The following is a 288,358-nucleotide window of genomic DNA, read 5'->3' as shown; positions in this document are numbered from 1 at the left end:
TTCTACTTTGTCTAAAAAAATTTTTTTTATCTTTTTACTCATGGTTCCTGGCCATGAGTGACAAAATTTCTAACTGCACAGTAGAATATTGTCACTTACCAGCAGCCACCACACTGAAGACAGAAAGAACGAAAATAAATAAATAAAAAAAACCCAAAGTAGTAGGGATACAGAAATACTGCTAAAAAGCGAAGTGTGTAAACAATAAAACAGCATTTCATGAAGGCTAGATTCTAGGTAAAAGTTGTATTAATTGTTTTAATCACGAAACAGACTTTGATAGTTCTTCTTATATGTACATTGAGGTGGTTTAGTGTAAAACTTACTGGGGAGGGCATACATAATGTTAACTGGTAGGCCTAAAATCTCAACGAGCCTGATGAACAGTGAATTACACTATGATTACTACAACTCTGGGATTCATACTACAATTATCCATTATCGGGGGGGTGGGGGGGGGGCCATAGGAATGTTTCCATCCATCTATTCTGTAACACAACTCTATGACAGGGCTAAGATCACCATACAGATTGGCACACACCAATTCTTCAGGCATACACAAATCCCATGATTCCAATACAATAATGGTAAATTCACTGTATTTAATGTTTTGAGATTCAGAGTGAAGAGTTTAAAAAGAGTAAATATCTCAGCATTGATAAATTTACTTCATTTCCTATTAGGATATTGTGGTGAATGACAACTTACCGATTTCTGATCGCGTACAGGTGTCACAGCTTTCAAGTCCCTCCTGTGAAACCCAAATAAAAAGACATATAAAAGAATCACTGGCTTAAATTGCTGTGAAGTTATCCCTGTCAATGAAAACAAAGACACCTAAGGCAAGACTGAAGAACACAGGGTCTATGCCAGGCTTTAGTATGATCCAAAGCTATTGTAGGGGGTACATGTATATTTGTATTTATTCATAAGGAATGGCAGTGATTAATACCACATGAAAGGAATGATTAATACCATAAGGAAGATGTGCTCTTCAATTTATGTTCCAACCAATGTACAAACTATAAAGAAAAGTTACTGAAAGTACATCATGTATACTTTTACAAGAGATCATACTTGGCAAAGAAGATATAATTAGGTTAGCTGTTTTCAAAATGTCAAAATATACTTCACAAAGGCCAGGAGCTATAACTGATGGATTTTTCACTATTTCTGTTTTGTATGTAATTTCAACTTCTTGTTCTATTTTCCAAAACATGTTGAAACACAAACTACTAGTACATGTATTCAGCTTGTCAACGCACCACCTTTACAAGAAAAATTCACTGTTATTGTTTACATTTGAATTCTAGTCGGGCCTAGAATACACTTGTCAGCAATACTATGATAATGCAGTGTACACATGGTACAGGCTGCATCAGCACCATAAACACTTTGTATCTCAACATGCTGTACATAGGGAGTACAGCACGACTGTAGTTGACATGAAGGAGAAATATGACACATTGACCATTGTTGTAGCAAATGCACACAGGCTAGATATTATTTCCAATATATCTTTCTACATTTAAAAAAATCAGAGGATTTAATTTGACAACCCTTGATAAAAAAGTTTTGAAGACTTCCAGGTAACTCAAAAACTTCAGGCCATAAACAAAAAAGACTAATTACAGTGAACACTGGATTGTGTGATCATTTTGCCTTTAACTCTACCAGAACACTTCCAGGCTGTAAGCTTAGCAAGTGTAGTATCTGTCCTAACAGACACCTGGCAGACAGCCGAACTGTTTAGTAATACCGTCCTTGACCTCTGAAAATGCCTCATCTGAACCTTGGCACATCTTTCTGACCGTCCAATCAGATAAACCCACTAGTGTCAATTGTCAAAGTGTCCAAGCCAATTGTTTTATCTTTGATTGACATCTGTTTTATGCTTGGAATCCACAGAAAGGAATTACTGCGCACTGTGATCACACCGGAGACCAATAATGTTTTATGTCAAATGTTAAAAAGGACAACTTCCTTGGAGTATGTGACGAGAAATATGTACCGGTATGTATGCATTTGCTAATCCAGGAGCTCTGGCATTTCAGTGGTCGTACTGAGATACCAAAACACCACAGCCATTCTTGACTAATTACAAGCTTTATTTCACAAGAGTCATATGAAAAAACCTGTGAGTTTGATGAATAATTTTTCGATATTGAAAAAACATTGAAATCCATGAAAACAGAATGAAAGTGAAAAATTTTACCCTTTCTGCATGTAGTTGTTTAACCCTAATCATCCCTCCCTCATAATTAATTTTGTTCTTACAGCTTTTAAATGGCTATCACATGTCAAAGTCCATCCCAGTATCAACTGGAAAGATATCATATCCCTGCCACTGGTTATCAAACTGGTTGTTTTGTATTAATATTTAATGACAACTGTATTCTTTCAGAATGCAAGTTAGAGTTGTTTCGTACATGCTTATGAATGAGTGCATTTAGCTGGCTGACGTAATTGGCATGAAATGGACCACCTGTAAAGCAACTACTCAAACAGCATCTCCAAGACAGCGTCAAACAGCATCTCCAAGACAGTGTGAAGTGTAAACTCCTCTTGGGTGTTCCCACTACAGGTACAGCGGACAAGGTCCAAAGATGGAGGTCAGAGAGTCAACTGCGTTTCTGAATGGAGTCCACACACTGGTGTGTCTGTTTGGGATGGCCTCGTGGTTAGATATTAATGGCGTGTGGGTACAGCTACCCATCATTGTGAACTATCTACCTGAGGGATGGGCTCTAGCATCGTACCTTGTCTTGGTCATTCAGATTGCAAATATTGGACCCATAGTATTTTCCATCGTGAACAGATTCACATCAAAGAGGATTGAAATTCCGACAAATTATTCCATAATCGGTATTGGTATGATTTCATGCTTACTGCTTATTCCGTTTTGGGATACGACGTCGTACGTGAACGGCGAAGAGCGCAGCACTGCTTTCCTGACTCTCTGTGCATTCCTGGCGTTAGTCGACTGTACGTCCTCTGTCTCATTTCTCGCGTTCATGTCGTTGTTTGAGAAACCCTTCATGAGCTCTTACTTTGTCGGCGAAGGTTTCAGTGCATTTGTACCAAGTGTGTTGGGCCTGCTCCAAGGAGTGGGCGGCAATCCAGAATGCCTAAACCACACTTATGTTAATTCAACACTCATTGGAAATACCACCATTAACACCACGTATTATGAAACAGAATACTATTATCCACCTCCCAGATATTCCGTCGAGGTGTTCTTCTTTCTCCTGGCATTGCTCTTATTGACCAGTTTGGTGTCATTCGCTCTACTTGTGCACTTGCCAAGAATAAAAAGAATACACGTAGACGAAAAGGTAGCGGAAGTTGACGCGGGTGACACCGGTACATTTGTCTCAAAAGAGTGTGATGTAATCTTGGATGTAATTGTATATTCAAATAGCATAGCAGACAGTGTTGCAAATGATGATGCTACAACAACAAACAATAAGCTACACAAAGACAAAGATGATGATATGCGTGAAAAACAGAAAGATGGAGATGAGACAGATACAAAGGATGTCACTCCAACACCGTTGTCTACGGCAGACCGAGTGTATCTGCTATCTCTACAGGGCTGGGCATGTTGTTTGACCAATGGAATTATGCCATCTATTCAGTCTTATTCCACTCTGCCCTACGGAAACTATACCTATCACCTGGCTGTTACGCTAGGCCTAATGATGATCCCGACTGCCAGTCTCTGTGTACACTGGCTGCCTGCAAAGTCCAATCTGTCTGTTGGTATACTTTCAATTGTAGCTACTCTGGTATCAGCTTACATCTTCTATTTGTCTCTGATGAGTCCGTACCCACCGTTATGTGGCAGTGATTGGGGACCGATTTTATCGGTAAGTACTTTCAGCCACACCTGTCAATAGCATAGTGAAGATTCACTTTTGCAAGATTACGCCTCCTATGATCTCTAACAGAAACAAGCGGGGTCAGATTCTTTGCATCTGCTCACAGAATCCATGAAGAATAAAAATTTAAATTATTCAAAAGCATTTCTTTTTTATATCAGATCTTGTAGGAGCTATCCTAGTATCAACAAGTGAAAAGTTTGGGTTTCAGGGTCATATTTGTTTACAGGAAACACATTTTTATGTTTCCACTGAATGCAGGGTTCTCCACAATGGGATTTTGAGGGGTCGGCCACCCCTCTGCTTTTCAAATGGTCTATTCATATGATAATAAGCTCCCAAAAGAATACATTTTCTAAACAAAATAATATGTAAATTATGCACTACTATGTAAATTGACAAGCCCTCTGCTTTTACAAGCTGTGGAGAACACTGCAGGTCTTTCTTTCTGTGTGACTGTCGATCTGTCAATCTATCTGACTATCTCTGGTTGTTTATCTACATCTTAGTTTGCTTACAACTCTGTGTCACTCTGTCAGAAATATCTGCCTCTGTCTCTCACTTTTCTCACATAACCATCACTGCCTATCCAATATTGACATGAGGGAGGTGGTCGCTGTGAAATGATTTCTTGATAGCATAAAACCTAAAGTTACAACAAGGGAACTTCAAACTTGTCATTGCATTCCTATTTCCTATTAGCAAGGCAGTTTTCACATTGTACATGTATTTTTCAAGCAGACGCAGATCTATTATATGCAATCACTTATTGCTTAATGAAATGGTTGGAAAGGCTATTTTTGCACCAATTCTTTTCTCAGAGTTAATGTCAAGTTTCAAGTGTTAGAATCAAGATATTTAGTTCAAATTTTCAGGATAACTCCCTTAGTTAATATTTTCTCCAAAGAATATAAAAATTGTATATTTGCATCCATGATTTTGAAATATGACACCAGTAAATATTAAAATTTAATTTTTCATTTTTTTACATATTTGAATTTAATAATAATTGGATAGTATTAATATTACCAAATTAGTTATAAATATGTTGACACTATTTATTGTAAGATTTGTATGGCAGGATTTGTAAATAAAATTTGTTTTTATGATTTTACATGGGTTTATATATCAAAAAATTATTAAAAATTCTTTCAAATTTCAAAATGTGATTTTTCAAAAAGTACTTCAAATACAGGAAAACTGTGCCGTACAAATCTTATCTGTAACCTTGTTAATAGGCTGTAAAAATTCCATGTCCATATCTCATTTCAAAGTTGGATTAAATTGGTATACAATTTTGTAGGAAAACTGTTATTCTGTCAAAATGTTGAAAACAAGCCATATTTGCACCCCTCGTTTGAAGTCATAGAGCAGTTTTTTTGGTTAATCTCACTTTTGACACCTCTTTGACACTCAAAGAATCTAAAAATGCATTTACAATAGCAGTCACTCACTCTGAATGTCAGCACCGCCTTGTCAAACTTTCCTGAAAAACAGCAAAAAATGACTTTCCCTTTTCAAATATTTTTTAAAGCTAGGGGACCTCTACCATAGTTAATACACTAAGGACTCCCCAACTTCTTCTTATTTGGTCAGTTTTTCAGAAGTTTTAACAGGCTATAACTCTGCAATGCCTTTGTGCCCAAATGTCTAGTTTTTTATTCCACAGACAATATTGACTACTTTTAGATTTTAATAGTTTTGTTGAAATTTATAACTGACGCTCTAGCCTTTCCAACCACCTTAACCCTTTCACCCCCAGTTCCCTGTATACAGGTCCAACTTTACCATAGAAAACAATGGATTTGGGACAAACCATGGTGGTGAAAGGGTTAATGGAATGTGTATAACTGTCTCTGTTTCAGGTCACCTCATGGTTAATTTTCTACTTCGTATTCACGTACGTGAAAGTCTCCATCGGTGGTCGATTCCGTATTGAAGGCCGAACAGCCCTTATTTGGTATGGTGGTGTAACACAGATTGGTTCATTTGTAGGAGCAATTGTCATATTCCCATTGGTTAATGTCTTGTACATATTTAAACCAAACGATCCTTGTGAATTCACTTGCTATTAAAGCTATCAATGATGTTACCGAGGACTTATCAAGACAAGTTTCGATCGCCAAAAGACATGTGTCTAGTACCGTGCTCTGATTTTCTGTTGAAACCAATAAACTGCTCAAGATTTTGAAAAGATGAGAGTCTAGAAAAATAACATAATTTGCGTCACTCATGTGACTCATTTAGGTGGAGCTCTATCGTGTATATATGATCAGTATCAAGAAGACCTAGCCGTGTGTCATAATTGAACCTAACAAATACATATGAAGTAAAACCCATTGCATTCCTAACCTATTGCAGGAGGGACAAATAATAGTGATTGACTTTAAAGGTAATGCGAGTGAGGTAATATTTCTCCAGTGGCTTCTTTTTACAGTCACACAGGCAGTGTAATAGACATAATGAAAAATCAGAGCACAATGCATGATGTGCATTTTAAGAGATCAAAACCGTATCAGATCAGGCAATCCACGATGTTTTATTGATAAAATATAAAGACAAGGTTTGAAAGATTGGCACTGTAAAAGATATATGCAGGGATTTCATCATGATTTTGAATAGAGGAGTATTTAGCAAAGTAGGGGACATGATCATCCTAAATCTTTTCTTTTCAAGGTTATTAATCTTACAAATTTACATATCATTTGCATCTAATTTACATATATATTTGATTTCTTTTTTGATAAACTATATGATTTCTTGTTTGATAAACTATATGCCATATGATGGCCTCACCATGTATATGTATGGTGCCAGTAGAGCATATTGGGCTTTATAAATACCCTATTAGACAGTAATACATGTCATGTAATGAATGATTACCGTTTTCTTTATGAAAAGTTTTTTATCAAAAAGTCTGAAAACTGAAAAATTACAACAGATTACAGTTATCATTCTATATTGAGAATTATTGATTTTATACTCTGTATGCAGACCTGCTTTGGATACTTATGTTGATATTCATTTAGATTTCTGGGCTTAGTTATTGGACGGTATTCCATGAATACCATGTACACACAGGGCTCGAAATTAGCGGTAGTCCCGCGTCCACAGACCACCAACTTTTCCCTTGGGCTACCAAAGTCCATGAAATGGTAGCCCACACGGACTACCAAAGCCTGGGACATGAAATACTTGGTGTGCGATGTCCGTCACTTTGGGACGAGCTAAATGCAGTCAACATGCAGTTTCATTTGTTTGAAGCAATTATCATTTCATCTGTGAAGATTTTCTTTTCTGGTAACTATTAAAATTTCCATTGTTATGTTGTTGTTTCCACAAGATGCCGAGCGTTTGATACCAGAATGTGAGTTGCTTTTCCCTGTGTAGTCTTTGCATGCCAGTTCACACTATGCTGTTGGTCAGCAGCATACAAGATGTACTTGTGTCAAGTTTGGGGTTTTGATGCTGAAATTTCACAAAACTGTCACTTCCGTATCAAGAGATTGTGTAATCAGTTTGATTTGAAATAGTAATATAAACCACTGTGTCAGTTAAGCTTGGCTGAGTTTCGCTGTCTTTTATCTATGGATGTCGATCAGTATCAATGTATTACGTTCTGTGTAGAGAGACTCAGGTGTAACAAGGCATACCAGTTCATAAAGATCATGAGAATATTTTTTTCTGTTTTTCTTTACTCAAGTTACAATTTCTTTGGATGTGTAAGCCGATTTTGAAAGTATCTAAAGTGTTAAAATGTACATAAATTAGCATAAATTAAGCGTTCGTGACACATAACATGGGGTTTCTCGAGTTAAAGTCCCTAGTTTTACTGCTATTTTGTGTTTCTGAACCGGGGCCTATACTCGAACGAGTACAGAATCCCAAACTAAAATATTCATGGACTACCAGCCATTGTCACTGGGCTACCAACTTCAGAAAATGGTAGTCCAAGTGGACTACCACGGTAAAGAGTTAATTTTGAGCCCTGACACAGTTCTCACCATAATCTTCAAACTTTCAAAGGGAAGATTAAAAATTGTTTTACTCAAAGTCGGAAAATTTGTTTTCATTATTTTTATCCTTCATTTTATTGTAAAGTGTTTATTGTTTTGAATTGCTGGTCGTTTCATAGTATCCTTAAAATTTTGAGTGACTTTGGTTTTTTTATGTAGCTGTCTTTTGTTTGTGTACCTTCAGAAGACCACACTGCAAACAAGTATATAATGTACCAGTATGGAAGTAGATACCAGTAAACATTTTTGTGACGTCCTTTGCGAACAATATTGAGTTATGACTTGATAGTTTTACTAACATTTGCTTCATGTTTCATGAAATATTTTCGCTGAAAAGAATCAATCAATCAAATGACACTTTAATGACTCTCTTGTTTTCGCTGTCACATTACTTTCATAAGTCAGCAATTTTGTACAGAGAAAGTTCATGAAATATGCAAATTACCAGTACCGATATGCACTTGGCATGAAACTGCTGAATGCCTTTCACAACTGTTCTATTGTTGTAATCACCAATGTACATAGAAATTTAAAGTTTCATCAACTTTGGCTAAGTTCTGCCAGTTATTCCTAAATTGTAGAATTTTTTTGTTGTCATATTTAAGAAGCTCTAATTTTTGAATGACTCTATTCGCATATAATTTTTGTTTGCACATCTCAGAAGAATTACATTGAAAATAAATTGAACCAACTTTTGTGATATCCTTGAGAAACAATACTGAGTTTTGAATTTACAGTTTGAGTTACACTTGCTCCATGTTCTACTGAATATTTTTGCTGAATAAAATAAGTGGATCAAATCATTACGCTACTTGAGAGTGATAAATTCAGGTACAATGGTTCAAAATTGTGCTTATAACTAGTAATATTGCAGAATTTGTGATTGCTTTTTACCATTTGCAAGTATAAACAATTTCCTGCCAAGTCGGTGAAAATCTGCTTGAAATTCGGTGTAGCTAGAATCTGAGCAGCCACGGCCGTTATCCTGCCAAGGCGGTGGAAATCGGGCTACTTTTTGGTACCCCCTTTCCTGCCTAGTCGACGGAACTACATGTAGCAAACCCTTGCTCGCGCTAGGGGTCGTTCGAGGACAGGTTTTGGGCGAGGAACGGCGTTTGCTCTCGAAATGGGTTCACAGAGAGTCCAACGACAGGGAAAGGTGCGGAAGCTACCCAGCCAGCCTAAGACCGCCTCAGCTGGCGGTGCAATTTTTTGCCAATGGTGCGAGACGAAAATCACGGACTTGGTCCTGATTGACGGGAAGTGCGGACGGATTTGACGGACTCGGCTTGATTAGTCCCTGACATGGAACTGATCCGAACGGACTTGAGCGACATTTGTGAAGGGTAACCACCGCTTTTAACCGACTTGTTACCTTCTCGAAAAGACTACCCACTCAGATGTCGGACGTTGTCGGCTGCACTTGGCTCTAGACGTTCAAGCCGTGCAACGAAACACACCGCCTCAGCCTTGCCATTCACGAACATGGCCTCAAAATTTGATACCATTGTTCACGACTTGGCGGCTGCGGTTAGGTGCGTGAACCGTTGTTCACCGACTTGTTACGCCTATGTTGTCCCTGTGAAGTTCGGCTAATGGCCGAGTCTAACGGGAGTTGGCAGACCTGTGTTTGGTTTATACCGTAGTATGACCGACTCAGGTAGAGGTATATTCCGAGTTTTACGCACTCGGGCGTCAATGACGGGTCGTCATCACCGCTGATGACGTAGACGTGCTGGCCACGTTATTGAAGGAGCCATGTTTGCCCAACGGACGAGGCCGAGACAGCTGTTGACAATTTTGGCATCCTTCATCTTTGACCGCCTTAGTTGGGTAAGCCGCTCGGCAGGCGACGGTTATGACCTAAACAAGCCGCTGAAGCACTGTTCGTTGCCGTACAAGAACGAGACGGCCAGTCCATTACTGCTTAATGGGCGATCTGTCGGGTTGGCTTGTCACCGACTTGGATGACAATACGCCCTGCGCAGCGTACTTAGAAGGGACATGAGGTTAAAGATACGGGTTTCCCACCCGTACTAAACATGGACTTGGGCCAACGTCCTTGGGTGGCAGGTGCGCATGCCACGTACCCAGCTGGACGGAATGTCAAGTTGAGATGCTAATGACATTGACTATGTTATGCTAAGTGCTCGAGGGATTTGCATCGCAAATGAGTATATTAGCATATCAAATGGTGCGGACAGGCAATTTACATGACGGGTAGGAATGTCAGCGCCGGTTGGTGGACTGATTGCCGTAGGTCCATTATAATAACAGGTGGATGCATATATTAACACCCCTGCGTCCAATCATGTCCAGGGCTTTGTTTCCCTGTGGCTTTAAAAGGGAGGGACCTGCTAGTCTGTCGACACTGTTCCAGACATGAGCTTGACGGACCGCAAAAGTTTTCTGAAGGCGAGCAGACGACTGAAGCTCAAAGATGCAGAGTCTCCAGGCGGTAGTGGTAGCGATCGTTGTGATGTCCCTAGTAAACGTTCTAAGAAGTCGGGCAAGAAACGCTCCCGTAAGGCAAAGCTATCTCCGGCTGAAAAACCCAGTGGTAAGCGTAAACGTAAGACCGATCGTTCTGCCGATGAGGATGATGACGGGTCACCGGTTGCCAGTGGTTCTCACCCGGCTGCTCCGGGAGAGACTACTTCACCTGCAGAGACTACATCTGCTCTTGTGGGAGATACTTCACCTGCACAGACTACGTCTGCTGCTGCTAGTGAGACAGTGAGTAACGAGACGGTGATGCCATTGGTTCTCCCCAAGCTGCTCCGGGAGAGACACCACCTGTTGCGTGCACCATGAGCCCTCATCCTGCGTCAGGAGAGGTTCCTGTGCCCAGTGCGAAAGAGCTTGAGTCCTCGTCATCAGCAGAGGCTGCCCAGCCGCTCCTGCCATAGTTTCGTGTGCTGCGATGTCCCCGCCGAAAAAGATAGTGCGGAGGGTTCGTTATCAGGATAGCCCACCTGATTTTGAGCCAGATATGATCCTTGATGCCGCTACGGGCGAGTTCAGGCCCAGACGCCCAGACGACGGTGATATCACCGCTGAGTCCGACTCGGAGGTTGACGAGGATGCGGCAGAGGACGATGACTTTTATGACAGGCAGTATGTAGGTGAGGCAAGCTCTGACGACGATGATGACGTTGCTGCTGTGTTGGCGGAGGACGACATCCCTCCTGTCTGGCGTATGTCGGAGACTACCGATGCTAATATATTTGAGGAGACCGATTTTGACCATGAGAGAGGACCGACTTTCACCTTGCCCAGCCACTCCCGTGAGCTCGATTACTTTTTTAAGTTTATTCCAGCTACACTGATCAGATTGGCCAAGGACGAGACTAATAAATACGCCAAATTCCACCAGCGATATATCGCTAGGAAAATAGATAAATACTGGCGTAACGAGGTGCAGGCGTTCATTGGCGTCTTAGTCTGTATGGGTATCGACCGTAAATCATCAGTGGAGGATTATTGGTCTAGCGATCCCTTTCTGAGAAACCAGGGTATTTCTACTGTGATTACCCGCAGTCGCTTTCAGCAGCTTATGCGATACTTTCATCTGGCAGACCCAGAGAACGATCCACGTCGTGATCCTGATGAGGCACGCCGCCGACGTCGGTGTCAGGAGGATCCCCTTTATAAAATCAATCCATGGATGGAGCCCATAGTTGACAGGTGCGTAAATAATTATAAGATGGGTAGAGAGATCTCCATCGACGAGGGCATGGTGCGATTTAAGGGCCGTTCTAAATTTAAGCAGAGATTACCGCTAAGCCTGATCGAGACGGTTTCAAGATATGGCAGCTGTGCGACTCCACCACTGCATACATCGCTAACTTTGCACCGTACCTAGGTGTGAAATTTCAGGATCGGACTGACGGGAGACGGCAGGAGCGAGGTGTGGTGAAAAGAATTACGATGGAGCTGGTCCAGCCATTCTGTGGATATAATCACAGCCTATTCTGTGATAGCCTGTTTAGCACGGTCGTTACTGCTAGAGAGCTGATGGAGACCGGGATCTACATGGTCGGGAGTTTTAACCGCCGTAATCGTCGCACCATGCCCCCTCAATTAATTCCGCCGGGTAAGAGGAAGCGCCTTCCTCTGTCTGTTGGGGATATGAAAGCCACGACCAGAACGGACTCTCGTCTTAACATCACTGCTTATCAGGATAGTAACGCTCAGGTGCTGATCTTGAATACGGTCTATCCACCCTTGGAGTGCGTGCCAGTGGGGGAGGAGACGAGCGGCGACAAGTGCCTCTGTCGCAGTATAATTATCGCCGGTACATGGGAGGCGTCGACCGAGCCAACCAGAAGCGCAAGTACTTTCACACTGGGCGCAAGAACCACAGATGGTGGACATATCTGGCATGTTACCTGATTGATGTTGCCCTGGTAAATGCATATATATGCTTCAAGCATGTACACCCTGATAGTAAGCTGACCCATAAGATGTTTCATCTGCGTGTCGGGAACAACTCATTGGCGGTTATTGTGGGCGATCGCAGCCCAGTGTGAGAGAGGTCGAGGCCACCGTTTCTCTTGCCTCGTACATAAATCCACAAAATCAGCCGATGCACGTTGTCAGCCGTTTGGAGGGGCGGCAGAAATGCTGTAAAGTATGCAGCAGAGAGGGTAAGACCACTGCGAGCGGACGACTGTCTGAGACGTCCAAAGGATGTAGTCTGTGCGGGGTTCATCTTCACGAGGGCGAGTGTTTTGCGGCTTTTCATCATCGCATGATGCTACGAGGTAAGAGGAGCGTTGGCGTGCAGACCTCTACTCACACAGCCCGACGACACCCATCAGCAAGAGAACCCGACGTAAATAACGGACAGGGGACAGCTTCGCCTAACAGTGGCTTGACTGTATTCTTAACACGGACCATGATCACATTTTGAGCACAGTTGTGCCGTTTGTTTGTGCTTTACGATCCCGCTGATTGTAAATTGAAACACAGATTATTTTGTACAATCCCCCGATTGTAATCTTTGTAACACGGACCATGCACTCGGACGTCGAGACAGACTCTGAGATTTATTATTCGGCATAATGTAAATTATTCCGGAATAAATACTATCTATGGATCGCATATTTTCGTTTGTTTTGTTTAGACGGATTATTTTGTACAATTCCCCCTATTATAATTTTTGAAACACGGATCTGCCACCCCGATTGTAATTTTTGAAACACGGACCATGCACTCGGACGTCGAGACAGACTCCAAGATTTATTGTTCGGCATAATGTAAATTATTCCCGAATAAAATACTATCTATGATCGCATATTTTCGTTTGTTTTGTTTTTACCCCCACTTTCGTTTTTGGCAGATCCGTAAGGACGCTATAGTAATGGATGAACGTGCGTTGTATCACGTGGGAGGGGCACAGCCCAACGGAGGCTGTGCTCGTGCGACGTAGACGTTGTACCAACCATCTGTCGTTTGGGTTAGCGCATAGAGCAGTTGCACTGTCCAGAGCTAAGGTGGTACAAAACTGCACCTTAGTAACAACTGCACAACTAACCTGTTAGGAAACGGTAACACTAACGAGCTAAGTGTGCACTGAACTGGCCAAACTACGTACACGCCTTCCTTCAATGGCGGAGCTATGTCGTTGACACTACGTCAAAGCAGACTGCACTGTGCGACTCTTCCAAGTCGTTCAAAGTACGTGGCCAAGTGACACAACCCAGGGGAAACAGGACAGGTTTGAGGGTGCTGCCGCACCCATAGCACTAACCCCTGGGTCTTCTACTAACCCACGAGAGAGGTGACGTTTCCCCGGTGTGTGGCCGTGCGTGCCGGCGAACGAGCTTTACTTCCGCAAAAGTAAGCTAGAAAAGGGCATAAAAGTGCACGTCCCCCGGGGCAAACAACGCCCGTGACCTCGTCATTTTCTGGACACAACCTCATCAGCGGTTGCCCCTCTATACGGGCATGCAAAAATTTTGAAGTCTAACGCGTATATGGTCGGTAATCGTCCCCGAAAATGCGGTATTTTCCCGCCAAATGCCTGGCAGGAAAGCGTGCAGGAGAGCCTATCTTCTGTAGACACGGAAAAGGGGGCCGGTTTTGACCGACTTGGCAGGATAACGGACAGGGGCGCTCGGCAGGAAAAGGGATAAACAAGCTGTGCTAAAACAATATAGTGCATAATTATAATCACTATGAAAAAACAACATGAAATGGCTTTTTACATGGTTTGTGACACCTGGTGTCATGCAATTGGTTAATGAAGATCAACTACTGAAGTGTAATTCAGCATTTCAAAATACAGATGGCATTGTTCAATTGTACTTATATGACATTGAGATACATGTAAACATTTTAAAACATCATCATACTGCGGAAAGTTATACAATCTCAGTTTTTCTAAGACCACAGGATTCCTGAAAGAATAATTATGTAAATTTAGGTTTCACTATTCAAACCATACACATTATAAAGTAGCAAGTTCTAGCCATTTTCAATTGAATCTATGTATAAAACTTGATTCAAAGCCAATGACAGACAAGCAAAATGACACAAAGATAGACTAATAGAAGCAGCCACAATACTGAGCATTTGAAATGAAACTGTGGGGAAGGACAAAACTAACATATTTAAATGCCCTTCAAAGTTAAGTTGTGTTTCTCATCTTAGGTCTCTCATAAAATGATATGTCATGTTTTTTTGAAATTCCATTTTTTTAGATTAGAAGATCCAGTTCCCAACATGAAAAAATAACCGAAATCAGGATCAGTGTTTACATGCTATGGTAATGATGTCATCTTGCATGATGCTGCTGCTAAGTATATTGTTAAGAATTGTGCATTGTGTGCACATCTCAAAGACAATAAATGTTACATTTTCTGCTTTGTGTGACAAACTGTCATTTTTTCCCACACAAGTTTCCAAGTGAACATAAAACAAAAGGCTTGTGCAGCTAACCCACCATACAGCAATGTTTGTCAAAAAGAAAACCTTTAATTATTTTTGCCACGGTTACTCTAGTTACTCTAGCATAGAGTAACCGTGGTTTGGCCCAATGTAAATATCAGTATTATTACTCACAGGTCATATTTTTTGGGTACATCACCAGGAATTTTCACAAACCCAGCCGGCTTGAAATTCGCTGAAGTTGACGGTTGATATGGTTTGAGTGTCAAATACTGCTCTTGAAATTCTTCTGGCGTGAGGTCTGAGAACTGCGTTATCCCATAGACTGCTGTTCCATTGTGTTTCCTTGAAAAAATGTTCAATTTTTCACTCCTTTGTAGACTTTGCTGTATAATGAAAAGACAATAAAAAGAACACTTTTTAAAGCCCCAATAGCTGCTAATATTAATGCATTATTTTGATGATTTTTATTTTCAAACCAAAGTTAGTTTGTGTAAATGTGCTAACTGAAGGACATGTATAGAAGTATCACTGCACACTGATTTGGACCACGCCTACGCGTTTTAACAGGATGAATAATAAACCAGTGCTGCACTCATAAAATGGCGCCCCACAGAAAAGTAAAAAAATGCAGTACTTCCTACACATACACATTGTGATCATACCAGAAACAAGCATGATGTCATTTACACGAATGCACAACTCAAGATGGCCGACATTTTGTTGTTGTAATCTTTATTTTCTCTGTCATATGATTAGTTTTTGAAAATGGCGGGAAATCTAAAATGATGTTAAAACGTTTGAATTTACATGCCATTTTCGACACTCACGACAGCGTTATACACATTTTCAGTCTGTAATGGGTCTTATTTAATGAAAACTCTTGGAAAACTCAGGATATTTTGAGATTGGTTTATTACACATTTGCAGCTATTGGGGCTTTGAGGTTGAAATCCAAACTGGAAATCTCAATTGAGTCACACAACCTAACTCTCTCCAATTTCAAACAAAAACTGTTCTAACCTCTGAAGTGGTGTATACCTTTGAACAAAGCTTCTAGTTCCTATTGTGTCAAACCATGAATAACAACAAACTACAGCCTAGACAAATTGTTGCATATGAATCCTACATACTATATCAAAACCTAATTTGTGCTGGCATTTGGTCTAGAGTGTCAACGTCAAGGGGTGACAATTTCAACATCCCTTACAATGACATGACTAAGTTGTCATAAATATCATATAAGGATAATAGTAATGCAACACTTCAATTAATTACTCTTACAGTAATTAATCTTTCTAATTAATTTTTCACTATGGCCATAAAGCACTTATCAGTGCTAACTGTCTGAAGGGTACTGTATATACTCACAGACACATTCAGATGAACAGAGAATGAACTTTGCTACACATTGTGGCATTTTCTTACAGACCAATTTGTAAAGAATTCAAACTGACTATAACCTGGTTCACACAGGCAAATTTGGCCATGGCCAAATAGATGATGTAGCATCAGCCCAGCAACTAAATTTAGTTGTTGTTCAGCCATGATTGCAACAAAAATATATGCAAACGTGACTTAAGCTCTATGTGACCTCTGACCTTTTAATGTTCAAAATGGCTTGGATATTTGATGTATATATTCATGCTTTCAAATGTATTTTTCGCAGAAAGCTAATATGACGCTCTCAGAGGCTTTTCTAACCATCAGAGACAAGCATATCTTTGCTGATTGTATGTTAAGGCATGAATCGGATAATTTGGCAGTGGTCCTGGTCTAGAGTAATAATCAGTACATGGCATTTTTAATGATGTTATTAACATGTGCATCTCTCAGTTGCACAAGCACTATGAATCGGGCGACATAGTCTCATTTGCGGAGCGAAACTTGGTGGAAAATGTTGTTCTGACAACAGACTGGTTGGATTGAAAACTTCAAGTTTCATTGTTTTATATCACAACCTCACAGGCCAAACACTTTGATTATAGATGGAATCATCTTTCTAAATATATATACATGTAAGTGAAAACTAGGCAAAAGGTAATTAAAATTCTGTATGCTAGGGATTGGATGTAGACTGCAAAGCTAGACCTTTGACCATGGACGTTTAAAGCACGCAGTCCTGAATCCCTGGTTCATGCACAAATAGTTGTTGATACCGACTGCTTGATTTCATTATGTGGTGTTCTTTGAAAGTTGTGCAAAGGACTAGTCAATTTTGCTTCAACAGACAAAGCGGATGAAAAACCTGCCCCTATACATATTGGGGACAATTGTTTCTATTTGTTCAATCAAAAAGGACACTCTAAGGTTTGGTATATTACTGCCAATAAAGATAATGTATCTACTTTTCAATGTATTGACTGAATGCCGTAAGAAAACTGTTGCCATTAGGGGGGGGGGGGGGGAATAAAAACTGGAGAAAGAAAGTCGGCTACCCTCCTTTCTGAAAGACAGAACAAAACAAAACAAAGCTTTCTTTATTAAGACCAGTTAATTGTTAACTGTGTTTGAAAATTTAAAAAAAATGAGTGGAGAGAGGTAAGTAGTCTAACACTGCTAGGAACAAGCACGCGACATCACTCGTTTCCGCCCCTTTGAAAGTGATTACAAATCATATGACTATTGGTCTGACGTACAACACCAACGGTCAGACCCAGAGGTATATCGAATGGTGCTTCTGAAGTCGAACGCCCTCACACTCAACTAGTCGAAGACTACTGAATGCGTTCGACTTCACAAGCACCTCTGTGAGATATGTGATGAGATGAGAGAGGTTTCGATCATAGGGTGCGTTTCCTGCTGGCTCATGCGGCAGCAACCTATGCGTTACAGTTGGGAGTTCATTGACACAGGATAGATTCTGCATAAACACTTGTATTGCCATCTTATCATGGCACTTACCTGAAACACCCGGAAGCGTTTTTCGTATTCAATTGTCCCCGGACTATACTTTTTTTCGTGTTCTACGATAAACTCCCGGAAGAGCATGTCTTCAGCAGTCAATCGATCTTTCTTCTCTTCGCCGCTTAAAGAACCGTGGATGCAGCATATTGAAATAATTACGAGCAACACACCGTCGTACGTTCTTGAAAGATGCGCCATGACTATTGACCAGCTAAGCCAGTGCTTTTGATAAATGTGACCCTCTAGGTATGCTGCTATTATTACAGACATTGGTTCGTGACGATATAAGACTCGGGCACACATACAGCTGCAGACCTTCAAGTTCTTTCACTCAGTTGAGCCACAGGAACTTGATCTCCGATGTCTTCTCGTTCTTTATTAGTCTGTTTATTTATTTTTTGTCTGTCTGTCTGTGTGTGTGTGTTTGTTTGTTTGTTTGTTTGTCTGTATGTATTTTTGTTTGATTGGTTTTTTGTCGATTAACGAATATATACATAGACTAGATAACAACATAAAGGTAACATGAAAATGTTTTACAAAAAGTAAATAAAAGTCCAGTCAAAATAGGGTTAGACCCACCACAAATTGCAACAGAATTTTTTTCTTCGGAATGCATTTCAGAGAGGTACCCAGAACAACATATTAAAAGTTTACTCGAATCCACCTTGGGGAAATATGTCTAATTTGCATAAATCAAACATGGCGGCCAACCATCCAACAAAATAACATAATTTGCTATATATCGCATGTTAAACAAGCTATTTCAGTGATTTCAAAGTCTGACACAAGTAATTTGGCCCAGGGAATTATTTTGGAGGTATAATGTTTAATATAGGCACCTCGTTAATTTGCATAATTCCAATATGGCGGCCAACATTCCTACAAAAGACATTTTCGGTCATATACCACGTATTAAACAAACTATTTCAGTGATTTTAAAGTTAAAAGTATATTTCTTAGGCATGGACAAACGATTTTCGAGATGCTATGATTTGCATAGGTAATTTATTAATTTGCATAATTCCAATATGGTGGCCAACATTCCTATAAAGGACATTGTCGGTCATACATCACGCATTAAACAAGCTATTTCTTTGATTTTAAAGTTTTAATATTTTTCTTGGGTATGAAGAAACACTTTTAGTGGCTCAATTTTTACAAAGGCCCTTTGATAATTTGCATAAATTAAATATGGCTGCCATATTAATGCCCCGTGGCTTAATAGCTTCTAATATAAATAACGGTTTTGGTTTAGTTTTTAGCACTAGGAAACTATCAAGAAGAAACTGTTAAGTCCTTGGACATTCATTTTTAAAAACTTTTGATTTTTCTCTATATGACAACTGTTAATGTTAATGAATGTTAGTCTTCTGAATGATATATTCTCTTTTTAAATATAACATTGAATTCATCTGTGTGTGGCATTTTCGTAATTTGTAAGGGTGTTTAACACTCTACAGTGTCAAAGCTTGTAATCTGTAATGTTTACTGTTAAAAAAGGGGTGTTGAAAATCTTTAGTTTTTAATTTAGACTGAACCCCCTTCTTATGGATGGGTGCATCTTTATAAGATCCCTTAGATGATAGGCAAGAAGTCATCACACATACCAGCAAAATACAATAAACACAAGAAAGCTAAAAAAAATGATATGACGGAAATAAAAAGAGTCGTAATACACACAAATTAAAACTTAGCACTATTGCAAACAATGTCAGATTCATAACAACTTTCTGGACACACAAACTCAAAAAATCTGAAAACTGCATGCTTTAGCAAAGACTTACAATTAATCCAAACACAGAATCCAACTATTACACATTACAAAGAAGTACATCTTGAGTCATTTTTCCAAGTGTCATTTTTCCAGATGTACAAGTGTGTATCGTGTACTTATAGTTGGATTCTGTTAGGCTAATGAGTTGTTTGAATTAATTTTAAGTCTTTGCTAAGCATGCAATTTTCAATTTTTGTGAGTTTGTGTGTTGATCAAGTTTTTAAGAGTCTGACATTGTTTGCATCAGCGCTAAGTTTTAATTTGTCTGTATTGTGGCATGTGTTATTTTTGGTCACATTATTTTATTTTTTGCGTTGTTATTATCTTTGTTGTGTTTATTGTATTTTTGCTGTTATATGTGATGACTTCTTGCCTATCATCTAGGGCGATGTACCAAAGATGCACTCGTCCATAAGGAAGGGGTTCAGTCTTAATTAGAAACTAAAGATTTTGTCCACGACTTTTTTAAAACAGTAAACATTAAAGATTACATGTTTTAATCCTGTAGAGTATAAAGCACCTATAAAAATCACAAATAATGCCGTACACAGATGAATCCAATGTTATATTCAGAAATAGATTATTATTAGATGACTAACAAGCATGAACGGTTGCCATATTTAGAAAAATAACAAATAATTAAAATTGCATGACTTTCTTACAACTCAATAGTAAACGATCATCAACATATACTTATTTTAATCCGTTCGGAAGTCATATACCGGTATGTAAGTCTACCAGAGTTGCTTTAACATTCTTTTCAAAATACAATATATTTATGGGGTATTTAACGAATTCGGGTATCACAGACACCTATTAAAATAAAATTTTATTCGTAAATGGACCGTTATTGTATGTACATTTATTGTATATTTTCTATAGTTTTAAAAATAAATGTTCAAGGCCTTAATGTGGAGCTGCACGTTGCCAACACAGTTTTTTTCGAAGGAATATTTCTTATCTAAGATGACAAGGAAATCCTTACAAACTATTTGTTGAAATGTAATATTTCACTTGAAACAAGAGTATATCCTCATTCTAAAATGGCATGGGCTGAACGACTGACACTCAAAAAAGTGCTTAAAACCATGGTTAGCAAAATAAAAATGCCTCTTATTCAAAATGTAAGAATTTTATTGCAAAACAAAATAGTTGTTTTGTTATAATGTGAAAATTTCAGAAAATATGACCCAGCTAGAACAGAGTTATATTCTTTGGAAATCTTGAAATTCGGATAAAAGGGAAGCAGGAATTCGGGTGATTTGCATACATTTGCATACAATAACCCTTCTATATCATGCAACTTACGACTGCTTGCCAAGCTAAAAGGTGAACCTAACAAATTTTTAATCTTGGGTTAACAAATCAATAAAAATTGGAAGAATATTTGCAAAATACAGTGCGTTGGGTGCAGTGCCCTCTTGACAGTTTTTTCTTGATATTCCTATTCCTAAAAACTCTACCATAATTTTATTTGGGCATTAATTTGGCAGCCATATTTAATTTCTGAAAATCATCAAAGTGTCTTTTAAAAACATTGAACCACAAAAGGCGTTTCTTCATGCTCAAGAAATATAATTAAACTTCAAAATGGCTGAAAAAGATTGTTCAATACATTTTGTAACAGAAAATTTCTTTTGTATTGGATTTATGCAAATTAACGAAGTGCCAACGCAAATCATTGCACCTCAAACATCATTTGACCATGCCAAAGAAATATACTTTTAACTTTGAAATCACAGAAATAGCTTGTTTAACCCTTTGACTGCTGTACTTTTTTACACCAAAATTTTAATGCGATATTTTACCAATTTCTGTGAACATTTCTGTACGTATTTTCAAATGATTTCAGCAGCTACATATTTTAATCAAAAATTTGGCAAAAAGCAGAAAAATTGACAGTGGTACATTTTACAAAGTTGACAAAAATAGACTTTGGCGCCCAAAGGGTTAATACATGGTATATGACAGAAAATGTCTTTTGAAGGTATGTTGGCAACCCTATTGGAGTTATGCAAATTAACAAAGTACCTAAGCAAATCATTACATCTCGAAAATTGTTTGTCCATGCCAAAGATATACACTTTTAACTTCAAAATCACAGAAATGGCTTGTTTATCCTTTGACTGCTGTAATTGTTTACACCAAAATTTTAATGCGATATTTTACCAATTTCTGTGAACATTTCTGTACGTTTTTTCATATTTTTGGACCAAATGGATATCATTTTTCAGCAGCTACAGATTTTAATCAAAAATTTGCAAAAAGCAGAAAAATTGACAGTGGTACATTTTATAAAGTTGACAAAAATAAACCTTGGCGCCCAAAGGGTTAATACATGGTATATGACAGAAAATGTCTTTTGTAGGTATGTTGGCCACCATATTGGAATTATGCAAATTAATAAATTACCTATGCAAATCATAGCATCTCGAAAATCATTTGTCCATGCCTAAGAACTATACTTTTAACTTTAAAATCACCGAAATAGCTTGTTTAGTACGTGGTATATGACCGAAAATGTCTTTTGTAGGAATGTTGGCCGCCATATTGGAATTATGCAAATTAACGAGGTGCCTATATTAAACATTATACCTCCAAAATGATTCCCTGGGCCAAATAACTAGTGTCAGACTTGGAAATCACTGAAATAGCTTGTTTAATATGTGATATATAGCCAATTATGTCATTTTGTTGGATTGTTGGCCACCATATTTGATTTATGCAAATTAGACATATTTCCCCAAGATGGATTCGAGTAAACTTTTAATATGTTGTTCTGGGTACCTCATTCAAATGCATTCTGAAGAAAAAAATTCTGTTGCAATTTGTGGTGGGTTAGGTGCCAAAATCTCGTAGATTGACTGGACTACAAAGCAAATTACAGGCCTAAATAAAACAAAAAAGCAAAATTAAAGCTAGAACAGCACGCACACACTGCCCGAACCATAGGGAATTCAGTCTCCGATGATGATGATCAGTGGTGACGATGATGATGATTAAACATTAAAAATGAAGGAAAATAAAAATATAATCGGACTCAGTAAAGTTGTTGTTGTTGTTATTGTTGTTGTTGATAGTATTTGATGAAAAGAACAAAGTATGGGTTGCAAATTCAGTACAGCCAAACTATACACATGCACTGCAAAATTCAATACAGCCTTTATAGTATACTATACACATGCGCTGCAAAATTCAATACAGCCTAACGATACATGTGCGTTGCAGCCTAACTATACTATGCGTTGCAAATTCAATACAGCCTAACTATACATGTGCGTTGTTGCCTAACTATACATGTGCGTTGCAAATTCAATACAGCCTAACATTTGCAACGCACATGTATAGTTAGGCAACAACGCACATGTATAGTTAGGCTGTATTGAATTTGCAACGCATAGTATAGTTAGGCTGCAACGCACATGTATAGTTAGGCTGTATTGAATTTTGCAGCGCATAGTATAGTAAGGCTGTATTGAATTTCGCAGCGCATACTTTGTTCTTTTCTGCAAATACTATCAACAACAACAACAACAATAATAAAAACAACAACAACAAATTCAATATCGCTGTATTGAATTTTGTAGCGCATGTGTATAGCATAGAGGTAGCTTTGTGTACAGTGAGGCTGTATTGAATTTTGCAGCGCATAATTTGTCCTTTTCTGCAAATACTATCAACTACAACAACAACAACAATAACAACAACAACAACAACTTTACTGAGTCCAAATATATTTTTATTTTCCTTCATTTTTAAATGTTTAATCATCATCATCATCGGAGCTCGAGGACCCTATGCCCGAACTGCCACTCTGCACGTACAATCTAGTGTTAAACCATGGAGGTTCCTACCTCCAGGTACAATCTAGTGTTAAACTTACCCAAGGGATGCAAGTGGACTACTTTCTGAGTTTACGCACACAAATTTCAGCTCACAACAAGTAAATTGGCAAGGTGTGAACTATCATTAATACATTCGCATTATGAGCTCTGAATAACTAATAATTCTTCCAAATCGTGCAAGACTGTAATTTTCGACCGGTCGTACAACGTCAATGTGTCGAACAAAATTTCAAGTGATGTACGTTTTCCTTGGACTGCTGAGATACCGCAGGTATTCTGAATGCGTAACCTATCTGCGATAACTACAGACCATGTGTCAAATGACGGTAGAGAAATGCTTGAAATAAGCGCACAAGCTTGAATCAGAATAATAGACTTGGTTCAAGTCTGTGATTTGTGAATGTTTGAGTGGGGTGAACGCGGTGAGTGGGGTAAATTTTCCCGGAATCCAGCAGAAACTAACTCACTACTGCGCAGACTAAAATGTAACGCGTTCAATTAATCGCAAGAAAAACCTGGCCTGGGCTGCCAAAGTCCAATTATATAAGTTTGTATGAAATAGGAGAGACACAAGAGAAACTATTACAAAATATTTTTTTAGAAATTCACCGACTTGAAACAAGTCTATCAGAATAGAAGTATAGAGCTATAAATGTTTGTCACATCCACCAACATTCTAAAAATGTTCATATATAAAATACTATCACAGATCATCAGGTTTATTTTTTTGTTCTTCTCGAAAACCTATCATAAGTTTTATCAACTGGGGTTGAGTGCTCGTCACAGGATAAATACTGCGAAGGTTATTATGCCCCTACTAAATGCCGTATATGACAACTTCACTGCAAGACTGTTAGAGAAACTAGCTGAGTAGCAGATTAGCAAATTTGTTCCTTCGTGCGGTGCTTGCACCAGCATATCTACTCTAGTCAGTTTAGGGGTGGACCATTTCCTTGGGAGTAAGCTTGGAAGATTTCAGGGGAAAAAATTCAAAGGGTTGCCTGTGAAAAAATCCAGAAAAGGATGGCAGAAGAATAAAAAGATTGCCATCAGAGATGAAGTAAAAATGATGCAAGGACAGTTATCTTTAAATTAAGTCTTGAGGCCCTACTTAAAATTTTCGGGGTGCCCCATTTTATAACATAGTTATTTTTCGACGAGCACTTCTGGTACACTATTGTTATAAATATTTTTCAATTTTGGCCCGCCCTTCGGTCATCTTATTTTCATAACATCTTTCATTTTTTATGAATTTTCCTGTATTTTTTTGATAATTTTTGACCAAATGGACATCATATTTCATTGGCAGAAAAAAATTCCAAGAGGTTGCCTGTGAAAAAATCCAGAAAAGGATGGCAGAAGAATAAAAAGATTGCCATCAGAGATGAAGTAAAAATGATGCAAGGACAGTTATCTTTAAATTAAGTCTTGAGGCCCTTCCAAGTTAAAATTTTCGGGGTGCCCTATTTTATAACATCTTTAATTTTCGACGTGCCCTCCTGTCACACCATTGTTATAAATATTTTTCAATTTTGGCCCGCCCTTCGGTCATCTTATTTTCATAACATCTTTCATTTTCGGCGCACCCTTTGGTCATGACATTTTCAAAACATCTAAATTCATTACATTTCATTTCATTAATGCCCTGATTTGATTGATATTTTAACTGACACTTTTGCTGTTGTTTTACATGTACCCAGTATTATAATTTGAAAAGATTAAGTAGTATTATTCATTTGTTGTGCTCCTGCTACAGTTTCTCATCCCTACACCTGAAACATTAGCCTGCACTTGATATCGTGTGTCAATTGTTGTTCTTTACAATGATATGTGCCATGCTCATCATGACTTGTAAACAAAAAGTATCGTATTTTTGTACATAAAGTGGTTCCCGCACTCATCCCAATATTGGATGTTTCTAGAACTACTCTATTTAAATTTCTAACAACTTTAAGCACAACATTTGCAATGCAGTGTGACTTGGTTGAACAAGGGTACAAGAATTTGACGTAAAATAGACCTACTCATAAATGTCTTGATAATATCCTTAATTTATGATTTATTTTTTCTTTCAAAGCATGTTGTAGATACACCTGTTAATGTCCAAATAGAAACTGCATTCCAAAATGAATAGCCATACCAAGAATTCGAACCAGTGTATCACATAACTTTTGAAACATTACAAATCCCAAGCACTTCTGTAGCATATACATATGTAGAAGCCGCATTATTTTTTATTTCTTTGCATTAATTTGCATTTCTTTGTATTAATTAGTAAAAAAATTAGAATTTTTTTTCTATTTGGATATTCACTTGTCTCTATTGATATTGTCTAATCTATTTTGAGTCCTTATGAAAAGTCTGTTAAAACATTCAAAATGACCGCCAAATAACCCAATTTTGATATGTGAAATTCAAAGTTTTCAGTATCAGGAGGGGGACAGCCCTCCTAACCACCCTAAGTAAATGGATTAATTGTCACTTTGTCATTTTAGTATCCAACTACCGCTACGCATTTAGCCTACAGTTGTTCAAATCCTTAGTCGGTATGTGCCACACGCTTTTAGCCCACTACCTAGAACAATGTAAACAGACGTGGTGGTTTTCTTACAAATTGAGACCTCGATGACTTCTTATTTCCATCAGTACCTAATATAATGTTGTTGTATTGAAGGATGCTTCTATTTTCTTTCCAACTTTCCAACATTCTGAAGCAGTTGCTGTTTGACTATAGTTCCATGTAAACTTGATCTACTTTATTTCTTTCCTTATTTAGTACTGTCACGCCATACGAAGAAAAGCATCTTAACAAAAAGAACAGCAAAGATTGGAGCGCTAGAAAAAAGATTCCTCTGAGAGGCGAAGTGAACAAAAATATCAGAATTCACATGATTGAAAAGAATAATTCCAGGTGAAGCAGGGAAAAATAATGCTCCATAGTCAATCATTTAAGCCCTCCCCCGAATATCAAACCACCCCTATATCGAATATCGATCCACCCCTAACGGATTGTGAGAAGAAAAACCTGACCTTGATGATTTGCAGGTATTACAACTTCATAAACGTTTTTCTGATGAATTCTGATTCAAACACAAGGACTAATATACTCCCTGGTGCGTTTTGTAATTATCACCTAAAGTTATACCTCAAATTAAGATACTCTATTTGAAACTAATAGAAGATGAATCACGCCTACAGTGAACTGGCACAGACTCATTTTTGAACCTATTTTGCAATCTCGGGATTACATCAACCAGCATCGTAGAGTAATATGGGGCTTGGACAGATTGACCCTTCGAGAGCTGCAATTTTTCCCACAAAAAATGTAGTGCAGCATTTTACCAATTTTTATGAATTTTCCTGTATTTTTTTTTGATAATTTTGGGCCAAATGGACATCATATTTCATTGGCAGTTTTTTAATTAAACTTTTGGCAAAAAACTGAGATAACTTGACTGGGCTACATTTTATAAAGTCAACAAAAATTGACTTTGAATAGCGGAGACTACTTGTGTTTTTCAAAAAAATGGATGTCTAAAAATAACTGACCTCCACTGATTTTTTCCACGAAAAATGCCGACCCGAAGAAGAAAAAGGAGGAGGAGGAGGAGGAGGAGGAGGATAGGAAAAGGAGGAGAAGAAGCCAGAGGGGAAGGGGGAGTGGAAACAGACGGAAAGGGGGATGGTGATGATCAATAAGTATTGGTGACAGTGATGACAGTGGCGGCATTGGTGATGCTGCTGAAGGTGATAGCGTTTGTGATGTTAACGGGATTCTGCCATTCTGTTTTCGCTCAAGAAATACGTCATTTTCATTTTTTTTCACATGGTAGTTTAAATACAGAAAATGTGTTCAGAGCGAAAATACTTGACAAAAAGGTTGCCATTGGTGTTTGTAAAATATATGAAATGACATTTATACTTTAAAAAGTCATATAAATGTTGTATGCAGAGGATGTATTTGACAGTACAAGTACCGTCTAAAAACGTTAACGATTGCCCTAGCTATCCACTCTTGTGGATATTTCATGATTTCCCCGTACTTTTAATAGTCCTTGTTTTTGTGCATCCTCGTTTCAGCGTAGTCTTTTCAAATATGGCTTTATGTTTACCGACATCCATGCACAGTAATATTTGTGACCCCACCCCTGATTCACGCACGAAATGAAATGGTCTTTCCCCAAAACTGTTTTTGAATGAAAATGGTGAAACTCCCTCTTCGTACCAGCCCCCCACCCCTCCCCGCCCCATCTGTAATGCATGCATACTTTATCTGCACGCGATGTAGCTCTACCACAAGGCTACGCGGACATGTCAGAAATATCATTGGAGCGTACAGAGTAGACAGCAGGTCCATGCAATAATGGGGACGTACAAAGCGTTCTTAACGTCGTTCGCAACCGACTATCATATGGGCTCATGTCGCCTGTAGGCAAACGCGTACACGCAGTCCTGACATGACCTGTGTGTTGCATGTTGTCGCTTTGAAGTACGGGCGCCTTTGTATAAGGGAAAAAAGCGAAATTATCAGTTTTTTTAGAGTATTCGATTCGCAGCGTCGGATCGATACTGTATTAAGCGTGATGCATCAGAACATGATCGCTCGCTGTATATTTAGCAATCACGGCAAATTGACAGCAGACTACATACATTGACCAGAAATGCACTCATGAGAACGACATGCAGCTGTAAATGGACGGGTTTACGGTCATTAAAGCGAAACGATCTCTTTGAAGAACGATAGGGTAATTGTTATAAATGCGAACGATTATTTGCTTTATTGCTATAAGCAAAACAGAAATACATGTTTGGAATAACAGACTGTGGAACTTCCCCGTAACTCTGTGTCGACTGTGAAATAAGATTTTAACTCAGAATTACAAGAAGTTCGGAGTCTAAATGGCGAAGTGGACCACCATTCCGTAAATACCCAAACGCATGGAAAACAGTGACATTGTGATGAGAATTGTTTTCATCTTTTCAAAATAACTGTATCGTTAAGGAGAGTCAGTGTTCTAACCATTTCATTATATAATGGTAATGGTATTAATGTTGGCTGAACGAAGATTGTGTTTGAAGATCAGCCACCGTAACTTCTATCAAACAGTTACAATGCGGTAAATGCCTATTGTCATTTGAAAGCGTTTGTTGCAGAGGACCAATTTTACATTGAATTTGCAGTGCCGTTCCAAACGAGACTATGAGCAAAAGCAAATACCACGATCCAAGAGTCTCTTTGAAGAGCGAAATGTTTTACTACGTAATGGTCCGTTGCTTTTTAAGGTCATTTATTGTGCTTTTCTTAACCTTTGCTTGGACTCTCGTTGCATTAATTAGAGAGCAAATTCTATTGAAAACCAAGCACACAAGGCTGGCAGATTTTTTGTCCCAGGGATTTTTTTCTGGTAAATCAAACCTTCTACGGCAACCATTCATGCGGGTAAATTAAACGGACTGTTTCAAATATGTTGCGCAGCAGCAGCTTGCGCTTTCTTTCGATTTACACGCTGGCGCTAATTAAAATAGAGCAGTGGCCAACACTTGCCATTTGCTGGATGTCATCACGACCAGACGGAGTGTACTTGTGATTTTTTCTGCGTGACGTGGTGTTTGTACGCGCTTTTCAAATCGATAGGTTGGTTGAAGAATAGCTTCTGTTCCCCCGCTGGCACGGCCACGCTGTTTGTCCTCCTCTGGTAATATAGAGAGCTCCAGCCGCGTCCACCTTCTGAGGAATTGAGCTTGGGCGTACGTTCACGCGCCCGCACGCACACTGGGTCTAATGTGCGACGCATAAGGTATCCTCAACAATATTTTGAACCTTTAGGGTCATTTGATAAGGTCAGTTTTCTAGATTCGATTGTTTCTTAGTTCCTAAACCTATCGTTTATTGTGATAGTTTATATATAGTATCGTATTTTTGGTACACTGGTCTCTAATGCATAGTTGCAATAATGGTAGACCTGGGGCCGGCCGTGCGCCGGCTTCTTTCGTGCTGGCTGTTTTACCAGCCCTCATCTGCTCAACGAATGCACATCCGCAAATCTAATATAAGTGGCTTTAATACATTTAAATCACTCATCCTCCTGCCGACATTTAAATCGGCCATATTTGGCAAATTTCACACACCGTGCATGTCCAATGAATATTACCGATGAAAACCCAAATGAGGCAGAAATTAAACTCTATGTTATGAAAACGTCAGAGTGAGACCAGCTTCAGAGCCTATGATGGACGTCGAGTCATTTTTCACCACACATTTCAAACAGAGCATAAGGAAATGCTTTCAGGCAGATTTTGGGGAAGCAATCATGGCTATTTCACAGCTTGTGTGCTTTCGGGGATTGAATTTTGTATGCAAACACGGCTATTCAGAATCTCTTGAATGAGAATAAACACACTGTTGTACACATTTTATAACGGTTTTATTTTAGCACCAATCTAGGAATGGTTCGTTTGCTACTTTGCTCCCGGCAAACATCTTTCATGCCGTTGCTGCCCACGTCAATTAATGCTTTACTTAATGTCTGAAAGCACCACACCAATGTCTGTATTTATAAATTGCATAGTTTGCAAATTCAATTTTCGTAGAAAACGTTTTTAGGAGCCATAGGAAACGTTGAAATTGTCTAGGGGGTCCTTTGTGTTCGTTGCTATGGCGATGACCTGCACTTAGTAATTGCTCTTATTGCTTTATTTTGACACAAAAATTGTGGAAAGCGTAAAAGCGCGACTAAAAAGTCATTAGTTGCATGCATAAAAAAGTAATAAGACCAACAATATTTAAAGTGCATTCATAGTTATAAATCATCTATTATCATGATATTGCATTTATTGTCATTCAAAATTGATGTATAATGGTGTGCGACTATCCGCTGATTTTGATCAAAACTGAAGCCTTTAATGATTTGATTGGAACCCCATGAATATCCGGACATAATTAAAAGACGAATTTGTTTTGTAGGCTCGCATTGTTAGACAACCGGTTTCAAATCCATCGTGAGGAACGACCCGGCGAATACAGACGTACTTGTAAAGACACCACATGTGAAAGTCCTGACTAATTGTTTCCATGGAGACGTTCATCATCTCTGATCGATTCAGCTTTGAAGGTATGGTTTTGAAATCCATGCATGTCAAATGGTTTTTTTTCCTTTTTCCATGGAATGAACAATAGGTGTACGCTTTGGTGATATTTTTATAATATTTGTTCTGTGAAAAAGGTACATTTCCTTTTTTCTCCTAAGTGTGCACAAAGTAATCGACTTGCAAACCCTATAGCATTATGAACTGTATGAAACATACAGTGTGTTAGTGTCTGAACATCAATTCCAGTCTGGATTGAAATTCGGTCACCACCAACAAAAATTGGACATTGCACCTAAGACAACTAGCACAACAGTTGTGGTAGTCGCGTGTGATCACAAACATATACAAGTTTTATCTGGGTATTTCGTGATTTGAGTAGAACGACAGAGTTCTACGAATAGAAAAGACATTCTAGGAAACAGCTTACGGCGCTTTAAAGGGAGGGGTCGCCGAAACTGCGCCTGTGCGACTTGCTTGTTTACAAACAATGCATTTCATGCTCGATATCTAGATGCACCGTGTCAAAATAGCTCAGCTGCAACATTTAAATTTTACGTACTTTGTACACTACGACAAAGTAACATGTTTGAACTTTCACCAATGACTAACGTACCTTGAATACCGTTCACATTGGTTGCATGAGTCCCATGTGACTCAGACCTTGAGCATCGTTCCGACGACCCTCGCTTTTAAGTTCATAACTCTACTGTGTTTGAACGTTAGTCGGTCTGCTTTTTCACAATCATATTTCTATTCATACCAAGTATGCATCTATGTCGCGTCGAATCTTTTAGGAAATAAACTCGAATGAATGAAATCCGTGTAGATGTGTGCATCTAGTGATTGAGTAGTGATTGTCGAAAATAGTTAGCGAAAAAGCGTCTGCTGCCAGAGAAATTTGGACCATTGAAACTGGAAAGATTAAACCCACAGAAATTGATTGGAATTTAAGATTTGAGTAAGCCAAGCTAAGAAGGGTTGCCAGGCAGCAAGTCATGAGATAAACATATTCAATCTGTGCTGCAAACTTGAACATATGTTCTGGTTCACGTGCAAGTAGCGGTACAGACACACTTGTAGAAAAATGGCAATCTTCAATAACTAACGATCTATATGCTGTATGCGGGTCATTATGACAAGAGGTGCTCGAGTATATTTTAGTTATCTGTACTAGAGTTAAAGGGAGGTGGTCGTCGGAACTCTGCTCAAAGGTTGCCAGGGACCCCTACGACCGTTGTAAATACTGTATTTAGGTGCGTTGGCGAATGATGAAAGTTGAAGCATGCTTATTGACAATGAATATCGTAAAATTTATATGCTATGTTCAAGTGATGCATAATAGATATCATGCATGAAATACATTGTTTAAAAACAAGAAAGTTGCACACGCGCAGTTCCGACGACCAACCCCTTTAACTATTTGACGTCGCCCTCTCCACCCGCAGGTTCCCTCATCACGTAGGAGCCAACGCAATGGACCATGGGATGTGATATCTTATTTCAATTAATGGTTAGATTGGCTCCACTGTACAGTGTTCAGTGAGGTGCCTAGACGTACAGTCACTCAGAATTCCATCTAATTCGGAATATACTTTAAAGAAAACCGGGGAAAAAGAACCGGTCATTTGAAGGTCTCCGACTCTTCGTCATTCAGTGAGATTCCGGACCTCCCCACAAAACCATGGCGACCGCAGTGCACCGGACTGGGAATAGCCTTCACATCGAAGTAGATATGCAGAGTGTGCTGACAGCGCGAAAGCGAAGGGAGTATCGCAGAAGAGAAGGAAATCTGTCCGAAGATAGACCAACTTTAACATCGGTAGGCCCTCTTCCAATTTTTTGAATCATCCTTAACTTCAAAGAAAAATTTCGATTCGAACTGACACCGTAAAATGATCTGAACATGAACGATGCTGACGTACCTACTTGATGCTGTAGCTTTTAATTACTGTCAACCACGGTCAAAATCCAACGTGTTTGATGGCACACTTTACCAGAAAACTAGGTAACCGACGCGCTGAATGACTTCCAGTTGTAATACATAAAATATTTTTAAAAAATTATTACTGATCACATTTTTATTATCAAAGGAGGCATTTAATGTTAATATAAAGGCCCCCTTATATTTTATAATCCATTTACAAAATTTCTCATTTTTCCATTGTTATCTTGTTTCATTGGGGATTGTTTTATTGGCTCTTCGATCCAACGGACTCTTCAGGAAGTTACTCATAAATACCGCCCGATTGTGTAGTGGGAGAGAAATGCTCTGCTGAAGGGTATAACATCATGTTATACTTTAGAACTCTCCAGCCCACAAAACTTCTCCAGTCAGTACGCTACTCTGGCCAAACATGGGTCTAGAACTAAACGCACTCGCCATTCTTTGAGCGTGGCTCCTGTACCCTAGACCATGCTGAATTGAATATCAACGCCGAGAGAATTGCACTATCAGATATAGACAGAAAAGTCGAACTTACAACCACAAATCTTCTTTCTTTCCGAAAACCCTCTCTAGCTTTCACCCTGTTGGCTTGTCTGGCTCTGTTCGGCTCTTCGGCTTCAGCTGTCTTAGTTATTATTAAGTCTTCCTTTGTCCATCTCTCTCTCTCTCTCTCTCTCTCTCTCTCTCTCTCTCTCTGATAAGTCTCTCTGATAAGTATCAAAACAGGTCCAATAATCAGTATTTTTCAGGGTATATTAATACTTTCCCGGGCTCAACAAACAAATAGAAAATGACAATAAACATGGGATCATCTTTTAGGATCGAGAATTTTGAGGCACGGTCACATGCTACAATGACTGGGAAAAGTCAAAAGGTACACGTTGTAACGTATCTTGTCGGTCTGCCATCCAACGGTATAGTCGGACAGAGACTTAAAAGAACGATGCCTGAACCCGTGAGATATGTTTTTGAATTCCGTTTATCTGTTTGTATATCGGTTTAATACTTTCGATACTCGATGTACAAGAAATATGACAACATTAAAATATATATAACCAGTGCAATGGGGGCAAAAAAACAGATACAAGTTGGATAAGCTTACACTGAGAGAGAGAGAGAGAGAGAGAGAGAGAGAGAGAGAGAGAGAGAGAGAGAGAGAGAGAATTCTTCAAAGAGGAATTCCAAACGTCGCTGAACTGTAAACATTTATTACTTACGTTAGGCGAAACTAATCACGGGTGTTCGTGACTGACTGACTTACGCCCCTAGCTGTTTTAAATGTAGGCTCAAATCAAATTGCTACATTAAGGTGTGATGTAGGGTAAAGGTGCAAATTAAATTAGCAAACATCGAGACAACCTCTTTCAGGCAAAGCCAACTCTATATTGTATAACGTTAGGTTGGTTATGGGCGGACGGGCAATTTTGTTCGTATGATCGGCCGATGAATCGACGGTCAGGCGAGGCAATTTTTCCACACTTGCGGACGGTTAAATTTCATTCCATTGGACAGGAACAAGGAGTGTGATACGGTTGCTCTCGTGAGTTTGCCGATGGAGAGGAGAAAAACATGTAGTAAAGAGGTTGCAGTAGAGATACTTTAATTTGTACTGGAGAGAGCAGTGGGGTAGGAGAAGCGAGAAGTTTCCATCTTCAATTTTGTATGTGGAAAACTGATGCCACGGCGCCAGTGGCGGAGGAAGGGAAAATATTTAAAATCGTAGAGAGTCAAGAGCTGTTTGTTTCGTTCAAAATACGTCAGAATAGCATGTTTATAGCTATAATTTCACAAATATGACGATGTCATTTTTGAGGGGACTCCGAATGACGGCGGAGGGAGACACAATATAAACGAAAGGATCTGAAATCCCGTCGCTAGCGGCATCTGTTCATACCACTGCGCATGTGTGAAATTCCTGCTCGCCATTTTCGTTCGCGAGGTTTGTTTTGAATTTGTACATGGATGAAACTGTGTAATATTGGAAAAATCAACAAGTTGCAATGAAGGTAGGCACATAAAAAATGTCACCCAATGTACCTTTTTACTCTTTTTTCTAAAGTTCTATAAACATGGATCCTGCTAAGTGACGTGAACTAGTAATGTGTCATTCTATTTCAATCCACACATGGCACAAATACTGATTCACGTAGAGCCAGCAATGCCAGGGCTGTCATTCCACTTGACATCCCTCAAAAAAAGGAAACCATCAAATATTCCTCTATCATATCAGTCTCTTTTTTAAACGGGGTCGTTCCGTGTTGGATTGGCAAGGGATACTGCATTCCCCGCCGATATCTCGCCATATTGCAATTACTGTCTGCTCCACGACGAGCCTCAATCTCATTGCTGCTCGTGCAGCCAATTCCCGTCCAACTCCAAGGCTTTTATTCCTTGACTCCAGCCTATCTTTCGTTCAGATGCCCAAGGCAATTTATGCAGTTGAATTTCAGGGATCGAGAGTCTTGACAGTTTTCAGCTAGCCGCCTGTTAACTCGAACCATAGACGTGAAAAACAGACGTCCATAATCGTACGTGCGCTGACTAATTTACAGCTGCCCGGTTGTGTATGGCGAGCATTGCTATGGCAACTTCCAGGGCGTTATGTAATGGCTGCTGGGCCGACAGCTTCGAATAATAATACGAAATTGATATTAAAATACTTACTTTCCATTGTTACCAACTTTTGTTTACCAAATTTTGTAAATTTCACTTTGTAAATGGAGGTAGCTGTTTTTGTACACTGTGATTATGAACCTTTAAGTTTCATAATGTAATTAAAATGAAGAAACATATATATTATAATTGCATCTATATTCATTGTCTGACCTTTTTAATGAAAGAGAAATGAAAAAAGGATATTTATTAGTAAAATAACGGTGTCATGATGAAAGAATGCAGTGGTTTCCCTCACCATCCAGCGGTTTAATAGGCAGACATGGCTTTTGTCAGCATTAGCCAGTCTTTTCATCACAGACTGTTGCCATGGTGATAGCAGTTGAGATGATCCAAAGGGCAAATGCATAACTCTGACACATCTTACAAAGTGGCGGGAGAATCAGACTCAGTGGTTATTTTAGCCTCTCCATTTCTTTTAATCGTACTATTCTCATGGATGTGTTACAAGTGGTATGTACCTGATTTTCACACATTTTTTGGTTGAATTTTCAAATTTATTGGCGTTTATCAATAAGTTTGATTTTGATATCATAATCAAAATGGTGCTCAAAATGAACATTCTGGGTTGTTTTGAGGCCTCGTTGCTGAGGTACAGATGTGATTTTATGCTGTTTTTTTTTGCATTTTGTTCAAGATTGAAGGATTCTCAACCTGTATTTAATACGTAATGAACATTCTGCAAACTTGGTTACTGTACTTTCAAACCAACAACATGGGGTTTTCTTCCTGATTTATGGAAGAAAACCAAGCTCACTTCTTTTTTCTGCAGATGGATAAAATGAGTGGCTTGCTTACGTTCACAGAGCAGAACACATTATTTTGTGTTTAAATTCTTGTGAGAATGAAGGAAATTCTTGTCTTATATAGTCAAGGAATGTGGTTATCTGCTTTGAATAAAAAAGTATATGAATAAAAGCACCTCTATTGAGCTAGGAATATTTAATTTTATAATATATTTGAAGTACATTGCTAGTATGATAAGCACCCTTGGATCTGTCTCGGTGAAAAAGAAACCTAATATCAGCTTCTAAAATTATCACTTTCTTCTCAATCAACTAGCACTTCAGGTTAGATGAAATTTGTTCATCCACTTTTACATGGATGGGATAATCCTCTTCACCTCCTCCACTTTGGAATGATTTTTCTAATGATTTTTTTTATGATTTCATTTTAAAAATGTATGAAGTCAGATCTTTGTTATTGTTCCATCACAACGCATGCCCAGAATAGCAGATAAAGGAGGTTGCCATAGCAATATCAAATTAAAAAGAGGGTCTTCTTAAGATGGAGGATGCATGAAAGGAAACATCGTCTTACTTTCTATTCATCAAATTCTTCACTTGGATTATAACAACACCATCACCACCTGAATGCGTCATGCCATTTCCTTCACTGAGTTTTCTCGGCATTTCAGATCTTTTACGCTGAAACAGTATTATTCATTTTACAGTACTTTTGATGTGCTTGAGGGGAAATATTATTGAGATTTATTTTCAGATAATTATTTTTGATCCTGACTAATGTGCAATTCACTCTTCACGTGAACAATTGTCATATCAACAGAGTTGAACATTTTCCATTTTTTAGAATGTATGCTTTAAGTATGTGACCAAAGAGATATAACTGAAATTGAGCATTTACTGTTCACGCTGGCGGAATGGAAGGAACATGCATAGAAGATGGTTGCTATAGCAACAGCAGCCAGGCAGAAGCCTCTGGATCTCTTCCTCTGTTATAGCTCACCAAAAAATCTTGATATGAGGTTCATTTGCCGTACTGTTTCACGCATAATGTCGTATGATTTGTAAATCCTCCCTAATTGGTTGTGAAGATTTATGAGACCTGAAAAAATAAGTAAGAATTGACAGTTTTGATAATTGAGTGAGGAAAATTGGAAATTTATTATCCTGTTAAAATGTGAAAAGCATTATCCTAAACTTCTATGAGATATCAAATTTTATAATCAGCTTAAAAAAACACAGCTTCATTTGTTCTATAGACTTCAGTATGTCATAATACCTTGCATCCCCAATGCCAAAAACTCCTCTGTTAATGGTAATTGGATCATTAAAATTTGATACATAAGATTGGTTTCAATTTGTCCCTTGGCTATAGCACATGCAAGTCATCAGAGAATCACATTGTAAATCCATTTGTGCTGTGTATCCTCACGATGTCTCATTTTTTTTTGTCCGAGGGGAAAGAAAGAAAGGAAAAATGAAATTCAATCCAGTTGGCAGTTTGTAGTTTTCAATAAGTGGTGACGTGTGTGTGTCTGTGTGACAAAAAAAGATTTGCATAGAAGTATTATTACCTTTATATTGTCTGGCAATGTTTTGAAGTAATGCAATACTTTGAATTCACAAGTTGGATATCTTCAAAGGCCACGTCAGCAAAAATCTTGCAGGTTATTTTTTCAATTCCAATGTATTGAAAAGATAGTGAGTCTGACCGCTTGTTCTTTGAATTTTTCTTTCCAGAGGGTGTTTCATTTGTCTGACAAAACCCATGGCGCCGGTCCCATCTTGTTTGCTTGGCAGAATACGCTAGGCAATTACCTAGCAACCACCGGTAGCAATCATATACTGAATATCTATGATAGACATGGCGAACTGAAGGATGAGATCAATTTACCTGGGTGAGTTGTGATAATTGAAAATAATCAGTCAGCTCAGTATCAGCATTGCAGATTGAAGTATATGATATTAGTTTTTTTTACAAAAAGTAGAATGAAACGATAAACATGTACCAACGTTGTTGACTGTACAGTGAATGGATGGAGCTTTGGATGATAGAGTGTACAGTGCAGAGTGATAAAATGCATTGGTATCTTGGATTATCCGTGTACCTCTGAGTAAAATCTTCGACAGTTTTAGGATGTTACTGCAGTAGTCAGTCAGGCTCAGCGGTTGTGTCTTGTCAAATGAGTTTGGTTATGCTCTTTGCGTGTCAGAAGCTGTTTATGTTGTTCTGCTTACTGAACATCTTGAATTACCAATCATGAGAGCTCTGCTCACACCTTGCGTATACATGTACACATAACATACAGATATGCTGATAGACGTAATTTCTGGTATGTGCCATACATTATGTCATTGAAGCATTCATTGTTCTATCCACAAGCAGGGAGAGAGTAGAGATATGGTGACTGATACATGTAGTTTAGCATGTTTTAGCAAGCAGAATAACACGAATAGTTGCTCACATGAAACAAAAATAACCAAAATAATTTGAAAAGTTAGCGACGTCCTTTTAATCCACTTTTCCCCCATCTTCTTTTAAGTGTTTGTAACCATGCCATTGTTCTATTTTACTGTCAAAAAGTGAATAAAAATTTCTTCTCTGCTGATACAGTGATTCCTTTACATGTAAATTTCCTCCAAGTCTGAGTCCAGTGCAAGAAAAATAACTCTTTTTATGTTTTTCCATCTTGACAGGAATTGTACTGGTCTCGGATGGGACCGAGATGGTGACACCCTTGCCGTCATCAATGACAAGAATAGTACTATCATACTATGGGATGCAAATACACACAAGACATCTCATTTAGACAGTGGTATGAAAGACCCCTTAACCTTCTTGCTATGGTCAAGGGTCGGGCATCAGCTGTCTGTAGGCACAGCCAAAGGAAATCTTCTCATCTACAACCATCAAACATCAAGGTATATTGAGCAAGCTTTCTTCATGATGTCAACTGTTGATAGAATTGTAATTTTAAAAACTTTATTTTGCCAGAGAAGGGTTTTTGAAGAATTGTTTGACTAATTCTTGGATCTCTATTTGTGTATCCTAGTTGCATTTTGGTACATGGTTTTTTTGTCTTTTATTAATTTATGTCCATTTATGTTTTTGCCAAATATGAAATCAAGTGAATAATACTGGTATTCGTAGCTTCCTTGTTTACTCACAGAAAGATACATGTATTGTGATAAACTCCCCACTCGCTGATTAAAATTCATAGTTCCTAGTGATTAGTGGTTTTTAATATCATGAACATACAAGATATTTTTTCAGATATCATCATGACTAAGTCATTGCATGTTATCATAGGTTTTCAAAGACCAGTGCTTCTCCGATTTGTTGTGTGTGCTACCATTACACATACTGCTGTAACATTTGCATATGCTATGCTCTTTGTGCAACAGGAAGGTACCAATCCTTGGCAAACACTCCAAGAAGATAACATGCGGTGCATGGAGCTTACAGAATCTGCTAGCCCTGGGCAGTGAAGACAAAACTGTTACCATTAGTAACGCTGATGGTGATACCATTAGACAGGTATTCCAGAAATCTTTCAAGTTCCTGTGCTGTAGGCTATATAACATAGAAGTGATGAGTCTGTTAATGGAGGCTGTGCCATCATGAACAAATCACGAACAAATCCATGAACAAATCCGAGGGGTTTTTTTTGTGTAATGCCCACTTTGAAAGAGTAAACAAGTATCTCCAAATGTATGACATTTGTTTGAATCAGAGGATACAGGGATATGGAAAATGTTGGTTACACATGGCAAAAATAAAAGTATAGGCAGTTACAAGTGGTTTGTGAGCGCCCAAAGTTTGTGCAAAATGTTCTGATTTTATGCTGAAACTAAATTTTCACAGCCGGCAAATTTTAGCTAACAGCGGGTTGTTTTTTGCAGGCTGCCAGCTATTTTCTACATCCCTGGGATGGGAATATATCATACTTAACTATTTCAAAACTCAGTTCATTTTATTCGGGGGGAAATTTTAGTAATGGATGTTTGAGGATTATTAACACCTCCCATGGATTTTTCCACTGTGAAGAACCATTTGTTCTTTTTCTAATGTAAAGACTTCTGTAGTTTGCTGAAATGAATGGATTAAAATCCGAAGACTGCTCATCTTAGGAAAATTAAATGGAGGTGGTCACTGTGCTTTCAACGTGCCATATTGACGCTTCTGCTCAGGCGATGTCAATCAAACAATATGCAAATTATATAAGAAGGATTAAATTATACATGTATATATTTCAAGAAGCATTTGGTAAATAAATAAAGAAACAAACATATAATTAAATAAACAAAGTAAATAAATATTGTCTGTCACTATGTGATTGTTCACTTTTCTTTACTCCACAGACATCTGTGAGAATGGACCCCTCTGATATACAGTTTTCAGAGATGAAAACTGATGAAAGGAGTGTGGCTGGTGAAAACACAGTAAGTCTGTTTATCGTGTCGGTATAGTTTCAGTACTTTTTCGCTTTAAAGACCAGAAAAGGCTGAGGGAGCTTAATATCTTTCATCAAATGGTCTTGTTGATTTAAAAGTTTTTATTAATAATTGTCAGGGGAATAGACCAAAGCTGTTGAAATACAGTAAGTTTTCGATCGGGTTCAAACGCCAGAATGCATGGCACCCAGTCACCTAGCGGAGACGGGACAGTCAAAAGCCAAAGTAATGACTAACAAAGTGAAATTTACTTCATTGTCAGGAAAATAATGTACTGTACTTTGTGAAACATAAAATGACCAGAATTAATTATGTACGCGTTGAAAGTGAGGAGAGGCTTTGATCTGTTTGTCTTCAATTCATCATCATTTCTATAAAGACTAATATAAGAATTCCAGTTTGTCACAGAATGCCAGTCATCACAGTTATGATTATAAAAAAAAATCATGAGAGGATAATTGTCCAATACGGGTCAAACCAATTTGATTAGACTTTGGTTCCAGCAATTCTGTTGTTGACCCATTTACCATCAAACTTTACTACAGCCATGCTGTGTTTGATGGTGCAGTTTGACATGTATAGTATTTGCTTAAAAATGGTTCTGATATGATGAAACTGAATAGTGTGGAAGACGTGTTGTGTTTTGTATAATCTTTATTTTCAATGTTTGGCAAACTGTATGTGTTTATTCATTACTCTGTCATGTTGATAATCAGGTCAGTGTGTGTGTTGGCAAGAAGACGCTGTTCCTCTACAACTTGAACGATCCTGATAATCCAATAGAGCTGGCCTTTCAGCAAAGATATGGAAATATAATTTCATATAAATGGTAAGTCACAAATATATGTAGCTCTACAATTAGCTTGAAAGTGCTCTCAATTACGGTAGTATGTCTTGAAAGAGAAATTTTCAAACTTTTGTGGAAACTTTCAAGGAGACTGACCGTAAACCCTTGTCTGTCAATATATCATAAACAAGAATATAGAAATAACGGGTGACGCCGCTGACCATTAATGTTTATTTATGGGCAAGGGCAAGAGGGAAGCCAAAAATTAACAGGCGAGGCTTGCCGAGCCTGTTGATGTTGGCTTTTCTCTCACCATGCCAATGGGGCCCCAGAACTTGTATTACACAAAAGTTGTATTCATTGAACAGTGTGTTGTGCAATGCGTGATGCAGTGTCAAGCACGCTGTAAAAATTTTGCAAATCTGGAGATTTTTTGGAAAAAAGTGTCTTAACTTGGCCCACAAGTGCTCCATTTTATTTTTTGCTTGATTATGATCTTTGTACAAATCTCAATTTACGTTTTAGCTGTAAAGTTACAATGTTTACAATATTATTCATATTCTCAGGCAAGTAAACAAACCATTACTGTGTATTTGTGCTCAGTCACATGGTTCAGCTCAACCAATTAAAATGTGACGGACAGGGATAAGAAATAGAGTTCATTGTGCACAGTTTAGGATTAGAGAACAAATTAACTGAATTTACCCATGTTTTAAAAATCAAAATGACTGCCATGTCCCGTATTAACATTAAACAATAAATATAAAATTTTCTCATTTCACAAAAACAAGACAGTGAAAATTTCATCCAGTCCTCAAGCTTCAAAATTATTCCACACCAGCAGCAGACTGGAAATGTATTGTGAAAATTTGAATGTTCAGAAAACTGTCTCCGAGACACAGACTGCTTTGATGCATAGTAGTGTTGATCCCTTCAACTTTTCTCACCATAGATTTTTTATTTTCAGAATTCTAATCGTATATCACGTGAACCAGCCATAACATCAAAGAGAGTGACACCCTAGAATGATGAAATATCTTTCCCATTGCATGTGTCATTAACTGAAGATACATATATTTTTACATGTATTTTTTGTACTATAGAGTTTAGGAACAAACTTTGTGTGAAAGTTTTCAGAAAGTGATTTTCTATTCCATTCTATGTCATGATATGTGACCATTTATTTATAAACGTTTTTACACTGTGGGCTGACACTATCCTTTTTGTTCTCAGTACAGTTTGAACAGGAGGTTATTTTTTTGTCTCAAAGTCTAAATTTATGATTTTATCACAATTCAAAAACAAGAACAAAAATTTGTGAAGTTCATGTGTCCATAGCAATAATATACTATATATGTTTGCAAGTACTTAAGGTAACTGAACAAGACAGTTGCCTTGACAACAGTAAAAATTGTAGCTTAGTAACAAATAAATTTCCTTCTTCATCAAGGTACGGTGATGGCTATGTGATGCTGGGATTTTCCCATGGATACTTCATTGTGATTTCTACACACATCAAGGAGATTGGTCAGGAATTATTCCAAGCCAGGAATCACAAGGATAGCCTCTCTGCTATAGCCATCTCTCTCCCTCTGAATAAAGCTGCTACAGCTGGTGATAACTGGTAAGATGAAACACGGATAAAAGTCTTGACATGTTGTTTGTTTATATGTTTATGATGGAAGACATGGATTGACGTTTGTTCATCAAAAGTAGTGCCTGAAATTTGAAACCAGGATAAAGTAGTGAAAAAAAATGTCCACACTACTTCAAACAAAGACAAAGGAAAGCTCTATCACGCCAACTGCAATACAGATTCATGTCCAAAAACTCCATGAGGCACTTTCAGTGACCCCATGCAGTGTTGTGCTATCACTTTGAATACTGCAAGGAACTTTCGTTAATGTTGATGCTGACAATTACAGTGCTTGCTATGTTCTTTATGCATGCCACCTTTCTCAACTCTTTGCTTCACTAAAGGAAATTATTTTTACATCAACAGTGAAAGGTAGTAATTGCCAGTTTGTAATTCTTTGAAATTAAATCTACTACTTTTAGACTCAAAACTTATTAGCGGGAATGATTATTTGGTTTTTGCTCATCAGTTGATGCATGCTGGGAAATACTGTTACATTTCATGTGCATGAACTGGTTCTATACGTGCCATATCCTACCCAAACTTGAATGGTTTCTTCCAAGAAGAGATTCCAAGGATATCTAGTGTAGATATTACACAACAGGTGCAGAGACTGTAAATCACGAAACGCTGATCAGAGTTCCCCAGTGTTTCTGTGGGAGATTGGAATATTGCAAGGGATTTAGGTTGGAGTCTTGCCAACTTTAGAGTGTGTATTGTCATGTTGGTCCCGGTAAAACATTGTTAATAAACATTGTGAAATGTATAGATCCAACAGTACATCACCACAGAAAATAAATTTGACTGTTTAACTTCAATTTTGGATTTTAAACAAAGGATGGAAGTTCAAATCAAAAAGGGTATATATCAGGTTTGTAGACGGGAATGTTTATTCGCACATTTTTCAATGCGAAAGGTTCATGCTTTCTTTTCGGAAGTTGCAAAAATTATTATGCAAGAGTGTTGATTCCAGTGTGAATATTTGCCAGTGTTGAAGGAATTCTACAATTTGACTGTGATACAATGCTTTTTCTTGTAGCATTAAAATTCATGATCTATCAGAACTGAAGGAGATGTACGCCATCATCACAATGGAAGACGAGACCAAAGGTCTAGGCAAACTTGAATGGACAGATGACGGACAGTTGCTTGCCATCGGCACTCAGAGGGGCTCTCTCCACACCTACCTGACCAAACTGCCAGTGCTGGGAGATGCATATGGAACCAGGATAGCATACCTGACGTCCCTCCTAGAAGTCACTGTGGTCAATCATGTTGAACAGGTTTTTAATTTTTTTAAATATGTTTTCCATGTATGTGATCTGCAACCGTCTTGATAGCCTTTTTCCTGCAATAGGTACTCAACACTCTTAGTAGTTTAGTTACATCACACTAGGGGTGAAATGCAATTATGCATTTTAACTATCTTTAGGAGCACCATTACACGTCATTATCAATGTTGACATCCAGAGGAGGTATATCTGCCAGGCATATCTGCCAATCAGCACTTATTGAACACGAACTGGTCTAACAAGTAATGCACATGAAGACACAATAAATACATGTACATTACCAGTACATACACACTCCCCACTAACTGCTACAGAAGCTAGAATAAACATTTCTGAATACTATATGTCTGTACTCATTCTTTAATTAAAGGACCAGTAGCTGTAACTTTTGTAATTTTTTCTTCACAATTTTTGTTTTTCGTGTCAACTGCACTTTTTTGTTCTACTCCCCAAAGCATGTTGAGATACTCAGTATTCAGCTTGTCAGCTTTGCTTGTACATATACCCATACATGTATGCTCAGTTTGCATTGTTGTTGTTGGCGAGTGAATTCTGGCCCGCACTAGAATTCAAATGTAAACAAGAGTACATTTCACATGTACTGACGCTGTGTTGGCAAGTTGAATAGTTGATGTGTCAACATGCTTTGAGGAGAAGAACAAGAAATGCAACTGACATACAAAAACCAAAAAGTGAAATAAAAATCATTATAAGTTACAGCTACTGTCCCTCTAATATACACACAATGTCAGACTCCTAATGGTTGGTTCACATTGAAATAATTAAGCATATCGATATGACAGAGATAATTGAAATAATTGGTGCAATGGAATAAGAATGAAGTCTGATAGAATAAGAGTGCTATCGGTGTTGCATGATAGAAATAGCTGGCTACCCACTATTATTTTCAATCCTGCTTTAATATGCTAACAAAATGTAAATCTAAGAATTCACAAGCTAATGTAACCTAAGGAGTGAGCAGCAGTCACAATATATGTATGTTTTTTTAGCAATATTAATCTTTTTCAATATTTGACATTTGCCAAGAATTTGTCCACAAGGAATGAAAAAAATACATGTATATATGATCAATTGTATGGAAAGAAACTTTTTGCGATTGAAAATGTTATGGAAGATAACGTTAGAACCTTGAATCACAACATTAAAAGTTTACAAACAGGCCGTTGCTGGCAATAGTTCTGTAGGCATTACATTTTTTCTTTCAAGAAATACATGTCTGTGAAACAGCTTGACTTTTCTTCAACTCTACAATATTACGCATTCTGGTAGGTCGTTAGTGGTACAAAAGATTTTGTAGTTTGGGTTCAAAACTGTTGACATGATCATCGCATTGTCTATATTGTGCACTTGCATTTCATTTCATATTTCTGTCTGTTTCATGTACTGCGTAACTATGATAACATGTCATCATTTGTGTATATCATGTTTGTGTGTGTGTGTGTGTACATGTATATGTGTATGTATTGTTATCAGTGTTATTTCGTCAATCAAGGCTTAATCTTCAACAAAGACGCTGTCTGTCCACATACTAATGCACTTAATGTCATTGTGTGTTTTTCTCGTTTGCATGCCGTTCTTTTGTCTGTACATAAAAATCTAGCGCCGAGTTGGGCGTATGAAGGCAAGTGACCCCAATTTTCCTGTTACTTTCTACCATAATAATATGCATCGTATATCACAAACACGATTCCTACTTTGATATTTTCTCTGTCACCTTTTCTCCCCATTACTATTTACATGTACATATAATCATTTAGATTTATTCCAACAGAGCTGAGATATAGTTGCTTGGCAGTGCTAGCTTAGCAATATCTAATACAATCTGCATGTATGCATAGCCTGCCCTGTCTCCATTTTTGTAAGACAAACGAATAGTGTAACTTTGCCCATAGATGCATGGCAAGAGCATGGCTCATAAAAAAACCCCAAACACTGCAGAAAAGTTCCTTTTGTAGTTGAGTTAATAACGTTAGCTTCCATCGTGACCATTCCAGTTTTCCATGTTTGTATTTGTCTGAAGAGAAGACGTATGTAGTTTGTAGACTGACAAATATTGAAATCGAAACCTTTTTCTGTCGTGTGTAGTTGACATTTGATTTATGTTTGAGACAAGGATTTCATGTTACAGTAGCAGGTGTTTTGTCATCTACAATTATACTATCTATGCTATCCTACACTTTGTATACTGGTGGTATACTATACACCGTCATAACTTCAATGGCAGTACTTGTAGTGCTAGACCAGATGCTGACATTCCATGTACATGTAGTTGTTCAAGGTGGAATTATTTTTCCCCCCAATTTTAAACAAGGTATCCCAATGACAACAGCCGGTGTTCATTTCCATGCGTGCTGTGTTTCTCATGCATGTAGTCTACCTTTGTAGTCTCACAGGAGGCTCATCACCATGGAAATGAACTTGACCGGTTGCCTAGGGATGTGTCTCATTTCAACTGATACCTGACAGTATGATAATGTTGAGCCCAAGTCCTGAATGGCTTGACTCTTACCTCATTCTGAAGCAGCTTCAGAGCATGTTAATGTACCATACACTTACAGTACATGTACTTCTCCTGCATTAACCCTCTCACCTCCCAAATTTGGTACAATCTCCCACTGATTGCTGTGGCAAAGTTGGACTTTTGTACCAAGTGACAGGGGTGAAAGAGGTTTAGTCTCAGCCAAGACTGATTCCGTCATTCCTACATGTTTCATTCCATAAATCCAGATGCATTGAACATTCCAACAACCAACACATATATTCATGTACACAGTATTGTTATATGTAGTTCAGTATCAATGTTTCTGTATCTTATTATGATATGAGGCTTTAAACCTCCTTGGAGCTTTTTTGATTAATTGACTTAACTACGAGTTGAGATCTTTTCCGTTTACATTATCGTTCTCCTCCCTTAGGAACAATCTGTGACGATTGGTATAGAAGTGGAGCCCACTTTTGTCGCACTTGGACCGTTCCACATGGCGGCAGGAATGAACAACAGGGCTTGGTTTTACATACTAGGAGACAAAGGTTTGTAGTAAAAACATTAACATGCAGTCTGTATCCAAGGCACATTTTATTTGTGCAGAAAGTGGGGGTAGTTTGTAACGGTATCAAAGATTTGGGATTTTTCAAAAGTCAACTCAATAGTTTGTTGACTGAAGCTGTTCACTGATGTTTTCCAAAATTCATGTAGTGTAGATTCTTTGTTTATTCTTTCTATTTCTAATGTGTAAAATCACGTTACACTCATACCAGAATGGGATATACAGTAAAACCTGTCTAAATTGAACCATTCAAGGACTGAGAAAATTGTTCGGTTTGGAGAGGTGTTTGGTTTATAGAGGTCCTTTTAACATATAGTTCTATTGGAATGGGACTGGGAAAAGGGTTCAGTTTAGACAGGTTTCCAGTTTAGACAGGGTTCGGTTCAGACAGGTTTCACTGTATTGAAGAAGGGGTGGGGTTTGGATGGGATGATATAGGCATAGTAACATGCTACATTAGTTTCATCATGATAGTTTCCTGCAATTCCGAAGGCTGTTACATCAGCAGTCTCCGTATGAGTTTATTTTCCATTACAAATCATACTATTCTCTACTGTGTTTATATGTTTGTGCCATAATTTACTACAGAAATTTTCACAGCTTGCCATTGAGATGGCAAGGATGTGACTTCCGGCTTGGCCCAAGAGTAGCAGCTGCCAAGACAACACCCTTCACAGCAGAGTTCACATACACTGTACACGTTATAACAATTGAAGTTTATATCTTACAGTACTTTCTGAATGTGCGCTAGATCTTCTGATACAGTACTTGAATTTTGATGTACAGGTGTGAGTGTGTACTGTACATCTGATATAAAATGTACATAAGGCCTGTGTTGAATAAGTTTCTTATGACATCAGCCAGTGTTTGACAAGCTGGACATCACTGCTGATTGTTGATTGATGATTGCAATTTCAAGTGAATTCTCTCAATGTCAAGTTTATTTCAAAATGTCTCTGCCATCTTAGGGTCAAGCTGAGATAGTTTCTGTTGTAACTGCTAATAAGTTTAACCGTAAAAAAAACTTGCAGCCTGACAAATCCGAAGATTGAAGCCCATCCATGAACATGTCATTAGGCAATTTCAGCCGTCATTTGCAGTTCATGTATGAGCACTCCGATCTTAGCGACAATTTTGTTTTGAAAATTGTGAGACTAATGATGAATTGTGTTCTGACCAATGCAGGACCTGAGAGAATGAAAGACAGAGAGTACCTAGGCACTATTAACAGCATGGCACTCAACGCAGACTATGCCGCAGTCTTCTTTGAAAACAAAGTACAACTTCATCTGGTCAGTATTTGTTTTAAGTCCATAATTTATTGAATTGATAATGTTCATACTGGTAGGACATAGAGGATTTTTTGTGTGTCCACTGTATAGATTCTTATCAGACTTTGCCAAGCAAAGTTTATTCGTAAATACTTGATTGTGTACAGTGCTTAATTAATTAATGTTAGAGCAAAATCATTCAGTGAAAGGAATCTCTGACTGCAGTGTTGATTCATAGTAATAGTCGACCATATACTGATCAACTGCAGATTTCATTTAATAGTATAGCTAGCCGGTATAGTTATGTAACTTTGGCAGGACAGTGATCAATCAAAGTCTTGAAATTTATCTATTATTTTGATTGATTATTCAATTGTTTATTCTTTCATTTGTTCATTCATTCATTCATTCATTCATTTTTTCATTTGTTCATTTATTCATTCATTCATTTCATTTCTTCTTATGACCTCAGATTGAAGGTGAAGGTGGTGATGGCGGCACCAGTGAAGAGCGTGAAACCAGACTGTTTCCCGACTCTGACATTGACCTCAGAATAACCTGCTGTGCTCTCACCAGTGATTTTCTCATCTATGGAACTGATGTAAGTCATTAAACTTGCATATTGTTGATTATGGTTCACCTTCATTGAAGCTCCAAATGTTAGGCTGTGTAATCATCCAAGGATCCACAAGGTCATGTTCATATCATATTTATTCTACCTCTATTGATATTATGGAATATATATGTTATGCCCTGGGTACACATTTGCCCTAAATCCAGTTGTTGAAATCTGCACCCATATTAAGAACTGGTATGTTAGAATACATGTACTTGCAGTTCATGTATGCCTACCATAAAATTTAGTCACCAATTCTCAAAAGTTTCATGATCACACCCAACATTGTCAAGACCACTCAACACAATCCTAAAAATATCGGAGGAAAATACAGTTGTATGTTCAAATTTTTTTTCCTGTTAACTACTCTACATACATATACAACCTGTATACATATTACCCTATATAGTACATGTATGTCTGAACAGTTATGAATTGCCCACTCTGGCTGTTACTTTCAAAGTTTGAACTGTAATATTTTATTTTTCACAACACCTTCACAGGCTGGAGGTTTACATTACTTCTTCATCGAAGACTGGCAGTTTGTCAATGAATTCCGCCACGTTGTTGGCATTCGTAAAGTCTACCCAGACATGACTGGTACTCGCATGGTCTTCATCGACGATAAAAGTGACGGCTATGTATACAACCCAGTAAGTATTCTCAATATACCAACATCAAATGTATTCTCTGAGCAGGTAACCACTGTTAAGTCTTTCACCCATGATTGTCAACATGTACATGTAGGGTCAACTTCTCCATTGTCAATACTGGGAGGGATCCAAATTATTGTATGTATTGTAAGACTGACTATTAAGTTTGTTAGATGTTTCATCTCAACTGTCAACATTCTTATCCCCTACCCACAATTCAATCTACATGTGCTTCTCATATCACCAGATTCCAATATTGACCATCACATGTAGGATATCGGATAGGAAGATTGATTCCATTAATTGCTTGTATTCATGCACAAAAGAGTATTGATCAAAGGATGTTTCATCGTCATCGCTGTGTAATAATTTTGTCATCAGTTACACACACTTGTAAGCCAGAAAAGCCATAGATAATGCAAGGAAAAGGAGATCAACATATGAATAAAAAATATGCTGTGTATCAATGCATATAAGGGTAAACATCACATACAATTGTGCTTGAGTCAGCCATGTTTTTCTGTTTGATATCACAGGTCAATGATGCTACCCTTGATATCCCAAATTTCTCACCGACAGTCAAGGGAATTTTATGGGAGAACTGGCCACTAGACAGGGGTATATTTGTAGCCTTTGATGATGATAAGGTCTATACTTACGTCTATTGTAAAGAGACAGTTGGAGGTGAGTTGTGAAAGGTGAAAACTTTCATAATTTCTGAGTATTGTCAACCATTAGTCATGGGATCAAACACCAGTGTCAAAAGTTAACAGGATTACTGCTAACTGTGTATTGGAACATTTTCTCCTATGTATTCGCATTCATTATTATTTTTTTATGTCTACTTCATGCTTATCCACCATGAAACAAAATGCCGTCCTAGCTACAGTGTTGTATTTGAGTTTCTGATTTAACCACAAGGGACGGGTGATTCTATTCTGCTTGATAAAAATCAAGTTAGTTTTCACTTGGCTATCAGACCAATGGTACGATGAATTCAGTGGTGAGCAAAGTACTTAGTGGTCTCAGATCTCATAGCATTGGATTTACCCATCCTGATTGAGTTTGTTCAAAATTGATGTCAGTTATTATAAACATGTACAGTCTGTAAATTTGCACAAAATAATCTTGTTTGGCGTTTCTTGATATTTTGTTTCAACAGGACCCAAAGTGATGTTGGCAGGCACAACCAAGCTGCCCTATGCACAGCACCCTATCATGCTACATAACGGTGAAGTCACCTGTCAGACACAGAGTGGCAAGACTACTACATTGATGCTGTCTACTCACAATTTCCATGAGAAACCATCAGAATTGCCACAGTCTGAGGTGATGACTCTCCCGTCTTCATACCTTTACAACATCAAAATGTCCCACCATGCAGGACTTACTGTATGTTATTTGTGGGGATATACCGTATTAGTTGTTCAAATAGTTATTGATTTTTACGGACTTACAAGAAACGGAAACATCAGTCTCTCTACTTATATTTTTTTTTCAACAATTTTTTGATTGACAAACAGAGCAAGGGAAGAACATAATTGTATATCATGCAGAATATTATCTGTCAGTATACATCAATTTCCAAATTTGCCCTATTTTGGCAGACTTGATTAGATTAATAGCATTTTGATAATTCTTTGTTCATGTGTACAATCTGAACTTATACCATCATCAGTTCACAGCAACATGTTGATTAGGTCTTTGGTGTAGATATTGTTTTATTTTACATCATCTGAATCGCTTTATTGAAAATAATCTTTTGCCACAGCTGAGGTCAGCGCTACAACAGTGCCTCGTACTGAAAAGATTCAAGGAAGCCTGGGTGTTATGTCATTTCCTGAACAGCAAAGAAGGCTGGCTTGACTTGGCAAAAGCTGCCGTGCAACATCTAGAAATTGACTTTGGTAAGTCTGTTGGGTCCATGCTATAATGGTGAGACTATTGATTCAGGTGAAAAGAATCTCTCCCGATAAAATGTTCATTCACGACCCCGTCACAGAAGCCATGTCGGATCACAAACAGTGTGAAGAATACAGACCTCTGTCTTTATTTTTAACTTCTGCTTGTCTTACGGTGCCGTTCGTAGTGTATGAATAGAGAAACATAGCATGCATGTAGTGGTAGTGTTGTGTAAAATCAATGGAAACTGTAAGGTACAAAACATGGCGTATTAATTATAATTTTATAAAGAAAATTGTGAAAAGCGTTATGGCAGCCAAGTCAAGTTCACAACAAAATTTTGAGGTTTTATGTTTTGACCAAGAAGAAAGTTATTCAGACATGCACAAAAAGTTAACTTGAATTCAATACAGATTCATCAGTATACATACAATTTGGACTTTCTGAAGTCAGCATGTGCACTATATATTTGCTTTCAGCCATCAGAGTGTACAGGAACATTGGTGAGGCTGGGCTTGTCCAATCTCTACAGAAGATAAGGGTATGTGTGTCATGTACATTTTACTTTCACTTTCAATTAAGCTCAGCATCATGAAAGTCACATCTTTACGATTCATATGAGCTCCAAGTATATAACACTGGTGAGAAAATATCCAAAACACTCTGTAAGAAATCAACTATCAAAATGTAGACGTCAATTTTACTGTCTGCGTATCTGAAGTAAATATGCTCAATTTTAGGCCAATTAATATTCTACATCGATAATTATTCATTGGTTGATTTGCATACCCAAACAGTTCTCATTATACAATTTTTATGGAAATTTAATTGCAGATAAGCTGAATCAGATATGGTTTTATAATGATACAACATATTCTTTCGTAACTAGTTACAGTTACTGGGTTTATGTAGGGATTACCAGAGAATTCTCATAGCGTGCATGAGTATGGTACATTCCCTCTTTACATGTGAAACGCACTGGTTTTGTAGATAAGTTTTTTGGATCAGACTGTCAATAATAAAAGATAAATTATTTAGACAACATGGCTGATCTATACATAGTCTTCTGTCCAGAACTGAACTTTGCATGCCAATGACTGTGCATATATCCACTGTGCTGTCCTAACTACAAAATCCCATGTGTGTTTTATCTACAAAACCTGCATGTATCAAACATAAAAAATGAATGTAGCATAGATGTATCTGTCAAGCTCAGGTGAATTCTCCTGAAATTTAATTTGTTCAAACTCTAATGGAGTAATGTCAAGATATTCAATATCAGATTTCTTGCGAGGTATATTTTTTTGGTACTTTGTATTTTTTCTATAAAGGGTACTGAGGATCAGAATCTTCTTGCTGGCTACCTTGCAATGTTCATGGATGATTTCAGCCTGGCTCAGGATTTGTTCCTGGCATCATCACACCCAATGGCAGCTCTAGAGGTAAGTGCTTTCGAAGGCTCAGCCAGGTGTAGTGGTTCAGAAGCTAGTGGTATAGAAGTAGAATTTTGTATGAAGGAAGGGAAGAGACAGAAAAGAATATTAAGAAAACATTTAGTTGATAGAGGGTGTCATCCAGGAAGAATTTGATGAGAATGTTAATTCATCATGATTAGCTGTGTACATGTATGTGTTCTGTCAGCCTGTATTTAATAGGAAAAAAGAAGCATAGGCTTCTATATACACAGTGAAAAATAAGTTTGTGCAATGATGCCTCTGAAAAGATTGCAGGCACCAGTTTCAATGGTGTACGTATTTGTTTTACAGAAACTGTGTTGCATTTGTCTGAAATATGTTATGCAATTATGCTGATTGACAGATAGATTTGTCTTTGATATGAATCTGATATGAAAGTCTTCCATAATTGTACAAATCCCCCAAGAAGGATAATCATGTATGCACTTTGAAAGTGTGCTATAGGCAGTACAAAATTGAAAAGTGTAAACTTTTGCTCAAAACTTTCAACCATTTCCTTCAAGAATATCAAGAATGAAAATCAGCAGTCACCATGCAACATTTGGTACTAGAGAAACAAATCACCCGATATTAAGTGACCTTTCAAATTCGAAATGGACACAATCCCTGTGTTAACCTCTATGGGGAAAATCAATTTTTTCGTTTTCACAAAAATGAGTGGCTGAAAACATTTATTTACCCCATAAGCTTCAAAATGAGCCCCCACAAGTGGTAGACCAAAAGAATATTGTAAAAGTGAAAGCTAAATATCTGTCCGTGAGATGCATTCTGCCTCAGAATCATACGATCTGAAATGTGATACTACATGTAGCTGTCAGTTCTACTTTGTGTGATGCTGATGTCCCTACTCAAAGTAATGAATTATTGATCGCTACCACAGATGAGAAGAGACCTGCTCCACTGGGATCAAGCACTACAGTTAGCCAAGGCATTAGCAGCGGATCAGATACCATACATATCCAAAGAGTACGCCCAACAACTGGAATTTACGTGAGTACATGTACATCAGTAGGCACGTCTACAGTGCTAGAAATAATTCGAGTTTATTGTCCTTGCTATGCTTGAGCAGATCTTTCTTTGAACAAACATAGGTCACTGTAGATATCAGTGCCAACGGTGTAAACCTTCTCATAACAGAATTTTATTTTTTCAGAAAATCAGATTGACTTGAAAATGGAATATTAAAGATTTGTTCATTTAACATGCATTGTAATAGTGTGAGATTAGCTCTCCAGTAACCTTATGAGAAAACATCACAGCTTCGTACTCTGCTTGGTCTTCTTTTGCATTGTCTCCTGCTATGTATTGAGTGTTTCTATCTTTCCACCCTGTCCTGAATACACGTGTGAGTGTGAACACTATCAGTGGATTTTGATTCAGACTAAGTAGTGGCCATTGAGATCTGCTCCTTTCCTGCCATGCTGGATTTTACTATTTCTCGTTCAATGGTTACTCCCGGATATGAAGGAGAAGTAACAAGTCAGAGATGGATTGAAGTTTGTGTTTTGGACACATAATACGACTTCAAGTGTGATCAGTGTAAGCACAACTACAGAACCTAGACTTGCTTCATGAAAAGTAGAGTTTTGTAATTTAGGGCTCCACTTTAAGCGGCAGCACAGTTTGTCCGGAGACTTAATTAATTCCCTCCTCTTCTTCATCCGCAGTGGTGATTATGGTAATGCCCTGACTCACTATGAGAAAGGTGTCACAAGAGACGAAAACGTGAGTGAACTGTATTTGTTTAACGTCTGTGGCACAATTTCACCACAATGTTCAAGTGGCTCTTGAAACCCTTTTTAATCTTGTTTGTCAACCTCGACGTCTGCGTTATGAACAAAGGAAAAGCAAATGTCAACCTTTCCAAAAAATTAAATAGTTCTGTGACTCAGTAAAACATTTAGAGTTAAAAGAAAATTATTTTTTCTTTCACCATCGTATGCAGTAATTTCAAAACTTCAAAGAAAAAAAATTAAAATAAATTGTTAAATATAATCACAGTTGAATGTATTTTTGTCTGTCAATATTTCTGCCAAATATTTCAGAATCTGCTATCGAGGTGTTTCAGTTCAAGAAATCTTCTTAAATTGCACATCTGCCTTTGTTAATTTGAAACATTCATCAGAGTTAAACTCTACCCATATTTATTGCATTCACTGATTACTTTACAAAAAAACAAAACGGATAATTTTACCACTTTAACAAATATATTCCTGTTTGATCAATGGTTCTACTCCAGAATAAAAAGAGTGTGCTGTGTTCTATATACTCACTACAACTAAAATATCACATGATGGCGGTACAAACAAATCCGTGTGTACAGTTTTGTATTGAAATACACGTTCATGTATTTCTATCCGCATTTGTGCATATTGTTATGTTTCATCCACCTGAATTCCACGTTTGACTTACAGTATTAGGCAGACTCAATCTTCATTCATTCATTTCACCATTTTACACTGCAGTGTTGGCAGTTTTGGCACTGAGACTCATACTAAAATACTTTTGTCATCCCTTGCAATGACAGCAACGAGAACATGACGAAGCCTGTGCGGCTGGCATAGCCAGGATGTCCATCAGAATGGGCGACATCAGACGAGGTGTTAACATGGCCATGAAGATGCCCAACAGGATGCTGAAGAAAGAGTGTGCGTCCATCCTGGAAAGCATGAAGCAGTTCTCAGAGTCAGCCATGTTGTTTGAGAAAGGTGGATACTATGATAAGGCGGCCTCTGTCTACATCAGAAGCAAAAACTGGTAGGTGGCATATTGACAACAGCTTTCCTATTTCAATAATATTGACTAAGTGCATCATTAACAGAACTAGAATAACTACAATTTTTTTATTCACCATAGTGAGCAAGATGCTACCATATATAGCAATGTTTTTAAAGAATTTTTGATTCACTGTCTTCAAAGTGTTCAGTTAGATATTTCTTTCTTGATTTGCATCACTGAGTGATACTTGCTGACAAACGCCCTCTATCACCCAAACCTGATTGTGGCAATATAGTCTGGTTCCCTGACCCATTTCCCCGGTAGAGGGCGTGGGGAAATATAGGGTCAGGTACCGGCTAATGTAAACATGGACACTATTGGGTTAAAATAAAACAAGCTGTGATTGGATGAAAGTAACACTTGTAACTTTTTCTCATCTTTCTTGGGTTTCGCACTTTCAGGCTCACTTGACACCAACTTCTTGTTTGTACCACAAAGCCGTGGAGGTAGAAAGAAGACTTTCTACCTCCATGATTTAGCCACTGTGATTTAGCACACCTCTTAATACTTTTAGAACGTCGACATGATGCCTGGCATTTTTCACGAAATTCGGACACCATTCTATCCATCGAAATCAATCGTCGTTAACAGTTCCAACAAAGTTTGCTTTCAATTAGCTGTGATATCGCAGCAGTACTTGTGGCGTGTATCGAACGTGCTCGGGTCATTGGGGTCACGCCACAGTCGGCGATGACCTCAATGACCCTAGCGCGTTCGATACACGCAACAAGTACTGCTGCGATATCACAGCCAGCCTTCAATCACCTCTATTTCCCCGTAATTCTGGATTAATCCTTTCAGTTTATGTTTCCCATCTCGTGTGCCAATGTTTTTGGTTCGGATACCAGTGTTCAAACATAATTCTGATCCAGTCGAATTTTGACCGGCGTTTTCATGGTAGCAGCCATAGGCCTATTTGTTGTAGCATGTTCTGTCAGGTGACTGACCTCCGCCATCTTGAACAAAATTCTGTTCAAGATGGCTACCCGGTACCTGACCCTATATTTCCCCACGCCCTCTACCGGGGAAATGGGTCAGGGAACCAGACTTGTGGCAATACTGTCTATAAACATACTACTGGTGAATCTGTGCATTCACTGGTACAAAATCATTGGTGATGCAATCCTGTAAGGGTGAATTATCTTACGAGGCACTTGAACTGAAATTCTTTGTTTGCCGTCAGCGTGATGATAGGTTTCCAGAGAAAATTAAGAAAACAAACACAATGTTAACACTGTTACAAATAATAATATTATTTTTCTAAACAAAACCAATTAAAATTGAGCTTATATTAATACATTTGTGTTTTTTGTCTGTGTTTGTTTTTTTCCCTGTCTGGCTGGTACATGTAGGTCTTTCAAAAATCAAATGACGCCAAACAAAGAATTTTTCTTAAGTGGCCCAAACTATAGATTGGGATGCACAGCTAGTTCAGTAAATAATATTGAGGTTGACTTTTCCTGAATTTTAACAGGACTAAAGTTGGTGAGTTGTTGCCCCAAGTGACGTCTCCCAAGATCCATGCACAGTATGCAAAAGCTAAGGAAGCTGATGGCAGGTACAAAGAAGCCGCACTGGCCTATGAAAATGCCAAGGATTATGACAATGTCATCAGGTTAGTATAAATCTGAGAGTGTAACCTTCCTTGTTTGCTTTGTAACTGTTCTCCGTATTATTGTGGTTTGGTGCTGTGAACCTTGTTGTCTTGCTTGAGTTGTCTTGCTCCTTATTTCTTTCTTTCCTGTCGAGAAGGTTTTCATCCAGTCTCAAGTAAAGTTGAATGAGCTTCAGATCAAATTTTGCCTTGACAGAAAGGATTTTTTCTCTGTAGTTTTCTAAGGATTTGATTATTCCCTGGTATCAATGTAAACTGACAAGTCTGCATCACTGGCATATAAGCAGTATTTATTAATGTTTAGCAGTTTAAGTGATTAGATTTAATGTCTCTGGTATTTACCTTAAAATCTTCAATATTGCCATTGTGTTCACTGAGTCAGAAGAACGAAAGTTCAGTGGTTTTGAGAGATGCACGTATAGAGACACGTGTTGTTTATCAGCATTATCACAAAACAAATACATGTATATTAACTTGATGAGACTTTCAAAGGACTAACACCCTGTAAATACCAAATATCTGTACATTGTGATGGCTTGACCATGGTCTGTACACAGTAATGTAAGAACTGTGAAGTTAATGACATATACTTCTAGATGAAGTAGTCTGGAAAATTGAGGTTTGAGAATGCTCTTTCATTATACTTTGTGATTCTTTGAACCTGAAATAATATGTATTACAGTTAACTTGATGTATGGTGTGTATCTGTGCTTTCAGAATACAGCTTGATCACCTCAACAATCCAGAAGAGGCTGTGAAGATTGTGAGAGAGACCCAGTCTATTGAAGGTGCCAAGATGGTTGCAAGGTTAGTTTCTCCACCTTTTGCTTTAGCTGGCAAATCTTGTGTGACGGTTATCACCGCTGATGGTCTGAAAAGGGAAGTATGGGTGAAACACAGCTATCTGTTGTGAAATATAGTTAAATATTTAATATTTTCATTTTCAAAATAATGCATTAAACAGTAAATTATGATAAAATATGTATGTTTTTAAAATACTGATATCTATGAAAGATACTAAACCGCATGTACCATACAATCATGTATTTGTACAGGTTCTTCCAGAAGCTGAATGACTACGGCTCTGCAATACAGTTTTTGGTGATGTCCAAGTGCAATGACGAGGCTTTCCAGATGGCACAACAACATGGACAGATGGAAGTGTATGCAGATATTATAGGTAAGTAAGGAGAAACAAACCAAAAAGCATGTTTCCAGAGTTTAAGGATGCAGTCATGTAAACGTATAGAGGAAATAAGCACAAGCTTCAAAGATGTAAATTGCCTGACATCAAATAATGGTATCAGAGAATACTGAAAACGAAACCAATCACAGATTGTTTTGTACCTGACAATTATAGTTGTGATCATAGGTTACTTTGTACTGTGACAGTTTTTGCCACGTCACATCCTGTATTCATTTCACATAGGACCATTCAAAGACAGTGGAACCAAAGAGATATATTAGATAGCTTGAATCTCAAAAAAGTTAATGATTCATAAATTTTCTGTAGCTGCAGTCTGGTCCAGCCTCGTAGTGTTTCCCTTTAGAATTAAGTGAGATGAAAGTCACGGCTACTAATGATAATGCAATTCCATTTGTTACGGTAATTATTCACTCTGTGCTTTTGTTAAAAAAAAACAGGTGCTGATGCCACGCCAGAAGATTATCAGAGTATTGCTTTGTACTTTGAGAATGAGAAGAACCACTACTTGGCTGGCAAGTTCTTCTTGCTATGTGGACAGCACACCAGGGCTCTCAAACACTTCTTGAAATGTCCAGTTACCAATGATGACAGTCAAGCCATTGAGATGGCCATTGAGACTGTAAGTTCTACTTGATGTAGTTTTGAAATCTCAAGAACTACAATGTATAACCTGTTGTTACATTGCTTGAAAGTAGGGTGCTAAGAAGAATTAAATAAAAAGTGCTTGTGTACACAAAAATGTGATACCTTTTTGAAAGCAAGCATTCTTATTTATTTACCAAGAAACTTCAGTTCTTACCTGTATTTTTTTGTTGTGTGTTGTGAAACCTATATTTAAATTTTTATAGAATTAGAGTGAAGAGGGTTGAAGTATGTAGAAATGATGATATCAGCCAGTCTAATGCAAATTTATGTCTATATGTAATATACATGTACAGTACTCGTCTAAGTATAACCCGTGTTTGTTAGCCCTTCAACAGTGTTGTGTTTCCGAACTAGGGGGTCATGCACAGACAAATGTGGTATTTGTACTAATATAAATTTGTCATATTTTTTAAATATTCAGAGTCAGCTTGAAAATTTCAAGTTTATACAGAACAAAGAAAGATTGCACACTTTTGTACTGCTGACAGTGTACACTTTTTTGCATGTCCACACACATGTACATTGGTAACATTTGATACATGTTGCTTGGGTATGTAAAATCTATTTGCAAGGCCCTGGTCATGTGAAGTTTTCTGAGGTTTTACTGTTTCTTCTCTTATCCCCAGGTTGGACAGGCAAATGATGATGTGCTGACACATCAACTGATAGACTATCTGATGGGAGAGACTGATAACATTCCTAAAGACGCCAAGTATCTGTTCAGACTGTACATGGCTCTGAGGCAATACAGAGAGGCAGCCAGGACCGCCATCATCATTGCTAGAGAGGAACAAAACGCTGGTAAGTTCATTCAGATTACTGGTGTGGGTTGATAAAAGGGAACTGGTTTGAGCGAAAGTGGCATGTCCACTTTATACATGCTTTCTCTACAGAAAAATTATACTCTTCTGTAAACTGTGAACAAAAAATTGAAATGATATGATGTCAATATTACTCAGGGCAGCAGTGAAGAGTTGTAGACACAGATAGTGTTTCGCATAAATAACTGATAAGCTAGGGGGCCATTAGGGTTAGGATAGGGGATGGAGTATGAAGCTACTCATCCCATCCCCCAGAACCCTTTTTAGCTCCGCTGTCAGCAACGTGGAGCTTATCAAATAGGCTGATTTTCCGCTGTCGTCTATCCGTCCTTCATCCATCAACAATTACCTTCTCCTCTGAAACCGGAAGTCCGATTGCTATGAAATTTGATATGCAGTTCACTTGGGATGCATTCTACTTTAATAACATAATTAATGGATTACTGTTTGTGTTAAAAAATCAAAGTGCATGTTTAAATTGGATGACTTGTCTCTTTCCACAGGAAACTACAGGAATGCTCACGATGTGTTGTTTTCCATGTACACTGAGTTGAAATCTCACAAAATCAAGATACCAGCTGAGATGGCCAATAACTTGATGATTCTACACAGCTACATACTTGTCAAGGTACTGTATGCCTCAATATATTTTACTGCAAATCTCAAACTGTATGGAGTTCATTCGCATAAAGTCCACATGACAAAAATCTCTGATGTCATCATTGCTGTGAGAATGTAATGAAGAACAATTACATTCACCAGCAAAAATCTCTGCTGATACAGTAATACAAACAGTAACTTTAAATGATCAATGATGAGTATTGCTGATATACAGACCTGATATCTCAGTCTTTTTAAATATTTCTAAAAGTTACGCTTGAAAACTTGCAAAACACCTGTCACATATTTTCGTATGGTTCACATTTTTAGGCTAATAAAGCTTTGCGATGGAAAATATCCAAAATCATTCGCTCACAGAAACAATGCTCGTTCATAATATTTACATAATTGAATCCACTTGTACTTCCAGAATGTGGGTAAGATCTATGACATAGCAATCAAAGTATTTGTATACAGTGAACAAACTCAATCCAACATGTTTTGGGTTGATGCTTTCATATTTAAAGTGACTTTCAGCTATTTAAGAATTGTTGTCTATTTTAATTATATTTTTGTGTATATTTTTGATAGAACAAAATTTTCTTGTCTTCAAATAAAATCAGATCACCTGACTGCTAATTTTGATATTTACAGATCCATGTCAAGAGAGGTGATCACTTGAAAGGAGCCAGGATGCTCATCAGAGTGGCCAACAACATCAGTAAATTCCCATCACGTGAGTCATCTTGTCTCTCCATAAAACTCAACCGCATGAGAAATAAGTTATTGGTATAAAGCTGAAGCATATCCATGCAACATGTTGTCCACACTTTTAAACCTAGTGTGTATGGAAACACACTGAGAGGGCCAGGCGTACTGTATTTGTGACGAGTTATTTTCAATTGCTGCAGAGTTGGACTGGTTTCATCAGTAGTGTGTATTGCTGCTATTATCAATATTTATTGTAGTGATGTAGGGTACGAGATCATACAAAAACTCTTCTATCAGTGATTTTTGTTCATAGAGAGTGTGCTAGTGATTTGAATTGATGGTGAGTTGTGGTTCAGGGGTAGAACTTGAACGGCACCTTTCACATAATATATACTCTGTGATTTCCAATCTATGATGTCAGTATACTCCTAATTCCTAATGCAGGTGCCAATATATCTCAAACAAATCAACATTAAAGTATCAAATAATGTGTTGATGAGAAAGATTCTTGTTCCATAAAAGAAGTCCTGACCTTTTCATTGCAATCAGCTCTGATCCAAATATCAGTTGTGTGTGCCTATTTTCATAATCTTTGTCCATCTCTGTGCTCCAATAGATGTGGTACCAATCCTGACATCCACAGTCATTGAGTGCCATAGATCCGGACTCAGGAATTCCTCATTCAGCTATGCTGCCATGCTGATGAGACCCGAGTACAGGAACAAGATTGACTTGAAGTATAAGAAGAAAATTGAAGCAATTGTCAGGTAAATTGGTCATAATCACCTGTTTGTGATCTATCTTCGAAGTAAATTGTAAATTAAAACAGATCAGAAAATTGCTGGTGTTTTGTAAGATTCTTCAAACATGCCTTGCCCAAGGACGTCATTTAGGTGGAATGCACTCCACCATTGTGTAACTAAAATTCCAGCAGAATGATGGCAGCGTATGCTGTCAGGGTTAAAGTTGCAGCAAATGACACCTCTGGTTTGGTTTTTTTTGTAGAAAACCTGACAAAACTGAGGAGGAAGAACCCAATTCTCCGTGTCCGTACTGTCAGTTCCAGCTACCAGAAACTGAGTTGGTGTGTCCAGGCTGCAAGAACAACATTCCATACTGTGTTTCCACTGTGAGTCATCACTTCTATTGAGAATGTTTGTCATCATACATGTGTGTTTTACCGAGGTTTTTCAGTCTTCAACCTCTGAATATTTGCATAACATGCAATGGATGCTCATATTTTTCAATCGTGACAAAGGGACAAAGTTGTATATTTTCAAAGTATTTGGTCATTGTAGTGTCATAAAGGCAACTTTTTCATGTTGTTTTGCTCACTGAAACACACTGAATTAGCAGTCGTTAGATCTCTACTCCCTACCTACTCTTAGCTGTAAAAATAAATGCTTCTGGGATATTAATTTATGGTACATACCAGAAATTATGTCACTAGCATGTTTTACATGTAATGTGTGTATGTATGGTGTGAGTAGAGCTATGATGATTGATAATTCAAGGTGTTTCAGTGTGCAGAAAAACGTAAACTTCTGACTTGAAACAAAAATAACTGAAAAAATGTGAAAAGACAGCAACTTTGTCCCTTGACGAAAGTTTTCAACCTGTTCACCCCACTTCCATGTAAATAGGTCCACACTTACCATTGATAACAATAGATTTGGGCCATACCATGGTGGTGACAGGGTTAAATAAGTAGATTTTTGCAAGAGTGTCAAGAAGTATTTCTGCACTTTTGGAAGTTTTTGTTCTAATGATTTGAGATTATCTTCCTGTCACTAAATCATCAGATTGCAGTGGTATGAGGAACACTGGCAATGTTGTAGTTTCATGAGTGTTTTGAGAATGAATTTCAAAACTTTCCTTGTTTGTAAATATTCCTGAACTAAAAAGTCCCTGAACAGCCAATGTAAGTCAATCAGAACCCTGTAAATGACTTATGTAACATCAGATAAATGAGAAAATAAACCAAAATTTACAAAAAACTCAAATAAATGAACAAAAATCTTTGTCAAAGAGTGAAATAATTTTTGAATGTCTGTGTGTGTTTTGATTTCAGGGTCGTCACATGGTGAGAGATGATTTCACTGCGTGTCCTCGATGTGACTTCCCAGCTCTGTACTCAGAATTCAAAAAGTAAGTAGACAGTTCATAATTATCAGAGTTTTTGAATTTCGGTCAATAGATGATGTTTTATTTCTTCAAAATGAGAAAAGCTCAGATCAAGAAACACGTACAGCATCCATAGTGGGTACAGAAATCTAAATGTCTGACTTTCCAAAGAACTAGTATACCACTAGGGTGATACAGTTTGATCCTTCAATTACTGCATCTTTAACCACGGTTTTCATTTCTCTCCAAAACAGACATATATATGACAGATATATACATGTAAATAATAAGCCCAAAGTATTTAGTTTAATATACAGAAAAATATTGAGGTGGTTCATTCATCTGGATCTTTTAAAAAGTTCTCCTAATCAGGTTGACCTCAAATTTTTCCCATCAATGAATGTCACATGCACATCCCATCATACTGTGACCTTCGTCTTTCTACTGTATCTCCATCACCAGAGGGAAACTTTCCACATGCTAATAAGATTCGATGTTTCCTTTGTTTTCAGCTTGTTGGAGACTGAAGACAACTGTCCCATGTGTTCTGAGAGAGTCTCTGCTGATCATCTCAAGAAGATAGATGATCCATCACTCTATTTACATCCAGATGAAGGAGACGAATAAACTTACTCTCCCCACAGATCTTTGATTTACATATCAGTCACTGACCTTTGAACTCTGTACAGTTCTGGCCCACAGTGTACTGTCACTCAAAGTCCCTGCCGTCAGCTGATTACTTATTCTCTCACTCTGACCGTCCAAGCTGGAATGGCAGCTTCGAATTGTCTACCTATGAAAATGTTAGCCCTCACTTAAATTCATTTTAATCGTGATGTGTGCAGATGATACTTAGAATAGGATGTTCATCTTCCGCACATGCTGATACAAGCTTGAAGTGTACGCAGTAGCCCCTCATTCCATGTACACAGATCAAATCCCTAATAGGCCTCCTACTTTATAACAACCTGTTCACACCCAATTCCCTGTACACAGGTCTGTAATCACAATTGATAAGAATGCGATTGGGCCAAACCATGAAGGCAAAAGGGTTAAAACAGTGGGAGGTGACCAATGTACATGGGTTGGTGGAGTGTCACTCTCCCCGCAGCTTGCATATGAACCCTATTTAACAGCACAAGTTGGTTTAGCCTTATTGCTTGCACCACAGCAGTTGGTACCTCTGTACTTTCAATTAGGTATGAAAGCATTATGCATTAAACAAACCGATGTAATAATAATCAGCCTCCTCCTGTCCATTGAGTACATCCACTAAGGTCTTGAAAGATAACTTATTTGCAATGTCTTATTCACAAAATACAACATTGTACAAAAAACAAAAAAAATATACAAGCGGTGACATTGTTCCGAGTCAATTCATTTATCTTAAATCCTATGGTGTGAATAAATAGTTCAGGTAGACTGTGTACAGTTGTGTAAAGATCAGAACATTTTGATGGAAAATTTTGTATTTTTGCTTCCTGTGACATTGCATAGTGTTGTGTACATATTGCACTTTATGAAATGCAATAAATGATACCATAAACAAATAAAAGACAGGCGTCTGTGATCAGTTTGTTCTGTGTATTGGCAGTGTCTTACAGTCTGCGGGATAAACATTGTTGATAAACATTGCTTCTTTGATGCATGTTCATAGTTCATCAGTTTTGTAGCTTTCCAATCACTGCAAGACTTTGCCTTATAAACTTTGGTTGCGTCCTTTTGTTTGTATGAAGCTGCTTCAACAAGGGTCGCCAGTTTCTGTGCGGCGGCCATTTTAAACTTTTTGATGCACAAGGGATGTTGGGGTATGTTGTGGATAGCAACAGACCCGTTGTATGGGTCCCATACACACAGCCCTTCCTCAATGTAATTTTATTTTATTTGAAAGGCAAAGCACAAAAAAGATAATTAGCCCTGTGAGTCATGTTTGTACAAACCAGTGACACACATTAACACTTTTCCTGCCAAGTCCATATTTCACCATCAGGTCAAGATGGTTAAAATTAATGAAACACAACATTCCATATGGTGTATTTTGACATAATACTGTACATTTGAAAGCTGTTGAAAACATAAATACTGTAAACTTTATTTTTTTGGACTAAAGATGCTATAACATACCAAGGCAAGCTGGTGAAAATACGTCGTGTTTTGGCTCAATACCGCTTTTTACTGACTTGGCTGATAGGGAAGTAATAGTCTTAATACTGTCTGGCAGGAAAAGGGTTAAATGCTCTGTTCCTGTGAGAATCACATAAGTATATTTTGGGATCATCACTGAACAATTTTGTTGTTGAAGACACTATTTTAAAGAAGGAACTGATAAAAATTCACTATCGTTTTATTTAGTAAACATTTGTGAACAAACGGCAAACTACATCTTTGATGTGATTTCTCATGAAAATTGATCCTGTACGTGACAGTTATATTTTTAAGAAGTGACATACTTCATAGTGTACAGGGCAAATAGCTAAACTACAGGGGCCTCTTTCTTGTCAGTGACGTTGCCTTTTACAAGCACTGAGAGTACTCATTTGAACCATATCAGATCGCGCCTCGGGGACATATTTAGACTTGAAACTTTTACAATTCTTTTCTGATCTACCACTTGTGGGTGCTCATTTTGAAACTCTTGGGGAAAGAAAAACTCACTGGCTTAGTTTTTTCGAAAATTGAAAATTTTATTTTTCCTCCATGGAGTTAACACAGGGATGGCGGCCATTTTGAATTTCAAATACCAGTAAATCTTGGGTAATTTGTTTCTCTAGTACCAAAATTTGTACAGTGATCTCTGATTTTTGTTCTTGATTTTGAAAGAGAACGGTTGAAAGACTCCATAAGGAAAATTTGAGCAAAAGTTTAAGTCTTTCACTTTCTAGGTGCATACTACCTTAAAAAGATTTGTTTCTCTATTTAAGTTGAAATTACTAATAAAATCAATTTTTGTTTTCAAGTCATTTTCTTAAAGAGTTCCTTAAGGCCACCACCTCATTTTTTTAATTTTACAACAACTTTTAAGTATGGTAACCCTAACCCTAATTCTAAACCCCTCAAAAAGTTGTATTTGATGTGCTTCTTCCAAGGAAAGTACGCGATTAAAGTGATTTCCAGGTGTGAGAGGGTCCAGAGGAACTCTTGCGTCATTTTCTATGTCATATTCTGCGTTGCATTACCCTTGATATCGCTTGCTAGATCTGTTAACGTAGGAAATCAAGTTCTACTAAACATGAAACAAGTTTACAATAAAGACTTTGCTGGAAAACTGTACGGAACATGTTGATTTGCAGATATTTTTGAACAGAGGACGCGTTTGCTTTTCATCGGACAAATTTTATTTCATGTGATGCTTAGTAAATCGTAATTTTTTCTTCTTAATCAAATCTGTGTTTATTCAGGAAACTGGCTTCGGCTTTGAACCCCTTCTCGGTGGTCTTCCATACTCGGTAATAACTGGGAAAAACAAATCAGTACTTGGTTTTAACAAAAGAGGGCGCTGTGAAATGCTCTGCCCTCAGCCCTCAGCTTCGCTTTGCGTGGCCTCTTTCAGGTCAAAGGTAGAATAAACGAAACATGGCGGCGAACAGTGCAGCATCAAAGCACGGGGGAAATGCCGGAGAAAATGGTTCGAAATCGCAAAATGGCGATAAGCCAGACCCCGCTGAGAGACAGCTGAGATTTCCAATGGACATATTCCAATCATGTAAAACCGGGTAAGTGTAAATCCCTCCTTTACCTCGGTGACACGTTGTAAACTGGACCCATGCTCTCTCTCAAAAAACATCGTGTTGAAGCTGCTGCAGGTATGCAGTGCCGCTTGCTCGCATGTTTCCAGTCTTTCATTGCAATCACACTACGAGATGACCTCAAAGTCATCAAACAAACGCACATACGTATATCTTTAAACAACAAGAATGTGAGTTACGTTTACATTACAATACTCTTTTGAAGCGTTTTGGATTTTTTTCTTGCCGTAATTCATGGAGCCAACGTGTTTACGCATTTCTGTTTGGCTTTGGTTATAACTAAATACACATATGTAAACACCGCCGTTTCTAACGAAGCACAGCACCTCGCCGCACATTTCGTGGGTTCATATTAGGTCCGTACCATACGAGTATATACAAAAAATGTAAAAAGCACGTCGCTTTCAATACGTAGTGTTGCTCTGCTTACAGTCTTACCCAGCGCTTTTCGATGAAAAATTATCCCTTGCATTAAAAAAGAACTGAACAGTGAGCGGCAATTCCAGCTAGCTTGACCTGCTAACCTTCTGATCCTAAATGCCTTACTTCCATTTTCTTGCCGCTCGCGTAGTTTATCATTGACAGTATTAAAAGAGGAAATATTAACCATAAATGCAACAAATAAGCTAAACATTCGCGTTTAAAATAAGCTTCACGCCGAAATAAAATGATAAATAATTGTACATATGGTGACCATGCATTAGTAATGAACGTAGGGAGTGGTCGATGTACTAGTGTTTGTTTTTATTAGCAATCTTTAATAACGGCGACTAATTTATTCACAGGACAGCACATCATTGCAATGTATTTTTTAGTACGTAGGTTAAATTTGGGAGTGCAATTCCGTAACAGACTCAACTAGTCCACTTCAATTCTCGTCGCTGAGGTTCAGGTTTTGTTTCTTCATGCAACTGGAAGTTGTTATGTATACTATGGAGCTAGAAACGGATCCATCTCTAGCTCCATGTGCGCGGCTGCAGCCACGAGCCATCAAGTCATACCATGGAGGTCTTTTGGTACCGGTACCTCCATGGTCATAGTAATCCTGTGGCACGCTACCTACCACGTGTTTACAAACTGTTAATGTTCCCATTAATTTTTAAACCAAGTCCGGGTGAGTTAGGGTCAGGTTTTTTCAAATAACTTGTGACCTGTGAAATTAAAGAAATCCAGCAGAGTGTTATCAACGAAAGGAATTCCGTCTTGCTATAATTTGTGGAGCCAAATCACTGATTTGTTTCACAGACTAATTAATTGTTGTAAATCTTAACATAATTTTCATTTTGCTAAAATGGATAATTTCCCCCACAGTAAATACATGTAAACGTAGCTGAATGTGAAATATAAATACTTGACTTGTCAGAACAAAGAATGAATTGTGCTTGGCGTGGAGGATTATTATTTTCAAGAATCAAATCATGTGTCAAAAAAAACAGTAATACATGTATAATCATGAAGAGCTAGTGTATGGTATCCAAATAGCATAGTATGGTGTTTGTACACTCTATTGTTTGCTGAGTACCAGCATTAATCTTTTATGCACCCAGTAACATCATACTGCAACACAGTATTATATAGGATTATCTCATACCCAATTCACAATACCATTACTATATTTTTGCAATATTTCCCAACATGAGTCCATGGTCTAACTTTTTCTGCAAAACATTGATGCCCTCCTCTAAAACAAGCACAAGTTCATAGCATATCTAGATAAGCATTAATCTAGAGTTGAATCTGATGGGCTGTATGAGAAACCCCTCCTGTTCTAGCAATATTGCAGATTGTCAAAACAAAATGGAATAAAATAGAAATAAATATCAAGGGATTGCAAAAGATAAGGATGGCATTGTGTTTTATGTTTGAAATAAAGATGTGAAGATGTCCAATCGGTGGAACAATAGTTACAGGTTGTAGAAAATGTAATTTACTGATAAATTTGAATAATTTATATGATCTGTCAAGCACACAAATACATTGCCAAGGAATCTTTTTCACCATGTGAAACACCATAACACTGTAAAACACTTGACATGTTTTTGTCATCTGTAGGTTCCTCATTCGTGTTCAGGAGCTTGTAGAAGAAAATGGGCCTGAGATTTTAATAGAGTATGATGACAAAGGCCACACACCGGTGCACTGGGCAGCGTTAGGGGGCCACACCAATATCATTAGATTCATGGTGGACCAAAAAATCAACATGGGTAAGTTCATTCTAGAGCCGCACTAATGAGACATGTCATGTTCTCTGTGAATTGATGAGTGATGAAAAGTCATTGATCAGCTCTGAATGTCAAGGTTAAAGTCTTGAATTGCAGGTTGTATATAAAACTGGCATAAAAGATAATAGTTTTGTGTTGTCTGTAGCTAATAGCTTAGGTAATTGTTTACCAAGAGTCAAGAAAGAATGTTTATATTACATAATGATATGAAAATATCATCTAAGTCCCTTCACCCAATATTAATCATAATTACGTTAAATGGCAATAACAAATTATCCTGATTATTCACACTTTTTTACTCAAATAATTTCTTCACGGCTTTCATCAAATACATGCCAAAGCCTATATCTGAGTATTGGCACTGCTTTGTGTGAACTCTATGTCACATTGCATAATATGTTTAGAATCTTATTATTAACACTGGTGACCATGGCAACCAGTATGCCCATGAACAAATAATTGATCTCAAAAAAAATTTCAATACAATCAATATGAACAGCTTGAAATATTTGTTTTGTCAATACAACTATGTTTGTAGATGAGCATTTAATTTTCTCAAAGTGTCAACATTTATTTCATATTATGCCTTTCATTTCTGAATTGGGGTGTTTTTCAATTGAAAATGCTCTGTTTCGTTTTTGTGTGGTGTTGTACTGTGTATACATATACATATGTAGCACAGTATTTCAATTTTCAACATACATGTATACTCCGTTGCAAATAAGTTTGCATTGGTGCATGGCGTTAACAATCACATGTTCTGTGGGGGGGGGGGGGAATATATTCTGAGTGACTGTGATATCTAAAAATGTAACAAGGGATATCTCTGTCACACAATGTGAATAAGACAGATCGAAAAGATTTAATCTTGTCACCATCATTTTACATCACACAAAGATTACAATCCACCCATTATGTACATGTAATATCCATATTTTATCATATACATGTATGTTTATGAAAACTCCAGCATTTACAGAGTGTCCTTATCATTGACGTCATGCATGTATTGTACAAATTACGTTCTGTGTTATGCTTTTATATGTCAAATATTGACAGGGGTAATACATGTAGGGGGAACTTTCGATGATACTGTCATTTCTGTTTGTTCTGTAAAACTGATGAACATTATCATTATTCTCTTCAAATTATGTTGACACAAAAAATAAAGATTTCTTAATGTAGCATTCAATAACATATACAAGGCTATTGTTTGCAAATGGATGCGAGTAGAAGTCTGGAATAATAACACCGGACATTACAGACATACAGACTGTATTGATAATTTTACCTTTGGGGCTTACAATATGTTTTTTTTTAAATAGAACAAAAACCGTGTAACATACAAAGCGAACAAAAATGACAGAAAATGCGTCAAGAGTTACATGGAGCATAGAGGCCTACCTACATGTACATGCATGGAGCTTTAAGGTTGATATGCACTGGTAACCATGACCTTGATAATAATGCATCTATGTTCACACGTTTATTCATCCTGTATTGCATGTATAAATCATACTAACATTGCAAGCTTTGCTGTTGTCTTTGCCGTGGTTTCCCTTCCATCCAGATGCTGCAAGAAACTACGGCATGTCTTCCGGTGCTCAACAGCGAGCCAGTGGCTCTCCGACTCAGGGAATCCTGTCTGTTGAATTTGGATGTCGTAGTGATGACGTCTTTAACATATTAGGTATTTGTTGGGTACATTCGTGGCACGATTGACTCATTGCAAGTTTTGTTTGTTTTTTCACCTCCTTATGGGCTGAAGCTTCCTCCCTACTCATTGTATTCTTGTTCTTTACTCACGGCTATTAACTTTAATACATGGATAAAATTTGTAAAACCTTAAAACAACTGTAGTCTTGCCCAACGATTCTATGATGAATGCGGTTACACACACAATACATACATATATCTGGAAATGTGACACGATTTGTGTAGACTTGGTTTCCTGTAGATCTCTAGGGTGATACGGATTCAGTTTCTGTTTCAGTCTTGGTACTTTTCACAATGTTGTGTGCTCATCACGTACTGTTGTTTTGAATATATATCTCAGCCACACTGAGATTACTCAGAGTGATATAGTATAGTCACTTGTGTTTGGCGGCACAGCGTGATTGCATATACTGAATTCTATGAAGCCGCGGGGTCAGATACCCAGTTTTGCTAGGCACATAAGTTTTTATTATAGCCATACATGTATGTTAGGAAAGGCACAACACTGTTGAACAGAAAAGAAGAAAATAAACCATTTCAAGAAGAATCCTTTGGTTGAAATGCAGTACAGTTGTTGGCCTTGTATAATGGTTTTGAATGAACAAAGCGTTTGTACTAGAGTACAAAAAAGCACTATCAATAGCAGCCTTTGAAAATAAATTGTACGACACTTTCGATCCACCAGACTTTTGATTTGGAAAACTTTTTAGTATCGTTATGTGGCTGGGTATTGAAACATATAAGCACTTATCTGCAAGAGACCAATCAGATTCAAATATTTTTTTTTTTCGTATTGAAATTAAGATATTTCACACGTTGAACACGTCCATGTTTGAAAATGCTGACCCAGTAGTCGGTTGAATTAAGTAAACCATTGTTATCGCCATTGCGCTTTGGTAGAGGTCTAGTGTTGCTATATAGGGTTGTACCAAACTTTGGTCTTTCAAGGGTTTATAGTAGGACAATCACATGTACAAAGTCTGGTGTATATGACTCTAGGAGAAGGATTACATATCGCATTTGAATAGTACAGCATAGCAAACCTTGATATATTAAAAATTGTTGTTCATGGTTGAATTCTGTCTTTTTCAAATTTCAGTTTTATGACTTTGCCCCCACATGCCATACTGGATAAGACACTGTTTCACCTGTTCTTGTTCAATTCTTCACTGTGAGACCACACTCACTCTCCATCTCTCTCTGTATCTTGCTAGCTGTAATGGTGTCTGCTGTTTTAAGTTTTGCTCTCATGCATTCTTCTTATTATTGTCTGTCGCTTTATGTCTGTACCTCCATCTTGTAATATTGCGTGCAGCGTTCTGTATAGTGTATTGTCTGTGTAATGTTCTGTCACCATCTGTGTCGTACAAATGAACTTTCAGAGTGGAATTTCAGAAGAAAATAAATCGTTCAACCCCTGATGTATAATTGATTTAATGGGGCAAGTTTTGAAACATGAAAAAAAAAGTAGGATTCTGTCGTCACTTTTCAGTAAATTTAGGGGTTTGAACTTTTCCATACAGTTATGTAGTAAACAGATATTGCTTAAAGCTCAGAATTGAACTTTGCAACTTTGACATCTCGGTTCAATCACTGAGTGAGAGTACTATTTTCTGCAGTGCTCAATGTCCCTAGGCTATGGCAGTGAATATCAAAGTGTTACAAGCAAAGAATTAAGTATTCACATACCGTAATGATGAGTACATTCACAACAGTGTAATCTTTCAGTCCATTGAAGTCGTGCATATGTAGTTTCTACCTATATCAAGTCTACCTTTTACTTTCACTTGTAAGACTTTCAATTCATTTAAATGTCTCTCATTTGTAATTTTTGATGAACCTCTGTCATGTCAATTTGTTCTTTTGTTAAATTGCAATCTCAGAATTATGTCTTTTAAATATCATGCATGTATATGCAAAATTGATGTTGCGTTCTGTGAATTTCAGTCATGAATAATGCAATTTTGCCACTAAAACAAATAATAGAGTGCCTGTATGCTTATTAACACTCATGTCAAATTTAAATTTAACTAACTAACTATGACTTGTTTGAAAAATATGCTTTTAAACTCTTATGGTGCATAGAACTTTGTAGATAATCAAGTAAGATTAGCAGTTTAAGGCAGAATGTGCCTTGGAGACAGATGTTCGGACTTTCAAATGTTTACAATATTATTTTGGCCTCTCACATGTGGGGGCTCATTTTGAAGCTTATTAGTCCCCACGGACACCGTCCAGGGGGACTTATAGGTTTGGTCATGTCCGTGCGTGCGTCAGTGCGTCCGTGCGTGCGTCTGTCCGTCCGTTCACGCAGATATCTCAGAGATGCCTCGAGCCATTTCATTCAAACTTGGTACAAGGATTACTTCATATGTCATACAGATGCACGTCAATTTGTTTGTGATACAATCCAATATGGCTGCCAGGCGGCCATTTTATTACGATTTTTTCATGTACAGAGCCATAACTCAGGCATGTTTCAACCGATTTTATTCAAAGTTGGTACAAGGACATTGACCTATGTAATAGATATGCACGTAAATTTGTTTTGTGATACGATCCAATATGGCTGCCGTGCGGCCATTTTGTTACGATTTTTTTCATGTACAGAGCCATTACTCAGGCATATCTCAACCGATTTTATTCAAACTTGGTACAAGGACATTGATCTATGTCATACATATGCATGTCAATTTGTTTTGTGATACGATCCAATATGGCCGCCAGGCGGCCATTTTATTAGGATTTTTTCATGTACAGAGCCATTACTCAGGCATGTTTCAACCGATTTTATTCAAAGTTGGTACAAGGACATTGACCAATGTCATAGCTATGCACATCAATTTGTTGTATGATACGATCCAATATGGCCGCCGTGCGGCCATTTTGTTATGATTTTTTCATGTACAGAGCCATAACTCCGGCATATCTCAACCGATTTTATTCAAAGTTTGTACAAGGACATTGACCTATGTCATACACATGCACATTGATTTGTTTTGTGATACGATCCAATATGGCTGCCATGTGGCCATTTTGTTACGTTTTTTTCATGTCCGGAACCATAACTCAGACATGTATCAAGCGAAATTATTAAAAGTTGGTACAAGGAGATTGACCAATGTCATACATATGCACGTTAATTTGTTTTGTGATAAAATCCAATATGGCTGGCGTGTGGCCATTTTATTACGATTTTTTCATGTCCTGAACGATAACTCAGACATGTATCAAGCAAATTTATTCAAAAGTATTTTTTTCACAGACCTAATGAAGAGGACTCTATCCTCTCTGAGGACCTATAATCAAAGTACCCATTAACAAGTGGGGACTGTGTCATCAACGATGACTTATTATCAGCGTAGTTTAAATAGGGATGGCAGCCATTTTGAATTTCAAATATCAGTAAATATTGGGTAAATTGTTTCTCCAGTATCACAGTTTGCACAATTACCTCCTTTTTTCTTTGATTTTGAAAGACAATAGTTGAAAGGTTGCTAGAGGAAAGTTTGATCAGAAGTTTGTCTTTCATTTTTGAGGCGCAGACTACCTATGCCTTCCCACTTTATTCTGTCATACATGTATTTATCATGGCATGTACATGTATCATATTTACAGATATAGCAAGTAAAAATGAGCTACAGCCAAGGCCCATCCACTGGGCAGCAGTCAACGGACACACAGCAGTGGTAGATATCTTGCTTCAGTCTGGTGTCAACATCGACACCATAGATGCTAAGGGGTGCACGGCGCTGATCATAGCATGTCAGTACGGCCAGACCATGTTGGCGGGCTACCTGATGGGTAAGGGAGCCAGGCTCCAGTTGTGTGACAAGGAGGGTGACAATGCATTGCACTGGGCAGCTTTCAAAGGTAAGGCTTTGCTATAGTAGTCATGGATTTTATTCAATAATTCACTTCATTTTGTTGAGCACAATAAAAGGTTAAACAACAAATAAAGCAGGAAATGTAGCTAAAATTTCAAAATATTTGTGAATGACCTTATGGCACTAAAATATGATTTAGGGATAAATAAAAATTTGGATTTTTATACATAATGATTCTTTGTATTTAATGACTGAAATCTGATATACAGGGAACTGGATTTACTCTATGAGTCAGTATTGTGAATGCGCTCTGTATGCAGAAAAATTCAACAGACTCGCAAGAGTTGATTTTCTTTTGGAAAAGAACTTAATAATTAATATTCATAGTCACAATACACAACCATGTACATGTAGTTGTACTTTGATTTATAAAACTGTTTTATGAGACAGAAATATGATAAAATTATTTGTATGTTTGCAACTTTTAGCAGTGATAGAGTTTGTTTGTTTACTAGTAGTATGAAGACATTTAAACATAACTGCATGTCGATTTATCAAAAACCTACGGCCTGTTAAAGTTATTTTTTCAATCTGTGACCAAACTTTCTGATCATCCGTCAGGGTACTGTGAGCTGACCAGACTTTTAGTCTACTCAGGGTTTAATCCAAGACAGAAGGACAACTTTGGACAGGTTGGTCTGTGTTACTCTGTTTCATATATGTTACAATGCCTCTGATTGGTCAGTTACTGATTGAGTGATATGTAAATGTAACTGTGGATTCAGTTCAAGCGTAAATACCATGTAATGGTCAAAGTGTATGATAAATAATGGCATAGACAAATACATTTTAGTCTTGTACCCTGCAATAGGGCAAGTATAGATTCTCTATCAGTTAATCACAGTATAGAAAACCTGATTTTGTCACCCCTTTCAATCAGCTGTTTCTCACCTTGTTTCTTTCAGTTTGGCTTCAGGTACTTTTAGGGACATTTATTTTGAAATCTACAAGCTTAAGAACAACACCTTTGTGATTTTCGAATGTTGCAATTGTCATCATCAGATGACCTGACTGCCAATTAAAGTTGCATTTTCACCAATGATATTCTCATAGTTTGAAATGGTCATTCCTCTGAAAATTTTATTTATTGTTTTCGTGGTCAAATTGATGTAGTTGTGTGAGTAGTCTTTAATCTTGATTTTCCTCTTCCATGACATCATACAGACACCGTTGCACTTGGCATGTATTAGCGGTGACCTGCTGTCCGTCGAGATGTTGTGTGAGCAAGACGGTGTCGATCTTGAAATCGAAGACAACAACGGCAAGACTCCGTTGGAACTGGCTGCCGGGAGGAGGCACTCAGACATTGCTACTTACCTTCGCAAGAGATTGCACAAACAAAAGAGCTATTTACCTCAGATAGATATACGGTAGGTGTCTGATCTTTGCCTTTATGGTATTTCTGCAGGGGAAATATCAGTGTATCACTGTATTTCTGCCAACTGTATTCTGTACAAGTCAGTGATGAATAATCAAATCAATGCCCTCAAAAGTAGAAAAACTAAATCATAAGATTAATAAATAAATATTGATAAAAAGAATTTCACAAACAACATTGTTACCCAACAACGATTCAAATACATGTTACAAGCTGGTGATTTTAGACAGAAGTATCTCATATGGTATCTTTTCTCTGAAATATTAATTTTAAATTTAAATTTAAAATGTTGCTTGCATATCATTACTTAATGTAACCAAAATTTTGATGAAAAAAGTGAGCTACTAAGCCGTGTGCAGTTTTTGACCTCATCAGATACAGCAAAGATTAAGATTTCACAAAAACACGTGTGATAAAACTGACGATTAAGCATTCCACTGAGATTTTCAATATTTACTGAAGCCATTGGCAGAATTTTCTCATTGTGCAACAATTGAGTATGGCTTTATTGAATTTCAAACAAGGTCATTGCCCTGATAATTGCACCAAACAGTGCCACTGCCAGTATGACATCAGCAATACTGATGCTTGCATTGTACCTTTATTGAGTCATGATGAAATGTGGAATGGTATGCAAACACAAGGTTTATTGCATAGACATATTCCCAAATTTACAACTTTCCGCAATTTTCAGTCTATGAATAGTATCCACATAAAAACTATTTCCCACACATGTACAACATTTAGACCTGCTTACAAAACAGATCAGATGCCTGTCACAGATGTGGATGTGGGGGTCTTTTGTGGACATGTTCATTTTGACATCGCACATCATGAGAGCCAAAAGTACATGTGTGTGTGGAGCTTTTAAAAATAGACAATTGTTTGGTAAACAGCTGTTGTAGAAAGTTAGATGCATAAGAACAGCTTATGTACTGTGCATAAATAGCAGAGATTTTACAATTTTGGCAATACTTTGATGTCTGCGGCATTTCATAATGGAAATGAAAGGTTTTGCTTAAGATTGTCTCAAGTGAACTACTGTAACTGTACAATTGCAATCATAACGTAATTTCATTCATTGTGTGTCCTTTTTTCCACTTGAACAATGCTGTGAGTTGAAACATATACAGATCCGTTGTCCCCTGTGAATTACTGACAGTACAACCAAAGATGTATCTACATTTTTCTCGTTTTATGCAAATTAAAAAATTAAATAATGAACAGATTACAGTTTTGGTGACGCCCACTCTTACATGACGTTTTCTCAATTTTTTCCACAGAAGTATAATATTTGGTCCTCCAGGAAAAACAACAGCACCCCTGCTATTTTACCTATTCAATGTCTTAATATGGGGCTATCCTCTGTATATTTATAAAGTAAGTACTTGAAATATTTTGTGACATCAGACTTTTGAAACTTTTCTCAAATTTCTTATATCGAAAATTTTTTGCACATTCTGTGGGTATGTGATGGTCCTTTTTTTGTAACCAATACAAGTATTGATTGGTTTATGAGACATCTGTGGGTGTTTGTGCCATTTCACAATGCCAGCTGAAGAAATCTTAACTTGAAAACAGTTGAGACTTTATAGAGTGCATCTATTGTTAAAGCAACCTTATGTAAATCAATGGCACTCAAGACCTATAGTCATTATTTTGTCTTTCAATGATTCATAGTTTTTGGAGAAATATTTGATCATTACATAATATGGACAATTTTTTTTATGTTTCTTGACACAAAAATGATAACAAGGAAGGTCTGAAATTTAAGAAAGATTTGTTTTGCCAAGAGTTGCTCAGATTTAGATAGAAATTTGTAAACTGAAATACCGGTAGTAAAGTCTGTCTGGTTTCCGAAGTCTTAGATGGTTGTAAACTTAGATTTGTTCCTTTGCCGTTCAAACAAAACGTACCTCCAGATTACCGATGTGTACAATACCAGAAAAACCAGTCAGTGTATACTGCTTTCAAAATTTCCCTTTATTGGTTTCCCTGATGTAAATATCAAGTGTACCACATTTGCTGTTATATATTTTAAAATCATATTTCTTCTCAAAATTGGATGCGTAAACAAGGTTTTTGACTGTTATATTGTTATAACGTGTCTGTTATATTTTTTTCATGTCAGGCATTACCGCTGACGTTTGGTTTCTTTCCCCGCTATCATTACTTATTCCTCACAATGAATGTCGTAATGTGGTACTCGTTCTACAAAGCGTACACGACAGACCCAGGCTTTTATCAGAAGAATTCACAAGAGTATGACAGGGCAATCAAACAGGTATGTGTATATATTGATGTATTGATTGAAGTAAAGCCCAAAAATGGTCAAATGCTGGTTGTGAATATTGTGAAAGATATTTGGATGTGCATTCAGTAATTTTTTTCTCCACATGTTTTTTCAATTGTGCATTTGATTTCAATGTCATTCTATTTTGACGTGACTGAAGCATACTGGGGAATATACGTTAACTGGTATGATATAATGAGAAATGCATTTCCAGAGGGCAGTTTGCTTAAGTTAAATCAGTGTGTGCCATTTATATTGAAGAGTGTTGTGTCTCTGTCTTGTTACGGTAGAACGCGACTCTGGTACAGATAGTTGGACTCTCAAATTTCTACAATTCTTTTCTGATCTATCTCATATGTGGGCTTATTTTAAAGCTCTTGGGGAAAGGAAATCTTTCACTGTCTTAGTTTTTCGAAAATCCAAAATTTAATTTTCCCCCATAGAATTAACACAGGAATGGTGGCCATTTTGAATTTCAAATATTGCAAAATGTTTGGTAATTTTTTTCTCTAGTTCCAAACTTTGCACGGTGACCCCCCAATTTTTATCGTTGATTTGGTAAGAGAATGGTTGAATGTTTCATTGAGGAAAGTTTGAGCAGAAGTTTAAAGGCACAATAGCTGTATCTTTTTGAATTTTTTTCGATATGCTGGTTTTAAATACAAAACAAGGTGTGTAAATATGCTTACCGAACTATGACTAAAGGGAGTTTTTTGACAGCGAGCGGCAAACCTACACTTAGATTTCAACAAATAAATCTTTTTTGTTTGGGCAAACGAAAAATCTATAAACGTCATCAACCGATTTGAATCGGCAACGATATGAGCATGCGTACTTGATACTTCACAAACCAATATGGCGTCGCCCATGCAAAAGCGTCGCACGTACACGTCGCGGATGCCCGATTTTTACTTCTTCAGCGAAGAAGAGACGGGTACAGATGCAATACATGCTAACTACTCGCCATAAAGTTTATATTTGGCGCTACATCAAACAATGGAACGAGCTCCTCGGGGACACCGGACTTTCAAACCCCAATTTGGCAGGTCTATTGATCAATAGGTAAGTCACTGTACCGCCCTTGCTGCGAATCCGTAGCCTCGAGGTTTTGCCTGGGTATTTGGGTCGGACGGCAAATTTGCCGTCCAACCCAAATACCCAGGCAAAACCTTGAGCTACTCTACTGTACTGCAGCTAATCGCTATCGACGACGAGGGATTAGAGATTGCTGCCAGATAAATGATGTTACCGACATGTATTTGTTTAGCTTGGCATCGTAATTAGCCTAGAATCTATTTGTCCGCTTGCCTCCGTACCTCCGACCATGGATGTAAAAAATAGACATCCATGCTCCGACCCTCCCGGTCGGAGGTACGGAGGGTACCTCCGACCCTCCCGGTCGGAGGTACGGAGGAGGCAAGCGGACGAATAGATTCTCGGCTACGTAATATCAGCTCCGTGTGCTTATTTTGCCGACGTCCTCGACGATTTGCCAATAGATTCGATCTTATTCAGACGGGTTTGCCCAGTCGCTAGTCGCTCAAAGAGTGTTGGTCTTTTTTACAAACATGGTGTCCGTGAAAATGAAGACGATTTCTTTCGATGGCCCTTCGAACTGTAAACTCTGACGGAATTTCCCACGTCAGCGAAAATATTGTGTGGCAATGTTATCTGATTGTCTGTGATCAGTTGTGAAACCTTCATCGCATCGTACTAGGCTTGTTTAATCAAATATAATTTAGGGCTTTTTTTCTGTAACAGTATATGATGTTATATATGTGTCACTTTTGTTCCAAGAAAAAACAAGTGCAGGCCCATCCAGTGATCCACCAGCATAACAGCTTAGTGATCCAGCACTACCACAAGAAATGCCCAATCACTCATCAGCTTTATCTGATCATAGGTAAGAGAAGTCTTTCATCATGCCTTTACTGAAAGGTTTCAATAAGTGACAATTTGTCAAGTAATACCAGATACCATCAAAAATACTTTACAAATAGTTATGATCAAATCACCCCTCCTCCACAAAAAACAACAACTAAAGTAAAACAAAGGTATTTCCTGTAACATGCCTTTAAAAATTTCACTAGGTACGTTTGGGAAAATGTTTTAGTTTTCTTTTTGATTGCAGAATAACAGAAATTTCACTATAATTTAGAATTGTTTGGAAATGAAGATAAAAAGTCTAGGAAAGGTGTGATTCTTGTAATGTGCCCCAAACTAAGGGTATGTAAAATGTAGGTCTGCAAAAATTTGATTTATATATTTCTGTTTTTTGTTGGCAAATGATGTGAAAATATGCTAGGATTTTGTAAACTTTGGTTGAAATTTTGGAAAATGCAAAAAAAGAGTCCAGGGTTGGTAAGTTTCTCTAGGGTTGTCAGGTTACCAGAAACACACTTTTCATTTCTTCTTTGGCCTTACGAAAAACACGTTTTATTTCTTTTTCCATACTTATAAATGAATGTATACTGTTAAAATGGCCATGCAGTTTATCAGCAGTACTCAATAATAATAATAATAATAATAATAATTTATGATAATTTTAACTCTGTTCTGTCATTTTTGGTAACTTCAAATGTCGTAGTTTATGCATTCTTCTTCTCTTTTTACAGCACAAGACCAACAAGAAAAAGAAAGACACTATCTGAATCATTTACCTATCCTTTTGAGTAAGTTCTTTTTGGATTGTTTGGTTATGAGTAGCCAACAAATAATATCATATTTTCAGTTGGTTCTTGTGTCAACTGCGTTCATATTTGCACAAGTTCATGTACATGTTTGCAAAAAGTGTTTAGCGGTTGGGCACTGAACATGCTATTCTAGTGGCAAATATGTCCATTACTACATGTACTGTAGGCCTAGGGATCCCACAAAAATTAACAAATCCCAATGTATTGTGTCACTGGGATAATAAGAGGAACATAGCCAGATTTTGTTCAGTGCTAAGTACATGTACTTGTCAAAGCTTGTCATTTTCTTTGATATCTGAAGTTGCAAGGATGACTGCTTTGATGTTGCATTATGTGCAATAATGGAATCATAACAGGAATCATTCTCTCTTTTAAAACAGGGAATTGGGTTGTTGGTTTGGTTGTTGTAAACGAACATTCATGGGCATTGACATATGCACAGGATGTCAGTGAATGCTACCATGGACCATTGGCAGAGAGTGAAGACAGAGATAAAGAGTGGCTGATTCATGGGAGTGCTGCTCACAATGCCTTGATGAGGATTGCACTCAACAAGCAATTTTTGAGCAAGGTGCCACAATATATTAACTATAGGTAAGTTTTTTAGCCCAACTGTCAGCGACATGGAACTTATCTTATTGGTGGGTGTCTTGTGTCGTCAGGCATCTGTCTTCTGTCGTCTGGCATCTGTCAATTTTTTGCATTGCAGAGTTGTTCTTTAAGTCAAAACCACCAGTCAAAATCCTTTAGGGCCTTAGCTGGTGACCACAACCTATTTGACTTACAGATTGAATGATACATGGCGGGTGCCACATGTGGGACAGGATGAGCTGTCTATTTTTGAAACACCTGACATGACACTTCTTGGTCTTTTGGCCAGAGGTCCATATATTTTCCTTTCATGAATTTGACTTTGTTGTGTGTACCAGTGCTTTACTGTCTTTTATGAGCTGTGGGGCGTCCGTCCACTCAAATATCTTGAGAACCGCAGTACTTACTGATTTTATATTTGTTGTGTAGATGAAAAATATGATTTTGAGAAACTGGTTTTTTTTTTAAATTGTTGAAAATATGCAAATTAGGACCAAAAAAAGGCGTTTGTGGCAAAACATCTTCTTCAATACCGCTGGTCAGACAGCTTTGTTATTTGGTATACAGGTCCCTAGGGATAACCCAACTTAGATTTGTTCAAATTGTGATGAAATAAGCAAATCTGTATTTTTAAGGAATTTTTTTGTCATTTATTTCATCAAAACCACTTGTCTGACAACTTTGATATTTGGTATACAGGTTCCTAGGGGTTGTCTTAGTGTGATATATTGAAATTTGATGAAATCTTCAAGTTTTGTATTTTTGGGTCAATTTTTGCCATTTTTGGTCAGGCCGTCCTGAAATGTGTCACAAAAAGTTATTCTCTACATAACACAGCAGAGCTCTGTCGACTGTTGGGTAGCTTGTTTTTCCAAAACCGCTGGTCAGACAGGTTTAATATTTGGTTTACAGGTCCCTAGGATGACCTTAGTAAGATAATTTCATACGGTCACGAAATACTTAATTTTGTATCCATGTCTATAATAGCTTCAGGGACTCTGGCCCTATGTTTAATGCATGGTACATTTGATCATATTGCAATTTGTTTTAATATGAGGCACAACTCATTTGACCATTGTAATATACATTGTACTTCAGATACCACAGGCACTTCAACCAGAAAAGTGACCGATGGAGTGCATATCCGGAGAAGAGTGCAAAACCTACCCACATATTATTAAAGAGCTGAAGAAACTCATAGATCGAATGGAAGAACCCAGGGAAGGCAAAAGAAAAAACCGCTGGAGCAGAATGATCCACGAAGAATATATCTGCACATCTAGTGTCAATACCACCTCCACCGACTTACACAATTGTGCAGGACTTTGTTTCTAGGAGACAATGAACTGAATTGGACTAATGTGCAAGTTAATTGTTCAGCAAAATGGTTGTCATTACAGGCAACATATCATACACTGTCTTTTATCTTTAAATGCAAACTATATAGAAAATGTGCAGTCTTGTAAATACAATTTTTAGCATTTTTGGGCTGATTGGATACCATCCCAACTTTTGGCTTACCCAGGTTACTTACAAACTGTATCCTTGAGTGTTTTTAGTGCAATAAATATGCTCTTCTGCAGTTCCAAATAGAGAGTGTATTTTAGTATGAAAATCACTTTCTCATTTCTTTTTCTTGAGGGTTGTGCAAAAGCCAGTTTAAGAACCTTAATATTTCAGATACATTGAGGTCCCTAGGGATGAACTATAGGTAAACTAGATTTGTTGTAATTGTAAAATGTAGGGATGGGTATATTGTCAGTTTCGGTTCTCACTGGACGTGAGAGAGATTGAATTGGGTTGGATTCTTACTGGGTGGGAGAAAGATTTTACTGGTTTCAGGCTATTGTTAGGTTTGATTCTCACCAGACTGCCTCAGAAGGAGCAAAATCAGCTGCAGGGCTAGGGGCTTTTTTTTTCTTAAAGCCAAGTATGAAATTCTTTTCAGATACAATTAGGTGCTTATGATTTTTTTAAAGTGTTGAATTTCAGTAATCAGTGTGCATGCCTATAACAATCAGAGCTCGAAATTAGCAGTAGTCCCGCATCCACAGACTACATTCTCTGGGGCTACCAAAATCCATAAAGTGGTAGTCCACATGGACTACCAAAGCCTGAGACCTGAAATTCAGTCAGTACTTGGCATGCCATGCCCAGTCCGTCACTTTTTGACGAGCTATTTGAACGCAGTCAAACCCAGCTGGACACAGAAAGGCCAGAGGGTAACTTTGTTATGCAAATTACTAACACGACTGGTTGTGCAGTGGAACTTTGCAACAAAGTTTCAATGTCTGAACTGACATACTTGAATGACAGGCACCGGAAATGATGGCCAATGAAAACGCATTTTCATTGCATTTTGATCATAATGTATCAATCACAATCACACGGAAATCATGCCTCCTCCCTACAAAAAGCCCATGGTCTATTTTTAGCCCTGCTACCATATGTTTCAGTCCTGAGTTTGTGTTGTTGTGATGACAATATCAAAATTTGCATACAACTGAGAGTAACAGGGGTTGTCGATAGGTCAAAAAATTTTGGAGTATCACTATCGTCCATTATACCTGTTTCCTTTGGTTTTAAAGGTTGCAATATTCACATTATATGACTAGAAAACTCATTTTATGGGCAGAATCTATTTCAATATGTGATATTTATTGCTTTCAAATAAAGTCAATATTACATTGACATGAAAACGTGATATATCACCTTAAAAAAATAACTGAAAAATAAAGATTTACTTTTTCCAACAGAGAAATGGACTCATGAAAGCAAATATTGGCAAAGGGTCATCGGTAAATTTGGCCGCATGTCTTGATTGCACAAAAAAAGCTGTGTCAAATATTCTCTGTGATTTGACCGAACTAGTCTGGTTATTTGTCGTGAACTTTCCATGTGCAACAGCTTGGAATGACCCGTCTATCACAGACTCCTAATCTACCATACTGCCATATGATGAACATCCGATAAGCAGCATGTCTGTTTGATTTGTTTGAAGTCGTCATCATCTTGTGTTTCCAGCACATCATTTGTGTAGGCCCGTGAAATAGCAAGGATTGTGTCATCAAGGCAAACTTGTCTAAAAACCTGCAAAGAAGCATCATTTCACGGTTAGTTCCAGAGGAAATTGAAATTGTCAAGACAACTAGATTGATTAAAGATACAGGATACAGGAATGATAACTTCAAATTCCAAAAGGGCTGTAAAATTAGTTACACATAATTGCTAGTATTAATGGGCTGTGAGGTGGTATGCCTTGTGCACTACCTCAGTTAGTGTTCTCAACAGCTTGGAAAAACAATAGATGACTAAATTGAATAACAATACACCATTTACACATTTTTATCATGATAGTGTTATCTATGGGGTTATTAAGTAACACATCAATAAATTTTTCCCTAAACTCGGGGGGGGGGGGGGGGGGGGGGGGGGCACACCCCTGAAAATCCCCTTTGTGGAGTGCCAGGCTGGCATTGTTCCAGCGAAGTATAGCATCAAAACCAACAGAGGTAACTAACTGTTGTACAGCCATCCCATCAAACAAATCCTCCAAAACAGTGAAGTACTTGTGGATGGGTATATTTCAGTGCTTTAGTGTTTGAAAAGGAATTCACGTTGAGTCTTACCAAAAGGTTTGCAGGGATTGAAAGTAAAGCTCACTCAAGTATTATAAACTACAGGTAACAAGTGTTCTACAACCCTACTGTGGTACAAATGTATTGAGCTGCACTTCCATACAAGGATGCAGTTTCAAATTGTGCTGTACATACCGTTATTTCAGTTATGCAGAATTCTGTTCTTTATTACAACACTTCCTTCCAAGAAGGGTCGGCATTTCGTGGCAGTCGCCGCAAATACACCAACTAGGTTGAGTTGCAGATGGTGGTGGATGATACCCTTGTTGCGGAGCTGGAGTTTTTACTAACTCAAATACCATGCTTGATTCCTTTCAACCATTTCCAATATTAGGTTGTCTTTTTCCTCAGAAGACATCTTGGCAAGCATTGCCTACAAAACAACTAAAAATACAAGTTTATCAGACATTTTCAAAAACATTCTTTATTTGTCACATCAAATTTTTCTAACCTCCCCCCACCAAAAAAAAAATGTGTTTCAACATAAGCGTAGCTCTACTTTGCATTCCTGTTCCGGCATTTTAAAAAATAATGTTTTTGATTGATTATAGCATTGAAAATGTGTTTGCTGATTTTACCTGAAAACATACGGGCAAACAGACAGCAAACAGAATTTTACTTGCGTCTTCACAGAAACTTTCCTGCATCATCCCTATCATTGTAAAACTTATTTTGTACATTACTTACCTGTAAAGTCGCCTTTCTCTGTGCAATGTCTGCTTCCACATCAACCATTGTTGGTACACTTTGTCCACTGCTCTGCCTCCCCTTCCTCTACCTTGCCCTCTTCCTAGTCCTCTTCTACCTCTTCCTCTCTTGAAGTTGGCTCACACTCACTCTCATTGTCTGATAGTGTTGTTGTTGTTGTCTAATGTGAAAAATTGGAAAAGCTTATCATTTTAATGTAATGTAGATCAAATAGTAGCCAGTAAAAATGTAAACTGGGAATGGCATATCTATAAACGTAAACTGGGAATGACAACATATCTACATAGGCCCTAACATACATTACACACACACGCACTCACAATGAAGTGCGGACACCTTTCAGCTCTGAAATTTGACACGCATAGAGTTATTAGAGAGCCTATGTGGTAGGGAAGAGGGTAGTAGCTCTAGCTGTGAAAACGCAGTTATCTGTTGGCGGGGTACGTCTATGCGGATCATCAAAAGGTCAACCCCGCCATGACCCGCACAGATGCAAGCTACCCCGCCAACAGATAACTGCGTTTCCACAGCTATAGTAGCCCATGTTCTGGAAAGGAGACACAAACAAGAAAACGAACAACGCACAGGAGATCCTCCATAATCGTACACCCGTTTATGTACATGTCTGTGTAATGATACAAAAAGAAGGTTTGTTTCTCATTGTACTACTAGGCTCGCGAGTTAGACAAAAAAAATGAAAATGAAAACTCTGAGCGCTGGTATAGTGACCCCGGTAGTGACCGGCTTGATTACTATTCGTTATCACTGCATGTACTAGTAGTATTTGCGACACGGATTACAGCATGCAGCGCGGCCGGATAGTGCAGCTTTGGCCGGTACGATAAATTTGTATTATGCAAGCATCCGTACAAAGAATACCAGAGTTCTCCAAAGCCCAAAACGGCGTCGCGGCCCGCGACGATATCAGGTTCAGCAAATGGCAATATGTTCACATCGGCACCGCGCACTGACTTGTCATCTTCCGTGCGATAATTCATACTCGTGAAACGGGCCCTTGCACGAACATTTATATGAAGGCATGGAAGAACCTCATTGATCATAGCTATGCACGATGTACCATCGTCATGATATTGAAATCGATGTTGATTTTCAATCGGGTTATGCTTGAGCGACGTATGTACATGTATTGTACAGATGTACACTGTGTCACGTATACGGTATATGTAGCGAGGAGTTGAGTCGCTGGTTTTTGACTCACTTGGTGGCTGACCTAGCATTTCACCACTCGATTAGACAGACAGAAAAAGAAAGGACTGACGATGCTTTAACTGTGTAGAGAAAATTGATAGTAGTAGTACATTACCTCTGCACTGCAGTTCACGTGGAGTCCATGTTGTTGTCTGCTGGAAGTAACGCAAAATCTCACTCTCGGCGGAGCTCTCGCCCTGAAATATGACGTTGCATTCTGTGCGATCTCTCGTCACGTGAACGATATGCAAAATGGCGGTAGATTCAAATTTATGCTTGAGCGCCAGAATCAATGCACATAATGCAGCCACAATAATGGGAATGGTAAGAGTTTAAAAGGCATAATAGCTTTATGGTGTTAATCCAAAACATATACCCGAAGATTAGGAGGTAATTTTTATTAAGCAAAATGCAAAAGATACAGCTAACGTGGCTTTAAGTCTTTCACTTTTGAGGCGCATACTACCTTAACAGTTCTCATTTGTCTTTTGCTGTCTGGAATGTTTTTTTGTTTTTTTCCCTCCCAAATGGTCTATCAGGTCGCTCACTTTGATGAGTGGAAACAGGGGAAAAACCCGCTGTCCAGACTGTGCCACACATGTCGGATTGTGAAGCCACTGAGAACCAAGCATTGCAGAGTCTGCAATCGATGTGTCATGCACTTCGACCATCACTGTCCCTATATTTACAACTGTGTCGGATACTACAATAGGTAGGAGCAACCATTGTAAGTTTTCTGCCGATTTTAGAATTGTAGCGGGAAAAAAACACTTTACCAAGGTGAAATTTATGTCCTCTGCATAAAAACTTCCTGGCATGGATGCTTAAAATGGTGCACATAAGTTTTGAAACCATTTACAGATTAAAAAATAAAGGAAAGTGCAAATTTACACTGTATTTATATCGCAGTTTGACGGAAGTGAATTTCCCATATGTTTAACTGACTTGACCTCCTAGAAAACCATGCTAGTAGGTGAGAATAGGTAAGGGTGTTTGACTCAATACCGTGTTTTACTGACTTGGTGAATGGGGAAACGACAGGCCTGGAATAAAAAAAGGGTTGAATTTTGACAAGTAGTAAACAAAAATTTTGCCTCTCAGTTTGCCAAATTTTGTGATTTGACAACCTTTAACAACATTAGCACACTTTCCAGAACACTTTCTGATTTTCTGCCATCAAATATAACAAGACAAAGTATATGACAGGGAAGAAACAAGTTTTTAATGACCATACACTGGTCCATTTTATGACAAGAAGCTGGTGGCAATTAAAAACAGAGATAGCAACATTAATCTTGTAATTTTTGTCTTCCCTCAGAAAATGGTTTGTTTTCTTTGTGACTTCTGTCGCAATCAATGGTCTAATCACACAGCTCTTTGCAATTGCACTGATCAAAATAGAAGGATGGCGATGGATGTACGTGCTCGGAATAATTCAAGTCATCTTCTTCAGTTTCATCGCCATCGGTCTCTCCCTAGCAACAGTAAGTTGATGCCTTCGATCAGTTTGTGCGTTATGCAGTGTTCTCTTTACTCCTCCGGAATTGGATGATTCCTGTCACATGATGATAACGTATTTTCAGTGTTTTACTATTTGATATTGCAGAAAAAATTCATATACTCAAACCTTAACCCTTATGAAGAATAAATAAATTCATCTTGACATACTGTTGTCAGGCACCACCACGATTTCAAATTTTTCACAAGCATCAGATTGCAATTGGGGTCCAATTTTGATGTAGCCAACGCTTCGCACCCATGGACTGTCAACCTTTTGAGCGCCAAAGTCAATTTTTGCCGTCTTTATAAAATATACTCCAATCAATTTTTTTCGGATTTTTGAAAAAAGTTTGATAAGAAACTGTAGTCCATGAAATGTTATGGCCATATGGTCCAAAATTATCAAAAAAGTTACAGAAAAATTCGTAAAAATTGGTAAAATGTTTGCACTATAGTTTTGATGGGAAAAATTACAGCACTCAAAGGGTTAAACTCCTTTGAAGTCATTCACTGATTCAAAGATGTTTGCAGCTTAAATTTGATGAAAGAAATCGACTAATGGTTTCCTTTAGTAGTCTCACAATGTTGGAGGTAATTGGTCTGTTAATGCCATATTTCTTTGTAAGGTCAGTCTGTTAACATGTACAACCAGCATGTAAGTCTTTTTTTCATCAACTTATTATCAAAGATGTCAGCCTATTCCATAAGACCATTTTCCACAGAGAGTCTGAGACTGTTTTAAAATTGTCTGTCTTTTGCCATGAGATTTTAGTATATTTTCTCTCTTTTTTCTTTCCTGCAGTGGTGCATGGCTGCATTCAATGTCACAACCAATGAGAGAATCAACTGGCAGCGATACCACTACCTGAAGGACGCTCATGGTCACTACTACAATCCGTACAACCGCGGAGTCAAGAGAAACTTCCAGGAATACTTCCACATCAGGCCGCCCCCTCAGGATGACGATGTCGAAGCTACAAAGACTTTTATTGTTTAACCATTCCTTCCCTCCCTGTCAGTAAGCATTACAGAGTATCACATCGTGAACAGTTTCAAACTTTTGTACGCAATTTATAGAAAGGCCATATGAACAGAAAAAGATGTTTCAGATATTTGTATATTGTAAACAATATTTTCTTGCATAGTACTTTTGTACAGGCAGTGTCGGCACAGAGCTTCCACAAATGGAATATTTTCAGAATGATGTGTATCCCCAACCTCAATTCCTGAAAGTTTGCCAGTGCAAACTGTGAGTCAGCCGAACCAGTTGCGACGCGCTTTGTATGACGTAATCGATATCCCTCGCAGCCTTTCCACTGTGCGTGTATTTCACATCTGATGGTTCAGATTAATTCTAATGCAACAATAATGCACATTGCTGAGGGAGGTTGACTCTATCAATTTTATGAAAAAATGTGAAAGATTTAGTAATTTTTGTTCAGTTTAATACTCCAAAACAGGACTTAACGGAAATATTTCTGGACAACTCCCTTGATTAGCCAGATGGGAGAAAAATTTTATATTTCCTTTGCATCATTTCATGTCAAATTTTCCCCAAGGATAAGAACAGTCTGAGTAGCACCGTGACTTTGAAGTTTATCATGGTTTTGTTCTTTTATATCAGTTGCTTTACGCCATACTAGGGAAAGCAATTCTCAGATGACATACAAAGTCCCCCCCCCCCCCCCCCCCCCCCAAACGAAAAACACTCGTTGATAGAATTTTTACTCAGACGCCCAACTGAGTAAACTATGTGAGAGCAGTGCCTTGAAATGTGGGCAGAAAGTGCCTGTCTTTTTAAAATAATGTTAGCCTTGTTTTGTTCAAAGTGAGAGGCAAGTCGCTCTAAGTTGCTCGCAAAAAACAAAAACTAGTAATTCACAGACATAATTCCATAAAATTCCCAGCATCTGAGATGAGAAGTTTAATCAAGACTAAAGTCTATTGGGCATGTACTGTACTGTTTTAGACTTTTTTCAATATCACACGACCATCGCTCTATTTATTTATTATGAATGGCATCCGCAGACAAGCAGGTTTCTTCACTACCATATGGGAACTAGACCCAGTATTGTTCGGGTGCGCAAACACTCGTTTCAGTCTGTGGATATTGGTACTCTTGTTTTCTGTGAAACAGATGTTTCCAAATATGCTAGCTATGACATGGGAGTCTGTACGATGTCTTTTTACTTTCAGACACTGTGAATCAGTATGATATGTACTGTTGGTGTACAATTCACAAAACTCTACTTGGATTTTCAGATGGAAAGAATTACAATTCAAATCAGTCTAGTTTACAGATAAAATGCAAATTTTGTTCTTCCAAACAAAGTTTTAAAGAAATTTTGATCCTCAAGGTCTGTATTTTAATTAGAAACCAAAACTGTATCGTGGTATATGTCTTGATAATATACACAAGTGCAATGTTTCTCAGCCAATATTCATTTATTTTCGTAGTGCTGCAAAAGATAGTGTAACATAAATTTGATATTTTATGATCTTTCAATCTTAACCTTCAAAATTGTGTCAAAAAAATGATTTTTTTTCTTGTGAACAAAAGATACATCTTCGTTATTTTTCTGCATAAATTGTGCATCAAAAATACATGCTGTAAGTAATTGTTTTACAAATTTGCTTTGCAGATCGGTTCTGTAAAGTACCTTTTGTCTATATTTCCAGCAAATTTTGATTGTTTTTTTTTTACTACTCAAACTGATGTCGTGTAGTTAGTATGTAGTATTTTCTACATGCAAGGCCAAAGTGTAACTTTTTTTCTATTGCATGGCAAATGATTACAAAATTTCCCAAATCAGTGTTTGTAAATGCGTGCATATTCATGCGGCAAGGTTGAAAACCGACATCTATTTCATCCCAAACCAGATAATGAGCAGTCAGTCAGGAGACTTGTTGAAAAACAATTTGCATGAAATTTATTGACCCTGTTCTCGCACTGTATAATTTTTAGATCAGACGCTCTATTTCTTTTCCAATAGGTCAGGTATTGAATTCAGTTCACAAATGATATCACCAACTTTTCTGTCTCTGTTGATCTGCAGTCGTGTAAACCAGATGAACAATTGCTGGAGTAGCAAAACAATAATAAATAGCAACCTGCAGGATCACTGGATTTAATACCCCATTACCTGTATCTTTTTGTATTTTGCTTTAAATCACCATTCAGTCTTCAGAAGCGTGTTTTGGATTTCCATTGTCAAGCTGTATCATCACTCTTTCAATCCTTGGTATTGAATTTGATCAATCACATTCAGGTGCTTACGCTTATATTTGCGGCAGCCATATTTGAATTACAACTCAAAAATTATTCAGTTTTTAAAAAGTAAGTTGTACATTTGTCACCAATTTTTGATAAACGTTCCGTGGTCACACTTGGTAAACATTTTAAAATAAGTTGCATTTGATTTCAAACCATCTTATCGAAACATGCAAAAAGATACAGCTAATGAGGCTTTAACCTTGATACTAGTCTTAGCGACTGGCAATGCTAAATTGATTTGCTCATCCCTAATACCATCAGCATTGTGAATGTTATCAGAGATTTACAATGATCTGTTGGTTGCTCAAAGACAGCCGACTAGCAAAGAAAATCAAACTGATGTATGGACATTAGCTTTGTAGCCTGAGAGTAATTTTCCAAATACAGTGGAATTTGAGTAAGTGTCCGGTTTGCCTTGCAGAGCTCGACGAGTCTACATGTTGCTTATCAGTAGAAAGGTAAACATTTGCAACAAATTGAGTCTTTGGTGTTAGATTACAGAGCGCGGTGAACGTTTCCCATACACTGTCTCGTCTACAATCACGACAGTCGTTTCAGCATGCCACTCGCAAACTTGACACTACACTATACATCATCAAAGTTTTCTTTCAGACTGGATCTATATCTTTGTCGACTCCATATCTCCAAGAAAGTCCTCAACACCAACCGGACTGACTCAGGGCGTTCAGTTGAACATTGCTTCACTGAGCAAGGTGAAGAGAATTTTGAAGGCACAGAGATATCGCTGTCTCACCCATGCTAACTTAGCAGACATGCTGTCCGCCAAAATATAGTGAATTATTTCAGAAATACTGGGTGTGTTATTTAGTGGCACAAAATGTACTGTGTTGATTGAGAATTGCACTTGGATGTTTTAAATCAACACTTTTCTTCTAGTCTATTTTGTAGCTGTGTCATGTATTTGAGAGAAATGTAAATGAAGAAAGTTTCATTTATTAACTGAGACAAAAGAGAAAGCAGGAAAAGAAGTTTCTTGTAGGAGTGTTAAGAACTTTCTGGATGACAATATTTATAACCTTCCGGATCATCTTGCAAGACAAAGTTTGTTGTATTGTTTAAAACGTGTAGATAGTGTAGACTGCACTGAACATGATACAGACTGTATGCTGAAGGGAATCGTGATTGCTGACATCGAGAGGAGAAGAAAAGTTTATTTTTGAAAAGACTTTACTTGTTTCTTCATAAACTTTCCAAATCAAAGTAAATACCTTAAAAAGAAAATTTTGATGAAGTGTAACATGTACATGTAGTACAGTGTTAAACTTGTTGTGAGTGACATGTTGAAACGACTGTCGTGATTCTAGAGTAGACACTGTATGGGAAACGTCCACAGCACAGTAATCTAAGACTCTATTTGTTGCAAATGTTTACTTTTCTAATGATAAGCAACATGTAGACTCGTCGAGCTCTGCAAGGCAAACCGGACACTCAGTCAAATTCCACTGTAGTAACTTGTTCTTTGAAACAGTGAACTGATAGGCATTTATCAGATACATGAAATACATCTCTTTGTCACACAAACTGCATATGTCCACATGGTATGTGTTAAACAAAGGTTGTGTGTAGAACTAGGAGCACAGGAACATTGGCCATATATGGTCAATGTGTGCATACGAAAAGTTAAAACTCCATTGACGTGTATTTATGTAATGTGTTAAAACAATCACCTAGTTGATTTTGTGTCTTTTTAGTGTATGATATAACAGGATTGCAAGATGTATCATCGACACATAGAGTACAAATGATATTTCTTCACCTCAAGCCAACACAATGAACAAGCAATGCACGGGATAGAAACAAACCACTGTAATTTTGAAAATGTATTTGATTCTTGTACTCAAGTATGTGTTGTTGTGATGATATTATGTTCCTCAATTTTTTTTTATCTCAGATGCGCATATTCATGAAATGAACATGAGATTTTTCTGTTCATGGGAAACTTTCATAACAAATCCATAGGTACATCATAATACATGCAATTCATCAATGTCATAAATATAAACACGGGCAACTCGAGCGCCCTCTATGGTGCACCTAGGGGCAGACTCAAGTTAACACTAGCAAACTCTCGATTGTTTCTGTTTGCAGCCAATTGTACATACCGGTACACAGAGTGCATACTTTCATGTCTTGTACAGTCGAGTCATTGAATCTAACATTTTGTGGGTCAGTTAGGTCATATTGTCAGTGTTAAAAGACAGGGAATACCTCATCTTGGATTTTATCAGCATGTTTAGTCAATCGGATGTGTAGTGAGAGTGTCTTCTCAGAAGAGAAACATTTTTATTATACTTCGTAGAATATGTGTGTCTAGATGCATAATTATTGTAGATAAACATATCTTTTTTCACAGAGGTTAATTTTCTTTTGTAAAATAAAAAATGCTATTACCAATCGATTTTTATTGTCATGATTTCACTACTAAGGTAGAATGTGCCAGTAGACAGATGTAACTTACACAGTTCTCCTTGGGTCTAACACTAGTTGGGGCTTACTTGTAAACTTCTGGAGTATATAAAGTTTTCACTGGCTTATTATTGTGAAAATGGAAAATTGAATTCTGCCTCATAGGTTTAACACAGGGCTTCCAATTACAAGCGTTGGAAAATATTGGGAAATTTGTGTCTCTAAAAATTAACTTTGCACAGTGACTTCTGATTTTGATTCTTGATTTCAAAAGGCACAGAGTTTGCTCAAAGTTTCTTTATGGTAGAACGTGCCTTGGGGACAGATATTCGGACTCTCAAACCTTTCACAATTCTTTTGTGATATACCAATTGTGGGGGTTATTTTGAAGCTCTAGGTATAAGAAAACTTTTCATGTGCTCAGTTTTTCGAAAGTCGAAAATTTTATTTTTCCCCATAGAGTTAACACAGGGATGGCTGCCATTTTGAATTTTAAATATCAGCATCTCTTGAGTTGCTTCTCTAGTACCAAAATTTGCATGGTGACCCCCAATTTTTATTCTTGATTTTGAAAGTGAATGATTGAAAGATTCCTTAAGGAAGGTTTAAAGTTTAAAAACAAACTTTCACGGTTTCATGTAAAATTCGAGCAAAAAGCATATCTTTCAATTTTGAAGCACTTACTACCTTGTAGATAAACTATTGTGCAGGAATTTTGCAAGTAAGAGCATCCACAACCATGAAAGCCTAATATCCATGAAGCATTCGCAGATAAATTGGTTGAAATTCCTACACTGTACAAATTCTGTTATCATGTCAGTCAAGTGACATACCATTTTCACCACAAGTACTGAGGTCAGGGAGCATCTGTCAAAGGTTATATTTTTAAGCCTTTCCCAGGAGTGGAACAAATCGTTTGCAGATTACTGCTAGCTCCCGCAGTTTCTACAGCTCTCGTAATATGACCAGTTTACTCTCATATAACCAGTTTGCAAGAATAGGAGATCAAGCTGCAAATGTTTTGTAACATTTTATGTATTTTCATTTTTAGTTGAGTGTATTATATCATTTTCACAAAAAGTTAAAATCTTGCAATGCTTTGCATGTCACGAATTAATTTGGCGTGTAATCAGCAATGTCATGTCAAGACCTGATGTACGGTTTTAGGGTAAAAAGAAGAGAAATAGCTTAACGATTTCTTGTAAGATTCTTATAAGATTCTTATAAGGTACTAAATTTCTTACATAATTCTTATAAGAAAATAAGAGGAAAACTGAGTAAGAAATTTTCAGTTTTTTATTATTATTTTACTAGTCTAGATTGGTTCAGTACATAAAATTGTACGAATCTTATGAGATTCTTATAGGATTCTTATTCTTACTAATTTGCATATGAAATATGAGAACCTGATAAGAAGATTTCGTATGAGACAAGTGGTTCTGTAGTTTGTAGTTAGTTAAACCTTAAAATATTACTTCAAAAACAAACATAACCGTTGGGACTTGTAATGTATTTAATGTTCGGATGCTATCATCATTGGTAAATCCTACTCAAGCCAGCTAGTATGAAAGAGTGATATTCTGCTGATGCCAGAAAATGAAAACTGACGCATCCTTCAGATTGCAGATACCAGACAATACGAATGGCACATCTACAGGTAAACAGTGTAGAAAGTAGCATATCTTGCTGACAGGGCAAACACTGGCACATCCTTCTCAAACCAAACAGTGTAAAAGACTAGTACATCTATAGCTCAAACTAGACAGTACAAAAGAAAGTCATATCCTACTCAAATAGAAGAGAACAAACCAACCATCCTGCCCAACCATCCTGCCCAACTAGGCACACAAAATGACAGCACAAAAACTGACACATCTTGCTCAAACCATACAGTATAAGAATCAGTTGGTTGAGGACACATTTTTATTACTTTATAGACTCTGACAGTTGTAGAAAAATACACGACTCACTGAAATTGTTCTCGATAATTTGGTGATTATGCATGTCCCAGATACAAGTGTAACACGACTGGAATTAATTTGCGATAATTGGATCTTCATATTTTTCAAATTTCTCAGAAGTGTCAGCTGTCCTATACCTGAATGTTGCAATATTACGAATTACTCATAAAAACAGGTGTGTAACTTAAAAAGAAAGTATATAAGGTTACATTTGCAAATTAAATCAACATTACTTAACCATCCAATTATCCCAAAAATTAGTTCCAATCGTGTTGAGTGTAAAAAGTTCAACAGGCAGACATGACAAGACGTCTTTGGAAAATAAGAAAATATAGTGTGAAATCTGAATGTGTAACCATAAGAAAGTGCGAGCAGCCTTCTGTTGATATTATTACAAAATGCAGTAAATAATCGATATAAATTAACACTTTTTTTTGTTCATATACGAAGTTTTTAACCATAGTAAACCCTTTAGCCACTTCAAAGAATGGTTGCAGTACACCTCCAAATTTCGTCGTGATTTGTCACTTTATGGTCAGATAATATGCGTCATTTTTGCCCTGATGCATGCAAAGAACCAAGTTACCCGTTAACATTTTTCAAAATGTGATGCGACGGGGTTCGTTCGGATAATTATTCCGAGGACAATTGTGATAGCGCCATCTATGAAATCACATCTCGAAAAAAGTTACACGAAAATACTGGTGACGTCTGCGACATAGAGACGAATGACCTCGTAGACATTTCTCTGTTTTCAGTGAAAAACAAATGGATTGGATGTTTTACCATACACGTTTGACTGGACATGAGGGCAGCACTATAAGTTTGTTGCCCGAGCACCTGAGAGTCACATCGAAACTGTTTATATCAAAAGGCCGTTGGTCAAGGGAAACAGCATATAGTTTTCAAGCGACTCTCGGGTCCGAGGGAAAACAAACAGTATTGCCGTCATGACTAGTCAAGATGTGTATAGTAAAACATCTCGTCCGATTTTCTTATCGAAAATTCGAGAAGTTTCTCAGCTATCATTCCTCGTCTTGGTCGAAACATCTGTCTTCTTTAGGCATTCTACAATGTGTGGATACGTAGAAGGCACTTTCAAAAACTTCACCAACTTCACAGTTGTTTCAAACTGTTTATCGGTTAACAGTTTTCAAAACAGTTAACCGATAACTTGTCCTTTGCATGTATTAGCGCCAACGTGACTCACACAACGGCCACACGACCATGATATAATATAATAACGAGTTTGGACGAGGTGTGTTAATTACAAAATTATATGTTGCCGGTGCCTGGCCATATTCGCGTAACTGCATGTACGTTTGCTTTCCCGAAGGCATAGGAGTTGTCGAAGAATAGTCGCTTTCCGTCGACCAACAGCCTCGTGAAAGAGTAAAATCAGACATATCAATCGATGAAACGTATGCTCTTTGATACCCTCATGTCATGGCCAGTCAATAGTTTATAGGAATATTTCTGACAATCGATATAACTGAATGTATATGCCTAGAATAGGATCCGTAATAATACGCCGTGTACTCTTTCCGTGCAGTTTCTTTCAAGGAAACATGTGACAAGAAAATATACGTATGGCCGGTGCCCTTGTCGTCCAATCACACGGACGTGGCTCGAAAAATCAAATGACGTCAGAGAGTAATGGTTTTGTGGCCTGATGTTGTATGTAAATAGATCACGTGGCCATGAGCAGAGTGTCGTCTGCAGCTTTGAAAGTGAAACGGAATGGCAGTTAGCGTATGACAAAGAGAGCCAGATTTTGCATTCTGTCAGTGCAGGAATTTGTTCAAGAGCTCGACGATGAAAAAGATTCAAGTGCAAGAAAGGTCGTAAATAGGTACGCTACACTTGGTTTTTTTTGCTTTTTTGTGTGTAAAAATAGATACGGTACAATTGTTTTTTGCTTATTTTGTGTAAAAGTAGGTACCGTACGATTGTTTGTGTTTTTGTGTAAGATTGTCACATCTACTGTAATGCCGTCGAAATGTCGTCTGCAGAACTTCTTAACTGTGCTTGTTATTACATTGTATCCTTGCAGTGAGTACGAACATTTTGTACTATTCTATTTAACCAGGCATACTCCCAAAGTGCAAGTGCATACACATATATGTACCCAGGTTTGAACCTCTTCCATCCTGCCTGTTGTAGACTGTTTAATTCTAGCACGACTAAGTTCCATTTGTACTTTTGACCAGCCATTTTTGCCGCTATTTACAGAAATAATTTGTGCTTTTAAGCCTTATAAGTGTGAACGTCTAGTGAAAAGTGCTCCCACCATAACCCGGAGCTAATGACAGAATAACACGATTGGAACTAATTTTGGATAATTGGATGGTGAAGTAATGTCGATTTAATCTACAAATGTAATCTCATCTGCTTTTCTTTTTATATTACACACTTGTTTTTATGAGTAATTTGCGATATTGCAACATTCAGTTGTACGGCACCTAACACTTTTGAGAAATTTGAAAAATATGAAAATCCAATTATCCAAAATTAGTTCCAATCATGTTGAATGTGCATGCAACGTGTGTTGTCTGGATTTTATTCGTATCTACGCGTTACTCTATTTCAAGTTATTTGCTACTAATCCTCGATCCATGGCAACGGTAAATGTTGATGTGTTCATAGTAATGTAAGGCCCCCTTCGGCAACAAATGGGTGCTGTAGCCCCCTCAAGAAGGCAATGGGTGTTCACTAGGGTGCAGATGTTCATCAATGTGTGACATTATTGTGCAAATCAAACACGCCGTTCTTCAACATATAAATATTTATCATTTATATTTCATTAATATTTGCAGTTACCACCGATATTGTGCGCTAGAAAAGTAGTGAACATCAAATTGATAACTGAACTCCCTGATTATTGCAACAAACGTTGTTCGGGTTTTACAAACCCTTTGATTCAAGTTCGTGGTGTGTTTGCCTCCACTGCAAGCCTAGTTTAGACGCCCAGCACAGACGTTGATGGCAGCGGTTTGAACTTAAAGTCTGCCTTTCCCAGCAACCAGTAGGTCCTCTGCGTTCCCTTGCCCTACATTATCAAAAAGAGTAAAACCAAACAGATTATAAGACATACAATGAAGTGAACTCTGTCAATTTCGATGTCTCTTTAACAACTTTTCCTAGTTTTTAATCGGCATTCCTTGTATAGTAAAATTCAGCGCTAGTCTGAAAATGTCTTTATTAGGGCAAAATATCAACATATCCCGCGCACAATGCTGAATTGTAAACCAATCTTGCAAATACAATACAATCTTGCAAATTTGAATAGGACTTCGGAGGACGCATCTATTCTGAATGTAAGTATTAAATTACTCCTCGTGACATTCTTAAATGAACATCGAGCGCCAAGCAATGAATGTGTTTTGCTATAATTCTGGCCACGTCTCGTTGGTGTTATGATAACGAAAGTGGCCGAAAATTTCTCGTTGTGCAAAATGTAACCAAACCAGGGCGAATGTGACGACGCTTCTTTACCATTCGTCAGTAATACTTAAAATATTTTTGCCGTAGCAACGTTGACGCTCGGTATAGAACTTACAACATTAAAGGTATACAGTCACCTTTGTTAAATACAGTCACCTGTAATCTAAATATGCCCATATATGGTCAAAGGGGCGTTCCTTTGTATTCAAAATGCCCATGTGAGGGCGCTGTTTTTAAAAAGCGGCCACCCGCTTAAAATCTGTGATTGGTTAGATTTTCTCTTTCCATGGTAACTGTGGCAAAGTTGGAACAGGTGACAGTATACCTTTAACGCACGAAAGAGTGCAGAGTATCGAACATCTTTACCAACCATTACATTATGTCAATACCAGTGAATTTTGTGACGTCATACCCTCAGATTATTACTGATAATGTATCCCATTATCCAACATTGTGGCCAAAGATGTTTTCTTCATCTACAAATTCACTGGCATCGCCAAAACTATAAAATAATAGCAATAATGTACCCCTCCCGGCCCATAATGGACTCAAGCAACCTTTGCACTCCATAATGTACTCGACTCTGCCTCGTACATTATGTTGTGCAATGTATCCTTTCGTCCATTATGGGCCGGGAGGGAGAACATTATTGCGTAGGTAAAGGTGTTCCATAACTATTATCATATCACTGCCAAGCATGACTTGAACACTCAGTTACCTACATAGAAGCTACCATGTAAGGCTAATCTTACGTTGTATCACTTACCTTCATTTGAACTTCACCTCTCTCTGCGAATATATACCCTCCAAGAATCTTCAAAGTATCCGTCGTTGTCTTGCTAACATGTATCCGGAAAGCTAACGATAGCAAAGCATAATATTTGGTAATGAATAGCAGGCTGTACAGAGCCAGCGCGAGAAAACCAGGACTTAAAATACCTTTTAAGGTATAATGTGCCTCGGGAACAGATATTCGGACTTTCAAAATAAATTTGTACAATATTTTTTGGCCTAGCACTCATGGTGATCATTTTGAATCTTATGAAGTAAACAAAGTTTTCACCGGCTTATTTTTATCATAGTCGAAATTTTTATCTTCCCTCCCGAGAGATATCATAGGAATGGCGACCATTTTCAATTTCAAATATCGGTAAATTTTGGGTTATTAATTTCTCTAGTATTAAAACTTGCACGATGACCCATCAATTTTCATTCTCCATTTTGAAAGAGAATGGTTGAAAGTTTGCTAGAGGAAAGTTTGAGCAAAAATTTAAGTCTTTAAAATACGAGATGCGAACTCACTTTTAAGTTTACATGCTGTACAGCTAAACAATGTTCTCTGTCCACGGCTATCGTGAAATTACCAAATGGAATCAAACTGATGATGGTATGTTCAGTCGTTCAGAATTAATGTGTCTTTATTTGTATATTTCCGTATCTTAGTTAGAGCGTTACACGGGCGACAGCAACAACTTTCGATAATATTTTCATTAGTTTGGTGTACAATATAAAAAAGTTTTTGTCTTCTCCTCCGTAAAATTTGTTCAGAATTCAAAGTTTACGCGTTGCCAACACAATGTTTTTGTGTATAGGATGTGCAATTTTATTAACATTAGGCATTACAGACATGCAAGCCGAGTTGACGAGTTTAACGATAGGAATTTCGACACAATTTGTGGAATAGAAGAAGCATCCGTATTTTAGTAACTGAAAAAATAACTGAGAATATCAAAACTGCGTGAAGTTACTGAAGTTTTCTGTGATGCGTTTAAGCAGACCAACCTTGTCCATGGGATTCAAATCTTGATGCTGTATTCACGGTATCGCCAAATAGACAATACCTAGGCATTGCTATACCGACTACACCAGCAACACATGGTCCTGAGAGAGAGAGAGAGAGAGAGAGAGAGAGAGAGAGAGAGAGAGAGAGAGAGAGAGAGTGTCACTGTGAATACAATACAATACAATATTGTGAGATGTAATATTTGCTTCCAATTCAGAAACGACAATGTGTACGCCCACCCCTGGACGACGATCAGTTGAGCCTAAGATGCCCCGGACAAGAATGGAATTAACCTTTCTGTGTCGAAGTCTGACACTGACCGTGTCGATCGAAAACTGCAACGGTATGAATAGGACAGGATATTTGAGCAAAGAAATTGTAAAAGTTACAAGGTAAAAAACACAGAAAGGTTCCAAGAATGGTTTTGTTTTCCAGTGAGTGTGTTGGTTTTTTGTACATTTTACTAGCCTACCTGTATGTATACCGATGCGCAGTTTCAGTTTTTCTTCAGGCATGTGTGGTATGACGAATGATTGACAGGCATGCAGCAAATCTAAGGCCATGGTTGCGATTTCGCCGGCGTGTTTTCTGCCATTTCGAACCGGTAAGCCACTCACAACCATGTACGCGTCACCAATGGTTTCAACCTGTGCAACGATGGAGAGTGGTAAATGTACTGTCTTCCAGAATATGATCAACTTGGACTTGTTGTCATGGAGACGGTACACGTGGCATTTTTTTTATAGACATCGCAAATTAATGCAGTTGCCACAAACATTTTTTGAACCCACACAGTGATTATTTCAATGTCGATCTAATGTGTTGTAACCTTCCATTGTCATTCTGCAAAACATGCATTTGTATCAGAAATTAAGTGAAAAAAATGTTATCAAAATGCATACATACATGCATACATTCATCCATCCATACATATATATATATATATATATATATATATATATATATATATATATATATATATAATATATATATATATATATATAAACCAATATATATATATTTTATATATATATATATATATATATATATATATATATATATATATATTATATATATATATATATATATTATATATATATATATATATATAACCTCCGAATACAACCAAATACAACAACAATAGCAAATCGTTTTCTCAAACGTTTAGAAAGAATTTTCTTTAACTTTCTGTGGGGATCAAAGTTCGACAAAATTAAGCGCAAAACTATATTGGTGATTTTAACCAAGGTGGATTAAAAATGTATGACGTATTCTCTCAATATAACTCCTTCCTTGCTGCTTGGATTTCACGTTTTCTGAGAGAAAACTCCGATAATATTATGCCTTCATGGAAATGCATTCCCCTGTTTTATTTGTATAGAGCAGGACTTGATAAAATGATTTTTCACATGAATTTTGATGACTCAAAGTATTGTCCGGCCACACCTGGTCTCCCGGACTTTTATAGATATGCCGTCATCGCATGGCACAAGGCTGGTGGGGGCTGTTCACCAGTCAACAATGCAAAAGATATCGTACAACAAGTTATCTGGTGTAACAAACATGTTCAATTTAAGGGTAAAGTTCTACTATTCAAATCATGGGTCGAGTCTAATATTTTCTTAATAAATGACGTCATTGATACTGATGGTAGTTTTCGTATACGATGGCTTTCATGTAATATTCATGACAAGTCAAATTTTGTATGTGAGCTGTTTATGTTGTATAATGCCATACCAGCTGGCTGGCGTGCTCAAGTAGAGCAGTCAACTTCTATTTTTCAACCAGAGCCGCTGAACTTGTTGACAGCCTCTGTTTTTCTGCCAGGTTTTTCTTCACGAAAATTTGTCAACAAAATCACAACAAAGGAATACTATTGGTCTTTCATTCGTAAAAAATTTGTCGAGCCTTGGGTTTCCAAAAGTGGAATCGAGTTTTAAATTTAGGAAATGACTTTAATTGGTCAGAACTATGGTATAACAGAGTTATAACTGTAACTAAGGAAAGAAAACTGTCAAACTTTATGTACAAATTTATACATGACATACTTCCACATGGTTTAAACCTGTACAGGTGGAAAATAATGGAAACCAGTCTTTGTCAGATCTGTATGTCAACAAATGACCTTTGTCATATGTTCATAGAGTGTGAGCGTGTTAAGCTTTTCTGGAGAGACTTTCAATCCTTTTTATTACAAAACTTTCATTTTCATGTAGAGATCACCTTGAAGACACTTTTATGTGGTCTACCAAATCAAAACAAAGTTGTTAATCTTCTTATAGTAGTAGCAATGTTCACCATCTATAAGTCATGGATGCTTTACAAAGATACAAATAAGCTGCAAAATATTAATTTATTTGAATTTTTTAACGCCGAAGTGCGATTAAGAGAACATGAAAGTGCTTTCTCACAACTTGTAAAAGACAAGTAAAGAAAAAAAATTAATACTATTCTGTATGTTTTCACCCAGTTACAACCAGTTATGTATTGATATTTTTATTTAGATTATTGATTTACTGAAAGGAAAGCTGCTTTCAAAAGGGGAGAATTTATATAAGATGGCTACCAATTTTGTTCAAATAAGAATGTAAAACTTTCATAAAAGCAATAAACGAGTTAAAAAAAAAAAAAAAAAAAAAAAAAAATCGTTTAAGAACAAATCTGTTTATGTGTTTCAGACTATCTTATAAGATCGAACCCAGTGCGGTAAAGTCACCAGATTGCTTTTCTGGCATTAACTTACAGGAAGGTATCACCGCCTGTCACGTGAACTCACCTTGTACACGTCATAGATCTGGATGACGCCATCAAAGAGTGAGTACAAAGAGTTGAGTAGATTCACAACCTGAAATAAAAACAAGTCCTTTTTAATGACTTTACTGTGACGGTTCATGGAATATCGGTTCTATAATATATACTTAATATGTATTTTCTGTGCTGTGGAAAATAGAATATGTTATTAGTTTGGATATAAGCCATGTTCTAACCTCAGGGTTGTTTAGGTTCTTGTAAGTTTCTCGTTAACTCTTGATGGTGATCGGTGGAATGGTACACTCTACATACATGTTAGGTTTCTGACCTAAAACTTTGCCAGGGCAATCTGCATGGGCAGATGGCCTTCCATAAAGGTACACAGAAATTTTATTCATGTAATTACCTTGAACAGCGGGAAGAAATTGACACTGTGTTCGTTAACTTTCTGAATATTCGTTGCAGTTAAATTCCCTAAACTCAACCTTCAATCCAACGGACGTTCGCCTCATTGCAAGGTAAGGTACCGACTACCCAATGAAGCAGACGAGCACATTGTATTGCTTAGAGCACATGATTGTTTGAACTTTGAACTCACCATCATCCTACAGTGATTCCGTTACTCAGGACTTGCCGGTTTTAGAACCCAAAAACATACACTGATAGCCCGGTACGATGCTTCCTTAAAATAATATTTCGGTATAATTTGCGCTGGCTCTGCGTGGCAGGGCTGTGTGTTACCAGCGTTATACGGCCTCCCACACACAGCCCTGCCACGCAGAGCTAAATTTGCTCATGGATTATCCAAGTACAAGTCTGTCTAGCTAATTCATAAACTTAAGAAAGATAGACCTATTCAACGCGCCAATATATATATACATTCATTGAGAAATATTGATGGTTCACTTGCTCCACTGCATTCTCATACGGAGTTCATGGGTAACATAAAGCCCATTTGACCGAGAAAACATAGATTACCTGCATCGGAGTACTGACAGCTGACAACGCTGTGAAACCAACGATGTCTGAAAAGAATATGGTGACGTCATCGAAGGCTTCGGCGTCCAAACTTTGGCCATTCTTCAACTTCTCTGCAACCTGCCTAAGATTCAAGAATAATGAACAGCGATGGCAAAACATAATCAAACTCAGAGAAGACTATCAAAATTTGGATCTGAAACATTTTTCTTTATCATGCACAATGAGGATATGATGTGAATGCAAAATCATGAGTTACTCACTTGGGAAGCATTCGATACAGTAGCTGTTCGGTTTTCTTCTTCTCTTCAACTAATTGTATTGTCCTGTCCGCAACGATATCTTCTAAGTTGTGGGCATATTTTTCAAGCATTGACACCATGTTGTCCATGATACTGGCATTCCTTGTCATGAAATTACAGAGATTGTAAACAAATTGTGACTTCGTCCCGTGTTTTACGCAGCACAAATGACAGAATGCTAATAGGACGCACGGAACTGGTGATATTGGGTAATAAGCGATTTATCATAATTCAATTACGGTTCACATTCAAAATAAAAATGGTGAAAACATTATCAAAAGTTAGCATTTCTGGCCCTTTAAAAAGATGCTCTTGAAAACATGCACATTTTCGAAGTCATATCGGTTGCTTCTTTTTAATGTTTGAACTGCATAAAAATATCAGATTGGGTCCCGATAAATAATTATCAAGGGGAGAGTTAGTGTTTTCCAAAAATAAACCTGCACAAAAATTAAGGGGCTTATTTGAAGTCATACGGATGTTTTAAGTCATACTGATTGCTTGTATTTAACAGTTAAGATTGGAATTAAACAGAGAAAATAAGGGATTGGAACAGAATTGTCAAAGGAAAGTGCTGGTGTTTTTGAAAATAACCTATCCTATATAGAGAGATGGTGTTGAAGACAAACACATTTCTGAAGTCATGCTAGTTGCTTCTATTTAATTCTTCATGTTAGATAAAAAATACAAGACTATGGCTTCGGACCATTTGGACAGACGCGTGCGAATGGCAGAATGTTTGCCAGAGCCTGTCCCAAAAATTGAAAGAACCTTAATGAAATAACTAAGGGATAACATTACATGATTCAACATATCATTCCCGTATTTAGTTACCTGAAATATCCTTGTTCATCGAAGCCGTTCGAATGTTTCTGTCGGCAACATCACCTCGTTTGCGGAGAGCGGAAGCTATTTCGGATATTTACTTTATTCACTTCCAAACATTGCAAATGGAGTTCGGGAACACTCAAAAACTGACGACGTTTATCGCGCAAATTGTGACGTTTACAGTAAAATATCAGGGCTGATATTTTACAGTAAACGTCACGAAGATGGAGCGATATGGTCATGGGCATATGATAACAAATGATATCGTTGATACTACTACAGTCGTGGTAAACGCTTATGATACCGTTAACAACATGTGCAGATTATTAAGAGGTATTGCAGGAACGAATGAAAGCAAAGCGACAATAAAATTCAACGTAACAAGATGAGCAAACAAATAACATGAAATTACGTAAGTGATACTGTACTTGACCACGGGAACATGATGTAATATAAACACAATTCACAGTCACATTGGTGTCACAAGCATGAGCACACAGAACAGCGCAGCGCCCTCACTTGTTTGGATTCACATCTCGAACCACCTTCTTCACATAGTTCAATTCTGGTCTCTTCTCCGGTAATCCGTGCCAACATTTAGACATCAGATCTTGGATCACGACAGGACAAGAAGACGATGATATCTCTGGACGGAACGGTGTTGCGCTGTTTGTCGTATTTTTTACAAGATTCACTATTTCTGTTCGGGAAGACGTTGGGGAGAGCCATGAGCGTGAGATTCAGAAATTTAAAAGATGTAAGTGGACGGTTGCACACACGGAACTATAGTAGAGAGTGAAATTTAGTCTGCGTCTGTGTCTCTGTGTCTGTGTGTTTGTGTATGGGAAGTCAGGATGGTCTCAAGAAGCCACAACTCTAACAAGATGACACAGCTAACTATGTATGTACGTGTATGTATGTATGTATGTATGTATGTATGTATGTATGTATGTATGTATGTATGTATGTGTTTATATATACATATACATATATACATACATATATACATACACACACACACACACACACACACACACACACACACACATATATAATATATATATATATATATATATATATTATATATATATATATATATATATATATATATATATATATATATATATATATATATATATATGGCCCAAAGATATTTAAATGTTCGCAGTTTAGAGACGATCGAATGTTATTGTCTTTTCTCCGTAGTTTATACTCTATGTCTATAGTGTGTGCGTGTGTGATGGGTGCAAAGTGATGAGTTTATTCCTATCTTGTATCTCTGGTAAAATAAAATACCCTAGGTGTTAGTACTACTTCGACGCAGTGAATGTGACTTATGGTTCATTCAACTTTGCACACGGTCACTGGTACATCTGTCTGCTCTCGCTGTGCCGATAAAGTATTGAAATTGTGGACAAAAGACTTTGGATATGCAGCGTAGGAATTGAGTCAGCTTCTATGTCACCACAGGAAAGCGATTTGAATCGCAGGTATGTCCCAGAGCGATACTTTTGCGTAGGAGGAAAGAATGTCCCCCGCAACACGTTTAGCTCGCTGAAGATGCTAAAGGCTGTATTACCCCTATTTGTAACAATCAACCCTATTTGTAACAAAATTTAATTTTCAAAAAAACTTTGCCGTATATGTTGAAATATTAATAAAATATGCATATTTGTATGTTTGAGGGCAATTTTCTTTTTTTTCCTTGTCAAAACTCATTTTTCCGAAACTGCTTTTGTTACAAATTGGGTTGATTGTTACAAATAGGGGTGACATGTGTCAACCCTATTTGTAACAATCAACCCTATTTGTAACAAAACCTAAATTTCAAAGAAACTTGGTCGTATTTGATGAAATCTTGATGAAATATACATATTAGTATGTTCGGGGGCAATTTTCTTTGTTTTCCTTGTTGAAACTCATTTTTCCGAAAATGCTCGTGAGATTAAATTTCGTTGTGCAGGTTCCTAGGGATAAGAGCCCTACTCGTAAGATATAATCAAGTCGTGCAGATACATGCCAAAGGTTTGTTTTGGGGCAATTTTCACCATTTTCGGTCAAAAATGTTAAAAATCTTGTTTTCTGACCGAAATCATACTAAACCTATATGGGGTTAACTTTTGTTACAAATTGGGTTGATTGTTACAAATAGGGTTGACGTGTCAACCCTATTTGTAACAATCAACCCTATTTGTAACAAAATTTAACCAACTTGAAACTAAACCTAATTTTCTACAAAACTTGGCCGTATTTGATGAAATCTTGATGAAATGTACATATTAGTATGTTTTGGGGCAATTTTTATTTTTTCCTTGTCAAAACTCATTTTTTCCGAAAATGCTCGTTAGATTAACTTTCGTTGTGCAGGTTGCCTAGTATAAGAGGCCTACTCGTAAGATATAATGGAGTTGTGCAGATAGGTTTGTTTCGGGGCAATTTTCACCAATTTCGGTCAAAAATGTTAAAAATCTGTGTTTCTGACCGAAATCATAATAAACCTATATTGGGTAACTTTTGTTACAAATTGGGTTGATTGTTACAAATAGGGTTGACCTGTCAACCCTATTTGTAACAATCAACCCTATTTGTAACAATCAAGCCTATTTGGAACAAAATTTAACCAACTTGAAACAAAAAACCTAATTTTCTACAAAACTTGGCCGTATTTGATGAAATCTTGATGAAATATACATATTAGTATGTTTTGGGGCAATTTTTATTTTTTACTTGTCGAAACTTATTTTTTCCGAAAATGCTCGTTTGATTAACTTTCGTTGTGCAGGTTGCCTAGTATAAGAGGCCTACTCGTAAGATATAATCGAGTTGTGCAGATACATGCCAAAGGTTTGTTTCGGGGCAATTTTCCCCATTTTCGGTCAAAAATGTTAAAAATCTTGTTTTCTGACCGAAATCATACTAAACCTATATGGGGTTAACTTTTGTTACAAATTGGGTTGATTGTTACAAATAGGGTTGACGTGTCAACCCTATTTGTAACAATCAACCCTATTTGTAACAAAATTTAACCAACTTGAAACAAAACCTAATTTTCTACAAAACTTGGCCGTATTTGATGAAATCTTGATGACATATACATATTAGTATGATTTGGGGCAAATTTTATTTTTCCTTGTCGAAACTCATTTTTCCGGAAATGCTCGTTAGATTAACTTTCGTTGTGCAGGTTGCCTAGTATAAGAGGCCTACTCGTAAGATATAATCGAGTTGTGCAGATACATGCCAAAGGTTTGTTTCGGGGCAATTTTCACCATTTTCGGTCAAAAATGTTAAAAATCTTGTTTTCTGACACAAATCATACTAAACCTATATGGGGTTAACTTTTGTTACAAATTGGGTTGATTGTTACAAATAGGGTTGACGTGTCAACCCTATTTGTAACAATCAACCCTATTTGTAACAATCAACCCTATTTGTAACAATGTTTAATAATTTTGTAAAAAAAAACCTAATTTTCAAAAAACTTGGCCGTATTTGATGAAATCTTGATGAAATATGCGTATTTAGGTCTATATTTTGGGGAAATATGTCGTTTTTCAAAAAAATATGTTTTCTAAAATTGCGAGGTGGTTTGTTTTGAAATTTGGTATACAGGTTTCTGGAGATAATTCCTTCAAGACGTATTGAATTGTGCTGATCTATGCACGACTCTTTTTTGGCAATTTCGCCATTTTTGCTAAAAAAAACAGGTCAAAAATCTTCTTCTTAGAATCTACTCGTCCTATTGCTTTGACATTTTGTATGAAGGTTCCTTGTGGTGACGTTTTACCTAATTTTCAGATAATCATCACAGATACGGCCGTGGCATTTGTTTGGATTCATTTGAACCCTCAATGCCGCTGCTTTAATTTATACACTTGTTGTTATTGTAGGCTCTTGTTGGTTGTTTCGGCAAAAGGGTTTTCATTGCTTCCCAATTATCAAGTTCTTCCAAATATTTTGACGGGCTTCTTTTTTATCCTTTGTTTTGATATGTGTTGAGCCTAAATGTTGTTGTGAAGATCAAGTCATTTTATGTTGTGAATGTTTGTTTGTTTGTTTTTTCTATTTACGGTTTTGAGTATGGTTTCTGTTTGGTTTATGTTGCCGTGCATTCTCTGTCTATTAATTTGCTTGTGAAGAATGCTACATTTTTTCTTGAAATCGATTGGGTATTGCATGTAGGCGAGTATCTAAGAATTTTGCCTTAGATGGGTCCCTTAAAGGTTGGTTTTGGTTGATCCTCTGAGCAGGCATTGGAACATTCCAGTTGGTTTTGCATTTGTTTTAATATCAAGAATGATTTCTTAGTTTTGCTTTTAGCCCTGAAATATTTCAACGTCGGAAAAATTGTTGTTTTTTTAGGTATTTCTCAACTGTAAATTCAAATGTTGAATGCATTCCAGTGTCAGTAGTGTCATGAAGTCTTAAACCATTTTAATATTCAAATTGAATATTCGTCAGTTTGTATAACCTGCTGTAGGGAGATTTTCACTGACAATTAACTAGGAGACAGAGACACAAGGGTAATTTCCCACTCGATGTTGCTGCCGAGCGCTGATGGATAAGTAACCCTATGACCTTTGATGAAGGGATGAGTCAAGTGCATGGCATATTTCGTATCATAAACCTCAAGAGGTAGACTATCATAAACGATGTTATTATCTCCATCGGCCGCACCACTTCTTAGATTCGGAGATTTTCATTCTGAATACTCTTCAGAATCACGTTTCATCTCTACTTTTTATGTTCATAGGGATCACGATAACATTCAATAACATTATGATTACTAAGATCGAGAAGTATCTGTCCCTCGAATTCTAAAACAATGCACTTGATTATATTTTTATGATATTCTGAACTACTCGGTTATTTGGGTGACCGATACTATAAGGTCAAATACCAGATCGAAGGTATCTGGAACATAAACGACTCCACTCTCTAACTTTGGACACCGTATGTGTAGTGTCTCACCTATCTGTGCCTGGCTTGGGTTATGAGTAACTACATGATGGGTCCTTTCTGCCTTAATTCCATATGGTTTTCGGCTGCTGAAGCTTGATAAAATTATCGATTTTACGGCATTGTCATTGCTGTACGGCATTATTAGTGGAGTAATACAGAGAAAAATACGACTGAAGGAGGAAAAAAATATAGAACTCGAGGGCGACGTGATTGAAAGTTTTTAAAATTTAAAGTTTGATGATGATTTAAGTTACTATGAAGCATCCTTTACAGAGGCCGACCAAAGTCTCGGTGGCCTGCAGATGGATAGGATAGGCAAAAAAGAAAAAAGTTGTCCTGTTCCGATAACCCGACCTACCCTATTTTTTAGACTGCGACCCTAAACTTTTTAGCAACGTAAACATGGAAGAAACAAAAAGACAGAAAACCCCCGTAAAATCACGTGTTCGTCACCTGATATTTGATTTTTGCTTGGGACGTCGACGTCTTTTATGTAATTAGTCCTTTAATATGTATGATACGCTTTTTCTGGAAATGTTGTGGTAAGTGTTAGATCGCCCTGAAACCCTGAAAAGTGCATATTTAAAAAAAAATATTGGGGAAAAGAAAACCAGCCGACCTAACTGCCCTATTTTGAAAACCATGTTATTGGAAGAGCAAAATTTATGTTTTAAGTGTTACAAATAGCGTTAACTTTTGATACAAATAGGGTTAGTATGACTTCTGTCAGAAAAGAAGATTTGTTTTGCTTTTTAAACCAAAATTAGTGACTGATGCCCCCACCAAATTTTGGCATGTATCTGAAAAACATGATTACCTCTTAGATGGAGGCCTTTTATCCCTAGAAACCTGCACGCCGAAATTTTATCTAATGAGTAGTTTAAGAAAAAATGAGTTTCGACAAGGAAAAAACAAGGAAAATTGCCCCCGAACATACTAATATGTATATTTCATCAAGATTTCATCAAATACGGCCAAGTTTTGTAGAAAATTAGGTTTAGTTTCAAGTTGGTTAAACTTTGTTACAAATAGGGTTGATTGTTACAAATAGGGTTGACAGGTCAACCCTATTTGTAACAATCAACCCAATTTGTAACAAAAGTTAAGCCCATATAGGTTTAGTATGATTTCGGTCAGAAAACAAGATTTTTAACATTTTTGACCGAAAATGGTAAAAATTGCCCCAAAACAAACCTTTGGCATGTATCTGCACAACCAGATTATATCTTACGAGTAGGCCTCTTATACTAGGTAACCTGCACAACGAAAGTTAATCTAACGAGCATTTTCGGAAAAAATAAGTTTTGACAAGGAAAAAATAAAAATTGCCCCAAAACATACTATTATGTATATTTCATCAAGATTTCATCAAATACGGCCAAGTCTTTTAGAAAATTAGGTTTTGTTTCAAGTTGGTTAAATTTTGTTACAAATAGGGTTGATTGTTACAAATAGGGTTGACACGTCAACCCTATTTGTAACAATCAACCCAATTTGTAACAAAAGTTAACCACATATAGGTTTAGTATGATTTCGGTCAGAAAACAAGATTTTTAACATTTTTGAACGAAAGTGGTGAAAATTGCCCAAAAACAAACCTTTGGCATGTATCTGCACAACTCGATTATATCTTTCGAGTAGGCCTCTTATACTAGGCAACCTGCACAACGAAAGTTAATCTAACGAGCATTTTCGGAAAAAACTGAGTTTCGACAAGGAAAACATAAAATTTGCCCCAAAACATACTAATATGTATATGTCATCAAGATTTCATCAAATACGGCCAAGTTTTTTTGAAAATTAGGTTTTGTTTCAAGTTGGTTAAATTTTGTTACAAATAGGGTTGATTGTTACAAATAGGGTTGACACGTCAACTCTATTTGTAACAATCAACCCAATTGTAACAAAAGTTAACCCATATAGGTTTAGTATGATTTCGGTCAGAAAACAAGATTTTTAACATTTTCGACCGAAATTGGCGAAAATTGCCCTGAAACAAACCTATCTGCACAACTCGATTATATCTTAGGAGTAGGCCTCTTATACTAGGCAGCCTGCACAACGAAAGTTAATCTAACGAGCATTTTCGGAAAAACTGAGTTTCGACAAGGAAAACATAAAATTTGCCCCAAAACATACTAATATGTATATGTCATCAAGATTTCATCAAATACGGCCAAGTTTTTTTGAAAATTAGGTTTTGTTTCAAGTTGGTTAAATTTTGTTACAAATAGGGTTGATTGTTACAAATAGGGTTGACACGTCAACCCTATTTGTAACAATCAACCCAATTTGTAACAAAAGTTAACCCCATATAGGTTTAGTATGATTTCGGTCAGAAAACAAGATTTTTAACATTTTCGACCGAAATTGGCGAAAATTGCCCTGAAACAAACCTATCTGCACAACTCGATTATATCTTAGGAGTAGGCCTCTTATACTAGGCAGCCTGCACAACGAAAGTTAATCTAACGAGCATTTTCGGAAAAACTGAGTTTCGACAAGGAAAACATAAAATTTGCCCCAAAACATACTAATATGTATATGTCATCAAGATTTCATCAAATACGGCCAAGTTTTTTTGAAAATTAGGTTTAGTTTCAAGTTGGTTAAATTTGTTACAAATAGGGTTGATTGTTACAAATAGGGTTGACACGTCAACCCTATTTGTAACAATCAACCCAATTTGTAACAAAAGTTAACCCCATATAGGTTTAGTATGATTTCGGTCAGAAAACAAGATTTTTAACATTTTCGACCGAAATTGGCGAAAATTGCCCTGAAACAAACCTATCTGCACAACTCGATTATATCTTAGGAGTAGGCCTCTTATACTAGGCAGCCTGCACAACGAAAGTTAATCTAACGAGCATTTTCGGAAAAACTGAGTTTCGACAAGGAAAACATAAAATTTGCCCCAAAACATACTAATATGTATATGTCATCAAGATTTCACCAAATACAGCCAAGTTTTTTTGAAAATTAGGTTTTGTTTCAAGTTGGTTAAATTTTGTTACAAATAGGGTTGATTGTTACAAATAGGGTTGACACGTCAACCCTATTTGTAACAATCAACCCAATTTGTAACAAAAATTAACCCCATATAGGTTTAGTATGATTTCGGTCAGAAAACAAGATTTTTAACATTTTCGACCGAAATTGGCGAAAATTGCCCTGAAACAAACCTATCTGCACAACTCGATTATATCTTAGGAGTAAGCCTCTTATACTAGGCAGCCTGCACAACGAAAGTTAATCTAACGAGCATTTTCGGAAAAAATGAGTTTCGACAAGGAAAAAATAAAAATTGCCCCAAAACATACTAATATATATATGTCATCAAGATTTCATCGAATACGGCCAAGTTTTTTTGAAAATTAGGTTTTGTTTCAAGTTGGTTAACTTTTGGTTCAAATAGGGTTGATTGTTACAAATAGGGTTGACACGTCAACCCTATTTGTAACAATCAACCCAATTTGTAACAAAAGTTAACCCCATATAGGTTTAGTATGATTTCGGTCAGAAAACAAGATTTTTAACATTTTTGACCGAAAATGGTGAAAATTGCCCCAAAACAAACCTTTGGCATGTATCTGCACAACTCGATTATATCTTACGAGTAGGCCTCTTATATGGGGCAACCTGCACAACGAAAGTTAATCTAACGAGCATTTTAGGAAAAAATAAATTTGACAAGGAAAAAATAAAAATTGCCCCCCAAACATACTAATATGTATATTTCATCAAGATTTCATCAAATGCGGCCAAGTCTTTAAGAAAATTAGGTTTTGTTTCCAGTTGGTTAAATTTTGTTACAAATAGGGTTGATTGTTACAAATAGGGTTGACACGTCAACCCTATTTGTAACAATCAACCCAATTTGTAACAAAAGTTAACCCCATATAGGTTTAGTATGATTTCGGTCAGAAAACAAGATTATTAACATTTTCGACCGAAATCGGGGAAAATTGCCCCGAAACAAACCTATCTGCACAACTCGATTATATCTTAGGAGTAGGCCTCTTATACTAGGCAACCTGCACAACGAAAGTTAATCTGACGAGCATTTTCGGAAAAAATGAGTTTCGACAAGGAAAAAATAAAAATTGCCCCAAAACATACTAATATGTATATGTCATCAATATTTCATCAAATACGGCCAAGTTTTTTTGAAAATTAGGTTTTGTTTCAAGTTGGTTAAATTTGTTACAAATAGGGTTGATTGTTACTTGTAACAATCAACCCAATTTGTAACAAAAGTTAACCCCATATAGGTGTAGTATGATTTCGGTCAGAAAATAAGATTTTTAACATTTTCGACCGAAATTAGGGAAAATTGCCCCGAAACAAATCTATCTTCTCAACTCGATTATATCTTAGGAGTAGGCCTCTTATACTAGGCAACCTGCACAACGAAAGTTAATCTAACGAGCATTTTCGGAAAAACTGAGTTTCGACAAGGAAAAAATAAAAATTGCCCCAAAACATACTAATATGTACATTTCATCAAGATTTCATCAAATACGGCCAAGTTTTTTTGAAAATTAGGTTTTGTTTCAAGTTGGTTAAATTTTGTTACAAATAGGGTTGATTGTTACAAATAGGGTTGACAGGTCAACCCTATTTGTAACAATCAACCCAATTTGTAACAAAAGTTAACCCCATATAGGTTTAGTATGATTTCGGTCAGAAAACAAGATTTTTAACATTTTTGACCGAAAATGGTGAAAATTGCCCCAAACAAACCTTTGGCATGTATCTGCACGACTTGATTACATCTTATGAGTAGGGCTCTTATCCCTAGGAACCTGCACAACGAAATTTAATCTCACGAGCATTTTCGGAAAAATGAGTTTCAACAAGGAAAACAAAGAAAATTGCCCCCGAACATACTAATATGTATATTTCATCAAGATTTCATCAAATACGGCCAAGTTTCTTTGGAATTTAGGTTTTGTTACAAATAGGGTTGATTGTTACAAATAGGGTTGACACATGTCACCCCTATTTGTAACAATCAACCCAATTTGTAACAAAAGCAGTTTCGGAAAAAATGAGTTTTGACAAGGAAAAAAAAAAGAAAATTGCCCTAGAACATACAAATATGCATATTTTATTAATATTTCAACATATACGGCAAAGTTTTTTTGAAAATTAAATTTTGTTACAAATAGGGTTGATTGTTACAAATAGGGGTAATACTAAAGGCATGCTGTGCTTTAAAGTCGCACAAAAGCAAAAACGGATCCATTACATACAAATCGCAGAAGCTCTGGATATTAAAGAAATTTTACCCTTGGCTGTTTTATCGGTGAACCCATACGGGCCTGCTCTGACGACAATCTCGTGGAGTATGATACCAAAACTATAGATATCACCTTTCTGCGATTTCAAGTTCGTTGTTGTACATGTGTGGTCGCCTTCGGGAATAAGTTCGGGAGCCGTCCATTGTAACCCTGAAAGCATGAATTTCCCGAGTAGAAATATTCATTAAAAAGCGCAGTTTTGTTTGTTAAAAAAAGATTCTCTACATTTGCGTCTTATAGCCTAAAGGCCTTATACTTAAGTTCCATTTGCTTTCCTTAGTGTCCGACTAACGCTAGCTAAAACTGGTAAGTCGATGCAAGACCAAAATAAAACTATTTTCATCGCAGTAGGTGATAATGATGGATAAATATTAAAAATTCTAATCACATTCGACTCTAACAAATTCTTACGTCATCAATTCTCGGTACCTAAAATACGATTTGCCACCTAAGTGAGTTATAAAAGTCTCAGGCAGTCGACCATATTTTGGATATGGCAGATTTCAACAAGTAAAACACATAAGATTACAGAAAGTCAAAGTAAAGTTTTAGCTTGTACAGGAATTTTATACAAGAAATGCCTGAAAATTTGAAAAGAGGCATGAGTGTAGCTAGTTTCATAAACAAACAGATTGTTTTGCCAATGAAAACGATTACATTTGCGTTAAACGTATTTATGAGATCACTATCCTAAACTCTTGCATGGTGAAAAGTCGATTTAAACCCACAATGCATTTCAATATCATGTAGTTTGCGCCATAGATAAAAGCTATTTAAGATATATGTGCTTCGAAAGTGAAAGACTTAAACTTTCGCTCAAACTTTCCTTAATGAATCTTTCAACCACTCTCTTTCCAAATAAAGAATAAAAAAGGAGGTCACCTTGCAAATTTCGAAACAAATAACCCGGGATTTACTGATATCTAAAATTCAAAATGGCCGCTATCCCTGTGTTAACTCTATTGAGCTTAACACAATTATCGAACTTCGAAAACTAAGCCGTTGAAAAGTTTTCTTGCACCAAGAGCTTTAAAATGAACTCCCACAAGTGGTATATTAGAAAATATTTGTAAAAGTTTGAGAATTTCTGTCCCCGAGGGATGACATTTGAGTTCCAAAGTATAAACAAAAAAAACTAAAATAAAATGAGCTTCTTATCAATCGAACAGTGTCTCAGATTTAAGAAAAGTCTTCCGTTCTTTCTTTAAACGTATCAAAGTTTTCAAATTTGATTTTTTAATTTGAATTTTTTTCCACTTACTTCTTGAGAAGAAGATTGAAATAATGTGTCGACCGGAGACCCTAACGTGAGCATTTTTGAAAATTTGGCAGGTTTTGTTTGATCTCTTGTCGACTTACGCTTTTTAAAAAATTCAAAAGTAAAAGCTTATAGAATGTGCTTAGGACCATATGGCAAGGGTCATCCATAGTGGAAAGGCTGATTTTAATAGCTAAAAAAGCCATCACATTCAACTTAAATCACCAATAAGAGGTCAATATGTCAGGTGCTTTTACCTTTGTAAAATATATCTTCGGTTTCAGGCTTGGCTTCGCTTTTTCGCAAGCGAAAGTCTGAAAGTCCGTAGTCGCACAGCTTTACCACCCATCGGCCGTCAACCAGGCAGTTGGAGGACTTCAGGTTACCGTGCACTTTCATGGCACTCTTGTGAAGAAAATGCAGTCCCTGGGGGCGGGATGGTGATGGAGAATCCTTCATCAGAACAAGAAATACACCGAAGCAGCATGGCCTCTTTTAAATAGAGTGTCGCGATTTCAGTATTAATGCTCCATTCACACATTTTTTCGGCATATGAAAGACTAATATAGCCCTTGAAGCGAAGTGCATTTATCGGCTAAATAATTTCACAGCAGCCGTCTATATTCGGCCGTCTTTTTTGGGCTCAAAGTGACAGAACACCATTTGCCATTTTCGAGTTTTAGTTATTGAAAGCAGAGAACTAAAAGGGAGATAGCTGTGCATCTCGTATAATGAAATTGGTGTGTCCACAACAAGCCTTTGTTGAAGAAACTTCGCGGAAGTCGAAACGAAGAGATGGCCACCACATGGTTTCTGAATTACTGCGTTCAAGGAACCACAAAGAGCAAAATGGAACTCACTGCGGTCTGCATGATTGTGGGACACAATAAAGGGACCGCTGTACACTACAACAGACGGATACTTGAGCAACATGGTGGTGGCGGTGGTTGGTGGATTATTGCACATTGAATGCCATCGTCGATCCATTGTGTTGTACCGTTTTGCAATTCTTATCTTAAATGACGACCATAATACAGACTTTAAAATACTCACGACTAGAACATCACTTGCAAAAGACATTTTGAACATCCAGTCTAATGTGATTTCTTCCTTCTCTAAAATGTCCTGTAATTTATCAAAAACTTCGATTAAATCAACGGGTTTTATTTGCACGGGGTACGGTTCTTTCACAGATCTACTGGACAGGTTACCATCATCGAATGAAAGGCAACCTTGATGCCTTGATCACTGGAGTAAGTTGCAATCTCTTACCGTCTCTAATACAGGAATTGATGTCCTTCTTCGCAGAAACAAGACGATACGAATTACATACATGCATGCATACATACATACATATATACATACATACATACATACATACATACATACATACATACATACATACATACATACATACATTATTTATAGCATTTTTGTCTTCAAGTATCATATACTCACCGTACTGTCTGTTTTGTTTTTCTGAAAAGCCTTATTCGTCAGTCATATCACAAAGAGTATAAATTGATGCGAAATTCCATGATTGAAAGTGATGAGAAGATGAACGAGATTGTACTCTGACGGCTGATCCTTTTATTTAAATGTACAATAGTGATGACCCATAACGTGTAATTCTGACATACAACATGTTATTTGAGGTTCTGATCTCGAGGGGCATCTAATCCTCGTGGCGGTTGATCGTACATCTATCCTCGCCATATTAAAAGCTAAATCTGTGTGGGTAAATCCGTGCTTTTGGTTCCAGTTTGCTGTGACTCGGTTACGTTTGATTAACCTTACCTGCAGGCTGCCTTTGGCACAGTACTGCTCAACCACGCAGATGTTTGGTGGATCAACGCAGACGCCGATGAACTGATTCAGGTTGTCGTGACGAATTTCTCGCATCTAGAGAAAAGCACATAGCTCAATACTGTAGAGAGTCCTGGGTGCGCTTTCATCAGTTCAGAGATTTTCTTTTGAATTAAATGTCGAATGGAGCATGGCCCGAGGCTGGCAAAGTTTAACTAACATGGATAAAATTGCTCTCAATATTTTAATTCGGAACGCGTGACACTTTCAAAGACGTGGGAAGAGTCAACAGCCTCGATGGACACTCGCTTCAAAACTTTACTTTGAGAATAGAAATAAATACAATAAATGTCAGTGACAGTTGCACACGAACAAGTTTCGAAAGTGAGACGTCACAATGGCCTGGTTCTTTCGCTAAGTATAGTACCTTCTCAGTGTTTTTCTGTTGTGCAATAGCGTACGGGACCAGAACTGCGTGGCTCTAAAAAACACTCTTTCCAAATATATAGCGTGTAACAAAACCCTGACTGTAATAATATTGCCATTACGAAAAATTATGCCAAGCTATTTTGTTTTTCTTCAATCTGTGTGCGATGATTTTCGCTTTGCATTCACATTTGACCATCGCAATATTTAGGGTCGGCAGGTAAAAAAGGTTAGATCGGTTTATCGGAAAGACAAAATAATTTTGTACAGGTATATACATTGTGGTTTTCCCTTTTTGTTTTACACACAGATATGACTATGCTAAACGAATTTCTTGTGTTCTCTGATGTGTTCTCCGGCAGCAAAGTTACCGTGGGTTTTTTTAAACAAGTCATCGTTGATGACACAGTCCCCACTTGTTAATGGGTACTTTGATTACAAGTCCTCAGAGAGGATAGAGTCCTCTTCATTAATTAGGTCTGTGATAAAAATACTTTGATACAGATGCGCTCAATGGCCAAGAATGAGTTCCATGGTGATGAAAACATAAAACCAATGTAGGCCACCATCCTAAAGTTCATTAAATGAGTCAATTAGGAATTAATCAACAGGATGTTGCAAAACATTTTTGCATCCTATCATAACACTGATAGATTATCACTGGTACCATATTTTATAAAGTTTGATGCAGTGCTTCTGGACATTCACCCTAAAAACAAAAGTTCATCTTGTAAATGCAAATTGGCAATTAATTTAATTTATTGGATCGTATCACAAAACAAATCGACATGCATATGTATGACATAGGTCAATGTCCTTGTACCAACTGTAATTAAAATCGGTTGAGATATGCCTGAGTTATGGCTTCGTACATAAAAAATCGTAACAAAATGGCCGCACGGCAGCCATATTGGATCGTATCACAAAACCAATTGACGTGCATATCTATGACATTGGTCAATGTCCTTTTACCAACTTGAATAAAATCGGTTGAAACATGTCTGAGTTAGGTCTCTGTACATGAAAAAAATCGTAATAAAATGGCCGCCTGGCAGCCATATTGGATCGTATCAGAAAACAAATCGACGTGCATATGTATGACATAGGTCGATGTCCTTGTACCAACTTTGTATAAAATCAGGTGAGATATGCCCGAGTTATGGCTTTGTACATGAAAAAATTGTAACAAAATGGCCGCACGGCAGCCATATTGGATAGTATCACAAAACAAATTGACGTGCATATCTATGACATTGGTCAATGTCCTTGTACCAACTTTGAATAAAATGGGTTGAAACATGTCTGAGTTTAATGGCTCCGTACATAAAAAAAAATCGTAATCAAATGGCTGCCTGGCGGCCATATTGGATCGTATCACAAAACAAATCAACGTGCATATGTATGACATAGGTCAATGTCCTTGTACCAACTTTGAATAAAATCGGTTGAAACATGTCTGAGTTAGGTCTCTGTACATGAAAAAATCGTAATAAAATGGCCGCACGGCAGCCATATTGGATAGTATCACAAAACCAATTGGCGTGCATATCTATGACATTGGTCAATGTCCTTGTACCAACTTTGAATAAAATCGGTTGAAACATGTCTGAGTTATGGCTCTGTACATGAAAAAATCGTAATAAAATGGCCGCCTGGCGGCCATATTGGATCGTATCACAAATCAAATCAACGTGCATATGTATGACATATGAAGTAATCCTTGTATCAAGTTTGAATGAAATCGCTCTAGGCATCTCTGAGATATCTGCGTGAACGGACGGACGCACGGACGGACGCACGCACGCACGCACGCACGGACGCACGCACACACGCACGGACATGACCAAACCTATAAGTCCCCCCGGACGGTGTCCGTGGGGACTAATAAACATCACAAGTGGTGTTTTTGCTGATGTGGATGCGATGAACTGATTGAATGATGGGCTGTTTTGGTCCCCGAATGTGCGTTACTAATTATGTTGAGTTGGAGCTCAAGATAAAAGGGAAAACGGGATTTCTTTATCTGAACACTTTCCGTCCCAATGTTTTCTCACTTAGTTATTTGGGCTATACCTTTTCCTGGTAGACTGATGAGAAAAGGACGTGTATCATTTTTAATTAGAATAAGAAGGGCAATAACTTATTTCTGACAAAGTTACCTGTTTCAACTCCAGATATAAACCTCGATTCAGATTGACGCTCGACCTTTCTACTTTTTTGACGGCAACAGACATACCCTAGAAAAGAAAATATCGACTTTGTATGGAGTATAGAAAAATACTTACATTGTTAGCTCATCTTTGTTTGTAACTATAACCCAATTGCCTAATTAAATGTATACAGAATAAATGCATAATTCTGAAGCGTCGACTTTGGAGTAATATAGATACTTAAGTATTAAAAGTTTACTGTCACCTGTTCCAATTTTGCCACAGTTACCATGGAAAGAGAAAATCTAACCAATCACAGATTTTAAGCGGGTGGCCGCGTTTTAAAAACAGCACCCTCACATGGGCATTTTGAATACCATGGAACGCCCCTTTGACCATATATGGGCATATTTAGATTACACGTGACTATACATCTTTAATACGCAAAGAGTCTCCAGTTCTAATATAGGAAGTATATGATGCGGGGAAGAATCCGGGTACTTAAGTTTCGAAAACTGTGTTGCTTAAATTACTGCAACGCGAAACTGAAAACGCCAGTAGATTTTGTCCGATTAATGCTTGGAGTAAAAATGTAACATTCCAGCAATTCGTTTTCTAAGGATTTGCTCGGGGGGGGGGGGGCAAGACAGCTGGTTGGAGAGAATCTTATCAGGTGTTAATAGGTGTGGAAATTTGCCAAATTATGTCCTAATTAACTATTCCATTTGCTGATTTTGCGTAATTTGGTCGGACGAACAATACCAACTCTTCTTGGTATAGCTTCGGCTCTAAAAATTATTTGTCAGCACTCGTCGCATCCTCGATCGTGATCTGCAAAATCTGTTCTGAAAAAAATTACATCTTCAACTTTTCTATGAAATTATTAGGGGACTCGATCCAAGTGATCAAGTTTATGCTAGTCTGTAAGACGATTATGGAGGTTTCATAGACTTTCATTTTCCACTGAAAACGTAATCTAGTGAGTAAATTTCCTGGCAAGACAATCTGACGCCTGACACAGACCTTTAGAAGACAAGAAAATACTACATGTTGTTTATGAATCACTCACCGGAACAACGTTACTACCTATTTTTGCACTTTTCTGCTCCCCTACTTTGTTAGTGCTCACCTCGTATGTCCCAACCAAAGCGAAAAGTTGCTTAGGGCTCCAATCTTGAAAACTGTCCACGGAAAATAGACTCGTGACCCTGCATGCACTGCCTGCAGCTGAAGCCAGACTTCCGTGGAAGGACTGAAATCGACAGAGTGAAGTTTGATTGTTCAAAGTGATTTCGAGACTGATATGAAAATGTAATATTCTGTCATGAATACGACAGAAGGCAAACTGATACACGATATATTTTACAGACAACATACACTCAGATCCTCTATACACAACAACTCGTTTCTCATGTCAACCATAGACAGTAGAGGGGGAATCTTCCCCCTCTACTGTCTATGTGTCAATGAGAAAATTTTGATTCTTGAAACAATCATCTATACGCAGTGTCTACGGCATAACAATCTGACTCCTATCTACATACAAAGGGAGAGTATGGATTTTTTTTTTTCAACCGTGCACGAAAATATGGTCACATATTAATTCCCATTTAGAACAGTTTACTAATGTGCACGCATCATTCTATTAATTGAAGCGCGTTTATCATCAGGTTCACATGCTTGACGGTAGAATTCTGAGTATGATGGTAGAGCAATGGTACACACTCTTATCAGGCGAGACTGTTGCCTCCATGACGTACTGGAGAAAACGACAACTGTTTTCCATAGAAGGAACAGAACGAAATTTAACTACATCTTAAAAATCACATGACAGTCAGAAAGCCGTGCAAGGTTTGATGTAAGGACATGCATCAAATGATCCCGTCTGCCTAATTCGATCTCGCGTTAAAATGACTGTGTTTAAAAGAAGAAACCACACATTAGAATCAATAGACATAGCACGTCCATGCTTCTGTGGCTGTAAGCCCTATCAGTCTATTGAGTATACACACGGCCTTCTGGACCCAAAGAACGACTTTAACTCTCAAGAATTTCAGTGACTGAATCAAGTCTCTCGGGCCATTGAAGACTTACATGTAAAGGTTGAATCAGCCAGCCGTAGCTCTTTGTTAGTGTCTCTGAAATCAACTTAGTAGACTCCACATTTACAGATAATTACAGATGTATGAGGACATCAAGGGCCGGGCTAATTTCTGTTCAGTCAGACGGATCAATCGTCAGGGTTGATTTTTATCATAACCATCACAACAAGGTAACAGAATTGATACACGATATCTGCTACAGCTAATCTGGCGAAATGAAACATGATACTCTTAATATCAAATGACAACATATACACCATATGTTTGGACATTCTGTTCGAATTTTCAAGCCCGAGTCCTGTGTATGCATCAGTAAACCAATCTCGCAAGAATACTACGATAGAACTTTTCACCAGTGTCTACATAGTTTGGATATCTTCGTTGTTGGGGATAAGTCCTACCTAGGATACCCATGCGATAGCAAACTGCTTTTAACACCTTCCAACTGATTTGAAAAGGTAGATGACGGAGAGTTCAATTACCTGCAAGTTTATTGGATGCTTAAGCTAAGGGAAATATGCATATTTCCCATGCAGGCAGATGGAAATACTGAAAAAGCGAATTAAGCCCTCACGCAGTTCCCCTTACGGGAGTTCCCAAAACGAATTCCCGCTTTGTGGTGAGTGCCCCTTACCGAGTTGCACATTTTAAAACTACCTGGAACCGATTCAAACCAGTCAGAACTGGTTCAAACCGCCATGGTTAGCTATGGCAGGGATATCCTGTAGTACGACATACCCATCTACTCTCAGTAATACTCTGTGTAATCCAAAGAGGCCTGAAGACGAGTCCGGTCTCTATAATAAGATTAATGCAAGCATAGAAGACAAACCCGCCCGGTTAACTGCAAAATGACACAAACTTGAAAGAAACAGCTGAAAAGCAATTGTCTGATATCATTTTGAATTGTAATCACCTGCCAGGCTTTCCTTATGACTATATCTTGGAATTTAATCTTCCATCTCATTTCAAGGAGGGCTGTTTCAAACTTGTACTTTCGGTAGATGATAATGCCAACCATGGACACGACAGACGCAAGGCACAAGGGTACAAGGATAGCAACTAGCAAAAGCGCTGACCCTATAGAGATACAAAATAACATCAGAAGTTAATGGCGAAGTTGATGTTATTAAGTACAAACTAATGCTGAACAGAGAAAAAAACTGGCCAAGGATTATTCGAGACTAAAAACATTCTTCTCCCTCGTGGCACTTTATATAATTAGAAAATATGCGTGACTGCGAAATAAGAACAGAATCAAGTTATCTCTCATTTTCATGTAAAAAACACGTGCTTGATGAGGGGTTTAAATTTCCCCATCGGCAACACGGACGAAATTTTTAGTTCAATCATGTTTCACTACGTGTTCACTGTGCCAGGGAACATGTTTTACTTAAATATATTAACGTCCCTATTTAAGATATGGTTTGATAAGATAATTAAGTCGACAGCAGATGTGTTTGTAATGTGCAAAATGGCAAGACAGTGTCACAGAAACCTTGAAAAAAGTGACACAGCATAACACGTGGCGTTAATGAATAATCGATTGAAAATACCACTTTTCAGTTTTACTGAACGTGTCTAGTATAGTGTAGCACCCTATTTAAGGTTCAAATCAGAGACAAATTATCGTGTCTGTTCAGTGAATCTACTTCTGGTTGCGCGGTTCTGGGCTATGTTTCCGTCTGCTGCAAGTTTTCAAAGATTCAAAATATGAATAAAGTGGTAGGCTTGGGACTACATTCAAATGTTTGGTATGAGAATTGACAGCATGTGGTATAATTCTCAGGAAAAATAATGCCGAATCGCAATAGCAATGCATTTCAACTATTATGTGTAAAATTTAGGCTACAAGTAACATTCAATTAGCTAACTTTGAAATCGCCGAATGACGACACTCGCGCAAAAAAAAAATTAAATGGAAATTGCGCCGCGGTTGGTATCACTCTCTACCCCGTTGTTTCGTTACAATCCCATCTATATGAGGATGCTTCCTTAAATGACACCCTTGGTTTCAATGAAAGAGAAACCGATTCCACGCGAAAATTTATAATCTATAATCTGTGTGCATTAAGTTTGTATGCTTTCATGTCTTATTGAAGAGACTTAGCTTCGTATACTTTCATGATATATAATCGGAGATATTGTTCAATTTCTGTGGATTCGTGTTTGTCAATACGATGATATTATAACACATTTTTATCGATATTGTGTTCAATAACTTTGTAACCTTTAGCAGGCATTTGCATGAATCACTTACTGGTGCTACTTCTGTCGTAGCTACAGTTGATATCTTGTCAGACTTGCGCTGATAGGCGTACAATATTGGAGTTATTACATTCAACGCTAGGATACCGATACTTTTGGTTACTATAAATACCACATAACCAAATAACAGCAGATATTCTCAAATTGTCACCACATATCTTAGTTTTTAACTTTTCGGTATTTTCTTTACACTTTTCATACATTGTCGCTAGCAACAAAATATTGGATTTTTTTAAAGTTTCACAGCATAGCTTTACTCGACGAGTATTAAAAAATTCACAAAGGAAGGAGGCATGGTATTCTCTGCAATAATTCTGAAAGAGAAATGCCGCAATGGTAGAAAGATTGAATATGGATGGAGAACAAAAATACAGTGAAAGCAACAACAGTATAACGGAAACGGTTGCCGTCCATGGAAAAAATTAAATTGATTTATTCTTTATCTTTGCCATTTCTTTAAAGGTATACTGTCACCTGTTCCAATTTTGCCACAGTTACCATGGAAAGAGAAAATATAACCAATCACAGATTTTAAGCGGGTGGCCGCTTTTTGGGCATTTTGAATACCAAGGAACGCACCTTTGACCATATATGGGTATATTTAGATTACCCCTTTCCGCCTGTTCTTGTATTATCAACATAGATATCGATGTCTACGTCACTGTTAATTCTGATTTCTTAATTTGGCTTTTTTTGTGCGCTGGGTACCGGCTGCGCTGTCAATCACGTTTAGCTTGGAGTCACGGTTTCATAAAAAGAGATAGAGGCCTATAGCTCTGTACGTATGATGAGTAAGATTGTTTTATTTTATGGACGCTACTTTTGCACTGCGGGAATAGATAAGCTTAAGTGCGACTACGTGCGCAAATTTGGATCGAATTCACATTTGCTATTATACAATGTTTATAAATGTGCACGAACTCTCGACGACGGATACCGGTATCCGGCACACCGGCTTTTAGTTTTAAATTAAAACCTTACGTATATTGCAAACGCAAAATACCATACGATGATTTGGTTCATAGAATATCTACAATACTTGTTTTCGTTAATTATAACCGAAATTAATATATGTATGACGACGTCTGAGAAAATAAAACTCATTATTAATTAAATTAGAATGTGCACCAGGGACAGATTTTCGGACTCTCAATTTTTTGTGATTCTTTCTGGTCTACTGCTTTTAAGGGCTCATTTTGAAGCTCCTGAAGTGAATTTTTCACCACCTTTGTTTCGTTAAAGTCGAATACTCAATTTTTCCCGAGGGAGTAACATAGGGGCGACGGCCATTTTGAGTCACAAGTTCCGTTAAAATTATGTTTTTTTTTGTTCAGTACCAAGTTTAGCATGTTAGGCCCTGATTTTGTACTCTTGATTTCGATAGGAAACGGTTTAAAGTTTATCTTTTTGGAGAAAATTTAAGCAAAAGTTTAAAATTTTTCGATTTCGAGTCGCGTACCACACTTAACAATGAGGAAACAACCAGTAAGTTCCTAGAAATACAGATTTATAGAGGTGAATACATCGACCAGTAATAAAGAGTCCTTGTTCGTCTCGAAAAATGGCAAAAGGGGGAACGGCCACTGTGGAAGAGGATGTGACACGACGAGCACTGCGAGTATAATCAGTATTTCTGAGATCATAAAAGGTGAACAACTCACCAACAACATAAACGAGGATCTTGTTTCGTTTTTTTTATTTCTTCCTCATGACCGGTTCAAAAGCGAAAATGTACTGAACCAGCCTGTTGGTGGTTACTTCCAACGGGGATGTAAAACTATCCTGTGTATGCAGTTTCAAAGTGCGGAAATTTTGTATGTCACCGGACACTTGTAACCATGGTTACCCGGAAAAACGAGAGTTGCGTTGCTAACACAGTGCGGATGCCTGACTGACAATCACCTTTAAAGCGATTCTCTCCTATAGATTGTCGGGAAAATGTAGTAATCGTTTCAAAAGCGGAAAAATGAGACCGTTCGTCACAAATATACTTACGGAAAATCCCCCTTTACTTGAGTGTGCTCAAGGAAGTAATACATGTAATTTCATCGTGACTTGCAGTCTTTTCCACAGTCAAAATGGTTTGAGTCATTCATTTGCCACAGCCACAGGGGAAAACAATCAATCGATTGCATATTGCGCAGGCGCAATTTCCAAAACTGAAAAGTTCGCGTGAAGTTTACCTGCATCTTCTTGTAAACACAGTTCTCCTGTGAATCCACACACGGGAACATCCAAAGGGGCAATGGTTCTTCCATCTGGCCAAATGATACTCTCGACTCCCAAGACGAGCTTGTCTACATGGCCGTCATACATACCCACTTTGTCGAAATTTACACCGTCTTGAAGTTTCAGGAGCCAGAAATCCTGATTTCTGTCCCCGTTCACATCGATGGAAACGCGCCCGGTTACACCTGCCGAGAACAAACAAAGCCTCGTAAAGTCACGCAAAATTTCGCACAACGCGAGAATTAACGTTGTCAAACAAGTTCTATCGCTATCACTGGCATCAATGTACATGTTTAGTATAGCTAGTCTTATTCACTAATACAACAGTAAGGTAGAGTCAAGATTCAGAAGTTCATGGAAAGGTTGAGGTTGCTGATGAAGAACCAAGCTTGCTTGTACGTGCATGGACATTCTCTTCTTATTTCAGATATAACAGTAAACCATATAGCGATAACAGAGAAACCAATTGCCGATATTTTACATTTAAGGATGCAGTTATATGTCAAATCTCCATAAGCTATCAATATTAATACGTTTTCTATTATTTTCGATGCCTTTGTAAAATGCAGCGTCTTGAACTTCTTCCGAAATAAGTCGGAGTGCTTAGACTCTAAAACCTTTTCAACACAGCCAAAAATCACATAACCCGCGAAATGTTGCTATTTATGGCGATATTTTTGTCGAGGACCACGTGATGTGTCTATAGAGCGAGTATTGTATATTACGAAACGATTTAGGGAGAAGGAACAGAGAATAGCATGTATTTGTTTTACAAAGCACAGGTAAATGGAAGTAATCTTAATAGTTACATCCATTGTTAAGAGGATGGGAAAATAATTTGGCAGTGCGGAAAAATAAAATGCACTGCAGTATTTCCCGATTTTTCCCAAACACACTATGATCTTTTCGAGAATTGATTGTGAAAACAGTGTCAATGGTCAGAAACGCGAAAAGTAATCCATTAAAACTCACCAGGGAAATCGATGTTCTGCATTTCCTGGAGAAAGTTCCTCCCGTCATAGGGGTCCCCTCCAGAGTTACGAACTCGGTGTAGAGTCAGGCCGTACAACATGACGGCGTCGTACAGATACGCCGCTATTTCGCCAATCTTTGAAGTGCAAAAATACAGTTGTCAATCGAACGGTATGAAGGCAATCGTCGCAAAACTAGTGTTTTTTCATTTGTTTGATTTTCGCGGTTTTTTAACCATTACAAGAGTATAGATGAACGAGAGAAATAACTGCATCATAGCTATGTTTTGAATTTACTGAAGAAAATTTAAACTTAAGTAGAATGCGTTTCGGGGATAGATATTTAGACACGTATTTAAAGTTTCTCCACAGAATGAACGCTGGGGTGGCGGCCATTTTGAATTAAAGTGTCGGTGAATGTTAGGTATTTCATTTCTCTCTTCCCAATAATGTAGTCACAAAAATCAGAAACATAAGGGCAAAAAGACAAATTCGATTTCTTTGCCAGTTTTGCAAGAGAAAATTAGAATGTCTATGACACTTCAGTAAACCACAACAGAATGTGAACACTACGATAAAATCCGATGAAACAAAAATACCCTTGATTTATCTGTCAAGTTGTGATTCCAAGGCGGGTCGAGAAATTTCTCTTGAACGTCGTTGACGAGTTTGTTGTATTCGTCACCGATATAGGAAACCATTTCCAGAACCAGCAATGATTCGTAAGCCTTGGCAACGTCAGCAACCCGTTCTACATCATCACCTCGCCATGTTGATCCCTGTGAATTATTTACAAAAACTATGCACTAATTTGATGATCATGGCAGACGTTGGAGCGTAAATAGTATTTATCTTACATCAGTTAATTTTCACAACAGTGTTCTCGAACAAGAGTGATACACAATCTACATAAACGTTAGATCCATGAGGTAGGAAACGCTTCGTAGAAAAATATTTGAACTCTCAAACTTTTACAATACCTTTTTGGTCTACCACTTTTTGGGTTAATTTTGTGGGAGTAAGTGAACTTTTCACCTGCTTATTCTTGAGAAAATCAAGCATTTTATTTTTCCAATATAGTTAAAGGTATACTGTCACCTGTTCCAATTTTGCCACAGTTACCATGGAAAGAGAAAATCTAACCAATCACAGATTTTAAGCGGGTGGCCGCTTTTTAAAAACAGCGCCCTCACATGGGCATTTTGAATACCAAGGAACGCCCCTTTGACCATATATGGGCATATTTAGATTACAGGTGACTGTATACCTTTAACGTAGATTTGTCGGCCATTTTTGAATTTCAAGTGTCGGGAAATATTGGGTGATTTGTTTCTCTGGCGCCAATTTTGCTCCGTGACCTTTGACATTTATTCTTGATTTCGAAAGGGAATCATTTAAAGTTTCTTTCCGGGAGGTTTCGACAAAAGTTCAAATCTTCCAATTTCGGAGCGAGTACAACTTTAATGCGGAGTTTCCTTCCTTTCATACTCGTAAAAAGCTGTACAATGGAGAGAACATATTTTGCAGTCAGTGTCTTATTAGTCGTAATGTGCGAGGAAAATCGCTTCATCAAAACACTATTTGCCAGAAATGTCAAGAACCAGAAAAAATCGTTTTCCAAGGATATACAACCTGCAAATACAAATAATATTATCAACGAGTAAACCCATTTCTCGGCGGTGTTTTGAAAGTTATCGTAACTCGGAGAGTGAGTTGTAGCCATGGTAGTCCAGAATCTTGTGAATTTACATTACTATTAACCTAATGCTTGCTCAGGGGGGCCCATCAGACGATGGCAGATTTCGCAGTAATTCCAAGAACACGACATATCGTAGACTTAGATACTATAGGCCACTGATTGGACACTCCCGGCAACAGATTTTTACAATTTCTGCGATATGATGACAGCAACGGAAAAAATACATAGGAACAAATAACGAACACATGCTGCACTGTCGCTTGAGCAAAGTTAGACACCGGTGTGTTATGGGATTCTATTAGAAGTGACAATCAAACAGTGTTTGTGTTGTTGTGGTTAAACATTGTAGGTTAGGGGGCCTTTTCCATTTCTTCGCCGCACACTTCCGGGTCTACTGTATGATCCTTACAGGCAATAATATGACATGACGTCACTATGACAGTGAAGATAATGCGATGACACATTTCATCTGTTAAGCATTGCCTATACAATCGTACATTTGAATGAACGCTACATTCAGGACAGTCAGCGGGATATTACTGACCACGGTACTATACTTACAAAACATCCAATATATAACATTGACAGTAACAATTTTGTACATGTTCAACATAAATATGAATTGATCGACTAAATAGTTCTGAAAGCGTTCATATCATAATGTCATAAAAATAATGTATTTGCTATCATCCGGCTATCTTTTCATGCCTAAAATTTGTTTCATACCGTGATCGTTTTCATTCTTTTGTGTGCTCTGTATTAATCTCTTGATGAAAGGTCCAATTTGACAGTAAAATCTTTACTCTTGTCGGAATTTATTCTAAGCCTTTGAAATCAAAATACTGTGGAATAATACCATTTTATGAACATTGCCACCTCGAGTTGTTTGATTATCTTCATAACTGTATCAACATTCACAGCTGTAGTCTAAAATCGGTACCATGTGTTTCTAGCATTTAGTTGTTGTCAACAGTGACTGTGTTTACACGGTTTCTGTCCTTGGCTTTTCTCGGACGTCTATGGTTTTCCTGTATTCCAAGAAAAGGCGAATAGGCAACATTCTTTGAAATCAATAGAAAGTCTTTATGATGGAGAAAAGAGTCATCTTCTACAGAGACAAGCCGACTGTTTTTGAATGCTGATAAGGCTAAAATTCCTTGCAAATTGCCGCGTTGGATAACACGGTTGCATTTTATGAACATCTTCATTTCACAATATTTTCTATATTTTTAATTCCCTTAATTAATATAAGGTTGGCTTAGTCCGAACTTGCCTTGAAAAATTGAAAAATTCTTGCTTCTAATTCACGCAAACATATTGAAACGATATATCTGATAATGATTTTCACCATTTGACCTTCTCAACGCCATGTTAGCAATATTTGAGCAATATTTGATATATGCTTCATCGTCTTCAGCCCGCTGGACAAAACAGGACACGCGTTAATGGGAAACATCTAGCACGGAATCTTTGAACTAAATTGTCTGGGCCTATATGCTTATAATTTGTGTTGAAGATTTGACAATTTTTAGCGGTACGACATTCCAATCGGACACACTGTCACAGTTTTGCCAAAAAGGAATCGAGTCTATCCAGATCATGAACAGCAATGGAATCGGGCTATATCGTCACCAGCTGGTTCAAGGCGGGGCGACAGGGAGGAAAATGCAAAATTTATGTTGTGGAGAAAGTTTGTTTGTGTTTACGAACTAGAAGGACGGCAACCACCGAAGCGAACTACTAAAATCCATCAAGGCTGTTGGATACGTCACTCCACAAGAATACACACATTTTTGATCTCACGCATCATGAGCAGTCTGAGTGAACTAGCCAGTGGGAGATTGGATCGCATTTTTACGATCGGGCAGATACTATACCGACAAATTCTGAGTGCCACTCGTGCCATGGTTATACTGATATACAGTGATGTGCTTGCATGTGAGATTAGGATCGAGGTGCATTGGTGACGTCCCTTGCAGCCAGGCAACAATTTATAGCTAGTAACGTTTCGCTAGTCTAGAGAAACAAATTAGCCCTGGGATTGGTTTCTTGTGTTGTTGGGTACATAAACCACATCAATTATCTTCACACTGTCCTGTAAATGCACCTATTGCTTCTCATTTTCTGGCGATAAATGTGTTTTCTAGCAGCTATTAACTCAGCATTAATATGCCCAGTCGTACTAAGTCATCAAATTGTCGTCTTTGTGTTACCCCTGAAGATATTTTTGGCTTATGTCATGATTGGTTTTATGCTCAATTTCGTGGCTTCCGTTCTGAGCATGGCGCTTGTAACTTAAAAAGACTTCTAGTGGATGCCCACAACATGCAACGTATTTCGGAGTTTACTGACTGGGTGCACCAGTACAAATTTGACTTTCACATTTTCGCTGAGAGTTTCTCGAACGGGAGAAATTTACAGAGAAGTGAATGAAAGTCAGTAATAACGCGTCGCATTGTGACATAACAGAAGCATTTAATAAATAAAAACGGTACATTTTGTTTTCGTTGAGTGCCCAACTGGCATTTATCTCTTGCAAGTCACAAATGGTTACGGTCTATCCAATGTAGAGTGCTCTTCACGAACCGACAAATTCGAACTCTAAATTTTTACAAAATTCCTAGTGTACTGCTTGTGGGGTTCATATTAAAGACCCTGGAGAAAGAAAAAAATGTCAGTCTTAGTTTTCCGAAAATCGAAAATTTCACTTTTCCTTAAAAAGGAAACACAGGGATGGCGGCCATTTTAATTCCAAATACCTGTAATATTTCTCTAGCACCAAACTTCGCACAGTGACCTCTGATTTTATCTTTGATTTGGTAAGAGAATGGTTGAAAGGTTCATTGGGAAAGTTTGACCAAAATTTTAAGTCTTTCACTTTTAAAGCGCATAGTATCTTAATACTTGTAAGTTTTTAATGATCAAGCGCCTATTTTTGTAGTAAAATATTTAGAAAGGTAATCGTGATGCATGTGAGATATATTCTCGTGGGTTGGAAATAAAAATACAAGGTACATCTCATCGTTTCAATGGCTTTCTGATCCCGGATGTTTCCTGCTCCTCGATATGGCGAATACTTGTCTGTGAGAGTTGAATATGTTTCCTGCATGTGGAGAGGTGAGTTGATGGCTGTCACCAGAATTATTTTATGTAACATCACATTCGAGAGAGATTTCTATCGCGTGCCGAGGCTGGCGTCTCCCGGATTCATTACAGATGCTACCTGTCAACTGATGAGGTATCGATCTGTTCAATAAACCGAAGGTATACCTTCCTACATTAAGCAGCTTCTTTTCCATCGATGGCTATTAATAGAAAAAAAGCTATTCCATCAATATAAGAATTCAACAAATTAGCACAAGAGTTGCAAATTTGGAAATAGGAGCCTGCGATGAATACAGTGTAGAGGGACGTTCTGTTGGTGTATAACTTTCACAGACGCTGTAGTCCTAAGTTCCCTAATGTTTACATTCCTAATATTCGATTTCCAGTTCGCTTAGCGTACCAATAAATTAGGGTTGTTTTCCTGAAAGATCTAAATGGATTTCCTTTGCCTTGATTGATGGCAGAGGTCGGACGCCTGTCGTAAATTAGAGCAAGTCAACCTCACTCCAGGGCACTATCGATAGCATTTCAATCTCGGTTTCGTACTCCGCTAAATTATTTCCACGTTAAGACAGGCCATGTTACATTGTCAAATCACTTTATGCGGTTGCACTGAACCTAAGATATCCCTACGGACGCAACCGAAGAAGGAAATCCCCGTCCGTTTGCAAAAGTGGACTGAATTACAATGAAAGCACCATCATGTCTTTCGCCCGCAGTTTTTTATGCCGGCGAGTGTAAACGATTTGATCTTTGCCTGTCAGTGCATTGTATTTCATATCGACGCTAACACAACGCCACAAGCTTTTATCTCTATACTTGCATGATGAAATTTCTGAAAAAATGGAAACTAAAAGAAAAAGGAAGGGCTTAAGCGCAATGCTAGGATAGTGACATTTCATCCAATATCACGAAACAAGCGCTTGATACTGGCAGAACGCTCTAATCTCATAGATTACAACCATTTCAATCAATCCTGGTATTAGAGTTTGCGTTGGCGTCGAAATATGCAATTTCTGCAGTCATCTAACTGTTTTTTCTAATTTATTGTGATAGAGTACGGATTTTCCATTAATGTCTGTGATAACGACGTGACACTAAAGGCAAAAACGCACACTGTTCTTTATCGATGGCCCAAAGGATATTTCTTATCTTGGTCCGACTCGGAATCCTCTTATACCAGAATTACGAAATACTATAAGATCCAAGTGCTGGTCCTCCGGCAGCGGAAGCTTTCTAAGAGTCTACTGAATATTGAGGTTGTCTCAAAGGCAGTTTATCCGTTTCCATATACATGGTGATCAAAACGAATAAGAGTCATTCAATTTTCAGTCGATGCAGTTGCCATGGTTTTTTGACGAAAACGATCTTTTTTTCAAAACGACTGCCTACTTGATTCGGATTACAGAGCTTTTAGAAACACTCAAGTTGGTCATTGAAGCTATCTTATTCGATTTCTCTTACGACGCTCGCGTGTCCTCAGGAGTGAAAACATCTTTGGTTATGAACGAAACGGCGACTTTCGTTACATCTATCAGAGACAAGTGACGTAAGAATCAAAAGAAACGTTGTCTCCCGCGGTGTCAAATATGTGATAAGACACGCATTTAGATGAAAACGCTGTGATTACTTATGACAACTCACGCTTCGAACATCAAAAGAAATGGTTGTCATACTTTATAAACACACATTTTGTAAATAGGTAAATACAAAATGACAGCGGATGTATTTTTTTCGTGATCTGCATAAAGTTACTGCCTAACAGACGTCTACACTTGCAAACGTGCTGTCAGAGTCATTTTTAAGTTAGTATGCACCTCGAAAGTGAAAGACTTAAACTTTTGCTCAAACTTTCCTGAATGAAACTTTCAATCATCCTCTAAAATGAACTCCGGACCCACAACTGGTAGAGTCGAACTATCAGTCCCCGAGGCGCGATCTACCTTAATTAATTGGCCGTCACTGGTCGGTCTATGCATGGGCAAAGGGCTAGAGTAGAAAGTGTTATAAAGCAATCATTTCCTAGGCTCTGTTGATAATTTCAGCTACATTTTTAGCAATTTAAGTTGGACATCACATAAGCCTTACATGTACATCTACAAAACCACTGGTAGATTTCATAACATGTTTGTTACACAGTGTGATCGGTACCTGTGACAGACCCTGAGAGACAACCATATATTACAGGGCCTGGAAAGTTGAACAGATTTCAGATCTGCATGCACAGGCCTGGAACATGATATATACTACAGGGGTGTATACAGTGGTGTAATTTCTGACTATTTCAAGTGCTGTAAGCACAAGCCTTAAAAACTTGTTTATTGGCAGATGTGTGTCAGTATTATTTTTCGAGCCTGATACAAGATACAAGTATATTTTCAAGATTTAAAGGGACGATGCTTTTCGTTGGTACAAATGTTTCAATTATAGTGGTACATATGTATACAGGTATGTGTGCGCGGGTTTTGCCATTCAGTAATATGAATCACAATTAATTAACCTCGTTCACAATTCAGACCATGTTCCGAACCGCGCGAGACATTCCGAGATATCGCGAGAATATGTGGTTCGAAGTGGACGTGTTCTCGCAACACAGGACAAACTGCGTAAAACAGGACAAGTCGCTAATTACATTAAACACTGCATAAAATATATGAAGTTGCAATCTTTGCTCAGTTCTGCACTTTTTCTAGTTCCATACAAAGTTTGACTTGTATTACTAAGCTGGAAACTGTTTCGACCGGCATGTATTAAAGTCTCGCGAGATCTCGCAATCAGCGGAAGATCGTCAATTCAAACTTTGAGTAGTTCCATGCAGGGCTTCTGAATGTGAAAGAAATAATGTAACAAATATGGGGTTTTAACTGCCTTTCCCTTAATTCTCGATTTGTTGATTTAAATTTAGCTGACCTGGCTGTTCTGTGTACAAGTTAACCAACAAACTTTGTGTGTCAAGTTTTCGAATAATCGCAAGTCGACAAACGAGTATAAAATGTGACTCAATTTCTTGGTTAAGTATACCTTCTCCGGGATACTGCCCCAAGAGTCATATAAGATAGGTGCTTTTTTCACTGACGAAAGAAAGCATGTCCCATTCTCTATGTTATAGGAGATCTCTCCCGACTATTTCCACATTCCGCATTTATGTAGGAAACGGTAAGAAGATCGTTTTTCCGCGTGTCAATGGCACAGGGCTTGACTTCAAAAAACTCCGATCGATTATAACGTTAGTTTTGTTATTTTAATTCTGTACCTTTTGAAGCGCGCAGCACTCTCAAAAATATATAAAGCATGTATGTGAATTATAACTTAAGTATATAGCTATAGAAGAATTCTGGTCTTTCGCTACCAACTTTACTTTTCTGTGTGCATGAATATCAGACGAAAACCGTGAGAAAAGTAACAGCAAACTATCAGCTCGATTGAACTTTGCTAATAGTATTACAAAGAATAAATCATGCACAAATTCCACTTATACCTACTAAAAAGAATAGAATACAAGCAAATTTACAAAATTTGCATAATGTTCCACTCTTAAACTCTGTAAATTATGCTAGCATGTGGTATCTGTGACATGGGCGAGTCTGTCAAGCATTGGCCATGGATTTGCAAATTGTTGATAGGTATGACCATCATAATTAGTCAAACGCTGTCGAGAGAGTGACAAATTATAAACATACACTATTGAACTATAAAACCCACGTGAAATTAACATTGAAAAAGCAGGAGAGATCACAGTATGTATTACTGTGTATATTACTGTACGTAAGTAGGTCGGTAGGTATTAAATTACTATGGACATGTACATCCAATCTTTTAATAAAATCTTGTAAAATTTGCAAGCCTAGGGCAGACGTTTTGATGAGCGGATTTTTCTACACAAAACGAATAAAAGCCTTATTGTAATACCGTAGCCAATTAACTCGTTATTCGAGAGCCATTTTTGGGACAACATTGGCGTCAAGTTTCATAGAACCTTGAAGAAGCAATACTTGAAGTATTGCTGTACAAGGTAATATTATACAGTCTAACAATGTGCCAGCAAAAGTAGATGTAACGTTCATCGGAAAGATCTTAACAACAAAATTATCGACCGAGCACATTTTGAGGCGTATTTCTTAATCAGAGAGCTCATTTCGTGAAAAATGCTGCGTAAACTGATATGCCCAACAGCATTTGATTGTCAAGGACACATCTATGTACGATCAATGTTTCCAGCAATTATCAAAAAACAATTGCTAAGCAGTCTTGAAACATTTGATATGTTGCGATAGTGAGGCAAGTTTGATTTTATCAAGTCCATCATGCTAAACCATACCTGCATGATAAGTTTAGTATTATCTTATGACGGAATTTGAAACCCAAAGCAAACACCCGGGACATGTGTTAGGTCCTTTAAAAACAATAAATTATTTGGAAACAACTATATGCATTTTCTGAAAGTCTAGATGTCGGCGGCAAATGCTGTCATTTGTATTTTTTAAATCATATTTGTCACAAGGATCATGTGAAAGTAAATTTTCGTAACTTCTAAATATCAGTTTTACCCTCCTCTAAATTTGCATCAATTACTGACAATGAACCGAAAAAAGTGTCTTTACTTTGTTATATATCCTATGATTTTTGTTGCAGATTGTTAAAAGGTGTTAGACAGTACATTAATCACCGGCCAGAAAATTTTCATGTCATGGAAATCGATCCAGCATATCAAATAAAAATAGCTTTTGATCATGCAATATTCGACCAGAAACGCTGCAGAGTTCGAAAAGGGCGCGGTAAGAACGCTTTTGTAAAGGTTATCATAATTGGTTATCGCGTGATACTTAAAACGACTATTATATAAAAATACAAATCACAGCATTCGCCAATATCTTGGATTTCGGAAAATGTTTACTTTCACGAGGTGGCAAACTTGATGTTTCGCAGAGAATTCGTTGTTTGGTAGGGTCCAATATTTGTTCTGGGACTTGTAAGGGGTAGGCTTTTTTATCAGCTTTAGGCCTACCTCTGAGCAAATTGACTAACTGTGCATAACTTTCAAAGGAAAACAAGCCTTGAGGACTTAAAAATCGTATATACAGTCGATGTCGATAACCAGTAATACGAGAACTAGGGATTGGAGAAAGCAGTCAGAGAGGACGATATGCAAATCCAACGTATAAAATTAACTCCTGCTCGGGCTTGAAATGCAGGGAAATGGGGTGCCAACCCTTGTGTGTTATGAAGTTGTTCATGTCTTTAAACTTACTAACCGAAAACGCCGCGGATATAAGCCTCAGGGAAGTTATGAATATGTATTCCCCTGTCTTCAGATATCCCTTATCAAGAGCCAACAGCATCATATCTCTGACCTGCGACGGGTACATCGCGAGGAAGATGACTGGAAAGTAAGAAAGAAAACGGATTATAAGTATTTTTTACAGTACTGAAGAACACTCGTCTACTTAACAAAATAATCAATTATGCATCTACATACTCACAGAGAGGCTTATGAAAAATTGGAAATAGAACACCTAAGATTATAAATAAGTATCATTGATTTCTTGTTTCTAGGTAAACTAATATAAACACTCGGTGCGACAGCATACACATATCAAAAAACAGATACGGTAATGCTTCTTTCTTAGTATTTGAATACCATCTGTTAATCTGAGTTGAACGTGAAATATGACCATACACAATTCATACTTGGGCGCGTGCATGGGTGCACTTTGTAGCAAGTAATTCCTTCGAGCGTAAATGTGCAAATTTAATATTTCTGCCTGTCCATCTATTTGTTTAACCAATTACTAATATCAATATATCAGTATCAATTAAGGGCGCACTCATCGTCATAGCTTTGTGAACTCTAATTAATGCTTGTATTAGTCAAATTTTCAGAAACTGGTGAAGTTTCTATTCAACTCATCGTCGATATCCCTATCACCTTCAACAATCATTTTATTAAATAAATAGATAAAAGTAGAGAAATACAATATCTCTCTTCGACAAATGATCACTGATGGCATCGGTGACATGGGGCCTTAGTTAGTGACCACTACCTATCTGACTTACAGATTAATATATGGCGGGTGCCACATGTGGGGCAGGATGCGCTTACTATTTTCGAAACACCTGACATCACTTCTTGGTCTTCTGGCCAGAGGTCCATATACCTTTCTTTCATGAATGTGACTTTGTTTGTGTACCGTCTATTTACTGTCTGTTCTGTGCTGTTTTGTATCTATGTTTACAACTACCGGTATTGTCTTACAAATTCTGACCTAGTGTTATTGGATAATGGATTGGTATGATTGCGATTATTTTACTAGTACCGAACCAGTTGAATTCCTGATCATTTTTCCGTCGCTGTTTTTTTTGGAAAGTTGCAGGGATTCAGTTATTTATTAATTCACAAGTGAACACACTTTTAAAATCCCTGCAATCGCAATCACTCCACACGCGACGGACTGTGTTCCAATCGAGGGCGAATGTTTAAGTTGCTAGGTATTAGTATTTCGTTTGTATGATGTCCAGCGTGAGCTCGTGAAACTCACTACTCCCGTAATTACCGATAAATTCCCTTTTAAGCTTGTTCAAGATGAGTCTGTTTTTCCCCACGCTCTTAAATGTATGTTTGAGTGGCTCCTTTGTACAAATGTTCAAGAAGTGTCCATTATCTTTTGAATTCTCGTCTTCCTCTATCATACTAGCTCTTTAAAACCACCTGAAAACATAGTAACCGTACTCTGATGACTTGTGTTCCAATTTATTCTTGAATTGCCGGTCTGGTTTTAGAGAAAAAGCATTAAGCTTAAGCTTACTGATAAACAAGTAGTCAATATCGATGGCGTTGTCTTACTTGATCTTTCGAAGGCTACTGACTGTAAACTATGATATTCCTTTGGAAGAAACTCTCACCTATCACTTTTCGGATGGATTTATTAGCTGGTTTCAATCCCACCTTTCAAATTGTAGTCAAATGTGGGAGTTCCATAAGGTTCTATTTTATTTACGCTGTTACAGTAACACTTCATAAATGCATGGCCTCTCTCCGTAGATTCTACTACTTTACATAATGTATGCAATTGCCGGACTTAAAGATGGTATAAAGACAATATATGAAACTATAAATATCGACGTTTTACCAACTGATGAGTGACTGACAATGGTGAGTTGGAGCTCTTCCAATTTTATAGGAGACAATGTTTAGAAAACTAGGAGTCTTCTCATCACATCTCCTTAAAAGTTGAACCGACAAACGAGAGTGGCGAATTGAATCGTTGTCTGTTGAATCGTTAGTTTGTTTTGCAGTTATAAGTTCTGAGTGCACCTCTCGATGACAGGATATCTTGGAAAGACCACTTTGCCTGTATGTGTTACGAAATAAGCACACAAATTCAGGGGTCTCAGACCATACGAACGCGTGGTAGACTACCTTCCGTATACCCAATGATTATCTGTGGCCTTATATCGATTTTTTTGTTGCGTTACATACGAATACATCACTAAAAGAAACACCGAAGAAGCAATTCATTCTGCTGACGAGAGCTATGTGTTGTACTCTTTGACCTAGTAATTTCATCACCTTCGATTATCAGATATGTCTTTGACGTCATCATATTGAGCCACATTACGATTTAACCCCCCCCCCTCTCGTTAACTTATTATCTTCATTTAATGTTATGTCGACAAGACAAATAAGTTATTAGTTTCTTGTAATCCAAACCTTCAAATGTGCTGCCGACTATGTTCCGTATTTATAATGCACCTTTCTAATGTTAATCTCCCGAAGTATAGTTCATCAGTATCAAACATGTTCTGTATAGAACGTGGATTGTTCTAGCGAAGGTCCCCCTACGCACAGATTATTAAGGAATGACCGTTCTACTAAAAATAGTTGGTCTAAAGTGTCATCCATAAATAGCGAATTTTGCCGGATTTTACCGGACAAATACTGGATTTTGGTCAAAATATAATTGTGATTACATCATATGAAGTTGGTCCGATGCATATATAAGCTTAAAAGGGGAGGGGAGACCATTTCATGTCCTTTAAATGCGTTATACACAAAGTCGCAAATATTAAGAGAGAAAATTTGATTTGATGTACCACGCATCAGTTTAATTTCTCTGACTCATATAGCCTATAGAAGTTTGATTCAACAAATGCTCTTCGTTCATTAAAGGGATACGGTCGGAACTGCGCCCAAAGGTCGTATTGGACCCATAGCAACACTGTATCCAAGGTACGATCGTGATTGATGAAAGTTAAAACATAATTGTTATAATCTACATTGTATAATTTAAATGTTGCAGCTACATGTATGATGACGAGGTGCATCTAGATATCGTGCACGAAATACATTGTTTTTTTAACAAGAAACTAGCACAGCCGCAGTTCCGACGACGGTTTCCCTTTAACATACAGTGAACATTTATATATATATTATACATCTAGCTTCAAAAAGGTTGCAAGTTCTCTATGTTGAGTCCAACTTTTGTGTCGTCTCCCTTCCACACGGCTAACGGTGGTGTAGGCCACAGAACCTTCTGTTACCGGTCAAACAGAAACATCTCTTTTGGTTCCAGTAATGGTGTTTTCATGTATATGAATGTAATGTATTTAGACTTGTACATGATGCATAATCTCTATCAGTCCGGTTGAAGTCATATTCTAATAGCATACACCAAAATGTATCAAATTTGTAAGTTATGACCTGGTACTAGTGCATGTTTTAAGAACAATAAGTTCATTACTTACTTCTTGCTTTTTTAGCCGTTTTTGTCAAATAACTATCGTACACACTTGCATTGTACGAATCAAACTCTACTGTTTCGTAAGTGCAGTTGGCCCTGGTCAGGTACTCTTGAATGCCTTCCGTGAGAAAGACGTAGTACCCACGTGTGAGGCTAAGCAGGCCAATGTGGCACCAGTCAAATTTGAGTAAAGTTGTAACGACGGCTTGCGCCTCCTTCGAGTAAGGCGATACGGTGCGAGCGAAGGTGTCGTACACCGATTTATCTGACAGCTTTGACGACGACGCAAGGTACGAGATCATCGGCACATTCCACTGCGATGCCAACAAGCCCGCTGCCTCAGCCGCTGTTGAGCATGCCGGCCCGATGAGTCCTACAACCCGGTCCCCTTGGACGGACGTCACCACTCGATCGAGCGATACCCTGTTGTTGCAGGCGCTATTGTAATGTGTGAAGCGCAGCGTGTCGTTGGGCAGGATGTCGGTGTCATCATTTATTCTGTCGACGGCGACGTTGACGGCGGCTCCGATTCGCAGCGCACTGAACTGGAAAAAGTGTACAGAGCTTATCAGAAAGCCAACGGTGAAATTTTCAGCCCTGCAGGAGCTTTGGAAGTTAAGAACGGAGAGTGCGAGGGCGACTTGCAAAGCACGCCTTTCCCAAGTCATTCTTCTTCCCATACTATGACACGACCATCCGCGATACAGACAAGTCCCTCACCTTTTTTTGTGAAACCTAAAAGGAAGTCAAAAATTACGAACACATTGATTTACAGGAAGGTTTGTTGAACTTAGAGAGCCCACTGATTCATGTAAATAAACTTAGTGTTTGCATATCATAGCAAAAAAATCTGCTCCAAATTAGAATTTGTCAGGTGACGATATTGCATTGATTTGATAATCATAATGGCGAAGACTTTTTGCCATAACGACTTTTTGCCATAACCTAGTAATCTACCTATTCTGGAAGTATAGGAAGGCTTTCCAAACGATCGTCGGTAACGCCGTTTACAATGATGCTATGCATTGTCTTATGTGGACAGTAATCAAGCAAGACACGTGACAGTCCATTGGCGATAAAATGCCAACAAGCCCGCTTGTTTGTAAACGTACGTGCGGAACGACCAACGAAGTTGAATAAAATGCGACATAGAGTACAATTTCACCAAGTGAAAACAAAAGTCTTATGGTAAGATATCCATCTATCTATCGCTTTTCTTTTATAATAAGTACTCAGGTTGGATGTAACTATAGCTGTTTAAGCCCCTTCAATGCGTTCATGATAATTCGTCTGTAGATGAAAATTCCGACTCACATCGAGCTTTTCTATGTTGAAAGCTAATCTGACTTACTGAAACACATCAACCTTCATATTTTGACTAATTTGACCTTTGCTGTCCAATTTTCCTCGTAGATATTCAACATCTTCAAATAGGAATATGCATTTTTTTTTCATAGAATCAAGCGGAGAAAGAGATAAAAAATATGCATTAAGGTGGACCCTGATAGCAGAACAACTTTTTAAACTCTGACGGTTTCCATTAGGAAACATCCGACACAGCCCTCGGGTTCTACCTAGCTACGTCTGTTTGCTGCCGAAAAATTATCAGCCCGCCTCCATTTAGTCGTGCATGGCCGTCTTGTAGAAAACAGCTTTAATGAGACGTTCTGTTAAAGGATTCAAATTTTCTTGCGTAAAATATTACTGATTTTTATCGTATGTGATCTCGATATGTATGTATGTATGTATGTATGTATGTATGTATGTATGTATGTATGTATGTATGTATGTATGTATGTATGTATGTATGTATGTATGTATGTATGTATGTATGTATGTATGTATGTATGTATGTATGTATGTATGTATGTATGTATGTATGTATGTATGTATGTATGTATGTATGTATGTATGTATGTATGTATGTATGTATGTATGTATGTATTCAAGGCGCGCATTTGTTATTTCAGGCAATTAAGAAAGTCTTTGCACAAGGAATCTACAACATATACCAAATATCAAAATATATTGCAAAAAAGCGGATCAAATTGCACGGATGGTGAGAACATGGCAACACTAATCAATGAAAATAATGCTGGAAAAACATGATTGCATAGAAAATATGTTATGATGTGTACACAACTTGCAGGATTTGACATTGGCAAGCATTTGTATTCCATAAAACGCACCTACCTTGCGGTTTGACAAGAGGTACACGTTGAATGTCGCAAAGCCGTGCACTCTCGACGCAAACTCCACTTAAACTGACGAGACTAAAACTTCCATCCAGTATTTCAGGTAGATGCAATGTTGGGAGAATAATCTGGCGGTGCCATAGCAACTGATCTACGTCACACGTGACATTTCGACTCTTCCTCGCGTCTTGTGTCTGGTAGAATATTTTCCTTGTGTAAGAGGGAGGCTTTTTATCCAAGGCGCCTCTCATTGCAAAGGGAAACACACTGACTTAACTTGGTTTGGGGGCGCATAACAATGTACTGCAGGGGTATAACTACATAAAGCTTAAGAGTGAAACCGAATTGGTCCATACCTTCGATATACTACACACTCTTTAGTATCTGATATTGTGTCGATATGTGTGCGGAAGAACAGTTCATCTGTAACGTCTTCGTACGCTGGAGAGACGGAGAGGGAATCGAGTTGCTTTTGTCGAAAAGTCAGAATAACGCCATACTGTTGCTGAATCACACAAAACCACACTTTGATTCCCATGAGCGCATTAAACATGTTGTGATGAGTGGAAGCCTATCATGTCGAGACACTTCGATAGTTGGCCGCGATACTTCGAGAGAATGTATCATTTTGTGCATTCGTCTTTTGACATTTTGTCATTGCGCAAAGAACACTTACACCTTGTTACACTACAAGTTACACAGTCAGACTAAAGGGCATCAGCCAGCGAAAGATACCACGATCACCCAGTCATTGAATTGGGGTTCCTTCCTATGATATAAATGTACTTCACTACCATATGGTGATTAGAAAATCAAACGTGTACAAGTAATTTGATTTTGGAATTTCAACCAAAAGTGTCATTTCACTGTAACAGTTATACATAATTGTCTATGATGAAAACTATGAACATTTTTCCATACAAAGCTGGTAATGTCTGTGCATTTAAGTATCTTTGAAAACTTCACTAGCATATAGTGATTGAGAGGGCAATTGTGTACAAGAAATTTTATATAGTGATCACAAGATCACCAGTCATTGAAATACAGCTGTTTCATTGGATAGCCTCAGAAAACTGGTTTTTGAAAGATTTGTTTTCTGCCCTGCTCAGAGTAATTAATCGGTATGATTTGCATTGAGTGAAAAGTTGGAGGCCTCCTTATGGTACTCTGGAATTTTCAAGGACCCCCTTTAACACCCATGGTTTTTTTCGTGCCCCCTCCCATTTTCTCTTCCGCCTCTCTCCCGTTAACTTAACGCTTATTTCCTGAGTCACGATGGTTGTGAACATATGTAAATAGTGGATATTAATATATGGATATATGGATATTAATATCTTATTTTCAATGGAGATTATGCATGAACCTCGCATTGAGGAAGATATTATATACACACACACATATATATTATATATATAAATATATATAAATAAATAAATAAATAAATATATAATATATATTATATATATATATATTATATATATATATATATATATATATTTTTATACACACACACAAAAACACACACACAGGAAAAACAATGCTTATAAAGAAAAATACGTGGGGCCTTTGTGTCTAGAACAATAGAACTTTTAGAATATTTTATAAAGATGAAAAAATTACTTATCGACGCAAAAAACTATAAGATCATTTTTTATAACTACGCAACAATCTGCTGAAGGCAAAATCTGTTTAAGTGTCATCAATACACAAAAAAAACACACACATACACAAACAAACAAACAAACAAGCAAACAAACAAACAAACAACAAACAAACAAACAAACAAACAAACACAAAAATGCAATTCATGAGAAGCACGATATAAAAAGTACAATAAACATACACACTGGGGCCTTACGTTATGATAGCGAAACACTGATCGCTATCGACGCACCATTTATTGGGCACGTTCTCCGTTATCAACATTGTAATTAGTTTGGTGGTATGTTTTTCTCGACCAAGACGATGAATCCAAAATGTTGATACACACGGAAGCCTCGGACTAACCGCGGAGCCAAATTGCAAACAAAATAAAAATCAGGCTAATAATGTGACGACAAAACGGGGTAAACGGAAGCGTATGTGATTGCATTATAGTTCGTCTGCGAGGGCGAGTTTCTCCCTTGCTTTACTCGTGATTTATCTTGTTATGGGTATAGTCACGAGTAATAAATCCGCCCTACATCACAGATCAGGAAGGGAAGACGATACATAGCATCAAAACTAGTACACTTTGTCGTTTTCCTCTGAGGGTACAGCTTAATTTCTTGCGAAAGAAGTTAAGTATGATGCGCACTGATGAGCCATCAAGACGTCATTTCGTAGAAATACCTTTAAGGAGGTTTCCCATTATTTTACCCACGTCACAACTTTAGGAAGGCATTGATATTGAGTCCGTAGCAGAGATATTCTTACTTAAAATTTTCATAAAATTTATTTAGTGAATGCCTTCCCTGTTATTTCCAGCGACCTTCAGTTATATTGAGAGAACGTTTGATTCACGGAAACCGCTTGCTTTTCACGAGCAAGAAGTGAAAATTGGTGCGAATTTCGCCGTGAGCGGTGGGCCGATCTGCAGTGTTATTGGAAAATCACAAATATCAAGGGTTTTGGAATATCAAGTATAGCCTCAGCAATTTTTTCCGAATAAGAAAAATCGGTTGAAGAAATACTCCTAATCAATGTAAAAAGTTCCGGAGCACTCGTCTGATGTAATTTCTCTGTTCTGGAACAACACATTATCGCAAATTGTCTAGTCATACGCAGGGAACCAGCAAAAATAATTACCGGGGATGGCTTGTAAAATATTTCAGTAACGCCCTGGCATTTGCGATGCGATGATGGCCTTCGTTGTTGCAAAGAAATTGGTATGAAGTTTTTTGTCTTATTGTCATCTGAACAACTATAAAACTATGCTGGTGTAGGAAATCTAATTTTAGGCTCAAGGGCAAGTGTATGGCCTTTCCAAACAATGAATTTTCTGCGAGAAACTAGTAACCTCGTTATGGTAGATATTTTATGATAAGCTACATACCAGTGAATGCTGTGATTTGTATTCTATAACCATTGATTATGTACGTAAAGATCTTGTTAGAGTAAATTTGAATAACCTCTAAAATCGTATTTATCTTTCTTTGTACCAATACTGCAAGCGTTTCTGGTCGAAAGTTGGACCAACTATTGATCTGCCCCATAGAGGATGAGTTTGTTGTTGACTCTTTAAGGTTTTAGACAGGGATCAATCACCAGCCGAGAAATTGACGCGTCACAGAAAATGATGCAGGACCACAAACCAATAAGTCCGTGGGCTAGAGGGGGTCTACGTGCACCCCCCCCCCCCACAGGATAACAAACCTGTATTTTTCAGAACCTTGGGATCCCTAGAATACGAAATGGAATTTTAACAGAAAAAATATAGGGACGCAATAGCTGTTATGGTCATGTTTTGAAGGGTACCGCAAAATCACGATTTTCCAAGCCAAATGCATTTTCGTCAAATCTGTCTTCTTGTAAGTCATGTGCTGAGCTCATTTTTTAACATAACCTCACATGTTTGGTATCATTAGAAAGGGAATTTATTCTTCTTTAAATGAGATATTGCACTATGCAATATCTTCTACAGTTTTTGTCAAATATAACCAAAACTTACCCCTTACCCCAAAATTTAACATTACAAATTACAGAAAATCTCAAATTCTACCAATTTTTAGCTAGGCATAATAAAAAATGCGATGATTTGTCTGAAATCTGTTTTATTTGACACAGGGACATGTCAGAAATATGAAATAGACTTTTAACAAAAAAATATTGGGAATCTACAGCTGTAATAGTCATATTTTGAAGGGTACCGCAAAATCATAGTGTTGCAGATTTGCATGCCTTTTTGTTAAACCTGTCTTTCTATAAGTTATCTACTGAGCTTGTTTTTGAATATTACCTGGCTTGTTAGGTATCATTAGAAAGATAATTTACTAATCTTTAGAATGACATATTGTAACATGCAATATCTTCTATAGTTTTCATGATATATAACCATAACTTACCCCATACCCCAAAGTTTACATTGAAAATTTCAGTCATAGCTAAAACCAAATTCTACCATTTTTTTAGCTTGACACAAAAAATCTGGCCGTTTTTGCTATTAAATCTATTCTATTTGATACAGGAACATGTCAGAAATATGAAATAGACTTTTAACAGAAAAAATATTGAGAATCTACATCTGTAACAGTCATATTTTGAAGGGTACCGCAAAATCATAGTGTAGCAGATTTGCATGCATTTTTGTTAAAACTGTCTTCTTATAAGTTATCTGCTGAGCTTGTTTTTGAATATAACCTAGCTTGTTAGGTATCATTAGAAAGATAATTTACTAATCGTTAGAATGACATATTGTAACATGCAATATCTTCTATAGTTTTCATGATATATAACCATAACTTACCCCATACCCCAAAGTTTACATTGAAAATTTCAGTCATAGCTAAAACCAAATTCTACCATTTTTTTAGCTTGACACAAAACATCTGGCCATTTTTGCTATTAAATCTATTCTATTTGTTACAGGGACATGTCAGAAATATGAAATAGACTTTTAACAGAAAAAATATTGAGAATCTACATCTGTAACAGTCATATTTTGAAGGGTACCGCAAAATCATAGTGTAGCAGATTTGCATGCATTTTTGTTAAAACTGTCTTCTTATAAGTTATCTGCTGAGCTTGTTTTTGAATATAACCTGGCTTGTTAGGTATCATTAGAAAGATAATTCACTAATCGTTAGAATGACATATTGTAACATGCAATATCTTCTATACTTTTCATGATATATAACCATAACTTACCCCATACCCCAAAGTTTACATTGAAAATTTCAGTCATAGCTAAAACCAAATTCTACCATTTTTTTAGCTTGACACAAAAAATCTGGCCATTTTTGCTATTAAATCTATTCTATTTGTTACAGGTACATGTCAGAAATATGAAATAGACTTTTAACAGAAAAAATATTGAGAATCTACATCTGTAACAGTCATATTTGAAGGGTACCGCAAAATCATAGTGTAGCAGATTTGCATGCATTTTTGTTAAACCTGTCTTCTTATAAGTTATCTGCTGAGCTTGTTTTTGAATATAACCTGGCTTGTTAGGTATCATTAGAAAGATAATTTACTAATCTTTAGAATGCTATATTGTAACATGCAATATATTTCATTAGTTTTTATGATATATAACCAAAATTTACCCCATACCCCAAAGTTTACATTGAAAATGTCAGTCATAGCTAAAATCAAATTCTACCATTTTCTTTACCTAAACATATAAATTCTGACATTTATTTGTATGAAATCTATTTCATTCGGTAATGGGTCATGTAAAAATATGAAATAGACTTTTAACAGAAAAAAGATTGGAATTCTGTAGTTGTAACAGTCAAATTTTGAAGGGTACCGCAAAATCTCAGTATTCCTGACTTGCGTGCATTTTTGTTGAATCTATCGTCTTTTAAGTCAACTGCTGAGCTTGTTTTGAATATAACGTGGTTGTTAGGCATCATTAGTAAGATTATTTACTAATGTTTAAAAAGACATATTGTAACATGCAATATCTTGTACAGATTTTTATTAAATATGACCAAAACTTACCCCATACCCCAAAATTTACATCGAAAACTACTGTCATAGCTAATGTCAAATTCAAGCAATTTTTTTACGCAGACATAAAAATTAGGCAATTTTTTGTATGAAATCTGTTTTATTTTGTACTTTGCCATATCAGAAATATGAAATGAACTTTTAACAGAAAAAATATTGGGATTCTATAGCTGTAACAGCTGTATTTTGAAGGGTACAGCAAATCTCAGTATTCCTGATTCGCATGTGTTTTGTTAAATCTGTCATCTTATATGTCGTCTAATGAGCTTGTTATTGATTATAGCCGGGATTGTATAGTATCATTGAAAATGTAATTAAATAGTCTTTACAATGAAATATTGTAACAGGCAATATCTTGTATAGTTTTTATGGAATATGACCAAAACATACCCCATACCCCAAGGTTTATATTGAAAGTATTGTCATAGATAACGTGATCAAATTCCGTGAATTTTTAGCTAGACATGATAAAAATAGCTCTTTTTCGGTATTAAACCTGTAGTATATTGTACTGGGTCATGTCAGAAATATGAAATAGACTTTTAACAGAAAAAATATTTGGACTGTATTGTTGTAACAGCCATATTTTGAAGGGAAATGCAAAATCGCAGTACCGCAAACTGGCACCTTTTTTGTTAAATTCTTCTTCTTGTAAGTCATCTGCTGAACTTATTTTGTGACACAACCTGGCTTGTGAGGTATCATAAGTAGGGAAATTTATTCTTCTTTAAGATGACATATTGTAATATACAATGTCATTCATAGTTTTCCTGGAATATGGTCAAACTTTACCCCATACCCAAAAAGTTCAAATCGCAAATTACAGCTTATCTTAAATTCTACCATTTTTGCTGCACATAATACAAAAGGCAATTCTGTTTAAAATCTGATTTATTTGTTACAAAAGTATGTCACAAGTATAAAATTAACATTTAACGGGAAGATGATACAATTTAGTAACCATTTGGATCATTTTGGAGGGGGAACCCTCATATTGCAAATGTATGTGTTTCGGCAAATTTGCCCTGATACCTGGGTACCCTTCCAAATATGATCCAAAAGGCTACAAAATCATATTATGTTCCTGTTAAAAGTTAATTTCATATTTTTAACATACTTTTTTAACAAAAACACATATTTCATAGATTGCATACAAGCATTGCCTTTGGTATATAAAGTTAATAAATTGTAAAAAATGGTAGAGTTTCAGATTTGCAGTAATTTGCTGTGTAAACCTTGGGGTATGGGGTAAGCTTTGGTCCTATTTCATGAAACCTAAACAAGACATTGCATATTACAATATGTCATTTTAAAAACTAGTAAATTACCTTTCTATTGATACCTACCAAGCCAGGTTATGTCAACAATCAAGCTCAGCAGATGACTTTTAAGAAGACAGATTTAACAAAAAAGCAAGCGAGTTGGCAATACTGTGATTTTGCGAGACCCTTCAAAATATGACTGTTACAGTTGTAGAGTCCCAATATATTTTCTGTTAAAAGTCTATTTCATATTTCTGACATTCCCCCATATCAAATAAAAAGATTTCATATAAAGCATTGCCTTATTTGTTATGTCTAGCTAGAAAATTGGTAGAATTTGACGATAGCTACGAAAGTAATTTTCGATATAAACTTTGTGGTATGGGGTAAGTTTTCGTCATATGCCATGACAACTATATAAGATATGGCATATAACAATATGTCATTTTAAAACGTAGTAAATTACCTTTTCAATGGTACCAAATAAACATGGTTATGTGATAAAATAAGCGCAGCAGATGACCTACAATGGGACAAAGTTAACAAAACACATATGAGTCTGCACTGCTGTGATTTTGCAGTACTCCACAGAATATGCCTGTTAAAGCCATAGAATCCCAATATTCTTTCTGTTTAAAGTCTATTTCATATTTCTTACATGTTCCTGTACCAAATAAAATAGATTTAATAGCAAAAAACGGCCAGATTTTATATGTCTAGGTAAAAAAATGGTAGAATTTGGTTTTAGCTATGACTGAAATTTTCAATGTAAACTTTGGGGTATGGGGTAAATTTTGGTTATATATCATGAAAAGTATAGAAGATATTGCATGTTACAATATGTCATTCTAAAGATTAGTAAATTATCTTTCTAATGATACCTAACAAGCCAGGTTATATTCAAAAACAAGCTCAGCAGATAACTTATAAGAAGACAGTTTTAACAAAAATGCATGCAAATCTGCTACACTATGATTTTGCGGTACCCTTCAAAATATGACTGATACAGATGTAGATTCTCAATATTTTTCTGTTAAAGTCTATTTCATATTTCTGACATGTACCTGTAACAAATAGAATAGATTTAATAGCAAAAATGGCCAGATGTTTTGTGTCAAGCTAAAAAAATGGTAGAATTTGGTTTTAGCTATGACTGAAATTTTCAATGTAAACTTTGGGGTATGGGGTAAGTTATGGTTATATATCATGAAAACTATAGAAGATATTGCATGTTACAATATGTCATTCTAAAGATTAGTAAATTATCTTTCTAATGATACCTAACAAGCCAGGTAATATTCAAAAACAAGCTCAGCAGATAACTTATAGAAAGACAGGTTTAACAAAAAGGCATGCAAATCTGCAACACTATGATTTTGCGGTACCCTTCAAAATATGACTGTTACAGCTGTAGATTCGCAATATTTTTTCTGTTAAAAGTCTATTTCATATTTCTGACATGTCCCTGTATCAAATAAAACAGATTTCAGACAAATCATTGCATTTTTTATTATGCCTAGCTAAAAAATTGGTAGAATTTGAGATTTTCTGTAATTTGTAATGTTAAATTTTGGGGTAAGGGGTAAGTTTTGGTTATATTTGACAAAAACTGTAGAAGATATTGCATAGTGCAATATGTCATCTTAAAGAAGAATAAATTCCCTTTCTAATGATACCAAACATGTGAGGTTATGTTAAAAAATGAGCTCAGCACATGACTTACAAGAAGACAGATTTGACGAAAATGCATTTGGCTTGGAAAATCGTGATTTTGCGGTACCCTTCAAAACATGATCATAACAGCTATTGCGTCCCTATATTTTTTCTGTTAAAATTCCATTTCGTATTCTAGGGATCCAAAGGGTCCTGAAAAATACAGGTTTGTTATCCTGTGGGGGGGGGGGGTGCACGTAGACCCCCTCTAGCCCACGGACTAAATATCGCAGTACACTCTTTGCAATATGTATGTATCTAAGAATCTTTGATCACCCAAGTTTTGACCGCAAACACTGAAGCGTTCGTACAGGGGAAGATAAAACGATTTGGGGTTATTCAAATTGTCTGTCACGTGAGCCATATACAAACAATGCTTACTGAACACAAATCAACGCATTTGCCGATATCTAGGCTTTCAGAAAAGATTTACTTTAAGGTATTATGATCCTCGAAAGTGAAAGAAAAACTTTTGCTCAAGCTTTCCTTAAGGAATCTTTCAACCATTCTATTTCAAAATCAAGGATAAAAATCAGTGTTCACCATGCAAATTTTGTTACCAGAGATACAAAGTACCCAAGATTCACCGATATTTAAAGTTCAAAATGTCCACCATCCGTGTGTTAATGTTATGGAGAAAAATAAAATTTTGTACATAAAGATTTGAGAGTCCGAATATCTGTCCCCGAGGCGCGTTCTACCTTGATGGGGACATGTTACGAGGACAGTTTTTCCAGCACGGTATTCATTGTCTGGAAATGCCCAATACTCATCCTGTGAACCTTTAACCAATCAAATCTCTTGATTTATTCAGCTGAGTAATTTGCATAAACTCTTCCGTCTTCACACTACGTCACCAAATTTCAACACTGAAAACGCAGTAGTCAAAATCACTAACGACACCCCATCTTTCAAAACACTGATCAACTATCAACAGAATAGATATATTAACAAACAAAACCGATGTTGTTATGTTTACCGATACAAACTTGAAATAGTTGGTTTCTTTATGTCTCAATCTCCTTGCAAGAGTTTTCGGACTTATTTTAAACTCATGTAAAAATGATCACTGTTTTGTAGAAGGCAGTTCGAGAAAGGCGAAAGATAAGTCGGACAAGGCTGACGTCATTCACTGCCTCTCATGTTGAATGCCAATCGGAGATGTTCGTCGAAACAAGAACCCCGTACATTTGTTGAAATTCGTCATCGGCCACACGCTGTGAACGCACGGTGCCATGATCTATCAATCATACACTTTTCTACCTTTCGGAAGAAATATTCTCATCTCAAGATAATTACCTTACTGCCTTTACTCTCCTTTCTATACAGTCCCGATGGATGCTTTTCCTCTTTTCGACACATTTACGGGATTCATGCTACGCCTTGGTGTCACAAAGACTACGGAACAATAGACGATTTTCCGCTGATTGCGAGATCTCGCGAGACTTTAATACATGCCCGTAGAAACAGGATTCCAGCTTAGTAATACAGGTCAAACTTTGTATAGAACTAGTAAAAGTGCAGAACTGAGCAAAGATTGTAACTTCATATATTTAATGCAGTGTTTAACGTAATTAGCGACTTGTCCTGTTTTACGCAGTTTGTCCTGTGTTGCGAGAACACGTCCACTGCGAACCACATATTCTCGCGATATCTCGGAATGTCTCGCGCGGTCGGAAACATGGTCTATTGCGTCGCTGTTGACGACTTTGAGGTCATGGGAATATTCTGTTCGGTTGCCTGGAGCGCTTGGATCAGGTATCTGTCATTGATACAAGTCATTGATCGATGTACAACTTGCAGTCAACAGGCCCAATGTCCAATGCCGGGCGTCTCAGAGAAAGGGTTTTCAGGCTGAACCCCACAGAGGATAGTTTCAGCAGTCTGAGGAGAACTCTATTATCCTGGAAAAAATTAGGGTCCGGCAAATTATAGCCAAATCATAATTACTGTAACACATAAGTAGAAAACGTATAAATGTTAGATACACAACTACAAGACGGGATAAAAATAACTAATGGTTGGGAGGTTCATAATCTCAATGTCAAACTAAGGCACTGTTCATCGGCTAATTTTTGTAGTTCCCACACACTATAGGCGGGGAACACGTTACTAGTCACGGTCCAGATGTATAATACAAGGTATAGGCCGTTGGGCGGCGGCGAAATAAATACGAAGCGAAGTTTGAAAAGAAGCTGGTTTAAAATGCCCATGGCAAACTTTTTTTGCGTTTTTTTTTTTACAGTTACTCACATTTAACCAGAATTATTATCCAGTCGTATATGATCCAGACCTGGCAATATACCGATGCATAATGTAAAATTATTATGTTATAGTAGTTTACACGAACTGTGCTGAAACTTCAACCTATGAAGTCTTGAGCAAAAGGAGAACCCTTTGTCAAATATGACGGGTAAATTCTACCAGAAATCATCCATCAATTACAGAATCCAGATTAATAAGGCATGCTGACATCTTAGATTTTGTAAATCTTACCTACATTTCAAGTACTCTTAGCGAAGAAAAAATATAACCCTGTTTAGATTTGTGGAAATAGGAACACATTCTCTGCTGAGAACATGAATTATCCGAGTCACCGGGGTAAAAAAAAATTTAAAGCAAGTTGTAAGCCTCTTTTTTAAAAAAATGAATTGACTAGACAGGTTATAACTAGAATAATCACATCAATTGGTCAAAGGGTAAGACGTGACAATATTGTCCCCATATTATATCTTGATTTAATAATTTATCCTCAATTTCGACAAAATGACACGGGGATTTTTAAAGGCATTAAACAAGTCTGAAATGAAAGTGTGAAACGAGCTTGTACTTTCGTAAACTTTCAACTGTTACCTTTTATATTCGAGAGCTTGAAGGTAAGTCTGACTGTCGTCTCCACGTACATTTTCATCACATTAACGGCAAACTACCTCTGATCTACTGGAAATTTGTTCAAAATGGCCGCCAATCTCTGCAATAATTCCAGGGGAGGGAACTGTTTGAAAGTTCGGCCCTGTACTCAGTTCGGCCCTGTACCTCAACTACGAAAGCTATTGTGGTGCTCCCGTACTAGCAACGACAACAATATGACTGAAATGCCGACACGAACAAATTGCTGTTCTTCCATTTTATTTGTAAATAACAACATAGAAATAAACAACAAAAATAAGTTTACTGAGTCCTTGTGGCATGAGGTCTAAACTTTAAAATCGACCGGGAAATACATCAGCGTGCGAAACTGTCAGCTAGAAAATCTACGGAAAAGTAATTTCACATAATGCCATCGGACGATTTTCCGCCAACAACGACAGAGATGAAACGGTTTTAGCGTATATGCATGTACCTTGCAGCGAACAGGGCTTGTACAGTGAGATTCCGCACGAATCTTGGTATTTTGTCCTATTAAGTATGCAGAGTAAGCCGTGGATTAAGCGTGTGTTCAGATGCGAGCCTTTCAATTAGTAATGTCAAGCTGACATTGTTTCAAAGCCTTCCGCAGTGCTCGCTGTGGGGAATTTTGCGAGACGGTCACACTATCAAGACATTCTGCCTGCGCAAAGCACTATCCGTATATGATGCAGCCTATATTAGCTTCTCAAGTGTATCTGGTCCATCTACTTTACATACATTTGCTAGTCACTCAGCGTAGGTTGTTGCTTGAGTTTAAAATTTGCTAACTTTGCACAACAATTAACTTTAGCTTTTGCTCAGGAAATAGAAACATCGATAAGAAGCATTTTGATGAATAAATACTGAAAAGTATTGGATTAGGGGCAGATATGTCAGAGGTCGACCGAATGAGACCAGATGGTTTTCAGCTGCTTCAATTATACTTATTTTCCCCTTGTAAAGTTGTAAAATGTGAAGTTTCGCCATTCCTTTAGAATCAGGAGCCCGGAGAGAGGCTGGTAGCGGTCACTGTTATCTTGGAGAATCGGTAGAATTCTACTATTATTTACAATGCTCCCCCGCAAAATCACGCGATGTCTGTTGACGTCAAAAGTTTGAATACCATTAAAACGAATTAAGTAAATGCATTAAACCTTGGGGTCACTCATCGTCTCGATCCGCTGAACGATTTGCGTCTTTTTGGTAAAAGCGCAATCTAAACGCAAAACGTGTGCGTTGTTTCCCTCATACCTGTTACAAATTTGACTTTAAAATCGATAAGAACCTCCTGTGGCAACATTGTGGAATCCAATCAAGCATGGTGAAAGAATAAGGCAGAGCACGATGGAAATTACGCCATGATAAAGCATGTTTCTCTGAGACTGCGAGTGAAAAAAACCCGTACTCAAGTAAGTTAATGCATGGGTGTTTGTACCCATCAAGCCAAAAGTAAGAAAATGATCAATTATCTTTAAAAACCACCAGATTTGATTGATATTTGGCCTAATTATTGAAATTGATAAATTCTTTTAAAAAATGTCTGCCTAAATCTTGACAAGTTGAGTCACGTGACCAAATCTGATATTTTACCGCCAAAATTTACGTCTTTATTAATTTTAATATTCCAACCGTAACCCGTTTAATTTTCTTGATTTTCTTTGCACTTTGGATTCAACATCTATCATATTCTTTTAAAAATACATGGCACTCATGAAACTTTATCTATACTTCTTTCTGACATTCAAAACATTCAACAAAAATATTGTATTTGTTGTTTTTTGTGAAGAAATGTTATTCAAAATTCAATAATTTTGCATCTGCCAGTAGTTGTAACACAAGTTCCATCGCACTTTACATTAATTGGTAATAATATTTTAAATATTTTGATGTTTAACGGTTGGAATGTTCAATTATTGCAATATACAATTTTGGCGGGAAAATAACAGATTTCGGTCACGTGACCTGACTTGGGTAATATATTATGATAAATTTCAACTTAATCAAATGTGAAACATATTTTTGGCAATTTCCAAATTTTTTGACCAGGTCTGATTAAAAGTATTTTCAAACGATTTTACATGTAAGTAAGCCTATGCCCATGCATTAACATACCTGAGTATGCATGCATTATTAGAACGTTTGAATGTAAAAGTATTATAGATTTGAGCATTGACATTTAAAATCCGAAGCAAAGTCACAGCCATCGAAACTCGGACTCCACCGACAATATCCTTACCATGGTAAGTGATAATATGTTCTCTGTTGAATATCTCTATACTCTCTCTCAATTAAACTAAGAATAATATACTGTGTCGCATCCTTTCTTCCAGTACATTGTAGACAGCGGAGATGGTTTAGACGCAAAGTTTAGGTCGATAGTATACATCTCGGTGTAGAAGATGAGCGTTTCTTGCGTTCCTTGTATGCTGAGACAGTGTGCTGACGCAAAGTTTGGAATCGATTTGTTCTGAGGCCTAATGCATTGTATAATTGCGCCAAGGAAGTATGTGTAACGAATGCCGATAAGTTGTTTCCTTCCAGCAATCCTTTTCGCTGGATACAAACCCGACGATTTTGTCGCGTACTGTGCTATAAATATTGCATCAGGAGCAGACCGTCTACCGAAGAGTAGACGGATTTGTGAACTTCCCGAGGGCCATTGATGTTATTTTTGTACACGATGCAGACAGTCATTAGATTGTATTGATGGGACGCGCATGACAAAAATCCCACATCTCGTTTGGCAAAGATGAAGTATCGTATCTCACAGGAATTGGTGATGTTCTACTTCACCCGTGCCGAATGCGTACCAACGAAGACGTATCAACGAAGACGTATTATTAATAGATGTAGAAGTCCATTAGTTGGTACTTAGATCTTCTTTCTGTGACTTCGAATTTGATCTTTACGAGTCACCAAAAGTTTGTGTATTCTATACGTTTTAGGTATTTTTGTCTTCCGAATAGTACCGGTACTTGAACATGTGATAAACGCAATTCCGTTTTCCCAACTTTCAATGACATGCAAACGAAAGTATTATGGGAACCACGTATCACCATCATCGGTTTTACGTGATGTCAGTCCCATTGGTGATACTCCAAAGTTGACAATGAAACCATTTACCTATCCATTCTTGCGCAATTCCGACCGTTTGTCGCATGATACATTGTGAAGTACACAATTTTCTCCATCCATATTACTGTGAGAGAAAAAATTTTGTAGTTATCTGTTAAGTTCAAGACAACGAATTTCGGCATGGGCATTGACCTTCAAAGGTTAAAGCAAAAAAACTGGTTTCCACGGCAAACTTTTTAGAAATTGGGATATGTAGGTCAGCTACTCTTATTTTGTCACCTTCAGAGGATCCCCGATCGAAGCTTATCGAATATTGTTAAATTTGATTCACTCTTCACAGCTTATTGAAAGTTAAAGACTTTACTTTCACGCGGCAAAGTAATTTTACAGTTTGCAGGTTCCACAGCAAATTATTTTTCTTTTTCTCATGTCATTCGCGATGCAACATTTCCGCATCCCGGCCAGTATTGTACAGTGCATTCAACGTAAAAGTTTGTGATTACCGTCCTCATTCACGTCGACGAGGGCCTTCATGCAAAACGCCTGCATTTGCCAAACGCCCGCCTTATTAATCTTTTTTACTGCACAATTTAGAACTGAAGACACGAGCCCACTCGGCTACCTGTAATTTCCTGCTGTTCCGCGAACTACTTGTCAAGGTCGACTTGTCACTATGATGCCAGGTGCTCCCATCATCAGCGAAGCCTACAATCCCATTCCAAGGGCTAAATTCGAATCATCCATTGTCTATCTCATTATCTATGAAAGAAAGTTGCTTGGAATTAAGAGGTGAAAAGGGGGAATCTATCCGCCATAAAATAGGTCTCAAAGACGCTTTTATTTTATCGTAGGCTATGGCCTACATTGCAAATGACCCCAGAATGCAGATAGGTTTCAGCTATGATGCAGCAAGGAGAGCCACAGAAGACTACGTTGAATAGAACAGTATAAAAATACCGCAATTATACGGTGTCGCTCAAATTTGATCAGAATTGGTATATACCAGTATGGGTTACCAATGATCAACAATAAATGTTGTTTCTATCTGTTCAGTGGAGGAAAATTCTACGTTGATGTTATGGCAATGATTTCTGCACAGTACAACCAGAAAAACAACAAGAAATATTTAAACCAGAAAAACAAGAATGACAAAAGTAATTAAGGTCTAACTTTAGGTACTGGAGGTCAACTTTAGCAACATGCATAGCAGAAACAAGCCCTCTTAGTTAGTATAAACGGTCTTCCCCCATCTACTGTCTATGGTTGCAGCTGGTCTGTTAATATGTAACAGTTCATAAACAATGACAGGAAATGAGTCAAGATCAGTGGAGTTTGCCTGTTTCTCACTGGCTTGCCTCCTGCACATTTGCAGGATTTCACTTTTTCTTACCTCATTTGCACATTTTTGACACTGATGTGTTCATTTGAACAAATTCACATCTCAACCCCTACATCTACCTGTACACCAAATACTGAGATGGTAGCTTTGGCGGTATGGGAGCCTTTGTGTGTGACGGACATACATCCGCACATACCCACAAATATACAGACATACAGACATGCAAATCAGATGCAAATGAACTGATTCAGCTTATACGATAACCTCACATTGGTACACCAAATGTGAGCTAAAAACTAGAACATGCCAAGAAGAGAAATAAATAATTTATATATATATATACATATATACATATATACACTATATACATATATATATAATATATATATATATATATATATATATATATATAATATATATATATATATATATATATATATATATATATATATATATATATATATATGTATGTATGTATCACTACCTTGTCCTTTTACTTAGATAGTTTCATATGGAATTTGCTTTGACATGTCTGCACAACCGCTCCAGATACCAAGAAAGTCAAAACAGAATGGCCACCCATGGGTTGCTATGTTTGATCATACCGAAACCCAAGATGACATGCATACATGCACATACTACATTGAGTATTAGGCTGTGGATGTGAAAAATTCATAGCAAAAGGGCCACAATGGATTGTATGGCCACATATTGGCATACAGTATGGTGCTCATTACAATAAATTACCCAGAACTCTCTGTGATTTGTATCGTTGAAGGTTACTTTTCTGATAGCTTTTTCAGTTCTGCATATAAACAATAATGTAAAGCATCAGAAAAGTTGTTAAATAATATCTAGTAAAAGTATGTTTCGTTATTTCAGTGAAAGTTTCAAAATAACCATTAAACAATAATACAAGTCACATTCTTTAGGTACTACAAATGCCATACTTTTGGGCAGCAAGTTATGACGAACTGAAGGGGCCATTCTCTGAGAAAATTTAGCATGCAAATTTCCTTTGTCATTTCTATTTGAAAAAAATCAATATCATGTTATTTCATAAAACAGGTGCGACTAGTCTCCCTACTTTCAATCGCATTATTCAGTGGAAAGTTTTATAAAAATGCTGTCTCCTCTCTCACTTATGCATAATTATCCAAATCATTTAAAATGAGAATTCAGAAGAATGATGTGCTTATAGGCTACATTTTCAAAATTTTCACAACTAGTCTGTGAATTTGTCTACCCATGGGAGACATGGTAGACTTCATGGAGGAATCTCCAACGGTAAAATCATAATGAATTATGGGAAATCTACAGTACTGTGCGCGCTGCTCATTATATTCATATATTAAAAGATTCAGAGGTTTCAGGAAATAGTTTGTTTTGAAACTTTAAGTTTTGAAAGTAAATAAAGTCATTGATGAATGAATCTCGGGGCAGAATATGCCTTAAAACCATTCACTGGTGCTGACTTTGGACTGCTAATAATACCTTGCCTTTTATACCCTCAGAAACTCGAAACACTAAAACTGAGAAGAGAAATACCTTAGCAGGATCACAAGCTGTAATCGCCTTAGCACAACAAGAGCCAAATTTACCCTGCTGTCAATACCCCTATGCAATGTTTGTATTTGGGGCTGGTCGGACAAAACAGCAGCTTATTATAACTATGTACTTCACTGGCCTTTATAGAGGTTACAAATGCCATAGGCTCAAACGTACACCATTAACATAGGATCCACAGAAAAAAATCTTTAATCTCAGACACTAGGGTATCAACATTTAACACTTTATTCCCGTTGTCTAGGAACTTTTGGATACAGTTCAACTATCATTGTCTCTTTACAAATATTGTCATGTACTTGGCCTCAAACGTGATAGTTCTGTGGTATTTTCCCTCCACGTCATGTAAATTAGCAGTAATTTAGCAACTGCTATTCAGGTGTCTGCAAGAAAGAGAGGAAATGACGCACACACCACAACTAGAAAGATATGTTCAGTTTTGGCATTTGCATGAAAAGGATGTGAATGTGATGTATTAATCCCTGATAGGTCAGACATCATTCGCTAACCAGGTTGACATCATTTTTCAGCACCTTTCACATTTCTACATGTACACAGTCACTCTGTGAAGGTTTCACATTTCAACATGGATGCTTTGTGAAGGTCATTGTCATGGCAACACACAAGCTTGAAGGGTGACAAGTCCCTGTAACCACAGTAACAGATTTGATGCCCTGCTTATGAATCCGTGGCTCAGCAGGTGTACCACTTGAAAAATCCCCACCATGACACCAATACCATTGCCGCGTATCACTGAGACAGATCGAATGACCAATGAAGCGATCGGTGCCCACTAGACAATCCAGTCAGCTGTGAAAGCAATGAGAAACGCTGGACTAGAAGATATCACTCTCTTCATCTAGTTTTTGCACAGTGCCTTCTGAAGCATCTCTGTTCACCTTCTGTGACTCCATACCAGTTCTGCTGATTGCCATTAATGGTTTCATGGCGCTGAGTAGACTGTGGTACAGATCTGGGAATAGCAACTCTTGGGCCGCCAAGAGCTGTTTTGTACGGTGTCGTTCCTGCAAGAGGAAAATAAATTGTACATCTTCTGATTCATTTTATATCAATCAGACCAGTTAATGGTCAAGGTCGAAAAGATTGATTTTCAGGCGGGAACAGTCAAAGTACAGTTATAAAAAAATTATGATATAACAGCTTGCAGGGAGACAAAGAAGAATTTGAAAAGGAACGCAAGGGACAATACAGTTTGTGTAGAATGTCACATGCGACGTCTCATAGCACAGTATGACATTATTGACAAGAACAAGCCACCTACTGAGAATCTAAAAAGTAACAAATGCATTAAAGGGCCAACAGCTGTATCTTTTGATGATTTTTTTACCTTTTGTTTTGTTTATCAATTGCAGGTTCTTGTTCTACTCCCAGAAGTGCATTAAAACTCTTGAGCTTGGCAATACGGTGTGTATACTTGTAAAATGCACTGTTTACATTTGAATTCTACACCAGACTAGCATTCTCTTGTCAACAATAACAATGCAGTTTACACATATTCAGGCTGGGTTGACAAGCTGAATACAGCGTATCTCAACATGCTTTGGGAAGTAGAGCAGGAAAGTGTAGTCGTCATTAAAAAGAAAAATAGTGAAAAAATCTTCAAACTTTACAGCCACTAGCCCTATAAGAATTTCAAAGGCTAAAATTTTAAGTTGACAGAAGTTGGAGGTTGACGGACAGAAGTTGCTTTCACACAGTTTTTAAACTAGAATACCTTCTCTGTCTATAAATAGATGAGAAGCTAATAAAATTGGTCCAGGTACAGACATGAAGAAAATGGAAACAAAATGGCTACCAGATGGCCATATTGGATTATGTACAGTGTTTGCTTTGAACCCTTGGGAGTAAGAGAACGGAATATACTGGTATTGTCTAAATTGAAGAAGCCAACACTGTCAGGCGTAGTTATTGTCAAGGTGGTAATATCAGAAATCAACTGATAAAGTTGAAACATCATCTGGAAGGAGGTCTTGAGTAGTCACAAGAACATCACACATCTCCCTAAGGCCAAGACAAATAAAAAGTTTGTTTCTCATCCTCACGCGTGTCAATTAAGACCCGCCGCTTCAACCTTTTTTCTGCTCATGAGGAAATAAAATTTAAAAAAATAGATAAACGCAAAAATACGCGACGATAGTGCATAACAAAGTGCTGTGTAAAACAGAACCGTAAACAAAATAATTGACACTAACATTCAATCTGGAACTGCACACATGTCACATATGTATTATGCTGTCAAAACTGTGCATTGCTACACTAAAAGTTAAACCGCAGAACTATTGCTATACAAAGATAATAAAGCAACACTGCTGTGCATTCCCATGCTGTTTCATGTTTTTTCCGCGTTCTTGTTGATTGAAGAATTACAAAAAATTGAAAGTAAAAAAAACCCGCGTCACTGCACCATTTTTGAAATACATTATGTCTAGGATAAAAACAAACTTTGTATTTTTCTTGGCCTAACTGTCCAGAACACATCCTTTGTTTCTATGGATCTGGTGTTTGACAACATCTGACCTCTTTCCAGACAGTGTTTCATCTTTCATAGAATTTATCTTTTTTGGTGACCTACTGATATTATTGATAGATGATAGTTCCACCTGGAAGTATTGGCAACTCCTCAATTGAGACTGTATGGATAGGATAGCTTCCTGTATTGCCAATGGTTCAAAACAAACTACTGTAATCAACAACGTGCATATGTATGCCAGAGTGTATTATTTTTGTACCAAGTTTAAAAGAAATGGGCCCTTGCTTGTCTGAGATATCTGCATGGGTCCATGCACTCGCAAATGTACTGCGCCAGATCTATACAGTGGTCTGCATTGACCCGTTAGCGTTAGACAAACTAATTGTCTTAATCGAGGTGTTGCCAACACTGTCAGGTGCAATTATCCGCTAGGCGGTAATATGAGTCGATCATAATGGAATTAACTCTGCAAAAGTTGAAACATTGTCTAGCAGGAGGTCAGACGTACTCAAAACAACAACACCACCGATCCACACATACCACGTCTGCAATCCTAAGGCTACATACCAGCAATCCAAGTTTTTTTTTACATAGTTCCATTGTAATTAAGTTTGGTATGTTGAGAAAATACTTGCTTTCCCAATATAAACGATGCATGTATGTTTGTCAGATCAAAAATTTGTAAATGCAAAAAGCCTTCCATTTGACAGCAAGTGATACGTCCAAGACAGTTAGCGGGCTGTGTATGGATATGTGTGGTTGTGTTGCTTTGACTATGTCTGACCACCTACTAGACAATGTTTCAACTTTTGCAGATTTGATTTCTATGTAATTGACTGATAACACCACCTAGATGATAGTTATGCCTGACGTAGTTGACAACACCTCAATTTAGACAATATGTCTAATTCGTCTTATGCCAATGGGTCCACACAAACCACTGTAAGTCCTGTAGACAGACTTCAAAGAGACACTGAGAGAAAACTTCACTTGCTCTAGCTTCAGAACAAAAATAGCAGACTAAAAATGTTTTGTAAAGATCTGAATATCAATCCCCGAGATGCATTCTCCCTTAACATGTTCATTTCTATCGTAGAGGTCCAAAATCATCATTGTTAAAAATTCTCCCTAGGCCAAATAGTGCTGGAGGAAAATTTTGAAATCCCAGCGATGCATATCATGAATATTCAATGTAGCCTCACGGTACTCTACGTCAAGCTTTGCAGACTGGAAAAGCAGCCTTTAGGTTGAGAGTGTATTCTGGTAGATGGATAATTAAAATGTCTCTGCTTTCGGTGTCTACTCTGTATATAAGTGCGATGGAAGATAGATCATGTTGTAATGTTTCATCACATGTGAAGACTCTAAATCAATGTCACTTTAAATGCCACTCAGAATAGGGAGACCGTATTTATCTAAAACACACCCATGCCTTTACTAATATTTTTTGAGTACTTTATTGTCACATATTCATTTCTTCCTGGCCACCACTTCCACTAAGATTACATCTGATACAATATTGCAAAGGCGGCAGCTGTGCAGTGGCATTTACAATTTATGCAAGCATTTGTACTTTCTGGAGTTCACTGTATGTTTGTTGTAAATTTGACTGGTGAAGGAAGTAACGTTATTTCCACATACAAATTGCAGGCAGTACTGCGCTGTTAACGAGCCTCTCTGAGGCTTGATTGTCACAGTATCTGCAGTACTTAACGGGAATGGATTCTTCAAGGCACTCTCCCCGGCATTTTACTAAATTACACGCACGCACTGAAACACCGCTTCTTTCAGCAATATTACTCAGCAAAAGTACATGTACTTTGATGATGTTGCAAATGATAGAGAATATTAGTCACGCTACAGCAATGAAGACAGAATATAGACACTTAAATGAAACACAGATATGAATAACCAATGAAAAGCTGAGACAAGGCACCTAATATTGCAAAAATGCACTTTACTCAACACTTACACTGCAGACTACACATTAACGCTTTGAGGACTGTAATTTTTCCCACCAAAATTTTAGTGCAACATTTTACCAATTTTTGTGAATTTTTCTGTGAATCTTTTAATAATTTTGGACAAAATGGACATATATTTCATTGAGTACAGTTTTATCAAAATTTTGGTGAAACTCTGAAAAAAAATTGACTGGGATATATTTTAAAAATAGGGCCAAAGTCCCTGAAGCTACTATAGACATGGATATAAAATTAAGTATTTCCTAACTATATGAAATTATCTCACTAAGGTCAAGCTTTACGTCATAAAAATACAGCATATCTGTCAGGTTATAAATAATCTTAAGCTGGTTATTTTCATCCTAACCAACCGCATTTTAACTTTCAAAGTAACATTGTAAGTAAGTTCTGTTGAATAAGTTGAGACTGTACCTACTCAGAGAAAGCACACTGAAGAGACAAATGTTTGAAACTTAAGAAGTTCAAGGTCATCAAAAGCATTGTATGGAGTCATGTAACACTTTCATGGCACTGTTTACACAGATTGCATAATTGCTATAAATAGCACATGAGGAATCTTACAGCCAAGCTTTACCATAAAAACCCTATCACTTTGACCACTCTATTTTTTCCTCAAAAAGTAATTTTATTTTATCCTCAGCAAGTCAACCATACATGAAAATTAGAACTTTCTCTATCTCTATTTATTTGACCACCCTATCATGACAAACTATTACAAGCAATTTCTTTGAGATAACATACAGGGCACAATAAATGACGGTTCAGATATGTCAAAGTTGGGATTCAGGAAAGTTACCTTTACATGTTTTAATCCTCTAAGATGGTAAGCATTTCACTATGTACTGTCAAAAAAGTTGAACTTTCTGATAATTCTACACTAAAATTATTTTGGCTTTGATGATTATTCAATTATTTGAAATCATGTTAATTATTTTTTCTGGGTGAATTGATAGGGTTTATACAGTACAAGAATTACATACAATGTAAGTCAAATTTGACCAAAAATGACAAAAAAATTCCTTAAAAATACACATTTGCATATTTCATCACAATTTGAACAAATCTAAGTTTGGTTTCCCTAGGGACCTGTATACCAAATAACAAAGCTGTCTGACCAGCGGTTATGAAGAAGAAGATTTTTTACCAAAAACGCCTTTTTTGACATTAATTTGCCTATTTTCAACATTATCAAAAAATTAAAAAAAAATAGTTTCTCAAAATCATATTTTTCATCTACACAACAAATATCAAATCAGTAAGTACTGCGGTTCTCAAGATATTTGAGTGGATGGACGCCTCACAAACGGACATACATACATACATACATACATACATACATATACATACATACATACATACAGACTGACGACGGATGCGGACGCATACCCATCCCAATAGCTTCTATAGACTATAGTCTATAGTAGCTAAAAAGGCGACAATTATTGATGTTGGCGCTCTAAGGGTTAATGCATTCCAACGTGGAGATAAAATCTGAGTGTCTGTTGATTGAATATGACATTCTGAACTAAAACAAGAACACATTTATTCATACCAACCTTGGGGGCTTCAAAGCATGCTGGGCAGTTCTCAGCAATCACTGGTAACCTTGCCTGTAACAATCAGTATGGCAGAAAAGAAACAATATCACGAAGGATTGATTGCAGTGGTCACAATATGAAATTTGTCGGTTTCTAAATTTTCACTTTCTACCGATCTTAATAACGCTCTGTCCTGCCACATATGTATTGTTAGAATAACATGAAAATGTAGGACAAAATCTGATGATCTTACCTGAGTTTTGAGCAACTGGTAATTCAACCTTGCCAGATGGACATGTCGTATTTTGGCAAAACTGTCTCTTTTTCTTTCGGTATGTCTGTTTTCTTTGTCAGCAGTTACTTGCAATGAATATTATGCTTGTATCTAACATTTCCCCCCATAGAAGATTTTATAGGAAACTTGACTGAGCTCTACCTATACTGTTATATTCTGTGTTTACAAAGATGTACACTTAATATGTGCTGAACAAGCATAAACCATGAACAATGTCGGCAAATCTAGCTAATTTTTATCACCCTCATTTCCTATTAGAAAGGTCCAACTTCACAGAGGCAAAAATAAGGCTATTCAAATTCTTTTGTGGAAGGATCAGAGAATAGGAAAATAATTTCACCTGCTCAGCAAACTGTCTTGTATCTTTCTCTCTGACATACACCAATGGCCGGATGACTCGGAGGTCTCCTTCCCTGGAGAAAACAATGAACAAACAATCATACTTTGGTAAAGTCAAATTTTAAAGAGTCTGCTGTCAAAGGTAAAGGTTCTCAGGCTTCCTCTCTCTCATTTCATAAAGACAATAAACAGACAGTGATTGTTAGAAACATGTAAAATAACTATGAATTGACAAAGAAACAAAACAGACATAATAATAAATTAATGAATTAATTAATGATAGTTTTTAAGTCCTTAGAAAGTGTAATATCATTAGCTTGTAGCAAAGTCTCAAAATCTATAGCATTCATTTGGGGCTAATGTGCAGCATTGAAGAAGCTGTTATCCAATTGGGTAGCTGAATCTTACTGATATAATTAAAACAATACAAATAGACTCCCTAAGTCGCTGTGAATAGTGACAATGGACCAATCAGGGATAACCTTATTAGCATGCTGCACATCAGCAGTTCATTTGACTCCTCAAATTTGAAAAACAGCAATGGAGAATATTTCACAAGTTAAGTAAGCACATATGGTATGTGAATGCTGAGAATGTCTGATACATGAATCTTCAGGTAGTTTGCACCTCGAAAGCGAAACACTTGAACTTTCCCTCAAACTTTCCTCAATGAAACTTTCAACCATTCTCTTACCAAATCAAGAAAACAAATCAGGGGTCACCATGCAAAGTTTGGTAGTACAGAAACAAATTACCTGGCATGTACCGATATTTGAAATTCAAAATGGCCGCCATCCCTGTGTTAACTCTATGGAGAAAAATATAACTTTCACTCTTCCAAACACTAAGACAATGAAAATTGTCCTTACTCCCAGAGCTTTAAAATGAGCCCCCCCCCCCCCCCCCCCCCCCCCCCCCCCCCCCCCCCCCCCCCTGAAGTGGTACATCGGGGAAGAATTGTAAAAATTTGAGAGTCAGAATATCTGTCTCCGAGGCGCATTCTACCTTAAAGGACATAAGCTGTAACTTGTGGCAAGTTTTTCAGTATTCTGCTTCTGTATATCAACTATCGTGTCTGAACCTAATCCGTTTGTCATGCTGAAATTTTGAGTATTCTTTTTGTCAACACAGCTTGTATATGTGTAGTGATCATTGTTTATTGTTTACAAATGAATTCCAGTCCGGACTTGAATACAATTTTTAACAATAACAATGTAGATTGTACTCATATAGGTTGTGTTGATATACTAAATACTTGGCATTAAATTATAATTTAGGGATTCAATGCAGAAAGTGTTGGGAAACCACAAAACAAAAGTTATGAAAAAATAGCCAAAAGATACAGCTTATGGAGCTTTAATGCATACTTTAAAACTTGGTGCTGATTCTCAATAACCTTGGTCATGCGTTCATACGTCAGAAATGTACAGTTTCTACTTGCATATCTGATATTGAATTTCCTAGTTGTATACAAACCTGACAAGGTAGTTTGCTTTCATCGTCCTGAGAAAGCCATTGTGAAACGCCGACATCAAGAAACTGGAAATTGAAGAAACAGACACAAGAATTTCAAAAGGAGATGTAAATATTTTGTTACTTATTTGTAGACCGCAGGCTTTCTATGTTTATGCTTGGCATTTTTTGCACTCTCTTGGTGAAATGTAAAGCTATAGCCTTGGGTGGAAAGTGTTAGGTTCAGCAAAATATTGATCTTTTTTTTTCGGAGAGAAAATGAAATTGTTGATAAGTTCAATTTATCTGGGAAGTGGTAAATTTGGTGATGATTTAAGAAATGGTGATATCGAACAACGTCAATGGGAGATCCAGTTACATCTCACAATTATATTACAAAATAATTCTACTTTAAAAAGTTGTTCACGCTTCTATCTGTATTGAATTAGAAATGGTTTGTACACTACTGCTTTAGTGCAAATTGAGTACAAACCTTTCAGCAAGGTCATCTAAGTGTTGCCCCATTGCCAGAACGTTGTATCCTTGGCGCCGCGCACATTGATAGATTCGCCCCCGCTTCATTCGAGAACAAAAACTGCAGATCGATTCACACACAGCCAGATTCTTTGCCTGCTCCAGAATGCCTTCAATTAAATAGGAGATTTCAGTTGTTGTTATAGTAGGATGCACCTTGAAAACAAACACCTAAACTTTTGCTCAAACTGTTCTCAAGGAATATTTAAACCACTCTCTTTCAAAATCAAGAATAAAAATCAGGGGTTCCATGCAAATTTTAGTACTGGAAAAACAAATTACCCAAGATTTATCGATTATTTGAAATTAAAAATGGCCACTGTGTCTGTGTTAACTTCATGGAAAAAGAAATACAATTTTTCGATTTTCAAAAAACTAGGATGGTGAAATTTTTCTTACATCAAGAGCATTTTGTACCCTCATAAGTGATGCATCAGACAAGAATTGTAAAAGTTAGACAGTTTGAATATCTGTCCCCGAGGTGCATTCTACCTCAAATACAATTTGAATTTCTGTTCTCTGCTAGCTGGATCTGATACATTTGTTCTGAGCTGTGAGAGTGAGTGTATAAGCGACATACATGAATGTAAGGCCTACATTGAAGTGTTTTTTTCTGACATTCACCAACAAGCTGGAAGACACTGAAACTCTTGCAGTTTCTAGTAAACTGTGAAATGTCCCAGCAATCCACATTGCTAATTACCATAACTTCTGTAGTAATCTGTCAATGGCCTACAATGCAAGCTTTACTTTGTTAAATATTTTTGATTAGTGTCCCTTTGTTGATGAAAAAGTGACTGCGAAAACACGCCTGCAATTTCAGCAACATTTTTCTCACAAATTCAGCAAAAGTCTCCAAAGTAAACATAAAGGACAAATATCTTGCAGCTGAAATGAATGTTGTCTTTATTGTTTTGTTGCTGTGTGTAACCCAGCTCTACCATTTGACAATGGAAAACGTTTGTGACTTTGAGTTGCTAATCAACTTCCATGTAAACTTCAAGTAACTGCACATCATGAATGTAGTGGCTAAGGACCTTTTTACAGAGAATTGAGGCAAGAAGGTCACACTAGTTCATGATTAAAATGATTCAAAGTTTATTGCTTTCTTCCTTTCACTGCCTTTTTTTTACAGTTCAGCATTCATGGATCTCTCCGCATTGTCTGAAGTAAAGACTGAAAATGAAAATCTTTGACATTTTGGAGGCAAGCAGCACATGTATACAGAACGGCTGACATTCTAAAAAACATGTTTTTTAAACCCAAGGGCATGTTGTCGGTTAGCTCGAGAGCACTAGCTAGTAGACTTTTTGAATGAACACGCTGAATGTGCTTGGTGTCTACATTTTTCACTGTATTCTTATCATTTGCACGGCAAGCTTTGTCCTCCATCACGAACTTTCAGAAAGGAAGTCACATCAGCTGCCTCCTGCCGCAGATCCCCTGATGAATTACTGTAGAGCCCTGCACATTTTTAGGTTCAACTGCATTGTGAAATGAAGCAAATATCTACAAAAATGTCTACAATTTCTCAACAAAACAGATCAATGTGAATGTGACAGGACATAGCTAGCTAGCGCAGGGAGCAGGAAGCCTAAAAAAATTGTTTTCTGACTTTCAGTTGCACTGTAACATAACCTACATATGACACAGTTCAAACTTTCTTATCACTGCGGCAACTTCAATGACCTTACAATTTTAACTTCACCACAAAAATTGAAAACACAGTCTTAAATGTCCACACGACTCCATTGAATGGATCAGAAATAATTTTTGACAACAGAAATACTTAACCTATTTCACTTCACATAAATTACCAGATGACAAGGGTTTCAAAAATGACAGCCAATTTCAACACAAAGGGAGGAAAATGGATTTATAACATTCCGCACCGTCATGTAATTACGATGCTCCAAAATTCATTTTTCCTGATGTACTCAAGGGAAATGTATTAAGTAACTTTACATTTGGAAAATTGGAATTTTTAAAGTCGATTTCAGACACACTTCTGGGGCAGTACAAGTGGTATAGTATGGTCTTGCATGATAAATCTCACAAGAATACATACAGTTTTGACAAATGTGGTAAAAAATCATCAGCAGTGTTCAGGGATATGTGTCAATGTATATACGTGACCAGCTTCTTTTTTGTCAATGTCACATCTGCACACATAACTTTCATCAACCATGGCCATAACTTGATGGGCAAAATACAACCTTTGAACATGAGAAATGAAGTACCTGTATTTGAAAAGTTTGGGGAAAGAGCAATCAAAAGAACGAAACCATTTCCTGGCACTGTATCAATGAGAACTCTTCAAGTTTACATCTTGTTCAAAAGAGGGTAATTCTTTTTTCTCAGATTTTCATTATTTGAGATTTCGATTATAAAACATTGGTGAAGGATTTGAAAGATACACAAAAGACTAGAGCAATTTATTTTCTAATTTATGGGACTTTGATTCGTTGTGAATTTAAAGAGCACTATAGCTATGCTTACGTTGTTCTTCGTAGAAATACGGCACTCCCAGAGCCCTGAGGTATTCCTTCAGTGGACTCGGATCATACGACGTGGTCTGGGGATCAACAGTGACCGCACCAAGTTCAAAGTTCACACCCTGCAATTCAACCAGAAGAATTTGCAGCCTTAATCCCTACATTAGAATGGAAATGCCAAGAAAGTCACTTTTTTTACATATGTTGGTACAGCAACATTACATTTACTTCTGAATAGCTTACTATCAATTCCAAACCAGCAGATTCTAAATTGGCAAAATAATTTACGATAGCTTGGAAGACACAGAGTAATGTCAAATGTTATATCTGGTAAGTTTAGCTAGATTAAATCCACTGATTCATACAGGTTTTTCATATTTCAGGTGGTTTGGATTGTACTCTCAAAACTTTTTTCTGCAATGTGGTTAGATGTGCTGACTCTAGCTGGCAATCTCAAGTTGAGAAGTTCAGGGACCAATGCTCATCCCATGTTCACATTTTTTGTAGACAATCACGTGAATTTCTTGTAAGAATCATTTCTCAGTCTAACCAGCAGCTTAACTATCTCCTTCCCTTCAGGGAGCGTCATCATGTGACATTCAACCTTGGACGTTGCGGCAGGTTTTCCTCGATCAAAGACTACAAAAGCCCACCCTGCCACATTGGTTTTTGAAAACATTGTATTTGTATAGGCATCTACATGTTGGACTAACATGGTAACTTGATCATAACATATTGATTACACACTGGGAGTACTTCCTACCAGTACATCTGATGTCAGCATTGCCATGGTAACAGGAAAATAACAGTTTTGTATCAATTGGAAAGTGTGATATTGGTGGTAAATATGGAAGATCAGTATTTATAGCTGCATGCTCCTGGAATAGGATAATTTTGTTCAGCACTTTCTCAAAATACCTGTTTCTTTACGATAGCTTTTTGCCTGCCAAGTATAAACTATAGAACAAATATGTTCCAGTTTCTGAAGAGGAGCGAAAAGTTTTCATTCTGTCAGAAACCCTGAAAAAATCTAACTCTAATACAACACGGTTTGACATTCTCTCTGACTGTTATTGAATTTTCTTTGTGAAAATCAATTCAGATCATTAAATCATTTTTTTCCAAATATGATATGTACCTTCTTCTTGGCATAGAATTGGTACTGTCGCAGCACATGAAGCAGACACAGGCTGTCTTTGCCACCGGATAAACACAGTAAAACTCTGTCACCATCTTCGATCATCCTGTATTCTTCCAACGCCTGGAAATCAAAAGAGACTGGAGATTAAAGTTCGGCTGTAAACAGTCATTGGATTGCGCTAGCAGCGGCTGTCAGAGATTCAACTAAGCCTCCCAGAGTGTGACCAGGAATAACCCCATGTATAACAGGAATCACAATTGTAAATCATTTGCATTTACACGAGACTATAGGTATAAATACTCCATATTATTATTATTATAGGAAAAGAGCCCCGGAAAAATACAAAATACAGAGTCAGGCAAGCAAAATATTTAGTTAGACCAAAGAGTACTGACATACTGTCACACTGAAGAGTTTAACCTATCGACATAATACCAGCGGGGAAGTTTCTTCACAAAGCTATGGAAGGGCCCCCTAAGAAAACCTGGATATTTCCAGAGGAGAGATTGGCACCACTATTCTTCAGGTGTGGCACAATATTGGGTTAATCTTCTCCCTGAATACCGGTATCTGTGGCATTCTAACCTCAGGTGTGGCAAGATATGGTGTTTATGATCTCTGTGAATATCAGTACATGCAGCATTTATACCTCAGTTACATTTTATTATTTTAATTAACATTATTATGACTTGGGATGATGTTTTGCAATCATTGTTACAGTATTTAATGCCAAACTGTAGTTCTGTGTCTTATTCTTTTAACACATTTATCAAAGTCAGCTTTACTGCAAATGTTTAACCATCTAATGATTACACATTGTATGTCCTAAACATTTTCAAAAACAAAAGAGATGCTCAGATGGCATCGAACGTGATTATTACATCTTGCGCATCATTCAGTGATCATGATTGGCCAACAGTGAGTATTGTTCAAGCCATACATAGACAAAGCAATATTTTGAGATATCGGGCCAACAGACAGACAGACAGACAGACAGACATCTCTGCGAAATAAGCTAACGTGTATGAACAAGTGAGCTAATAAATTGGCTGTGGAGATATAATTGCCCCGTCACATGCAGTGATATAACCACGTGGCTTCTGCATATTTGGCAAACTGCACAATGTTTCTGTATACAACAAATTGTCGTACACTGGTTGTACATTGACTGTATCTCTGTAGCTTGAGAAAGGTTCATGGAGTCAACTCAAGTTGAATTAGATGACAATTCTACAACAATTGTACATCAAGTACAGTATTGACTACCCGTACATTCTATACCCAGTATTGGACGTAGAAGCGTTTATTTATCGATGTATAAAATCAAATTAACCCCTTGAGTACCAAGGCCAATGTATTCCAATATACCAGGCCCCTTATGTAAATATTGATAAATCTTGGGTGTGGTCATTGCATGAACACTGCTTAGAGTAAAAATTAAGTAAGTACCAATAAACCATATATTTTCTGAATCAGCATGAAATTTCCCACTTTTTCATACATAAATTTTGTATTTCAAGGTCACGTGACTGGTCACATGACACATCATGTGACCAGAGTTGGCAAAGAATATGAATATTTGAAGCATCAGGACGTGTTTTGAATCCATAAAATGACGCAAATTTGAATACAGTTGCAATTTTCATGGCATTGTCTTTACATATATGTAATAATAACTACCCTTTACTTTATTTATGGATGTACCCATTTAAGATTTTTCTCACAAAAGGCAGAGTCTTGAAATGAACCACGAACATCAGCATCTGACATGATTCTGTATTTGAAAATCAACACATTTTATATTTGTAACATTGCAGAAACATGCATCTAAAATGGTTATGATTTATCAAAAAATAATTCACAATATTTAAAAATACATTTTAGGGAACACCATATCACATGAGTCATGACCAAACACATGACCAGTCATGTGACAAGTCATATTGATAATATGGCTGCTATAAAATTTCACTTGCTTATAGTAAAAAATTGTATTTTCTCTAGTTTCATTCACAAATATTGCTGTTAAAAGAACATATTTACATATAAATCATTTGTTTTCAATAAATAAACATTTCATTTCATTAAAAAAAACAAACCATAAACATCTTCGCGATCGTCCATACTTCTGAAAACTGTAAACAATCAGCGCGACGCTTCTGTTATCATCCTGACCTTTCAGGGTCGAGGTCACGGGTCACGACATTTGCTTCCGGATTTTGGCCATACTCGGACGTACAGGGGCGCAATCACATTCTGGCCAGATCAGAATACATCAATCTTAGTCGCGCTGCGTGCCAACGCTTAAATTACGGGATTTTTAGGGACAAAAACAAAGCAAATACGCCTATTTAACTGTGCCGGATATTTCCGGCACTCAAGGTATATGGTAATTCAGTATGGCGCCGGATATATCCGGCGTTCAAGGTAGTCAAGGGGTTAATAACACATGATAGCAGGAGCAATTATCACAGCCCTTGGGCTTGTTCGCCACGGTAAATATGATAATACCGTTACCTGCAGCTCGGGCATTATCAGTGTCCACTGTCATGAACACCATGCCGCAGGCACCCACAAGATCGTGATCTTGCCCTTGCTATCAAGTGTCATTATATGAATGCAGCGTAAACCCTGTAATTTTGAAAGTTGTTTCGCTACAAAATAAAATGGTGTTTGCCAAACAGGTATTCTTTCCTGCTCAATATTGAACTTCAACGTCAACACTACCGTATGTCTTTTTACCTGACCTAAATCTTGTGATATCATCATTGAGAAGATGACACATGTATGAGATATATATTTAAATTTGGGGAAATTAGCGAGAAATAGACACTTTCTTGCTTTTTAGCGAGAAGTATGCGAGAATACATACTATCTCGCACTTAATTTGCAAGATTTTGTTTTCTCGCAATCAGCCAGTGAGAACTGTGTTTTCTCGCTCTGTATCTGCGGAAGAAATGCAAGAAATGAGTCAGTGGATTGATTGCGAAAATTGAAATTTCTCGCAGATGCAGAGCGTGACAACACAGTTCTTGCTGGCTGATAGCGAGAAAATAAAAATCCTCACAAATTAAGAGCGAGACATTATGTATTCTCGCATACTTCTTGCAAAAAAAAGCAAGAAAGTGTCAATTTCTGTAATTTGATTGGGTCTTTGGAACACTTTGATGAGCTGGAAATATACAGCACATATTTAGACATCCTGGGATCATACGGAACATTGACTCAACAGCAGTACCGTATATCAGCAGCACACTTTACCGCTTGCACTTTAAATAGTGAATAATACAGAAAGTTGACAACTTCTTGTGTGCATTTGTTTTCAACCAGTTAAAAAAAGCACATTTAAATAATTTTTTTACTAAGTTTTTCAGGAGGTCACTCACCCCTTGATCTTGAACTGTTTGATGGAACTGATGAGTGATGGGTTCAACATTATTACACAAACGAAGGACAAATAATGTATGTGGTCGGTTGGTTTGTTACCTAACCACGGCAAAACGTGCCAGCAATTTGAGTGAATGCAAGCTGACAAGAAGTCAAAACACAATGGACTGAACTCAAGGTCAGTCTGACTTTCCCAATGATGATGTTGGACTTGAATTTAATTTGAGAGTAACATGAGAACACATGTATGATCAACAATAAGTGATTTCAGACTTCCCTTCCTTAGGAACCTTTCATCGTAGACATCCTGCAGGGTGCTTATTAAGCAGCACTGCCCTCAAAAGAGATTCCACTCTCCAGTATCTAGCACTATAGAGCTATCACATGTGGATGATAATATTTTCAATCAGATATCTCAGCCATAGAATTAGGGAGGTATATGAAAAAAAATGGTGGTGGATCGGATAAACCATGGTTTCTCTTAAACATACATTGTAACAGTAAGACCCATACAGTGTATGTACACCATTATGTATCGGCACATGCCATTTATGTGATCAGAAAATCAACTGTACTAATGATCATGCAGCCACTGCATGAACCTGAACTTTGTTCGCTTACCTTGTATATGGCAACAGTAAAATGTGACTATAACTACGTGAAAAGTTCATGTGTTTTAATTTGTCTTTCTTGATGACTGCAGTGTTTTTTAGATTTTGAAAAAACTCAAATCATCTCGTAATTGCTGCTTTTGTTAACAATCACAAATTAGACAATTACAAACCAAAATACACAAAAAAGTAAATCAATGTGGATAAATAAAACTCAGAACATGAGTTGAACAATTCAAACTTTAGGCTTCATTGTTTTTATTCTGTTCTGATGTATTCCCACAGTTTATACACATACCTGCGGGTTTCTGAAATCAAAGTCTGTGCAATAATGGAACACTCCAACCCATGCACATAATTGAATGTATGATAATCAAAGATTTGCACTGGAAGTACCAGCAGCGCATCAGAGGAAACTACAAAGACAACCACTGGCTTTGACAGTTAGTTCTGAAACTTCATATTTTACTCAGTCCTCAGGCTTTGTAAGCTTTTTTTGAACAAAATATATGCAAGCCTTTTTTCTCAAATTCATGGATTTACCTTGGAGCATACATCCACTAAGTATTGATGGTGTATATTGTAGCGAACAGAATGGTTCTCCATTTTAGTAATTGGAAGTGTTCTCTGTCTCAGATTATACATTTTCAAAGTCAAAGGACCGTTTGGACTTGTTCTCTGTCTCAGATTATACATTTTCAAAGTCAAAGGACCGTTTGGACTTGAGTCTCTCAAATGTACATGCACATCATGACCAATGGTATCCTTGAAAATATTAATGCTAAGAGTATATTTTTGCCAGTTTCTAATATCTTTGAAATGTTGGGGAGAAATTCTGATAGTGGATCACTTTTCCTGACCTATATCCACATGTACATGTACATGTAGGTAACACCTTCATAAAGTAGAAAACAAGAAGAGGTATTCATCGCTAAGATTTCAAAAGATCACAACAGATCATATTGACAACATACTGCTGTCATCTTCTGACTTATGTAATACTTAGTCTCAAAGCCAGCAAGAACAGTAAATTTTGAAAACATAAAGGCTTCTGAAATGAAGAGTCTTTCATTCCGCTCTACATCTCAGCAACTGAAGAGAACCCGACTAAAGACAGATTTTGTGTACGACTTCTTTGAAGCTGACTCCATAATAGAACCTGAATTCAAAAGGCAAGCATTTCTGAAGCTTTTGATCCTCAACTCCTTTCATAACAGATGAAAAAAATCACACCATTTATGAATTCTTGTCAGTCATCATGCTTTAATGAATCGAGGTACCTGTACCTGAATGGAAAATGATAATCACTGAAATTCTGCTCCTCCGCTCCGCACGATATTTAACAATCATAAACCTGATGGCAAGCCTGGCTGATATACTGGATCAAAGTTTGACATCTACTGACAAACATTAGTGACCTGCATTTTTTTCCCTCTGTGTGAAATGCTTGAGAGAAAGTTATGCAAGCAAGTCTAGGAGTTATCAGGTGAAAACAAACATAACAAAACAACAGTTGATTTGAGTTTACATGTCTGGTGGCTATTAAAGGGTCAGTAATTGTAACTTTTGATGATTTTTTTCACTGTTTTTATTTTTATGCCAACTATAGTTTCGTTGTTACTTGGAAAGCATGGTGAGATACAGTATTCAGCTTGTCAACTCAGCCTGTGCATTTGTAAACTGCATTGTTACTGTTGACAAGTGAATTCTGGTCCGGACTAAAATCATAATGTCAATGACAGCAGTGCATTTTACATGTGTAGAACCTGTGCAGACAAACGAAGTGTTAGGTGTTCAAAACATGCTTTGGGGAATAGAACAAAAACTTGCAACGCATCGGGGCAAAACATTCGGACTCTCAAACTTTTACAATTCTCTTCTGATATACCTGCATGTGGGGGTTCATTTTAAAGCTCTCGGTGAAAGAAAACTTTTTAGGAGCTTAGTTTTTCAAAATTCAAAATTTTTATTTTTCTCCATAGAGTTAACACAGGGATGGCGGCCATTTTGAATTTCTAATATCGGTAAATCTTGGGTAATTTGTTTCTCTAGTACCAAAATTTGCACGGTGACCCTCTATTTTTATTCTTGATTTTGAAAGAGAATGATTCCTTGAGGAAAGTTAGAGCAAAAGTTTACGTCTTTCACTTTCGAGGTGCATACTACCTTAACATACAAAACAAAATAATGACGAAAAATCATCAAAAGTTTCAGCTTCTGGCCCGTCATGTGAGATCTAACAAAGAGTAGGAAGAGGTGTAGTTTTTATATTCAAACTCCAACTCATTACAAAGACAACAGCTCCAAGACAAATAAATTTTCCTCCCAAAGAGTTCGTTGAAATACAAAGAATTATCTTTGCTAACACAATTTGTGACAAATTTGTCTGGAAATAAAATTACCATTATTATCACAATACATTTGTGTACAGACAAAATGCAATGTACAGATATTACGATAGACTGAAAGATTCCGTCGCGTGCGGGCGCTCCGGCGCACTGCGACCTACGACCCTTTACCTTAAGTGGTAAAGGGTCGTAGTGTTACAGTGCGCCGGAGCGCCCGCACGCGACGGAATCTTTCAGTCTAATATTGCGCCTGAATTCTAGTCCGTATTAAACATTTTGTTGTCAACAATAACACCAGGCATTACACAGCATACATGTACAAGCTGTGTTGACGAATTGAAAACTACGAATTTTGACATGATTTTGGGAGTATACAACGCAAAATCTTTTCAAAACAGAACAAAAATGCTGGAAAACAAACAACAGTAAATAGATCTCACCTACATGTACAACAGAATGTACCACTACTCAAAAATACTTTTCATTTTGTAACATTTATGCATGTATGTGATAAAGATACACAAAAAAAACATACAATTTATTTTGTTTTAATACTATCCTTACACACATTTGGTCAATTATTTGGTCATACGCATGCTGTATTATTATTATCATTAGAATTATTATCATTTTTGCCGTAAATTTCCTATGAAACAATGCCCAAAGGATCAACTAGAAAAACTAACATTTGAAAATGCATAATATGTGGAAGTCCCGATATGACAAACACCCAATTATGAAGAGAGGGCTCTTTTTGTTCCTTCTGTACCCTTAATCCTGGGATTATCTCATTCCGTCGCTTCCGGGATAAAGCTAACTGCTTCCATAGCCTGTCGGTGATAACTACTCTCTGTTTCTCTCTCTCTTTATTAAGATTTATCTACTTGTATTTTCTTCTTGCAGTAACTTCACACACATCCTCCGCTTTTGTGATTTTGGAGCTTACGATTTTTGACTTGATGAGAGGATGAAAAGCCAGATCATGGTTGAAAGTCTGAGCTCTTTACTTGCAGCTAATGGACAAAAGCTATGCAAAAAAGTAAATCCGGGGATTTCAGGGTCCAACTTCCTGGACAGCAGCTTGCTTTTAAAAGGTTCCAAAAGTGTCTTACGATGTGAGCATTCTCTGCATGACTCCAGATGTACATGTACAGTAATGGATGCTTTCATCGGCTTGCAAATGGTCACAAATGCCTGTCGGAAGGTATATCTGTAACTCGTTTTTTTGAAGAGGGCGTCCCACTAATCCTGACTTAGTTCATGGGGGCCTTATAAATACCGCCGATGAGGGTATTTCCTTATTACTGGGATGTCAAGATATTTTGCTAAGTATTATGTCATTCTTGGTTAAAATCATAGAAAGCACAACTATAAATTGGTTACATATTCTTGTGCGTACCAGCTCCAAGACTTACGAACTATATATATAATTTACCATTTTATTGCAGACCTTATACCGGTATTACTCAGTAGTTTCTGATGCGTTTCCCACACAAGGAAAACATGCAACGCATTTGACCTGTTCGCCCCAACTCCCCACAAATAGATCCACACTCTTCATTGACAACAATGGGTTTGGGCCAAACTTCGGTATCAAAAGGGTTGACGTATCATCAGAGTATGCAGTGAGTTAAGTAATGTAAATATTGATGGAAGACGGTTAAGATATCATCCTGCTCTACTTCATGCATGGATTGGTGATTGGTTGGAGTAGCTACATGTACATGAATATCATTGGTGTGTATTCTTCATGGCTGCCTAGACCAGAAATTACTGGTATATCATCATTTCTTTTTATCTGTATGACTGGAGGTAGGTTTTGTGCACCACCTTAGTCTTGTGTTTTAAGAAGCTGAGCAGTATCATGACCAAAGATTGACAAAACAGCTTACCTAAACAGCAAATTTGTCCCTTATCTCATGCAGTCAAATCTTGAATATTTATTACGATACAAATGGAACAAATTAGAGTTCACAAATTCTTGCTTTCACTGGTTTATAATTATATCATTGATAAAAGATGTGTAAAAGTTAGTGAACTGAAGGAAAATAATTCTCACCTGAACGGCTGGTTTGAATAAACTTTTTGGCGGTGGATGAAATCGAGGCTTGCTGTGATCAAGATTAGCTTTCTGCTCTTGGTAGATTGTCTGTCAGTGGTTTCTGTTGCTGGTGTAATGCTGCCGCCATTTGCAAGTTTGACCTTTCTTGATTGGCAGACAATGGAAGTCTGCTTAGTAAGTGTGTCACTATTCTCGGCTGAACATAGGCACTGTTGCTTTGTGTTCACTCGTGAGGGCTCTGCTTTTCTGTTGACACTATCCATACCTTGGACTTTGTCAATTTCTGTACTATCAACACCTGTTTGATCCAAGTTTGGGAGTGTCTTTTCCACTTTGTCTCTGGCAGACTGTGAAGGTTGATCCTTGGCACATGTGTAGCAATCTGCCACAGCTGATTCATCACACTCTGTATGCATCTCTGCCTCGTCAACTTTCGGTGAGTTCTTCCCTGTGTGCAGGCCCTCAAGGCCAGAAATAGCCAACTTAAATGGACTGGCTGTGTCTATACAAGGTGAGGGGTCACCACACTGGTGCTCAATATCCCTATCTCCTTTAATAGTTTCACAAACTTTGGGACTATTCGCCCTTGCTTCTCTCTCTTGAGATGGGTTTATATGATTAAAATCATTAAAATTTTGTCTCACAGTTGTTTCACCTGAGTTGGGGAGTTGTTGCCTATATTTCTGCAGCTCATCGTGGCGTAAGTCTGATACGAAAAACCCATGTTCAAATTTCTGAGCGAATACTTTTGTGTTTGTGAATGCCACCTCTTTCCTCTCACTTCCTGTCACGTCCCCTTTGACATAGGATGTACTGCTTTCTTTACGATGCCTTTGCCGATCAGCTTTTGTTTCTGGTGGATGGAAAGGCATGCGTTTCTCTCCTGAGACAAGATGTTTCCCTTTGGCACTCACAAACTGGACGGCTTCACTCGGTAGCATGAACCATCTCAACTTCTCAGCTTCTTCGTCAAACAGTAATCTCTGGTCTGGCAACTGTACTTTCACCTTTAAAAGTATACATGTATATAAACATTGAATAAAATTTATCGCCAATTCAAAAAAGGTGTGAGAGTAAATACACTGTATCTTGTACTGAATATACCACTATTGTTCACCAATTTTAGATGTGACTTGAGTCTACTCACTGGTCACAGTCTTTCTTGCTGACACCAGCAAGTTGCTAGGTTTCAATTACCAAAGTTTCCTGGTCATTGACTGGAGTTGCTGTGTCAGTATGATCCAATAAGCCATATATGGGAAGTACCAAACAGTGCTAGGGACTCCAAACCATTGATCTACAGTGTACATGTATATACCCAAACCATCATGGCAAAAGCATGTGACTCTGCCAAACTACAGATTGAAAACAAAATTATCCTTTACCAAAACAGATTGTTGGAAATTATATCATACTAGAGTATTGATGGCAAAAGTAGAGTGATCTGATTGGTCGATAAGCGAAACAACCATGGTATATTTGCGATATAGCATGGTTGGCACACACGCAAACTCTTGGCAAGAGCAAAATCCTTTTTCGATGTTTCATGCTAGAATTTCAATATTATAATACTGTTAAGATATGATTAGAAATACTCGGTTTTGACCAGTTCACTTGATATATGCACTCATTATTGCTCGTGCATATATGTAATGAACTGGTCAAAATCTTGTGGCATACTGTCGCTGGGTGTGCTTTATTGTTTAAATATCACCTGTTCTAAATGTTCAATCCAGGAAGTTGTTGTGTTCCGTGTTATAAATTTCCATGTGAGGGAAAATCTTGGCAAAGTTAGAATTTGAAAAGAGAATTGAAAACCTGTCGTAGCATACATGTAGGCTGCTGCCATGGATTATAAACTACACATAACATTTACCTTAGCAGCCTTGGCAAATATGTCCCTGGCAAGCTGTAAACATTCCTGAAATATAGGGAAGACATGAGGAAAATATAAACATTCTTAAAATAACCACAAAGTACAGTAACAGAGAAACCGAACAGTGTGTTTTCATCTTTACCTACAATAAAGAGAATCCAAACATGGGCTGAGTCATTTAATATGCTGGAAAATCAGATTGTTTTTAATGGATTGTAGAATAAAGGTAGTCAGACCTTGAGAGTGAAATATTTCGCTCAAAATTTTCTTGAAATAATTTTAAATCATGCTCTTGCACACAAATAATAAAAATAGGTTGCGTCACTGCACAAATTTTGGTACAAAAGGAAAAAGAAACATATAACATACATTGATATTTGAAATTCAAAATGACTGCTAAATCTGTGTTATCTCTGTGGACGAAAATTATATTATTTGTTGATTTTCACAAAAACGAGATGGGGAACACTTTGTTTATTCCACAGAATACAAAATGATTTCACACAATCAGCGATGTATTGCATGAATTTGAGTGTATGAATATCTGTAACAGAGGTGCATTCCAGCTGACTGCTTCCTTGAATCAAGAGCAAAGTAGATGGAAGTCAAGAACTTTAATACATAAATCACACTGCTCTCTATTTTTTCACTTTTGAAATTTGAATATTAATCTGGAACACCTGGACAGAAAAAACCATCCAGAGTGACTGTTACTTTGATAGTTTCTCTTTAAAAATCACATTCATCTTTACTGGAAGGTAAGTTACTCATTCACAGATTTCATATTATGGCTTCTATTTCAAAAAGCATACACAGAAAGACGCCTGTGATATGATGAACTTTGTCTCAGTAATTTTTGGTTGACTTAATACATGGTGGGACAGTTTTCCACCAAGAAATGACGAGAAAACGAGGCATAGATATAACTGTACATACTTGGTAACTTGATGGCATTTTTCCTTTTTCTTTGAGACCGGTTGGATTGGAGTAGGCCATGGCACCACTGTGGTATGAGATGTGACCGAGCCATTTCCTGTCTTGGAACACCTGATGGTGTCGGTGTTTCCACTCACCAGTTTCCGGATTGAACATGTACTGCAGTTAAATGGGAAAAAGATTACATCAAACTAAATCCATCTTTCAAATGAGTTGAACGGAAAAGCTAGAACAATTTACCTTACTTATGTCATACATGTATGTCACAACGTCAAAGGTCAGTAGCTGGAATCTTATTTTGGTTATGTATATCAATGGCAAGTTCTGTTCTACTCCCAAAAACTTGATGCAACACCTACGACTTAGATCGACAACACTGCGTCAATACGGATAAAATACACTGTTGCTGTTTACATTTGAAATCTAGTCCGGACTACAATTCCGTTGTCAATAATAACAAGGCAATCTACACATGTACAGGTTTAGCTGACAAGCTGTATACTGTTCATGTCAACATGCTTTTGGGTGTAGAACAAGACACTGTAGACATAAAAAACAACGATATTGGAAAAAAAAATCGCCAAAAGTTACAGCTACACTAGCTTTGACTTGGCACTTTTCGTGGCTCCAGAATACTGTAAAGTGAGATGACCAAAACAAGCCCCTCTTAGTTTGAGCATAGACAGTCTTCCCCCCTCTACTGTCTATGGTTTAAGCAGGTCTGTTAATATGTAACAGTTCATTAACGATGACAGGAAATGACTCAAGGTCAGTGGAGTTGGCCTGTTTCTTACTGGCATGCCATCACTCCTGCACATTTGCAGGATTTCCCTTTTTCTTACCTCATTTGCACATTTTTGACACTGATGTGTTCATTTGAACAACGTCACATCTCAACCCCTGCATCTACCTGTACACCAAATACTGAGATGGTAGCTTTGGCGGTATGGGAGCCTTTGTGTGTGACGGACATACATCCGCACATACATACCCACATACATACAGACATACAGATGCCACCGACTCATCATATAAGCTCTTTTTGGTATTTATATACAAAGCCAAATATGAGCTAAAAATCGCCAAAAGTTACAGCGACACTAACTATGACTTGGCACTTTACAGCGAGATGACCAAATACACACCCGATCAAAATTTCTGTCAATTTGCTGAGTTACCCACTTTAAGTACTTTAAATAAAATTCTGTGTTTGCCGTCCATGTGCTGGTAGGTTTTCAGAGAAAATTAAGAAAACAAACAAAATGTTAACACTTACAAATAAAAATATTGTTTTTCCACCAGTACCCAAATAAAATTGAGCTTATATCAATACATTTATGTTTTTTGTCTGTGTTTGTTTTTTTCCCTGGTTGCTGGTAGGTGTTTCAAAAATCAAAGGATGGCAAACAAAGAATTTTCTTTAAATAGCCTTATATGATGACAACTAATACTCATAGAGGATTAGGCATTGTGTTCCCATTTTTTGTTCTGAGAAGACCAAAAACATACTGACATACAAACAAGACTAAATTTGTGCCACTATTAAAATCTGCCAGAAGACGATGTCGGAGTTAACATGATTACCAAGTCAGTTGTGCACAAGTCATACACAACATACACAGCTTTTCAATTTCTCACACGTGTGTCAGGTTTTTTAAAGCCACTGGCAAACCAAAATATGACTGAGCTTGTTTTCTGTTTGCTTATTAAAAGGCAATTTTAGCACCCTTTCCAATCATGGAAAGAGCCTTTGCAAACATATCAATCAATGTACTTCACTTTAAATCTTAGATGTCATCAAGCATCCCATGATGGGAAACCAATTCAGTTTCCACTGTGCGGAGACAGAAACTGATGAAGTTCTGCACTTAAGATTGGAAAATGAGAAATATCATAACGTATCAGTGGACAAAAAAAACGTTATTCCACACATTTTTAATATTGTAAGTACATGTAGTATTGTATAACCTGGAGAGTAAATGGCGACCATGACTTGAAGGCAAAACCCATTTCAATTAGATGTGCCCAGGTACATGCATGCATGCATGAACACACTGTATACTTCAGATGAAAAGGGAGGGGGAATGCCTAGTGCGAGAAGTTCTAGGCTACACAGGTAATTACTGAGAAAGGCTTGGCTTATCCGTGAAGTTGACACCTCAGTTCTGCTCAACACTGGTAGGTTTTGAAATTAAAAGTTAAAGTCATCTTCTGAAATGAATAGATGCATGACAGTTTTTGACCCACGCAGTTGTTGAAGGCAACAAGCCAGACTGGTTTGGGGAGAACCATTTGATTTCAGGGGAGGTGGGGGTTTGGAGGGAGTGGAGGATTTTTGGGAGAGAAAATTGTCAGCAGGTGAAGGAGAATAAAACATTTGATCATGACGTTAAAAAAATTGTTCCACGAGACAGCAGTAAAAAAATTCTTGCCAATGTGCTCAAATCAGCAAACTGGGAAATTTGATTCCCCCGTATTCTCTGGAGTAGCACCGTCCACAGCGGAACTAATATTGTTCATATTTGTAAACAAGTCCCATGTTTTTGCCCACATTTATGTTACAAAAAGTCTGATTTTCATTCAATGTACAAAACGTCATTTTCAATGAGTATTCAGACAATCAGAATTTAAAAACAGGCAGACTATTTGACATGCTCTGTAAAGAGTGAAAATTTCAAAACACATGACAGGATTTAAGTAACTAGTTTAATAAACAAATATTATTATCGAAATATATTCCTGTTTATATTTAGAAAAACAAACAAAAAAGTACTGAACACATATTTCCTAGAAAGGGAAATTCAAATACAAGTTCTGTTTTTTGATAATAAAACATGACACTAGCCGTGCGGTTCTGTCTGCTGCCTCTCCGCTAGGCGACTGATGCCGTATGTTGTGCATTTGAACCCGATTGAAAACTAGCCGTATTTACCTGAGAACTCTTGGAAATGAGATGACTACACTGACTTATGAAAAACTGCCATACAACTACTGAGTTTGACACGCTGCATCATCACTTCATTTATACTAGACTACTCCACTATCATATAACTACCATCAGACCACAGTCTCCCTCAATCTACTGAGTACATGATATTGTACCATGTATTGGAATTGATCACACTGCACAAGCAAGATATTTTTTTTTCTTTAAAATTCCTTCTTTATTTATTCCCAGTGAAAACGTAAATTTCACATCACAAAATGCATATACAACATTTTCCAAACACAAGCAAGATAATTTCTCCTGGCTTCTGGTACTATTATGACGGCCTGAATGAAAGGAACTGAGAGAGACCAGGTACAGTACTCCCAGGATCAGTCAGCTCAGAATGTTTTTTAACCGGTTGTCTTTGTACATAAAATTTAAGTAGCAGAAACACGTATTGTAAATGATACTAATAGGTTATTACGAAAATACCGCAAAGGATGCACGAGGACATTGGCGAAGCGTATCGCCCGACGCAAAGCGGAGGGCGATGCGAGGCGCCAATGTCCGAGTGCATCCTTTGCGGTATTTTCGTAATAACCTTATTATTATACATCTTATATTCCTGATTGGGGCATCAAAATGTCGGAGTAGTGACCGTTTTCGTGCAATGTAAACAATTTTTCTTCCGATTTTATCGCGCCAGTGTGGAACGCTACACCTCGGACGCGCTTCTGCAAGTTTTGGAGTGTGTGCACTACGCACGTACGCACAGAGCGCGCACGAGACTTGTTCTGGCACTCGTCCAAGGGGTCCCTTGAAACCGTTCTATAGTGAACGCGCAGATACAGCCGCAGGGAATGGGGCGCCTTGAAACCGTGCCGTACGGAACGGGCGCGAGTTCCGTACGGCTTTTTTAGCGCACGCTAAATTCTATTGTTCTCGATGGTAGATGTATAATAATTATTGGTACTTCAGAACACTTTACGCAACAATATGAAATTTAGGTGTCTCCAGAAATTTGAGGCTCTGTGAAAGGGATGGGGTGAATATGTCATCTATCCATGATGGATGTGAAAGTCTAGCCATCAAGTCACATTGTTGCTTCATTCCATTCAACAGGTTCTCACAGGTTCTACTTGTACTTGGGACAAAAAAATTGTGGATAGGCTTTTAATCTGATGATGTACACTACAGGCAATTTGGTACTGGTACTAGTACCAAAAAAGGCATATGACGTACTGCTCCGGTATCAGTTTTGGCATGCATGGATAGACAATATACTTCAAACAACACGATAATGATGTTTTCTAATCCACATGCTGAGACATGTATTGAGTACGATTAGCACAGGAAAGTATTTTCGCAAATTGATTCTTGCCTTATTATTTCAAAGCCAAATGATGTCTTTGGCCAAGTTTTGGACACAAAAATATCACAGCATTTTTTTCTGATATCCTGCCAACTTCCAAGTCTTTTCAGCTTGACTGTCTGTTTTCACTGTTAACATACAGGCATATCATGACCTTGAGATGCATTAGCTTTGGAATCAGTTGTCAACATCATATTTTAAAAACAAAATACTACGACACACAGTCACAAAATAATACATCATCTATTTCACAGATGAAAATGGAAATACTCCAGCAAAATTTGAAAGCTATCTGACAAAATAGTTTCATGGAGCATGATTTGACTAATTATATTATCGTCAATTAGACATGCAGGATACATCACATGACAAAATGTACATTGTACAACATTTTGAAATGCTGGCTATGCTTTTTGCATGATGAGCAAATATCAGTTTGGTTTGTTGATTTCTCGTAGCGCTGAAAAAAGCTCTCTGGCCATGCTCTTACCATTCAAAATTAGCTTAAGCCTAATTTAGCGAACTCTAGGCTCCACCAAAGTGGGCTAAGAAAGAGAGATTGCCAGAGGAGAAATGTTCAATGGAGGCTAAATGTACACGCAGGTTAGGCCATGATCCCTATTACAAATGACTGCAGTGAATTCAGTATGCCGCACGTTTTAAGATTTCTCCAGTGTTGCATGGAGGATTAAGTAAAGTCAGAAGACTGCATACCATATCAATGAATTTGATTTGGCTCCACTGATAGTTCTTTCACTGGTTCCATGATGCCGTGTGCACTAGGATATACAAAGCATATATGCACATTACTCATAGAACTTTTTAGCTGTAGGGTATACACTCTGACCTTATATTTTCATACCAACTGATAACATGTGGCATTTTTTGGCATGGCAAATTTGTGTAATTTTTGTATAATAACCAGTTGTACAACACAAAAGTGGTATGTTTTTGTTGTTCTGAGTGTGTAGACAGTGTTTGATACAGCTACAGCAAATGCATTGTGGGATTAAACCAGGAAATATTGCTGTCTAGGGACTGCCCACTGACTATAAATTAATCTAGTTGACTCAACTTTTAGCATAGACTGAAAGATTCAGATGTGTATGAGTCTCCACTAACTCCAAGCCAAACAATGACTGAAGGCACTGTGTTAAACATCTATTCTCCGGAAAAATCCTGTCGGAACCAATCATACTGTAGGGTTGAGTTTATGGACAGCATTTTGTAAGAAGACGGACGCCACCCCCACCTCCACCGCTCCCAGAGGGGATGATAGTGCTTCTTGTTATTCTGTAACCTGGCTTGATGACTATTCAAGTCAAGTTAAAACTTCATATTGCATGTTTGTGAACTCTGTTTTGTCAGCTGTGGTTGGCACTTCATTTCTTGGAGTTGATCATGGAAAAGTAACCTACACTGCACTTTCAGTCATTGTTTGGGTTGAAGTTGGCAGAAACCAATACACAACCGAATCTATATCAAGTCTACTTTTTGCAAAGATGTAAATGTTTGGAACCCTTTCAAATCATTCTTGGCCACAACTACATCTACATATAATTGTTGTGTGTACCGAATGATTTCCAATTTTGAGTCTACTATTTCAGGATAGAGTGGTCCCGCATTCAGAAAAAGATAAGACTTGGCCATCCTTACTCTCCTCTTCCATCAATAGCAGTGTTTCCTTAAGAACGCCTGGAGCAAACACTGCCTGAGAGAGCATCATCGAGATGGGATAGAAGTATTTCTAAATATTCGATTGGAGGCATTATTTTAACACAACTACCGATTATAGTGAGACACTGCTCTGGAAAAAAGACAACTTGGACACAATTTGTCGTGAATGGATAACAATACTACCAACAATTACTAATACATGTAATTGAGTGCTGTCCTAATTGTTACAGCGTTCTGAAAGGCAAAGAGCTGTAACACTTCATTCACTGTTACCAATAAAACATCCACATGTTCAAATGCAAAAAAAAAACAAGTTGCAATTAGCAGAAAAACTTTCAATTCTCATTCGCATTGGTCGATTACTGGCAAGCCTTGTTTAAACTCTTTGCCTAGAAGCCCCCTCAACTCAATGATATCACCTTGAAACGAACACATCACAGGACGTTTCATCAAAGAAATTAAAACTTGAAGTTTTATTGAACTATTGACAACAAATGAACAGAAATAGTCCAATCCACTGAGTCTGTTTTTGCTTATAATAGTAAGAAGGAATTATTTTTGTGCACTGTGGAGGTCACAGACGAGTTCATGGAAGTTCTGTGCCACATTCAGTATAGATGAACCTATTTTACTCATCATCGGTTTACGATAAATGACATCCAAAATGATATATTTTGGGGGGAGCGTGATTTTCACTTTCCCTCAAGGACTCTTCACTTTTCCTTCTTTTCTCACAATTGATAAAACTCTTATGCATTTTTCATTGGAGTATGTTGTATCTTCAAGCAAGGTGTATGTATGTGTGTGTGTGTGTTTGTGTGAATATAACCTTGGAAAGTATACACACAGAAATGCATATCATTCTGTTGTCACTGTCTTTCTGACTGAGGGAATTTCTTGAGGGCTCTGACGAAACAGAAATCTCAGAGTCAAACCCAAACCAGGGTGCATTCTTTGTTAAATACCTTTTTTAAAGTTACTTTGAAACTACTTAAAGAAATGGAAATCCTTTTTGTAGCAAAAAGAATCTTCCACTGAGATTTTAAAGAATTTCAAAGGCGCATCACTAGCGGTCATGGTAAATCATCAAAACATATTGGAAACTTTTGAAGGCCAAATATTCATTTTTGGTTTTGTCTGCCTGGCCGACACCTTGCTGGAGGCCAGGCTATGCCAAGGTAACAAATGGCACTAAAAACTGTATAGCAAAATCTGCCCAAAGGGTTTGAAAACAGCAAGCATGGTGCTGTCTCAAACATTATAGCCTCTCCTTGGCAGCTACCCATTTTATATTGCTAATTCAACCCTTCACAAAGAAAATTTTAGTTTGCCCCCTTTGTTTGCAGTTAATTTGCAATCATAAAGTTGGACCTCAAAACAGGTTCATGGTGGGGGAGGGGTGATGGAGGTTACAAAATCTAAAGGTGCTCCAACAGAATTTACATATATTGTCATGATCCAATCCTAAGATAAGTGATAACTTTGTGATTAACCCTTTGAGTGCTGTAATTTTCCCACCAAAATTATAGTGACACATTTTACCAATTTTTATGAGTTTTTTTGTAATTCTTTTGAAAATTTTGGAACAGTTGGACAGTACGTATCATAAACTCCAGTTTTTGGTCAAAATTTTTAGGAAAAATCAGAACAAAATGTTTTGGACCTGAAAAAAATTGTTAGGGTTATATTTTATAAAGGCAACAAAAATTGACTTTGGCGCTTAAAGGGTTAATCAACAGATCAAGTCATCCATAAACACAGCAGGTACAAATCTGAAGAGCTAAAGAATGTTGAAAAATCTGATTTTGACCTCTGACCTTCACCAATGTTAATACTGAGCATTGTTAACGTTGAAGTGGCTGTACTATAGATTTTCTCTTTCACCTTTTCACCCCCATTTTCACAGTAAACTGATCCAGATTTTCTAATTAAAACAATGGTACTGTAAAAATTTAGAGACAATCACTCATTGAAATTCCTTTTCAAACCTATCCACCCTACTTACATGTAAGATTTTTGAATATATTTATTTATTTCCTGTTTCGTCTTCAGATTCTATTGTTTTGTTACCTTGCTTCGAAGTCAAATTTCAAATTCAGAAATTTACAAAACACAGAATCTGAACTAATTCCGGAATTCCGAAGTCCGAAAAATAATACCACTCTTACTTGAATCCATATAATGTCATGAGTGTATGTTTGTAGGCGGTTTACAAATATGACCCTAGATTTAAATTTTTAATCCTAGAATTTGTGCCACACCATTCTGAAAGTATGATCGGTGTAAAATTCAGCAGAATTTTCTGGGGATCACATTAATCTGTCAAAATATAAGCTGATTTTTTCAGCTGATTTTCCACGGCTGAAAAATTCTGGTGAATGTTTCTTTGTTAACAGAATATTCAGCTGGATTTTTAGATATTATCTGAAAAATCAGCTGTATATCTTGTTTTTAGACAAAAGTTTTGCTAATTTTTAGAAATTGTTAGAAAATTCCATTCAGCTGAAAATTTCAGCCAATTTTCAAAAATTCAGCTGAATTTTTTACTGAACAATTTGTTCTTCTGAAAATTCAGCTGAATTATTTGCTGAACAAGATGTTCATCCAAATATCAGCTGAATTTTTTAGTGAATATGAATTTTAAAAAGGCATTTTTTGGGATGTGAACTATCTTATTTGGAAAGTTATTATACAATTAGATTCAGTATTATGTTAACATTATGTCTGGTAAGAAAATTTGAAATTAAAAGGAAATTCCAAAATTTGATCGGATTTTTCAAATTAGTTCCGATTGCGTTAAAAATGGTTTTACTAGAAATGCCTTCTGAGGTCCATGTTTTCTGAACGAGCCACAGATTCATTTGGAGATCCACAATACACAGACCAGAAGGTCACAACCATCTTCTCAAGACTGAGTTCGTGATGAGATACGAAAAGCCTAAAATCAATGATTTCAATGCTTTTCAATCGAATATTTGATCTGTTCTCTTTCGCAACACTGACGGAAGCCACAAAAAAGAGACAAAAAAGAAAGAAGCGATATTCTAATCTGTGAAAGGGCTGGTATGTATGTTAGAAGATGTGCACTTTCTTTTCTTCAATGACCAAGCTGGAAGCCAATTCGTGTCATATTTGATAAAAAACCACATATCTCTCCAGGATGAAGATCACTTTGGACAACATACACAACTTCCTAGCTTTCTTCAAGAAAGCGTGATTTTGCAAGCTTCTAAAACATTGCTCTGGGGGTCAACTAGGTTGTCAATGTCGTTTGACACTACAGAATCTCAGACTTCTGAAATTTTTACGCACAAACTTGGTAAATATTGCAGCCCCTTCATTATCTCTTGAGGTAAAGGGCGACGAATTCGGACGCGCAAACGCTTTAGAACGTTTCTGCGCAGATTTAACTGCAGCCTGCCACAAATGGGTTATTTTGTAGCGCATGTATTTAACATCACCTGTCATTGTTGAAATTGCCCTTTTACCTAGCTTTTTGACCCGGTCTCTTACCTTGTCATATTTTGACCCCCTAGGAAGCTGGCTTTTATTCATATGAGCGCAAATTAACATTTCTCTCTCATTTACATGGCTCATATTACCCATTCAACCTGGAGATATTGTAAAAAGTAGCGTGGTGACACCCTTTTATTAAAAGTGTAAACTAAATGGTATTATGTCAGGATTTTATTCGCCAAGTTTGGTCAAAATGACACCATTCAAAGCGACAGGAAGAAAGTTTGAAAATTATGTAGTGATATAATTTCAATATCGTCATTTTGTAATCGATACTTATGTTAAAATTTCTTTACAAACATCATGAAAACTATACATTCGATAGATATGGATCTTAATCCTTGGTATTAATTAAAATTAACTCATTTGCTAACCGTTTTATAATTGCTTTCTTTAGTTTAAGTGAATTATATCATTTTTATTTATTTCTAACGACGCCATTTTAACGTCCGTTTCCATGGAAACAAGCTTGGTGACCCCCGTTTTTTATTTCATTTTTGCACTTGCACAACCTCCAAGAATATTTGTGCAAAGTTTCAAAAAAATGACACCACAACCTAATTTTGACGTAATTCGTAGTACTTCACCTTAATGTAGACCCTCTGAAAAATCAGTCCTGACTAACACTGACACTTCAAAATATGAGATCGACAAAATCGATACTGTCAGCCTCTATAGATGTGTACAAGGCCTACGCAAATGGAGCAAGAATCGTTACTAGAAAGTAATTAATATTATATCATATAAATACGCAATGTTACAAAGTTCTCTAATTGATTGAGTTACTATTCAATATTGATCGCATAAAAATTCAATATTACAAAGACCTCGGCTTTTTCAATGCAATCTGAGCATGTAGATAGAATCCCTGAAACAGCACATGAAACCATTTGTGGTAAGTATCAAAACTAGAGATGTGTGCCATTATCATTACTGAGCATGACAAGTTGACAACTGAAACAAAACATACATCCGCACATACCCACAAATATACAGACATGCAAATCAGAAGCAAATGAACTGATTCAGCTTATACGATAACCTCACATTGGTACACCAAATGTGAGCTAAAACTCAGTCACAATCAGAGTACACACATGTCTGTGCACTAATAAAGGGAATTTAGCTGATGGACATCCTCTAGGTAGATCAGATCATTACACAATCACTCGATGTCTTGCATGATCACATGTGATGTTTGTTGAGTTTTTGGTGCTTTGCCATGGAGATGAATAAGAAAAATATTTTATATTTTGGAAGCAAATGATGACGACGTTTTCTGTCTCAAATAGCCATCAGTTGCATTCTTGTCTCCGGTCATGGAATTACACAGCTTCATCATCCATCAGTGTAAGATTGTAACTTACAGTATATATGCGCAGTATTACAATGACACCGCCGAAATCTCAATGTCACAGTTTTGACATTGTTTCAAGTCAGCTTGATAATGTGCGTTGATTCTTAACAAAAACTGAAAACACGACCATAAAATATACACAGGATATGAACTGAATGTGTGCTGCCTGTTGTTAGATACCTTCATTTTTTCTGACATTGATTCTATTATTTCCGCTACTTTGTAATTTACTAGCAATCACAGTGAGAGTTTTTCAAATATCTAGTTACTTGCTAATTATAATTAACATGAAACTGTAAGTTGCCTTTTGTATGGCCTCCACATGCATTTTTTAAATATTTTGGGGCAAAAATTCATCGAATTTGGTGCATTCTGGAGATTCAAAACATAGTACCAATTATTTGACACAAAACTGCAATGTTTCTCAGCCCTCTCATACGCTGTTGCGAGCAGTGACCGTACAAAAGTTTCATCAACTTTTGTTGTAATCTCTGCTGATGCAGAGCTTCAAATTGAAAATATCTTTTAATATGCAAATTAGCAATCAGCTGACATGAAGCTCCGATATCTTTCATGTCTCTTATATCTTTGTATCATCAACACTTGTGAACTGTTTCATCAACTTTGTTCCAACCCTTCAAGAAACATGTTCCTTTGAAGCGAAAGCTCGATAAATATGCAAATGAACAACGTCAGCAACATGAAAATGATAAATGACCTTGAAAATTGTCATGTTTATTTTTCAATATCTGTAGAAAATTCAACTGATCTTATGCATTCATTTTGAGTACTGGTATATAATTTCTGTATAATTAGTTATACAAAGTGTTGATTATGCAAGCTACACAAAATAGTAATATAAAAAGGCAAGGTATGACATAGTTTTACCCTCAAGGTCCACATATCCGATAAAATTTGAGGTATTTCAGTGAATACATTCATATAGCCATCATCAACTGATCGAAAGATACCTTTGAGGTTTAGTGTCCAAGTTTGACACATGCTTATCATGATTTAGTTCCCTGTTTTGACCAAAATAACTCCATGCTTACACACAGTCCACTGCTCTTACATGTACATGCATACATACACAACAGCTGCCGAAAAGGTTTTCGAGCTGAAAGTGGGTCTAAATCCTGGTTCACACATTACGAAAGTAGGCATTAAACACAAGGGGTAGTCAGTATTGACTTTACAAATACATGTACCAGGATTTGATTGCAATCCAATGGGCTTCTCTTGATATATTGCTCAAGCAGATAGACATAGAAATAGATAGACTTCAGTGAATAGATTAAGGTAGAACGCGCCTAGGGGACAGATATTCAGACTCTCAAACTTTTACAATTCTTTTCTGTTATACCACTTTTTGGGGTTCATTTTACAGCTCTTGGTGTAAGAAACTTTTCACTGGCTTAGTTTTTCGAATATCAAAATTTTATTATTTCTCCATAGAGTTACAGGAATGGCGGCCATTTTGAATGATAAATATCAGTAAATCTTTGATTATTTGTTTCTCTAGAACCAAAATTTGCACAGTGACTGAGTTTTATTCTTGATTTTGAAAGACAATAGTTCAAAGAGTCATTGAGAAAAGTCTGAGCAAAAGTTTAAGTCCTTTCACTTTGAGGTGCATACTACCAGTACATTAAACCCAGAAATCATATGGACCACGGTACAAGCAGCACCATGTGAATAAACTCACATAGAAGTATGTGTATTTCTTTATGCGTTTTACACATGAGTTTGTTTGTACATACACACCACATAGACCGTCGGCAAAAATCATCAAATGTTCTCTTGGGCTCGCTAAATCTGTAGAACACATCACACCTTTTTCATCGGAAGTAGAAACATTAAAATTACTAAATCTGCCAGTTTTAACAAATATGGTGGCAATCAGCCTCTAGACATTGACCCTTTAAAATACGATAAAATTCAAAGTGGCAATTTTCTGAAAGTATTATGATCATGAGCAGGCATCGGACATATGTCAATGTAATCTTTCTAGTTGTAATCAGAAATTATTGAACAAAACTTCAGCAAAATCTTGTGACAGGGTTATTTCTGAAAAACTTCCTTCAAAATTAAAGCACTGTTCTACATCAAGAATGTCTTTAACTTTAAACTTTGATGAAAGTAAGTGTTTTGTTGGCCTTGTTTCACAAAGTTGGATCCTAATTACCAAATGAACCAAGCGGGAAAGAAACCCTGTGTTCTAATGATGGTATGAGGTAACAGATTATCTTGTTGATATCAATAGTTCCCTGGTCATTTTCTCCTGCACTTGTGACAGTTTTAAACCACACATGGACAGCAAAACCACACTAATTGAGATTTTGAGAACTATCACTCATAATTTTGGACTGTTTCTTATTGTTGTTGATCTTATGGGATCACAGTACCTGGCCAATAGGCTGAAGATCCTTGTAAATGATTTTCCCGTTTATGATAATGTCAACAAAAAACCTGACCACTCGTAACAACGGTCGGCATTTTGCAAAGAGGACCAGCCACATGCATCCATTCATGCACATCTGCATGAGACACTGTCATGCAAATGACAGCTTACATAGTGAAAGAAATGACAGCAAGTCTTACACAGAAAGGGGTTAGGGGTGTCAACAACTGATTCAGTTCTTGAGCTTTACATTGAAACACAGACATCTACTTAGTTGGGTAAATTAACAGTACATACTAATGCATTTTGCCTAACGTACCTGGGGCAGCAACTTCCAGCCATGTTCTGCTACCACGCATACGGACTGAATTACGAAGTCAGCGATTTCATCTGAACTGAAATACGGGAAGTTAATCCGTGCAAAACCAGGCCTGGAAGATAAAACGACACAAAGGAAGGAACTTATCATGATGCACAGTTGAAAACACAATCAAACAGTGATTAAAACATTTCTGCCATTCCACATTATCTGTTCACACTGGATAAGTTAATGTATTGAGATCTCCAGTACGTAAATTCTTTATAAGACTCTGTATTTGACAGTTTCAATTTTCATTGCCACATATTCAGAATCAAAGACTATTTTGTGACAAAACTTTGCTGAGATATGACATGGTTTTACAATTCTGAATAAAATTTCACTCCTGTCTTCCGTAGGTTGCAAAGCATACAACTATGTTGGACTCCTTGTAGTTGAGGGTCATGATTTATTAATTTATTTCATGAAATATTGATCAAATTGAGATAAATCCACACTGCACACTCCCAAACAATACCTAGAGATAATACATTTTCAACAAATTAAGCTAAAGCCCTACATTATAATTAAACTTAAAAAGTTTAATTATCAAGATAATTACCTTTTTTGTCGTAAACAGGGATCAAATTCAATACTTTCAAAAGTCATCTTGGCAAACAAGGCAGTGACTAAACATGCAGAGTCTGTTTGACGTATAATGTGCCTTTGAGACAGATATTAGAACGTTCAAATTTTTATGATACCTTTCAGAGCCACTGTGGTGGCTTATGTTGATCCTCTTACAGTAAAGAAGTTTTCACTGGCTTATTTGTTTAAGGTAGAATGCGCCTCAAGGACAGATAGTCAGACTCTGAAATTTCTACAATCTTTTCTGATCTACCACTTGTGGGAGCTCATTTTAAAGTTCTTGGAGAAAGAAAAACTTTAACTGTCTTAGTTTTTTTAAAATTCAAAATTTCATCTTTCCCCCATTCAGTTAACACCGGAATGGTGGCCATTTTGAATTTCAAATTTCAAAAAATGATGTGTGACCCCCTGATTTTTTATTGTAAGTTGATTTGGTAAGAGGATGGTTGAAAGTTTCATTCAGGAAAGTTGGAGAAAAAGTTTAAGTCTTTCACTTTCAAGGCGCATACTCCCTTAAATAAAAAATTTAAAGTCCCACAAGATGTAACTTTTGAAATTTGTTGACCTCATAATATCTTCCTATTCTCTCCTGGTTTTCTCTGTATTCTACCCTCTGAAGGGATATGGGCTTTTACCGCATTAGGAAACCATTCCTTTGTGAAACATTTGACAAGTTAATTCAAATTTTAATGGTCATTTTTATTTCCCGCCATTTTCAAAATGGCGGAAAATATACACCTGCTTCATCCTTCAAGTAAACAATTGCTACCATACTAAATTTCAAATTCTCTGCTTTTTAGTCCCCACGGACACCGTCCGGGGGGACTTATAGGTTTGGTCATGTCCGTGCGTGCGTGCGTGCGTGCGTGCGTGCGTCCGTCCGTCCGTTCACGCAGATATCTCAGAGATGCCTGGAGCGATTTCGTTCAAACTTAGTACAAGGATTACTTCATATGTCATACAGATGCACGTCAATTTGTTTTCTGATACGATCCAATATGGCCGCCAGGCGGCCATTTTATTACGATTTTTTCATGTACAGAGCCATAACTCAGACATGTTTCAACCGATTTTATTCAAAGTTGGTACAAGGACTTTGACCAATGTCATAGATATGCACGTCAATTTGTTATGTGATACGATTCAATATGGCCGCCAGGCGGCCATTTTCTTACGATTTTTTCATGTACAGAGCCATAACTCAGGCATATCTCAACCGATTTTATTCAAACTTAATACAAGGACATTGATCTATGTCATATATATGCATGTCGATTTGTTTTGTGATACGATCCAATATGGCCGCCAGGCGGCCATTTTCTTACGATTTTTTCATGTACAGCGCCATAACTCAGACATGTTTCAACCGATTTTATTCAAAGTTGGTACAAGGACATTGACCAATGTTATACATATTCACGTCAATTTGTTTTGTGATATGATCCAATATGGCTGCTGTGCGGCCATTTTGTTTACGATTTTTTCGTGTACAGAGCCATAATTCAGGCATATCTCAACTGATTTTATTCAAAGTTGGTACAAGGACATTGACCTATGTCATACATATGCACATTGATTTGTTTGGTGATACGATCCAATATGGCCGCCGTGTGGCCATTTTTTTACGATTTCCGTGTCCTAAACCATAACTCAGACATGTATCAAGCAAATTTATTCAAAGTTGGTACAAAGACATTGACTTATAGTATACATATGTACGTCGATTTGTTTCTCGATATGGTCCAATATGGCCACATGGTGGCAATTTTGTTATGGTTTTTTTTCATGTCGAGAGCCATAACTCTGGCAAGTCTCAACTGATTTTATTCAAAGTTTGTACCTGGACATTGACTTATGTCATACATATACTTGTTGATATTTTAAACAGTAAGATCAAATATCGCTGCATGGCGGCGATTTTGTTACGATTTTCTCATGTACTGAGCCAATATAACTCGGACATGACCATCTGTATCAAAGTATTTTTATCACAGACCTAATGAAGACGACTCTATCCTCTCTGAGGACCTGTAATCAAAGTACCCATTAACAAGTGGGGACTGTGTCATCAACGATGACTTGTTGAAAATATTATGTATGAGGGTGTTTCCTTGTCGTCTTAGATGAGAAATATTCCTTTGAAAAAAACTGTGTTGGCAACATGCAGCTTCTGCCTGAAACACTTTTGATAATATTCTTGATTAGTACAAGCATGTCATTAGTGAAGACCGTAAAATGATTCCACTTTCACAGCTACAACTGATTACCAATCTAGGAGAGCTTATTTTCCGTAACATTTCATCATCTCAAGAGCATTGCATTTGTAAAGTATCGGCGAGTTAATGACTGTGGATTTATAAATAGCCCTGTCAACAACTTTGAAGTGCTTCAAGACGCGGTATACTTGAGTGAAGTGACCAGCATACACAGGTTTACTGGCACAAAAACACATACTTGATAAATTGATGGACTGTATTCTCACCTCAAAATCTCTCTTTCTGAGTATTCGTGGTATCGCCTGAGATGCACACGATCCAGTCGACTGCAAAAGATTAGGTTTACAGATTAGAGGAAATTCTTGGCAAAACTGAAGGACGCTGGGTCCACACTGATCAAATTCACACATCAACATATTCCTAGGGGGCCTAGTAGCTTCACAAAGCTACGGGAGGAACCCATGAATATCCCATCATTTTTCATAAGGAAGACTGGATCAAGTGTTAATCTGATGTGTCAAATTCTCAAATCTAATTAGTTCAGAAATGTATGCAATACAGATATTATCCACAGAACCAAATCCTACTTTAATCTTATCCAATAATCCTAGGTTTTCATAATTGATCTTATGCTTTGAAATCATAAAGAGAATTACCAGCCAGACATTCCACAGTCACAGAGCATTTCAGTCAAAGATGATATCTCACCCTTAATACCATCTTATCAATTATACTGTAGTGATATGAGATATTCAAAACAAATGGACTCAAAGGAGAACTAATCTTCTCAAGTATACTTTTTTGAGTCCAATTTCTTTTCTAAGCCTTGCTTTGACTTTTTATAAAATTGACAAGAAAGCATTGAAAAAAGGTACTTCATACTATTAAAACAGAATTTTAAAACTGTATTTGATGACTTTACACAATAGATCTAGTCCGGAATGATAAGGATGCGATGTGTTCTGCTGACTCAGCACGCCCAAAAGATCATGTGATGGCGGTAGAAACAAACCCATATGGACAAACGCGAATTTACAAAGGCGTATGGAAATGCTATGGTCATTCGCGCATGTGGGTTTGTTTGTACCATGGTCCATTCAAAGTCTGGGTTCATCCTATTGAATGATGTGAGTTCTTTTGGTACACAGACACAAAACATCTCACAATGTGGGTATACGGTACATCAGCTGGTTCTCAGTTTGTAAGGGTTAATGTACGAATCTGATAAAATTCTCCCATCCTATTACAAATAAATGTAATCATATCAGTGATGGTTATATCGTTAAGTTTATAACAGAAGCAGGAATCATGATTTTAGGAACAGTGGGCCCAACTGGAAGATATTGTCAAATGCCATTTACTGTGGGTGTCCACTTAGAATTACTATTACAGTACAACCCTGCCTGTGGCTTTCAATAATCCTGAAACAGACACCCAAAGTCAATAAAATTCAACACAGCCCCTGCATTCTGGGTCCACCAGTCTGTATCCTTGTTGACAATATTGCTTACCTGTCTTCTAGAAGAAGTGATTCAATTTTCAGTGCAAGCTCTTCATCTATGCCGAGTAAGTCCTGGTTGTGAAAAGGCAGACCACAATCACATCCTCATACATTGTAAAAACATTTAGATAAAAGTATATCAGATGAATTTTTTTTGTACAGGTTGTCTTCTCACATGTCAATACCACCTTGACACTGCTTCAACAATGTTTTCAAATCTATTTTATTAGGTTTTCCCCGTACTCTGTGAAATGGTTGACTTGTGAAAAGATTTTACAAATTTTTTTGTTTTCACAGTGAACCTCTTCTCAAGTAAAGCAACGGATTCACACCTTACAAGTTTGTGATACAGTGCATATTATGTTTTCTTTGAGGAAGGAAAATACAATAACAAGTTCTTGTTCTACTCCTTAAGCATGTTGAAATTCTAATTATTTGGCTTGTCAACATGCTGTCTGTGCATGTAAAATGCATTGTTATTATTTACATCTGATTTCTAATCCAGACCAGAATTCACATGTCAGCAATAAAAAATATTGTTTCCACATGCTGTGGCTGTGTTGAAAAACTGAATACTGTATATCTCAACATGCTTTTGGTGGTAGAACAAGACACAAGTGTGTATCTCAACATGCTGTGTGGCATAGAACAAGACACAACTGTGTATCTTAACGTGCTTTGGGGCATAGAACAAGACACAAGTGTGTATCTCAACATGCTTTGTGGAGTAGAATAAGATACAATTATGTATCTCAACATGCTTTGGGGCACAAAACAAGACACTATTATGTATCTCAACATGCTTTGGGGCGCAAAACAAGACGCAACTGTGTATCTCAACATGCTTTGGCGCATAGAACAAGACACAAATTTGTATCTTAACATGCTTTGTGAAGTAGAATAAGACACAATTATGTATCTCAACATGCTTTGGGGCACAAAACAAGAAGGCACAAGTGTGTATCTTAACATGATTTGTGGGGTAGAATAAGACACAGCTGTGTATCTCAACATGCTTTGGGGAGTAGAACAAGACACAATATGTATCTCAACATGCTTTGAGGCACAAAACAAGACGTAACTGTGTATCTCAACATGCTTTGCAGATAGAACAAGACACAAGTGTGTATCTTAACATGCTTTTGGGCATAGAACGAGGTTGGCATTTATAACAAAAGAAGCAAAAAAATAAACAAGCGACCTAGCGGCCGATATAGCTCCGCTGTGTTTATGTAGAGAAAAACTATTTTTAACATATGTTGATGAAGAAGGTGGAAATCTTTGATAGCTCATTTCAGTGGCCAGAAAAAAGTGGCTAAAATAGCTGCAAATATACACAATTGAAGATTTCATCATAATTTGAATATATCACATCAGATCATCCCTAAGAACATGTCAACCAAAGCTATCTGACGAGTAGTTTTTTGAGAATAAAATTTTCTGACCAAAAATGGAAAAAATTGCCCCCAAAAATAAAAATTGCAGATTTCACCATAATTTTAATATATCATATTATAATAATCACTTGGAAACTGTATACCAAATATCAAAGCTATCAACTTGCACTTTTTGAGAAACAAATTTTTTTGACCAAAAATGGCAAAAATTGCCCCAAATATACAAAATTGCAGATTTCATCTTAATTTCAAAATATCACATTAAGTTCATCTGTAGGAACCTGCATATCGAATTTCAAAGCTATCAGACCAGTATCTTTTGAGAAACACATTTTTTGACCAAAAATGGCAAAAATTGGCCCAAAAATACAAAATTACAAATTTCATCAGACATTCAATATATATTACTTAGTTTTACTGTAGAAACCTGTATACCAAATTTCAAAGCTAGTAGACCAGTACTTTTTGAGAAACACATTTTTGACAAAAAAATGGCAAAAATTGCCCCAAAAATTAAAAATTGCAGATTTCATCATAATTTCAATAAATATGATTTGGTGTATCTATAGAAACCTGTAAACCTAATTTCACAGCTAGTACACCAGTACTTTTTGAGAAACACATTTTTGACCAAAATGGCAAAAATTGCCCCAAAAAATACAAAATTACAGATTTCATCAGAAATTCAATATATATTACTTAGTTTATCTGTACAAACCTGTATACCAAATTTAAAAGCTATCAGACCAGTACTTTTTGAGAAACACATTTTTTGACCAAAAATGGCAAAAAATTACCCCAAAAATACAAAATTGCAGATTTTTATCATAATTTCAATAAATATAATTAGTTCATCTATAGAAACCTGTATACCAAATTTCAAAGCTATCAGATGAGTAGTTTTGGAAATACACATTTTTTGACAAAAAATGGCAAAAATTGGCCCAAAAATACAAAATTACAGATTTCATCAGAAATTCAATATATATTACTAAATTCATCTATAGAAACCTGTATACCAAATTTCAAAGCTATCAGACCAGTACTTTTTGAGAAATACATTTTTGACCAAAAATGGCAAAAATTGCCTTAAAAATGCAAATTTGCATATTTCTGCACAATTTGAACAAATCTGAAATAGATCATCCCTAGGGACCTAAGTACCAAATATCAAAGCTATCTGACGGGTACTTTTGAAGAAGAAGATTTTTAAAGATTTTTTTTACATAAACGACAAAAATTGCCTTAAAAATACAAATATGCAAATTTCACCATGATTTGAACAAATCTGACTGAAATCACCCGAAGTAAACTGCATATCAAATTTCAAAGCAATCGGACGAGCCGTTTCAGAGATTTTTTTACCAAAAACAGCAAAAAATGCCCCAAAGATACAAATATGCAAATTTCACCACGATTTGAACAAACTTAAGTGAGGTCACCCCAAGTGAACTGCATATAAAATTTCAAAGCAATCGGATTAGCGGTTTCAGAGGAGAAGGCAATAGCTGACGGACGACGAAGGAAAATCAACCTATTTGATAAGCTCCGCGTCGCTGACAGCGGAGTTAAAAAATTGCCAGTTTCAACCCAACTTCAATACATCTGATAAATCTTAGATACCTGTATGCCAAATATCAAAGCTATCAGATCAGTAGTTTTTGGATAAAAACATTTTTGACCAAAAATTGGGAAAATTGCCCCAAAATTAAAAATATGATAATATTTATATTTATATAATAATTTGTACAAACTTGACTGAGGTCATCCTGAGGAACATGAATATTAACTTTAAGAGCAATCAGACGAGCAATTTCAGAGAACAAGATTTTTTGACGAAAAACGGGAAAAAATACCCTGCGAACATCAACCCAATTTGTGCACACATAATTTAGAATACCTAAAGGAATATACATACTAAGTTTCAACCAAATCTGACCAATGCTTACTAAGTTTTAGCCATTTGCAGGATTTTTTCCTTTTTTCCCTTTATTTGCATATTTTTGGCACTGACATGTTCATTTGAACAAATTCACATCTCCACCCCTAGGTGCATCAGTACACCAAATACTAAGACGACAGCCGTTGCGGTTTAGGAGTTTTTGATCTGGACGGACTAACAGACATACATACATACATACATGTACATACACACAGATGCCGTTTTGCCACCTTATAAGAATACCTCCCATTTGCATACATACATATGCATGTATGGGAGCTAAAAAATCATCATCATAAGTGAGAGCTGCTGGCCCTGTAAGATGGAATACTATTGGCAACTGGCCCTGTAAGATGGAATACTATTGGCTACTGGCCCTGTAAGATGGAATACTATTGGCTACTGGCCCTGTAAGATGGAATACTATTGGCTACTGGCCCTGTAAGATGGAATACTATTGGCTACTGGCCCTGTAAGATGGAATACTATTGGCTACTGGCCCTGTAAGATGGAATACTATTGGCTACTGGCCCTGTAAGATGGAATACTATTGGCTACTGGCCCTGTAAGATGGAATACTATTGGCTACTGGCCCTGTAAGATGGAATACTATTGGCTACTAGCCCTGTAAGATGGAATACTATTGGCTCTTTGAAGAGGCTGGCATGGATGACTCACCTGTGCATATGGTCCAGCACATGCACATCCTCCTCTGGCCTGAACACCGAAAACATCATTCAAAACAGCACATACAAAATTATGGTGTAGAAACTGTCCTGTTACAGGATGTTTGATGAGAAAGGAAAATATGGGCAAACGTGGTGCATCACTCTTGCCAAGGATTATCAGATTCTGTACAGTGTTCCAAACGTCAGTTGCTCTCCTACAAAAGGGACAAGATAACATTTGGAGGAATATGGGTATTCATGTGAACTTACATGAGGAATGAAGAGAGCAAACAAACATTGAAAATTATTTCTTGTGTGCAGTAACCCAAAATTTTATCCCTTCTTTGCAAGGAAACATATTAAGTATTTGACACAGAGATACGACGACTGCTTTTGTTTTTTCTGCTAATATAGAGAAGAAACTCTATCACTGTGTATAAAATGTGGTTTTGAGCTTTCAGTTTGGTTCATATACATTGTATTGTTTATCTTCAGAAATAAGAAAAAAAAACTGGAATTTGAACAAAAATTACAAGGCCATAGCAAAATGTAATATAGCAATGCTTCGAAATGTGATATGTTTGAATGGGATTGAACGCTGGGACTCATCGAATGCAGAGTATGCTGGATGTTAATGTTCAGTGAGCCTAGTGACGAGAGCATGCATTCTACGAGTATCAACTAAAAATAGTTAATATAAGTTCTACATCAAGAAGAACAGTACCTGCACAATTCATGTTCTCTGGCCATTATCACATCAGCTCCAACAGCCTTGACAATGAAAAGAAAGGCAAATTTGAAACATACATCTGGGTTGGTTTTACAACTCACGCACAACATATCACTGAGCCTATCAACTTATATGTATACCATTGACAAAAACATCCCATGGTCTGTTTCTCAGAGTGCTCAGACATTTATTTTATAAAGAAGGTGGTGAAGTCTTTCTGTCACCTTTCCTTCGATCATAATCAAGGAAAACAATGTTTTAAGAAGCAAAAGAAACGTAGAAGAAGCTTCGCTGGGAGTGGAACTAGGATGACACCGATTTTAACATCACTGGTTGAATTTGCAATGCTGAATGCCTTAAATTTTTCACGTTACGAGAAACAGAAAAGTGGATTAACACTTGAAGATGATAAGAATTTGAAAGCAATGGTAGACCTATTAAAATGGTGTAAATCTTTATGTCAGCAGTCACCAACTATCATTGGCATTTTATTTTTCAGGAACAGTTTTGTGAAGTTTATGATGAGAAACAATTCAACACGAGAAAATTACATTAAAGTCCACTTTCTTTCTTACTCTGTTTAGCCCTCTGGCAAAAATACTATTTACATTCGCTTTTTGCACATGAAGTACAAGTCCCTGGTCCAGTGGAGTTGCAGATTGTAAGTAGCTACCAGAGAGGGCGCTGTCACTATAATATCATTTATCAGACCAACTACAGGCGTCATTTTCCAAAACTTTACTTGTAAGCCTTCTCACCTCCTTCAGCTGGAAGACAAGTCCTGCTCTGATTGATCCAACGATGTCTGGTGTACCACCTTCCTCTCTCATCTCAATTTGCTGCAGATATCGATGTGTATCCCTGGTAACCTGTGATAAGCAAAGCTCTGCAGTTTGCGAAAAATCCACTACACTAAATAGTACAGCACTTATCAGAAACTGAATGCGTTGGTTGATATGATAGAGCAAAATACTTAATTCACTTACAGAAAATTGATTTCTAATGAGTTCAAAATGTCTAATGAGGTTTCGTGACAAGAGTCAAAGTGACAGGTTATATGTCTACATCGCTCTGAGAAATATGCTAGTTTGCACTACTAGTCTGCAAGCATTTTGGTTGAAAGTTGTCTGACATGCTCCAGGAAGAACAGGTCTCCAAATTGGTGCTTGGAGAATTTGGATAGGCTGTTTTGTCCGACCATGGAATTGGAGAAAATTATTTTGACCGCCAAACAACACTATGGACTTCTGCAAAATGTCTAATGTTTAAAAAACAACAGAATGATAGCAACAGAATGATAGCAATTGGGCTTTTCTACAGATTCTTACATGCATCTTGTCTACTGATCTATGTATCTCATCTGCTGAACTTCAATGTACACCATTAACAATATCAATGCTGTGAAATGCATTGATTTGAAATGCATTGGACGTGGTTTAAGGTTCCAAGACAAGAAATTGACTTTTTTTAATCTAACAATTCTCTGGTGGTTAATAAGCTCAGAACCCCCCTAAATTATACATTTTCTGAAAGCCTAGATATAGGGGAACAATTTGGTAACCACAGTGTCACCATTGTTAACATAACTATCACATGACAGGTAATTTGCATAACCTTTCAAAAATCGGTTTTCCCTATGTTTTGTCTCAAAACTTCAAAATATCTTACTCAATACAAGCTGTCACAACGCTCTTCTAAAGTGCATCTCAGATTTTTTAAATCTTGCTTAGTTTTTTTTAGCACAATTTTAAAGAAATTAACTAGGGTTAAATTCTCTGCTCTGGAAGTTTTTCTGGCATAAAAATTGTTTAAGAAGGTTTAAAGAAATTCTGAGACACCTTTTAAAGATCCCTGGGACAGCTTGCACTCACACAAATTTCAGCCATATATCTCAAAGCATTGAAACAAAACATAGGGAAAACCGATTTTTGAAAGGTTATGCAAATTACCTATCATGTAATAGTTATGTAAACAATGGTGACACTATGGTAACAAATATGTTCCTCTATATCTAGGCTTTCGGAAAATATATAATTTACGGGGGTTCTGAGCTTATTAACCAATAGAGAATCGTTAGCTTTGAAAGGTCGATTTCTTGTCTTGGAACCTAAAATAGTTGAGCCTGAGGGATTTCCTGTGAAAAAGCAGCAGATTCCAAAACAGCATATATATGACAGTGTCTGACTTTGTCCGCTACAGGGAGGGATGAACACTTACAAAGAACACTGATCCACCACCGCCTTCTGTTGGTACAGGATTTCTGAACAGGTTCTTCTTTGCTACCAGAATGCCTGGTGTCTGGACGCCGCCAACAAACTTGTGTGGAGATATGAAAATGGCATCTTTGTAAACCAAAGACTGATTACCACTGAAAATTAATAAAAGGAAAAAAGAAACAAGTCCAAAAATGAAGTTAATATTTTTCAGTCAATGTGAAGGAAATATTTTTACATCTGTAGCAACTTCATGTTTGATAAGAGCAATGGCGTCGATGGACAAATGACCTTTCTTCCTCAGTACTGCCAGGACTAGGAATAGGCAGGATATATAAAATACGGTATTCTAAATTTTGAACAATTGGTGATCATTTGTAAACTACTATAGGATGTCATCATTGATCGCTGTAATGTTGATATGGCAGCACAAAACAAAACTCAAAACTCAAAGCTATACACTGTACATGTTCAATCAAATGCTGTGCCCTGGGGAGAGTCTACAGTACAATATACGTGACAAAATGGTGGCAATTTTAAACTACCTCATGATGAATTCAATAATATGATCTAATTTGAGAGAAAACCTCTTCCCATAAACTTGACAGATTTTTCCTGTATGAAAATAGTTTTTCAACGTGTCACTACAAATTAAACAATTTTAATTTTTAAAGATATCAGTATATAGCATGCGTACCTTGTGACAACTGGATTCATGTCAATGTCAACATATGGACCTGAATAAAACATAAAGATACTGATTATTATAGGAAATAACAACCATTGTTGCCTACAACTAATATATTTGTACAGCAATGACAAAATATATTCACCATTCAAAATTCTCTTCTGTATCTACATGCAAATAGCAGGACTGGGGAAATCCTAAATGCTTGGTTGTAATTGTACTCTAAAATCTGTTGATTATAGCTATCTTGTATCTGTGCGTAGTTTTGCCAAAAAAATGAACAAAATCTGGCCTCTTTGAAGCAATAAAATGAATCATCAGTCAGCTCTTACAAAGCTAAGACGGCATTTCCCAGTCTGTGTTGAAGGGCCATTAGCTGTGACAGTTGATGATTTTTTTCGATATTTTGTTTTTAATGTCAATCACAGTTTCTTATCCTACTCCCTGATGTATGTTGAGGTAGACTTTATTCAGCTTGTCAACTCAGCTTGTACGTGTGTAAACTGCATCGTTATTGTTGACAAGTGAATTCTGGTCTGGACTAGAATTCAGGTGTAAACAATAACAGCGCATTTTATGCATATAGAAACTGTTGACAAGCAGAATAGTAGGTTTTGTCAACATGCTTGGAGGAGTAGGACGAGAACTTGCAACTGACATACAAAACAAAAAAGTTAAAAATCATCAAAACTTACAGCTACTGGCTCTTTAACATACCTGCAGTGGCATAATCCCAGAATGCAAGAGCTCCATACTGGTGTAGACATGTTGTCACCACGTTGGTGTCTGTCAGTATTCCTGTCACATTGGACGCTGCAGCAAAGCAACCAATCAGCTGTCTGCTACTACCTTGCCATTGCTGTACACAACCAATGAAAGTGAGTGTTACTGAATGGTAATGAAAGTAAATTACAGAAACAGAACAAAAAACTTTGCAACTGTCTCAAAAGAGCTTGGCTTCTATTAAAACATGAATTGCAACGTTTTTATACCACTGTACAAAACCCTTCATTTAGAAAAAAGCATTAAAAACTCACTCTCTTTCTACCATAAACTTTTTTTATTCGCATTCTTATAAGTAATAAAAATCAGCATAATAACAAGTGTATAGTATCAGCAAACAAACAAATAAGTATACATTGTGCAGAGTACAGTGTAGCATTGTGTTTGGTTTACTATCGGTAGAATTAGTATCAGTATTACTGTCTGATCTGTGAAGGTAAACCTGACACTATCAGTAACTTGGACAAGGCATTGAATAAAATACTGCATCCAGTGATGATCCATACACAGACGTTAACTTTATTGATGCATTTTGCTATTGCAAGTACTTCTGCTGCACTGGCCAAGCTTTTTTTGTTTTACAAAATATCATAAACGACTGGCATTTACCGTGAGTTACTGCTTTTAAGAATGCCTGAATAACACTGATAGTGTTTCAAAGCAGAAAAAGTCAACACCAAGCCCTACCTTCAACTGATCCTGTAAATTCTCGATGTCTACAAGTCCATCGGCGTCTTCTGTGATCCTTACGATCTGAGAATGATAAAATGTCGATATACATTCCAACAGTTGCAAATGATCAGATGACAAGTGACAATTTTGTCCTGGCATGGCAGTGCATGCTGACAAACTTTATAGTGTGGCGACAGTCTATAAGTTTATTCATGTTTTTTATCTTAAAGATTTTGCAGCTTACAAGATACACAAGGAGCAGAGTGAGATTGTTCTATACGGCTTTTTCAGAGCACACAAAATTCTAGCATTCTTTTTAAGGAAGAGCGCGCCTCGGGGACACATATTCAGACTCTCAAACTTTTTCAATTCTTTTCTGATCTTCTGCTTGTTGGGGTTCATTTTAAAGCTCTTGGTGTAAGAAAACTTTTCACCGTCTTAGTTTTTCGAAATTCGAAAATTTTATTTTTTCTCCGTAGAGTTAACACAGGGAAGGCGGCCATTTTGAATTTCAAATATTGGTAAATCTTTGGTTATTTGTTTCTCTAGTACCAAAATTTGAACGGTGACCCCCGATTTTTATTCTTGATTTTGAAAGAGAGTGGTTAAAAGATTCCTCAAGGAAAGTTTGAGCAAAAGTTTAAGTCTTTCACTTTCGAGGCGCGAACTACCAACTACTGATAATCTTTTACATTTTTAGATGAGCTGATTATCTTGATATCGCCGAGTTATATTATGATTCCCACGTCATACTGTAGATTTTAAGTAACACTCCAACAGCAGAAGTTCAAGTTCAAAATGATGGACTAAACTTTCCTGTTTTTTCTGTTTTAGCATCTTTGACATGAAACTCTAAGTGGCATAAGAACCTCTGTGAGTATTAACTGTTTCTAACCTGAGCACCCAGTTCTCTCCATGGCAACAGAGTGGAGTGGTGTTCATAGGGACCAACGAACACAACCTGTTAGGGTCAAGAATCCATGCAGTATTGTGAACAATTGAGAAATTAGAACTGGTTTCATAAATTAATGTTAAACGATGCCTACAATGTCTTCAGTTGTTTTGAACCCATCATTGATATGGAAAACTGCATCAAATTTCAGTAAGACATTAAAATACTACAAAGACGGGGATGTCAATGAGAAATATTGCATCCAGTGAGTTCAAAGGTCATGAGAAAAGCACATACAAAATGCTCTGTTTAATAACTTGTGAAAGGACATTAATTTTGTTCTTCCATTGAAACGGAAAGGCATGTTACACATACCACGGCTGGTAGATCTGTCTTTGTCTCTAAATATGAATATACAGAAGTAAAAGGCAGTGCAACATTTGTGTTAGATCTTGAAATGGCATTTGTATCAGCAAATTCCATTACTCTGCATGTAGTCATATCATTACCATAGTGTCATTCTCCTGAAACTTTTATCCACTGCCATTCCTCTGATTTCTACCTATAAAATTATCATTTCCAAATATTTGAGCATTAACAAGTACATGTAATCATTGCACTATTGAGGTATAATGGTTGTACATCTAGTGGCATTCCACTCTGACAAAGTCTGTAAGGAATTACACACCTCAACATTGACGTGGATCTCGTCAGGTAATCACAGACGCCAAAAGATTCTCAAAACTTAGGAAGAACCTACCGGAGGTTGTTGTAAATGAAGAGCATTGATGAGTTTGTGAACTGCTGCGGTACATCCGTTTCCAACAAAGACGACGGCATCGTGTTCACTGGCATTGACTGCATTTCTCACGATGTCCCTGTTTTTATTGTACAATTAAAAAAAAAGAAGAAGAATGTATGCATTGGTTCCTTTGCCTGAATATTTAAATGCATTGCTTCTAAATTTGATACATCTGAAACAATTCACCTTCACTTCTTTTCTTTGAAAGTTCCAAACAAGAGTTCTCAACACAACGATTATTAGGTGAATGTACTTTAAAACATCCATTACCTGGACTCATGCCTGTACAGAGTTGACTGCAATGACGTGACTGTCGTCGTGGTGTGTGTGTTCCCATAGAGTGGCAATACTTCATCACATATGTAATCTTCAATGAACTTCAATGACCTGGTGTGACAGATACATGTATGTGTAAATTAAAGTAAAGCAAGCCTTTATTAAAATCGTGTCCCATTTGGGATCTTCATCGTAAAGTACAATAAAGGTTTTACAAAATCAACAGCGAAAGAATATAATATATATATATATATATATATATATATATATATATATATATATATATATATATATATATATATAGATATATATATATATAGATAGATAGATAGATAGATAGATAGATAGATAGATAGATATATAGATATATAGATATATATGAGGTCAATATATTACAGGTTCGTAAATATTTTGCTTTGTTTTTTTCATTATTTTTTCTTGTCTGATTTTAAAACATGCATGTATGTTTTATCCAAATTCACATAATGCTTTATCTGTTCTTGAAAAGATGCTTATAAGGTCTTGTGTGCCTCTGAATGTGTTTTTACAAATGTTTAGTTTACTGGAAAAGATATGTGTACTGTGAATGACTTTGACATACTCAATTTTACAACCCACAACAATATGATATGGGTATAGAAGTTGGATATTTTGACACACTTAAAATGCATTGCCTCAAAATAAAAAAAACATGAAGTTATAGGTATTGATGCATTGATCTGGGCAGTGTGAAAGCCATTGTGGGCAAGTTCCAGAGACATGAAATGTTAGAGTGACAGATAATTCCAACATGTAACATTGCACTTGAGACTAAGCATTTGGGACCTCTCTTTTTGAAAAAGAAAGCATCATCCATTTGAATTCTGTCAGTATAAACATGATGTTTAACATATATTAACCAAGCCAAACTCAGATAGAGTAGCTCATGTGACTCGAAACCTGCATGTCAGGGAAAGACACTTATTTTTTTATCCACTTGCCCTTCGGCAAGTCGAAGGTTCGGTTCACTTGCCCGAATTGGAAAACCACTTGCCCAGTATAATTTACGTGTTTGAAAAAAGCTAAAACATTGGTTTTTCATTTCACTCACTTTATTTTGAAAATTATCATGTTATCATGAGAAAATGTCAGACATTCTCATAGGGTTCTCCTCACACTTCTAAGAGTGCTGGATGGCTCATTTATATTGAATTAATTATCAAAGCCACACTAGCAGTATCATATAGCATTCTTTATGTGATTTTACTTCTGAACTAAACACGATTTTGGGAATGTGCTCTTTGAGGGGTTGGAATACAATTATTGTTAACTGCCCAGTGAGACTGCAGGTGCAATTTTGAACAAGAAAAATAATGTGTGCCCAAACGTAAAACGGCACCGATGCAAATATAGCAAAAACAGTGTACACAGTGCATATATGCATTTGAATATTCACGGAAACAACAGAGTAGTCCAATGTAATGCATAGTGTTGAATGTTTTCAACTGGGACAAAAATGTTTTGTTTTCTTTGTAGTATGGTGGGAAATCAAAATAATGGTTAAAATGTAAATTTACTTGTCCAATTTTTCACTAAAGAATGTTTTGTAAAGCTGCAAAAGACTATATCCTATTAATGGGTAGAATTTAAAGAAAACCAGAAAAAATAGGAAGCCTTTTTAGGTCAACAAATTTCAAGATTTACAGCTAGTGGGGCTTTCATATTCATAGAAAAAATTCTAACAGTTCATATGTTTGTATGTTTACTTTCTTAGGTCTTAATGTACAAATAATAACAGCCATTTTAATTGTACCTTCAAAGTATTTTTGCAGTTAAAAGTTTTAACTTATATATACAGAAAGAAAAAAATCTGTAGCTATAAAGGAATGTTTTGAAGCTTCTGAAAAATAATGTACTCTTTGTCATGTTTTTACTGCGCTGACATCATACACAAGCCCTTTGAAGTTTGGATTACCATTGCACTATACCAGTATCCTATGTTTTTCTAATAACCTAGGTGGTCTTTTTAATGCTCATGCGCAGACTAAATAGAATTTAAACCAACAACCTAAGGCGTCGGTGGTTTTCTATGTGTCTTGAAAGATGAATTTCTCGATGTCAAACTCGCTCCAATTGCTTCTTGACAGTCATTTTAGAATGGGAAAATTCACAAACAGAGAGGTTGGTCGCCACGGACAAGTAACTTTTAGCTTATTGACCTGAAAATTAAGTCAGTGTTCATTGAAAATTCAAAGACTGGACCCGTTGACACCAAAGCTTGCTCATGACTTTCATTGCATGCGGTCTTGCCACGATGCCACTCACTGTCACTTTCAAGTTAACATTGAAGAGTACGTTTTAGTAAAACTCCCTTTTTTGTGGTGATATTTCATAAACGTTCATACAAAGCACAAAAACCGCTGTGTGTTTCTTTTTTTTACCGTATCAACATATTGTGAGACACCGTAACCTCACAGTCAATGCAATGAACTTTGGTGAACGTACGCTCCACCAGCTGAACAGCTTTTTCATATGCAAAATCAGCGTACGGTATTTAACCGGTGGTATTGTTTGAACTGCATTTTATTGAAAACGATTACATGATTCTTTTCATCAACTCTTCATGCAATTTTATGAAAAATCTTATGGAAATGTTCACAATGACATAACATGAAAATTTTTTGTTGTTTAAGTCCGTGTTCCCTCACCAGAAAATCGCTCTCGTGAATTCGATTTCTAGGTATTATTTTTTTCACTTGTCCCGTCGGGCAAGTGGCATCGGAGGTTCACTTGCCCGAACGCAACTTTCACTTGCCCCGGGCAATCGGACAACCCTTAGTGTCTTTCCCTGCATGTGAGTCGTGCATGGGAGATTTGTCTTTTTTAATATTTTGACTGATTCATGGAAGTTAAACAAAAGACATCCAGTATCTGAACTAGTATCCAATTTCAGTTTTCGTTAGAACCATGGAGGTAGGAAGACAAGGCCTTCTCTTCCTACCTCTCTACGTTAGAACTTACCTTCCTGATGCAGTATAGTCACAATACACAACTGAAAAGACAAAAGAAATTTACTTGAAATCGTAGTATATGTTCAGTTGTCAAAGTCAAAGTATCAAAGTTGCCTTGTTTTATTGGCAATATCATTTTCAGAATTCTAGGAAGAAAGAAAGATTAGACTGAAAGATGCGTCACTCGAGGATACTCCCTATGGTCCCCTCTTCTTTGGGGGAGCATAGAGAGGGCCCTTCAGCGATGGATCTTGCAGTCTAAAGAAACAAAAAGAAGCAGCCAAGAATATGTTGGATATGAAACAAAGCAGCTTTTCTAAATTCTAGGGACCTTGGTCTTGTGCCCTGTTCCAATTCACAACTTTTTACATTTTCTGGGCTAATTTGCAAACAACTTTAAATTGTATTTTCAGATTTAGGTTTCTGAGTCTGGTTTCTAGACGTTTCAGTACCAAGTTATTTCGGTCTAAGACGTTTCAGCCTCCCAAGACGTTTCGGCACTGCTCAAGTCTACCTGTGGGAACTAGTGCTGCGGCGTAATATTAATGTTACAAATCAAAGTATTAAAATGTATAGTGTGAACTACATTCACATACATGCTATCTTTGTGAGAACATGGTAAGAGGCGGTAAGAAAAAGCTTCATATCGTTTTCAAATCTGACACAAGTTTTTCGATAGCAATAGCCGACGACACACGGCAAAAGTTTGAAAGCACTGCCAAAACAGCACGGCAAAAGTCACAAAAAATGCACATAAAAGTACTGGTCAGAACGCAAAGGTCACGCTTACGAATATGACGGGTCAGTCAATTACTAAGGAGTTTGAAAAAAAATCGAAACGGAAGCAGGGATGCCGAAACATCTTGGGTTGCGGTGTCGAAATGACTTTGGGCCGGAAATTGAGAGGCCGAAACGACCAACTGCCCTGAGTCCTAGCTGCAAAATTGTAGCGCTACGGTGAGGCGGTCGGTGATTTTTTGTTTTTGCGACTTCGCTCATTAGTAGTGCTACAATGCCGATGGCCCTGTAGAGGTGAAAATAAGCGCACCCCATTGGACAAGGCGTGTTGATGTGATTACCAACTTCCGGTAATGGCGGCTCCCCGAAACACCGATGCTCAACGCACGCCCAATGTTTATGGAACGCGATCGATGTGTTCGAACAAATTCCAAACCCAATAAACGACAAGATTAGTGAAGTATAGTATTGAGTCTTCACTAGTGATAAATCAGTACGACCAAATGCAATAAATATGTAACATTTTACATCAACACGCCTGGTCCAGTGGGGTGCGCTTATTTTCACCTCTACAGGGCCATCGGCATTGTAATTTGTAGCACTACTGGTGAGCGAAGTCGCAAAAACCAAAAATCACCGACCGCCTCACCGTAGCGCTACAATGTTGCAGCTACCCTTTCAATCTTCAAGCTAGTACTAGTCACAGCCGTACGGAATGTTTCGTAGATCGTCGTCAGATGGGAAGTGACTGACACTGTGAGGCCGAAGGCCGAACCTCGGTACTGTGTAATACTTATACAGTACCGAGGTTCGGCCTTCGGCCTCACAGTGTCAGTCACTTCCCATCCGACGACGATCTACGAAACGTTCCGTACGCCTGTGGTACTAGTACTTGTAGTTGTGTAGTCATTACTACATGTAGGCCTACTAGTTGTACGAAACATTTGCGATGTCCACTAATTTTCGATTTTGCCCTCATGCATATCACAACAAATCTGACCTTGAAAATGTTTAGGTCGAGCTTGAAGAGGGTCAAAACTGCAACAAATTCAGTAAAGAGGAGCGTGCATACCTTTGCGTTTGCCGAAAGGCCCATAGAATGTTGAATCTCGACCAATCACGTTGTCCTCGATGTAATTCAGTAGTGTAGCGCCGTCTTTCTGCTCTTCTTTGGCAGTTTGAATGTTTTCATTGCTGCGATGGCTCTCCGGAAGTTGATAGAATTTGCGATCTCCACACGGAAGAGTTTTTACTGAAAGTCTGTCGTGAACAATCCCCTGGTCTAATCCTTTCAGAACACGATCCTGTTGCATGGACGCCATTTTGTAAGATAGAAACGAGGCAGGGATAACCCTGTCAAATCACGTGACTCAATTACCGGCATTACGTCATGTATCTCTGCTCCGCCTTGGCGCAACTTCAAAAGTTGACGTTTTTAAAGTGTTTGACATTAAACTGTTTTTAACAGAATTTCAGTGAAAAATATCATTTGTACAACCACAGGTGCCTGGAATATTGCCAGCAGAACCTCTCTCTGTATACCACACTGGCAATGCCAGGCATTTGTGTGAAAAATCATACATGTAGGCCTACATACGCACAAAAGGCCTTTGCAGAGAGAGGAGAAGGGATTCGAGCAGTTAGGATGTATTCACAAAAAATAGTGGGGGGAGCTGGAGGAATTCAGGGGATTCGAAAATTCTTGGGCTAATAGACGGGGGGGGGGGCCTTGAAAGTCTTGCTCTGCCTATAGGGCGGGGACATGAAAATATTTTGGTTCCCAACATTTTGATGTCATCCAATGGTTCTAGTGTTAGTAATAATTTAACAAAACTATACCCATTTTGTCGCATTTTATGACTTTTACCTCGGAAAAAATCTTAAAATATTTGAATGCCATTAAATTTTCATAAGGAAAACATCAAGTAGGCCTTGAAACGGGGCAGAAACCGTAACTGCTGTTTCAATATTACTATACAATGTATCAAATACAGTTTCTCGCTGTCTGCCTACAGCATGCTTCATTTTGTCGACAAAGCCTGTATATGTAAAAACTATTTGTGGTAATTGAATAAGAATCCAGACTGAAAGTCATTTGTCAATGATACAAATGCATGGTACACGGCTACAGGCTGTGTTAATGAATTCTAGATCTGGACAGTTCAACATGCTGTGGGGAGTAGAACAAGAACGCTGTTGTATAAACTGAACAAAAATATTGTCAAAATTATCAAAGTTAATACAGCTATTGCCCTGCTACTGCCGGTCAGTGTCAGTGTCACTGCATACCCTGACAGTTACGGAGATAGCTCTTACGCTGATATCGTTGAAGAGTTTGTGTCATATGACGCTCATGACAGAGAAACAGGTGAAACATACTTGTACACAAAATCAGGCCAGACAACAACACATGAAAGACCAGGAGACTTGGCGCGCAGTTATCAATAAATAGGCCTAATGGCCGAAAGGGATAATAGGCGTACCAGTCTTCACAAATTAGTGTTGACTATGGTACGCAAAAGGAGTGCATCTTCTCGAATGCAAAATGGCAGTTTACTTTATTCCTATATGGCTTCCTGTATTTGTCATTTTACAATGTGAAAAAAGATGTGAATGATCATTAGGTTTGTTAAACTTGAGATTTTTTTAAAACATTGTATTCTGTATCAACATCGTTTTTTTAGTTATTTTTTTTTAATCATGTTGAAATGATTTAAATACACAGCTTTGATACATAGCATGGATATGCAGCAGTCTTGTGGTATATTGACATTTCCGGTGTATATAAAATGCAACATAACTCATATGTAGATTGTGTTGATAGGCTGAATACTGAATATTACATCATGATAAGATGTGAAAAAAAGAGATTGGAGGTAATAAAAATCAAAAATACCGAAAAGTATGGCAAGCAAAGTGTTGCAAAATTTATGATAATTGTATGTTCTAAGTGTTGATGTTTGTTTTCTAAAATTTCATGTCTATGTTCTAAAATTTTATGTTTATGTTCATAAAACCACGCTTGTATTCTAAAATCTCATGTTTTTTTATCTAAAAATTTATTTTTATGTTCATAAAACCATTCTCATGTAAACATAAAAAGAATCAAAATTTTATGTTTGAATATTGTTTGCTTAAGGATTAACGATCAGAAAAATTGTTACTATTGATATACTTTTGAATTAGGGATTTTTAAAATCATAATAATAAAAATGAATGTTTTGCACCTCTACCTGCCCGGTGTCGCACACCATACGAGATACTACTTATATTGTTTGACATGCTGAAAGATACTGAATGAATGGGTGACCATGCATATATTCGACCCCGGTTTTAGACACGATACATGAAACTATCGCTAAAATGAATTAATGATCATGACCATTAATTTATTTTCGCGATGGTTTCGGTTAATTTGTCTAAAACCGGGGTCGAATATATGCATGGTCACCCATTCATTCAGTATCTATCAACATGTCAAACAATATATGTAAGCTTAGGCCGCGTTCAAACAACATGGTGAGGGGGAGGGGCTGGATGAATTCAGGGGGGATTCGAACATTTTTGGAGTAGTGAAGGGGCACTTAAAAGTTTTGCTCTGCCTATAGGGGACCTGAAAATATTTTGACTACCAATATAATACTAAGCAAAATAATACAAAAATGCCTAACAATCATCAACACGTCCCTGTGTAGCCAAAACACTTCAAAACTTTAGATAAAAGTGGAGACAATTATTGAGATCAGTAAACTTGCAAAAAAGCTAAAAACGCCCAGGTACCCAAATCAAGCCGTCGTCGAGCATTTAAAATTTTAATTTTAATTGTTCCTTAATTTTCATACAGCGGAAAATACCTGAAAACACACACATTTCTTATAATCATTTAGCAATATGGAAAGAAAAGTTTTACCAATATTGCTAGTTCCTGACCTTACAACAATCAGAAAATGACAGCAATGGTTCAAATTTTTTACTTGTTTATTTACATGCAGAACGCTTATGGCTGTCAACATTCATAAAACCAAACGCAATTTATGGTAAATATGAAAGCGACTACCGATATATTAATATGATGTGTAATATCACAACATTATGGGCAAATAAACGGGAATATTATCCAGACATAAATGTTTCAACAGATTAATAAAGAGAAGAAACTATACATGATAGCTCTGAAAGGCTGAAGTGACCAACTTCGATTGAATGATAATACTGGCCTTTCGTTTATAAGGCTTACTTTATGGGATAGAAAGAATTATAGGGCTTACTTTATGGGATAGAAAGAAATATTCATTTATATATTTTTGGTATTCTCTCAAAATATGTGCCCCCCACAATATTTTTTGGGTTAAGTCAGTATATAATTAACGATCTATTTCTGGTTAACTAAATATGTATTAAACCTTCCATGTAATAAAGTCCCCTAAGGAGAATGCATTGGAATTGTTACATATTGGGTTAACCCAATATTTGGTTAACCCAATATGTAATAAAGTCTCCATAGAGAATGCATGGAAGTTTTATTACATATATTGGGTTAACCCAAGTATAGGATAAAGTCCCCATTGAGAATGCATGGAAGGTTTATTATATATTGGGTTAACCCAATATGTAATAAAGTCCCCATAGAGAATGCATGGAAATTTTATTACATATTGGGTTAACCCAATATGTAATAAAGTCCCCATAGAGAATGCATGGAAATTTTATTACATATTGGGTTAACCCAATATGTAATAAAGTCCCCATAGAGAATGCATGGAAGTTTTATTACATATTGGGTTAACCCAATATGTAATAAAGTCCCCATAGAGAATGCATGGAAGGTTTATTACATATTGGGTTAACCCAATAGTATGTAATAAAGTCCCCATGCAGAATGCATGGAAGTTTTATTACATTTATTACATTACGATTTCCTAATTACATTTCATGAAGAAAAACTACATTGCATTAGACTTGAAGTGATCACCGTGCATGATACGATGACAAAGTGTTTACGTAAAACACCACAGACTGGCGGATGACTGGCCATTGGATTTTTTATCGATGGAATGAAACCGAGTTTACTTGGTTCACAATAAAGTTTTGAAGTTGAACTAACAGTTGCAAATGTTACAGCTTTTCAAATGATATATAAAAATTAAACTCAACAAATAAAATGGAAATATAAAAGCTGGCATTTATATTATTGCCACTAGTACTCTATGTTCATTGGTTATTCTATGTTCTGCAGAACGTTTCATTTAGTCGTATTGTACTCATTGTTTGCAGACAAATTTGTAAGCTTTCGCGAGCCAAAATTATTGTAGTCGTCTCAGGTGCAAAACAGCCAGTGTATCTTCAGTATATCAACTTCACGGTCTCAATCGATTCCATAGTACTGCATTAATTAATGTTATGTACTTTGAAAACATAGTCCATTGCTATGTCACAAGCACTTGAAGGTTGAGAATTTAATTTGAAGATAATGAAGAAATGTCCCGTGGATTGGACGTTGAAGTGATTTTGTATGCAAATGTACGTATTGGGCTAAATGTTATTACGTATTGGGCTAGGATTATACATTGGTTAGAATTTTATTACCTGTTCGTTTTGTAGTACAAATTGGATCAAATATTATTACTTATTGGGTGAAATGTTCTTACATATTGGGTAAGTATTACATATTGGGTAAAAAAAACTCAAAAAAATCTTTGAAATATTATCAAATTTTAGAAATGCTGCAGGTTGTGAAGGGGCGTTATCATGGTTGCTATGCATATTTCAGTCTTATTTTGGTCAGTATTATATCCCAAATTCATTTTTTATTACATATAGGGTTAAGTGTTATTACATATTGGGTTAGTATTACATATTGGGTTAAGTTTTATTACATATTGGGTTAGTATTACATATTGGGTTAAGTGTTATTACATATTGGGTTAGTATTACATATTGGGTTAAGTGTTATTACATATTGGGTTAGTATTACATATTGGGTTAAGTTTTATTTGATATTGGGTTAGTATTACATATTGGGTTAAGTGTTGTTAAATATTGGGTTAGTATTACATATAGGGTTAAGTGTTATTGCATATTGGGTTAGTATTACATATTGGGTTAAGTTTTATTACATATTGGGTTAGTATTACATATTGGGTTAAGTTTTATTACATATTGGGTTAATTATTACATATTGGGGTGATACAACTGTACTCATTTTTTCACAATTTGGTAAAACGTAACCAGGAATACTAAATTTTCATACTCTCTCATGATTGTCATTTTGTGTGCTTTTCAGCTGGTGACATTGACCTGGCCAGAGTTGGATAAACTCATGTCGGCTTAGATTGAAAAATCCAAAAAGTCCCCCGACTCATTTAAAAATGAATCAATTTAAGAACTTGCCCTAGGTATATGGCTCTACAACCTGCTGATAAGAGGTAGTGTTGAACATCTGCATGCAGAACGACACATTACATGTTCATTTTTACTCTGCGTGCATTCCCTATAAATATGCGGCTATATGGTAATTGGGGGGGGGGGCTTTAAAATTTTTGAGGGTATTGAGGGGGGACCTGAAAAAAAAAGATTTCAATCGCGATTCCCCCAGCCCCTTCACCATTTTTTTGAACGTGGCCTTCGTATCTTGCATCAAACAAAATTCATGAAAAATGGCCGACTTTGTCCCTTTAACACAAAATTAAAACTGTGAACGGTAAAAATGTGTGAATAAATGGAATTTTATATTTTTTACCAATTTGCCACTATGACAACCTCAGTTTTAGAGATTAAAAGTTTTATTTGATGGAATATTTCAACCTTCCAGTATTGTCAATTCTGTAAAACTTATAAGTAGCATCTATGTTACGTATATATGTCTGGCACTTTTTATAATTTTTGTTTTCGGTAGGTCAACCAGCTCAGTTTTTCACTATTTGGCACAGTGCAGCCAGGTATTCGCAATTTGCACACTCTCTCATGATCGTCGTCATTTTGGGCGTTCTCCGGTGCGTGCCATTGACCCGGCCAGATCACAGGAAAAAAAGTAATCAGTCCCCTTGGGCGGGGAGGGAGGGGTTTTTTGTGCAACGGTTTACCTTATTTGATTTTATTAATTTAGACTGTGATATTTCGAATAAAGAGCTAAACTCAAAACCGTCTGACTGCTTTCTTTATTACTACGAGTAATTTTATCAATTTTGACTGTGGTATTTCAATAAAGATTTCGACTCCACATTGTCTGACTGATTTATTTATTACCGACAAGTTCTTATCTCTTCTCAACTTGTGTATACATCAACTGTAATTGCTCCGAAAACATTGCTAACTTGCTAATCCGCTGTTCATATCAGCGGATTAATTGATTGAGTCAAAACCACAGCTGTCCCACACCAGTAAAATAAGGAACTACGTGTGTGACGGCTGTGGTGTTGACTTAATCAATTAATCCGCTGATACGGACAGCGGATTAGCAAGTTGGCAATGTTTTCGGAGCAATTACAGTAGTGTATACACAAGTTGGAGAGGAGATAAGGACTTGTCGGTAATATATACTACGTTCAGACAGGAAAAAAAATGAAACGTTTCTGTGACACTATTTGTGATTTGCAAACAAAGGGATTAATAGTTTGAGTCCGCTTGTGTCCAAACGCGCAAAATTAAGTCTTTGTTTTTGTGTTTAAGCCGGCTTAATACGCCCTCTCAATTCAAAAGATATGACAAAGCATGCCGCATTGTAACAAGATGGCTTACACGAACGATGTCGTACCATGGAGACATATTGTCTGTTCCATTCGGTACTAAGTTGAAGGGCCCAATTCTACTTGAACTTTGAGTTCCTTGAGGTCGGTTGAAGTCCCTAATCACGATGTAATCATAGTCAAATCATTAATCTTTCTAACTGTGATTATCAGCACATACAGGTATTTAGCAGTTGTCGGTTATGTAATGCACATTTTTCTTATACATTTTCGATCAAACTACTGTTGTATTACAATATATATCCTAGGCAGCTGAAAGAGAAGCACATGTCAGAAACTTGGCAAATTTACTAGTATTCGATTTTCATAAAGCTGGAACACAATGTCAGTGTCTGAAAAAAATATGACGTTGTCTTGAGAGCGTATTTTGCTGATATTTGTTCAGTAAATATACTAGCTGATTGTGTGGCATGCACACCCATTATCATAAACAAAATTCATGCAACATGTCTTCCTCTGACAGCAAACATTCATCCGAATGGAATAGAGGGAAAGCTACTCCACATATTTTTCATATGTTAGTTGTTTAAGTTTTGTGTATTTTGTGTATTTTGCAAGTGTATTTATGGTTTTGCTGTTTTGTGCATGGAACTAATTAGCAATGGCGAGACACATCAGCTGTGAGGGAGACGTCATTATCTACGGCCTGGGGGTCAAACGAATCTGAGGGGGAGGCCACTCAAAAAAATGAAAGCTAAAAGGGAGTTGCTCAAAATGTGGAGAGGAAGAAGGAGAGGGTACTCAATTTTTGGGAAATGTACTAAAGCATTTAATGCAGCTATGAAATGATACAGAAATTATAGAAGGAAAGACTACAAAACATTATGAAGTGGCACAATTTTAAAAAACATTCTATCATTTGATTATGATGTATGCATGCAAAAGTATATTGACTATCATTACTAAATGAGTAATTTTTCAGTATTTCCTGATAAAAATTGGTATACTTGCCTAATCAAGCATGGGAAACATCTACTCTCCATTCTATAGGGCACTGGATATTTATGAGAATATGTGAAGAAAGCTAATTCTAAGTCAGAAACAGGAAACCCCCAAACTGAAGAAACTGACCAATCCCTCATGAACGGCATCTTGTATTTGAATGAGATAATTGGGGCCCCCAATCTGATTAAAATCAGATGTAGAGTACGGCGACGTCTCTGTACTTGCGCGGTTTTCTCTTGCTGTCGCCTCTCACTACTAGTGAGAGCATAGGGGAAAGAATCAGTTCCCTGGGGTGGGGAGGGAGGGTTTTTGTGCAATGGTTTACCTTATTTGATTTTATTAATTTTGACTGTGATATTTCAAATAAAGAGTTCAACTCCACACCGTCTGACTGTTTTCTTTATTGCTACAAGTAATTTTATTAATTTTGACTGTAATATTTCAAATAAAGATTTCAACTCCACACCGTCTGACAGCTTTATATATTACCGACAAGTCCTTATCTCCTCTCCAACTTGTGTAAACGCCACTGTAATTGCTCCGAAAACATTGCCAACTTGCTAATCCGCTGTCCGTATCAGCGGATTAAGTGATTGAGTCAACACCACAGCCGTCCCACACGCATTAAAATAATACTTATTTTACTACGTGTGTGACGGCTGTGGTGTTGACTCAATCACTTAATCCGCTGATACGGACAGCGGATTAGCAAGTTGGCAATGTTTTCGGAGCAATTACAGTGGTGTATACACAAGTTGGAGAGGAGATAAGGACTTGTCGGTAATATATAAAGCTGTCAGACGGTGCGGAGTTGAACTCTTTATTTGAAATATCACAGTCAAAATTAATAAAATCAAATAAGGTAAACCGTTGCACAAAAAATCTCCTCCCCCACCCCAGAGTCCTTTCATCTGTTCCCTATGGTGAGAGGCGACAGCAAGAGAAAACCGCGCAAGTACAGAGACGTCGCCGTACTCTACATCTGATTTGAATGAGATAAGTGGGGCCCCTTAACTTGTTGATGCCACATACAGGATTTTTGCCATGATCAATCTTGCTTGGTGGTTTTTCCTGGTTTCTATGTTAGATTGGAACTAGATTTTGCCCTGTGTGCCTATTGTGCTTGTTTCAGGGGGTTTACTTCTTGAAATGGGTGGTTTATGCTAGTTTATGCTGGTTTACTTGGTTTTTAGATAGTTTCGAGGTCGTTTAGCTGGTTTCAAAGTTTACAAAATGCCATTAAACTATCACACTATCTCTTATTTGCTTCTCGTACGATCTGAGTCGATGACCTTCACACGCCCTGGCCACGTGAAGGACGCTTCAAGATAAAATCTCTACAAGGAGGGGCGTTACATTTTGATCATATAGACTGGGTGGGTCAAATTTTTTTTGAGGGTATTAAGGGGGATCTGAAAAAAAATTCATTGGCGATTAATCCTCCAGCCCCTCACTATTCTTTACTATCGGCAGCCTTACAAGTTTGGACATTCGTGTACTTTGCTGTACATGTATGCACATGCGTAAAATGATTAACATATGCAAATTTTGCGACATTGAGCACAGTGCAGGTTGTCGTGTTTCCTGAACTTGGGGTATTTGTCTTAGCTCGAGGGCGTGCTGTTATACCCGCTGCATGCTGATGGAGTGTACGCGTAAGTGAATTTTGCGATCATTTCTCAGGGGGAGGGGAGGGGGAGCATACATTTCGTGACATTAACATGATGAATGAGACCATGGATGTATACAAAAATAGTTTTGTACATCCATGGTGAGACCACTACTACAAAAGCTTTCAGGGTAAGCAGCTGAAAGGGTCACTTCGGAAATCGTGGACCAAACTCACAGAAGATCAATTTTGACGTGAAGAGGATAGCTGGTATGAATCTAGATCACAGTCACATGTGGTCTATTCCGCTCTGGTCTATGTAGCCCTGCGTACATGTGGTGGAGGCCGTATAACGCCGGGAACACAGACCTGTACGCAGGGCTGTGCTCTATGCGCCCCATAGACGTGTGAACATATGCCTCTTCTTCTCAGGCATATGTACACGCGTCTATGGGGCGCATAGACGCAGAGGGGAATAGACCACAGATGGCTGTTATCTAGAGATATAGTGGAAGCCATCGATGCCATCGAAATCTTTCTCCGAACGGCGATAGCCATTTTGTTTCCGAACTTCGACTAAGTCAGAGATACAGTTGTGTTGGTAGTGGCCTTGAAGTGGCTGCCTCTGCCGACTGTGACAGCTTATTTTTACAACGCACAGGTCACAGATCGTGACCGGTCAGATTATACATTTCTGTATAATTTCCTTGAAATTCATGAAATCTTCCTTGCCAATAGAGGTCCGCTAAGATTGTGCGTACTAGGGCACGCAATACTGCCATGGTCTCTCTTTCCAGTAGACTGAACTTCAGTCGTGTGCGGGCTCTCCGGCGCACTGCGACCTACCACGATAGGCAAAATACATCGTCGTAAACGACGTGCCTCTTTACGGCAACAGCTCAGCGCTACCCGTTAAGAACCCCTTTACCAACATCATTCTCAATTCCTTCCCTCCTTTTGGGGGTCACTTCAGTCATACTTCCTTCGTTTGGGCTTTGGATTCCATCCTGACCCCCATTTCTCGGGAATTCAACTCCTTTCCAACATTTCGGCCTCTCAGGATGGATTCATCATCAAGGTCATTCAGACCTTGACCCCAAGGTCACCAATGACCTTTGCTTGGTTGCTTGACTGAAGGGGCCCTCTCCCATATATTTTGCTCATATTTTATTGTAGGTTAGTTTGCTACTTCTATTTTGACTGTTTTGTATTGTAAGTTTTGATAGTACTTAGTTTGAGATCTGCGAGGGCACTAGTTCTATGCCCTTTACTGCTTTATATTTGCCGTTTCATTTTGTGCTTTATTCTATACTTTGTCGGTGTTTCCGTTCTTCTTTTTGCAATAAACCCTCCTCTCTTTCCCTCAACTTAGCGGTGGTGTATTCATAAAGTGGAATCTGTGTTTTATCACAGATGTGTTTTGTGATTACACCTAGCTATCTGCCTTCCTTACATCATCATCGTCGTCCCCTTGGCCAATCAGCTCTTCTACCCATGACTGTTATCAATCCTCCTTCCCAGCCAATCAGCCACGTGTGCACACGACACTACATCATCAAGCCTTTGTCTTATCGCTCCCATTCATCCATTCAGCCGCTGGGTTCATGCCATACGACACATACGACACATGAAACCATCGCGAAAATGAATTAATGGTCAAGACCATTAATTCATTTTCGCGATGGTTTCATTTAATTTGTCTAAAACCGGGGTCAAATATATGCATGGTCACCCATTCATTCAGTATCTTTCAACATGTCAAACAATATATGTATTATCTTGCATCAAACAAAGTTCATGAAAAATGGCCGACTTTGTCATTTTCATAAAATTCATTGAAATATAAGAAAATGACCAGTATCTCAACCGGCAAGTATGGATCTCCAACGGTTTTTCAGTTTCATGGTAGTAAAGTAAGACGTAATGCGTACAACTAATGAAACCTAGTGCCAGTCTAACAACATGTGAAGTGTGGAGGATCTGAACAGTAGAGCCATGAAAACATGAAACAAATGCTGTACACAAAATCACACATTCCAATGAATGTATCAGATGTTTGGATGCCGCTGTGAAGTTGTATCATTCAGAAATTGGATTCAGAGCGTATTGGCATGGATATGCCTGATCGGGATTCGATAACCGATCGCCTGGCTATAAATGTGATTTCTCTTCTTCATTCGCTGAATATAATGGTCAGAAACCGAGAGTGAAATGATAAGATGTTGAAAATTGGCTTACATAGAAAGAGTAAAACTATATTCAATTATTACACCTCACTCATTCAGCGTGCACTGCCATTGGTTAAACACGACTCACGTGACATGTAAAAGAACGTAATGATGCCCTCTGCGAATGTGATGATGCCCTCTGTGAACTTGATGATGCCCTCTGCATTTGATATTACATGGATGACGTCATTTTACTTACTGCGCATCCTTTCTGCGCAAAACAAATTGTCGTTCGCTTGTTGTACTTTGCAGTTGGCAACTTATTGCTGCGAAACGTCATGCAGAGCTGTCACCGGCACATTTAGACGTTATTTTGATGCAAGTAAACAGCAAACGAACGAAAATGGCAACAAGGAATGCAATTTCTGTGTTCAGCGACTATGCAAGCAACAAATTTGGATACGCCACCTAGGAGATCGGCAAACTTTAGCGGCAACCCCAGACTCGGCACTGACAACATTTTACGCTGAGGTCCGGACTCAGAAGGCGAACTGTACTGGAAGAAGTCTTTGTGTTTTTGTTTCTTTGCATGTTTGCTTGTTCGGTGTAATAAAAATAATAACACATGAGAGCTTGGGCAATATAACGATTTTTTGCCTGCCCTCGGGCTGGTGGTCATGATCGAAATACTGATGATGCCCTCGCCTACGGCTCGGGCATCATCAGTATTTCGATCATGACCACCATCCCTTGGGCAGGCAATAAATCGTTATATTGCCCTCACTCTCATGTGTTATTATTTAACTATCACACCTAGCATAGTCACCTCATGTTGTTTGGTACGATTTCTATATAAATTATATTTTCAGGACAATGGCCCTTGAAGTCGACTTCCTGATGGATAACGAACATGAGTATTTTAAAAGATATCGAACGAAGAGTAGGTATAGACGACACACATTCATTGAAGAGCAACAGTGGAGATTGAAAAATACCTTCCAGAATTTTGATTTCTGCAAGGGTATTGCTACGTCAGTGCTCTCCATTGGAACATCAGATGGTACGTGGTATGTAAACGAAGAGGGTAGCCATTAGTGAAATTAGGCAAAAGTTAAAATCAGTGGACACGACCATCACATCGCAGAGTATCAGCCACCGGTCAGTTAGGGAGCCGTATGGGTTAGGATAAGTGATAGAGAAAAACAATCTTTCCAGCTTCTATCTAACGGTTTGTGTCCAATGATCTTGACTCATGCATAATATACAAAAAAAATTGTGTTCATTTGAATGATATAACCATTTCCACTCCGTATGTGTTTTATCTCGATCTGTCTACCTGTTTGTCTCTTTGTCAATCGTACTTGTATGTATGTATGTATGTATGTATGTATGTATGTATGTATGCATGCATGCATGCATGAAAATAATATATTTCCTGCATGTATGGACATTGCATTCATGCGTGCGTGCATACATCATACATGAGTGCTTAATGGCCTTATTCTTGCTTTTATTGAAATGTGGTACATTAGGAACAACATCGAAACGTACCGTCGTTGCCTCTGAGTTTGTTTGTTTTATAGTGCTTTGTTTTGTTAATTGTTCAATATTTGTTTAGAGGAAAGTAAAACAGTTTGTATTTTATTAACCTTTTTGTTAGAATACATTTAAATGCATTGAACGCATATTTTTTTTAATATTTAAGATCAAACTTATTCATTTTTTTAATTTACAGGTACTAAGGACATTCCGATCATTGATGCTCTGCTGAGAAGGGTTGAGATTGTCAACTATGTTGTCATAGAGCCCTCTGAGAGTGAGATTAATAAATTCAAAGAATTCGTCTCGTCTAAACAGGACAACGGGGAATGGCAGAATGTAAGATTTACGTTCTATCAAGTGGCGTTACAGACATATCTTAGGAAAGCAATAGAAGCTGGGGAGAAGACGTGCTTTGATATTATTCTTGCTCTGCACTGTGCATACTTTTTCACAGACCCAGGCCAAACCTTCGTAGACCTCTACGAGCTTCTAAAGAACGGAGGAACATTGTTCAACATAATGTGTGCCGGTAGGTGCCTTTTTAAGGGGACAAAGTCGCTCTTTTCTGACCTTTTTGAGATGTCAATACATGGAATTCTTGCGTAAAATCACAAAGATGATGAAGATACATGACTGCAAAAGTGTCAAAATACTTATCATTTGCTAAATGTAAAGAGACGGTTTTGTTGTTGACCTGTAGACAAAACCAGTATTTCAGCATGTTTCGAGAAGAAAATAGCGACTTTTGCCCCGTTGATTATATCACACGTAATCGTACTGGACACGATAAACATACAGAAAAGAAAGGCGATAACCAAACAAAGCCAAAATTCGCAAAGGAGAGAACAAAACAGGATAGAATGCCAGGATGATAAACGCAAACAATTATCAAATAATTTGCTTCATTTTCTTGGTGTGTTTGTGTATTTTTTGCCTCTTAATTAAATAAGCTTAAAAACTTTGAAACTTTCAATCATTCTCTTGACAAATAAAGAATATAAATCATGGGTTACCATGCAAATTTTGGTTCTAGAGAAACGAATAACCTAACATTTACCGATATTTAAAATTCAAAGTGGCCGTCATCCCTGTGTTAACTCAGTGGGGAAAATAACATTTTCGATTTTGGAAAAGCTAGGATGGTGAAACGTTTTCTCAATCCAAGAGCTTTAAAGTGAGCCGGGAGTGGTAAATTAGTAAAGAATTGTAAAAAATTGAGAGTTCTTATATCTGTCTCCTGGCCCAAAACGCATTCAACCTCAAGATAAATTTTTCATTTTCTGAATGTAAAGTTCGAAAATACCCCAACCAGCTAAATGTAAAGAAACAGTTAAGAATAATTTGAAAGTTGGCCTTGGAATTCTCTAACCCTTACAATTGTTCAAATGTGTTTTGGTTTTTAGTGTGTCATTGATCACGAGAAACTGTTAAACGCATTGATTATTTGACCTCTCCTGAGAAAATTACTTATGCATACGAAATATCTAGAGTTTATTAAATACATGACATTTGTCTCCTCTGGACAATTTATATGATCCTTTCTGAGGTTTATTTACGCAATATGTCCCATACTTATTTTTATGATAAACCTCACGCAGACCTTTTTCCACAAAGAATCTGGTCCACTTTCGTCTTTATCTAAGGTGCTTGGGAGAAACTTCTAAAGGAGGTGGAAAGACACGTAGGCCGTCGTGCGGCTCCGTGTTATGGCTCCATAGAGTTACGAGGGATACTGCAGCAGAGAATGCCGGCCTTGAAAATGAAAATCCTCCAGAGAAAGGATGATGTAGAGGTTGACGAATGCTTCAAAGAAGATTCCAAAGACGGCAACGAGATTCTTGATTTCATTCTCCAAATAGTCGACGTCAGGAAGAACGTACCGAAAGACGTCGTCGACGAATTGTTGTTGTACCTGAGAGAGCAGTGTTGCCGTACAGTTGATGGCAAGTTGTACTTTGAATCAGGCGACGAAGATATTGTGATCGTGAAAGAATAGATCCCAATTCCTCAGGCACATAAATATATGCAACAATGTCAAAGTCTTGTCGTCGAGAAAATTTTGTCGTTTCTTGATCTGATTCGAAATTGAAACCTAGTACGATACCAGCTCACGTAGCTGAAAAATCAAATCCCCGACAGCTGTAACCTTTTTATGTATTTTTCATTAGTTTTTGTTGCGTTTATAAAACATTGTCTCGTTATTCTGAAAAAATATACATCCTAAAATTCCCAGTCTTGAACTTGTCAATACTCCCGTTTGTGTGAAAGACCAATTTCAGTGTTGACAACAAAATTTCAGACATTATTGTTTCGTTTAACGATTACATTGCACTGTGTATAGAATGCGTATCATTATTCAACAAAACAAAACAACTCTATCACCTACGATTTATAAGCGATTACTACGTCTGACTTGTCATACTTTAGAGGGCGCTTTTGCCACAGTTGTAGTTTGAAAGTGACGATAGAGATTTAGGATATGAAAGAGTAACGATAAATACGTATACCCGGTAATGATGAATAACAGTTTTTTTTTTGTAAAGCAAATAAAGTTGATATGACATTGATTGATTGATTGATTGATTGATTGAATGATTGATTGATTGATATGAAAAACAATTGCAGACATATCAAAACGGTTCTGAAGGCACAGTCATGGAAAGGAATTGTCCGTTTGAATTAAAGAAGCAGTTAAACTAGCAACAAATAATAGATACCAGTCAGAATATTTGACGTTTACAAAATGATGTGGCGAAACACAGACTACGAAAACGCTCGGGGATTGTCACCCCTGTTTTCCAGAACATTTTCAACACTAAAAAAATCAAGTGGACCCTTTTTTCAGTGAAAAGAAGGATAGCCAACTCGCAGTTTTCCAACTGAAGTTGGTCCCCCATGATTTTGCAGTCACTTATACTGGCAATCCTTCAGGATTAATTGTATCTCAAACCTGTCAGCACTTTGAACTTCCAACAACCTGTTTATCATTACTAATCGCGTTTAATATTCGTCGTCAGACTTTTGCACTTCCACATTTACTCTGGGGAGGACGTTTTAGGTAACAAGTATTGAGTTAAGTTGGCCATCCTTTGATCTTGTATAGACCCGGCAAGTCAACGTTAACGCAAGCGTAAAACTGAGTACAACTTTACGCTTAGTGCTGTTTCATGAATCACCTCAAATGAAGGGTCAACTAGAATGCGCGCATGCGCTCCGGGTAACTACAAAACCGGAAGCATCACCGTACGCGTGTCAAGGTAAGGTAGTTGCTGGAATAAGGTGATTTCACGAAACAGTACATGTACAATTACTAGTAAAAGTTGCACTTAACTTTACGCTTGCGATTTTGTCAAGTATGTTAACGTTGACTTTGTCTCAGTAGCGGTTATGGGGACGAGATCAAGTTGGCTTCTCGTACGAGAAGCCAACTTTCAGTTACTATTTACAACCGCGCGATTCCGTACCCAAATCCAAAGTTTGCGGGTTGTTATGTCTCTGAGCCTGCATAAATTGCTAGCAGCTTCAAATGTTACATATTCGAGTGGTGCTATCTTTGTCTTGGAGGATTATATGAACATCAGCAAATATGGCCATATGTGGCAGTATTGCTATAGACGTCAATGTATGGCAGCGTAGACTTAGGACCAACATTTACAATTGCAGTGGATTTACAACTATGAACTTTGCACTCCAGAGCTGTGTGCATGAATTTTCGTTTTGTCGCGGGACAAACATTGCACACTGCAAATGTTGTCTAATGTCACTGATCGCATTTTCTCCGATTTATTGTCTGATATATTCTATATATGTCTGCCTAGCCATATATATTTATATATTAGAGAGAGAGAGAGAGAGAGAGAGAGAGAGAGAGAGAGAGAGAGAGAGACCTCCAATTCGTGTTGACATGTGTGGAAACACACACACAGAGGAACTTTTTCATTTCCACCCTCCATGTTAACTTGTTCACACAGCCATGAGCTTTTTAATTATACCCTAGCAATCCTTGGTCGGTTGGTTAAGTTGTCCTAAGCGTATCCTCTGTTTGTTTGAAAATATCAACCACAGCAAACTTTACACCAGTTTGCCTTGAGACCTTCAGAACCGTATCACTCAAGGTTTATAGGTTATCAAGACTGCGATATTTGCTTGCTCTACTACAATAGGTCTTTCCACCATTTCACAAAGTAGCCGACATCCCGTACGGCGTCCAATATCGCAAGCACCCCCGTTGCCATGGAGTCAGATAAATCCAACGAAGAGTTACTGGACAGTTGGCCATCGTACGAGGAGTCGTTAGAAGAATGGCGCAAGCGCAGTGAAGAGACACGAGGGTTTTCAGCGTGGATACAGAATGACTTTACCACGGATGTGCTGAAGAAAATAGCTCTACGTGCGAACGGGGATGGACTTCGTCACCTTGATGTTGGGTCCGGCGACGGTAGGTGAAGACAGACAATTCGCTTTGCAAAGAAATTTGGAAATCGCAAAAATAAGTAATTTGTAGTCTTCGTTGATATTTAGGTCAACACTCGGAATCGTTGTATTTATTCGACAAGAACAGAATTAGTGGGGCATATATACATGTAATTTGCTGGAAAATGACTTAATTGAATAGCTTCCCACCCATCTTGCAGACTTAAAATACGAAATTGTTAACATCTTCTTTTGAAATGCATGAAATAACCTTAACTCAACCTTGCCTATATATTAGAAAACGAATGTGAAGCTGAAAAAGATGACATTTGCCACCACTAAAGCAATAAACTGTCGTAGATGAAATCTGGGGAAATATCCCTTCGTTTGGAGAAAAATAACAAATATACTAATGGGTACAATAACATTCATCTCTGTTTCGAACCCTGCTGGTTGATATTATTAAATTCATTTACAGAAAATTTCAAAAAACTCCTGAGACATGTTTCCTATTTTAACTTGCAAAAGGCAAAGCATGTTGCGAGTTACTGGAAGTTACTTTGGAACAGCATCCCAAGATTGTGTGCAGAAGCGTGGAGCCTATGGCTGGAGAACAGCAAAAGTTCAAGGACTTGGTGAAAGAGAGGGACCTTGACGGTATCTCATTTGAATGGATGGAGCAAAGAACGGAAGATTACGAGGTAAGTTGGAATGCTGCGAGACGTGCTTAGGTCATATATATATATTCGAACTCTCCAACTTTTTCAATTTTTTTATCTACCACTTGTTGGGGTTCATTTTAAAGCTCTTGGTGTAAGAAAACTTTTCACCGTCTTAGTTTTTCGAAAATCGAAAATTTTATTTTTCTCAATAGAGTTAACACAGGGATGGCGGCCATTTTGAATTTCAGATATCGGTAGATCTTCGGTTTGTTTCTCTAGTACCAAAATTTGCTCGATAATCTCCAATTTTATTCGTGACTTGGAAAGAGCTTGAGGATAGTTGAAAGATTTTTAAGGAAAATTCGTACAAAAGTTTAAATCTTTCGTTTCCGAAATAAATGAACGTGCGAAGGTAAGGTAGTATGCGCCTCGTATGCCTAATTACTTGCTCTCTGCCATGCATTGTTTGGGGGTGTTATCAAAGCGGTTTTGATTTCAGAATCGACCGAATGTAGCCGCCGACAAGAAATTTCATCTGGTTACATTGCTGCAAATGATAATAGTCGTCGATGACATTGAAAAGACCATTATGCATTACCATGACAACGAGATGGAGAAAGGGTCGATCATGGTCATCACATTGGTAGCAGGTAAGGTCGACAGAAATCCATATGCTGATAACATAGAAATGCGCAGAGTTAGGCCCTATTTGGCCTGGTAATACTCCCCACCTACAGCATCGGTACTGTAGTCAGCGTATCGGTCTTGTACCATGTGTTCCATGGTTAATACCATATATACTGTCTTCATACATTGGATTCATGTGTGATTGGCATCAATTTCATGATGTATTTAGATTCTTAGAACAATTCATCGGCGTACCCGATTACGTAATAACTTTTATAGCGGTTTGTAGACAAGAAGGCAAATGTTGACTTTTTCACTATTTTTATTTGGAATATCATTACATATGAATGCCGCTCTGTGTGTGTGTTTCTCTCTCTCTCTCTCTCTCTCTCTCTCTCTCTCTCTCTCTCTCTCTCTCTCTCTCTCTCTCTCTCTCTCTCTCTCTCTCTCTCTCTCTCAATAACAACAACAAACATTAACTAATGCAAGAATCCGCCGGAAACACCATTTTTATATATAAAGTAATACTTTGTTTTCTTAAATTTCTTGGTTCTTATTAGATGAGTCGCCAGCACGTCTCTGCGAACCCATCGTTGGCGAATTGCAAAAAGTAAAGCTGAAGTCTTCAGGTGATGTGCGCCAGGTGTTGGAAAGAAATCACCTCAACTATACACAAAAGTTTATCCCTTACCGCGTCGATGTGACCAACTGTTTTGACGATTCCAGTCGACAGGGGGAGCTGTTGCTCGAAATGATCACTATCGTGCCCGAGTTTGGAAAAAGGGCTGGCAGTGACGTCAGGAAGAAAGTGCTTGATGTTTTGGAATCTCGTTCAAAGACAGAAAATGACAAGATATACGCAACATTTGGATTTGATACGTACATTATTCACAAATCGTAAACTTGACGTGCTAAAAATTACCGATGGGGTACCTGTAAGGATAATATCATTTTTACTTTCGAAATTACTATGTAACCACGTATCAGAGATGTTATAAGGATTGGTTTTACATATTTATAGTTTACCAGTTGAAAAGGAAATGTTCTGGTATGCTTCAGGTCCTATGGTTTTTGCCAGTAAAATTGCTTGAAACAACAGTTAAGCCGACAACGAATTGGAACGTTACAGGAATGTTACGAATGTTTACAACTTTGTACGGGCAGGCCAATACTATTTGGAAGAATAGTGATGTGAGTTAAATTATCAACAATTCTTGTAATCGTCAGAGTAAAATGTTATTCAGATTTGCTATTCGGATATAACGAAAGGTGGTAAATTAACCAACAAAGAAAAGAAATGCGAGGGCTTATGATTGTTCTTTCATAGATGTGTTTCCTACAAAACGCCAGTACAAGTTCACGTCGACCACACGCCAATGTTTGGCGACATAGGTTTCCAAGCCCAACTGTACTTTCCCTGCAATCTCAAGTTGATTCATACAGTTCAATTTAAAACAACAAAAAGTCGTTTTCAGTCTTTCAGCTTTTATCGCTATCATCATAGAATGTTTAACATCTATATACCATTTTCACAACTCCACCAAGGGACATTGCCTAGCGGTCAACTGAACGAAAATATTCTCGTTACTTTGAAAAAAATATATACATCTTAAAATTCCCTGTCTTGAACTTGTCAATACTCCTGTTTGTGTGAAAAGACCAATATCAGTGTTGACAACAAAATTTCAGACATTATTGTTTCGTTAACGATTACATTGCACTGTGTATAGAATGCGTATTGTTATTCAACAAACAAAACAACTCTATCGCCTACGATGTATGAGGGGTACACGTCTGACCTCAGATCGAAGGTTACACTTGTCATGCTTTAGAGGGCGCTTTTCCACAGACTATAGGTGGCGAGTTGTAGTTTGTAATTAAACAGGTAATTATTTGGGGTTTTTCAGACAAGTTGCATTGTAATTTTAATGCATTCACAGTTATGTAGATGTGTTTTGTTTGCGACTATGTTGAAATAAATTTATCTTTTTCAAAAAAAAAGTTGTAGTTTGAAAGTGACGATGAAGATTTGAGATTATGAAAGAGTAACAATAAATACTCGGACCAAGTAACGACGAAGTTCTTTTTTTTTAAAGCAACTAAAATTGATAGGACATTCATCGATTGATTGGTTGGTTGATATGATAAACAATTGCAGACATCTGGAAAACGGTACTAAACTGAAAGCATAGTCTTGTCATGGAAAGGAACGGTCCGTTTGAGTTAAAGAAAGAAGCAGTTAAACTAGCAACAAATAATATCATCTAATATATATTATTATACACCTACGTCTGTAACCTATGGAGTTTCGTCGTACAGTAAGTTTCGGTATCAGAGGACGCGGAGTCCAATAACTTTGACGCGGAGTACAATAACTTTAGGTGTTATTGGACGCTATTTGACCTTTGACCTCAAAACACCTTTACGTCAACGCGAGGAAAAAGAAGAGAATATTTTACATTTTTACAACAACAAATACTTCTTAACATTCAGTACTTCACAAAGCAAATCATTGTTAGTCCAAAACCGGGGAATTTAAGTGAAATTATGCTGCAGACGTAAAATTTCTACCACGCACACTGCGCAGCGCGGGTTGAAATTTCATTCTGTGCGCTTAGCGGACGCGCTGAACGCGTTCCAAGTCTGCTCGCGATCGCTCAGTGCAGAAGCATCCAAAAACGCCTAAATTTTGACTTTTTTCAAGTAAAGTTGGACTAAAAAGGTGTATAATAATAAGGTTATTCACAAAATACCGGGATTTATGTCCTCGTACATCGTACGCTACGGTATTGTCCTCGACGCTACGCGTCTCGGACAATACCTCCGCTGCACGATGTACTCGGACATAAATCCCGGTATTTTGTGAATAACCTTATAATATTTGTCAGTTCAGAATATTTGACGTTTACAGCGTGATAAAAGTCAATTTTGATATTTATGTGGCGAAACATAGTTAATGACTATAAGACTACAAAAACGTGCGGGGATTGTCACCCCTGTTTCGCAAAACATTCAACTTGGACCCCTTTTTGCAGTGAAAAGAAGGTTCGCCATCTCCAAGTTTGCCAACTGAAGTTGACCCCCTAATTTTGCTGTCACTTATATAAGCATAATGGTTTCTTTTCTTTGTTAATATTTTTTTTCAGCTAGCTCTTCTGTAACTTTTGATTTGCATTTCCAGTGCCCAGTTTAATTTACTGCTCCTGTTGTTTTTTAGTGAACACTTGCTTTAAAAGGGTTGTAACAAATAAATAAATAAAAAAGTTAATAAATACGCAATCCTTCAAGGTTAATTATATTATGCATGTCTGAACCTTTCAGCACTTTGAACTTTCAACAACCTGTTTCATTAAAGGTATACAGTCACCTGTAATCTAAAAATGTCCATATATGGTCAAAGGGGCGTTCCTTGGTATTCAAAATGCCCATGTGAGGGCGCTGTTTTTAAAAAGCGGCCACCCGCTTAAAATCTGTGATTGGTTAGATTTTCTCTTTCCATGGTAACTGTGGCAAAATTGGAACAGGTGACAGTATACCTTTAAGATTAATATTGTCGTAAGACTTTTGCACTTTCACATTTACTCCCCCCAGTCTGGGGAGGACGTTTTAGGTAAAGAAAGTAATGAGCTAAGTGGGCTATCCTCTGATCCTGTAGAGACCCGGCAAGTCAACGTTAACGTACTTAAAACATCGCAAGCGTAAAACTGAGTACCACATATATCAGTAATTGTACGTGTGCAGTTTCGTGAATCACCTCATTCGAGATCAAACAAATTAAATGACGGGTCAACTAGAATACGCGCATGCGCTCCGGGTAACTACAACAGCCGAAGCATCACCGTACGCGTCCAGGTAAGGTTACAGCAGTTGCAGAAATGAGGTGATTCACGAAACAGTACATGTACAGTTACTGGTATAAGTGCTACTCAATTTTACGCCCGCGATATCCTCGGGTACGTTAACGTTGACTCTGTCTCAGTAGCGGTTATGGGGACGAGAAGGCAACGTGATTTTCGGTTACCGTTTACAACCGCGCGATGTCGTACCCGGGTTTGCGGGCTGTTATGTTTGTGAGCCTGCATAAATTGCTGGCAGCTTCATGAAAATGTTAGGTATTCGAATGGCGCTATCTTTGTCTGGGAGGATTATATGAACATCAGCAAATATGGCCATATGTGGCAGCATTGAGACGTCAATGTTCATGCCTATCTATCTGCGTACAAAAGCCTGCAAGTTTCAGCCAATCAGATTTTATTTAACAGAACTTAAATTTCGGGTATGTGCATTTTCCATAGGACTCTCTGTGGGTCAAAAAAACAATGTTAGAGTGGACCATTTGATATCCTGGGGGGGGCTTGGAAGATTGGTGGAGAGCCATTATTTTTTTTCCCACATGCTTCACCATGAATTATTTTTTTTCTACAGGGCATATGCTGGCAACTTTTTTTTTTTCACTTTCCTTCTTCGAGATATATTTTTTTTTTACCAAATTTCGGTGCAATGTTTGTTTGCTTGGTTGTTCACACCCAGTAACTAGATGCTGTTCTATCGCACACAGACTATATTCAAGAAACTAAATAAAGATATGTAAATACATGTACATTTTTGATTCACTTTACAAAAACATATTTGTAAAATCATGTACATTTATGGCATTTACTTGTTATTGTTGTCCTTACATTGAAAGTAGCCGGGTAATTTAAGAAGTAGACGGGTGGACTGCGAGGGAGCGAAGCGACTGAGTGGCGAGTGAGCGTAGCGAACGAGGGGGGGAGAGCGCGAGAGGGGGGTGTCCCCCCTCTCGCAAGGCGAAAAATGAAATTTTGGAGTGGAAATGGTTTTCTCTGGTGGCATCTGAGGTGACATTTACTGACTGAAACAGTACTTTTGTTGTGTGTCTTAGACGTGGCTCACATACAACAAAACAAACAAACATGATTTTGTTTTGTTTGTATTATTTATGACACACTTATGGTTTTATTTGCAGTGAAGATGTAACATTTAATCTTAAATCACCTGCTGTCTGCTCATTTCATTGCCCATTTCCCATTCTTCATTACCACATAGTAGTTTCCCCAAACCATCAAACTCATTCAATTCTAATCAAAACACATTCGCTTTTGTTAAGAAAAACATTGGTAAGATAATTCACTATAACAGTGTTCGCATTTACGAATAAAACATGCGTATATAGAAAACTCATAACAATGAAAAAATGTGTAGAGAGTCGATCCAATGCGTAATAATATTACGCATTGGATTGAGTCTCTACGCATTTTTTCATTGTTATGAGTTTTCTATGCGCAAACGATAATAGTAAAATGTTTGCAGGCTGTCTCTCTTCTTGTGGTATTTTGACAAATCCTTACATTCAGATTTACACATTTCTGGAAAACACTGGTGAGCAATTTCAATTCAGCATACTTCCTCTAATCAGAAGGTCATGTATACTGTACAATTGTTCATATTTAGTTATTGTTCCTCAAGCTTGAAATGGTTTATGCTTTATAAACTCTAGAGCTACTGCTTGATTTTTATTGATGCTGCAGTGTGCATAGAACAATTGCCAAGATTTTTTTTTTCCGAGTCGCAATGGTCCGTAATTTTTTTTCCATGAGCCACCTAAAGCCAGATTTTTTTTTTCGAGCAACTCCACCTGGCATCTTTTTTTTTCCCCAAATCTTCCAAGCCCCCCCCCCAGGATATCAAAGTCCACCGGTTAGTAGTTTCCACTGGCACGTACTTGCCGCCCGAGGGCGTATTTTACTATCGCCTTCCATATATGGCGATATGTGCGACTGATATATGGGGTAGCGTAGACTTCGGACCCGGGGTATCGCGGTGGATTTACATCTACGAAATATGCACTCCAGAGCTGCGTGCATGAATTCTGGTTTTGTCGCCGAACAAACATTGCATGCTACAAATGTTGTCTAATCTCACTGATAGCATACTGATGTCCTCGTGGGAAATTACAGTGCTCGATGCTAAAGCAGAGCGTTATAAATAATAACACAAAATTACTTCAAGTACAAAGTAAACCACTTTGTACTTGGAAAAAGTTTGTATTATATATATCTCCAATTCATAGGCCAAATATATAGTGTTGACATACATGGAAATACACACAGAGGAGCATTTTCATTTCCACCCTCCATGTCAACTTGTTCACATAGCCATGAGCTTTATAATTATACTCTAGCAATCCTTGGTCGGTTGAAATTGTCATAAGCGTATCCTCTGTTTGTTTGAAAATAGCAAACATAGCAAACTTTACACCAGTATGCCTTGAGACCTTCAGAACCGTATCACTAAAGGTTTATAGGTTATCAAGACCGCGATATTTGCTTGCTCTACAATAGGTCTTTCCACCATTTCCAAAGTAGTCGACACCCCATACGGCGCCCAATATCACAAACACCCCCGTTGCCATGGAGTCAGATAAATCCAACGCAGAGTTACTAGACAGTTGGCCATCGTACGAGGAGTCGTTAGAAGAATGGCACAAGCGCAGTGACGAGAGGCGATGGTTTTCAGCGTGGATTGAGAATGACTTTACCACGGATGTGCTGAAGAAAATAACGCTACCTGTGAACGAGGATGGACTTCGTCACCTTGATGTTGGGTCCGGCGAAGGTAGGTGAAGACAGACAAATCGCTTTGCAAAGAAATCTAGAAATCGCAAAAACAAATAATTTGTAGTCTTCGTTGACGTACGTGATATGTAGGTAGACACTCAGATTTTTTTGTATTCCAAAAGAACAGAATTAGTAGGGCATATGTAATTTGCTAGCAAAGTGACTTAATTGAATAACTTCCCACCCATCTCGCCAACTTCAAATACGAAACAGCTGACATCCTCTTTGAAATGCATGAAATAACCTTAACTCAACCTTGCCTACATATTAGAAGCGAATGTCACAAGCTGAAAGGTTGACATTTTGCCACCACAAAAGCAATAAACACTCTTTAAATGAAATGTGGGGAAATAACCCTTCGGAAACGTGCCAATGTAAAACATTTTTTTGAAGAAAAATAACAAAGAAATTAGAATGGATACAATAATATTCATCACTGTTTCGAACCTTGCTAGTTGATATGATAAATTAATTTACAGAAATTTCAAAAACTCCTAAGACATGTTTCCTTTTTTAACTGGCAAAAGGCAAAGCATGTTGCGAGTTACTGGAAGTTACTTTGAAACAGCATCCCAAGGTTGTGTGCAGGAGCGTGGAGCCTATGGCTGGAGAACAGCAAAAGTTCAAGGACTTGGTGAAAGAGAGGGACCTTGGCGGTGTCACATTTGAATTCGTGGAGCAAACAACGGAAGAATACGAGGTAAGTTGGAATGCTACGAGACGTGCTTATGATATATATATATATATATATATATATATATATATATATATATATATATATATATATATATATATATATATATATATATATTTATATATGTATTCGGACTCTTTAAATATATATATATATATATATATATATATATATATATATATATATATATATATATTATGTATGTATGTATGTATGTATGTATGTATGTATGTATGTATTCGGACTCTCCAAATTTTTCAATTCTTTTTTTTATCTACCACTTGTGGCGGTTCATTTTAAAGCTCTTGGTGTAAGAAATCTTTTTTTACCGTCTTAGTTTTCCGAAAATCAAAAAATGTATTTTTCTTCATAGAGTTAACACAGGGATGGCGGCCATTTTGAATTTCATATATCGATAAATCTTTGGTTTGTTTCTCTAGTACCAAAATTTGCTCGGTGATCCCCAATTTTTATTCGTGACTTTGAAAGAGGATAGTTGAAAGATTCCTCGAGGGTAATTTGAGCAAAAGTTGAAGTCTTTCATTTTCGAGGCGCATACAACCTAAAATTCGCATTTTCATTTATTTCGTATGCCTATAATTACATGCTCTCTGCCTTACATTGTTAGGGGGTGTTATCATAGATGCTTTGATTTCAGAAACGACCGAATGTAGCAGCCGACAAGAAATTTCATCTGATTACATTGCTGCAAATGATAATTGTCGTCGATGACATTGAAAAGACCATAATGCATTACCATGACAACGAGATGGAGAAAGGGTCAGTCATGGTCATCACATTGGCAGCAGGTAAAGTAGACAAAAATCAATAGTTCCCGTTTTATACAGCATATGCTGATACTACAGAAATGCGCATCTGTGATCTCATTCTTTGCAGAGTTAGGCCCTACCGGTATTTTGGCCTGGTAATATCCCCACTTACAGCATCGGTACGGAAGTCAGCGTTGCATCAGGCTTGTACCTTGTGTTCCCTGGTTAATATTATATTGTCTTCATGCATTGGATTCATGTGTATTTAGATTCTTAGATCAATTTATCGTATTGGCGTACCGATTACAACTTTTATAGCGGTTTGTAAACAAGCAGGCAAAGGTTGACTTTTTCACTATTTTTATTTGGAACATCATTATATGTGTATGCCGCTCTCTCTCTCTCTCTCTCTCTCTCTCTCTTCTCTCTCTCTCTCTCCAACTGTAACAAAAAAGATTACTAATTACTGCAAGAATCCGAAGAATTTTTATTTATAATATAATACTTGTTTCTTAAATTTCTTGGTTCTTATCAGATGAGACGCCAACACGTCTCTGCGAACCCATCGTTGCCGAATTGCAAAAAGTACAACTGAAGTTTTCAGCTGATGTGCGCCAGGTGTTGGAAAGAAATCACCTCAACTATACACAAAAGTTGATCCCTTACCGCATCGATGTGACCAACTGTTTTGACGATTCCAGTCGACAGGGGGAGCTGTTGCTCGAAATGGTCACTATCGTGCCCGAGTTTGGAAAAAGAGCTGGCAGTGACGTCAAGAAGAAAGTGCTTGATGTTTTGGAATCTTGTTCAAAAACAGAAAATGACAAGATATATGCGACATTTGGATTTGATATGTACGTAATTCAAAAAAAAATAACAATGTGCTAAAAATGCCAAAGGGATGCATGTAAGGATGATAATATCATTTTCACTTTCGAAATTACAATGTATCCATGTATTAGAGAGGCAATAAAGATTGGTTTTACATTTTTCCCAGTTTACCAGTTGAAAAGAAAATCTTCTGGTATGCTTCGGATCCTATGATTTTTGAGGGTGAAGGTGGTTGACATGATAGTTTCGCCGACTACGAATTGAAATGTTACAGAAATGTTAACAGCTTTGTATGTGCATGCCAAGCCGATGGAAAGAATGATATCATTGGTTAAATATCCACAATTCTTATAGCCGTCAGAGTAAATCATTGTTACTCGGATTTGCTATTCGGATATAACGAGAGGTGGTAAATTAATCAACAAAGAAAAGAAATGCAAGGACTTACGATTGTTAAAAACGCCAGTACAAGTTCATGTCGACCACATGCCCGTGTTTGGCGACATGGTAGGTATCAAAGCCCAACTGTAATTTCTCTGTAATATCACTTCATCGATTCAATTCAATTCAAAAAGGTCGTTTTCAGTTTTTCAGCTTTTATCGCCATCATCTAGAATGTCTAACATATATATCATTTTCAGACCCCTACCGAAGGACATTGCCTTAGCGGACGACAGAATGAAAAAAAAATATTATGGCAATAACGTGAAAGTGTTTTTGCACCAATGGAGAGAAGGAAATGATCATAACAGGTCCAAAGTAAAAACTCTTGAAGTATCATACCCTGAGAGGAGGAAACAACGAGAAAGGAATAGATTTAGTGCATCGTCGTTTTGAATCTGTCGACAATGTGTAATGAACTACTAACAGTTGACAACTCAGATATGAACTGAAAATGCTCACGTGTTTCATTATATATTGCATTTATGTGCAAGTTTGAACCTTTGCTACATGCTTTGCTACATTTAAAGGGTTATGATCAACACAATGAATTTCACCACAGATCAATTCTAAAGGTCATTAAGTATTCAAATATGTAATTAGCTGAAATAAAAATAATTAATTTCTTTGAGTACTGTCATTGTATCACAATATAGCATGTGTAATTACCTTTGGTCAAGTCCTTCAAGCTCTATATGCAAACCGTGAAAGCTTGTTAGCTATTTATGCAAATTATGAATTAGCTGACATGAAAATGCAAAATGACTTTCAATACTGTTATAACCTGGTATAATGATCAATGTACACAGCATGTTTCGCCAAATTTTATCAAGTAAATGCCATATATATCCCTAATTTGGAAGGTTCATTAAATATGCATATTGGGAATTGGCTGAAAAAAATGTCAAATGACTTTCAATAATCTTGTATCTAGTATCTTTAATGTACATAGCAAGTTTTGCCAACTTTGGTCAAGTCAAAACAGATAAATATCGCTAATAAATGCGGATATCGACCGCAGGCGGGCGAAGATGCATTATAAGGCGCCAACCCAAACTCACTGCATGGACATCACATTTACGAAATCGAAGTCCAAAGTCAACTACGTCATTGTTAGAATAAGGGACTGGTCAGTTTCTTCAGCCTGGGGGGGCGGTGGATTCATGGGGGGGGGTCACCCTGTTTTTGACTTTGGTGATAGGGGGGGGTCACCATGTTTTGAAATGCCCAATAGGGGGGTCAGTGTGTTTTTGAATTTGAAACAGGCTCATCATTGCCTATAAAATGCTAGTGTCAGCCACAAATTTCATCATTGAGTTGTATTTTTCGGCGCGCCCTTCGGGCGCGTAACTTTAATAATCAGTCATATTTTCAGCACGCCCAACTTTAACATATCAAGCATACATACATCAGAGATATATGTATGTTCAATATTTTTCAGCGTGCTCTTCAAGCTCATTACTTTAATATATCAGACATTTTTCAGCATGCCCTTCAGGTGCATGACTTTAATATACAAGGCATATATATCAGAGATATCAGGATGTTTCATATTTTCGGCGCACCCTTCGGGCGCAATACTTTAATAAATCAGAGATATCTTGATGTTTGCTTAGTGAAAGTGTACCATTATCAAATCTGCATTTCATATGAAAAGGATGACAAATTCCTGATACTTTTCTGTTCTCTCTATGAGAATTCAGTATGAGAAAGCAACATGCACAAATATTTCACAATATATATTTGATACAGTGACTTATTTTAGGGATAGAAAAATGACAAGATATCTTTCCTTCTCATTGATGCAATTATTTTCCTTTGTGACATAGGTTTTCTGTAGAAAGATGCTTTTTTATGAACAAAATAACAGTTAAAAAGGCAGTTTTTGTCATTATTAGCTGTGCTTTTATGGTTTCAATGTTACAAGAAAGCTCCTCTCAGACACTGTACACATCAGATTTGGCTAAAAAAGCTCTCTATGGCTCCTCAGGAGATTTAATTGGATGGTTGGCAAGTCTTAACACCATCAAAGTTTTTGATTCACTGCTTTTTCCTCTTTGATATTAATGATTGTCATCCATTTCTGTACAACAGTTCAGGACATCTGGTTAAGCATAGAAAGTGTGAAATACATTCACAGCTCATTCAAAATACAGCTCATTCAAAATGTACTATATTCAAACTTAACCCTTTCACCCTAGTTCCCTGTATACAGGTCCAACTTTACCATAGAAAACAATGGATTTGGGAAAAACCATGGTGGTGAAAGGGTTAAGACTGACACTTTGAAATTCCTATCTTACAACTGACATGTCAACAATTTCATTAAAACATAGAATGACTATTTAAAATATGAATATATGTAAAATGTAAAATATAATTTATATATACTGTATATATATATATATATATATATATATATATATATATATATATATATATATATATATATATATATATATATATATAAAATTTATGTCCACCTTTTGTTTTACCTATGTCGGCGCCGGGGGGGTCACCCTGTTTTTGAAATTTGGAATAGGGGGGGTCACCCTGTTTTCAAAATTTGGAATAGGGGGGGTCAGCCACTTTTTGACGTCGGCAAAAAATAATCCACCGCCCCCCCCCTTTGACGCGGCAAAAAAATAATCCACCGCCCCCCCCCCCCAGGCCGAAGAAACTGACCAGTCCCTAAGAGAGGTTTTCCATCACACGGGAGCATACCACCACAAATTTTGCACAGATGGCGTTGCACTGGCATTGAAAAAGGGTGCATGGGAGCATGGGAACGTGGGCAGTTTCCCTCGCAATGGGTAGGAAATGCATTGAGCAAGACACACTTCCGGGTTCGCAAAAAACGAGGATCCCATTTACGGGGCGCTCAAATATAACTATTTATACATAGCAGAGGCGTATATGTTTGTGATGCTGAGAATAACATCAGTAAATAAATGACGGGTTTTAAAAGTTGACGTTTTTTGCGATGAAACAGACTTCTGAAGGTAGCTCGCTTGGGGAACACGTCATCCCGGCCGCTGTCCGCTTTGACCCCAGTAATTCACACTGGTTTTGGTCGGCCCCAGGTACCCAAGTCACTTCGACCCCGTCACACTTTTGCCTACATGTCCACGGAGACGATTCAACATGTTCAACAACAAAGCCAAGACAAAAATTGAAAATATCAATAAAATGGCTTCACAAAGGCTGAAATACACGATACTCGATGAAGTATGAAGTTTATGAAATGAAATCAAAATTGACAACACAAGTGTTTGTCTCGGGTAATACCACTTGAAGTTGAACTATTCTACAGACTGTTTTTTCCATACAGTGCAGTATTTGTCAGTGACAAATTAATCTTTGCAATACATTTTTTTGCGATGAGCTGGAAATTTGATTAATATCGAGTTAATGTACATAAATATTCCGTTATTTACTGGGACACGTTTATTTTCTCGATCCGCTATCTGCGGACTACGTGCTGAAGTACATTGACTGTTCATGTCAACGATCGTTTCTCCCTCTGCAGAGTTTCTGTATCCCGTTCAACAACGCTGTACCTCGATCACACGATAGTGACGCTATGTAGCTGTGCAGTATTGAAACTTATCATAAAATGGCCACCTCGTCTAACAGTAACACGTATTGTCGGGATTATCGTACGGAAAAAAGACTGCAAAAGTAAGACTTATAATCCGTGACAAATTGCGGCCAGTCTAAGTGAGACAAATTATACCCATATATAAAGTACTTCAAAATCCTTTATATCTTCTTGCTTTATAGTCTTTCCAATAATTCATATGCAAAACGGACCCATTCTCTAGAGTGTGATATGAAAAAGAAGGAAATGACATGTAAAATGTCTTACTTTTTACATCTTCCATAAGTAAATTGTCCAATCTAACTATCATATGTCTATAGACCCTTTCAGAATGACGAAATGCGTCCAACCCTCTTAAAAACTAGCATACTCCATATTCCAAAAGCTACCAGAGACCTACCGAGTTTATGCCTTCTTCGAAGTTCATAATGCATAAGCAATAAGTTAGTCTGCCCTCTAGAGTCTGAAGGTGCAAACTGAAGGCGGTGCTCACTGTACGCGTTAAATTAACATTATTGGCGGGATATTAATTATAACTTGCGTCACCGTCCCATGATTTTATGCAAAGATTCTATTTAGATCATTTTTGGAGGGATATTTTTTTTCTGGTGGGATCTCATAACGATCGCAAATAAATAAATTGCACGAATCTGCACGTTTTTCCGCCCATCAGTCTGATTCATTTGGTTTGCTGGACAGTTATATCAGAGCAACTGATGTCGTTTCTTTTGCAACACCAGATTTCATTGCAGACAACATCAAAGCTTGTCTAAAAAGTCTTCATTTTGCAACACTGTTCGAAATTCTGTATTTGCCGCGCCGTCGGGTAGCCTCAAAGCCTTACCGCTTTCAAATCCATTATGTGTCGGCATAACTTTGTGACTGTGTTTTAAATTTACGAATCTTTCCTTTGGTTCATCATTGGTCATGAGATAGGCGCTTACAAGAAGCATTGCCACGACAAATTTTAAAACTCTAATCTGATTGGACAAAAGTCATTTTTAAGGCGGGGCTAAGTACTGAACCAAGTCTGTTGATCGTCGACAGCACTATTTTCCACCAAGTTAAGCTTGTGGACGGTTCGGTGAGGCTACCCGACGGCGCGGAAACTAGTACTGCATAGTGAAGGTTCATAATCATGGAGATGGAAAAACTAATTTCAGTGGATGAGACCAGGTCTCTACTCAAGTCTGGAAAGAGTCACCGCGATATAAGTGTTTTATTACAATCAAGATATGGAAGCAATTATGGCGTTTCGGAAAGGAGTGTGCGACGATTTTGCGACAAGTACAACATACATCGTCGTACGCGCGACGAATTGGATGCGGAAGTTTCCAAGGCTGTATCTGAAGTTGGGCCATCGTATGGAAGGAAAACTATGTCCGGCCTCCTTCGTGCAAGAGGTATACGTGAAGGAAGATACAGAATTCAAGAGAGTCTGAAGCGTGTCAACCCAACCTACCACAACCGACGACGAAATGATACAGTGAGACAGTTAACCCAGTACCCTATTTTCCCCGTATCATGGACACAAACTTCATGTCGACCAAAACGAAAAGTTGGTGTATTTTGGAGTTACCCACGTTCTGTTTTCCGATGGTTATAGCCGGAAAATTGTCGCACATGTAACAATGCCAGTGAAAAACCCTATTATAATATACAACGCCTATAGAGATCTAATGTTAAAAGAAGGACTATGGGATATGGTTCGAGTGGATATGGGGCGAGAGTTTTGCTTAGTTTTGTTCATCCAATCGTATTTAAAACAGTACAGGACGAACAAAATTTGCCCACCATATATACAAAGCCGATCAGCGAACAACCTACCCGCTGAAAGAAAGTGGCCTGAAGTAAATCAACGCTTCAACTACGTAATCAAGGAGCTCTTATTGAGTTAGGGTCTATGGTTAATATGATGGATGATACTCATAAATTCTGTGTGTCATTTATATCATGTGCTGTTGCTGACGTTGGAATGAAGCGCATGGTCGCTGCTTGGAACCATCACCCTCTTGAAGGTATGCACTTTTTTATTAATTAATTAATTAATTAATTAATTAATTAATTAATTAATGTATATATGTATGTATGTATGTATGTATGTATGTATGTGTGTATGTCTGTCTGTCTATGTATATGTATGTGTGTATATATATATGTATGTATGTATGTATGCATGTATGTATGTGTATGTATGTATGTATGTATGTATGTATGTATGATAATGTATGTATGTATGTATGTGTGTGTATTTATGTATGTATATGTATGTACATTTTTTTACATTTTAATAACTTTATTGTAGCCTTATTCGAAAGTAAGATCATCGGCTTGGAGTACAATAAAGTGTATGCAAAACAAAACAAAACTACATTAATACAGACATATACGATATGAAAATACATACACACAGCATAAGACAAAATGAGGGTTCATATATAAACATTTATCACGAGGCAGCAGTAGTACAGCAGGACTAGTTATTTTGTGGTTACAATGTGTTCCCTTATTTTAAATGCATTATGATTTGCTTGTTTCTATTACGGTTTCTTTATTTCTTGACCTGAGAATAGTAATCAATTTTTCTTTGTCATTAACTGCAACAGTATCTGGATTGATATTGAGTTTGTTGTATGTATGTATGTATGTATGTATGTATGTATGTATGTATGTATGTATGTATGTATGTATGTATGTATGTATGTATGTATGTATGTATGTGTGTGTGTATGTGTGTGTGTATATGTATGTATGTATGTATGTGTATGTATGTATGTATGTATGTATGTATGTATGTATGTATGTATGTGTGTATGTATGTATGTGTGTGTATGTATGTATGCATACATGCATGTATGTATGTATGTGTGTGTATTAATGTATGTATGGATGTGTGTATATTAATGTATGATGGATGTGTGTGTATTAATGAATGTATGTATGTGTGTGTGTATTTATGTATTCACGTATGGTATGTATGTGTGTGTGTATATATGTATGTATGTCTGTCTGTATGTATGTATGTATGTATGTATGGGTATGTATGTATGGAAAAAAACATGGTTGGACAATTGCTACTTTTGTGAGTGGATATGTTTGCCTATGTATACCCCTATGTATTACATTTTTATCAGTGTCAAGATGTGCTGGTTTAATTATGATCTCATTGTTCTGTTTCTCTATTAATAGGACTCAGAGTGACTATTATAAGAATATTGAAAATTTCATTTCATTCATTGCAAAATTCAATTCATACAAAAGTTCAAAAGTTCATTCATATTCAATTTCAAATATTACAAAATTTATTTATAAATTTCAAAATATGTTAAATACAAATTTATTACAAATTTCAAAGTTCAATTTCATGCAAATATTCATTCATTCATTCATACAAAATTAAATTTCGTTTCATTCATTTATATTGAATTTCAAATATTACAAAATTTATTTACATGTAATAGATATACTTACATTATTGTGTTTATTTTTATTTTAGGATGGCAGTCAAGAATTCCTGAAAATCTTGCAGGTACAGGTAATCGTGTATCAAACGTACCAGCCAATGTTGTTCCCACTGTTGATGAAGCCATTCAATTATATGAGCAATCAGGTGGGAATCTCACCCGTTACAGTTATTTTGGTGTCGATCCACTGTCTACAAGTGAAGATAAAGTGAAAGAACGAGAACAGCGATTTCGTCAAGTCAATATGACATTTGAAGACATATTTAGCAGACTGGCAAATGGAGATAATGCACCTTTTGAGCATGCAGTTTTAACATTTATAGATATTACCAGGGACTTAGCCTGAAAAAATGATGGATTATGGCTGTACACAAAATAATGAACGAGATGAACATTTGAGAAGGTTCTCCTTGCCTCATTATATTTCTAATCAGTATATATGTATATATATTCGACTATTGAACAAAGAAAGCATGAAATGAGCTCAAACCATTCATGACTGGTACAAGTTGGCAAAGTTGACATTTTACATGGACAAGAACAGTAATTTAATACACCAGAGCATGTCAAGAATATTAAGTTTTCCTGGTTACATTTGGGGTCATGAACTTTATATTCACTGTAGCTTTCATTTTTTCTCTTGTAAACTCTTCATTGAAATGATACTTACAATAAAGAGTATGGTTACTTAACATGTCAATAATGATCGCTTCATAATCGTGTCATAACTTTGAAATATCATTTTATAGAATAAAGTTGTGGTTGATAAACCATACATGTATTACAATTTAAGCTAAAAAAATGACAAAGAAAACCATTTCTTCTGTTGTGATTAAAACCTAGTGCAATAAGGTCTAATATCGGGTTGGTTGTCACGTGGTGATTATGTTAATGGACCAAACATACATACATCACATCACATCACATCACATCACAATCACACCAAGCTCATTAGTATGCACTGTACTAATGAGCTTGATGTGATTGTTTACGAAATGTATTACACATGTACTTCTGTGTGTACTGTTAGCTGGACTAGTGGAAACAAAGCAGACCTGATTGGTAGTGGCAATAAGCTTTCTAGGGTCAAGCACTGATGGGGGTAAAACAACAGGTAGTATTTAAAGAAATAACACATAACATAGTACCCTTTTCCAAATTTACTTATTAGGATTGAAATTCATGACTCCTTCGCCTATGCCAAAATGCTAGATTTGAGAGAATTTAACTAGATCATCCATTGCCAATATAAAAGATTTGTCTGGTGAGCCTAGCTATAACTCATGGCTGTGATATTTGGTTTATCAAAATGCATTAATTTTATCCAGTACTTTGCATGCTTTCTTTTAGGTTTGACATTGGATTTATGCAAATATTTTCAAAACATGGTGACATCTCTGCCTTGGTTTAATCAGCATTGATGTACGGAAAACTAGTTATTCCTTGTTGCTGTTTTAGCATCACAACGTCCTGTATATGATTTGTTTGCAGTATTTCTGGATGGCCTAGGGTCCTGGCCTTAGACTGCGCCCTCTAGGGGCGACTTCCACCTGATAAGATCAGAGTACATACACAAACAAGGATAGTCCAAGTGACTAGTTTTACCATTGCGTAACAAATTTGTACAGACGGGGAGTTAGGTGCGGAATTGTGTCTTATTGAAAGGGCATTTCTAAAGTACATGTTTTGTCTATGGCAGCTAATTAGCTAATAATGATAAACACGGCTGTATTCACGATAATTATCACTTTCTAAATATCGTTCTAAACTTTCTAAATTAGCCACAGTTTAGAAAGTCACCCCAAACTAAAATTTTCTGCCGACGATATATCGGATATTTACGATAATTATCACTTTCTAAATATCGTTCTAAACTTTCTAAATTACCCACAGTTTAGAAAGCCACCCAAACTAAAATTTTCTACCGACGATATATCGGATATTTACGATAATTATCACTTTCTAAATATAGTTCTAAACTTTCTAAATTAGCCACAGTTTAGAAAGTCACCCCAAACTAAAATGTTCTGCCGACGATATATGGGATATTTACGATAATTATCACTTTCTAAATATCGTTCTAAACTTTCTAAATTAACCGAAGTTTAGAAAGCCAACCCCTAACTTAAATTTTCTGCCGACGATATATCAGATATTTACGATAATTATCGTTTTCTAAATATCGTTGTAAACTTTCTAAATTAGCGCAGTTTAGAAAGTCGCTCCAGACTAAAGTTTTATGCCGACGATATATCGGATATTTACGATAATTATCGCTTTCTAAATATCGTTCTAAACTTTCTGAACTAGCCGCAGTTTAGAAAGTCGCTCCAGACTAAAGTTTTCTGCCGACGATATATAGGATATTCACGGTAATTATCGCTTTCTAAATATCGTTCTAAACTTTCTAAATTAGCGGGAGTTTAGAAAGTGTCCTAAGTACATTTTTCTACCAACGATATATCGGGTACTTTTGATAATTACCGCACTTTAAATGGTCGTAGGACTACTATGGTAAGACCAGGAAATTAATATCAATTTCAAAGAGAATGAAATTACAGCTGTACAAGATTTCGATCAGGGACCATCTTTTCTAAAGATCTTGAATCAGGATTTAGTCGGAATTTAGAATATCCGATATATCGTCGCAGAAAATTTTCGTCTGGGGTGGCTTTCTAAACTTCGGCTAATTTAGAAAGTTTAGAACGATAATTAGAAGACGATAATTATCGTAAATATCAGATACATTGTCGGCAGAAAATTTTAGTCGGAGGGGGGCGGCTTTCTAAACTTCGGCTAATTTATAAATTTAGAACGATATTTAGAAAGCGATAAATATTCGATATATCGTAGACAGGAAATTTCTAGTCGGGAGTAACTTTCTAAACTCCAGCTAATTTAGAAAGTTTAGAACGATATTTAGAAAGCGATAATTATCGTAGTGATAATTATCCTTAAACTTAGATAGTTTAGAACTATTTAGCTACAGCTAATTTAGCTTTCTAAACTTGTAGCTAAACTTTCTAAAAACGATAAAACACAATTCCGCACCTTACTGCAGAAACTATGCACTAGTATTTTGTGATCATTAGATTTTTGTGGATTATGTTTGCATTTAAAGATAAAAATAGCGTTAGTTTAGTGTCATATTAAAGATAATTAAATTAATGTTGACACCAATATTAATTGACGGGTCTAAATATGACTTCACCATAATAACAATTATGAGTCAAAAATGTGTTGTTTGTTACATTTTTGCTGATTAATATGCTTACACCATTTATATATTTGTGCATATATCAAAATTCTTAGTCATAATTAGGTCTAGGAATTGCCCAGACCTAATATGCATTTTCCGCATAAATGCCAGGAGCATAGCATGTTTTTGGTAAAAAGTCACAGCGGATAAAAGTCATGGGTGTCTAGTCTACATAACAAAAAGTGTTGTTTTTACATTTCTGTATAAATGCAATCCTATAATAACGTTGTTGAAATGTTTATCTAATTAAAATAGTTGTAGAGATCTTGTAAGGCAAGATACACCAAAAATGGCTACCATTTTCTACTGTGAAACCACACTTTTAATACTTACCTTAATCTTGATTGCTACCCGGGATTGCTACCTCTAATCAACATATGTTTGATGTCATTAAGCACGTTAATTTTTTTTCCTGATGAACAAATTATACACCACAAAAAGGTAAAAGTGGTTTTATGTACATTTGGGGTCAGGAAGTGCATTATAATCAGTGACACATGGTGTATTTGGATACATAAGGCTATTCACAAATAATGGGCGGGGGTGGAGGAATTGCGATAAAAAACATAATTTCTTTGAAATCCCCCATCAGTACCCTCAAAATACTTTCAAATCCCACCTTCTATACTAGAAGAAATTTTCAAATCCTACCCCCCCCCCCTTTCAGTCTCCCATGTTACTGCTCTCTAGCCTGATCTTGTGTATACCACTAGTATTATATTACATATTTTATTGTTGTTTTCTACAGAGTTATTTATACAGTTTATGATTTATTGTTTGTTATATGACACTTCTAAATCAATCAGAGAGTTTTCTAGTTTTAACTTGTGAAAAAAACAACTGAAGTCCACGGTTACTAGAAAGTAACCGTGTGCAGTCCAAGACATCTGTCAGATTTTACATCTTTGCATGCTATAAGGCTTTACTCATTTTTAATGGAAATTTTCAAAAGTCCCTAACATGGTGCAATGTTTATCAGACACTTTTAAACGTATTTTCATTTTACAGTCCTCCATCGGTTTCTATATTGTTTATTAGACATCTTCATATTAGAAAGTACGACAGTCATTCCTCTTTTTAAAGATATTCAGTTTATATTGTCTCAGTCATGGTTTTGTTTTCTCTGCTATTTCTTGTAAGGGTGATTACATCATTTACAGCTTGTTTTTAGTAACTTTTGCCTGTTCTTTAAAGATCAGTATAAAACCAGGGTGTTTACAATTTTTCAGCATAGGCGGCTGGGTTCAAGTAATTGCCGGCCAGGGTGTTATTGCGAAGGTAAGGGAGTGGGTCCCCTCCCTGGGGTGGAAATTTTTTCAAAATTGACCTAATTTTTATGCCATTCTGTGCATTCTTTGACGCTATCACCTACCAAAACTATGTCATTCAGTCCAAATGTTTCTGTGCAGATGATGATCAACATTAGTTATACTTCCACTTGACTTAATAATGAACAAAATACTTTTAAAACCCACCACCTACCCAGTGCAATCCCTACAAATCCCCTCTCTACAACCCCATAAACTTTCAAATTCCCCCACCCCCATGATCCCCCTCCCCTACCCGTAATTTGTGAATGCAGCCGAACATTTAATTTTAAAGTACTTGATACGATCGAGATACAGACTTAAGCAATACTTAGATGTAATGCGGCAGTCAATGTAAAGCCCCACCCCCACCCCGATACGGGAAAAATGTGGGGGGTTAGACTGTCTTTGCCATGAAACTATGCCCGAAGGGTGGGGCAATGGCTTCTTTTCGACCCAACTAGTCATTTTCACGGACGTGAAATGCCCCACACCTTGAGGTCGGGAAAATGTGGGGGATTTATTTGTTTTAGGTGGGGATTTTCCAGAATGTCTTGCCCCAGGGGGTGGAGCATTTGACAAATTTGACAAGACCAATTTCCAAAACCCCCACTATGCCCCGGGGTGGGGTGGGGGTTTACATTGCCGCATAATCATTTGTGTTTGGGGTTGAATCTGAATCTTATTGAGCCTCTGAGTACTCAGCCTCATCCTCGGAGGATATTCATCAACCCTGTGAGTGGAGGGGGTAATTCGACTGGTATTCATACGGGGATACCCTTTCTCTTACCCTCCCGATGTAATTAGAAAATTAGAATTTTATACTTAGTCATGCATGTTATTTGTAATATAATTATGCATGGCGCACACTTCAGACGATTTGACCGATGGGCGCACATTTCAGGTGACTGTCGGCTAGTGTGCTACATGGTTTGAAAGTGATTTTTTGCCGGCGCACTCGACCGTCGGTCGAATCGCAGGGATGAAAACGTTTTGATATTTCTCGGGCGCACGTTTTCGATCGCCGGTCAATCACCTACAGTGCTACGCCTTGCGATTTTTTACCACCGGTGACCTAACTTTGGACCAATCAAATCATCTCTTTTCTTTCATGTGACACGCAAAGTTATCACCGGTGCCAATCTCTCCATGCATGCTTCTTAAATATTGCCATTCGCAGGAGCGTGTTGTTTTTGGCTATTAATGGGCCAATCGTAGTAAAATATCGTCAAAACTCTACTTGGGTGTCATGCAAAGACAATTTCTGTACGATTGAGGGTTCTGTTTTTCGAAACCCTTTATAAAGTGTGTAATATGCAATTGGTCTTCTGTTTGATTCGTCCATTTCAATTCCCGACCCTTTATCAAACCAAGGTCTATACCCTTTCAGATACCAATCAGCATCATAACCGGACCCTCACCGTAAAGCCGTCTATGGGAGTTAACCCACCCCCACCGGTTACCAGAGTATGTGTTGATAGGCCAACTGTACTCTTACATTTCTTTGGGCAAGTGGAAAGTCCTCTGCATTTTAGTTCATTTTCCTTTACCCACATTTGTTGGAAGTGCAATCGGTGCAGGCGATCCCAGAACAACAGATGGTAAACTTTACTTCATTTCAAAGTAAATAGTTGTTTATTTCTAGTATATTATTTCTACAAATTATAGAGAAAGTTTTCAACAAAATTCTCAATACCGAGTTGGTTAATAAAGAAACATCTCCACGATAGTATTAACTATAATATCAATGTCAAGATAGCTAGTCGGTCTAGTATATACTGTTCATACATTATATGTGAAAATGTATGCAAACAGGCATTGAGATGTATTTTTATGTAAAAAAATGCACCCCCTGCCATTTTTAAAATTCTTATGTAAATCATCTGAAAACAAATCAACTTTAGTATCGTGTAGATACTTTAATTGTCTTGAATATGAAACCAAACATATGCTATTCTAATCCGCATCTAATCCGTTATCTGCAAAATACCTAATGATAGTCGACTGAAATGGCGGCTCTTTTGGAAGCACTTTTTGTGATTACACATCGTTGACTTTTAAACGCTGTGTTTTATTTAAATGCTATACACCTGACAATTATGAACAAAAAAATATTATATATGGCCAAAGTCCTAGAAAATTATAATGATTATCCACTAATGAGTATAAAATTTGATATATGTAGAAATATGTAGATGAAGTAATCTAATTTTTAGCAAAGAATGCCAAAAGATTTTGCTCAAAATTCTTATGTAAATCATCCTAAAATTAATTAATTTGGTGTCTTCACGTAGATAATTTTATTGTTCTTAATATGACACCAATCAAGTCCTATTTGAAGATTTCATGGAAATGTTATATTTAAAAAAAATTATTTTAGTCAAATTGGCGGCTATTTTGGACGCCATCTTGGATTTCGAGGTGTTCGCAAAAATTTTTTTGGTACACCTCTGAAATATTTGTTGTCATCATAAATACTAGCAAATGTGCATGATGTACTTAGTTTGTAAGAATGTGGAAGTAAAGTGCTGTTTTTTGGTTTGGCCTTTCGCTTATGGTGGTCGTCATGGCATGTGTGAATGTCTAGATTGAGATAACCATTTGGACCATTTCAGAACCACACGTGAGACTGGATCAAGACCACTTTGTACTCATCATTATATTCATTATAGATAGAGTAAGAAAATATACTGTGAATGATTTATTTGAACAAAAATAGACAATTTCAATTGCATGGAGCCCGGTCAAGTGAATGAATGTCAAATATTAGACTATCATAACAGATAATTGTCAATTAACACTACTTGGGGCCCACCTGCATAATTACCCCATATATACAAAGTTGAATAGTCGTGTGATTTCACAGCCAAGAATTAATTGAAAATATGGCTTCACATTCTGTAATAAGGACAATAGACTAGAGTCTTTAAAAACTACTGAATCGAATGAATATTTTTTTTTGGAAGTCATAACCCATTCTCCAACATGACCATGCATTCCACTCTTTCAGCATGAGCTACACATTATCATAATAAAAATTACTCAATCTTTACCAAATTAAAGATTTTATTGAATTCTTAAAAGTGCTTGCACGTCCACACATCTACAATCAAATCTTAACATCACTTGATAATTATTTAGTCTCATGATCAAGTGTCTCATATCTCTGTATCTGTTTGGGTTTCGGAAAGCACTGTGAGCCGATTTTGCAAAAGACATGATATCCATCGTCGTACACATGAAGAATTGGACAATGAAGTTGCTAGGGCGGTAGGTGAAGTAGGTTCATCGTACTGAAGGAAAACCATGTCCGGCCTTCTTTCGTTCAAGAGGTATACGTCAAGGCTTATTTAGAATTCAAGTGTTTTGTCAATTACAAGGAAAATAAACATTGAATAACTTTATTAAACTTTGTACATTGTATCTTACTCAGTTACATCACAGGGTGCCCAGGCATGATATAAATGACACACAGAATTTATGAGTATCATCCATCATATTAACCAGCATTCGTCGTTGCATCTCAATAAGAGCTCCTTTGATTACGTAGTTGAAGCGTTGATTTACTTCAGGCCACTTTCTTTCAGCGGGTAGGTTGTTCGCTGATCGCTTTGTATATATGGTGGGCAAATTTGTTCGTCCTGTACTGTTTTAAATACGATTGGATGAACAAAACTAAGCAAAACTCTCGCCCCATATCCACTCGAACCATATCCCATAGTCCTCTTTTAAGGGAACAAAGGGCCAGAAAATACGTATATTTTCTTAAACCTTACTCCTTGTAGTGCAGTGTCTTTTCTTAGTTTTGTATCACTTACATTGCATGCGATATGCGAGAAATTCAACATCAAAAGTTGAATAGATTCGTTTGTTTTAGCCGTGGGCCCCCACTGGCTCATGGGTAATAAGCCAGTGAATATGCAGAAGTGAACAGTAAACAAAGCCAGACTGATCACTTCTGCATATAGCTGACTCATTACCCATGAGCCAGTGAGGCCCATGACTTATAAAACAAACAAATCTGTACAACTTTTGATGTTTGATTTCTTGCTTATCGCACACAATAGAACTGGTATAAAACAAAGAAAGGGTACTACAGAGACTCTGAGAGTGTACTTTAAGGGGAGATGTAGGTTCACTGACAATTTTTAGTGACCTAGATTCAAATTACTACTTCTCAAAAACTAATACAGATAGCTAGCCCAAACTACATATTTTATGATTGCTCTTTATCTTAGCTTTATGTCTGTGCCGTGTATTTTACTGTATGACCAGAAATGGGTGTATGATTGGTGTGAAAGTGTATGTATTTTATAATCCGTATTGTCTTTCTAACAAAAATTATGTTTTCGGCAAATCAAGACAGAATAAAACTCTTGATGTCATATGAAAGTTCATGACCCTGTTCGTAATCCGACAAAGTTTTAAAGCGCTTGGATCATTGGAATTTTGTTACAAGAACTAGAAGTTATGAATCAATGTAACTTTTCGGAGTCATAATTTCCAAGTCTTGTAACAAAAATTCTAATGATCTAAACACTTTGAAACTTTGTTGGATTATGAACTGGGTCATGAACTTTCATATAACATCAAGAGAGTCATTCTGTCTTGATTTGCCGAAAACATAATTTTTCTAGAAAGAACAATACGGATTATAAAATAATTCACACTTTCACAAATATCATACGCACATTTCCAGTCATACAGTAAAATAAACACAACAGACATGAAGCTGTGATAAAGAGCAATCAGAAAATATATCATAGTAGTTTGGGCTAGCTATCTTTATTAGTTTTTGAGAAGTAGTGATTTGAATCTAGGTTACTAAAATTGCCAGTGAACCTACATCTCCCCCTTAAGAAAATATATGTATTTTCTGGACCTGTGTTCCCCTTTAATATTAGGTCTCTATAGGCGTTGTATATTATGATAGGGTTTTTCACTGGCATAATTAAATGTGCAACAATTTTCCGGCTATAACCATCGGAAAACAGAACGTGGGTAACTCCAAAATACACCAACTTTTCATTTTGGTCGACGTGAAGTTTGTGTCCATGATACGGGGAAAAATAGGGTACTGGGTTTAACTGTCTCACTGTATCATTTTGTCGTTGGTTGTGGTAGGTTGGGTTGACACGCTTCAGACTCTCTTGAATTCTATATCTTCCTTCACGTATACCTCTTGCATGACTGAGACAATTCATTGTGATGTGTTGTCAATTAAATGTTGAATAACTTCATGTATCTTACTCAGTTACATCATTTGTGGCAATTAACTTCAGTCTTTACAATCTTTTTTCATGGATCAACAAAAAACATTTTTAACTATACTAATAGAATACAAACATGAATCCAACACACTTCATCGAACAATGATGATACAGTGAGGCAATCAATTGCCAGGTGTTGTGTCAATTAAACATTGAATAACCTTATTAAACGTTGTATCTTACTCAGTTAGATCACAAGGTGCCCAGGCTTTGTTAGTTGATGTCCATGTGTAAACAAAAATGTAAACAAATAACAAGTGAACAAACAAACAAACACAAACACACAGACGTTCACAAGGAAGCAATATATGACAACATGTTTGACACTGAAAACAACCAAAATATTACTGAGAACCCACATACTCAGCTGGGAGTAGTCATGGTCCCCCTCAATTAATTGTAGGAGGGAGGGGGGCATGACTATATACATGTATGTGGGTTCTCAGTAATATTTGTGTCAAAGTTTTCAGCGTCAAACATGTCATATATTGCTTCCTTGTTTACATGTGTTTGTTTGTTTACATATTTTTGTTTACATGTGGATATAAACAAACAAAGCCTCCTGTGGATACATGATGGCAATTGACTTCAGTCTTTACAATCATTTTTTCATGGATCAACAAAAAAACATGTTTTCACTCTAGTAATAGAATACAAATATAAACCCAACGTGTTATGTCAATTAAACATTGATTAACTTCATGCATCTTACTCTGTTACATGATGGCAATTTCAGTCTTAAGAAAATTTTTTGATGGATCGACAAAAAATTTTTTTTAACTATACTAAATACAAATATAAATGCAACACACTTCATCGAACAATGATGATACAGTGAGGCAATCAATTGCCATGTGTTGTGTCAATAAACATTGAATAACCTTATTAAATGTTGTATCTTATTCAGATCACAAGGTGCCCAGGCTTTGTTTGTTGATGTCCATGTGTAAACAAAAATGTAAACAAAAAACACGTGAATAAACAAACACACACACACGTAAACAAGGAAGCAATATATGACATGTTTGACACTGAAAACATCAACCAAAATATTACTGAGAACCCACATACTCAACTGGGAGTAGTCATTGTCCCCCTCCCTTCGTGGGGGGGGGGAGGGGTGGGCATGACTTCTCCCAGTTGATATGTAAGTTCTCAGTAAAATTTGCGTTGATGTTTTCAGTGTCAAACATGTCATACATTGCTTCCTTGTTACAGTTTTGTTTACACGTGGACATCAACAAAGAAAGCCTGAGCACCCTGTGGTTACATGATCAGGGTTTTCATTAGAAGCCGGTAGCCGGCTAAATTACCCGCCTACTCTTGTAATTTTTCCGGCTACTTTTACCAAAATATTATTGAATTTAAGGAGAAACGAAACGTAAATTGTACAGCTTAACTTGTGTTCCAGCTTTTGGAAGAGTTGCGTGCGATCTCGATCGTTATCTAACGAAAAGCTTGTCCGCCTACTTCTCTTACTTTTCCTTCTACTTCAATTCTTAATGAAAACCCTGATGATGGCAATTACCTTCAGTCTTTACAATCTTTTTTCATGGATCAACAAAAAAACATCTTTAACTATACAAATAGAATATAAATAATATAAATCCAACAGTCACTTCACTGAACAATGATGAAACAAAGATACACTGTAGTTCCAAGAGTCATTTTGAACCGAACTCTGAACTGAACTGAATTACAGGGCAGTCACCCATGCAAAAAAAATCAGTTCTGCTGGCTTCTTCTCGGTCCAGTATGATAAGTTACTTCTGGTAAGAAGTCATCATCATCGTCGTCGTCGGGGATCTCAGGTTGCTCATCACTGCTAAACTGATCCACACCAGCACTGGTTGGCCTTTGCTGAACAGCAACTGCAATCTCTCTGTCACTACTAGTGTTGTATTCACTTCCAAGCATTGCTTGCTCCAACCCTCTCAGATGTGGTGCGTTCTCAGGTATTGCACCACGGCAATTTGGACAAGCATGTAAGCGAATGCTACATACATAGCACCCTATTATTTTATTACACTTGAAACATGCATACAACGGAAATGAGGCTCTTTCAAGGCATACCATGCATGTTAATGGGTCTCGTGGTCTACTAAAGACTCCCTGGAGTCCTCTCTGCAAAAAAAAGTCAATGAAAATTAAGTTGACAATAATGCCTGTAAAATAACCATATCAATACCAACAAAACAGAATTAATACACACATTGACTGAGACAATAATTTAATACTCTGACCAATAAAATGACAGTATACTAGTAATTGATGTAACCCAATATGAATGCAATTTCCCACCAGTATTTGAGGTGTTGTTTACACCAACCCACACATACATCAACACAGACTCTTAAGTCTACTTGTACTAAAATATAGCACTGTTATCACTGCTCATAAACTGTTATGTATGTATGAGGTATCAAACTAAAAACAAGACATTCAAGGAAGTGATTCTATACATGTATTAGGAAAAGAGCAAAGTACAAAATAATATTTGTTTAAAAAGTAACCAAGTTTCAAGTATCCAAGGTACATGGATACACACACACAACAAATGAGAAATATATACTGGAATATGGCCATAAACAGTACAATATGACCTGAAGAAGGAAGTGAATTTATTGTGATTTATTGAAATACTCAGAAGTAAATCAAGATCAACAGACCAAAAGATGGTTATAAAATAGACGAAATAAATGAAAATGAGACAAAACCTTAATTTTGACAAAATGTGAACATTAAACCTTCAATCCGTTCTGATTCACAGAATAACCCAGCACAGTGTGTGTTATGGACTTTTGACCAAAGGCCATATTTTTATTTTTGGACCCAAATTCTGTACCTCTCATTCAATCATTTTCACTTGAACAATCTACCAACTAGACACTATAAGCACAGGGTGTTCTGCAGGCTTTGTTTTTGACGTCCATGTGTAAAGAAAAATATGTAAATAAACAAACGAACACATGTAAACAAGGAAGCAATATATGACAACATGTTTGACACTGAAAACATCAACCCACATATAAACTGGGAGCATACATTGCTTCCGTGTTTACATGTGTGTGTTTTTTTTTTGTTTTGTTTGTTTGTTTACACATGGACATCAACAAATGAAGCCTGGGCACCATGTGCTATAAGCGCCTCTCTGAATATCAATGCATTTATCCGTCGAGCAGTTTCGGATTTTAAGTTGTTTACCCACACAAATCCACACACACACAGACTCTTAGTGGTCCCATAACCACAGCTGTACTATATAGTATAGTACAATTGTGGTAAAAACATTAAATTTCTTAGATGTGAAATACAAGGGTCATGAAATTGACACTGTAGAATGTGATTTATATATCAATATATTTAATTTCTGCCTTTAATTTTCAAACCAATGATCCTGACATTAAAATGGTTTGCTCCAGATATAGTTACACGTAAATTGTCCTGGTGTGAATATTTACCTAACCATGATCATCCCCTGAAGTGCTATCTAAACTCTGACAAAAGCTCATTCAAACAGATGTGTCTGCCAGTCTGAGTGTTTACTGATGTAGACACAAGAATACACTGGTGACACCTGTATAAATCTTGCAATAAATGTAAACACTGATCGGGGGGGGGGGGGCACTCACAAAGAAAAGGTATATGTGTACCACAGTTTTGACACCCCCCCCCCCTTGAAGTGTGGCAACTTATTTAGTCATATGGTTATACATTTTCTGACTCCAAGACTTAACAAGCGACCTAGCGGCCGGAAGAGCTCTGCTGTAATCTGCTGCAGAAATGAACTGGCTAGCAGGAATATATATGCAGGTTGAGTTGAAAATCTAAATTTTTGCCACCTGACTGATATGTATTTCAAGCAACTTTTAGAAGTCTAGAGATCTTGACATGTTTTATATTGGAACAATTTCATTACTTATTACTAATAAAATCTGTACAAACCTGCACACAGGATTTGAAAGAAATCTGACAAGCAGTTTTAGAAAAAATGATTTTTGACCAAAACAGGAAAATTGCCCCCAAATACAAATAAGCAAATTCACCACAATTTGAACAAACTTGGCTAAGGTCATCTGTAGGATGACCAGTGTTCCAGAGAAGATGTTTTTTTAAAAAAATTGACCAAAATGGCAAAATTTTTCCCCAAAATATCCAATCGGTGAATCCTCCATATATCAGCACAGTTTGACTACATGTTACTTATATCATCCTTTAAGGAACCACACTAAATTTCAATGAAATCTGACAAGCAGTTCAGAAAAAGATTTTTGACCAAAAACTGGAAAAATTGCCCCAAAAATACAAATATGCAAATTTCACCAAAATTTGAACAAAACTTTGCTAAGGTCATCCCTAGGAACCTACACATAAAATTTCAAAGAAATTGGACCAGTGGTTTCAAAGAAGAAGATTTTTGGAAATAATTTTGACCCAAAATGGCAAAATTTGCCCCAAAAATCCAATCTTGCATATATAAGCACAATTTGACTATATGTTACTTATATCATCCCAAGGAACCTGCACAATAAATTTGAAAGAAATCTGACAAGTGGTTTCAGTGAAAATGATTTTTTACCAAAAAACGCGAAAAATTGCCCCAAAAATACAAATATGCAAATTTCACCACAATATGGACAAACTTGATAGAGGTCACCCCTAGGAACCTGCATACAAAATTTCAAAGCAATTGGACCAGTGGTTACAGAGAAGAAGATTTTTGAAATAATTTTGACCAAAAATGGCAAAATTTGCCTCAAAAATCCATTCCTGCATATATCAGCACAATTTGACTATATATTACTTATATCATCCCTAGGAACCTGCACACCAAATTTGAATAGAATCTGACAAGTGGTTTCAGTGAAAATGATTTTTGACCAAAATGCGAAAATTGCCCCAAAAATACAAATTTCATCACAAAATGGACAAAATTGGTAGGTCACCCAAAGGAACCTGCACACAAAATTTTAAAGCAAGTGGACCAGTGGTTTCAGAGAAGATGATTTTGAAAAAAATGTTGACAGACGACGGACGGACAGACGCCGGACGCCGACGGACAGTCCACCTATCTGATAAGCTCTGCGTCGCTGACAGCGGAGCTAAAAAAGTTTAAAAAAAAAATTTCTCCCAAAATCAATATCAGCCATTTCTTACCCCACATTTTACCTAAAAATGTATTTTTTGACCCCCCCAGTTTAGCTAAAAATGAAACTTTTGACCCCCTAATTTTGACACTTTTGTACTTTGAACACTCCGATCGGAGTGCCTCCCCCCCCCCCCCCCCCGACACATATAACCAAGAGTTGTTGTACCTCTCATTTATGTAACAGAATTGTTTACTTACCATCTCTCCAATATGCTGCTTGATTATCTTTAAATCACTTTCTACATTCTGCAGTTCTGATTTCCGTTTTGGAGCTTTCTCTTTATAGATGAATTTTTTATAGTCTTCATCTCTCACTGCAAAAAGCTTCCTTGGTGTTCTCCAAAAATCAGGTCCTATAAAGTACAATTTATTACAAAATCAATGATAATACAAATGGTAAATTGTGCTGGAAAATGTGCTTTATCCTTTTCCCTGTACCTGTAATTAGCTCCGCTGTCTGTAGACATGCAGACATTGGAGATATAGGGATTATGGCTGACCAGTGGATGTCTGCCTGTCATCTGTCCGTCGATCGATCAACTTTGTGTACTTTCTCCAAAACTACATGGCTGAATTTTTTTAAGGACTAAGGAGGTGCCTGGAGATGCCCAGATCTTATTTTGTTCAAGACAATTTGACCTGGTTGTGAATATGCAAATTTGGTCTAAAAATAGAATTTGTGATAATTTTTTTAATCAAAAACTACATGGGCAATTGTGCTGAATTTTGTTTGGAGGATGTCCCAGACTAAGGGATGTTCATAAAATGTGCCCGGGTTATCAATATGCAAATTACGTCATCCTTACAACAGGTCATTACACAACCATTCATTCCGCGTGCCAGTCTATTTCGACGCCGTAAAAGGGCGCGTAGTTTTACGACGATGTACACAACGTGCATTCAGTCACGAGGTTGGCCAGTAGTTTTGGTTCTAAATTGAAGTTGATATAAGTTCAAAAGTTATAAATGAACAAGAATTTTTCTTACTAATTTTACGCGGAAAAGTTTTTAATACTGAAGAGGTTGATATAATAATCGCCTGAGACACTCGTGAATTTCTGCCACAGTTCAATCTAAAAAGTGACATTTTAAATTGAAATTTTAGCTATTTTTAGACCCTAATGAAGAAGTATTCTTACATTTTCAAAAATGTAGATATAAACAGGATTTCAGTAGTTTGTATGTGACGTCAACATTTCTCATCATTTAGATTATGTTAAATTACTAAACACCCCTGATCTTTAACGGCCTACAGGCAAACGATTGTTTTTTAAGCTTACCTGAAGTCGCCGGACTTTCGCTGATCGGGGTCTGTGAACGATCCAATATAAGGATCGTGTCTTCCTCCCAGTTGTTGATTGATTTAACTTTCATGCAGAAATTTTCCAAACTGCATTCATTTTCGTCTAGGGTTAAAATAACCATGTTTTCGTCTCGATATCCAGCGCTGGTGTACGATATAACTGTTACGGCTTTGTTGATTACTTTCCGTCTCTGTTCTGGCTGCTGCTGGCTAACTCCCGGTGGACGAACGCCATTGGCCTTGGGACTTGGTAGCTCGTACCAAGTCCAAAATCGGCAGGGTTGGTAGAGGAATTTGCGGTACTTTCGAACAATGCAGAACCGCCGGTGGAACTTCGACGTGGGCTGCTTGTGAGTGTAACTGGGGATCTCTCGACCCCACGAACTTCATAAGTAGAGGAGTCACGACCATCTACTGTAAAATTTCCCTCGTCGTCCTGCCAAACGACTCGTTGTATTGGGCGTCGAACGTTGCCATCACTTTCATTGTCAGAGCTCTCTGCTGTATCCAACGTGACGAGGTACATGGTACTCGTGTCAAACATATTATTAGTCAACGTATTTATGCGGTAGGCAGAGATCGTCCCTGCCACGGACAAAACTTCGCCGTTGATCAGGAGCCTCATAGTCAGAGTGTTCACAATTTCGATGAACCCTATACCCGAAGTCACTGTGCACTACAGTAATTTCTGCGCCGTCGGGTAGCCTCAACCGTCCATAAGCTTAACTCGTGGGAAAATAATGTTGTCCACGAACAACAGACTTGGTTCAGGTTCGACTACTTCTTAGCCCCGCCTTAAAATGACTTTTGTCCAATCAGATTAGAGTTTTTAAAATTTGTCGTGGCAATGCTTCTTGTAAGCGCCTATCTCATGACCAATGATGAACCAAAGGAAAGATTCGTAAATTTAAAACACAGTCACAAAGTTATGCCGACACATAATGGATTTGAAAGCGGTAAGGCTTTGAGGCTACCCGACGGCGCGGCAAATACAGAATTTCGAACAGTGTTGCAAAATGATGACTTTTTAGACAAGCTTTGATGTTGTCTGCAATGAAATCTGGTGTTGCAAAAGAAACGACATCAGTTGCTCTGATATAACTGTCCAGCAAACCAATGAATCAGACTGATGGGCGGAAAAACGTGCAGATTCGTGCAATTTATTTATTTGCGATCGTTATGAGATCCCACCAGAAAAAAATATCCCTCCAAAAATGATCTAAATAGAATCTTTGCATAAATCATGGGACGGTGACGCAAGTTATAATTAATATCCCGCCAATAATGTTAATTTAACGCGTACAGTGAGCACCGCCTTCAGTTTGCACCTTCAGACTCTAGAGGGCAGACTAACTTATTGCTTATGCATTATGAACTTCGAAGAAGGCATAAACTCGGTAGGTCTCTGGTAGCTTTTGGAATATGGAGTATGCTAGTTTTTAAGAGGGTTGGACGCATTTCGTCATTCTGAAAGGGTCTATAGACATATGATAGTTAGATTGGACAATTTACTTATGGAAGATGTAAAAAGTAAGACATTTTACATGTCATTTCCCTTCTTTTTCATATCACACTCTAGAGAATGGGTCCGTTTTGCATATGAATTATTGGAAAGACTATAAAGCAAGAAGATATAAAGGATGTTGAAGTACTTTATATATGGAGTATAATTGTCTCACTTAGACTGGCCGCAATTTGTCACGGATTACTTATGAATCTTCATCAGAATTGAACACACATCATGATTGTACACGAGTATCAACCGTGAATGCACGTTGAGCTCGGCAGTTACACAAGCATGGTACGCTACATGCATAGCCCTACGAGTATGGCGACAGTGTCCGGCTTTGGCTACGCCGCCTACCGGAGGTGGGAGGCGGCGTAGCCAAGCCGGACACTCTCGTCATACTCGTAGGGCTAGCTACATGCACTGCCGCGATGCCGATCGTATGCATTCCAAGGCCTATCCCAGAATTTGTTTCACAAACAACCTCAAAGGAGAGCAAACATACTTCTATGGACAATGACGAACACGTTTCTTGGCGAAGCAAAATCAAAACAGTGCAGAAGTACATGAAGTAGGTCATGGCCTTGGACTCTGTGCACGAACCTGATTGGACACTTCAATACCTTTGACCCAAAGTTATTATTCATCAGCACTTCCATGCCATGAGGCTAGGTAGAGAACGTATGTACTCATTTCTGGCGATCGAGCAGCGAGGGAAACAATCAATTACCAAGGATAAAGCTAATTTGCTAAACGATATTTTATCTTGAATAGTGAGTTGAATGAGTAATAAAATATCATATTTTTAATGTTCAATACGAGGTTGAAACACGGAGGGACCGTGGTTGAAACCAGAGCTATCCAGCTGTAGCCAACCTGGACAAGCACATTTCACAGCGCCCTCAAACAGTCGATTGTTTTCACTTGTCATACGCGGCGTAACAGAAAAATTAAAACTTTCATAACTTCATTAATATCCAAGCCACGCCCACCAAAACCTTTTCAGTTCTAGCCATTTGAATTCTGAAGATGTCTACCAAATTTGACTGAAATACGTTCAGCCGTTTTTGAGAAAATGGACCAACAGACAGACAGACAGACAGACAGACAGACAGACAGACAGACAGACAGACAGACAGACAGACAGACAGACATCGCTGCGACATATGCTCACGTGTTCACACGTGAGCAACTAACAGTTGAAAACTCAGGCCATAAAAATAAAAAAGTTTGTTTCTCATCCAAGACATCTTGCAAAAATAATGCGGTGACGCGACTTTTTTAACTTTCCATTTTTTTTTATTCTTGAACCAACAAGAACGCGTAAACAACATTAAAACAACATAGGAATGCTCGCAGAGATAAATGCACAGCAGTGATGCTTTAGGTTTTTTTGTACAGCAACAGTTCTGTGGTTTGACTTGGCCGTCTCTTGTATGAAAATAAGCATAAAAGATAGTGTGTAGCACTATCGTCGCATAATTTTGTGTCCATTATTTTCATTTTTTTCCTCATGACATGCAGAAAAAAGGTCGATGCGGTTGGTCTGCATTTAACATGTCAAGCAATATAAGTAGTATCTCGCATCAAACAAAATTCATGAAAAATGGCCGACTTTGTCTCTTTAAAGTGTTTTGTAAAAGTGGAGAGAAAGAAATTATCATAACGTGTCCAAAGTAAAAACATCTTGAAGTATCATACCCTGAGAGGAGGAAACAGCGAGAAAGGAATAGCTTTAGTGCATCGTCGTTTTGAATCTGTCGACAATGTGTAGTGAACTACTAACAGTGGAAAACTAACAGCAGATTTACAAGTGAGGTTTTCAAGCTTGTTTTTCGTTTTCCATCCCCTAAGTGAGCTGTAAATTAGTTGAATAGTTTTGCAATGTAAACGAAAACTACCCTATGTCGCAGAAAATGAGCAATTTTGTCTTTAGGAGACTCAACTACCCCCTTCCCCCATCTCATATCAAGAAATGGTTTCATCTGACAAGAATTTTCAGTACTAATTCAATATTATCCGTACAAGTTGAAAAGTCCCAGCATGCATCATTGTGACCCATTCGGCAGTTGCCATTTTACTCCCGCTGTCTCGTCCCATGTTCTCGTATCCGCGAATCTGCGATAAAACTTGCGATTCAGTGGCACTGGCCTGATTGTCCTCTTCGCAATCTCTTCCTCTAGGCATCTGAGTAGCAGCGGGTCGTCCTCGCCATAAAACTTATTCGCGAAAAGGTGCGGTTGCGCCCTCAACCAGGGTAAGTCAAAGCTTCCAAAGATGCATATTGTGCGCACGAACTTTCTCGACCGGCACTGTCCGTTCAATCTCCCCGTCTCCCAGATCTTTGACCGGCTCATAGTGTAGCGACTTTCCAATTCGGTTGAGCCGGGGGCAAAAGGCAGCATGTGGAGAGACTGGTAGTAATGTTCGTCAGGACAGAACGTGTCGTTCAGCCAGTCGTAGAATGCCACGGCGGTTGGCTCATTATGTAGAAATTTCACGAAGTCCCTCGTCAACGCGACGTGAAGCTCCCCCTTGTAGATCATTACACGGCCCGGCAAAGTTTCTGTTTTTCTGTAGTTTGAAACTGTTACTCCCTTTTTCAACGAGACATAATATCGCCACATCTGACGATGCTTGTTCGGTTGGCTGCCGTCTTCCAGCCGGTAAGCCATGACGTCGTTGGTGAGGCGAAACTCTCGGAGAATCTCCACAACTTCCCGATTTGTCTTCAACGGGAACTCCTGACCTGTCAGATTTATATAATATTTCCAACTCCGGCTTCGCTTAAGAAGCTCTCGCTGACAAAGTCTCTCGGCCTCCAGTACGTATATGGACGCCCACACTACTGTTGCGGATAAAGCAGGAATGAAGACGTTGTCAAAACATTGTACGATCTGCCGAATCGACTGGCGGAATTCATCGGCAGAGGCTCCGTCGATGTGGATGCAGTAGAAATTCCATGGACGGTATATCGCTCTAAACAGCTGTTCGAACTGAAATGTTGACTTGTACACAGAAACAGCGAAGGCCAAGGGAAAACTTTGTTCCAATTCCGTCGGAGCGATTCTATCATAACCCCTACTAAGTCTGAATTCGGAGCAGTTGTGAGCAAGTTTTGAAAATTCGTCGTCTTTCGGTAACTGTGCCTTCAATTCGTTATTGATTTCAACGACCTTGTGGTAGGTAAGAGATCCACCAATCAGATCTCCACACACGGCAGTAACGTTAATATCTGTGCTTTGCGCTTGTCCCTGACTGTGAGTTGATGAGTCCGAGACTGCATGAACTGCATGCGACATCCGTCTGAGCAAATCATCGGGCATCGTCTGGTTGAATAGAACAAGTATCAGCAGCGTAAAGATGACCAGCCCTAATATCACCAGGAAGAAGTTTCGCCTGTGCCTCATCTTTGCTCTTTCCGACATTTTGATCAGATCGACGGGCGTGATCGATGCTATGTGTTCGAATCTGAAAATTGATGAAGAACAGGTGAAATCGAAACAAAACGATACAGAAAAACAGAAGCGTGCTTCCATAAGTCCTAGCATATGTTCTTGGCTTGAAATGAGACAGGTATCTACTAGAGTTAGAAAACTCTGTCAATCGTTAATTCTTCCTTATAAAGTCATTGAAAACTCAATTCCTGGCAAACTTTAATGTTTTCATTTGAAAGTGCGAAAAAATTTAGGATCCATGGGTTCATAATAAGTATAACCGCGCAACTGTAACTGTTCGGGCTCTGCCCAGAATGACGCATATTCGTGAGCTCTCAGTTGCTGTGTGGTGCTGGCCGGAGAAAATTGGAGTGCTCCATCATATACAAGTTACGCTTCCCCTATGTCCAAATGGTACAACATCCCCCTACTCAGGTTTGAAACACGCTTTACTGGGGGCAACAAACTCGTGTTGTTAATCAACAGGTAGTTTTCAAGATATACTCGATACTTGCTCAACATTACTTAGTATGGACTGATACTAGTCTTGACCTATTTTCAACAATGCACCGTACACATCGTGCATTGGACGAAAACGGGACAAGCTTAACACTGGGTAGGGTGTCTCAACATCACGAAATAGAACACGAAATTATGGCTGGTACACACGCTAACTGCAGACATGTCGATGGTATTTGCGTAAAATAAGATGCAATATAACACGAAATTGGTTTCTCTGAATTATGTGAAGCTGGCGTTCACAGTGTCATATTTGCATAATAAATAGACGTGTTTTACCGTGTTATGGTTTAAGGGCACATGTAGGTTTGTTATTTGTTTGTTGTGTTTGTTCTGTCGAAATGAACATATTTATCATGTGTTAACCCAGGATGCATTGTGTTTATTGCAGATCATAAGTTATGTTACTGCAGTCGATTTGTATTGTTTAAATACCACTTTTTCAGTCACAGTTGACAGTTCTTCTATAAAAGCAGGATACACGGAAAACGATATGACGATGAAATTGCACTCAGTTAAAATCAACTTCTGTGCAAGAAGGCATATCAAACACCATCATTTATAGAATAACCACTTCGGATTGTTGTAAAAATGAATCTCAAATCCGTCTTGAAGACGAATTCGCAGAATTTGATCATGCCAAAGGGCAGGTTGGTAAAATAAATCACTCCTTGGGATTCTGCCGGTCCACCTGATAGTGACTAAAAGCTCCATCATCTAAGCTTTGAGAATGTGAGTTGATAATGATAGAAGGCAAAATATTCAAAAGTGGTTAACAATCTGTGACGTGTCTCGAAAAATTCTCAAAATCCTTGCAAGTTTCTCGAGAAGAAAACGTGATTCTTTGGCGTAAACCACAACTTCGAGGTGTTAATGGACATTTTGACAAGCCCTGGCACAGTGACCTATGATCATTACACTTCCTAATTTCAAAATGTTATCACATGTTTCCCGTGGACAACAAATGATTAACAGCTATATCGCGGATCTGAATTTTATCATGGATCTGCCCGTGTATTTAATACTTCAACGATTTGTTGAAGTATAACACGATAACCTCGCCTGTGAACTTTGACCCTTGGAGATGAAACAATGAAGAAATCACTGTATCCGGCGTTGACAACGGTAATACAAGCCAACGCGCGGTTCTTTTTCAATTCTACCTGAAATCAAATTTAACCCAACTTATGAGTCGCACCCTTTCCTGTAATTCAGTAGCAGACAAACAAAACTTTAACAATTACTACTCACCTCACCGTCAATATTGCCCTTCTGTCACGTGTTTGCTGTAACCGACTGATACCAGCCTACGCCGCATTATCTCACCTCCCTCCGTTTCGCCAGGCCATTCCGTTCAATGCATGTATTTTTACAGCTACGAACGTCAATAGCCGACATAACCGAACAGGAAAAATCTCAGAGCGGACAAAAATGTCCACCTCTTTCACGCAATGACAACGGAAGAATAATCCCCACGACCTAATCTTTTTTTCCAACAGTACTATCGACCCCGCAAGATTACTTCCTTTGTTCTGAGTGTAAAAATTAACCCAAACACCCACCATGCATAGATAGAAAATATTCGCATTCCGATTAAGCGCCAGGCCTTTCCTCTTTAAAGTTCTTTAATGCTCCCGCGGTTGCAAATTAACGGTCATATAGACAAAAAATACAGCAATTTTGCTTCATCGTGCAGAAAGTCGCATCATACATAAGTTTTCATGATGAGTTGGGTAATATTTTTCCCGTTAATCTGTTTCATATATTGCTGCCAATGTAGAAATATAGACCCGTGATGAAGGTTTTTTCAATTTCGTCATTATCTTTTGATAACGGTCAAGTTATGATGATGATCTCTGAAAATGATCTCTGAAAACAGTCATCAGAAAGCTTCAAAATCATTCATAAAACTTACTAAAAAAACATACCACTGAAAGTTCATAAAAATGTTTAAGAAAGTGTGCAGAAGGGAACAAGATAGCCTTTCAAACCAATAAAATCTCAAGGGCCCTAGGACCCTCTATCGAGAGGAGGGGGTGCAAATCCCCCTCTCGAGCTCCCCTCCCGTCGATGACCTTTGGTCACACGCGGCATCAACCTTGGGTCGCTGCAACACCAGCCAGTTGTCATTTCTTTTTAACTCGTCGATGAAAAAAATTAATGAAAGTCCTGTGATTGGGGAGTTGATGCAGAGAGCAAACACTGAAAAAATACCAAAATTTTAGTTTAATATCGTGGGCTTAATAAGTGTTTGACCGTGCAAATGATAGTGAGCGGGGGTTGTAAACATTTTTGATCATATAGAGGGATGGAATTTGAAATGTTTTTGAGAGTATTGAGGGGATTCTAAAGCGAAATAAGATTTCACGATTCCTCAAGCCCCCATCAAGTATTTGTGAATGCAGCCTTGTGATCAACATGAATCTCTACGTGACGTCCACATATATTAACTATTGCCATCAACTGACGTAAGACACGGCTATTCGTTATTTTATGTATGCCCCAATAACACGTATTTTATGCGCCGCTGTACACACGGTTAAAACTAAAAGTCATCCTTCCTCACACATCAACTTTAACGCTTTTTTGGCAGGTATCGCAAGCTGGTAGATAAATACAATATCTCTCTTCGACAAATGATCACTGATGGCATCGGTGACATGGGCCTTAGTTAGTGACCACTACCTATCTGACTTACAGATTGATATATGGCGGGTGCCACATGGGGGCAGAATGCGCTTACTATTTTCGAAACACCTGACATCACTTCTTGGTCTTTTGGCCAGAGGTCCATATATTTTTCTTTCATGAATTTGACTTTGTTTGTGTACTGTCTATTTACTGTCTGTTCTGTGCTGTTTTGTGTCTATGTTTACAACTATTGTCTTACAAATTCTGACCTAGTGTTATTGGATTATGGATTGGTATGATTGCGATTATTTTAAAACCATGGTTCCCTACTACGATTCGTCGATGAGGCGAAATGTTTGGAGGGGTAATCTCTCAAAGTCTATACCTGATTAACCGGAATATTTACAGTACGTAAATTATGAGTCTGTACGTCCGTACTGTCCGATGTCATTATTGACAACTGCATAATCATAAGGACTACAAGTCCTTTATCATGTTTATAAACATCAGCATGGTGTGCATGGTTGTACTCAAGGCATGCGTGTGATTGTGTATGAACACTTCGAATAGAAGAATGAGAAAATTCGCACGTTTTATAGAACAGATAAATGAAAATACCAGCAAAAGTCATCATAACTATCGTCCCTTGTAACATAGGAGAGCATCTTCACTAACCACAAAATAATGTTGCCTCCATTACGGGAATAATAGAATCTCACGACCCCAAGGACCTGGGATCAGATTTCTGACACGAGTTGGGGATATTTTTCCCACACCGTCGATCCCGCACTCCCAGCGGCCAAGAATGTGAGAAAAACACTTCTCGACGGTTTGTGTTGCAACGTGAAACTCAAAAGTAATCTTTCCACGCACGTTTGGGTCAGTTTGTCGAGGTACTAACAATTTCGTTCAAAATATACCTGAAATCTCTTCTCGTAGCCAAACTATTGTGAAAAATTACACTCATCCTAAGTCACGCATTTTTTTCGGACAAGAAAGGCTTGACTGAGTACCTGCGGGCATAAGTGTTTCATTGCAAATCTGTACCTGAAATAGGTTAATAGAGATTGCCTGAAATATTTAACGTGTCAAAGCGCACGATTTTTCAGCTCTCTCTCTCTCTCTCTCTCTCTCTCTCTCTCTCTCTCTCTCTCTCTCTCTCTCACACACACACACACACACACAAAAAGGCTTTTCATCAAGAAAATTATGCTTGTCCCACTGTCATACAGTCCGTGCTCGATACTAGTAGGTAAGGTCATTACTTCTGGTTCAACCAACCTATTGTACAGTACCCCGGCACATCAGAAATTTCAACCCGCCACGCCGTTCTCCCCGATTACATTTCAATTATACTGTTTACCGCATTATTTTCTCTGCGTGGCACAATTTTAAACACTTTAGAATTTTTGAACCTGCCCGCATTTGGCCAATCACAATGATGGAAACGATCATACAGTTTCATCTACTGACGGCCTTTTTTAAAATCCATTTGCAAAAGAGGGGGCAGGCTAGGCGTTTATTTTGATTGTTCACGGCTCCAGAAATAATTCCTGTACTCGAAGTTTCAAAGGCGATCATGCGAACGCCGTCACACCATAGAAGTAGAAGCGAGACCACTGCCTATGGTCACAAGTACAAGATCAATATCGCAATGTTTCGACTTGCCCGTTCTGTTTATTTGGACGAAGGTTGTTAATCAGATAGGAGGTAGCATAAACTGTAAACCATTTCAAAGCTTGACTGCTGCGTGGAGGCGTCGTTCAAAGGATTTCTCAATCGATAATCAAAGGTCGTTAGCAGGACGAGACGCTACTGGTTGGGTAATTTCAACCAATGTGAATTTCCAATGATGTATGCGCCATTAGTTTTGTCTTATTTGTGAGAAGCGTCTTGTGTCACTGCCACAGCCGTGTCGGAATGTCAAGTTGTCAGCTTGTGAATGTCAAATTGGCATCTTTTTATGTTATTTTGTTGAAAGCTAAATCTTTGTCCTGACCAGAATTCACTTGTCAACATTACAAGTCATGCGTACATCTAGGAAGAAAAAAATTGTCTTATACTGTAGGTGACATAAGAGCCAAGTCCAGAGATCTATTACTCAGGATCGTTTTCTTGTGAGAGACACACCGCCAGTGTTCGCCTCGTGAGCAATACAGAGAAAGGAAGGTGTACGTCAGATCTATTCTCCGTCCTCGTAAAGAAATACGGTTCCCTTTGTGTGAGCAACCATTACACTCCCACTATTTTGCCAAGGTGAATCACCTGTAGGGTCAGTCGGGGTCATGCAAATCAATGGCGGAACACTAACAAGTGCCCATGTAGTCATGGCGACAGACAACTATACATAGCAATTATTGTTTGTTCCACGGTGTATAATGGCTCGCTGCAGTGCATTTTATCAAATACAATACGATATTTACTCTATCCCATAGGACAATGCACTATGGTTCGAGTCGCATACAATGCATATTCAGGATACGCTGAGTTCACCCGGATCTGTCCGCCAATAGGCCTATCCAGTGTCGTGGTATGCGATAAAAATTCCCCCGTCAAGAGAACTTTCTTTTTAACAGAACCGGGCGCTGTTTAATTCGAAATTATCTGGAATTCGGACAAAGACGCGCTTGTATTCTCAATAGAAGTTGTCCATGACTAGATCTTTCGCCAATGTTTTCTTTTGCTGTAAATTTGACGTGGGGGAATATTTGTTCTTTTCTAGTTTTAACGAAGGAAATTAAATACGTTTTATTTTAAAAGTAGATAAGATCGCAGTGATATTTTTGGTTGTTCACAGAAGAATAGATTTGACTCCTTGAAAGTGTTTTTACCATTTTAGTCACGTACAATAAAGCCTAGTTTCCTATTCTTCTTACAAGAGAATGAAAAAAAACCACCCCAAAAAACCAAAACATCAACCGCGGCTTATACGTTGTTGGCAAAAGATTCATATTCACAATGAAATTCAGTCGCCAACCGTGCTGACACTTCTCAGTGCAAACATGTGTTGAAAAATTGAATTCTGGGCATTTTCGACACACTTTAGGGAAATGAAGCAGAAACAGACGTAATCTTTTGAGTAGAAGAAGAAACAGAGATGACAAAAATATGAAATATATCAACACCTATAGAGCTCATGGAGTGTTCAAGTTTAAGGTTAGTGTAGAAAAGAATGCACATTTCTGCCAGAGATTGGTTGCAGTTTGAAAGTGACAAAAGTGATGAATAAGGTTTTATGGCAAATAAATTGAAAGGATGGGGAAGAGACGGGGGCTGGGGCTACTGTTTCAGCACTGGCACCGAGCCAACTCCGTATTTTTCGTCGTTTCGGTTCCTCATACCTTTATTGGACTTTTTCTGAAATTTGTGACGCCATCTCTTTAATGAAAGTAGTACCTGAAGTGTGTTTTCATCAAAGGGAGATGTGACGAGGATGGCGAAGTATCTGATAGTGTTAATCTTCCTCGTCTTGGCAGTGACACCGACAGGTGAGTCTGCTGGCTTTCGTACATAACTCTGGCTTATGTGAGATCTCAGTCGTACATTGTTCCATAATGGAGGTTCAAACACTTTCACACCAGTGGCACTCAAAGGTTTGATAACTCCAATGACTGTAAGGCACAACACCCGTCGGCCTTGGCACTCGATATCGTGTGTCTTCACTCTCTTGGTGAAACCTTCCCGAATTGTGTCGTAAATATACTAACGACGGAATTTCTGAAGAAGAAAACGTAAATTGGCTCTTACAAGTGCTCACGAGTTCACATGCTACATACTGTTGTGTATACATTTTAGTGATAGGATTAAAATGAATATGGCGCGCAGAGCGAGGCGAGGTTTAACTACAGAGAACAAAATCGTGCATCGGAAAAAGTCTTGGAATACTCCGCGGTCACGTACCCAGTCAAATCTCTCTACATTCTACTAGCCAAGGGTAAATACTGGCAAGAATTGTCTTGAGTGGTATATGCACTTCGTCAATGACAAAATGACAAAAATTCAATGACAAAAAATTCAAAAATTTGTTAGATTATGTTTTGTAACGAGCAAATATCTCGGCTTGAAAAATACGACAGGGATTTCGTTCCATTTGTACAAACAGTCGTTTGAAAATAGGGGAAAATCAACAGTCTTGAAACAGGTGTCGATAGATTGAAGCTAATTCCATGTATGTTATTGTTTAAACTGCGTAGATTTCCTCTAATGGCTGTCTAAACTAGCAAAGAAAATATGGTCAGTACACGACTTTCACCGTGGCACACTTTTAACTAACTTTGAATCGCAAGAGACGATTAGCTTCGATATTGTGCGCATGCGCAAGACATGGGACTTGCCAAGTCTGACTTCGACGCAACTGTACTATTTTAAGGTGGTGTTGCACACACTATTTCAAAGCAATATTCCTTTTCAAAGATGACATGAACATCCCGTCATACTGTACTATATATATGAAGCGAGAAAGCAATAGTTTACCCGAAGGAAGAGTGGGTACATATTTGGGGTAGAAAACCTCAATTTGGGTATCAAAAATAAAAGTTCATATAAGTCAAAAACTTGATCCTACTTGATGAAATTTAATAGTAGACTGTATGTAGGAAAAAACCAGCAATTTTATTTTGCATTTTCTAGTGTTCTCATTCTTAAATGGCAGGGGTTGAAAGACTGACATTCAAAATGATTACGATCATGATAAGCAAAATTGAAAAGAGTCGCATTTAAAATGTAAGAACTTTATTGCCAAAGAAACTTGCAGTTTTGTTGTGCAGCATTTAAAAACATAATGTAAAAATTTCATGTAGGTCATTTCCCCCACACTCATCATGACCTGAGTTCAATTAGTCTAGAACATTCTCAAGGTCACTGCCCTTGATGACCTCACAACCTTGAATTCAATTAGTCATGTTTGGAATGTTCTGGAAAGTTGATTAGTTGTGTAAGGGAGATAATTTTAGAACAGTAATTAGCATGTCAATAAAGTTCTAGATTGTTCTTATATGCCTTTATAAAAGGGACGTGCACAGCTTCCAGTCAGACTTTTGGGATCGTGTCTCTTGTGTGTTACTATAAACTCCAGCAGTAGTCATTCTCAAGACTTTTCAAGACCTTCACTGTCAACGCTGGATTTATACTGTGGACTTTGTGTAGCTTCAAGCCTGCAAACCAAAGGACTGTTCATTCATCCGACTGACTGTTACAACTCTGAGACTGGAGCTTTGCCGTCCCAGCTGAGATAAGTAGTCTGTACACTTTAAAGCTTGTATTCTATCCCTAACTTAGCAATTAGTTTTATTTTCGTAATAATTTTGTTTAAACGTTAACTGCTGAGTTCACCCTTTTGTTCGTTTTCTCTGCACGTAACAAAATTGGGGGCTCGTCCGGGATACGAATATTTTGAGCCGTTTGACAACATTTTGCCTGCCTTTTCAAAACTACTGTATACTGTGAACTCAGCGAAATTCAATCATGGCGGAATTTAAACCAGACGAATTTATGGATGACCTTGATCAGGACACATTTAATTCCCTCAGAAAAGACAACCTCATAGCACTGGCAAATTCCTTAAAGTAGATGTCAAAAGATCTATGCGCAAGCGAGAAATACAGTTCAAGATTGCAAAACATTTAGTTAATGCAGGCCATTTTGAGGAGTCTGCCTTAAAAGATTATGAACCTGAGTCTTCCTTTGAACTCAGAAAATTAGAGTTAGAAATACAGGCAGATTTTGCACGTGAAAGTTAGCAATGGAAGAAAGACAGAAAGAAAAAGAATTACAAATGAAAGAAAAAGAATTACAATGGAAAAAGAGAGACAGGCATTAGAAAAGGAAAAATACAAATGCAGTTAGAAATGGAAGAAAGACAGAAAGAAAAAGAATTGCGATTAGAAGAACAGCGATTGCAGGTAGAAATAAACGTTTAGAGCTTGGACAGTCAGGAAAATTCTTCCCTTCAGACAAGTTTGACATCACTAAGCATTTCAGGTTAGTTCCCCCTTTCCAAGAAAAGGATGTTGATAAATATTTCCTCCATTTTGAGAAAATTGCTCAGAGCCTGAATTGGCCTAAGGAGTCCTGGTCTATGCTTTTGCAGAGTGCTTTGGTGGGTAAAGCCAGAGAAATTTACATTCAGTTGTCAGTAGAGCAGGCTTCAGATTATGATTCTGTGAAGGAATTAATTCTCAAGGGCTATGAGTTGGTGCCTGAAGCTTACCGTCAGAAATTTAGGGATTGTGAGAAGGTGAAGGATCAAACTTATGTTGAATTTGCTCGAACAAAAGAACAACTGTTTGATCGTTGGTGCTCTTCTGAAAAGGTCAGTCAGAATTATGACAAATTACGACAGCTTGTTTTGATTGAAGAATTTAAGAGTGCATCGGAGTGACATCAAGACGTTTATCAATGAACAAAAGGCAGATACATTGGAGGTTGCTGCACGTTTGGCCGATGATTATTCATTGACCCACAAATCTTCATTTCTCAGCAAACCATCCCAGTCCTTTTCATACAGAAACAATGCAGGTAAATTTAACTCCTCCTTTTCATCCAAGAATTTTTCAAAGGAGAGTAGGAAATCAAATGACAACAGTTCACAAAATTCAAGTAACACTTCCACATCATCAGATCCCAAGTCTCAATCTCCTTCTGACAAACAGTTCGGTACACTTTCTTGTAATTATTGCAAGAAAGACGGCCATTTAATGTCAGAGTGTTTCAAATTGAAAAGAAAACGTGAAGGTCAAAGTGGTCAAAGTGGATCTAAGCCCACCGGCTTTATTTCTTCATCAACTCAATTAGAGTCTAATAATGTGTGCAACACATTTTCTGAGGTTAAACCCCTCTTATCCCCAATTAATGAGGTCAAGGTCAATTCTTCTCAAGATAGCATTATGGGTATTTTCGAACCATTTATTCATGATGGTTTTATATCACTTTCTAGTGATTTCTCTTCCGCTACCCCTGTCAAAATTTTAAGAGATACCGGGGCTTCCCAGTCTCTTTTGTTGGCAGATACCCTGCCGTTTTCTGAAAAGTCATTTTCAGGTTCTAAAGTTCTTATTAAGGGGGTAGATTGCAATGACTATATTCCTGTTCCTCTCCATAATGTCTATTTGTCTTCGGACTTTGTTTCTGGACCTGTGACTTTAGGTATTAGGCCTTTTTTGCCTTTTGAAGGGATTCACCTTCTTCTTGGAAACGACCTTGCTGGGACAAGGTCATTACTAATCCACTTGTGACTGATAATCCTACTTTAGATCAGGATCCAGAGCCAATTGAACAAGAGATACCCGATTTATTTCCTTCATGTGCTATTACTCGAGCCATGTCAAAGAAAACTTCCGAGAATCAAATACTCTCAAAAATAATGTCACAGATGTTGACTTAAATGACACCTTTCTCAGTCAGGTGTTTGACACGGATCATTCCGTTATCCCTCGTGGATTTGAAACTTCCAGTAAAACTTCTGCTGACCAAAGTCAGACATTTTCTAGATCAAATCTCATTGCAGAACAACACAAAGACCCAGATATTTTGTCTTTGTTTGACAGGGTAGATGATGAAGGTAAAACTTCAGATAGCTCTGTTTCCTATTATACAAAATCTGGTATTCTCATGCGTAAATGGAGACCTCCAGATGTTTTGGTTGATGACGATTGGGCTATAAAACATCAAATTGTGGTTCCAAAGCCCTACCGTGCTGAAATATTGCGCCTGGCCCATGAAACCCCCTGGGCTGGTCACTTAGGAGTCAGGAAAACTTATCATAAAATTCTCAGTCACTTTTATTGGCCTAATCTCAGGCAGGATGTAGCACATTTCTGTAAAACTTGTCACACATGTCAAATGGTAGGAAAGCCAAATCAGACCATTCCAAAGGCCCCTTTACAGCCAATTCCTGCATTCTAAGAACCATTTAGTAGGATACTAATAGACTGTGTTGGGCCCCTACCAAAAACAAGATCAGGAAATGAGTACATGCTGACAATAATGTGTACATCAACTCGGTTCCCAGAAGCCATACCACTGAGAAATATAAAGACAAAGACTATAGTGAGAGCTTTAGTCAAATTTTTCACTTTATTTGGCCTCCCTAAATGTGTCCAGTCCGATCAAGGCTCCAACTTTATGTCTGGTATTTTTCAACAAGTAATGGATCAGCTAGGCATTA

General features: G+C 37.3%; 11 protein-coding genes and 3 long non-coding RNA genes across 24 annotated transcripts in view; 8 read left to right on the top strand and 6 right to left on the bottom strand.

Annotated features, from left to right (window-relative positions):
* Window positions 1–17,927, bottom strand: part of LOC139131515 (cathepsin O-like) — a 22,957-nt gene extending 5,030 nt beyond the window's left edge. Inside the window, exons 1-4 of the mRNA XM_070697605.1 lie at window positions 17,696–17,927; window positions 14,966–15,177; window positions 709–751; window positions 100–113 (exon numbers count right to left, since the gene is read on the bottom strand). Coding sequence (XP_070553706.1) covers window positions 100–113; window positions 709–751; window positions 14,966–15,177; window positions 17,696–17,896 — 470 coding nt within the window. The 5' untranslated portion in view covers window positions 17,897–17,927. The remainder of the gene's footprint in view (window positions 1–99; window positions 114–708; window positions 752–14,965; window positions 15,178–17,695) is intronic.
* Window positions 1,838–8,700, top strand: LOC139131514 (riboflavin transporter 2-like). Of its 2 annotated transcripts, XR_011552138.1 has the most exons (4): window positions 1,853–2,013; window positions 2,405–3,869; window positions 5,747–6,963; window positions 7,879–8,700. XR_011552138.1 is itself a non-coding variant. In XM_070697604.1 (3 exons), the coding sequence occupies exons 2-3, from the start codon at window positions 2,607–2,609 to the stop codon at window positions 5,954–5,956; spliced, it is 1,473 nt and encodes a 490-aa protein (XP_070553705.1). In that variant the 5' UTR covers window positions 1,838–2,013; window positions 2,405–2,606; the 3' UTR covers window positions 5,957–8,700. The 2 variants fall into 2 exon arrangements, 1 of the variants encoding a protein (XP_070553705.1); XM_070697604.1 differs by having other exon boundaries at window positions 1,838–2,013; window positions 5,747–8,700.
* A 14,038-nt stretch (window positions 17,928–31,965) lies between the features above and the next one.
* Window positions 31,966–64,978, top strand: LOC139131513 (WD repeat-containing protein 19-like). 4 transcript variants are annotated; one of them, XM_070697600.1, is made up of 32 exons: window positions 31,966–32,225; window positions 37,508–37,665; window positions 38,465–38,689; window positions 39,173–39,305; window positions 40,130–40,210; window positions 40,939–41,051; window positions 42,460–42,633; window positions 43,685–43,928; window positions 45,559–45,579; window positions 46,874–46,988; window positions 48,191–48,297; window positions 48,749–48,877; window positions 49,396–49,545; window positions 50,082–50,229; window positions 50,708–50,874; window positions 51,317–51,452; window positions 51,927–51,988; window positions 52,779–52,889; window positions 53,803–53,912; window positions 54,590–54,647; window positions 55,450–55,679; window positions 57,175–57,315; window positions 58,033–58,122; window positions 58,371–58,495; window positions 58,960–59,141; window positions 59,794–59,968; window positions 60,492–60,616; window positions 61,243–61,324; window positions 61,916–62,066; window positions 62,305–62,428; window positions 63,371–63,447; window positions 63,936–64,978. In XM_070697600.1, the coding sequence occupies exons 1-32, from the start codon at window positions 32,088–32,090 to the stop codon at window positions 64,048–64,050; spliced, it is 4,197 nt and encodes a 1,398-aa protein (XP_070553701.1). In that variant the 5' UTR covers window positions 31,966–32,087; the 3' UTR covers window positions 64,051–64,978. The 4 variants fall into 4 exon arrangements, with proteins under 4 accessions (XP_070553701.1, XP_070553702.1, XP_070553703.1 ...); XM_070697602.1 differs by lacking the exon at window positions 31,966–32,225 and adding an exon at window positions 34,235–34,357; XM_070697601.1 differs by lacking the exon at window positions 45,559–45,579 and having other exon boundaries at window positions 31,967–32,225.
* A 2,008-nt stretch (window positions 64,979–66,986) lies between these two features.
* On the top strand, window positions 66,987–90,687 carry LOC139131509 (uncharacterized). 2 transcript variants are annotated; one of them, XM_070697596.1, is made up of 11 exons: window positions 66,987–67,136; window positions 69,222–69,373; window positions 70,962–71,081; window positions 74,726–74,980; window positions 75,556–75,626; window positions 76,159–76,364; window positions 77,656–77,752; window positions 78,504–78,656; window positions 88,044–88,216; window positions 88,823–88,988; window positions 89,807–90,687. In XM_070697596.1, the coding sequence occupies exons 1-11, from the start codon at window positions 66,997–66,999 to the stop codon at window positions 89,999–90,001; spliced, it is 1,728 nt and encodes a 575-aa protein (XP_070553697.1). In that variant the 5' UTR covers window positions 66,987–66,996; the 3' UTR covers window positions 90,002–90,687. The 2 variants fall into 2 exon arrangements, with proteins under 2 accessions (XP_070553697.1, XP_070553698.1); XM_070697597.1 differs by lacking the exon at window positions 70,962–71,081.
* LOC139131510 (uncharacterized) lies at window positions 78,687–83,564 on the top strand. Its single transcript, XR_011552136.1, has 5 exons — window positions 78,687–79,727; window positions 80,463–80,568; window positions 81,281–81,337; window positions 81,739–81,952; window positions 83,048–83,564. It is a non-coding gene; the product is annotated as an uncharacterized lncRNA (long non-coding RNA).
* LOC139131511 (uncharacterized) lies at window positions 84,710–87,753 on the bottom strand. Its single transcript, XR_011552137.1, has 4 exons — window positions 87,620–87,753; window positions 86,275–86,455; window positions 85,723–85,971; window positions 84,710–85,039 (listed from the first exon to the last, which is right to left on the bottom strand). It is a non-coding gene; the product is annotated as an uncharacterized lncRNA (long non-coding RNA).
* An 8,758-nt stretch (window positions 90,688–99,445) lies between the features above and the next one.
* On the bottom strand, window positions 99,446–145,305 carry LOC139131508 (atrial natriuretic peptide receptor 1-like). The gene is made up of 20 exons (XM_070697595.1): window positions 143,777–145,305; window positions 140,287–140,414; window positions 130,830–131,009; window positions 130,232–130,367; window positions 129,214–129,444; window positions 125,679–125,842; window positions 123,790–123,912; window positions 122,670–122,747; window positions 120,076–120,180; window positions 119,332–119,403; window positions 118,536–118,704; window positions 117,009–117,170; window positions 107,272–107,452; window positions 105,886–106,026; window positions 105,623–105,746; window positions 104,670–104,738; window positions 102,366–102,540; window positions 101,893–101,991; window positions 100,877–100,968; window positions 99,446–99,715 (listed from the first exon to the last, which is right to left on the bottom strand). The coding sequence occupies exons 1-20, from the start codon at window positions 144,450–144,452 to the stop codon at window positions 99,626–99,628; spliced, it is 3,195 nt and encodes a 1,064-aa protein (XP_070553696.1). The 5' UTR covers window positions 144,453–145,305; the 3' UTR covers window positions 99,446–99,625.
* An 18,366-nt stretch (window positions 145,306–163,671) lies between these two features.
* On the bottom strand, window positions 163,672–220,993 carry LOC139131512 (uncharacterized). The gene is given in 26 exon segments (XM_070697599.1): window positions 163,672–164,491; window positions 169,499–169,552; window positions 170,116–170,188; window positions 171,591–171,653; window positions 172,060–172,210; window positions 174,600–174,717; window positions 175,734–175,856; window positions 184,142–184,183; window positions 184,186–185,151; window positions 186,021–186,065; window positions 186,957–187,115; window positions 200,528–200,639; window positions 203,637–203,696; window positions 204,882–204,943; window positions 208,889–209,093; window positions 209,603–209,649; window positions 210,367–210,477; window positions 211,826–211,976; window positions 212,519–212,558; window positions 213,227–213,368; window positions 213,980–214,045; window positions 214,860–214,925; window positions 215,617–215,734; window positions 215,929–216,045; window positions 218,935–218,965; window positions 220,735–220,993. Coding segments are annotated over 26 exon segments (3,561 nt in total). The 5' UTR covers window positions 220,985–220,993; the 3' UTR covers window positions 163,672–164,302.
* Window positions 220,994–229,849: 8,856 nt separating this feature from the next.
* LOC139131506 (histamine N-methyltransferase-like) lies at window positions 229,850–236,238 on the top strand. Of its 3 annotated transcripts, none has more exons than XM_070697592.1 (4): window positions 229,850–230,007; window positions 232,999–233,189; window positions 233,865–234,200; window positions 235,315–236,238. In XM_070697592.1, exons 2-4 carry the CDS (start codon window positions 233,003–233,005, stop codon window positions 235,665–235,667), a joined length of 876 nt encoding a protein of 291 aa, XP_070553693.1. In that variant the 5' UTR covers window positions 229,850–230,007; window positions 232,999–233,002; the 3' UTR covers window positions 235,668–236,238. The 3 variants fall into 3 exon arrangements, with proteins under 3 accessions (XP_070553693.1, XP_070553694.1, XP_070553695.1); XM_070697593.1 differs by lacking the exon at window positions 229,850–230,007 and adding an exon at window positions 230,116–230,231; XM_070697594.1 differs by lacking the exon at window positions 229,850–230,007 and having other exon boundaries at window positions 233,060–233,196.
* Window positions 236,239–236,832: 594 nt separating this feature from the next.
* LOC139131505 (histamine N-methyltransferase-like) lies at window positions 236,833–241,374 on the top strand. 3 transcript variants are annotated; one of them, XM_070697590.1, is made up of 5 exons: window positions 236,833–236,928; window positions 237,835–238,109; window positions 238,613–238,785; window positions 239,246–239,396; window positions 239,934–241,374. In XM_070697590.1, exons 2-5 carry the CDS (start codon window positions 237,905–237,907, stop codon window positions 240,272–240,274), a joined length of 870 nt encoding a protein of 289 aa, XP_070553691.1. In that variant the 5' UTR covers window positions 236,833–236,928; window positions 237,835–237,904; the 3' UTR covers window positions 240,275–241,374. The 3 variants fall into 3 exon arrangements, with proteins under 3 accessions (XP_070553691.1, XP_070553690.1, XP_070553692.1); XM_070697589.1 differs by having other exon boundaries at window positions 236,927–236,984; XM_070697591.1 differs by lacking the exon at window positions 236,833–236,928 and adding an exon at window positions 236,936–237,024.
* Window positions 241,375–243,180: 1,806 nt separating this feature from the next.
* Window positions 243,181–249,327, top strand: LOC139131504 (histamine N-methyltransferase-like). 2 transcript variants are annotated; one of them, XM_070697587.1, is made up of 6 exons: window positions 243,181–243,225; window positions 245,736–246,009; window positions 246,539–246,711; window positions 247,364–247,514; window positions 248,011–248,329; window positions 248,948–249,327. In XM_070697587.1, exons 2-6 carry the CDS (start codon window positions 245,805–245,807, stop codon window positions 249,141–249,143), a joined length of 1,044 nt encoding a protein of 347 aa, XP_070553688.1. In that variant the 5' UTR covers window positions 243,181–243,225; window positions 245,736–245,804; the 3' UTR covers window positions 249,144–249,327. The 2 variants fall into 2 exon arrangements, with proteins under 2 accessions (XP_070553688.1, XP_070553689.1); XM_070697588.1 differs by having other exon boundaries at window positions 243,207–243,326.
* A 4,930-nt stretch (window positions 249,328–254,257) lies between these two features.
* Window positions 254,258–256,515, top strand: LOC139131503 (uncharacterized). The gene is made up of 2 exons (XR_011552135.1): window positions 254,258–254,366; window positions 255,845–256,515. It is a non-coding gene; the product is annotated as an uncharacterized lncRNA (long non-coding RNA).
* A 10,355-nt stretch (window positions 256,516–266,870) lies between these two features.
* Window positions 266,871–272,476, bottom strand: LOC139131502 (uncharacterized). The gene is made up of 3 exons (XM_070697585.1): window positions 272,078–272,476; window positions 270,996–271,150; window positions 266,871–267,772 (listed from the first exon to the last, which is right to left on the bottom strand). The coding sequence occupies exons 1-3, from the start codon at window positions 272,220–272,222 to the stop codon at window positions 267,374–267,376; spliced, it is 699 nt and encodes a 232-aa protein (XP_070553686.1). The 5' UTR covers window positions 272,223–272,476; the 3' UTR covers window positions 266,871–267,373.
* Window positions 272,477–274,798: 2,322 nt separating this feature from the next.
* On the bottom strand, window positions 274,799–279,021 carry LOC139131501 (N-acetyllactosaminide beta-1,6-N-acetylglucosaminyl-transferase-like). Its single transcript, XM_070697584.1, has 2 exons — window positions 278,815–279,021; window positions 274,799–277,078 (listed from the first exon to the last, which is right to left on the bottom strand). Exon 2 carries the CDS (start codon window positions 277,033–277,035, stop codon window positions 275,656–275,658), a length of 1,380 nt encoding a protein of 459 aa, XP_070553685.1. The 5' UTR covers window positions 277,036–277,078; window positions 278,815–279,021; the 3' UTR covers window positions 274,799–275,655.
* Window positions 279,022–288,358: the final 9,337 nt, after the last annotated feature.

Source organism: Ptychodera flava, chromosome 4 (assembly GCF_041260155.1).
Source record: "Ptychodera flava strain L36383 chromosome 4, AS_Pfla_20210202, whole genome shotgun sequence".
NCBI lineage: Eukaryota > Metazoa > Hemichordata > Enteropneusta > Ptychoderidae > Ptychodera > Ptychodera flava.
Note: the sequence above shows the minus strand (reverse complement) of the source record. Positions and strands in the feature narration are given on the sequence as shown.

What these genes read in the sequence shown, in the direction of transcription:
- LOC139131508 (XM_070697595.1), bottom strand. Translation starts at nt 144,452, where the DNA reads ATGGGAAGAAGAATGACTTGGGAAAGGCGTGCTTTGCAAGTCGCCCTC. An exon ending in CGAGATGTGAATCCAAACAA is followed by an intron (nt 106,027 to 107,271) that starts GTGAGGGCGCTG and finishes TTTCATGACAAG; the next exon opens with GAATGCCAGTATCATGGACA. An exon ending in AGATCTATGACGTGTACAAG is followed by an intron (nt 102,541 to 104,669) that starts GTGAGTTCACGT and finishes ATCGTTGCACAG; the next exon opens with GTTGAAACCATTGGTGACGC.
- LOC139131505 (XM_070697590.1), top strand. Translation starts at nt 237,905, where the DNA reads ATGGAGTCAGATAAATCCAACGAAGAGTTACTGGACAGTTGGCCATCG. An exon ending in TGATGTTGGGTCCGGCGACG is followed by an intron (nt 238,110 to 238,612) that starts GTAGGTGAAGAC and finishes AACTTGCAAAAG; the next exon opens with GCAAAGCATGTTGCGAGTTA. An exon ending in GGTCATCACATTGGTAGCAG is followed by an intron (nt 239,397 to 239,933) that starts GTAAGGTCGACA and finishes GGTTCTTATTAG; the next exon opens with ATGAGTCGCCAGCACGTCTC.
- LOC139131514 (XM_070697604.1), top strand. Translation starts at nt 2,607, where the DNA reads ATGGAGGTCAGAGAGTCAACTGCGTTTCTGAATGGAGTCCACACACTG. An exon ending in ATTGGGGACCGATTTTATCG is followed by an intron (nt 3,870 to 5,746) that starts GTAAGTACTTTC and finishes TCTCTGTTTCAG; the next exon opens with GTCACCTCATGGTTAATTTT.
- LOC139131506 (XM_070697592.1), top strand. Translation starts at nt 233,003, where the DNA reads ATGGCCCTTGAAGTCGACTTCCTGATGGATAACGAACATGAGTATTTT. An exon ending in CTCCATTGGAACATCAGATG is followed by an intron (nt 233,190 to 233,864) that starts GTACGTGGTATG and finishes TTTAATTTACAG; the next exon opens with GTACTAAGGACATTCCGATC. An exon ending in GTTCAACATAATGTGTGCCG is followed by an intron (nt 234,201 to 235,314) that starts GTAGGTGCCTTT and finishes TCTTTATCTAAG; the next exon opens with GTGCTTGGGAGAAACTTCTA.
- LOC139131502 (XM_070697585.1), bottom strand. Translation starts at nt 272,222, where the DNA reads ATGGTTATTTTAACCCTAGACGAAAATGAATGCAGTTTGGAAAATTTC. An exon ending in CGAAAGTCCGGCGACTTCAG is followed by an intron (nt 271,151 to 272,077) that starts GTAAGCTTAAAA and finishes TGTACTTTATAG; the next exon opens with GACCTGATTTTTGGAGAACA. An exon ending in AGCAGCATATTGGAGAGATG is followed by an intron (nt 267,773 to 270,995) that starts GTAAGTAAACAA and finishes TTTTTTTTGCAG; the next exon opens with AGAGGACTCCAGGGAGTCTT.
- LOC139131504 (XM_070697587.1), top strand. Translation starts at nt 245,805, where the DNA reads ATGGAGTCAGATAAATCCAACGCAGAGTTACTAGACAGTTGGCCATCG. An exon ending in TGATGTTGGGTCCGGCGAAG is followed by an intron (nt 246,010 to 246,538) that starts GTAGGTGAAGAC and finishes AACTGGCAAAAG; the next exon opens with GCAAAGCATGTTGCGAGTTA. An exon ending in GGTCATCACATTGGCAGCAG is followed by an intron (nt 247,515 to 248,010) that starts GTAAAGTAGACA and finishes GGTTCTTATCAG; the next exon opens with ATGAGACGCCAACACGTCTC.
- LOC139131513 (XM_070697600.1), top strand. Translation starts at nt 32,088, where the DNA reads ATGGCGACCGCAGTGCACCGGACTGGGAATAGCCTTCACATCGAAGTA. An exon ending in ATAGACCAACTTTAACATCG is followed by an intron (nt 32,226 to 37,507) that starts GTAGGCCCTCTT and finishes TTTTCTTTCCAG; the next exon opens with AGGGTGTTTCATTTGTCTGA. An exon ending in TTGAGATGGCCATTGAGACT is followed by an intron (nt 59,142 to 59,793) that starts GTAAGTTCTACT and finishes TCTTATCCCCAG; the next exon opens with GTTGGACAGGCAAATGATGA.
- LOC139131509 (XM_070697596.1), top strand. Translation starts at nt 66,997, where the DNA reads ATGGCGGCGAACAGTGCAGCATCAAAGCACGGGGGAAATGCCGGAGAA. An exon ending in GCACTGGGCAGCTTTCAAAG is followed by an intron (nt 74,981 to 75,555) that starts GTAAGGCTTTGC and finishes ATCATCCGTCAG; the next exon opens with GGTACTGTGAGCTGACCAGA. An exon ending in TCGGTCTCTCCCTAGCAACA is followed by an intron (nt 88,989 to 89,806) that starts GTAAGTTGATGC and finishes TCTTTCCTGCAG; the next exon opens with TGGTGCATGGCTGCATTCAA.
- LOC139131501 (XM_070697584.1), bottom strand. Translation starts at nt 277,035, where the DNA reads ATGTCGGAAAGAGCAAAGATGAGGCACAGGCGAAACTTCTTCCTGGTG.